This window comes from Halictus rubicundus, chromosome 1 (genome assembly GCF_050948215.1).
Source record: "Halictus rubicundus isolate RS-2024b chromosome 1, iyHalRubi1_principal, whole genome shotgun sequence".
In the NCBI taxonomy this organism is placed as follows: domain Eukaryota; kingdom Metazoa; phylum Arthropoda; class Insecta; order Hymenoptera; family Halictidae; genus Halictus; species Halictus rubicundus.
Genome location: NC_135149.1, coordinates 18,974,026 through 19,261,474, shown reverse-complemented (window position 1 = coordinate 19,261,474; position 287,449 = coordinate 18,974,026). Strand labels below are relative to the sequence as shown.

The 287,449-nt window shown below is 42.4% G+C and overlaps 19 protein-coding genes and 1 long non-coding RNA gene across 24 annotated transcripts; 13 read left to right on the top strand and 7 right to left on the bottom strand.

Moving 5' to 3' along the window:
* Positions 1-9,938: 9,938 nt before the first annotated feature.
* On the bottom strand, positions 9,939-31,072 carry LOC143356560 (F-box/LRR-repeat protein 2). Its single transcript, XM_076792364.1, has 8 exons — positions 30,892-31,072; positions 17,014-17,081; positions 16,665-16,794; positions 14,560-15,021; positions 13,677-13,868; positions 13,206-13,307; positions 12,161-12,376; positions 9,939-10,080 (listed from the first exon to the last, which is right to left on the bottom strand). The coding sequence occupies exons 1-8, from the start codon at positions 30,919-30,921 to the stop codon at positions 9,973-9,975; spliced, it is 1,308 nt and encodes a 435-aa protein (XP_076648479.1). The 5' UTR covers positions 30,922-31,072; the 3' UTR covers positions 9,939-9,972.
* A 9,005-nt stretch (positions 31,073-40,077) lies between these two features.
* Positions 40,078-45,470, top strand: LOC143356517 (peritrophin-48). Its single transcript, XM_076792276.1, has 4 exons — positions 40,078-40,136; positions 41,463-42,288; positions 43,847-44,032; positions 45,118-45,470. Exons 1-4 carry the CDS (start codon positions 40,130-40,132, stop codon positions 45,449-45,451), a joined length of 1,353 nt encoding a protein of 450 aa, XP_076648391.1. The 5' UTR covers positions 40,078-40,129; the 3' UTR covers positions 45,452-45,470.
* A 3,766-nt stretch (positions 45,471-49,236) lies between these two features.
* Positions 49,237-59,444, top strand: LOC143354079 (uncharacterized). Its single transcript, XM_076787857.1, has 5 exons — positions 49,237-49,316; positions 49,887-52,354; positions 52,927-52,951; positions 54,389-55,678; positions 59,104-59,444. The coding sequence occupies exons 1-5, from the start codon at positions 49,310-49,312 to the stop codon at positions 59,442-59,444; spliced, it is 4,131 nt and encodes a 1,376-aa protein (XP_076643972.1). The 5' UTR covers positions 49,237-49,309.
* A 12,655-nt stretch (positions 59,445-72,099) lies between these two features.
* On the bottom strand, positions 72,100-77,269 carry Npf (neuropeptide F). Its single transcript, XM_076792287.1, has 3 exons — positions 77,152-77,269; positions 74,791-74,994; positions 72,100-72,892 (listed from the first exon to the last, which is right to left on the bottom strand). Exons 2-3 carry the CDS (start codon positions 74,976-74,978, stop codon positions 72,643-72,645), a joined length of 438 nt encoding a protein of 145 aa, XP_076648402.1. The 5' UTR covers positions 74,979-74,994; positions 77,152-77,269; the 3' UTR covers positions 72,100-72,642.
* Positions 77,270-82,631: 5,362 nt separating this feature from the next.
* Positions 82,632-109,086, top strand: Np (serine protease notopleural). Its single transcript, XM_076792264.1, has 11 exons — positions 82,632-82,795; positions 90,703-90,808; positions 97,879-98,198; positions 98,801-100,214; positions 104,176-104,331; positions 104,863-104,994; positions 105,458-105,534; positions 105,962-106,062; positions 106,967-107,238; positions 107,396-107,550; positions 108,025-109,086. Exons 2-11 carry the CDS (start codon positions 90,703-90,705, stop codon positions 108,187-108,189), a joined length of 2,898 nt encoding a protein of 965 aa, XP_076648379.1. The 5' UTR covers positions 82,632-82,795; the 3' UTR covers positions 108,190-109,086.
* A 21,647-nt stretch (positions 109,087-130,733) lies between these two features.
* Positions 130,734-158,104, top strand: Flz (transmembrane serine protease filzig). The gene is made up of 8 exons (XM_076792240.1): positions 130,734-131,009; positions 143,713-143,800; positions 152,270-154,674; positions 154,918-155,359; positions 155,610-155,796; positions 155,878-156,143; positions 156,529-156,683; positions 156,830-158,104. Exons 2-8 carry the CDS (start codon positions 143,713-143,715, stop codon positions 157,004-157,006), a joined length of 3,720 nt encoding a protein of 1,239 aa, XP_076648355.1. The 5' UTR covers positions 130,734-131,009; the 3' UTR covers positions 157,007-158,104.
* A 2,242-nt stretch (positions 158,105-160,346) lies between these two features.
* LOC143356480 (uncharacterized) lies at positions 160,347-163,433 on the bottom strand. The gene is made up of 3 exons (XR_013082678.1): positions 163,318-163,433; positions 161,443-161,695; positions 160,347-161,362 (listed from the first exon to the last, which is right to left on the bottom strand). It is a non-coding gene; the product is annotated as an uncharacterized LOC143356480 (long non-coding RNA).
* On the top strand, positions 163,348-167,041 carry Spab (space blanket). The gene is made up of 5 exons (XM_076792196.1): positions 163,348-163,509; positions 164,271-164,406; positions 165,074-165,223; positions 165,400-165,488; positions 166,120-167,041. Exons 1-5 carry the CDS (start codon positions 163,348-163,350, stop codon positions 166,264-166,266), a joined length of 684 nt encoding a protein of 227 aa, XP_076648311.1. The 3' UTR covers positions 166,267-167,041.
* A 2,426-nt stretch (positions 167,042-169,467) lies between these two features.
* Positions 169,468-173,655, top strand: Cct5 (chaperonin containing TCP1 subunit 5). Its single transcript, XM_076792250.1, has 7 exons — positions 169,468-169,719; positions 170,240-170,664; positions 170,744-170,936; positions 171,392-171,661; positions 172,014-172,199; positions 172,623-172,941; positions 173,289-173,655. Exons 1-7 carry the CDS (start codon positions 169,612-169,614, stop codon positions 173,420-173,422), a joined length of 1,635 nt encoding a protein of 544 aa, XP_076648365.1. The 5' UTR covers positions 169,468-169,611; the 3' UTR covers positions 173,423-173,655.
* Positions 173,656-173,713: 58 nt separating this feature from the next.
* On the bottom strand, positions 173,714-202,774 carry Didum (dilute class unconventional myosin). Of its 3 annotated transcripts, XR_013082681.1 has the most exons (21): positions 202,082-202,774; positions 187,000-187,424; positions 186,180-186,480; positions 185,773-186,084; positions 184,636-185,124; positions 184,352-184,558; positions 183,714-183,836; positions 183,259-183,557; positions 182,189-182,807; positions 181,904-182,095; positions 181,299-181,661; positions 180,776-181,075; positions 180,592-180,697; positions 178,962-179,148; positions 177,502-177,700; positions 177,166-177,259; positions 176,751-176,807; positions 176,417-176,587; positions 175,279-176,225; positions 174,851-175,020; positions 173,714-174,508 (listed from the first exon to the last, which is right to left on the bottom strand). XR_013082681.1 is itself a non-coding variant. In XM_076792216.1 (20 exons), exons 1-20 carry the CDS (start codon positions 202,106-202,108, stop codon positions 174,901-174,903), a joined length of 5,538 nt encoding a protein of 1,845 aa, XP_076648331.1. In that variant the 5' UTR covers positions 202,109-202,774; the 3' UTR covers positions 173,714-174,900. The 3 variants fall into 3 exon arrangements, 2 of the variants coding, with proteins under 2 accessions (XP_076648331.1, XP_076648342.1); XM_076792216.1 differs by having other exon boundaries at positions 173,714-175,020; XM_076792227.1 differs by lacking the exon at positions 176,751-176,807 and having other exon boundaries at positions 173,714-175,020.
* A 1,202-nt stretch (positions 202,775-203,976) lies between these two features.
* LOC143356460 (uncharacterized) lies at positions 203,977-214,878 on the top strand. The gene is made up of 20 exons (XM_076792170.1): positions 203,977-204,291; positions 204,493-204,768; positions 206,001-206,151; positions 206,262-206,421; positions 206,620-206,883; positions 206,986-207,199; positions 207,540-207,855; positions 207,916-208,223; positions 208,293-208,619; positions 208,679-209,052; positions 209,112-209,212; positions 209,718-210,044; positions 210,211-210,521; positions 210,582-210,744; positions 210,831-212,050; positions 212,106-212,216; positions 212,294-212,536; positions 212,609-212,900; positions 213,300-213,533; positions 213,603-214,878. The coding sequence occupies exons 1-20, from the start codon at positions 204,143-204,145 to the stop codon at positions 213,753-213,755; spliced, it is 5,694 nt and encodes a 1,897-aa protein (XP_076648285.1). The 5' UTR covers positions 203,977-204,142; the 3' UTR covers positions 213,756-214,878.
* A 1,277-nt stretch (positions 214,879-216,155) lies between these two features.
* Positions 216,156-221,662, top strand: LOC143356465 (uncharacterized). The gene is made up of 5 exons (XM_076792185.1): positions 216,156-218,251; positions 219,229-219,792; positions 220,408-220,620; positions 220,776-221,029; positions 221,553-221,662. The coding sequence occupies exons 1-4, from the start codon at positions 216,192-216,194 to the stop codon at positions 220,924-220,926; spliced, it is 2,988 nt and encodes a 995-aa protein (XP_076648300.1). The 5' UTR covers positions 216,156-216,191; the 3' UTR covers positions 220,927-221,029; positions 221,553-221,662.
* A 353-nt stretch (positions 221,663-222,015) lies between these two features.
* On the top strand, positions 222,016-227,205 carry LOC143356451 (cysteine dioxygenase type 1). Its single transcript, XM_076792162.1, has 5 exons — positions 222,016-222,527; positions 226,160-226,301; positions 226,508-226,622; positions 226,691-226,860; positions 226,943-227,205. The coding sequence occupies exons 1-5, from the start codon at positions 222,316-222,318 to the stop codon at positions 226,976-226,978; spliced, it is 675 nt and encodes a 224-aa protein (XP_076648277.1). The 5' UTR covers positions 222,016-222,315; the 3' UTR covers positions 226,979-227,205.
* A 325-nt stretch (positions 227,206-227,530) lies between these two features.
* On the top strand, positions 227,531-230,263 carry LOC143356437 (acyl-coenzyme A diphosphatase NUDT19). Of its 3 annotated transcripts, XM_076792138.1 has the most exons (6): positions 228,153-228,328; positions 228,428-228,677; positions 228,940-229,282; positions 229,367-229,602; positions 229,663-229,821; positions 229,892-230,263. In XM_076792138.1, exons 2-6 carry the CDS (start codon positions 228,594-228,596, stop codon positions 230,159-230,161), a joined length of 1,092 nt encoding a protein of 363 aa, XP_076648253.1. In that variant the 5' UTR covers positions 228,153-228,328; positions 228,428-228,593; the 3' UTR covers positions 230,162-230,263. The 3 variants fall into 3 exon arrangements, 2 of the variants coding, with proteins under 2 accessions (XP_076648253.1, XP_076648261.1); XM_076792146.1 differs by lacking the exon at positions 228,428-228,677; XR_013082669.1 differs by lacking the exons at positions 228,940-229,282; positions 229,367-229,602; positions 229,663-229,821; positions 229,892-230,263 and adding an exon at positions 227,531-227,803 and having other exon boundaries at positions 227,968-228,328; positions 228,428-228,594.
* Positions 230,264-230,336: 73 nt separating this feature from the next.
* LOC143356421 (DNA primase large subunit) lies at positions 230,337-232,680 on the top strand. Its single transcript, XM_076792113.1, has 7 exons — positions 230,337-230,467; positions 230,619-230,775; positions 230,857-231,194; positions 231,261-231,488; positions 231,565-231,702; positions 231,759-232,299; positions 232,409-232,680. Exons 2-7 carry the CDS (start codon positions 230,622-230,624, stop codon positions 232,678-232,680), a joined length of 1,671 nt encoding a protein of 556 aa, XP_076648228.1. The 5' UTR covers positions 230,337-230,467; positions 230,619-230,621.
* Positions 232,681-232,693: 13 nt separating this feature from the next.
* Positions 232,694-236,315, bottom strand: Tdh (L-threonine dehydrogenase). The gene is made up of 5 exons (XM_076792127.1): positions 236,089-236,315; positions 235,111-235,374; positions 234,639-234,899; positions 233,354-233,620; positions 232,694-232,944 (listed from the first exon to the last, which is right to left on the bottom strand). Exons 1-5 carry the CDS (start codon positions 236,243-236,245, stop codon positions 232,784-232,786), a joined length of 1,110 nt encoding a protein of 369 aa, XP_076648242.1. The 5' UTR covers positions 236,246-236,315; the 3' UTR covers positions 232,694-232,783.
* Positions 236,316-237,600: 1,285 nt separating this feature from the next.
* Atk (artichoke) lies at positions 237,601-249,117 on the top strand. The gene is made up of 10 exons (XM_076792099.1): positions 237,601-237,849; positions 240,049-240,258; positions 240,328-242,205; positions 243,843-244,167; positions 244,635-244,901; positions 245,368-245,521; positions 245,679-245,891; positions 246,025-246,730; positions 246,892-247,202; positions 247,470-249,117. Exons 2-10 carry the CDS (start codon positions 240,095-240,097, stop codon positions 247,952-247,954), a joined length of 4,503 nt encoding a protein of 1,500 aa, XP_076648214.1. The 5' UTR covers positions 237,601-237,849; positions 240,049-240,094; the 3' UTR covers positions 247,955-249,117.
* Positions 249,060-250,603, bottom strand: Rpn8 (regulatory particle non-ATPase 8). Its single transcript, XM_076792087.1, has 4 exons — positions 250,359-250,603; positions 250,105-250,197; positions 249,853-250,031; positions 249,060-249,672 (listed from the first exon to the last, which is right to left on the bottom strand). The coding sequence occupies exons 1-4, from the start codon at positions 250,531-250,533 to the stop codon at positions 249,157-249,159; spliced, it is 963 nt and encodes a 320-aa protein (XP_076648202.1). The 5' UTR covers positions 250,534-250,603; the 3' UTR covers positions 249,060-249,156.
* Positions 250,604-251,203: 600 nt separating this feature from the next.
* Positions 251,204-255,374, bottom strand: LOC143356407 (uncharacterized). Its single transcript, XM_076792073.1, has one exon. It carries the CDS (start codon positions 255,372-255,374, stop codon positions 251,313-251,315), a length of 4,062 nt encoding a protein of 1,353 aa, XP_076648188.1. The 3' UTR covers positions 251,204-251,312.
* A 1,937-nt stretch (positions 255,375-257,311) lies between these two features.
* On the top strand, positions 257,312-283,667 carry Slmo (PRELI domain containing slowmo). The gene is made up of 5 exons (XM_076792059.1): positions 257,312-257,555; positions 257,696-257,861; positions 262,920-263,006; positions 281,385-281,558; positions 282,287-283,667. The coding sequence occupies exons 1-5, from the start codon at positions 257,524-257,526 to the stop codon at positions 282,521-282,523; spliced, it is 696 nt and encodes a 231-aa protein (XP_076648174.1). The 5' UTR covers positions 257,312-257,523; the 3' UTR covers positions 282,524-283,667.
* Positions 283,668-287,449: the final 3,782 nt, after the last annotated feature.

Here is a 287,449-nt window from a genome sequence, read left to right as displayed (position 1 = left end):
GTAGCGATATATGTATACATAACAAGTGCGTAAATATTAGTATAATTGGGCGAGTCGGAAGTTAGAGCATTCGTATCAGCCTATAAGGTGAACAAAGTCATTTTGTAGCTGTTGAAATGCTCTTTCTTGATATCGTACGTTAATTTCGATTAATTACGTGCACTCTGAAAATTTTCAAATTCGATTCAATTTAAGCAACATTAAAATTGTTGTATCATATCAAATCAAACTCAAGCAATGAAAAGCAATGTCATGAAATATCTGCTAAGTACAAAAATTGTTTCTTTCAACGTAAAAGTTGAAATAAAATTCTGGTTTGTTGCTATTAATATTTAGGCATTAAAACAGACGATGTCACACAATAAATACAAATTTCTTTCTCTTTTGTGCAACCCCTGGAGAAAATCGTGCAGCTAGGGGTTGGAGAGCGTTCCGAGGGTTGCAGAATGATATCGCAAGCTGGATCGAATGATTTCATTCGAATTAAAAATTAGTGGAGGCGATGGGGGGGGGGGGGGCGATGGGTGAATTCCCGTGTGATTCCCCTAATAGATACGCACTCGTTAAACGCAACAGTAATCGTGAGTTGTTCTGTCACGCGACGACGATCCCTCGCGATTATCGCGAGAGGGTCGTCGTGTTTCTCGTGTGAGGCACGTGTAGGCCGACACGTGTAGACCATTTTGCAGTGTGTTGCACACTTGTATCAAAGACTCTCCGGGGCATGAACGTTCGCCCCGGATCAGACGGATATCCGAATGTAATCGATATTATTCGAATCGAATCGAATTCTCAACCTCTCTGTCTGCTTTCCAGAAACGGAAAAACTCAAACGGAAACCCAGACTGCATGGTACATGCGTGTGTATGTACTCGCGGGCGCGCGTGCGCACGCGCTCGGTAACGAGAATTAATTAATTAAACAACAGGTTGCGAATGCCGCGGTTAAACAGTGTGTACATATGGAGCGGAACGCATTACCGGAAATATATCATCGTGTGTATCTTATGTACTTTCGCTGGCTTCGATTAACATTTGAATCTGTTTTCTTTTGTCTCTCTTTCGCACCCTCTCGCTTTTTATCAATCGGAATTCTCACTCTCGCTCGCTTTTGTTTACTATTTCTTGTATAATCACACACACACACACACGCACACTCTCTTTTTCTCTCTCTCTCTCTCTCTCTCTCTCTTTCTCTCTCGCAATCTTTCGCTCTAGCGTTCTTTCTCTTGTCTGTTTCCTATTCTACGGCACAGCCAAACACTTGCTCGATCACTCGGCCTCGAAGCTTCGTTTTTAACCACCCCCTCGATCACGTTTCTTCTCGCATCGCTGCGATTGTTACCGTTTGGTACGCTATGGACACGATCGAACGGTTCTCTCACGTCTCACTATAGCGCGACAGTGCCTCGAAAATCGCTCGTCCTCGCTCGATTAAAATTCCCCGCTTCATTCGCCCCTCTTTTCTCAGGGAGAAACTCCTAGGGGTCGACTGCTACCCCTAACTATGCACCTGTTACAACGATTGTTCACGGTAAACAATTTTGTCGATGATAAATGGACTGCAGGATTTATACAAATATTGGATCATCGATTCCTCTGCTGTAATAAAGTTTACTTAATTGTATCAACCGTAAATGCATAAGTCTACAGTCCAGTTACTAAAGAAATTGAAACGACTTTTAATACATTTTGCCTAGAGGTAGCAGTGTTCAAAATGGTGTTGGGAAAGGTTGCACGTCCCCGATGGACGACTGATTTTTGAGGCACTATTCAATCTGTTCCCTTCACGAATGATCCATCGTTTGCTCGATGTATCGATCACGATTTTCCTACCTAGCCCGGTCAACGGGTTCCTGCACTCTATGCCAACGATCACACGATCACTGATCTCGGTTATAGCCGATTATACGATCACGCATCTAGCTTGTAATTGATCAGGTGATCGCTGTCCGTGATCATAACATGATCACACGATCACTGACCTTAGTTACAACTGGTCACGGACCTCGGTCATATATAATCAGGTCGGTCGCTGACCTCGGTCATATATAATCAGGTCGGTCACTGACCTCGGTCATATGTGATGAGATCGGTCACTGACCACGATTATCAGTAACCTCACAATGTTGATGAGTAAACTAGCCTTTGTCGATTTCCAGACTCACAGATATGTTCAATCGATGCATACGACACGTTGCATCGATTACTAACTTCTCTCGCCGAGTTAGTATACATCTAGACAGATAGCGGTCTATCGTATGCATCGATCCAACCGCTGCGAATATTATGCATAATTAATATTGTGAACTTTTGCGATTCCCAACAGGCCATGGTTTCGCGGTTCGCGTGATCGTCGGCACGAGATTCGTTCATCCGCGCGTACTTGCCCATGCCGAATCACTTCCGCAGAATTACGTTCTCGCAGTTTAATAACAATCGTGCATTGGCAAACGAGCATCGCTTAAATCGCTAGAACGATGGTAAAAGAAATCAGAAAAACGGAAAAATTAAGAAAGACACTCGACTTCGAACGACACTTTACAATGATCACGTTATTCCTCTAGGGATGACATGCAGCGTATAAAACATATCTTATCTATAAATATTTATTTTTTACTGCTTTTTTTCCATTTTTTGTTAATATATATACCTTTGTTTGTTTTCTTCCTCCGTACATATATAGATATATGTATTTATGTACATATATATATCTATGTATCCGTGTCTTGTGTGTGAGAGTGTGTATATATATATATATAGAGGCTTATATATATGCGTACAGTATATATAAGTACATATATACATATACATATCTAGGTTTGCTTCATCCGGTATTTGCCTCCGTTTACACGCTATATATTATTAAATATACGCGGTGTGTGTACATTCTTACACGCTAGCAAGGATTAAGAAATCGATACTCTCTTTTCTCGACCTCATTCCTTTGTTCCTTCGCAGATCAAAACAGATTTCCGACGGGACGACGTATCGCAATAATCATCATCATCATCGTCTTCGTCGTCGTCGTCGTCGTGCCCGTGGCTGGCTCTCAACTCGTCGAAACAACGGGAAGGATATCCGAAAAAACGGAGCGCGCAACACGCGATTACGTTTCCGTCATGCGAGCTATTGCACGTCGTGGGAAAGGGGCGTGTGTGAGGGGACGGCGAGAGGTGGGGGGTGGACCGTTTTTATCCTCGTTTTGTTTATTGAAAAATTCGAATCTGGTCTCGACCGGCCGTCGCGATCCTAAAAATCCCGCCGTCTCTTCCCCACTTCAAGTATCTTCGCTACGACAAGACAAAAATATATGTACTGTATGTTATGCTACATATAGCAGACATGTTTCGCCTCAGCGAAAATAAATCACACATCGATCACGAACTCGCTCCATGCCCCCCAATCGGAATCGTGTCTCGCGATCCCGCTGCGCGACTCCTCCTACCGCGCGCTGCCATTGGCCGAAACCCCGTGGGCTTGCGCGGACCACGCCCACGTAGGGCTCTCGATGATTACCGCGCGGTTCACCCGGTATATCCGTTGAAACGGGACTGTTGGCTGTTTTCGGGGCTATTTTCGCTGGCTGATCCCTTGGTAAAATTATATTTTCAAGATCTGTCTTGTGATGCGACTGGAGAGATTATTGCTGTGTTTTCGGACACTTCATACAACCTATCACATTTTTATTTTAACAATTAACGCGCCGAATGCCTACCCAGCAGTCTCAAAATTCTATAAAATCGAAAAATTGAAGAATGATCCGAAATACGCTGTCAATGAATTTGCCACACTCGATAAGTTAATGTAAAAATTCGTTTACAAACATGGACAAATAAATTCGTTGATGGTAGACGTGGCACTGAAAATGTTAAAATTATTTTCGTTAGACGTGGTGTCACGTTTAAGGAGATTTTTGATAACGCACAAGTTTCCTCTTTGTCAGAGTTGCGAACCTCCGTGCTGTGTATAGTTTGAAGGGGGTCCAACAGGGTTGTAACCATATCTGTTAGCAAGAATTAGCCAGCGACTGAACCCCGATCGAACGACAATCTCCGTTGCTAGTCTAGCTATCTGGAATCAGGTTTCAGGCTTTGCGTTCTCCGGACAAACTTCGGATCCGGATTATCGTGTCCGTGTCTCGCGTTCATCTATTCTGAACAGTTTTGTGCATCGCGTGCACCCGTCACGAAGGGTGTCGGGATGGGAGGATGGGGGGGGGGGGAGTCAGGGGTCAGAGAACGAACGAGCAATCGCCTAAAGGTCTTGCTGTCTCGGTTGTCCAGTAGAAGCAGCCTGAGCCATCATCGTGGAGGATTGCAGGCTCGTTAAAAATACATCGAACCCTCGCGCACCATCCAGGAAATTTGGACATTTTTATATCGGGAATTGAATTAAACAATTGACACTCAATTCCGGAAAAAGTCTAGTCCTCTACTCCTGTACAATGTGTACAAATTGGTGATATTTCATTAATTGAAATTTGAATAAAAATTTTATTTGATGAGGATCTTGTTGAACTTTAACAGGTTGGACATTAATGCCTGCAACGAACGCATAAAATCTGCAGTCCAGTTACGAATGGATTGGAACACTGACTTAAGAATGTGTTGTATTTTTATACGATAAAAAATAGAATTTTCTAACAATTTCCACCGCAGTGTATTCTTTTTAAGAGAATCGAACAGTTTCGGTCGAAGGTAGCAGGCTTCGAAGTGACACCGAGGAAGATTCCAGTGCCAGAAAATCGTTGTCAGTGGCCGAGAAAAATTGCAATTAAAAACAACCGTCTGCTTTTTGCTAAAATCAAAACAATGTCCAAGGGTTAAGTACTAAAAATTATACGAACTCAACCGCGTGGGCCTACGCAAACCCACGCGAAACGGAGACGTCCAAGGAGGATGTCCAAAACATCCTGGATATCCTGGACAGCAAGAACCGAAGGATATTGTGCCGTGAAAGCCTCGAGTCTCCGACGCAGTCACCAAATCGCAAAATCACCGAACCACCAACGCCGTGAACGATCGTCCGAGGATCCGTTTGAAGGATCTACGCGTTTCTACGGCTCCCGTGAACCGTCACCAATCCGTAACCTAGGCTTAAAAAGTAAAAGAGAGGCCAGCGAGTCGGTCACTGGGCCTCGAAGTGAATCGGTTTTCAACGCATTAACGCTTTGATTCGTTTTGTCAGTCTGTGCTCTCCTAGTCCATGACAAGTTACAAAAACAAAAGGGAACGGGGGGGGGCGGGGGAGGGAGCAGGAAAATTCGGATGGGGAAACGAACGAGAGGAAACAATCGGACGAACGAGGAGATAGAAGAGAAGCAGCAACGTGGAGCAAGGGGGAAACGAAGGTAGGGAAATTGTACAGGTCGAGAAGAAATACGGTACGTTTGGGTCTTGATGGCAGCGATCCGCAGACCTAATCAAAAATCACCGTTGAAATGCAATCATCTTGGTTCGAACGTGCCACCGTTTTACGGCTGGCGACTATTAACCCTCGGACGTCCACGATTTTGCAGATTTTCAGCGTCTGGGCCCAAATTATTTTAAACAATGCTACAATAATTCTACAAGAATAAACGAGCCGAAAATGAACAGTAGTTTTCTCGAAAACTCGGTGCAAGAACTGTTACGTCTTTGTTACGATTGATGTTTTAATATACTATTGAAATTGTTAGGGGAGGTAGAAAACTTCGACCTTGAAGCATGTCAAGGACACTTTCCTAAATAGCTTCGAACAGGTTTTACTCGTCGCTTGTTACTGCTTAAAAAGTTATTAGGTATACTGATTTCACTGAAATGAGTACTTGTACGAGTTTCAATTTTAACGCAACAATGGAAACATCCTATGAAATTTGAATAGATAAAAATTATATTTTTCCGTGAATAAATGTACGAGTCACTGTATATTTTATAGCACGTTGAGGTAGTTTGAGATAATCGGCTCCAAACGTCACAAGTAGCCGCGTCTGACCATGGCCGACCGTAGTATCTACTCCAAACAGTGACCTTCGAAGCCCATTATCTCGAACACCTTGTACGATAAAATATTGTTCCACCTTTTCGACTTAGTTTTTCCCGTTGAATTACCCACTGTCTTTCCATGCCACTAATGTGGTTCCAATTCCTTGCCCCACTAATATGCTACTTGTTTCTTTTCGATTAAAATCCGTCTCTTTTGTCGTCGATAGCGGATCGTTATGCATTTATTGGAAAATTTAGCTAGTCAGAATGCAAAACATCAGAAGAATTTCAGAATTCTATTGCATTTGTGTGCAGTGATGTACAGTGATTTCTCTATGTATGTCGCCAAGGCCTGCATGATAAACGTCGCGGAATTATCCCCACTACCGCGGGGTATAGCTCGAGAAGCCTCGGACGCCGAGGAGTATAATCACAACCAGGGCCCGCTCTAGCGGTTACGACGCCCCGGGCAAAAAAACAAATTGCCGCCCCTTTTTAAGCACTAAGCACCGCGCTGAACAAAATGACCTTTTTTTTTTTTAGCAAAATTGTCTGGCAAGGGTAGTCTGAAATTTTCTATTAATCGAATATTTAAAACATCATTATTTTTCTCACACTTACAGCCAAAGCCAAAATGGCGCCCCTAAATTTTGGCGCCCCGGGCAAATGCCCGGGTTGTCCCCTCCCCCTAGAGCGGGCCCTGTCACAACACGGCTCGGGTATGTCTCCTGGATGATGCACGACGCTGACAAGACCCGTGTTGTTGACATATACCGAGAATTCACTGTAGCTTCTCTTTCTCGCAATCTAATCTCGTAACTATTACAGTAAACGCAGTTAGTCTGGTTCTCTTTCATGAAATTTCGAAAAGAAATGAATTTGTAGCTGCGAAGAAAATCGCGGGACAAGGGATTATGGCGTTGGGTTGTTGCAGGCCCGACGTCCGAGGGCTAAACGCGAGTTGACTCGGACTCTCGCCTCCCCGGGTAGTCAACAGACCCCGTTGACAATCAGCGGTCACGTACGCGTTTGTTTTGTTTTTGTTAAGTATGTGCTCGGCGGCGCGCGATGCCTCGCGACAAAGGAAAGAAATTCGTGGGCGTCGTGGTCCTCGCTCGTTGGTAACGATTATTATAATAATCCGTGTGTCTGTCTCTGCCTCGTGGCGAGGCGTACAACGTACTTCACTAATAAACGACGGTGTATAACTACCGCCCCCCCCCCCGCGAACGGAGACTCGAAAAAACCTGCGATTTTCTCTAAGACGTTCGTGTTACTTTACGTTTGCTTTTTTGCAATTTCTTCTTCTTTTTTTGTTCTTTTTCGAAAGATTTTTCGGTAACTTTTTTTTAATCGATAACGTTTACAATAGGCAGTGTTCGTCGAGAAACTGCTACAGGAACACACATATGCGCGCGTCGCGACAGTTATTCGTTAGAGTTCGAGAATGAGATTAGCAACGCGTCGAACTTTGTTGATAATAATCGTGGACGCTTACAGTATGAGTCACTCGAACCGTATCGAATCGCTCGTAAACTGTTTCGCTGTGTGGGAGAAATACTTCGAACAGAAAATACGCGGTACAGTGTCGAGCTTGTAGCGTATATGAATAATTATTTTGTTATCTTACTGTTTTATCAAGACATAAAGGTCAGCTCGAAATCATTACAGTCGTCTTAACACTAGGTTTGCGGGACCATTAAAAGCGAATATTTTGCACTATGTTTTACACTTTTTAATACTAAACCTACCAAGCAGAAAAGCGATGCGTCTATTCCGATTCGGCGCAATTTCTATTGCGGTATGTCAACAACGAAATCTCTTCAATAATTTCCAATGATACGGACGTTTGGTAGGTTCAGTGTTACATAACATACACCGAAAGAAATAAAGTTGAATAATTTTGTATGGATGCATCTTCACAATCTCAAGGATCGTAAATTAAAAATATCAGACGCGTCCGATGAACCTAGCGTCAAGTATTGCTTTGAGCCGAGTGAACCTCCGTATCTCGATAACAGAGCCAGATAATAAAAAGTTAATTGCCACATCGTAAATCCCTATTTATGACGCGCAACTTTTGTTCGAGACATTTTTCATTTCCATGCGGTAAATAGTTTACCAGTGATCGATGGCAACACGGATTGTGTAGAATGCGCGTTTTCCGTCGACAGTTTCAACGTCTATAGCAGAAGAGAGGATTGCGTCGTACTAAAAAAATATATATGTATTATGGTATATATATATATATGTACGTATATATATACATATGCTCGTAACGTTTTCTTTTTTTTTTTGTTTCGTCGCGTGGAACATCGAGAACAGCGAGAAAATTCGGCCGGTCGATCGATCGCCACCGGATCGGCCATACGTGTGTCTAGGATCGGAACGTGTGCGGGAATACGCAATGCATCATGGCGGATGATCACGCGTGTGATTCTACGACGGTGCGATTCACCCTTCGCGGACGGTTGACGCCTTTTCGCGTCAGAGTCGCGACTGGCTCGGTCAATAAGCAAGTTTACTCCCATCCCCTAGACGAACGGGCCAATGGAAAATATTTTTCTTACTGTCCGCACGACGTTGTACCATCGATCTATTATTGTTTAAATAATCTCCGACCCTTTCCGGAGCACTCGTTGCAATGAAAAAAAAAATCGATTGCTCGCGGCTACTCATTAATAGACTGCGGATCTTCGTGCATTTATGGCTTGTGAAGATGTTCAGAGAATGCTAGAATATAAAATTCGACAGAATTTAGTACCATTTTTATTCACAAGACTGCTACCATTGCGAATAAGGTTTCACTTTTTTAAAATCGAAATTGCAAATTGCATAAACATTCGCAGTCTACTCGTCAACAGCGTCATTTAATGGTCGATTAGAGAATATTGAAATGTAGCTCAATGATCTTGCTCGCAAAGATCGTGCTTCTCAAATTCCGACGCACGATCGACGCAGCGTGAAACGAGATCGACCAATGACTCGGTGTTTTTCGTACCGGAAGTTAGAAAGGGGTAACCGCCTGATTGATTGATGCTCGATGGCGGTGAATTCTACGAGCTCGTATTGAAATTCTGTGTGCTAAACCTATTCTTTGTATCGAGTGACAGAATTTTCCTACGACCCCGGACAAACCTCATGGGGTTGTATTTTCAAATGGAAACACGAGGAGACAGATGTCACTGTCCAACAAACTGTCTACGGGTGCGATAGAGGTTCGTCGGCGAAGGGTAGACTCGTTCGACAGAATCGAGGTCATCGGATGACACCCGGAATTTCTTTCCCCGCGAGGAGTCATCGACGGACTGCGTTGTCCGTCGAGAGTGTGTATGTCTTCTGGCGATGACGACGACGTCATCGTCGGAACAACAACAACGGTTCTCGTCCGAGTAGAAACGGCTGAACGGACCGCGCGGAATAGTTTATCGAACAGCGGCGAGTATAGTAGTGGATAGTAGCGTCGATTAACGATACGTTAATTACAGCAGCGGCTCTCTGTGTGTGTCTGTGTGTCTCCTGTCTCTATCCCTGTTTACACGTTAACGCGCGCTCTTATGTATTTCTTACCGTCTTCGCGCGCGTGTTCGTGTGTATGTGTGTGTGTGTGTGTGTTACTGTATTTACGTGTGGGTAGCGTAACACGCGACACAAACGACGTTGTCTCGTCGCGTGCACACATTTTGTATAGTACTGACTTCGAAGGATTCGCGATTCACGATGAGGCTACGTTTCTCTCACTGCGTTGACGACGACGCTTGCAGGCGGCTGGCTGGGTCCGGACAGTGTGCTAGCTGCCTTCGTCGCTGTCTGTCCGCGCACTGTCATCTGTTGTTGACAGGCTATATATATTTTTTTTTCCGCCCGGGCCCGCTTCTTCCAGAGCCGGACGAATAGAAGAGAAGGTCCCACAGTCGCCGCGAACCGGCGATCACCGAAATTAACATTTTGTCCACCGGTCGTGTGGTACGTCGGACGATTTACATCAGCGTCGCTCGGTTGCAGAATCACAGGATGACGCAGCACCGGCAGTATCGTTGCCGAGACGCACCTGCGCTCGGTGGCGGTGTCACCGGCGCGAAGTACGCGTGGACCTTGATGTTCGGTAAATGCGTCTGTAAACAATTCGACAACCGATTGTTAGGGTTCGCTCGTTTATCGGAAGCTGGGGAAGTGGCAGGAGTTGCTGCACGCGTGGTAATAACACCGTAGACTCCCTCGAACGAGGGTGGTGTTCCGGTTTTCTAGGTCGTTCTTGCACGGACTTTTTGGAGCTTTTTTTTCGGAACAACTGTTGAACCGTTTAAACTAGAATTTTGCACACGTATTTACTGGTGTCTGAAATACATGTGCGATTTTTTTCCAAGCAAAATAATCAAAATCACGTGAGTTGTACGTTCTTTTATATTAACCCTTTGCACTCGAAGCTATTTTAACTGCAAAACGAAACATTTCTTTCGACCTAGAATATATCCCTTCTATATATTTTTATTTTCATGTTATTCATACGAAAATGGTGGAATTTACTCGTTCAATACTGAAACGTTTAGTAATTTATTAAATACAATCAGATTTAATAATGTAAAAAATATTTTGAATAATGGTACAGCAATTTTTCGTGGCGCCTTACAGTCGCCATTCGAGTGCTAAGGGTTAAAAGAGTATTCCGGTTTTTGAACGGATTTCTAGGAATTTTTTTCAAAAACACTATAGAACTTTTTCAACTAGGATTTTGCACACACATTTACTGGTATTTGAAGCACATGCGTGATTTGTTCCAAGCAAAAATAATCAGAATCACGTGAGTTATATATTTTTTTATAGAGTATATTTTGGAAAACATAGGTATTATAGGTACAGTGTTTACTTTCTATATGTCTCAAATGCTTAGCCGATAAAAGTCCCAGAACTATTCCCACTGCCGCGGGGTATACCCCGTGAGGTGCCATGAACGCACCTGTGCCTCTAGAGTTTCGCTGTCCTTTTCTACGTTCGGCGTGGATCAAGGAATAATATCTCCTGGACGATATATCTCCTTGGCTAGACCCGTGTTTTGGACATATATCGAGTAAACACTGTATTATAAATATATTAGGTTGGGGAAAAAGAAATCCATTATTTTTCCGGTAGATGGTTGTAATGATCGATATCTCGTAGAGTATCGATCAAACAATTTCAGATTTATGCTCGTTGGAAAGGTGACATTTCGCACTAAAAAAATTCTATTTGCTGTTTTTTGTTTGGTCCATTCAGTTGTGAGTTACAGGGTGTTAAAAATGGAAGTCAACAAAGAGAAAATTCGGTACATTTTACAGTTTTTCTTTGATAAAGGCGAAAATGCAAGCCAGGCGGCTGAGATTGTGAATGGTGTTTATGGTGCCGATACTGTAACAGCCAATTACGTGCAATTTTGGTTTCGTCGATTCCGTTCAGGTATTTTTTTTTTTGTCAACAACTGGACCGTTTGAAGCTAGCGATTGACCAGAAACGGCCAGAATTGGCCAACAGGAAAGGTGTTGTGTTCCATCAGGACAACGCCAGGCCACACCTGTCTATAGTGACTCGCCAGAAATTCCGGAAGCTTGGTTGTGAAGTTTTGATGCATCTACCATATAGTCCGGACCTGGCACCAAGGGATTACCACGTTTTTCTTGCATTGCAAAACTTCCTTAGTGATAAGAAATTGGCATCAAGAGAAGATTGTGAAAATTGATCGCTAGAGTCTTTCGACAATAGGGACCAAGACTTCTATGAGAGAGGCTTTATGAAGCTACCTTTAAAATGGCAACAAATTATAGAACAAAACGGTGCATATTTCACCCAAATCGGACAATCCGAAACATGTTAAATAAATTCTTGAAGTTCACGTAAAAATGATGGATTTCTTTTTCCCCAACCTAATATGAGGAGGGAGTCTACTGTATTCGTAGCATCGTACAACGTCGAGGTGGAAACCGAAAAATCGGCCGTCACCCCAGAAGGGTTAGTACCAACGATAGTTCGTCGAATATTTCTCCTCTGTATGGTCTAGGCGAGTCAATGTACTTGAAACCATGATCAGGATGATAGCCCGCCTGTTTACTATTCGGTGTTCCGAAGTGAAACGTGGTGTTCCGCATCGTTACCTCGTGACACGATCGATCGTGATCGTTCGGCATGTGTGGGGGATAGGTTGGTAAAAAATTCGAGACATACTCTGAGTCTACGTATGCCAGCTCTAGTGATCAGTTGACAGTCGTAAAGTTCGATGCGCTCGAGATTGTGGCAGGCCTGTAGGAGGTGGTCGAGACTGGCATCTGTGATGAGGGGGCAGTTGTCGAGTTCCAGCACCGCCAGATGTTCTGCCGCACACGGCGAGAGAGCCAACTGCCGGATGCCTTCGTCGGTGATCAGCTCGCAGTGCGACAGACTCTGTTTTCAGAAACCAGTCGACGGGAATACTTTATTTTTCTGTTCGCAGGATCGACACACGCGCCATCCCGCTAACGCCGAACGGACCGCGTTAGGCCATCCCATAATCCGCGTCAATGTACAATTACTTTAACCTTCGGACAGCGGACCATTCTTATAACTATATAATCGACGATGCTTTATTCATGAATTTAACATTTTTTTTTTATTGTTCCCAGTACAGTCGCTGTTCATGTGATAATTTCGTCTGAAAATGAGCAATTCAATCACGATTTTGTTACTCTGGGTCAAAATAGACCCGGACTCCGCCGTCCGAGGGTCTGCAGCAATTGCAAGGAACAGTAACCACACAGACGATTCTTTGTTCCTTTAATAATCTTAATAGATGGAATATAATATTCTCTTTAATGCAATCTATGTGCACGATCCCAAACGGGGATCGTGGTACGTAATCAATCGCAGGCACGAGTTTAAAAAATTGATTAGTCGATTCACTAAATTATACGCAGGAACACATTGCTCCCGGATGAATGAGTATCGTCGTACGTCTAGGCGATTCAAGCTATCGCGAAACGTGAAAATCGCAACGTAAAAACCCGCCATTAATTTTCCTAACGCATTCTATCCCAACAGACAAAGTCCGCGATCTATCAATAATAGCGCAACGTGACAAGTGTGGTGCAAAGTATGCTCTTTTTATGAATCATCGTTCACACTGTACCCGTACAGAACCGTATGCCAATGCACCGAAGTGCGAACTTGTAACGCGAATTCGAGTGCGCGTGGAAACGGAGAACCAGTGGATTAATACCGAAGAACACCGGCTTACCAGCTTTTCCAATCTGGGACAGCCCATGGCCAGGTGAATGAGGGTGGCGTCTGTGATTAAAAGGCACTCTTCCAGGTCCATCTTCTCGAGTAGTCTGCAGTTCTGCAAATGATTCCATCCGGAGCTTCGGTCAGATCATCGTCAAAACATTCGTGAAACGATAACTGTGTCTCTGATCGGGACGAAAGAGCATAAGACAAATCTCGGCACTAAATAATATACATCATCTTCGAAGCGAGAAGAAACTGTTTCGCGTGCTATCTACTTTCTGATTCTGCAGCGCGCTTTAAATGCACTTTCGCGCACATAAAATACTTTTGACTTATACTCTTTGCTTTGGAGATCTTCGGGATGTTCTCCAAGAAGTAAAAGATCGATTCTCTAGACCGCCGAATGTTTCTAAGAGTCTAGGAGAACCTGGGATAAGATTGTTGCTATTGATTAGAGCGTGGGCAGTATCGATGCACTCACTTTCGCGAGAGCCTGGAAGCCTGCGTCGGTAAAGTGCGTGCAGGCGACGCACTCGAGGACGCTGAGGAGTGGACAGTGTTGCGCCAGTGTGACCAGGGATGCGTCCGTCAAATTCGGACAATTCGACAGACAGACGTAGTGCAAACGTGGACACCGTTCGCTGAGCTCCTTCACCGCGTCGTCGGTTATGTTCTGAAACAGATTTCGTTTCATTCGTTTGCGCCAAAAGATGACTTACGGGGTGACAGTCCTTTGTGGAGTTAAAAAGAAACGCGTGAAACAGCAGTACAGTGACCGTCCGATAAGCGCTGGCCCTCTAAGTAGGCGTTAGACACGCCCCCTGCACGCCACTCCTCCCACTAGTCCACAAGTCCACTAGCTCCCTTCTCTTTACACTTAGCTAGAGAGTGGACGTCGCTTAGTCCACTCGAGAGCCCCAAACTGTTGCCCTTATCGGTCGATCACTGTACAGCGTTCGAGTCGCTGCACACTCGGGCTGGATACTCGTTTTTTGTGGCCTGAATTGAACTTCTGTAGTTTCATATTTTGAAAAATTGTTTTATATACATTAATAACCCTCCAAAGCTACAAATCCAAAGCTCCGAAATCCAAAATATTAGCCATGTCAGACAATTATGTGTGCGGGGACGTCCCTCCGCAGACAAAATTCAGAAATTCAAAGTGGAACCAATTATTCTAAGAACTCATTACAGTGCACGAGATAACAAGTATTTTCATTATCCAATCAGCTATCCGACGCTGTAATCTTAAACTTTGAAATGACGTTGAAATAATTTGGGCCAGAAAAAACGGGTTTTCATCCCACTGGAATACTGGTGGAAGAAAGTTGCAGGTTCGATCAATGATCTAGGAGAGTAAGTACCCTGCATTCGTGTAGATTGATCGCCTCGAGATGTGGGCAGTAGTGAGCCAAACATTTGACGGCTCTGTCGGTGAGCTGACGACAGCCCTTGCAGAGGAAGCTGCGCAGCTCCGGGCAGCCTCTGGCGAGCGCCTCGACGCCGTTATCGGTAAGTAACTTGCACCAGGACAGGTTGATGTGTGTAAGAAGGAGACAGCCGTCCGAGAGATCCTTCAGGGCGATGTCTGTGATCTCGGGGCACGAGTCCAGGTTCAGCCGCTGCAGCTTCGGGCAGTGATTGCTGAGGGCCTCGCATGTTGCATCCGAGATCTTCTTGCACTGGCTCAGGTTCAGTTCCTCGATATTCGGACAGGATTGAGCCAGCGTGCGCATCGATTGGTTCCCGATGCTCTGGCATCCTCGCAGCGACAGCTGCCTCAGGAAACCGCCGCATCTTCTCGATATATTCTCTATAACTGATCCCTGAACCATTCGACCAAACAAAGTTAGACCCCGAGACTCTGCATCCTGGACAGTGGTCGCCAGATGAGGGGAGAAAGCACGAATCGAGGGGAATAGGTTACCCTCTCTTTCTGCCAATACTGGAGTACGCACGACAGAGACGAAACGCGTCACGGGACCGGGCCGTGGCGGAAGCGTGGTGGAATAGCGCGGTAGAAGGGGAAATTAGAGTGGGGGAACAAGTCCTGATCTGGCGACTCTGCATCCTGAGTTCCTGACGTTGACGCGTTGCTCACCTCGCGTTAAAACATCTACTCGTTTAACAGTTTTTGGATATTTATGATTCATGGTTGAGGAGGATTTTCCAAGTCGATTCCAAAAAGTATTACAACACTACATTCCTAGTCTCAGAAAATTGTCGATATCTAAATTGTCATAATTTTGGAAAAATAAATAGTAAACCTGGACTCATTTTAAGGGGGGAACCCTGTGTAAAATTAAATTTTTGAGCATTTTTTTCTTTTTTGTTTAAATCGATAGGAAATTTCCTCAGGGATGTGATAAAAAAAAGTTAGAAAGTGATCAGAGATGTTCTTGTACGTTATTTTCAAAATAAAGTGAACGGTTGTATTGGGCGGAGCGGTTCAGGTAGTCGGTGGTCTCGTCGCAAAGGCTCTTGCTTCTCGAAGAGAAGAAAAAACGGCTGAAGTACAACTTTTTGAGGAAGAGGAGGACATGTTCTATGGCCCTGGAATCGTAGATTAGCAAAAAACCGCGGTAAGTTAGAATGAATTAAGATTTTTTCACGATTTTTCTGTTACCCAAACTTTAAACGCATTTTATTCAAAACGCAAAATTTCGCACGCCGTGCAACGTAGATCAAAAACTGATTATTCGTTCTTTATGAAACTCGGTGTATATATTCTATAAATAATAAAAATTTTTATTTAAAATATTGTTGGTAACAATTTTTCATAACAGAAAAACCGTTTTTTTCAAAATTTCGCCACTTCTGCAGTGTTGCAAATTTTGATAAAAGAAGAATCTCATGTTGTGCGTTTTTGCATAAATTAACGATTCCATTATGATTTTTTTGTTTCAGATCATGTTTGTGGATATACGCTGCACGGCGCATTTACAGGATGCCATTTTCAAGCCGCCATTGCACCATTGATATTAACAATTAAAATTTGTAAAAAATATTTTTCATTACATTATAACGTTAATAAATGATACCTCAAATTTTAAATCGACCTACGCATTACATTGAAAAAAAAAATTCTTGAAGAACTGGCCATTTACACAAGGTTCCCCCCTTAAGTCGTTTCCAAAAAGTATTACAATACTACATTCCTAGTCTCATAAAATTGTGGATATTTAAATTGTCATAATTTCGTAAAAATTAATAGTAAACCTGGACTCATTTGAAAGCTTGGAACCTCTACTTTCAGACTGCTGCTTACATTTCCGGCAAGATATTTTTTAGAACAAAATTGCGACTACATTCTGCTAGGGGTGGTGGTACAGCAATTTTGGGGGATCGAGGGGACGCGAGTGCGAGATCCAGGGACGCGGATCACGAGAAATCGGCGGCGATTAGCCGGGAAATTTTTGTTGAACAGGTCGCAGAAGTAGGCGAGCAACGCGTCAACGGTTCGATTTACCTCAACGTCCCGCTGGAAATCGAAGAGATCGATTCGCTGCCAATTGGACCCGTCCAGCGCCAGCACGTTCCAGGCTTTGCTCACTTGCGCGCACCGGCATAGCGACACCACGTCCAGATACGAGAGAATTCTATCAATCGTACGGCAATCGTGTTACTTCGGTGTGCCCGGTCTTAATTTAACGATCTATTCGTGTTAAATAAGAAGAGAGAAAACAGACACCGTAACGACAGATCGAACGAGAAAGAGAACAAGTATATAAAACAGGAAAGTGTTACGCGTCGAGCAGAGCAGGAGATTAGGCGAGATCGAACCGGAAAGATACATGTGTTATACACGCTTACGGTACCTAAGCAGCAATTCTTTTGGCAGTTTCTTATTTATCTGCGCCTCGTCGTCATGAAACACCCATGTTAGCTGAAACCAAAAAAACAGAAACGCACTGGTCAGACATCTGAGATCGATCCTCAAGACTTCTCCGACGGTTGATTATGCGGGAGGTCGATAATCAGGCTGGATTGATTAATGATTTGCGACTATCGTGGTCTGATGATAAAATTTCCCGATTTTTCCAGGTGAAATTCGCTAGGTACCTCGTCAACGACTTTTCTGTTTCGTTGGCTGCGAGGAGCAGTCCCTTCGGGAGGCTGTGCATCGATGCCACGGATATACACTCTTCGGAACGGTTCTCCTTAAACGATTTTATGCGACGTTCTCCAATGCTCTCTTTTCAGGGAATGATCATGTTTTAATATCTCATTTGTTGATACAGAAGAATTTCTTCCGAGCTAAAGCAATTTTATAAGAAGGAGGGATTGCAACGCAATTGCGTCTTGCTAAAATTTCCCCGAAGAGTTGCCTAATTTCTATGCAAAGTACAATGAATTCTCGATATATGTCAACAACACGGCCCTTGCCACGTGTGTATGCTCGTGTATCGTCCAGGAGACATACCCGAGCCGTGTTATGTTTACAATCCTCGGCGTCCGAGGCCTCTCGAGCTTCGTGGTCCCTCACGGGGTATACACCGCGGTAGTGGGGATAATTCCGCGACGTTTATCATCCAGGCCTTGACGACATATATAGAGAAATCACTGTACTTGATTGGTCCTGTAGCAGATTTGTTCTGTTTCGACAAGTGCAAGAGGTTGCATAAAATCGTTTGTAGGAGTGTTTTGGAGAGTTGGTAACATGCGTTATCGGCGTATAGCGTCCTGAGGGAGTTGCTCCGAAGATAGCCAAGCTGACATTCAGCAGCGAGGCCGCCAGCAATTTTCACGAACTTGATTGTCGGAGAGGTTACGACAGCAGCGTATGCGTGGACCAACCTGCATGTAAGACTGCTTCATGGTAGTGACGGGGTTGTTGTGAGTGTGCGATGGCAACGTGTAATAACCGGCCTGATGATGGTAATGATGATGGTGTTGGTGATGATGATGATGATGATACGATGGGTGCTGTTGCCTCCACCACTGACCGCTCGCGCCGGACTCTTCAACCGGTTGCACCCCTTGCCCGACTTGGCCCCCTCCTCCCACGCCCACGCGACTTACTTTTTTCTAAAAACAACGTATCATCGTAGATCATGCGATCCCTCGTACCCCGGCCTGACCGCGAGATCACGATCCATTGTGAATTGATCGAGAAACGATTGCGCGCACCGTTTTGTCCCCTCGCACGAGTATGGGACACGTTCGAACGGTCGTTTATCGTTGCCACGCGATTAAAAAGTAAGTACGGAGGCTCGCTTAAATTAGGCTGCTCTCGAGGAATGCATGGGCCGAGAGAATCGACTGCGACCCGGAGGGTTATTTATTATTCGTGGAATCTATTAGTAGAAAAATCGAAGGAGATTCGGACGGATTTGCCATGGGATTTTAGCCTCCCCAGGGTCTTGGGAGACACGGCGAACCTGCGAAACAGCTACAGCTATCTTCCGATCTCTTCGATGTATGGACTGTTCAGTGCATTTTAAAGTAGAGCTGGTGAGAGCTCGAATTGGCCTAAATGGGGCTGGTGATCGAGATCACTCGCTCCGGTATCGGTTATCGCTGGATTGTTCGGAACGAGCTGGGAAGAATCGAGAACGCGACGACGTTGCATGAAAAATAAGGACATCGTTCCTTGAGGCTCCGGCCATTATTTCGAGTAGGCGGGCTGCCTTTCTGCACAAGGACTGTCGGACCGACGCGCCACTTAGCCCAGAATCTCTGAGGACCGTGGTTCCTTCGTCGGGAATCTATCTTACAAGGGAACATATTCAAGTGCGAATTTCCGATTTTGATGAAACTTATGTGACATATAGTTCTTTGAAAAATATTTGACACGTATTTTTTTTTATCGGCAACCATCCACTTTGAAGGGGTGAAAACAGCCCTCAAAGTTGGGGGTCAAAACCATATTTTTTGAAATATCTCGGAAACCAGAGGTCGAAAAAATTTGAATTTTTTTTTAAATTGTGTGTTTTTCAATGAGAAATGTAGTCGCGCAAGAAAAATTTAACAAAAGTCTTTTGTTTAAACAATATATTGAAAATTTGATTTTTTTTTGCAGTTTCTCTTATTTATTGTTAGTTCATTTTAATGTAAACTTGGGTGTGTGATCTTTGATCAAAATTAGGGTTTACATGTTTCAGGATTTTTTTTTTTTTTTGCCATTTAACAATAATTATGCATTATGGAAGATAGTCTTGCATCTGCCGTGCGTAGGAAGGAATTGTGGCTTGTTTTATCGAAATATAAGTATTTACTATAAACGTGTATAGTATTTTAAACAATACCACTGGGTTATGTGTCGTTTATTGTTTTATTAGTAGCTAAAGAAGGTGGCGCAGGTAGCAGCGTGACGCGGTGCTAATTACCGCGGCGGAGTAAGGGTACCGACTTTTATAGCCAATTCGCCTGTGAATTTCTGCAATCGTTGGGCCTTCGGTCAAAATATCCCTGCAGCCTTTTTAAACTGTGAATCCTCGAACCTGGAGTTTCCCTCGTCATTTATGGTAGCTCTAAAAAGAGCTGATTTTGAAAGAAGTGCTGTCCACAAAGATTATTCTACATAATTCTGGCAATATTGATGTCCTGTGATTGTTGGGCCTTCGGTCAAAATATCCCTGCAGCCTTTTTAAACTATGAATCCTCGAACCTGGAGTTTCCCTCGTCATTTATGGTAGCTCTGAAAAGAGCTGATTTTGAAAGAAGTGGTGTCCACAAAGATTATTCTACATAATTCTGGCAATAATGATACTCGATGATAAAATGAGAAAAACATAAATGTTCTTTGCACCAAGAACATTTCAGTACGACTACATTTGAACAATGGAAACACGTTAAACCATCTAATTTTGTAAAGCAGAACTCTACGGGATTTTCAAATTCTCCTGGCCGTTCTTCTATATATCCACTGCGGAACCAAGCATATTGAAACAGCCGTTTATAACGCGCAGCTGATAATTGGTTGTGGATTAATGACTGTAATTTAATAATATTATTTCTTGCGTGTAGATTAAAATCAATATTTAACAATATTGCAAGATCGGAAAGTTTTCTTGCAAAATTCTTCCAAATGCGGAATCCATACACGTCAAGTGGTTGGATTAATGGCGTCGTATTTTTTGGTATCGTCAATACCTCTAATTGTTTGTCTTCTGGCAGGGCGTTACGTATGATCTCGTCGTTGTATCCATTCCACGAGTCAAGAAGTAAAACAGAATTTTCTGGAGCAGATGGGAGAAATACTTCAATCAACCACGTTCTAAATAACTCCTTCGTTAGTTTTCCCGATGTGGAAGCTTCAATATGTACATTAGGTGCCGTGAACACACTTCTTCGTACACGAGGTCCTAACTGCCCTTTGACTTCTTTCAAAACAATATATAATGGCGATAGCAACTGTCCGTCAGCTGAAATTGTGGGCTGGATAGTGTAGCTGTGCGTTGTTGAAGATATCGATTGGACAAGAGCACCCGTTTCTTTTTCACCTTTGTGTGAAAGTGTTCGACCAGAGTGCAATTCCAACTGGAACCCACTTTGATCACTGTTGAAAATATTGCTTGCGCCATAATTTTCAAAATACCCTTTCACATGATGCACAAAATCTTCTGCTGCTGCGGTCAAATCTGTTAAATGGTTAGTATGATGGCGGGTAACGAGTTTCGTCGTTTTTCTCGATACTATATTATAGTTTTCTTTAAACTTCCACAACCAAAAGGACGATGCCTGGAATCCTTCTAAATTTATTGATAAATTTTCGTGCATTGCCCACCGTCTCAAATCTACGTCGTGTACCAAAATTTTATTATTTCTCGCTACAATAAATTTTTCAAGTGTAGCATGTGCAATTGCTGTAAGTTTATCGTAACGAGATCCGCCTGTATTAATTTGCTCTTCCCATCTGTATAAATCTGATTTTCTCTTCAATTTCTTGTATTTGTTCTTCACAGTTTCGAAGTTTAGTGGTCTTTTTCTTCCACTCTTCCAAAAATCTACAGCTTTCTTCTTATAATCTAAATCAATGCCTCCAAATTCTATTTCTTCTGGACTCTCGTCTGGAGAACTTGAAGACGACGGTTTAGATGTTGACGCTGATTCCAAATCTTCTTCATCTTCGGGAACATTAAATGAAGTCGGTTCGTCTGTTAGGTCATCGAATATTAATTCCTGTTGCGTTTCGAAATTCATGTACCCTGCTTCTCTGTAGCTATTAATCAGGTCTATAATTATGTTTGCCAGTTCAATTTCCTTTCCATTCGTGGGTGTTCCCTCGTTATTGTTACTGCTATATGTTGCCATCAAAATATTTATAACGTTCACCGGATTGACCTTCATGTTTGTAAAAACGAATCTAACAATACAAATAAACAATAAGCAAAAGCAAAATTAATATAATGTTCGAACTTTATTATTGCCAGAAATTATTTGATATATGTGGCACCGTTTTAAAAATCCGAAAGAAGTAGCCTTAACTTCTTGATATGTACGTTGCTTTACAAACCGTAATGCAGAAAGACTAATAGCACATACAGCAAAGTGCCCATATTTATACATTCTGAAGACTGTTTTACGTTTCCCCCTCTCTCACTCTAACAACCAATGGAATTGTTTGAAAATATTTGGGTCCTTCTTAAATGCTGTATATAACCGAGGTAAAACTGATGTGCGGCATTGGCACCAGCTCTTTTCAGAGCTACCATAAATGACGAGGGAAACTCCAGGTTCGAGGATTCATAGTTTAAAAAGGCTGCAGGGATATTTTGACCGAAGGCCCAACAATCACAGGACATCAATATTGCCAGAATTATGTAGAATAATCTTTGTGGACAGCACTTCTTTCAAAATCAGCTCTTTTTAGAGCTACCATAAATGACGAGGGAAACTCCAGGTTCGAGGATTCACAGTTTAAAAAGGCTGCAGGGATATTTTGACCGAAGGCCCAACGATTGCAGAAATTCACAGGCGAATTGGCTATAAAAGTCGGTACCCTTACTCCGCCGCGGTAATTAGCACCGCGTCACGCTGCTACCTGCGCCACCTTCTTTAGCTACTAATAAAACAATAAACGACACATAACCCAGTGGTATTGTTTAAAATACTATACACGTTTATAGTAAATACTTATATTTCGATAAAACAAGCCACAATTCCTTCCTACGCACGGCAGATGCAAGACTATCTTCCATAATGCATAATTATTGTTAAATGGCAAAAAAAAAAAAAATCCTGAAACATGTAAACCCTAATTTTGATCAAAGATCACACACCCAAGTTTACATTAAAATGAACTAACAATAAATAAGAGAAACTGCAAAAAAAAATCAAATTTTCAATATATTGTTTAAACAAAAGACTTTTGTTAAATTTTTCTTGCGCGACTACATTTCTCATTGAAAAACACACAATTTAAAAAAAAATTCAAATTTTTTCGACCTCTGGTTTCCGAGATATTTCAAAAAATATGGTTTTGACCCCCAACTTTGAGGGCTGTTTTCACCCCTTCAAAGTGGATGGTTGCCGATAAAAAAAAATACGTGTCAAATATTTTTCAAAGAACTATATGTCACATAAGTTTCATCAAAATCGGAAATTCGCACTTGAATATGTTCCCTTGTTAGATCGTCTTAAGCCCCGTTTACATTAACTTTCGGCGAGGTGAGCTGCCCGACCTGGTATCTGTTGCCTCGTGAAAATCACAGAATCGAATTTTTTTCGATACTTTGCAAATTTTAGGTATCGGTGACTGTGTTCTCGATAAAAATCAACCCGAGACGAAAGAAAAAAGGGAAATGGGACGGCCGCGGCCGGAACATTTAAAAAGTAATCACAACACACGGTTCTCGTATCGATCTCCTCTATAAATACCCTTTCGCAGCTTCAGGATTGATGCTGCTTCACGATTCGCGACCTCGACTTTTCGACAAGGACGATGGGAAGACGGGGAACAGCTCCTTCGAAGGGATTGTGGTACCTTAACCCCTTGCCCTACAGTACCGAGTCGGTCTCGTGACGGAGATTCCGGTCGGTTTAACTGGCATGGAATACTTCGTTCGATACTACAGTCGTCAGATGTCATAGTCTCATTAGACTAGCCCCGTTGAGCTCAAGGGAGAACAGTCTATGAACCCATATCGAACCTTTATGTGTAGGCGACGCTTATGCGAATTTAATCGCTACTTAATCAGAATCACGGTAAAATTTCCTCTGCCAACGAGAAGACTCCTCATTGTACATACAAAATAAGTCGGCGTACACGTTTCCTAGCATTCTACGAATCCTGTGCCATAAATGCATAATATCTGCAGTCTACGTGTTTTGAGAAATGAGAAATACTTGTAGTATCAATCATGGAATTGGCAAATAATGAATTGTGCTTTGGATCAAGTTTAGCTGTATATTTAGGACATTGGATTCAAGACAGAGTAGCCTAATTTGGACCTCGGCTGATATTGAACCACCATGCATCTCGAGAAAGAGAAATGCATGCAGTATTAGCTCTGGAATCAACAAATAATTGAGTCAATAAGTTAAGCTAATAATCTAGTTGCATATCTTGACGGATGAAGGTGTTTGTAGGCGTTATCGGTAGTCCGAAAATTTTTATGCATTACAAAGAAATTGGCTGGGTGAAACGTAAAACTTAAACAATTAAGTAACAAAGTCATTAAGGGATGAAATCAATTTTTATTTTACTCCTGCTTCCAGCAATCAATGTAGAACATTTTTATCTTGCGTAAAGATCCACCAGTCGAGCGACCCTAAATGGCTGTCGTTAATTTGCGATTGTGTCTAAGCAAGTGAAAATCTATAGCGACTTCACCACTTGTCGAGCGGAGCATACGTTTGAAAGGCAAATTGAAATGCATTTTGCTTGATTGATAAATACCCCGGTTATTTTCTCGCTCGGGTTACGGCGACGTAAACGTAGCGATTAGGTGAACACAATCAATCAAAAGGGTTGCTCTTTGCGTCAGTCCCGGTGCTTTTCGAATGCGCCGCGCGTTCCCAAAGAGCAAGGCCATTCAAGGCCACGGAACAGTCGTGCGCACGTTGCATCATCGCTCCGTTAACAATCGTCGATAGAACGGTTTATCTGCGCGACTTGCTCTTGAAATGTATCTTCGAGATCGTGTCGTTATCTGGCCGAATGATCTTCCGACGAGGATTATTCACCTCGTTCCCGTGACTCCGTTCCGAGAACGCGTTTCATCTCGCGAACAATCCCTTGAGTCGTTGTTGTCTCCGGATTGGACGTGCAGATCAATTTGTCCGATTTCATTTTTATTTCGATGTCTAACTTCACTTTCAAATAAAATATATTGACTACAGCGATTTCTCTATATATGTCGCTAAGGCCTGGATGATAAACGTCGTGGAATTATCCCCACTACCGCGGGGGAGAGGCCTCGACGCTGAGGAGTATAAACATAACACGGCTCGGGTATGTATCCTGGATGATACACGACGCTGGCAAGACCCGTGTTGTTGACACATATCGAGAATTCACTGTATAGCGTTATGCGACCGTCAAAATGTGTAAATTCGTTGAAGACTGAAAGAACTCAAATTGGATATGACAATCTTGTAAATGACGTACGCGAATGATCGGGAAATTCAATTTCTAGCATAATACAATCAAGACACTTGCAATTCGTTGTTACGATAGTGCATGATTCACCTGTCCATTCTTTCCAGAAATGCATAAAATCCACAGTTGATTCAGGAGAGATTCTCCCTTTCCGAACAATTTACAATTTACATCGTCTCGATCATAATTTGCCTTGTACGGTTTAATAAATCCATTCTAATTAATTCCATAAACAACGATCGAATGAACACATACGAATTGCAGGTATGCGATCTGAGAAAAGTTTCGCAAGAGTCGATTCTTCGTCAAAACAATAGCAAAGTCGAAGATGTTTTCCAGCGACGTTCTAGTTATTTACAGCGTCTGTTCTACAAGCAAAGTAAACAATTGTTTCAGAGGAGCGATATGTTTCCGACAATTCCCGATGCGAATCCCGCGATCGTTTATCGGAAATTAAGGCTGAAGAGTTGATTTCCGAGCGGCGAAATGGCACTTGGGGCCTCGCGAGTGCAAATGCAGTGCGTTCCTCGCTCCGGTGAAATGGTCCGCGTCGAAAATAGAATTCCGAAATATTTTTCGCGCCGTCGCCGTTTTTCTTACCCCCCCCCCTCTCCTTCCTTACGTAACCGTTTTCATTGCGCGTCGTCACTGGAGGTTCAATTTCGCGCGTTTCTCTCCCTGGATCGTCCCTGTTTCGAGTTTCCCTTTAAATACCACGCGTCCCTCTTTCTCTCTCTCTCTCTTTCTCTCTCTCTCTCTCTCCTATTCTTTTCTGTCCTTTTCTCTTCTGCGTCGCGCCACTAAATTTCGCGGCTCGTTTTCGTATATTGCACTCTATTACTGAAATCTCTTTTCACCTTAACTCTTTTCAGCTACTCCATTATTCAAAAGTGCACCGGGAGCCTCGAGCTCTCCGCCTCATGGCGGTTTTCAAGCCGCGATGGTTTCGTTCCATTTCGCTGTGAACCACCCCGGTAATTATCGTAATCGCGCTCGCACGATTCTGTATCTCCTCACGAGATTGTCCCTTCGAGGGTCCCGCGGAAAATCCGAAAGTTTCTATCGAATTTTTAGTTAGAATGTAATGACATAATTTCATGGGGTGTAGAATCACTATTGGGAACGTCGGTGAGCAATCGAGGAATTTTTTAGAATTCTGTGCTGTAGAACACCGTAAGCAGTTTGAGGATTTCATACGTTTATGATAGAAACGAACTCAAACACCTAATTAGAATTCAAGAACATCGATGTACCGTTTTCAATTTGTTCAAATTATTAAAGATGGAAAGAAATTACTTTTTATATTTTTCTTTTGCGCGTAGACCCACAGTCTAATCAGGATGGAGGTATCGAGAAACTACGAAGTTCTGGAACTACGGTTTGAATAATTCATTTCCCGAGAAATCCGAAATTTTTGCAATTCTTCCTTGTCACGTGGACCTTATTTTCTCTTGTAGACGTTGCAACATTGCACACTTCCGTCATTTTTTACGAAAGTACTAGCACGTGTATGGGTAGCCAATACTGTTCAGAGGACGAGCTCAAGCAGAATTGTTTTACAGTAAGCTCCGATTTCAATAAACCTCCAGCGATGCGCGAGGGTCCCGTTTTGCGACAAGTAGAATTGGTATGCGATGGTCAGACACAGTTGTCGGGTTCCGTTGAATCGATGCGACGCAATTCTGAGTGATAAAGCCGCACGTGGTGCTTTTTCGAAAATGAAACGAATGCAATCGCGTATCGGAATGAACGAGGAAATCATTTTCGAGGGACAAAAGGGCTCAGGAGATAACGGGATGAAGACGCAGATCGAAGAGGGAACTGCAAAATAAAGTATGACACAAGTAATGCAGCTCCTTGATCGACTATTCAGTGGTGCTTAAGGAAAAAGACCAGGAGAGATTGGACAGGGGTTGCGAAAGATGGAATCGGTGGATAAACAAATCCGGGGTGCAAATAAATTATACTCCCTCTGTCCCATAATAATAGTAGCAAGTGAATATTTAAACGGAAATTATTGACGAATGCAACTGTAAGTTATGTTGTAGCGCAAAATTGCCAAGCCTTCAATCAAAATCAATGTTTCATGACATCTGCCATTTGTTTTGACACATCTTTTAATTTTTAGGTTAACCTAATTATTACGAATTATAAGTATTTTGTAAATGTCATCCGCTGATCGAAATCAATTGTTTTATTTCAGTTGAAAGTCAACCCATTGTAAAAGTACGATGATAAAAAGAGAGTTTGGAGAACGATGGTTCCCATAGTTTTAAGCTCACGCATATAAGGAAAGCAATGCTTCGCAGTCAAGGGATTCTACCAACAAGTTTAAAATGCAATAACGAAATGATTAAAAAATCCAGAAACTATCTGGACGCTCAAAATAAAAATTAGGAGTAATATTTTTAATTTATTGTTTAATTTAATCTAGTTTTTTCATAATAAATGTTGCGTTCATAATAAATGGGACAAATTAAATTCATCAACCGCTACTATTATTATGAGACAGAGACAGTAAATAAAGTCCAGCACGAATGCAAATACGTCTCGGTCGAGTAGAAGACTAAATGAAACGCGATACGAACGATAGATAATCAATATTTTAGTTGAATAGTAGAAGTAGAATAATTATTATATATTATAATATATTATTATATATTATAATATATATAAACATATATAAATAAACATATATGATAATATATATTACAATAGAATAATAATATATTCTAATTATAATAACATATTTGTATAACCCACATTTTATTAACATTTTTGGAATATCAAAATGTAGCACCCAATTTCAACTTTCTACTTTTAATTTCGTTAATCACATAACTTTGATTCTGTGCAAATATTTGTGACCAAGATCCGGCACATAAAGTGTTAACGGGATGGGGAGATATTCGCTGTTGTTATATGTAACCGCCATACAATACGTATTGAATAAAATAAACCCTCTTATACAATTTGAAAAAACTATTGTCACAGAAAAGTTCTTCGAATATGTTGCTGTTCGTTATAATTTTAAATAACGACATACACCAAATTCGAGTTTCTTTGGGTATAACTGCGCCACCTCTGTGACGCTGGTAGTGAACGCGTTAATGTGATATTTAGGCAAAACAAATTGAAATAGAAAATTGAATAGAACGCTCGGAGGGTTCAGGAGAGGATGCGTTTACCAAGGCGTGGTGGGAGTGCGGGAAAGCGGAGAATGCAACCAGCTTGACAAAACATGATCAGAGCGACAATACGGAGCTGCAGGTGAAACGGGATGCGAGTCTTGTTCGGCGGATCTGCGGTTCTCGAGGGTGGGTTCTAAGGGTGCTAAGGTTGTTCAAAGTGGTCCGCCGATCAGCGGAAACGAGGCAAAACCAGATTCGGTGTCGTCAGGTAGGATGAATGCGCCGGGCGGCGGGGAAACTCGCGGGATGCAGCTTGATAATGCACGCGGCGCGCGCCGATTCTGTTTACAACGGCCCCTTGCGAGCCAGCCAGCCAGCCAGCCCGTTTGTTTTCCCTCCAAATCGGACACCGTCAGCGCGAGCATCCGATGGAAACGTGTCCTGGGACGTGGACAAGTCGAAGATGCCACCTGGTTCATTTCTTTTTTCCTTTTTTCCTTTTTCAGCAATCCGAAATCGTCCAGGTGGCGGAAAAGCTCGAACAAGTCGGAGACGGACACTGATTTTATTACACTGCGGATCTCCATGCAAGATAAAAATTTTCTACCTGAATCACAACAAACTGCAGTCAAATAGAAGTTCATTTTCTTTCTTAATTTAACCCCTTGCAGTACAATGTATTTTCAGGGCTGCAGTGATTCGAACTCCTGAAAGGAGAAAATTGATATCTACGCGTATGTATTAGCCAATAGTTACGTATTGTTAGTAACACAATTTTATTTGGGTTTCAAGAAAATGATGACCCTCTTACTGGTTTAAATTACACTTACTCATGTTTGTGATACATAAATGGAATCCTACTTATTATTGACGCAGGGGTTGATCACCCTCGCCAGTTTCCGAGACAGACAAGGTGTCAAAAAGATGATACAACCGAAACCTAGTACACCCTGAAACGCTGTTTACCAAACTCGCAATCCCTTTAGTCTCCCCTTTCGGTTAATGACAGTGCTACGTCGAGGTAGTTTTAAGCAGTGCTATTTCACACGTTGCCTACTGACGACACACACGTGTAGACAGCGGATCTTTCTGCAAAACAAAAGTGTGCCGTATCTCGATTGTGGGAAGCAGGAGTTTGAACAGAACCATTCGATAAACAACGTAACAGTATCCTCAGATTTCGTTAATCTGTCACTGTTTCGCATTTCGCTCAGCTAATTTCTTCACGAGTGCATTGAAATCCGCAGTTCAATCACGAACAATAAAATTTGAAAAAATGGCCCGCCGTTTCGAGTGTTAAAAACTAGGAAAACCCCTGGAAACCCATTCCCACCCCAAAGGTGAACACCGTCCTACAAAAGTCCGCACGTGAACAAATTCGTATCAACAACAACTCCTATTGTTTCTCACAACGAAATCGCAAATTATTTCCACGAGGGGAGGGAGGGGGATTTCTCCAGACACGAGCGAACCCAAACAACCCAGCCAGACGAGGGATCAGCAGCGCACACAAAGAGGGGAGGGGGGGGGGGTGGCGGGTAGTTGTCAAAAAGGTCTGGAGGTTCGACTGTCAACCGTCGAGAAGGACAACGCTCATTGACATTCTAATAGCGCGTAACGATCGACGACGGAGGAAGAGAGACAGTGAGAGAAAGAGAGAGAGAGAGAGAGAGAGAGAGAGAGAGAGAGAGAGAGAGAGAGAGAGAGAGAGAGAGAGAGAGAGAGAGAGAGAGAGAGAGAGAGAGAGAGAGAGAGAGAGAGAGAGAGAGAAACGGGCAGAAAAACAAAGGATGGAGGGAGAGAGACGGGCATCTAGAGAAACACGGTGGGAGAGAGAGGGAACGCTGGAAACAGGGAGAAGACTAGAAGGCAGAGATAACTCAAGTCAGACGGAGAAGGAGAAAGTGAAGAACGGGAGAGAGCGAGAGAGAGAGAGAGAGAGAGCGAGAGAGAGGGAGACATGGAAACACGAAGGAAAACGGAGGCCAGGATTCGTGTGTGGAAAAACGGATAGAAACACGGTGGTCCAATGTTCGGAGCAGAAGAGGAACTCGACTCGAAAAAATTTGAAAAACGCGGAAAGGATGAGCATACAAGGGATAGAGGTCTAGGGGTGAGGGGACAGAGGGATGGCATCTCGTCGACGATGACGACAGAGCGTCGCCGGGCCGAGAAAACGCGAGAACGACGGAAAGGAAGAAGAAAGAACGAAAAGAACAAAGAACGGAGTCGACTGGTTGGTTGGTTGGTCGATCAGAGAAACGGAGAACTGTGCTCGGATAGAGCGAGACCGAGCGACGAACGTTCGCCGATAGAGGGAGAGAGATGGAGTGCGGGACACGCATAGCGACAGAGGGGGAAAGAGAGCGAGACGGAGGTATATACGCGGAATGGTAACGATGCGAAATGTAAGGAAGCCTTTAGAGTTGTCCACGCAGAGAGGGAGGGAGCTAGACGGAGGTATCGGGAGAGACAAGGAAAGACAGGGAGGAAAAGAGAGAGAGAGAGAGAGAGAGAGAGAGAGAGAGAGAGAGAGAGAGAGAGAGAGAGAGAGAGAGAGAAAGAGAGAGGAAAGATCTTCGTGTCCCAGAAGATTGTTTATCGAGGCAGCCGACGGATAAGCCCGTGGTGACGGGAGCGGAGATAAGGAGCGCGAGAAATCGTTGCCAGGCAGCAGCCTGGTGGCCAGGGGAGCGGATCAGCTGTTCGCCTCGGCAATGACAACATTGGACACACGCACAAGCCAGACTCGGCCTCCCAGCAAAGACCCCCTCGGTTTTCCGGTCCCCGGACCGTTTCGAAGCAGTCCGTGCCCCTCGAGACACACGGAGTAAATTCGGAGAGGGTCCCCGTGGCCCCCTGTTGCCCCCCGGGCCATTCACGGTGGCCCCCGGTCCTCCTCGGCGCTGTCAGATTTCGCTGATCGAGAGTCCCGTGCGTGCGTGCGTACGTGCGTGTGTGCGCGCGCGACTGCCTCGGCTCGGCTCGGCTCCGAACCCGCTCCACGATCGGACACTTACCTCGAGCCTGGTGCGCCCGGAGTGTATCATCCTTTTGCGTCGCGTTATCTTGCCAAGCTTTTCCGGGAGTACCCGCACTGTCGTCAACGGAGAAACAAAAATATACACGGCGCGGCCGAACCAGTCGCAAGAGAAATGGCCGAGTCTACTGAATATGAGCCGTGCCGCCGTCACCAGTATTTCCTGGGATGGGGGGCGGGACGAGGGAGGGGGATGAAAGGACGACCGATGCACTTTCCCCCGGAGCGGACGCTTCCGTGTCCGCGATTGGCCGTCGTAGAACGGCTTGGCGACAGCGCGGCCAATCGGACGACGGACAGACATTGTTTACACGGCTCCGATTGGTGCAGTATTTTTGGGGGAGAGCCTGCACGCCGAGACTCGTGCACCGATGGAGCTGCACCGACCGCAGTGGCATCCGTGATGCACTCGGGAAACGTGTTCCCACGCCAGAACCTGGCCGTTGTAGTGTATCTACTGTCGGTGTCCGCCACCCGCCACTGGCGGGTCCTTCTTCCATGCAGACCGCCGCGTTATCGACTCACGATAAGGAAAGAGCTGTTCTGGTGGACAGTAGTTTGGGAAGACTATGCTCAGACAGCCGCGGCGTGGAATTCGCAAGCTCTGAAATATGTCAGATCGAAAGTTTAAACCTTCGGGGACGACGGTCGCTCGTCGCTTTCTCCCTGTACGATATTCACCTTTTCGGTTCCAATTCGCCAGGACGGCCCCCATAATCGGGGGGCTCTCTTATCTGTTAAAGGATTGGTTTGAATAGAAAGAGACGCGTGGAGATGTGTAACAGAAAAAGATTGAATGGATATATTTAGAAAAAGAATTACAGTATTCGGTCTGCTTAAACCATTTCCGCACGGTTCAGTTCCTTTGCTGAGACCGACTGCCTTGGTGTCCTAGCGTTTTGACCAGTCTAGGCTTTTTACCTGCTTGTCATAAAAACCTTGTCCTTGGGTATTTCCCAAGTCCTGCCATCCTGACCATTTGGACATAGCAAAACTTTCCTTTTTGCCAGATGGCGAGTTTTCTTAAAAAGTAAGAATTACTTTAACACCCTCCTTAAAACTCGACATCTTTACAATCAATGTTTTTCAATGTCTTGCTTATTTCTAAGACCTAGTCTATGTCGTAAATACTCAAATCTCGGTTTTGGTAGTGCCTTTGTAAAAAGGTCTGCAAGTTGTTCTTTCGTACTTACATACATTACATCAATTTCACCTGTATCATACAAGTCTCGTATAAAATGGTATTTAACATCGATGTGTTTACTTCGCTGATGAAATATTGGATTTTTGATAAGTTTCAATGCGCTCGTATTGTCTATTTTTAATACATAGTTTGCGTTTTCTATTTTACAATCGTTCAGTAATTTTTTAAGCCAGATTATTTCTTTCGCACCCAAGGCTGCACTGATATACTCAGCTTCTGTAGTTGATTGAGCTACACACTGTTGACGCTTGGTTTGCCATGTAATGGCCGCATCCGCATACTTGCATACTATACCTGACGTCGATTTTCGAGTATCTCTATCGCCCGCATAATCAGCATCACTAAATGCTTCGAGATTACCTTCTCTAGTGTACAATAAGCCCATTTTTATGGTGCCTTTAAGGTAACGCAAAATTCTTTTGACTAATTGCCAATGATGTTCGCTCGGTTTTTCTAGATTTCTCGCTGCTATATTTATGGCAAAACTAATATCGGGTCTACTAGTGGTTTGCAAAAACATCAAACTACCTACTGCTACCTCCTGCTTCTCTGGAGCTTTACAACAATTATTGTTTATGATTTCGTTCCAGTTTGTCTCTATAGGTGTAGACACAGGATTTGCCTCGGTCAAATTAAATGTTTCTAATATACTTTCGATATATTTGCTCTGATGAATAAATATCTCTCCACTATTTAGTCTGTAAATTTCGATTCCAAGGAAATGTTTCACTTCTTTTGTACTTGTAATTTTGAATTCATTATGTAAATCACTGAATAATTTGTCAATTAGAGATTCTTCCGTAGCTGCTACAAGACCATCATCTACATATACAGTTAAAAACATTAGTTTGTCGTTTTCTGTATAAATGTAGAAACACGGATCTGCTTTACTCTGTTTAAAATCTAACTCTGTAATATATTTTGTAAAACGTTCTGTCCAACATCTGGGAGATTGTTTAAGACCATATAAACTTTTTATTAATTTACATACCCGATTAGTACCGTCAGTAAAGCCTTCAGGTTGTTTCATGTAGATACTCTCTTTTAGTTTACCGTACAAAAATGCAGTTTTTATGTCGAACTGCCCAAGATACATATTATTTCGCGCAGCAATGCTCAGCATTAATCGAATTGTATCAAAGCGTGTAACAGGACTAAAAGTTTCTGTATAATCTATACCCTCCTTCTGTGAATATCCTTTTACAACAAGACGCGCTTTGTAACGTTCCGAATTATCCGAGTTAATCTTTTTAGTAAAAACCCATCTACTGTTTATAACCCTTTGCTTTTCTGGTTTCTCTACTAGTTCCCATGTTCTATTTTCTTGTAATGAATTCATTTCGTCTATCATAGCTTCTTTCCAGAAATTTTTCTTTTGAGAGTTTATGGCTTCTTTAAAATCAGTTGGTATTTTATCTGCTAAATATGTGAGTGGACACCCATAATAATCAGGTCGTCTAATTGTTCGTCTATTACGCAATTGTCTTTCATCCTCATTAATTACAGTTGGCTGTTGTACCAACTCATCTTCGCTCTCTACATCCATAAATTCATCATCATCACTCTGTTCGCTAACACTCGCTTCCCTTTCAGTAACATTTATCGGCACATTCGTAACTTCTGGTGTTACTTGTTCGGGTTTAAATTTTACATCGCGACTTAAAATTACATCTCTCGCTTTTGGTACATAAACACGGTATCCTTTGCCTTCTTCTAGATATCCTACCAAATATCCCTTTTTCCCTTTCGGATCTAGCTTTCTTCTCTTCTCTTTAGGTATATGAACAAAGCACTCGGTACCAAAAATTTTAAGGTTCTTTATATCTGGCAATTTTTCGTACCATAATTCATACGGTGTTTTATGGCTTACTTTCGTCGGACCCGTCTTATTAATAACGTATACTGCGGTATTCATGGCTTCGGCCCATAAAAACAAGGGTAAATTAGTTTTTGAATATAGCATCGAACGACCGGCCTCTACTATGGTTCTATTTTCCCTTTCAGCGACACCGTTCTGTTCAGGAGTGTATGGAACATTTATTGTATTTTTAATTCCTTTATTACTCAAAAATTTCTCTATTTCTTTATTTTTAAATTCTCTACCTCCGTCGTTATGAAGTTCTTTAATGTTGCTACCAAATTGATTTTCAATTTCTGAACAAAAGGCTTTTAATTTATCGATTACTTCTGACTTGTGCCGTAAGAAGTAGATTTTCGTAAATTTTGAAAAATCATCCTTAAAAATAAGAAAATACTGTTTTTTCCCTAATGACTCTACCTCCATAGGTCCACATACATCCGCATAAACGATTTCGCGTGGTTTAGTCGCGCGCTCAAGTTTATTGTGGAAACTCGACCGATGCTGTTTCCCGTACGCACAGCCTTCGCAGAAAAAAATCGTTGTATGCAACATTTAAATTTAAATTCTTTAGGAATTCTCTTACGTGTCTAACGTTTTGATGACAAAGCCTCTCATGCCATACTTGCAGCGTGTCCGATTTTGACTCTATTTTGTTTCCTAAATTACAAACTAGCGGTACTACAATGCGCATATCTAGTTTATACAGATTTCCCATATCTGACCCTTTCGCGATTATTTCCCCATTTTTTACAAACATGCATTCTTTTCCTAGTTTCGAAATACTAAAATCTATTCCCTTTTTTCAACAAATTTAACCGAGAATAAGTTTCTTCTCATTTCCGGTACGTACAAAACACCGTGCATTGTTGCTGGTAGCCATTTGCCGTTAACAAAAGTCTCTATTTCTACCTTTCCTCTTCCGCACGCATACATAAATTTTCCGTTGCCAATTTCGATCTTTACCTTTTCGTCGTATTTCTCGAGGACACTGAACCATTCTTGTCGACCTGTCATGTGCTCTGATGCTCCTGAGTCGATGATCCATATATCGTCGTTCTCCGCTGACGTTGTACTACTTCCTAGTAGGCCTAGTTTGTGTGTTGTCTCGTTATCTCCATGTAGATCTTGATTTTTAGATTTCCAATTCCCTTTGTTATTGTCCTTCCGATTATTTTGGAAACAATTTTTGCTCGTGTGGCCTTTCCTTTTACATATGAAACATCTAAAGCAATCTTTCTTTAAATGTCCGGGTTTTCCACAGTTAAAACAGCTTGTCGATTTCTTTGGATCTCCTTTGTAGTTATTACCCCTTGTTACCAGTGCTACTGACGTATCTTGATGCTCTTCGTATTCATCCCATCTAGACTCTTCCGTTATTAGTCTAGTAGTAAGGCTGTCCAAAGTTTTCTTTTTCTCGTCCACAGAATCCCACGCACTATGGAAATGATTGAATTTTCTTGGTAGTGTCGTTAAGATTCGAGTGATTAGAATTTTTTTCCAACGTCACCTCCATGGGCTTTCATTTTCGCTGCTAACTGCTCCAATTTTGATAAGTTCTGAGCTACACTTTCAGATTCTTCCCACTTAAAGTTAAAGAACTGCTTCTGAACCATGTCTAAATTTTCGTCTGACTTCATGTCGTATACTGCATTCAATTTCTTCCACATTTCATACGCTGTTGTGCAACTTAGAAGTAAATCTAGTGGCTTCTTTTCTACTGCTGTGACAATCAATCTTCTTGCAGTTTTATCTGCCTTCTGGAATCGTTTGTTGTCAGCATCTGAATTTGCTGCTAGATGAATCAACGTACCGTCACACACGGCGATTACGTCGTCATCTTCCTCCAAAAGTGTACGCATAACAAAACGCCACTGGAGCCAGTTGTCTTTACCACGCAACTTCTCGATTTTCACACTTTTTGATTCCATATTTTCTATATTGTTCGTCACACTACTTTTTATTTACTTTACGTTGCACTATATCACTTATTTCACGTTTCTATCAGACACTTCGCGGATCTGGGCCCATAACCTGTTAAAGGATTGGTTTGAATAGAAAGAGACGCGTGGAGATGTGTAACAGAAAAAGATTGAATGGATATATTTAGAAAAAGAATTACAGTATTCGGTCTGCTTAAACCATTTCCGCACGGTTCAGTTCCTTTGCTGAGACTGACTGCCTTGGTGTCCTAGCGTTTTGACCAGTCTAGGCTTTTTACCTGCTTGTCATAAAAACCTTGTCCTTGGGTATTTCCCAAGTCCTGCCATCCTGACCATTTGGACATAGCAAAACTTTCCTTTTTGCCAGATGGCGAGTTTTCTTAAAAAGTAAGAATTACTTTAACATTATCGATCATGCGTCGTAGCCTCAGAAAGATAATGCGACATTGACCCGAACGGATAATGCGCGTCCTATGGTTCGTAGTTAGACCTAACAAGCGCGCGTCGCCAGCCTAGGCTGTATCATCTGATTGATGTTATCTGGTTATGTGAAACTGCGAGCAATCTCTGGTGACCGGCAAGTAATTACGCGATTCAAATTTCTGACTTGCTGAAAACGAACTGGTGGAATCAAGGGGGGGGGGGAGCAACAGGGGCGTGGCCCCTGTACCCCGTTTATCAATCAGAGAAATTAAAATGTCCGGGAGTCCCCGGACTCCCCCAATTCGAAATTAACACCGTTTTGTGAATCGAATACATCTCGTGGATGACTAAGAAGTGAAGTAACACATCATTCTATCGTTTTGTTGTGATTTTATCCGCAGTTACTTGCACTTGCATACATGCAATAAAAATGTTCTCTCGGAATAATAACTTTATATCAGATATTTTTTGGTTAAAGTAGCTTAAGAAAACAAATTTGTCGAAAAAGTTGGAAAGGGTGGATTTCATGTAATAAAAAGGTGAATTTGATTAGCAAAAGGGGGAATAAAACCAGAAATAGAGATAATTTGCAAAAAGGTGAATATCTACAAAAGGATTACGAGCTAGTTTGGTCGGTGATGAGTCATGGAGTGGAAATATGGGGGTGGAAGGAGGGGGAAGGTATGGAAAGGCTGCAGGAAAGATAGTTAACCCTTTGCGGACGGGGGCGCTCGACGGGCGAGCGTCACTGTGGACGACAGGTATTGGAGCGCGCAGTAAAGAAAATGTTCACGTCGCACGTTTGCGTTATAAAATCTAAAGCTTTATTCAAATAACATTTTTATAAAACCCAATAACATCATAAAGAAACAAATTTAGTCTTCTGTACAGGGTGTCAAAAAATTATATGTCACGGCCACCATAGCGTGATTCTACACCTACGATTTGGTGGAAATTCCCCGAAAAAAACTCCCCGCAAAATTGACCTTGACCTTCAAATCCTAGAAATTAAATGATAAAGTATGAGAGTGTAACAAACAACTCGAACAAATATTTAAAAATTGATCACGCGAGGTCAAATGTGAGCGCGAGTGTATATGCGATTGTATAAGTACGAGAGTGTAACATATAAGTACACTCGCATATACACTCGCGCCCACATTTGACCTCGCGTGATCAATTTTTAAATATTTGTTCGAGTCAGTGTGACGTGTTGATGTCGTCTCTGAAGGGTTAAACATGGGACAGTACCTGACTTGTCATTTATTTTCTCCAAGAGAACATGGTCACCGTACGTTTTGCCGTTTGTGGTGCAACCCGTTGCATTCGAGATGACATTAAATGTTACCAGAAATATGTTACATGAAATTAATTTTTCTTGAACTTCTGCTTCCCACAATCGACGAGGAATATTTTTACTTTACATAAAAAAATTGATTGAAATCTTGTAGTTAGCAACGCATCGTCATTTCAAGCTAAGCTATCGACTTAGATAATAGATATATTTATCGTCTTTTTTATCGTTTCACCGGTATGAAAACAGCACTCGAAAATAATTACGTTTTTTTTTTTTTAGAAATCACGACACCGTAATTTATCTTTGAATAATAGGTTTAGACGAATTGTTAGCCTGCCATTTGAACTTTATCGACACAATATTTCCCACAAGAACGTGGGAAACGTACGTTATACGTTTTTTCTGTCCTTGACCTTGAATGACCTTGGACTAATTATAGTCACTGAATTCCTAATGAAAGGGACTATCATTGTAGGTGTTTAAAAAAGGGTGGTTCCATTTAAAAAAGTCAAGGTGACCTCGGTATCTCCAAAAAAATGACATAAAAACAAAATTTTGTATGGCATCGTGTCAGCCCCATTGTACCATTCAACTTTGTTCTTACCATATTTTACGTATCTTTAGAAACAACAAAGATATTTGAGGTGCTAACGTTTGGTGACTCACCCTGTATATAGATATGTATATATATATAAACATATATAAATATAAATATATAAAATAAATGTATAATAATATATGATATTATTATTATTATTGTTATATATAATAATATATAATATTATTATTATTATTATTGTTATATACAATAATATATAATCATATATAAATATATAATAAATATATATATATATATATATATATAATATATATATGTATATATAAAAATAAAAAAAAATTATAGAAATGAAACAAATATAGCAGAAGGGCATAAGCAAAACGCTAACTGTAACAAATGATAGCTATGAAACTATTTACTTGTCTAAATAATGTGTGTATAACGACGTGCTATAACGATGTGGACTAACGCTGTCAAAAGTCCTCAGTTCACAACACTCGATGACTCACAACACTAACGAAATCGCTCGAAAGTTAAATGAAACACGGCCTTGAACGGTTGTAGGGTATATGACGAGAGGTTCTTCCCCACTCTATGACCAGGTCCCTTAAGAACATGTGGTCCTTATTCTTTTAAGGGAGGCACAAGCTTAGTAGGTATAGGCCATAAAAAAGATACTTAACTTTCGATGCATGTGTGGACTATAATTGTGTATAATGTTGTCGGTATAATTTCGAGTCTATACAGGGTGAACCACGAATCGTGACAATAGAGATTATTCTGTTATTAGCAGTCCGATCGAAAAATTGTTGTCAGACATAACATGGTTTCATGAGAGCTTTCAAGTGATTACAGCAAATTTCAAGGTCATCTTCAATTTTTTATAAATACACCTATAATTTTTCTATACCTATCTGTTAGAGTGTTAGAGGATTTCAAGACAAATTCGATAAGTATTATAACATAACTTTTACTTTAATCTAAGCAATGTTCAAAATGGTGTCCGTTAGCTGCAATGTATTCGCGTAGACGACGAATAAAAGAGTGTTCAGGCATTTTCTATGACCTCTGCACTGATAGCTGAGCATGCCCCTACAATTCTCTGTTGCATATCTTCTGGTGTTGAAAGATCCTATCGTGTTTCACCCTGTAGCTGTCAGCATATTTTCAGCACAAATATAATTTATATATATATATATATGTATATATATATATATATATATATATATATATATATTGTCATACACTATATTGTCATAAATAAACAATTATCGGTTGTTATATATATATTATATATATATATATAAATTATATTTGTGCTGAAAATATGCTGACAGCTACAGGGTGAAACACGATAGGATCTTATATATATAATAATCCGAGTAGTTTCCAAGGTAATACCCTGTTTCCGGTGGATTCGAGTGATTTATGTACAATCTGACGTGTGAACTTTGAGGCTTGCGTAATTATAATGAATAATATTTTTATTATCTTGATCGCGATTAATACTGAAAACGTCTGATTATGTATCAATTTATTAATCCATTATCGTTGGAGTACCATAATGGCCGTTACATGTTTAATCAGGATCACGCCCCGAAGTTGGCCGTCGTAGATGTTCCACTATGGCGTGTCTTACCGAAAAATTGTCGAACCGAAAGATAAGTGGAACCGAAATCTCGAATTGTGACCGGTCTGCATACCAATAGTGTGAGCTGTTCGAGCTGCATTCTGTGAGAGTACGTAAAGTAGGAATCGGTGGGGCGTTGTCACGAAAAGGCCGTATCAGATACGATAAATGGTTTTAACATATTAACCGATAAGGTACTCCGCTTATAAAAGTCGGTGAGTGACCCCCAAATCGCACCAGTGAACATAATCGGCGTAACCGTGCAACGATTGCCGCAGCAACGGACCAAAACTTGTTCGCGTCAATGAGAGGTGAGACAAACTTTTAAGCTCCCACCGTCGTACGGCGGACCAGAAGAGCGTTCGCGTGGGTCGAATTCGCTCATTCGATTTCTTCCTCGACTTTCCAAGTTGTTGCCTACAAAATAGTTCAACAACGCCTGTGAAAACATTGAACAATTTTTCTCATGACTAGACCGCGGATATTTAAGCGAAATAAACATCGTCTGAATTAATCCCAATACACGGGGACTATATAGGGTGACCGGAAATTGTAGTACCACCAGGCAGAGGGTGGTTCTGAATTTGAAAAAATATGGAAAAATTTTATACACATTTTTGTCCGAAGATACGTTTTCGAGAAAATCGATCAACCAATTCGACTTTCTGCATATACCGAAACACGCGAATCCCACGAATTTTTAAACTCGATTTTCTCGTAAAAATCATATTCCTTTTTTTAGATTTTATTTTTACACGTAGAATCATCCCATTTCCGCCCCACCCTGTATAGACATTCACTTATTTTTTTAAGCATTTTAATGGGTTGGAATCAATGCGACAGTATCTTCAATCTCTTTAAATATATTCACCGTTCTCTATTTCATCTATCCATTTTTATCAGAAATCAGATTTCCCTTTGCAACGACCGCCCTTAAACTAGATGTACGATTTTTCTTGGTCGATTTATAACCTAAGATGTACCCTCGACTTTACAATAATGTACACTGTCGAACGCATTACACGACCGAGCTTGTTCCTCAAATTTGTTCCATAAAACGGTTAGAAAAGAAATCGTAGATCAAGTTTTAGGGGGTCTTTCGAAGCTCAAATCTTCAAGTTAATGGAGAATTCAGTCGTGAAAAAACGGGGAACGGACGTGTCTTCGGCAAGAATATCTTAGAGAAAAATGAATGATAGAGGCCTCGACCTTTGAAATGAGCTCAATTGTGAAGTACTCGAGTGATCTACAGTATTTACTTACTGGTGAACCTGCAGAACAGCTACCTACCTTCGAGCAACTCTTCCCTTCGTATGCTAGTGGTCTCGCTTAGTTTCCGAGGTATTCGCGAAGGGCGGGTAGCTGTTCGTCAGGTGCACCCTTGGGAGTCCTTGAGTTGGCCCAAATAGAGCTCGCGATCGATTAGTCGTTCCAGCATGGGTTAGCGTTGCACGAACATTCCAAACAAGCTGGGCAGAATCGAGAATAAGACGGTTCGAAGTTGCACGAGAAATAAGGGCATCGAGCCTCGTTGCTCGAGGCTCCGGCCATTATTTCGAGTAGACGGGCTGCCATTTTGTACGCAGGTTCACCGCACCCGACAATCGGGGAGCTACCATATCGTTCTGATTTTGCAGAGTTCGTGTACCTGGCCGCGGTCGCGGCGATGGCCGCGGTTGTTAGCGGCGATGTCCCGCAAGTGTGTCCCGACGACGGGCTGTGGTACCTGCCGAATCAGTTTGACTGCACGAAATACTACAGGTGTTACATGGGCAAGCCGTTCGAGTTCCCTTGCCTTGAGGACACGACTGGCAAGCAACTTTGTTTCGTCGATGGCCACACATATTGCGGTAGGTGGGACAACTGCACTTGCATACGCGACCGGGCATGCAAATCACCCGAGGACGATCATAAGTGGATGAACCCTGCGGACGGCCACGGGTACTATCAATGTCAAAACGGGACGGTAGTGTGGGTGTCTTGCAAGGATAACGAGGAGCTTGATCAGCCGACCCTGACGTGTCGCCCCAAACCAGATCAGAATCAGTGCCCTCCTTCGGGGTCCGGCGAGGTGGTGCGCTATCCGCACCACTGTCTTTGCCAGTACTACTACGAATGCAAAGACGGTAAGTTGACGCAGCAGGAGTGTCCAGGCGGCCAGTTGTTCGACGCGGACCTGCTGACTTGCAGGTCCGCGGAGGATACAAGGTGTAATGGGAAGCCAACACTCTGTCCCAAGGACGGTACGTTTCCCTCCGATGATACCTGCTACGAGTACTATACATGCGAGAACGGCGTGAAGACGACCCGCAAATGTCCGGCGCGTTTGATTTTCGACAATGTGAAGCTGCTCTGCGTGCCCTGGGACCAGGGTAACTGCAGCAGCGGCGATGTCACCCCGCCGCCGGTAACCTGTGAAGACTGGGAAAGTTCGAGGAAGCCGAATTGGAAGGATTGCAACCGGTACGTTATTTATTTATTTGTGACTGCACCTCCTTCCCTCTTACCCACTTGCTACCAGAGAGCAACTATCCGATTCGTCACAGATCCCTGTACGTGCTGTTGTAAAAATGTTGTGCTTCCTCGAACGGGGTGATTCCTCAGGTAATTGTGAGTAACTTTTTCCTTTGCGAAAATGTTCTCCTCGGATCTGTTAAGGAGTTATTAACGAAAAACACGAACCAATCGGAACGCAAGTACAGCGGACGAAGCCCGGCTAGGCCAATCCCAACGCCACGCTCAGCGTGAGCTGTCGCCAAGCCGGAATACGTTCACTGTAGCCGTGCTCCGATTGGTCCGTGTTTTTTTTTTTTTTTTTTTGTTAATAACTCGGAAACAAAGCAGTGGAGAACATTTTCCTAAAGGAAGAAGTTACTTGAAATGTTCTGAGGAATTAGCCCGTTCAAGGATGTTCAGACAGCTTGACTTTGTCGCAAACGACTGGACAAACTGTCGCTTTTCCACCGCTGACGCGAGGGTGATCAATAGACTGCGGATCTTTATGGAAAATAAAAATTGTCTGCATTAGTTTATTGCGAGAAACGGGAGCCACTTCGAATTGATTTTCTGTCGTGAATAATTTGAGTAGTTCGAAAGTAAAATATTGTATATTGATACTCTTCAATTTATTTACTCTTTCTGCTGTTTCAAGTTACAATTCCCCATGTTTGCCATACACGCATAAAATCGAGATATACATGCCGATAAGAAATTGTCGAAGATCGAGATAAGAGATAAGAAGGTCGATCAGACATACCAAGTTCCTCATGATCAGTGTAATTCCTGCTTGCATGTTATCTACCCTCCCTAACAGCGTCAAAGGTCATTGGTCCAAGGAAGAGTGAGCATCATTCGAATAGGAATTTATCGAAAACAGTTATTTGAATCAATTTTTTTCGGTCGAATATTTTATTCGTAGAATAATTACTTATTTAACATTTATTCGAATGTTTGATTCGAATATCGATTGCAAAATTATTCGGATGACAATACGAGTAATTGTTTATTAATGTCGAATCTACTTAAATTTCCTAAGCGTCTTTATGCGGATACATTCAGCCAGGTATGCTCACAATAAGTCCCATTCTTACTAGGTATTATGATGGCGACGTTTTGTTTATGACTAGTTGACTTTGCCCTTATGTATGACAACATAACCAACACGGACGTGTATGTACAACATAAATGTACATTCAGTCGATTCACGTCATAATACAATACCACATAAATACAGCAGCGATATAGTAAGTGTACGAATTACTCATCAGTTAGTAACAGCCTCTATACGTAACAAGAGGATAAAAATTGAATATCATGGATTAATTGAATATACATACAAAATGAATAAATTTTTATCCGAATATCTTCTTATTAAAATGAATTCTTCTTCGATCGAATGCTCATTCGATGGCTCCGAATAAAATTTGATTTGTTACCCTTATTCGTGTTATCCGAATCAAATTTTGGCTACCACTAGTCGAAGGAATCAATTTCTGATCAGTCCATGAAACATTTCTAACAGGTATTACGAGTGTATCAACGGCAACGTGGAGAATCGCAAGTGCCTTGAGAACCACTACTACAACGAGAAGACACTGTTGTGCGACCGGAAGGAGAACGTTCAATGCAAAGATGGCAAAAGCAATAACGAAGATTGTCCACCCATCGACTGTGGCACAGTGCGCTTCCCGCATCAGAACTGCGAATGGTACGTTAGCGACAATTTATTCTTCAGGAAAGTCGAAGGTATACAGCCCAGTGATTTCGCAAAAATTCCCTCCAAGACAATGAATGACGTCACGTTCCGAGAACTGTCCCATAAATGTACTAGTAGAGGGGGTAACCAGTGGCGACACGGTCGGTGCCGTACAGAGTCGCCAGATTAAAATCTATTCCTCCACGCTTTCGCCACGGTCCGATCACATGAGAGAGAGAGAGAGAGAGTGAGAGAGAGTGAGAGAGAGAGAGAGAGAGAGAGAGAGAGAGAGAGAAACCTTTGCCCCTGATCCGGCGACTCTGATACTGTAGAATCCTGATAGGATCCCCACCCTTAGCACAAGTCGCGACGGTCGCGATTTCGATCAAACTACACTATACCATCGTGACGTCACTCGGGTTCTGACTATAGCATCTCCCCACTATTTCCACTCCAATCTCCTCGATCTGGTCACGCTACATACAGCCGAATGCCTGTTCTACGTGTTGAAAGGGTGAGAACAGTAATTCTTAGGTCACAATCTTGTAATTTACTTATAGATAGTCAAATGAATTTTATACAATTTGCTATTTAACACGTTCGGCGCCGCGTCACCCATATTTGGGTGACGGAATTATTTGTGCAGGTTTTAAAATGATTTTTTACGTTGATATATTCATTGTACTAAACTTGATTAGGATCTGTAACACGCAAGAAAGTTGGAGGATTACTCGGTATCATACATTTAATTTTTTGCAATTTTTATTTCATTAAATAACTTACTTTGATTTCATGGAATTTTTGGGGTTTCTAGTTGGGCGTTCAAAGTGTTAAAGTCGTAGAACACGGTATAATATTTAGAGTTACCTACCTTAGTAAAATTTATACCTTAAAAACAAAGATAGGTAGCGAAAGAAGTGTCGAGGTCGTTGACGTTTCCCAACTTTAAGAGTTGTTTTCACCCTTTCAACATGAAAAAAAGAATACGCAAATTTCGTTCTTCGAGAACTTTTACCTGTCCTCCCACGTGGGACAGAGTGTAGCCCGCGTTGACTCGCATCGGTTTGCATTACAAGCGACGAACAAATTTCTGACAGGTACTACGAGTGCCAGAACGGCAGGAAGGTGTCGATCAAATGTGCAACAGGCCTCGGCTACAACAAGGACACCGATATGTGCGACCTGGCGTCAAATGTCAAGTGTGAAATACCCGGGTGCCCATTTGGCAAGGTGGTCCCTCACGAGTGCCAATGCAACATGTATTACATCTGCAACAATAAAGGGGAAAAAGAAGTCGGAACCTGTCCCCCCGGGAAGAACTTCGACGAGGTGACGCTGAATTGCACCCTACCTGAATATGCCAAGTGCCACAAAGAACACGCTCAGAAGACCGCGTCCTTCAGCCAGACCCTGTCGTACTGGCTCCACTAACCTCCTTGCATCGACACCGAGACTTCTCGGGCGGAGGCACTGCTACGTAGAACTAGGCTGCTGCAGTCAGGGGCACGATTAAGTGAACATCCTGGACAAACTGATAACTTCTTCTCAAATTTTACCGAACCACTTGAGTCTTTTTTTTTTTTAAAAGGTTTACCGGGTAATGTGTAAAGAAAATTTCTTTGAAATTGTTAACGCTCGGTATTTCGAAGAGAAACATGAAGGTCACGATTTTTAACTTTTTAAGATATGCCTTTTATAGATCTAAGTGAGTTGTACACACGCGCAAGGATTACAAGAAAACTATAGGCATCGAAAGATGCGAGAATCTTTGAATTCTTGCCATTTTTGATGATTCATACTTTGTGCGTATGTACAACTTAAATCCACGAAAGACGTGTTTGACATTTTCATTTTAGGCACAGATAAAAAAGTTAGAAATCGGGATCTTTACTTTTTTCTTCAGAATGTCAACCGATGGTAAGTTTTCATTTTTTTTTTAAGTTTCTAAATGGGAGTTCACTGAATTTTACCTCCGACTTCAGGTCTACCTTTAGGGAGGACGATCTACTAGATTATTGATAACAATTAGACTACGAATCTTTATGCGAAATAAACAGTGTTTCTGTCAATGACAAGACATAAGAGCCAAATAAAAATTTTCTGTTTGTAAGAGTTTTTATTAAAATCCGAGTGTCTTGTACAATTACCGCTTTATCATTCCACACCCAAAACGATGGATTGTCGACTCGTTCTATCCTCAGTTATTCCCCAATACGCTATAAATCTCCTATTGCCAATATACACGTTATACTAATCATTCATCACCAATACTATACTGCGGCCAATTTTGATATTAATATCACCTCGAAAATATAAATACAGCAGATATGACAACAACTATACAATAGGTACGACAACTTACATGAAATAGAAATACACTACAAAAAAAAATCGAAATAAACTTTATTATGAAGTAATAGAACAACTTCTTCTTTTTCAACCATCAACATTTTCAAAAATCCAATTAAAATAAAAAAATACATTAAAAATAATGAATACGCACAGCACATTCAGAAGATACTCATTCAAACTAGTAATTACTTCTTTACTAGAAGCTGTCTTAACAGCATATAATTTGCTTATAATTAGCATTTAATATATGTTTTAATTTGCAACGTTGATCAATAGGACCACGGTGATGCAAACTTGCAAATGGAACATTGCCTTTACTCTTCGAGGAACCTTCAGCTTTACTCATAATTAAGATGTAATTGTGTCAATTGAAAAATAAAATTCATTTTTTAGAAACCAATAGTTAACTTTTCAGAGACACGTTGTTTTATCAATTCCTATATGACCCATGGTACTAATAAATAATAATAATACTCCTTAGAACATACTATAGTAAATTCTAATAATTTTGAAAAGTGGAAAATAGTATATCCCCTAATTTTTTCAGACTTTCTACCGTTTCATAATGCATAACATCCGCAATCGAACAATAATACAGCTTACATCATCCTCTACTAGATTGTTTACAATAATATATTATTAAAGTCTGTGCGTGCTCGACAATTTACTATCTCCACACTATCACCGGTATCTGAGTATCGGTATTGGCGATAAGCATTCTTGTCTAGTGAGAGTCTCTGTCTTCTTTCTTTTTTCTGGCCGATCAAAGTAACCGCAGCACGCGAACATTTAGTTTTTTTCCTCCAATTAATTCACTGTACTTTGGACGATGCTTGTGCATTTTTCTTATCGCGAAAAAGTAGGCGTAACGCGTCTGTACAACGGTGAAGATCGAATCTTCTCTCAATTAAGATCGAGCGCTCTTGTAAATGGCGTGATGGCGACGTTTGTAATTCTTGTTTCGATACCTGCGGTTAGAGAGAAATATTGTTCGGTAAGGATGTGGCCGTACAAAGATATTTTGATAAAATTCGACAAAATTTTTTCGAGGCCATCGAGTAACGCATCGAACAGCAAGATCGATTTTTTATATTTCTATGTAAATATTATTTGCAGCGTGCACTGTATAGGATTTTTTATTTTTTTTTTTTAATAAAATGAACGAATAAAGATGTTGAGCGTGGTTGTAGGTTGTATTTCATCCGAAAAATAATCTAATTCCAATTTTTTTTTTCTCCGATGGTTTAACCAGACACGTTAATTATGACGCAATCGGAAACGAATTTTCACCTCGTGCAAAATCGTATGCTTCGTTTCCGCGATAATGACACTCGAGAATTTATCGCACTATAATCTCGAACAGGTGCTTATCGGAGTGATGGCCGATATTGATATTCCTCGAAAACGAATACACGCTCTTTGACTACTTTTTCGGGCACGCTTTGCCGTGAATTCGTCGTCAATAATATGATATATATATTATTATATATATACAGTTGAACGTGTTTTAATTACTCCGTTTTAATTACTCCGTTTTAATTACATGTTCCGATGTTGCAAACTGCCACGTCTTAATTATACAGGCGATTATTGCACACGTGACAATGAAACTGGGAGCCACTTCAAAAGTCGTCGGTGTAACTAGATTTTCAACGAGACCAACCAAATTTTCTAATCGAAATGGAACTACGAAATTATCAATTTCCTTCATGTATAATTTCTGCTGTCGAACTAGAGCGGACTGTGGATTTAGCTAAACTATAATAGCTAAACAATTCGAGGAACGTAGAGACACGTTAGTTTTAATTTACTAAAATTATAAAGAGAAGACACGCATTTCTGTTTTATTTTGTATGAAAGTCTACGGACCTGTAATTTACGTGATAAATAGCAGCGACTTAAGATGTAATTTCTGCGCGAATAATTGTCCTAAACAATCATATGGAACAATAATATCGCTGATAGACTTTGATGGCTTTTCGTTGTTATCAGCATTGCGTCAAATGCCGGTCTGTACAAGAGGACCTGCTAGCCTAACAGATCGTACGACGAAAACTATATCGGAAACACCCCCAGGCGAGCTATAACAATAAGAAGAATATTCCGAAATACCTAAGTGCCGCCCTCTTGCAGACTTTATACTCTTCGAGCAGGTATGCGGAAACCTTTCAACAATGCGTTTTTACCTGGGTCCTTACCTCTTCCGCTGACGCAAGGAATCGAAACAACATGACGCAGAAATCGAAAATGATCTCGCAGAACATTTGTACATCGTGGTGACTATTATCGCGAAGCTAATGGTGGTAGTTTATCCGATAAAAGTTGCTTCATAATCGGTAACAGTTGATAGTCGAAAATGATACCGATCAACTTCGTACGACGCTCACCGGACACGTATTGCTCGTAGGAAAATTACAACGTGTTTCGATAAAAATTCTCAAACCAATGTTTGCAATGTTCCAGTGCTCGATATACTTATGCAACACATGGGATAATTAATCGATGAGATCCAGCGAATCGAATTCGTAATCTCTTCCGAGTTACTGCCCCGTTCCCGTAGGCTTTCGCTAACTGTGATTCAAAATTCCGCAAGTGTCTCTATAATTTAAATGGAGCAACCGGAAAACAAGCTATCAATGTTTCTCTCGGCGAAATCTTTGTCTTGAATCGTTCCGTTACGGGCGACAGAACTGTAACAAAGCTGATTGTGGATTATGCAATTAATATACAGTTTTTATCAGGACAGAGTATAGTGCTAGACAACAAGATCTTCACGGATAATCGCCGATTGATGAGACGCCGTTAAGTACCGCACTATGATCGATAAGATTTCTGGAGGCTTATAAAAGTGGATGCGAAGGCGAAAACTATACAGTAGTTGGCGATCGAAACTACAACAATTTGCGCTGCGTTCGGAGATTTTAAAAGTGACAAACTATGAGAGGTGAGTACACGAGGTTCATTGCTCGATATTGCGAAAATAGGGAATAACTTCCACACGGCAAACTTTTTCTCCGATCTCTGTAACCGTCCGACAGCGGTGCCCGGGTCTATTTTGATCCGTGGTATCAATATTGTCGTACAGTTACTCAGATTCTAACGATTAAATAAAGCGAATGAATAAAGTGAATAAAGTGAATTGCTAAATAAACCCATAAGTCAAATTTAAACATCATCAATTGAACAATTAGATAACTGGCCTGTCGTTCAGGGCTTAACAGTAATGAAATTGATCGTTTTCCGAATGCTGATAGCGCCGAGTCGATAAAACGAAATATAAAATTCGGTGAAATAGTATTTGCATTCTCTTTAACGCTTGTAAATAATTTCGTCGATGCTATGCCTACTTGTTTATTCCATGGAGAACATACCAGCCGAACATTTATGACATACAATCATGTTAAATGTAAAAAGTAGTGATGTAACAGTAAAGAAGAAGCGATAAAGAGACAGGAAATTAGTAAATAATGGTACTGTCGAATGCAACTGATTAAATTTATCGTACACGTTTCAGGATTGTACTTATTGGCACTCTGTGCCACATTGGTACTCCTGTCCGAAGGAAGATCCATTTATTCGGAATGCAGACATAAGTCGGATGGTGCACTCGTCCCACACGAGTCAGACAACCACAAGTATTACATATGCAGATATGGACACAAAAAAGAAATGAGTTGCCCATGGTTTGCAGATCGCGAACAACTTTGTTATAACACCGAATTACACAAGTGCGACTTACCGATGTATGTCCCTAATTGCCATGCATCAATTGATCCATCGTCGTCTGAAGCCACACCAGAGGAACCAGCATCATCTGAAGCTACCCCGGAGGAATCAACACCATCTGAGACAACTTCAGAGGAACCAGCATCGTCTGAAGCTACCACCGAGGAACCAGCATCGACTGAAACTACCCCGGAGGAACCATCACCGTCTGAGGCAACGCCAGAGGAACCAGCATCATCTGAAGCTACCACCGAGGAACCCGCATCATCTGAAGCTACCACCGAGGAACCAGCATCGACTGAAACTACCCCGGAGGAACCATCACCGTCTGAGGCAACGCCAGAGGAACCAGCATCATCTGAAGCTACCACCGAGGAACCAGCATCGACTGAAACTACCCCGGAGGAACCATCACCGTCTGAGGCAACGCCAGAGGAACCAGCATCATCTGAAGCTACCACCGAGGAACCCGCATCATCTGAAGCTACCACCGAGGAACCAGCATCGACTGAAACTACCCCGGAGGAACCATCACCGTCTGAGGCAACGCCAGAGGAACCAGCATCATCTGAAGCTACCACCGAGGAACCAGCATCGACTGAAACTACCCCGGAGGAACCATCACCGTCTGAGGCAACTCCAGAGGAACCAGCATCATCTGAAGCTACCACCGAGGAACCCGCATCATCTGAAGCTACCACCGAGGAACCAGCATCGACTGAAACTACCCCGGAGGAACCATCACCATCTGAGGCAACGCCAGAGGAACCAGCATCATCTGAAGCTACCACCGAGGAACCAGCATCGACTGAAACTACCCCGGAGGAACCATCACCGTCTGAGGCAACTCCAGAGGAACCAGCATCATCTGAAGCTACCACCGAGGAACCCGCATCATCTGAAGCTACCACCGAGGAACCAGCATCGACTGAAACTACCCCGGAGGAACCATCACCGTCTGAGGCAACGCCAGAGGAACCAGCATCATCTGAAGCTACCACCGAGGAACCAGCATCGACTGAAACTACCCCGGAGGAACCATCACCGTCTGAGGCAACTCCAGAGGAACCAGCATCATCTGAAGCTACCACCGAGGAACCCGCATCATCTGAAGCTACCACCGAGGAACCAGCATCGACTGAAACTACCCCGGAGGAACCATCACCATCTGAGGCAACGCCAGAGGAACCAGCATCATCTGAAGCTACCACCGAGGAACCCGCATCGACTGAAACTACCCCGGAGGAACCATCACCGTCTGAGGCAACTCCAGAGGAACCAGCATCATCTGAAGCTACCACCGAGGAACCCGCATCATCTGAAGCTACCACCGAGGAACCAGCATCGACTGAAACTACCACCGAGGAACCAGCATCGACTGAAACTACCCCAGAAGAACCATCACCGTCTGAAGCTACCACCGAGGAACCAGCATCGACTGAAACTACCCCGGAGGAACCATCACCGTCTGAGGCAACTCCAGAGGAACCAGCATCATCTGAAGCTACCACCGAGGAACCCGCATCATCTGAAGCTACCACCGAGGAACCAGCATCGACTGAAACTACCACCGAGGAACCAGCATCGACTGAAACTACCCCAGAAGAACCATCACCGTCTGAAGCTACCACTGAGGAACCAGCATCGACTGCAACTACCCCGGAGGAATCAACACCATCTGAGGCCACTTCAGAGGAACCATCACCGTCTGAGGCAACTCCAGAGGAACCAGCATCATCTGAAGCTACCACCGAGGAACCATCATCATCTGAAGCTAGCACCGAACCATCATCATCTGAGGCAACCCCAGAGGTACCAGCATCGTCTGAAGCGTCCACAGAAGGACCATCCTCAAGTGCACCAACCACGGTAGAGCCAACATCTTCTTCTGCACCAACCACGGTAGAGCCATCGTCGTCTTCTGCACCAACTACGGTTGAACCGTCATCGTCTTCTGCTCCAACCAGTGTGGAACCATCGTCCTCTGCATCAACTACAGACGAACCATCGTCTCCTGCACCAACAGCAGCCGTTCCAGTTTCCAGCACTGTACCACCAACCGAATCTACGGTTAGGAACGTATGTCCAAGTACTGGCACCGTGAAATTGCCACACAAGACTGATTGTAGATTGTACTACGAATGCGTCGACGGCGAGGAGGCCATTGTGGCTTGCCTACAAGGTTTCGTCTATAATCCGATAGTAGGAGCTTGTGATTATCTAAATAATGTACCCTCTTGCAAAAAGGTACATTTCGTTACATAAATTTCGAACGGAGTGTAAGGGAGATGACTTTGCGGACACTTAATGTTTGATGAAAGTATTTGTGTGTATTTAAAATTGTAATTATCTGTGTATATGTATGTTTGATTTGAATGGCTACAGTCTCTAGATGTAAGTAGCGAGTGTATACGTTTCGTTCGATGTTGTCAATGGTAATGTAGCGAACGAACTCTAAAATAATAAAACAGCGTTTAATCGTACTCGAACGGTGTTGATTAGATATTCCCATTTGTATTTCTCGGTTTAATCGAATCGGTGCCATCATTGAAGACCCTCGGCATTTCCATGATAACAATCATTATCAGCAAACAAGTTTCTTTTAATGTTGGCAGCAGGTACTTCAAGAACAGTTCAGAATAATATGTCGAATGAATTTATTGTGTTTAAATCATGGATGATTCGTTTCATAGGAATTGATGATTATCCGTTATGATATCCACGTCGCAATTTTTGATAAGCTGATGTGCTTATAAAAGCCGCGAAATATATATGATTTTGCGATTCTTGTCAATTAATCTGAATCGGCGTGTTGCTGCTTGACTTAGGCTCGTTACTCTCTGAACATGACTGGTGAGTACGACTTGTTAACATTGCAACGTTGCATCATTGCATTACATCATCAAATTGCAAATGATTTAGAATGCGAAATTTCATCCTACACGATCTGTTAGGTGCAACGAGGGCGTGAAGTTATCTCAAGCCCTTTTTCATTTCTTATCACTAGACTGCTGATCTTTATACAAAGCAAACATTTTCTGTAATAATTGCAAGAAATGAGAGCCAAACAGGAGTTTCTTTTTCTTTTTAATAATTCAAATTAACTCAAAATAATATATGGATATTCTAAAATATAATATTTACACTATTATAATATTTTATTGTAATATTTATACTATTTTAAGTTTAATATACACATTTTTGTCATAAAAGCGTAAAATTAGCGTCTGTCATTTAAAATAATAGAAAGATTAAAAGAATCGAAGAGTATCGATACGTTACTTTGGATCCACTAAGAAGTTGTCAAGTGGCTTTCGTGTCTTCCATCAGATACAATTTTTATTTTGCACTGTCCGCAGTCTACTTATCACCGTTGCTAAAAATTAGAACGCCTTATTAACGTTGTATTAACAACGAGTTTAGGCAAAATTATTCACTAACATTTACGCAATACTATCCCTAATTCTTTGAATATTATTTTATCCTAACTGTGATCATTGCTTTCACGCGTTTACAGGGAACGCATCAACGTTCTGTCAACGTGTCTGATCATTACTTGCCAATTCCACTTACTGCTCTCGCGCGTATACGTCGGAACTGCGGAGGCATAAAAATATTCTTTTTCAGTGCATTGTTAGTGAAGTAGTACAGGTCCATTCGCTTTTACATTTCGCAAACCTATTAATATGATTCTCAATGAGTGCTCTCTGTCAAAAAGGTGTTTAAAATTCTTGAGTTGTAGAATAATTCCGAAACAAATGATCGGGTTGCGATCCCGATAGTCTATTGTTAGTTCATGTCTAAAACTGCCGTTGCTATTGAATAATTCTTTATGTCATGTTCATAAACGTTTGACACTTTGAATGCTAACCTAGCAGCCTTAAAAATTCCATAAAATCAAAGAAACATATTGGATGAAATAAAAATTGAAATCAAAATAAATAAAAATCCTAACCAAATTTTCTACTCTCGACACAGCAAAAATTCATTTATAAATCTAGACAAATAATTCCGTCTCCCATTTCTGGAAGACGTGGTATAAAAATACAAAGTGTTAACATATATCTAGTAAGCGTTTCTCTGCTCGGTTCAATGTAAATAGTTTCATTACAAAACAATATAATACACTTCTACTCTTCTCACTGATCATCTATCACAGCACCAATATGAACGCACTCTCGGAGAGGTTTTCAAAGCTGATTTCCCTGAAACCATACGGCCTGCAAAACGACCGGTTGCGGCGGTAACAAATGTTAGTGTGCAGAACGTGACGGTGACGTATAATTTCAGCAGCGTTCGTGGCCGCAGCCGTGATCGCGATGGCGACCGGCGCGTTCTCCGACGCGATCCCAAACGTGTGCCTGCCGGATGGATCCTCGACGATTGCCACACGTTTCCCGCATGAGTGCATCTGCAGCGAGTATTATGAATGCTCGCGCGGAGAGAGGGTACGAAGAGAATGTCCCGTGGGGGAGTTGTTCCATCAGGATTCCGGTAGCTGTGTCTCATCGGACGCAGCTGATTTCAGTCGTTGCGAGGGCTGGGAGCCGCCCGCGAGGAATTGCCCAGCGCAAGGTGAGACCACGTTGCCCCACGAGACAGACTGCAGCTCTTACTACAGTTGCAAGGACGGCCAGAAGACCCTAAGCCACTGTAGAGGAGGACTGTACTTCGACGAGGTCAAAGGCCTCTGCACTTGGCAGTACACGCCGCGATGCGCCCGCAAAATTGGACACAAGCCCCAAATCTCTGGAGGATCACTTTGGATCCCTAAAGTCAATGTTATCCAGTGCCCACCTGCGCAACCGAACGTGACTGTTAGGCTACCGCACCCGTGCCGCTGCGATTTGTATTACGAATGCATCGACGGTAAAGCTATTTACAAGGAGTGCAAGAAGGGACTCGAATTTGATTATGTCAAGCAGATCTGCGACGATCCCAGGAACTTCGATTGCGTCAGACCGATACCGCCCCCCGCCACGACTACTTCAACTACTCAAGCCCCCACGACTACTTCCACTACTCAAGCTCCCACGACCACTTCAACTACTCAAGCCCCCACGACTACTTCCACTACTCAAGCTCCCACGACCACTTCAACTACTCAAGCCCCCACGACTACTTCCACTACTCAAGCTCCCACGACCACTTCAACTACTCAAGCCCCCACGACTACTTCCACTACTCAAGCTCCCACGACCACTTCAACTACTCAAGCCCCCACGACTACTTCCACTACTCAAGCTCCCACGACCACTTCAACTACTCAAACCCCCACGACTACTTCCACTACTCAAGCTCCCACGACCACTTCCACTACTCAAGCTCCCACGACCACTTCAACTACTCAAACCCCCACGACTACTTCCACTACTCAAGCTCCCACGACCACTTCAACTACTCAAGCCCCCACGACTACTTCCACTACTCAAGCTCCCACGAGCACTTCAACTACTCAAGCCCCCACGACCACTTCAACTACTCAAGCCCCCACGACTACTTCCACTACTCAAGCTCCCACAATTCCAGATTGTCCTCTCGATTGTCCAGGAATAGTACGTCTGCCGAATCCAGCGGACTGTTCTAGCTATTACGAATGCCGTCGCGGCAAGAGAACGCTGTTATGGTGTGCGACTGGGCTCAGGTTTAACAGAATAACGCAAACGTGCGATTGGCCGTGGGCTGTCAAGTGTTAATAGTTTAGTAGAGCAAAATAAAAAAATATTCTAGGTGAATGTTGAGAGATTGAATAAAAATGTACTTTTTCGCTTAACGCTAGAACTACCGAACCCTAAACGCGACTGATGTACATATATTCGTTTATAATAATAACAGGATTGAATTTATTCCGATTTCATGGGATTTTTATGGTAACGTGTACTTGAATGAAGAAGTATACTAAAGAATTTATTTCTATGACTTCGCGAATTGTAAAAAAAATGTCTGAAATCCATCATTTTGATGGGTTCGACAGTTCTAGTGTTAATAATACTAGTACGAACAATACATTAATATTCATATTTTGGACTGTCGGCCAATAAAAATGAAAACTTGTTCGACGCTGCCATACGCTCGAATCCTTTCTGAAGATTAGCAATTACCACGTGACGCGCGTTTTACCGAGATTACGGCGCGCAGCCGCCATCTTCGTGGCATCAACTTCCGAGATCGTCTTACTTAAAGATGTTCGTGTCAATCGCCTGATAACGGCTTTTGTGATTACTTAATCGAAATACCACGAATGTACTTATCCACGTGATCGTATCTATCAACGTAACATTAAAAGAAATCGGTAGAGGATAACTAATGTACTGTTCGGGTATTCGGTATGTATATTGTTTTCGTGGTTGCGGCATCAACGATGCTTTCGACAATAAATTTAGTACGGCGAATCGAAGCGAATGTATATCTCATTTAAATGTAACATTTCAAAAAGTTTCATAATATTTATCGGTACGATAATGTTTAGGCTGAAATACATTAAATCTGATTCACCAACCATATCTTTAAGTCGAGATTTAAATTTACAGAGAACGTTTCAAAACTCCCTGAGATTTCAATTGTTCCTAACCGAGAAGACCATAAACTTATTCTTACATTTTTATAGCATTCCTTACGCATTTGTGATTTTAACTTGCATTTTTATACTTGCAAACAACTAACGGCCGCAGCAGTTCAATATTGTTAAGGATCGTAGTCTATTTTAAGGTACATGAAGATTCCGTTGTACCATGAACAAAAGTACCTGAAGTCGCCATTTTGAACACCTGCGTTGACAGTCTCTACGCAAATATAAGTTTCAAAAATTTCCACGAGTTATTTTTAATCGCCGGTTAATTAACACTCTATTAAAAGATAAGCAGAGGATGCTGGAATCGTAGCAGCTTATTCAAAGATAAACAAACGAAGTTGGTGTCTTCCGCCTACCACCTGCGCCGTTGACTATTAAGAAGAACGACTGCCATCGAATTATACCTGTCGGTTCCCAAAATTAATGTAATTCCGATTCCTTGACGAACAGAAATCGACGGAATCGGTAGAAACGCAGAATGAGGACACTGCGCTGTGAGGAATGTTCAAATACAACACGGTTTCGTTTATTTCGAGATCGACCAATTCACAACGATAGATCCACTATAGTGGGACCACGCGTGTATGCAAATTGTTCTTGGTTATCGTGCCGAGATCCGAGCATCTATTAAGTATCTGGAAGACAATGGAAAGACAAACAACATGTCCAAATAGCGTTTCCGGCATATGGATTTTCGCTCGATTAATGAATAGAAACCACACGTGTTCGGATGGTTTGTGTGAACATCTATCCAAACTGCGTATATGTCACTCCCATCTGACAAATCCCCATAACCGGTCGCCGATAAGACTGTCTCACAGTGTATAAAAATGATTACTTTTGCATATGGATCTACAGTTGTTCGTCGAGTCAGCAACACTGACGCGTACCTTGTACCAAAATCACGGAAACAGATCGTCATTCGTCATGAAACGTAAGTACTCGCACTGTTAGACAATTATTCAAGACGGTCCAACGAAATCAATAATCAGATCGCGCAGAGCTCTTCACGTTCCACTGGAAAGCGAATGTATTTCATCAGATATTTTGCTTAACGTAGCAAAACTCTTTTGTTTCTAGTGGGTACATTTTTTTTAATGGAGGTTTTACCAGCACGTTCGCGACATTTTTCTGATTAAAACGATACCAAACACGGCACAATTTGGAGTACGTTCACCTGTTTAATTCGCGATACAGTAGAACCTCCATTATCCGTACTAGTTAGAGGAATATATGTCGTCGGATAATAGAACAGTCAACTCGATAGGTCGAGTCTATGTTGATTTGTACAAATGAATGTTGTATTCGTATAACGGAGAATTGAGGTGCCATCGGTTCGGATAATCGAGATTCTACTAAATCGTCCATTGAACAAGCCAATACGATTCAAATTGTGCCGTGTTTGGGCTCATTTTAATCAGGAAGAGGTCAGGGGAAGAGAGATTACAACGTGCAGTCATGATTAATAAGCGACTCGTAATACACGAAATACAATTTCGATGAAATTTTCAGCATGTATACAGGGTGTTCGGTAACTGGTGGTACAAACGAAAAAGGGGTGATTCTACATGAAAAAATAAGTCGAAAATATAAAACAATATTTTTTCATGCAAGGCTTTATTTTCGAGAAAATCGACTTTGAATTTTCGTCGGGTACGCGTGCACTTGATCATGCCTCGTTATAACGGATCTCACTGTAGATTATTGTCTCAATGGATCATTATCGCAGTTTAAGTTTGTTTTTATCGTACCGAAAAATTAAGTTTGGTATTACAGAAATTGGTGAAAATGTTGCCCATTCTGCCGAATACATCATTCTGCTCTTCTAATTAAATTTCTATGAACGCTTTCTAACGTATTCTGTTGCTTTAATGTATGAAAGGCAACAATAATCTTCTCTTTTAAATAGATAGGTAAAATAAACATTTCCGTGACACTGGAAGCGTTTATCAACATAAACTTCAATCGAGACAATGATCTACAGTAAGATCCGTTATAACGAGACATAATCAAGTGCACGCGTACCTGGCGAAAATTCAAAGTCGATTTTCTCGAAAACATGAAAAAATGAAAACACATGACAAAATTTTGTTCTATATTTTCGACTTATATTTCCATGTATAATAGAATCACCCCCTTTTCGCTTGTACCACCAGTTACCGATCACCCTGTATAACGGATGTGAATCAACGACACACGCGTTTTAACGTTTCGTTACGAGCCCAAATAAAAAAGTAGTGAAAAGCAACTTTTACTATTCTTTTCGTAATTCAGACTGAACACTTTTTCTGTCAATTTATAAAAAAAGTTCTTCTGCTTTAAAGTGTGTGCCATCAATTGTATGATTGACTGTATAGAAAATCTTGTGCTACTAATTCACTTGTAATGTCCTTTATCTGTTAAGTTTCAGGGTTATGCTTGTTGGCGGTTGTAGCCGCTGTGATAGCGCTCTCTGAGGCAGAAGAGTGTCCAGCAAATATAGGGGATGGCGAGGAAGTGTTAGTAGCCCACGAGAGTAACTGTCATATGTACTATAAGTGCACGAAAGGAGCGAAGAGTTTGATCAAGTGCCCGAGCATAAAGGATACGGAATTCTGTTTCGATAAAGTTAAAAAAGTGTGCGATGTTCCAAAGAATGTACCTTGCTGCAATGGATCAGGTGATGATGAGTGTCCCTGTTCCACCGCTGCCAAATGCAAGATGTATTTCAACGACGACACCGTCGAGGTCTGCGTGAAAAAGACCCCCAGCACCATACTGTTCAACTCCTCCTAATCTGCACAGCGAACGTGCTCGTAAGTCTGTAAAACATAGTCTTCGTCGGCGCTGTTCTTCCTCAATCATGACTGACTAACGCTAAATTTACGAAGCACAAAACATACAAACGTGAAACGCCTTATTAAATTTTTATTTTGAAATTCTTGCTCTAAATTTGCTCCAAGTGTTTAGAGTAATTCCGGGAGAGACGAACCATAGGGTGAGATGCACCAGTTTTTATTGTGGCAATACTGGACGATTCTCAACGGTTTTTCTGTTATCATTTATAACATTTTAACATTTGTAAATAATCTCAAAACGAAGAACACGTGTATTATAATGTTCACGTGTAACAAATTTCTGATGAAATATTTTTGTAAGTGTAAATGTTATTATCTTCTTATGGTATGGTTTAAACTATCAGTGTCGACTTAAATAGTGTCGACTTAAATCTTTTACGACTTTTCATCGTGTTTTGACCACATTTTTTGTACTAGTTCTTGTTCTTGTATAGGTGCGTTTCTTCCTCAATTTAGGGAGAGACGCACCATTCATGTATGTAAGTATGCTAAGCAATCGTTTTTATAAAAAATGAAGCATCCTTTTTTTTAAATTAATTAAAAAGCGACAATTTAAAGTGACACTTATTCTTTGCCACACTATTTGTTAACATCTTACACCTTAATTAATTTATATTTATTGATCTGTAATTAGGTAATTACGAAAACAAAATGTGGTGCATCTCTCCCGGAATTACCTTATACAGGGTCTCCCAAAGTTGTACTTCCTTGTAAGGGATGATTTCTGAGGTGATTTGAAGTAACTTTTTCCGTTACGAAAATCTTCTCCACAGATTCGTTAACGAATTATTAACGAAAAACACGGACCAATCAGAGCACCGAATACAGCGGACGGATTCCGGCTCGGCCAATTTCAACGCTACACTCATTTTTGTAAAGGAAAAAGTTACTTCGAATGACCTCAGGAATCAGCCCTTTCGAGGAAGCGCGTTTTTGGGACAGTGTTTAAGACGATTTATGTCAAAAGTTAAATGAAAATGTTGAACCTAATCACTAATTAACAACTTTTTAACAATTCAGAGTGTAGTCGTGACGTTCTCGAATGCAACGCCCAACGCACCGTTCAACGAACCAGAACCATACTACCGAATCATCTCACGATGCCAACTGTAAGATCCTCGTTGCTGGAAACTCAACAACCTAAAGGGGATCTCGACCCTCAGCGTCTCACTGATCCTCGACAACAGAAACTAGCAAATGTAGCCTGTACAATCTTCGGCGTTGCAATTGTTCTCTAATCCACCACACGAACGACGAATAAAATAAAACAATTTGTTCCAAAAATTGTCTACACTCCTTTCTGTGACTTCCTCGGGTTGCTTTTATGCGAGAGTTACGGTTCTATGCGTGCAGTTAGTTTCCTCATTCATTCCTCCTTTATAAGCGTCCAAAATGGTAATAGGTAGACGGCGGATTTTTATGCAAAATAAAAATGACCTGTGTCAATTGCAAGGTAAGCTAAGGGGAGTTATGTAGATATGTCGAAAAATCGATAAAAACTCTATAAACGAATAATAAGTAAAGTTCCCAAAAATCAAAAATTGTAACTTCTCCCCAAAATTCAGAAATGCAGAAGGGCAAATTCGGAATGGTTCTCAAGGAAGAAAATGGCGTGGTTAAGTGAGCGAAATAATGAAGAAGACTCAAAGGAAGAATTAAGAAGTTTAACACTAAACCCGGTTAAGAAGTTTAACACTAGTCCTGGATTTTTTACTTTAACCCTTAACGGTCCGACGTGTGATTGAGTTATTCTCATCATACTTCGACTTGCAAGTTTTTAAGTGTCAGATTTTTAATTCATTTTTCTTCTTGAAATAATTGAAAAATAGATGGGATTACAATAAAACAGGTTCAGATCTGACTGTTTTTTACCGATGCCGACCAATTACCGATAACGATCCAAAAATACGTTTGGAGTAGAGCGCCGCACAGTGGGCAATTTGGACAAAATCGGATTCAAAATCAAGGAACTTTCGATAGGAATGAGGTAGAGCGATGAAATTTTTTTTAAATGAAAGCTGACACTTTGTAGAATATGGGAAAAATAGGGAGATTATTCCCATCCAATCATATCAACGAAAAAATGACTTCATTAGTTTTTGTCACAAAAATCTATTTTTTGCAAAATCCTGAGGTCGTAGACAAATTTTGAGACCAGGTTTGAAATCAGCGTGAACAAATCTATGGGAAATGATGTATAGCATGTTATAAAAAAATTTTTTCCGCGCGTGGTCATGGAAAAACTAAAATTTTCTTGAATTTGTGCGCGTTTAACGAATTTTCTCGAGGTTAAAAAGCGTTCGTACCACAATCTCTCTATTTTCCCCATATTCTACAAAGTTGCAGCTTTAATTTAAAAAAATTTTCATCGCTCTACCCCATTTCTATCGAAAGTTCTTTGATTTTGAATCCGATTTCGTCCAAATTGCCCACTGTGCGCCGCACATCGGTGGTGCCTGAGACAGACTCATTTCATAGGGGACGGTCGAATAAATTTCTTACCGCAATCATATATTATGATAAAAGTGACGAAACCTCTAGATAAATCTAATCCTCCCATTTTGATAATGTAGTACGTATGAGTCACTTTTTGTGCTCGGTAATTAAGAAACAATGAACCATTACCGATGATCACGCTGTTTGTACATGATCACATTAATTAATAATATTTAATGAATCGGGTATATTGTGAAATTTACACTTTGGGATGATCTAGTAAATGTGGACGTAACATAGACATTTTCCCTCTTTTGCTAGAAAATTATGAACGCGCTCTGAGTATAGCAGCCGTGAAGATAATTTTTAGGGCGAGGGATTTGAACGAACCAGAAGAAGTTCGGTCGACCGAAATGCGATCGTCGGATCGATATTACGTAGCCGCGGAAAAATGTTATCTACAAAACGTACGTGCTGGACATGCTTTGTTAGTTTGGCTCACGATAATTTCCTAGTCGAAATGTGCCGACCATTGGCAACTTCTTTCCGCGACGAACAACGAGGAAGATTATCGTGAAATGAGATAACAGGGCTGATAATTGTTATTATTATTGGAAAAACGGAGCACGAGCGATCAAATTCCGAACACTACGCAATATACGCAAAGAACGATCTCACGCAGATAAAAAGAGCTAAACGTTTCGAATTGTTGTCATTTTGATCGTTGACGGCGGCTAGATGCAAGGGGAAAAATTGTTAACTGCATACAGATAGTCGTACAAGTCAAAATTCCAAAACAAGAAAATATCAATGAAATACGAGATTCTCGTACACTTTCAAAATGGCTGTAGCTTTTTTAATTTTACATTACTTTTCATTTTTCACAGTGTCTGTCTCCATGAATGCATTGAGTGCCACAGCGATTCCCAAGAAAGCCATACAAATTAAAAACTGCTAATAATATAAGGATAGAAAAAATGATATTTACACTAAAAGTGATTTTCGTAACATCCCCACATCTTGTACAGTGTAATAAAATCTGGTTTGCTGAATAGATTGTGGTAAAACTGACGTGGCAGTGAATAGTGTTAAAAAATGTACCACATTGGAGAATCTCATTTCATAGAACACTGGTCTAGTATTTGTATAACTGGTACTGTATACTACTTCAAAATTCAGGACCACCTGTATGCAAATTGTTCTCGACGATTAAACAGCAAATATTTACCAGGATAGATAAAGACAATCATTCGCACACAGCATTCTCGGTAAAACGGATTTCCCATTGATTAGCGAACACAAATTCCGCTCGTCTCTTGTTCTTACGGTTTGTGTGAACAACTATTCAAACTATACTCGATGTTGCTTTCATTCGACGATCTGCATAGCCGATAAGACAGTTCGCAGTGTATAAAAATGATTTCTTTTACGTGTGGTACATAGTTGTTCGTCGCTTGAGCAACAGCTGCGTGCAGGATACCCTAACCTTACGGAACTTACCTGTCGGTCGTCATGAAACGTGAGTACCCGCTGGTCTCGGCAAAACATCATTTTCATTCATACGTATAAATATAAATCGTTTTATTCATCGCGTCGATTTGAGATCGACACGTACAGACAATTCATTCGATACGTTTTGAAAACCACAATCTCTATTTCAGGACTGTGCTTGTTGGCATTTGTTACCGCGGCTATAGCGTTTCGCACAGCGAACTATGCCTCGAATCATTGTCCAAAGGATATGAAGCCAGACGATATCGTGTTTGTGCCCCATGAAGATGATTGTCACAAATATTACGTATGTTACGATAACAAGGAAACATTGAAGGAATGCGATAAGGATAAACATGGCGTGCAAATGTGTTTCAACAAGGAAATCTGCGACAAGGCGGACGTCGTACCTTGCTGCAACACGACTAAACCGCCCACTCAGTCGACTGAACCGCCCACTGAATCGACTGAACCGCCCACTCAGTCGACTGAACCGCCCACTGAATCGACTGAACCGCCCACTCAGTCGACTGAACCACCCACTGAATCAACAGTGAAGCCTACTACCCCATCAGACGACAACACATCGTGTGCTCCTAATGGACTAAAGTCTATCGAAATGAAATACTGGTGGTTCAAAGCCATATTCGGATAGCGACGATAACCACGCGCGATAATATTGCCAATAATCCGAAATCCCCGTAATCTGAGGTACGAAAACTCGACGAACTTTAAGAAACACGATAAAATGTACAGCTTCTATACCTCGAGGGTTGGCCGAACCTGTCGATCGTCCCAAAATAAATACAATATATTATAATAAAATAATAAAATACTCAGACATCCCATTCCGTTCCAGCTGGTCTTATGTTGAACTCAACTCGACTAGTGAGTTTATATTTTAATTAGGATAGAGCAGGGCTAAAAGTCCCGTTTTACATATAAACCTATTTAACATTTATTATTATAGTAACGGCTAGAGATACCTTTTTCTTTGCATGAACTATAACCATCATAGTTCACTTTCACATAGATTTTTTATTGATACTGTTATTTATTGTTAAGTTATTGTACAAATCCTTAGTCAACTCAAAATGGACTTTTTGTCCCATGTGTGGGGTTAAATATCGACAATCTCTCGAGAGTGGGAAATTTAGTGTTCAAATAGTTTTTGAATCCACTGTAAGTATAAGCGTGTGACTCAGTTTATTCGAATCGTTCGAGTACAGCGCGACATTGACTGTGTAAAAATGGTCAAAAGAATGCACGATGGAATTAAATGGGTTTAACTGCATTTAATTGATAATCGAGCTCGGCCAATCAACGGGTTCGTCTTAGAATTGTACATACGTGTTATCGCTGGCCAAATTCGTTCGGATAATATTTCGTATTCGAAAAGAGTACGGTCTATCTAGCCGAGGACCTGGCCAGCACAGCGATAAGACATTTCGCCGCGTATAAAAGTGGGTACGTGTGTAGATGATCTGCAGTTGTTCGTGAAGTAAGCGATACCGATAGTCCCTAAACTCACGGAATACACTTACTTGTCGTGTGCTATGAGACGTGAGTACTTCCTTTCCATACACTCTCTGCAAAAGCGACAATCTGTCAAGAATGCTAGGGAACAGTTGATCGGATCACTCGATCGCAATATTCCGGGAGATAAAGAATTATCGAAAGAACAAGTGTCCGCACGCCTAATTCTTCGACTAGCCCTGGCAGAAAATATTCGATCAAAATTGTGAATGTTACTGTCGAACGAATTAATTTGAGCATAGTATAGTGCATACACCAGACGAATATCGTATAAAAGGTAGTGACTAGACTGCGGATTTTATATGACAGAATAGGTCAAGGACAAAAGTGTGAAAACATCGGATAGATTTAAGTCTATAATTACATTATTTTGCACACATTCAAATTGCTAAGGGAAAAGATCAATCTCCACATATCTTCTGTCCTTTTATTTTACATAAAGATAATAATATTTTTGGAAACTATTCACAAAACGATGAATCGTTCTGCACTTCACCATATATTAAATGATACCTTTTTACCTGTATTTCAAGGACATTTCGGTAGCATAACAAAGCAATATGCATTTTTTAAATATTTCTAACGGCGACGATAACGATCGTTCTGAATGCATGAGGCGTGATTAAACTTCTTTTAGACTTTCTTAAAACCTAGAGCAATGAGAATATTTTTAATTGGTTGAACATAATACAGCATTTTTAAATTCTCCGAATTTTTCTACTGTTTTAAATTACACCTATTCGTTTTTCCCATAAATGCATAAAACCCGCTGTCTAGTAATTACGATGTCAGATGCTTGATGATGACATTGTTGCCAGGGGTGGTAGGAGCTGGAAGCTAAGGCTTTTCGAGCGATTTGCTCCGATTTGAATAAGAGTTGTATTAATCTGAAGGTAGGTCGACGGATCGCGCGAATCTCTGTACATAGATCTTTGCGTTTCAGGGTTGTGCTTGTTGGCGGTTGTTACCGCGGTGGTTGCACTGTGCACCGCGCAGAATTGTCCACAAGACCTCGGACCGTACGGAGTGACGTTTATCCCTCATGAAAAAAATTGTTCGGCGTACTATCGTTGCACGGCGTCGGGCCGGAAGTTGCAGATATGCCCGTCGTACCACGGCATGGGCCAACTATGTTTCAACCAGAAGTTACAGATCTGCGACTGGTCAGCCAACGTGCGCTGCTGCAATCCATTTCTACCGACAGACGACCCGAATGACACCACTGTAACACCACCACCACCAATTGACCCACCAGGTCCAACGACGCAATGCCCAGCCACTGGCAAAAAACCGCACGCGAACTGTCTCAAATACACGATCAACGACGAAACATATTGTTGCGGACCAAACTGGGCCTTCAATCCGAAATTATGCTTGTGCGATCTGAGACGAAACGTGGCGTCTTGCAATCCAACGGAGTCCGAATTAAGAGAGTGCAATCAGTACAGTGCTAACCGTTTATCGCCATTAGGAAGGTGCGCTTATGCTACTCTTTTTATAGTCCAAACGCAACAGTACACTTGAATTCTTTAAATCTTTTCCCCGATTTACGTTCGATCTATTCGTCTTTGTCGTAAACGCATAACCAGTGTAGAATTAACATGAAATCCAAAAAGCAGAAAATTCCAAATTTCATATTCTATAAAAACCACGATGAGGAACATGTTCAAACTTATGAACTCGAAAATTTCTTACAGTAAGAATAATATAGGTATGTTATTAATGTTCGTTAGTATATTCCTGTATTTTGAAACTGTGTAAACACCATAAACGTCTTTATAGAGTTACTCATTTCTGCTGACCAATTTTTATAGACTAGAATCATACAGAAATGATTTGTCCCCATTTAATGGGCCTTCGAGCACGAAATAAAATAAAAATCGTAACGAATGTCACTAAATATTATTTTCTTGCAAACTATAGACAACTGTGGCCGCTAAAATGTGGGGGTGTACTAGGTCTGAAGCTGGCCGTCGGAAATGCAACACAGTAAAATCATTTAAAGAATTTCATTCAAAGAAATTTAAAGAATTCAAAAGCACTGTTGCGTAGTTCCCCAACTAAATAAAATTATTAACAAAAGAAGCAAGTGTCCATGTAGCTCCGTTGCAATTGATACAGATCATTTTTATTTTGCATAGAAATCCGCAGTTCAGTTGTTACAAGCGGAAGTTAACACTTTGCGCTCGTATCTAGGGTGCGAAAATTGTCTGGATTAATTGCAACATACAGGAGCCACATAGAAATTAATTTCTCTTTTTTTAATCATTTTAATGGAACGAAAACAATACAACAGTATTTTTAAATGGTTCAAACATTAACACCGTCTTGTATCATATTTTTATTATAAATGCATCGAATTGGCGGTGTAGTGATTAGACATTCCCAAATTGCCAGTTCAGGTGTGAATAATGTTTTATAGAATGCTATTACGTATGTATTTAATTACATGTTTCGCGTGCACGCACGGTTGGTTGTAGATCGGTGAACATTACGTTTATGCAATTTCCAGGTTCGTCAATGTAGTTTACGGCGACAATCAGCCAGTTGCATCGAATGACGACAGCTTAATAACAGCTCAATAAACAATGGCAGAATGCACTTGGACAAAAACGCATCAGCTGCAGTGGACTTTTGCTTCGGCGAAAGTATTGTGCACGAGATATCAATCGTTTACCATTATTTAACAGTTTTATGCCGACAGACAATTGGGCTGTTGAAGAGTGAAAAATCGAAGATGCAGTACACAGAAACGAAAATAACAGCTGCAGAGACGCGCAGGGAAGATTCCTGGTGCTCCTTCAATGATTTCTTCTTTTCTTCTCGATTTCATAAATCTTTCACTCTACTGTACCATATTGTGCTCATATCTCTGTAAGTTGTATGATCAAATGTAATTTGATTTGTCTAGTATCTCACGTCGTTGTAAATTTCTCAAATTGAGAAATCATTCCGTTATCAGATTAGTCTAATGAATAGCTTGCGGATTTTACGCAAGTGCATATTTTTCTGTATTTATGACGAAAATGAGTAGATGAAATACGATGAAAATAAACGAATTGAAAAATATTCTGGTGTGTTCTCTTCGCAGTTTCTCAAAGTTATTAAACGAAAGATCAAATCTCCATTCTCCAGTTTCTTGTAATTAATGCAGACAATTTTCATGTTACACAATTAATTACAATCGAACGATAAAAGTTTCAATGGTATTGTGCTCGTAACAATAAAGGTGCCTGATTCCATATTTCAAGCATGTTACCTTCGATTACTTATCTCGGAAGAATGTCATCCGTGTTTACCGATATTTACGCATTACCCGGTTTTCTGGGGCAGTGTCGTCGAAGACGTAAACGTAACGGCCCTTCGTAAATTCGGACGTGGATGAAGGCCACGGGAATTTATTGAGAACTATGGTCGCGACGGCGCGGCGCGGCATTGCATTATCAGATAACTGGCCCGACAATTCCCAATGTCGGATCGATCGAATTCAATAACGAATTATCAGAAATAATAAAGATAATGATACCGATCTTTAATAATCCAACGTAAAGACGAATGGGCGTGATTCGTCATTATTGTCGAACGAATAATCTATTTATATTTTCACCAATGGAAAATCAGTATACTGTGGACTTTGTGCATTTATTATAAGAATGTCTCGATCAATTGAATAACAAAGTAAAAGATTCGAATTATTGAGAAGAAAAATCAATGTCCACATCGACAATTTATTTTTTATAATAATCTGCAGTTTAATGATCACCGATAGCTAGGACAATTTTTCGAAGGAGAGACCATTTTCGAAATTGGACTTTACTTCCCCCCAAAAAAATGATGTTCTTCGAGTTTTCACTTGAACAAGGTGCTTTCTGTCCGAGGACTTACAGCTTCTTAGTCTCAATGTACAGTAGGAAACATTATTGACTTACTCCACTTTTGCATCGAACAGCCAATATGTAGCAGACTCTGATTGAAATCTTCATTACGGAAAATCGTGATTATGCAAAATAAAAATTCTGTGTATTAATTGCGGGACATAGGAACCAAATAGGAGTCTCTTTCTCTCTTTTATAGCTTTATAAAAAATTCTTATAATTTTGTTTTCAGCGTCACAATGTGATTAAGGGATGAAATTCCTGCTTCCGATAATCAACGCAGAACGTTATTATTTCGCATGAAGATCCGCGGTCTAGTTGTAACGCAAAGAGATAATTAATTTCTAGATCGCCCTAATAAGATCGATTAGAAATCGAACCGTGGCCCATATTCGAAGCCCGATAATGGAAGCTGTTTATCTATAATTTTCAAGGCAGAAAGATTATAGGAATTTGATGGCCATGGTGGTCGGTCCTAAAAACGCGCTATCGCGGTCGATACGAGTGGGCTATTATTCGAACTACTCTCTTCCGCAAAATCCCGCGAGCCGATAAGATCTGTTGTCGTATATAAAAGTGATTGAGCCGAAAGTGGTCTACAGTTGTTCGCCGAGTACCCAGCCCTCGTGTGCATCGTACTCCTCAAAATTTACGGAAGTCGCACGCAGTTCGCAATGAAACGTGAGTGGAATTTTGAGTCATATTCGCTCTATTCAAGCTCCGATAATCAGCTTTCAGTCGCGAACAGTGTTTGTTTTTGCAAGATCGATAGAAAAGCCGACGAAATACCGGAAACCGCGATCGTGCTCGTTCTCAAACACTTAGACGATCATCAGTGGATCATTGTAGTCCTCTCGACACTTGGACAATGCCAATTGAAAGCCCGACAAGTCGTCTTTCTTTATTCTATCCAGTTTTGTAAATTAAAGTTTCAAGTGTGTAGAACACTCTGTGAAAACAACTTTTGGATATTCGAACTTCCAGTAGACCGCGGATTTTTATGCAAAATATAAATTTTTTAGTGCTATTAAATTAAACAATAGTGCCCCTAAATTCATCTAATCTTGCTATTCGTCAACAAAAATATTAAAGAAATTTTACAAAGAAATTGAAAGTGGGTACCCGGTTGTCCACATAAGTTTGAAACAGTAAAAACATATGAAGAATTTAAAGATGCTGTTATATTATTTTCAATGTATTAAGCATATTAAGAAAGGAATAACATTCGTATTTCACCCCAATTTGTTGCAATTCTGATAGAAAGTTTTTACCTTGCACAAAGATCCGCAAGCTCGACATAAGGGTTAAACACGGTTTTAGTTATAGATAGAAAAGAGTTTCCGCTTTTGGGTGATCGGTCTTTGCAGATTGGGCGTGGCCTCACCCGAGTGGGCGTGTTCTGGTTGCTCTTCTCGGAGCCACGGCGCTCTCGGGCAAAATGTAGTCCTGTTCTACAGATTGATCCTGCGTTTTTCACGTTCCAGGCTTTTACGTTCTGGCGGTCGTCGCCGCGATGTTCGCTCTCTGCGAGGTGAAGGAGATCTTGACGGAGTGTCCAATAGTGAGCAACGATTGGTGGACGATTCACATCCCTCACGAGACGAATCCCCATTGGTTTTACAAATGCCATGCTGGGAGGAAGGTTTTGTTCAAGTGCCCGTTGAACACGGATCCTCCGTTCGAATTGTGCTACAACCCTGAGCTGCAGGTCTGCGATTGGCCGTGGAACGTGACTGCGTGTGGGGGTGGGCCTCCGCAGCCTCCGCAGTCCACGCAGCCCACGCAGCCCACACAACCCACGCAACCCACACAGCCCACGCAAACCACGCAGCCCACACAGCCCACGCAACCGACGCAGTCCACGCAGCCCACGCAACCCACGCAGCCCACGCAAACCACGCAGCCCACACAGCCCACGCAACCGACGCAGTCCACGCAGCCCACGCAACCGACGCAGCCCACGCAGCCCACGCAACCCACGCAGTCCACGCAGCCCACGCAACCCACGCAGCCCACGCAGCCGACACAGCCCACGCGGCCCACGGACCCCAATCCATGGGGTTGTCCTGTCAATGGCAAGCTACCTTACGAAAAGAACTGCAAGATGTACTACGACTATGACGGAATTCCCGTGTGCTGTCTACAAAACATGGTCTTCAATCCCAAGTTCTGCGTATGCGACATCCCCAGCAACGTACCTACCTGCGTTCCAACGGCTGCCAACTACGAAGAGTGTTCACATTAACTGCATCTAGCCCTTGGACGGCTTCTGACTATTTCATGACAGCTACAACTAAACCCATCCGAAGCCCTGCATAGCAATTTTCTTATACGTAATCCAATGCTTTGAGATCAACGTTTCTTCTCAGACTGACTGCTGAGAAGCTAGAGTCTGGATGAAATGCTAATAACTCCGGGTGTGATCAGGATGGACCCACTTCCCGACGTCCGAGGGTTAACTTGTTTTAAACTCTTAGTTAGTTAATTTTCTTGGTTCGCCTAAAGCAAACCGACGAGCACGCACTTACGATCTGCGTGCCTCTATTATTTTGTAAACCTTCATTGTAAGTGAGTGAGTCTCGAGTCGAGGATTCAGCTTGAACGACAATAAAATGCACGAATCGAAATCGTCTGGCACGCTGTTTTATTTCCAATAGTAGATCCGCGATCGACCCGCCGCGCGATCTAGACCGATGATACTCCGTCCAATTTGCAGCCTCGCAGCTGTTCGACTTCCGGTTTCGATTAACACCTTATCTGTCGATAGCCTATTAATACGAATTTCAGGAATTGTACTATACCAAAAGGAAGAAATGTTCTTTTGCATTGTACTCTGAAACGAAATTCTTTGATCGCGCGACTGGCTTTTTGGTTCACAATTGAAATTGCTGTTGAGGCATCCATTCAAAATTCCTTAGCCATGGTCCAGAGGCTCTGCAACAATTATAAGGCAGTCGCAGATAGATAATTTTTCAACTTTTATTTTTCAGCTCAATCTTAGGTCGTTTGTAACCAAAATAGTTCATTGTTCCGAGCACGCATCTTGAGCAGACGGGAATTAGGGGGGGGGGGGATCCATGAGTTTCTGATTGGCTTCTGTCTTTGTTAAAATAAGATAATCTTTAATTAGTACAATTACCATTTCTTTGTGTCACTACATCATTTAACATTACGCATTGAACCAGCCGACGACGCTCGAAACTGCCTCGACGAATTCGTTGTTTCGACGACTTCCAGAGTTGCCACGAAGCCAACATCGGAATAGAATCAACTTAACTAACGATCTGGCTAAGAAACAAATGTGCTCGACTCGATGCACGGTGAGCCAGGATTGCGAAAAGCTGAATAAACTTCATGTCTCTGTTAATAATATGTTAGGAACCGTCCGCGGATCTTTATGAAAAGTAAAAATATTCCGTACAAATTGTATAAAATGGTGTCCAAATAGAAGCTCAAACTAGCAGATTGATGTTTCTGAATTCCTTTAAACTGTCAGAGATTTAATTTTCGTCAGAAATGCATCAATTTTAATTATTATTTGCAAACAAAACAGTTTTGGAAAAGGCTCACTGTGCGCTGGCTGACGACCCGAGAAAAGTCTTCGAGTGCGAAGACTTGAACTTTGTTCGCTCGGCTCCGAGGCCGTGCGTGAGCGCGTCGCAATTTATTCCAAGCTGATTCAGTCGCCGACTGTTAGGCTGCGAATTTTTCAAATTGCCTTTGAGGAAAATCGAGGGAAAATTCCTGTGGAAAAGAAAGGAGGAGAATGGAGCGGGGGGGGGGGGGGTGCATCGAGCTTTATTGCACACCGTCGTAGTATTTCTCCGATATGTCCAGCATTTGGTACGGTCTCGATGCGTGTTTTTCGTCCTCGGAGTTTTCCATCTCGCGAAGAAACTGACGGGTGGCCAGCCTCCGTTGGTCGAATCTCGGCTGCTGACGTTGCTGCTGTTGCTGAGAGTCCTGAGAGACGTCCAGGATCTTCATGGTGTCCCAGTTGCGACCGATTGGAGACACGGCGAATGGAATCTCTCCCCTTTTGCCGTACCTAATTGGTTTCACAAGGCAACGTTAAGTTATCGGATGACAAGTGAGATGATCGATGCGTTTTAAAAAAATCGCACCGAAAATCGCAATTCGGTACAACTATACTCTTGCGTTGAACTTCGTTATCGATGAAAATATTCCACGCGATATGTACAGTGACTACCAAAAATATTCGGACACTAGCTATAACTAACTTTACGACTTGATAATTCCTTTGTTAATGAAGCAATCGTCCCGGGAATTGTTTCGACCAATAAAATATCTATTAATGTTGATAAACATAAATAATTTATTTGAAAAATATATGATACGTAAATTCCGTAATAAAAATTAGCAAAAGAAATAATGTACCATTTTTGGCTCACAAAAATATTCGGACAATATTAATTTTTCAATTTAGATAATGTAATTTAGCATTACAAAATTTGTTTAATATTTCGTGGTATAACCATTTTGTTTAAGAACATGTCTTAACCTGTTTGGCATATTGTTTGTAATTATTTTAAATATTCAACAGTTATATTCGACCACTCAGTTGCAAGTCTTTGTTTTAATTCAGCTATCGATGTAATTGGGGATTTTCGAATTTTTCTATCCAATTCATCCCATAAATTCTCGACAGGATTAAGGTCCGGTGATTGGGGCGGTGAATGAAGAATTTTGGGGCAGCGGTATAATAAAAATTCTTGCACAATACGTGACTTGTGCTTGGGGTCATTGACTTGGTAAAACTTAAAATTATTATTAAATTATTGTTAAGCCTCATTTTTTCAGCACTTTGAATTAAATTATTTTTGAGTATATTTAAATAATGATTTTTGTCCATGATACCGTCAATAAACACTAGGTTACCGACTCCATATGACGAAATGCAAACCCAGACCATTACGCTACCTCCGCCGTGTTTCACTGTACCTCTTGTATTTTCAAAATTAAACTCTTTATTTGCTTTATTCACTAAACTCATTTCTATCTTTTCTGCATCACTGTACACCATCGTTTCAGAGAAGTAACGTTATCTATCACAATCGAATAAATCCCAATGAATTTCTTAAACGTACTAATTAGAGTCACCGAAAGTTACAATTTATTGTAAGCGTGTTTACACTCATTAGTCAAGGTTGAAGAACATTTCTTGAAACCCTAGGGGATCATGTCATCGTTATTTCACTATTTGCATCAAGTGTCCTACTTTTATGAATTTTTCGTACTCAAGGTCACGTGTAGGTCATAACAGTACAGGTCATTGGATTCGTCTTGACCTCGGCTATCATAGATACAATGATAATAAAAATATATCATTCCGTTTAAAAAAACTTCGAGATCTTGAAATCTCAAATAATATAACCTTGAAAAAAGTTTTTTGCCTATCATAATATTTGTTCCACTGCACCAACTAATGTTTTCCTCTGAAATTTTCTTCTATCATAAAAAGCAAGCGATATATTTTAGATGCTCGAGTTAGGTGAGACACTCTGTATATGAATTCTTTTGGATGACTTGGTCTGATCGATTGAACAGTTTTCGGCAGGTGTGTGTGTGTGCGCGCGTCATGGACATTCTGGGGACTTTCATACGAAATAAAAATCGTTTCTCACCCCTTAATTTGTATACTGCTTGAAGTTACACCCACACATTTTCGCATAAATGCATACAATCCACATAACAACAACCGAGTGTACCCGTGGTACTCAATTTCCTTTTAAAGCTTCTTTAATGCATTTGTTGACTAATATAGCAAGATTATTTAGTAGATGTTTCTCGGGTGATCAGAGATTGACATTTGCGGCATAAAAATTTGCGTTGAGACTGTATGTCATTGAATATTGTAGAAAATTTTGTTTAACCCTTATTGATATAAGGGTTGATTTCTCCCCGTTTCAGCAACGCGATGGTTACCTGGCTTTCCCGTTCAGCGTGTATAGATCCGTGAGGTGATCCAGATATTTTCGCAGATCGTCCCAATTGGAGACCTCCACCCTCCTCGTTGGTTCTGGGTTAGGTTCACAGTGAACCATCGTTGTCTGCAGAACGACGAAAGCGACCAACAGGCAGACCGCGTTCTGACACGATCGCATTCTTTGCATCGAGATTATCTCTGCTCTGTAAAATATACACATCAATGTACACATAATACATAAATAATTTACTTGAATTTTCCTAGTCTATGATTAGTTTCCAAAAATCTCCCCGTGTTGTGTAACTTTCCTCTAAAGATTCACGTGGAATTCGAGATGAAACACCGAGGACAATAGACAGATATTCCGTGGAGTACGTGACCGTGATTGTCGTTCGCGTACCGTAATATTGTCAGCTGGTATCGCGGTGTTGGTGCGCGATCGCATCCGACTCGACCGTTGCACGTGCAGAAAAGGACCGAGAATATAACCAGCGTTAACGCTTCGAAGTTGACCGGAAACCGAACTGGAAGTCGAGTTACCTGTTGCATCTGCAACTTCGACTAAAACTTGCTCGCGGCGGACGCTGTTTCGAATTGAACGTCGATGTCGAGTAGATCGAGAACCGACGAGTCGTGTAATCAAAGTTTAAAAATTTGCTATTAATATTTTTCGTTGGGCAACCCGATTCCCTGAAAATTCAGTTGATCGTGTGAACATTGACAAGAAGCGATTGCAAGACTGCAATGATGTCAAAATTACATCAGGCCATTGATAAAATCTAAAGAAACGCGCGAATAAAATCTAACGTGAACGCGACTTTAATGATCGCGCGTTTTCGCGACGATGTTCGTGCAACGTGGAGCGGCCGAATTTTATGAGGCACGTCTCGATTCCGCGCGTTTATGGCTCGTGTTCGCGATACGACGCCCGACGGATTATCTCGTTCCACGGTCAGTTTTCATAAAGCCGGGAAACACACTGAATCGACCGTCCCTCTCGTTTTATAGCGGCCGATGGTCTAAAAGAATACGCATCGTTAGGTGAAAACTACCGCATAGAAGGTACTCCCGCGAGCACGATAATCCCGCGACAAAGCTGCGGGAAGAAGAGGACGAATATTCCCGTAGGACACGCCGCTGCCATGCCGCCGAACGCGTTCGGTCCTCATCGGGGCGGGTTGCCCTTTGTCCGCGAAAATGTCATCGTTAGTTAACCCATTCGTCGCGGAATCTATCGGAAATTTCAGCCCACTGTTCGATGCACGGAAATTCTGGATTGAAAGACCTCATCAGTGTAATCAGTATCACTGTGCCTTCGAGCTCGAAGCTAGCCGCAATGCTGGCGTAACCTTAAGAAAATGATTCCTGTTACACCCGAACTATATACAGCTTGGTGGGTCAATTGGTTTTCTTTTTTAAACATTTTTATACGATTTTACAAGAATGATTTTTTTATATTTTTGTTTTTTTAATTGCAGTGTGCATACATATACACACGTTTAACAGTAATTACTGATTTTCCTGGAAAGAAAATTCCTTCATTCGACTCTATTCTTCACGCTTCCTTTAACAATGAGAACTGAAGATCGGAGAAGGAAGTATCCAAGGAAATTATGATTCTTTTCCCTGCTACATTGTTCTCCAAAGAAAGAAATTCAAAAGACTTTCCGGCGATGCGAGAGACAGAAGTGGACACACACTCTACCGAGTCTCTTGCTTTCAAGTAACATGAACAAGCTGTAGAACACTGTCACGGAAACCCACATAGAAAATTGAAATTATTGAAACCTTGTTAAATTAATTAAAGCCTAACGTCGCGATATAATTGTCGGATGAAATAGCAACCTCGTCGAGTAACTTTTTGGAATCAATTGCAGCTCGACGAAGGATCAGAGAATTGCTCTAGAGCCGACAGAAAATTATGGCCGAGGCAATACACTTATTACTAGACTGCGAATTTTATGCACTTATTAATACAGCCTTGTAAAGACATCAGAAGGATTGAACGATGTTAGTATATTATCCTCGACTAATTAAAATTATTAAAAACAAGAAATGCACTTGGACGTAACCTCTGTTTCTTAGCATTGACTTGGCAAATTTTTATTTTGCATAAAGATCGGCTAATTATTACCGCCTTCGCGTTCGTTCATATTTTTGCTAGGAAGAAAGCTGTTACAGAAAGAGGATAATTTGTAACATTTTTTTCCCCTGCACCGCGTTCGAATTAAACAATCACTGAAGCAGCGAGGAGATTGCACTCTTATGCGACAGACGTTTCCACAGCACGAATCCACAGCACAGTTTCTCGATACACGAACGACGCGGGAATGAGATTTGCTTTTAGAACACCTACTCACCGGTGGATCGGGTGCGTCGATTCGAGGTTTTGCGAAGCTGTGCGAGGTTTTGCGGCGACAAGAAAACCGTTTCTCTATCCAGACGAGCGATTTCGGAGTTCGGATCGGCCGCTCGTGCCACTGACAGGAGTATATATACCTTAACGCACCCTACGACGCATCCCCTCGGCTGCAGCACGTCTATCGCGCAGCCAATCCACGAGATCCTACCCCACCAGTTCAACCCTCGGCTCGCGCTACGTGCTGCCATCGAAGTGCCACCAAAAAGAACACCGACTGTCCGATTTTCTAAAAATCTTCCATTTTTAACCCCAGAACGACATTCTCAAACTGCTAGCGAACCCACCAAATTTTTATTTTGCCCACAACCGTGGACACCGACGTGAGAATATGAACTCGATTTGAAGCTCGAAGCTTCTAATTTCGCTGTCCACCATTTTCTTCTAAACTTCGTGTGAAATAAAAATTGTCCAACTCTACTGCAAGAAACAGTAGTTAAACGAAAGTGTATTTCCTCTTTTAATAATTTTAATATCCATTCAATTCTTCTGCTGTCTTTACACTTTGGCATTCGACTAATAAACCGAAGACTTTCATAAAACAGCTAAACGCATGACGTGTTCGTGATCCATAATGCACAATTTCCGGATGTTATTATAAATGATAGAATTCCCGTTTTCATGAATATTCGGTAAAATGAAATGAATGGATGTGGGGGAGGGCTTGCGAGGTTAGCATGCGCTCGGCAAAGGTTGCGCGTTGATTAAGCGCGTCTTGCACAGTTGCATTTTGTGCCAGACGTATCTGCATATGGAAATTACTGTCGCGTTTGTAGACCAGATACCGTGTGAAATAATAGGAAAGTAAACGTGGGCAGTTGTGTGACAACTGTTGTCAACAATGAGAGTTGTACGATCGACTTGACGATACCGAGTTTCACGAACGATTTGACAAGGTTGAATCGCGGCATACAAAGGTATCCGAGAGACTCTAATTTTCTTTCCAGCAGACAATAAACCTTGGCGAACGTGCAATCACATTGGTGCGCGACGCAGCTTCGCTCTCCAGACTCTCCAGAAGCATAAAAACGAATATTACAGTCGCGCAAAGGATCCTCGTACTCGCTCACTCGCTCGCCAATCGTTTTAACGATCAAACGACAAATGTATAAAAACGTTTCTCAACGAGACGCGCTCCGCTTTCATCTCAGAGCACGACGCGATGCGTTGCAGGCGTGCAAGTCGGATCAGTATCGCGCCGATCAAGAAACTAGAAGAGAAACGATCAAGAATTTCTTCTTTGGAAGAGTTCACCTGCAAGCACGAAACTCGAGAAGTTTTTCGAAGGAAAAACTGGCAAATTCTTGTATCGGGGTCTCCGCCTGTGTGAGGTATACCTGACAGAAAAAGCCCATGAAGAAGATAACTGTTCAAAATTGGCGTTTTTCTAAGACTTTTGGAAGTACTGGGTACCTTTCATCCACAAGGTCATTTTAGGGGAATACTGGATCTTGTACTTCCTCCAAGAACCCCTTGGGAGTACTGGTAACACTTTCCATTTGAATGGCCCTTTTGGGAAGTACTGGTAGGATTTTGCCCCTTCCTAGAACCTTCAGGAATAATAGAGCGCAGGTACCTCTCTATTTCCTATATGACTCTCAGGAACTATACTGGCCCTTAAGGATTCCATCATCCTTTATACATTCGCTAAACTCTCTGAGTGATAACCTCTTTTGTATTCCCAATGACCTTGGAATACCACCCTTAAACCTTTGAAGGTACATTACCCGGATGATCCTAAAACCATCCTCACACACTTCACTAACTACATTACAAATCAAATTCCGAATTAATGACCAGCCATCCCAATCAGAGACCAAAACCTCGCTCGCTTTAACTTGCAATAGCACGCGGTTAACCACACATCGAGGTACCTACAGTCTACCATGACTATATTAGGACAACTTTTGATATACTTGGAACAATTTGTGTCCACAAAAACGCTCTTTCTCCAGTTCTATGGGTACAATAAAAATTATATTTAAAATAAAACGCGTACTACCCGCCGATTCTTTTCGTTCCCGCTGCATCAGCGCATGTAGGTCGAACAGGACATCCACGTGCGCCATACGAAACAGATAACCGAACGATACGTCCGGCAATCTTAAGATCGTTAAGCCCCGCTGGGGAGAACTTTGCGAAACTTAGGATTGCCCGATAACGGCGATGATGTAATCCCTTCTTCTTTGGCACGAGACCAGCTAAAATCGTGATGGACATAACGATGAAACCGCGAAACCAGTCGAGATCAACGTCGGGTCCCTAAATTATCGTGGGAGGGGAGGAGGGAGGGGACAACTATGTGCTTCAGACCTTTATGACAACAATCCAGGAGCAACTATCCAATTTCTTTTTCTAACCTGTCTAATATCTTCGTTGACAAGTGGTCAAATTATTGTAGATTTTTATATTCATCGATGGTCTGCGGATTTTTATACAAAATAAAAATTTTCCGCATCCATTGCAAGAAACAGGAGTTCCGAATTTTGATAAGTTGGAAATAATAAAACAGATCTACTAAATTTTTCGAATATTGTTACTGTTTCGTATTTCGCCCCCTCATTTGTTCCGTAAACGCACAAATCCGCAGTCTAATTATGATTCTATTAGGTCTACAAATTAATTCCCAATCCTCTCCTCATAATTGTTTATTTCGAAACGATTGAAGTAGAAGATAGAACAGAATTGACTGCCGCTTTCAAAAAATGTATAATCTTTCTATTTTCCAGTTGTTGAGCGAAAATGGAAATAAACCAATCGGCACAAATTACATTCAGGCTCGTTCGCAATCAAATATGCAGTTTCCAAGGATGCGGTTTGTCCTAGCACGATTTTCACCGCGCAACCGGAATAATGAATTACGCAAAAGCCAGAGTAATTGCGGAATAAAATATCTACAACCGAAATGAAATATTGGAAACGATAATTTAATGTGTAACGCGTTCGCCAGTGTATCATCGACGCGTGCTGGCCATCTGTTTGCGAGTAATGATCACAAAAATGGGAACGCTTTGCGTCAGAATGTATAAACTGGTTAAAAGGCTGTGCTAAAACAATTTATTGTACGCGCTCCATCCGCGTATTAAATTATATCGATCTGATTCCCGTTCGTTCGTGAACAGAGCGACACGATAAATATCGCGAGGGCTGTATTTTTAAGGGGCATAATTTTTCACGTTTTACGCAGTTTCCCCGGTGCTCCGTTCGTTCATCGGGCAAATTGGATTTTTCGATAAACCTATGACACACATGCGATTCGAGCGACGACGTCGTTTTCCGCCATGCGTCCGGCATGTTGGTAATGTGCGTGTCAATACAACGGAAAACCTTCGGCAAACAATCCTGACGGACGATACTCTCCCGCGACCAAAAATTAAATGTCACTCAGATAACTATCCCCGTTTCACCGGAGCGAGCATATGCTCGTATCATGTTTGGTCTTAACGAGATTTCCCGTAATCAAGAGGCAGGCTCCACGACGCATTCAGGCCAGAAAGTGAACAAATTCTTCATTTTATTTTAAAGACATTTCTCTTTTTTTCTATATTTCTATCGTTTGTTTCATTATCTATTGTAAATATAGATAAAATTTCCATTTTATAAAGTGGATTTTTTTTTAATTTTTTATAAAATTCCATCTATTTTTAAGATTTATGCGTTGAATTTCATTCCGGAATGATTACATCTCGCGATCTCAAACTTGTCGGATATTACACTATAATCCTTTAGTTTCAGTGTTGGTTGCATTCTGACATGCTCTAAATTAATATTCTAATTTCATTGCTTTATTTCACCTTTCGCAGGTAAGAGGGGTGATCAAAAATGATTTCAATCGGTTCCGCTGGTTATTAGACGAAATTGAAATTGATTATGCCTAGATAAACGAAGCTGGAATCATTTAAGTAGAATTAGCGTTATCACATTTCAGCGATTCCTTGGTTTTGCATTCGTCATCGGGCACTATCGCAGTACTGATTTACAAGCCTTCACGCAATCGATGACTAAGCCGGTTCACCCTGCGGATTATTCGTAGATAGATCAGGATCTCAATCTAGTCGCCGTATGGCCTGAATAAAATCGACGATCGTCACTCGGTTTAATAAATTCATGGTGCGTAAGTATAACCCTTTACACGCGGAACTCTTGTATCTGGAGAACCAAACATTTCTTCCGCCCTAGAGAATGTTTCTATTCTATTTTGTTAATTTTATGCATATAAAACTGATACGATTTGCTCGTAGAATGAATGTTTGGTGATGTATTAAATCAAAAAGAAAATGAATTAAAAAAATTTAATAATATAAACAATACTTTGAATAAGGATAAGATTGCAATTTCCAGTGGTTAGTCGAGTGCAAAGGGTTAATAAACGCACAGTGGTTTACATCGCAGAATTAGGGGGAAAAGAGGCCGAAATTCGAAGTGACATAAATATCACAGAATATTGTATACAGTATACAATGGGTGCGAACTCGTCCACCTGTATACTGTTTGGAGAAATAGATCTACCATCTAGTACCTCGAACAAATCCATGATGGGGGGAGCAATTGCAACTATATGGGGGCCCCAGCGTGGACCGATGGTGCTCGGGGGAACGGAAGTAGTCGAGGGGGCTGCGGTAATTTGCGAAGGAGGCTGGGAGGGGTTAAAAAAGAAAGGGTGAGAATAATAATATCAGTGTACCTGGTACGTGTTTCCTTCGGGCATCCGGCGACCTGCGACGACACAACCAGGTCGAGGTGGGGACCGGTGGCAGAGACGACAGAGAAAGAGAGAGACGCCAAGACCCACAGCTAAAGCAACAGAGATGGAGATAGCGAGAGAGAGAGAGAGGAGGGGGTCTTAGAAGAGTGACCGAACAGGCCCCTCGCGAAGCCGAAGAGGTGGAGGAAAAGGCCGAGAGTCGAGGAAACGTGGCGTCGTGGCTCTCTTCGTGCGACGAGGAAGACCGTCCCGTCTAGAAGGAGAGGCTCAACGGAGGAGAACGGTCATTGCCACCACCTCACCTCGAGCCGGTGCTAAAGTCCCCGACACGAGGCTGTATCCTCGACCCTGGCACGGTCTACCGTGCGGAATTGTCCTGTAGTTTAGCCTGGGCTAGGTGGTGGGGCCTGCTTCACGAACGGCCGATGCGCCGCGGCAGGATTCGTGCACGCGGAGCGCACTCGAGAGCACCTGGATCGGTGATCCAGAAGTCGTGAACCGCGCCAGGATCACCGGCAAACCAGTTCGATCGGTACGAGCTTCGCGTTCGTACCGCCCCGTGGACTAGTCGAGGAATCGAGATCTCGTTTCGCCCGTGGACCAGCCGCCCCCAGCTCACAATTCTTTTCTCCGCGCGTCAGCCACCCTAAATCGCGAAACTGAATCGCGGACGACGATCCACCCGCGTTCTCTGTGAAATATTTTCGATCCACGGATTAATATCGCAACCTGTCGTCTCCAGTCGGTCCGCCTCTTCTTCTTCGTCGTCTTCTTCTCGAAGCGGGCCGATCTACGAAGCCGGCACCACAGGGATGACGCCGCCTGTTGCTGCACTCTGACCACCAACTCTTCATCGTTAAGCTCGCCGGTATCAGCCAAGGTAAGGTTACGAACGCGTCTCAAGGCCCTCGATCAGCGTCCTTCGGATCGCTTTGCGCGTACCGAGCATTCGGTGCATCGGGAGTCGATCCTCCGCAATTGAGATCGGACGATGCGGTTAGGGTACCAAGGACAGATTCGGCAATCAGTTGTTTTTGTTAGGGGAGTTCGAGCTACGGTGGTCGGGGAGCATTGCGATTTTGTTGGGCTCAAGATGGCTGCGATATTTACGGTACTTGTTAACGACAGTGGACAGTTCGGCGTGTTTTTATCGGAATTCGCGTGACCCACTTGCGTCCGCGACGAGCTATGTGTCGAACATGAAATACACTCTTGATTTGGCAGCTTCGGGATGTTGTTTAGATCGTTTCAGCTTCGTGGATGCCGGTGGTTCGTTTCGACTGCATTTTAATAGAAACATCGAAAAATGCTTAAACTAACTTAAATGGACCACCGAATGATATTTGGAAGTGTTTAATAATTTCTAGTCAGGTTTCGCGACGTTTTTGTGTTTCATTGCAGCGAAGTTTTATGCAAAATTGTCTGCAGTAAACTTGAGCGCCACTTAGGAATTTGTTTATCGATTTAATAATTTCAGTAAGCTGGAAATACATATTTTTAAAGTCCCCTGATCTTTGTGCTGTTTCAAATCATAGCTACCAGTTTTGTGCCGTGAATACATAAAGTCCACTATTTATTACGATCGTCTAAGAGTCCTCGGGGTGATTGAACCTCGATGGAATTGTAATGGGTTCTTCGTCGATTAATTGCGACATCGATCAATTCAACGTACCGCGAGAGAAAGAGCGAGAGAGAGAGAGAGAGAGAGAGGGAGAGACGAATGAACGTCGCGCCGTTTCGACGAAGACGAGGGAATCGTGCCCGTTGCCAACGATTCACCAACGTGAACCGTATGTCGTTCACGAATAGCGGTACATACTCGTTCCTTTAAGCGGAATTCAAACTTTCACGAGCGCCACTGGCGGATTTAGCATGAGCGTCATTCTACCGATGACATCGCCTCGTTTTGTATGTGATACGCGAACGAAGAAAACAGATCGGCGGAACGTGTGCCAAGGGACAACACCTTTCCCACCTCGATAACTAGTCTTCTAATATCTAGGCAACATTTGCGGCAACTTCCACAGCGAATCAACAAAGTCATAAATAGTAACAGCACACGCTATCATTTGTTTTACTATTATTCATCGACTAAAATCGTATTGGTTACAAATAAGGATTATATGTAACCGAACATTTTTTTCTCTTGTTGGTGAATATTATCGGTGAGAGAAATGCATTTCGATTACTTATAACAGTTATCGATGAGAGAAATTTATTTCGATTACTTATAACAGTTATCAATGAGAGAAATTTATTTCGATCGCTAATAACAGTTGTCGATGGGAGAAATTTATTTCGGTCGCTCATAACAGTTATTGATGAAGGAAATGCGTATAAGTTATTGTTAAATAGTACAACTTTCAAATGGTGCACTATCAATTATTTAATAAATTTTTTATTCATAGAATTAATTGCTACAACACGAGTTTTTCCATATTTTCTCCTGATAAATTACACCGCAAATAATCTAACGTTAATTTTAGAGCAGAAAAGGTTCGTTCAACGCTAACCTATGGTGCGGGCACAGCGTGAATTATGCACGCTAGCTTTGATAAATACGGGAGTCTATATTTCTTTTTTCCCAGTCGAAAAAATTTTGGAAAACATTTTTTCAGATTTTGTGTTGTTATGGTCTGTTGATTCGTCTTGATGTACGAAACCTTCTCAATGAATTTCACAGGCTTGCTCCATCTGAAAAAGAGCAAAAAATGTCTCATCAATAATTATTATGAACAAATGAAAAGAAATTCAGTCATCGATCACTGTTATGAGCGATCGAAATAAATTTCTCTCGTCGATAACTGTTATAACTGATCGAAATGAACTTCTCTCATTGATAACTGTTATGGATGATCGAAATGAACTTCTCTGAACTTGGATACTAATAACTGTTATCTGTAACCAAAGAATATAAAAATTTAATCATTTTGTTCTTCGAATTATTTTCTTTATATTTTGTGTAGATTATCTTAAATTTCGATAATATTCAAGTTTTTATGAATGATTTTTATCGTAGAAAATTTTAGAATAACTGTTATTTTTGGTCCCTGCTGTTACCAGCGATCGCAACTTCTTTGGAGGCACGCAGCCTCCATAATTAACGCGTTGAACGCCACGGTGGTCATTGAATAACTTAGAACTGATTATCGCAGTGCCACTGAATATATTTATTAGCACTGAAACTAACTAGATTACGGCGCAAGGTGAGAACTCCATTATCAAGTAACTAACATTGTAATTAATGACTAGACTGCCGATGCATTCACGATAAAACGGGTAGGTTAAAGCGTTCGAAGGTACAATTACACTATTTCCAACCCATTAAAATTGTTAGGGAAATGGATGGATGTCTATGTAGTTCCTGTGCCAGACCTTCCAACATTAAATTAGGGACTTCACTTTAATACATATATCAGAATTTTTAACAAATTTTTCGAAAACCGAAGAAAAAAGATAGTCGCCAACATAGACGACCCAGCATGTAGACGGAAGGGTGATAATCGAGTAAAATACGCGCGGCAGTCAACAGCAATATCCAATTGTAAGTGTATTTGAGTCTTTTGCTCTGTGCACTTTGATTTTGTTTGTTCCAAATGTTGTAATAAATATCTTCTGAGATTTCCTCAGTAAAAAAAAAAATATCCAACTGTAGAGGTTGTTCCAAAGCAAAATCGAATTTCTAAAGCATCAAAGTTGCAAAGATCAAGGAAGGGCGAAGTCGAATACGGGGATCAAACGCTTGGATGATCAATCAAAATTGAATTAGACAGCGAAAATTGGACGTTCTAACCGCTCGGCGTCGAGAACGATCGGTTGAACGGGCTATTTACGCACGCGGGCGTGTTTCGGGTCGGGTTACGGTGGTCTTGATTCGACGATTAAACCGCGGAATGATTTTATTTACGAGTCGTTGCTCGTAACGAGTTCCGGCGCGCGTCCCCTCGCCCCGAAACGAACGTTTTATTTCGCTTGTACCGTATGCCGTATACTATGTATCTACGCCCGCCAACCCACATGCGCGCCTCGTATTAGATACGCGCTCACAAATGAAAGTGGCCTGGTACCGTTACGACTTACGCGCAACGCTACAACAAAAGCTTTTTACGCCGGTGTACGCGCGCGCGCGCGCTACTTACTCGCCCTTTGTCTTACACGCTCGCCTAATTCGGAAATTCCATCGGTCGGCCGACTGTGCCTCGGAGACAACGACGCTAACAGCTTCGATGACAGCGTGCTCGAGAGAGCTCGGCGTTTCGATGCTGGCTCGATAAAACATTTACAGCGTCTGTTCATATTCTGTCACTATATCCGTTTAGGTTTAACTATTCACGTTGATGCACAATTTTTCTGCTAATTTTATTTGTTTTATGCCATCTGAATTCTCACGATCAGAGAGTGAGATAAACTGGAGTGACATAAAAATTGATCGTATAATTTATAAATATTTTTTAATTCTTCTAATGTTTTTGCCTTTTCAAATTAAACCTCATTTCTGACACAAAAAATGGCTTCCTGTCGATTTTCGAATGTGCTCTGTTTGTACGTGTTTTACATCATAGGATCGTATAACAGCAGCTTATCCTATTAATTGCTACTGTTGTGTTGGAGTGAATTAATCACAGCTAGATTAAAAAGAGTTATATAGAGTCGTAACAATTTTCTAATGGCATTAACAGCTAAACTAACAAGCCAGGCTAAGCTAAGCCAAGCTAAGCTTAACTGTATAGACTAATAACTGCACTGTCTATGCAGTGCGTAATATTATGAGGATGTCAACCCGGGAAAACGAGTTTACCCGACGGTGTTGCTCAACTCTTTCGAAAACTTTCTTATTCTTTCATGCAATTTATGCATGAAAAGCGTGTTCAATGTTCTAAAGTTTGCCGAGCAAAATTTGATCTGAATTTAACAACCGTCGCATTAAGGTTCCAGCCGCTGAAAACAATGGGTTTCGAATTCTTCAACCCACTAAATTTGTTACAAATACAAACTTGTTGTTTCCGTAAAGAGTACAGCTCTTAGCGCTCTGTAACCTTAGCATCAAGAAACGTAGCACACACGACAACAAAATAATTCATTCCATTGTCCAGACGAAATCGAATTTGCTCGTAGCCTTTATCAATTTGATAAACCTAAAGACGTTCAGTAATGCAGCGTCTGCTTCGAATCGTATCTCCCAGGCGAGTGCAAAGAGTCAACAATATTAATACACTAATTACAGCTCATTAAAATTAGTAAAGTGGAACAAGATTGAACCTGTTCTCTGCGATCGATCGAAACAATTTTTATTTTGCATAAAAATGTTGATGCTCAATTCGACGGTGAAACACCACGTTAGAGTGGTCGAGTTGTCGAAACGGTTTGCCGCAATTAGCGAATCTCGTTAAGAAGGTTGGTCAATGAAGGAGCGAAACGGATCCCGAGCGATCGAGGAAAAGGATGTCTGTGGGACGTGCAGGAAAAAGGAGCATCAGCCCCCAAAGGATGCGCAACCGTTCTTAAGGCCGATGTCCCGCAATCAAGGATAACGATCCTGCAGGAGTTTTTCGACGTAAAGGGTCCGGCGGAAAGGACACGATAAATCTCGGCACCGATCCACCGGCGAATCGCGGTCGGCTCGCGCCACCAAATCGAGAAGCTAACTGTCGCCTAACTCGCTAACTAATCAGAAGCAGGAAACCAGTAACCTGACCATCGACAAGACAGCGAGACAGCGGCCTGGCTAGCGTCGACATTCGTTGCTTCATCCACCCGAATTCCTGCCTCTGGGTAACTGTAACGGTTTTTATCGCTTCCTCAAAGAGGAGGAGCGAGTGCACACTGGACGAGATCATTTCTTCGGACAGGCCTGAAAGAAAACTGGAATTACGCGGGCTGAATTTCATGCCGGAAGCCGTCGCAATTTCCCCCCTCTCTCCGTCCCCGCTTCTCCCCCCTCTCAGTTTTCAATCACGCAGTTTAACACGTAATCAATGTAATGATATACCGATCGTGACTTATTCCCCGAGGAAAACGCGTTTGTTCAACGATCCGACGCCGTGGAACGATTTTTCCTGCCGAGTATGTACCCACGATTATTATCGTCCCGACGTTGCCGGCCCTTCTTTCACTATCAACAAAGCCGGACAGATAACGATGTTAATTCTTTGCAGATCGCTTTCGCGAAGTCGGCGATAAGGAGGATTTATTTTGCGCAGGTGAAGATCGATTTCGCTGGTGATAAGGTAGCAACATCGTTAAGCCCGAGTTAATTCGCTCGTATCGCCCGGGAGATCCGGTTTTCAAGTTTCGCACAGTCTTGGGTTGTTGATCGTGCGCTGGCAAAATTGTAAAGGGCAACGTTGAAGTCGACCTTCTTGACGCGAGCCGTGTCTATTTCTCCAATTATTTTTACACCGTCTTTTCTCTACGATTCTTGCGAAACCAGGCAGTAGAAATCGAACCTCAACCGCCGAAAACTGTTGGATCCTCAATTCTCGGACTTTCCCCTGCGTGAACGAAGGTTTACATAAGCGCGGAAGGACTTCTCACAGTTTTATGGCGTTTTTCATGTACCCAGGACAATTAGGGAACCATGAAGAAAGAAGTCGGACTCGAGTTTCCTGTCATTCTTCTGTGAAAATGCTAATTTTCAGAAGATCGCCTCCCGGAGGACAAACTTGACTCGTCAGGAAGCGATTAGGAATCGTTCGCAGGAAGAACCGCACACGGGATCGAGAAGGATCGAGGATTTTGCTCATTGTGGAAATGCTAATTTTCGAAAGATTTCCTCCCGATGCACAAACTTGATCCGTCGGGAAGCAATTAGGAATCGTTCGCAGGATAAACCGTACACGGGATCGAGAAGGATCGAGGATTTTTCTCATTGTGAAAATGCTAATTTTCGGAAGATTTCCTGCCGAAGCAAAAACTTGATCCGTCGGGAAGCAATTAGGAACCGTTCGCAGGAAGAACCGCACACGGGATCGAGAAGGATCGAGGATTTTTCTCACTGTGAAAATGAGAATACACCGAAATTATTCCTATCGAATTATAAAGTCGATTTGTTTGGAAGCAATTAGGAATACCCTGTTAGAATCGTTCGCAGGATGAGCTGCACACGGGATGGAGAAGGATCGAGGATTTTTCTCATTGTGGAAATGCTAATTTTCGGAAGATTTCCTGCCGAAGCACAAGCTTGATCCGTCGGGAAGCAATTAGGAATCGTTCGCAGGAAGAACCGCACACGGGATCGAGAAGGAACGAGGATTTTTCTCATTGTGAAAATGAGAATTCAGTGAAATTTTTCCTGTTGGATTATAGAGTTGATTTGTTTGGAAGCAATTAGGAATTCCGTTCTAGAATCGTTCGCAGGATGAACTGAACACGGGATCGAGGATAATCGACGGTCGATCGTTGATCGAAGAAAATGATGGAACGAGGAAAAGGAGGCCGCGTTCCATCGGATCGAAGCGACGATCCGTGATCCGACTTGACAGGATATAACGTTACCGCCGAATTCTTGCGGCTGGACAGGGCCTGAACTGCAAACTAACTGTTCGAAACTGTTCCGTAAAAATTCTGGTTGGAACAGTTATATGGGGAACCTTTATCCCGAATTCACTGTTACCTCGGTATAACCAGTACGTTTGGTTAGTTACGAATACGCCTGATTTTATGCACAAATGACAAAAATGGTGAAACACGAAATTATAACGACAGAAGAATTCGATTATATTATTCTCGACTTATTAAAATTATTCGAAGGGTAAATGCGTTCTGCGAAAAGAATGAACCAGCGCGAGTATGTTAATTCGGAAGACATTTTGAGTGTACTAATAACTGGGATGGCATGATGCCGGGTCTAGCGGGTCCACCGGAGCGGGTACAAGCCGAGAAAGTCGACCAGGAAACGGATACGAGGAAAGTGGCCACGGTTTTCGACGGAAAATAGAGGAGACACCGTCCAATTGTGTCGAGGCGAACAATCGTTTCGCCTTAGAGCTCTGATTTCTGCATCTTTGTCGCCGCTTTCGCGCAACGCTCTGCGTCTACCGTTGAAAACGAACGTCCGTTCTCATCGGGGTCGTTCACATGAACCTTTTCTCTCGACGGAGACGCTTTTCTCTCTTCGCGGTGAACAACGTTCCCCGTCCACCTCCCATTGTCCTCTCTCGTCGAACGTCCCTCCCGGGATAGCCTCGCTTTCCTCATGTTTGTCAAGGAACACTGACATAACAATCGACCGACGGGAACGACTGTACTGATCGATGCGCGTCCACTGGTGATCCAGATAAATCGCTTATGCACCGCGCTTACAAAGAGAGGAACGTTCATTGATCTGCTTTGCGCTTGTGGGATTTTATTAAGCTTGACGATTCGCGGGTGGACCATGAAGAGATAGTCTTATAGAGCACAGAGAATTTGTTCTTTTAATATTTTCTACGCCCCGTTTAACAGAAATATGAAGAATCCGTCCATATTGAGCACTCATCGTTGGTCAAATAATTGGTTGCATAATTTCCGTTTTATCATTTTTGAGATTCTTAGAGATTTTTCTATTGGAAATTATCGTACTTCCTTTATTCGAGCACACGGCGTTATAAAAATTGCGAACAATCCAAGTAGATTCCAGTGGAAAATTTTCAACGCCCATGTAGATGAAAATGCAAATGCTATGAATTTTTGTAAATATTTGTTTCGCATTTAAAAAATTTCCTCATGCTATACGGATCTTCGATGAGAAACAATATTGGGCTAGAATGAGAGAGGGTCTACGATTGATGTCCCGTTTTCTGTTTTCAGATGTGGGACCGACAGAGACAACTCTGGGCCGTCGTTCTCGTAGGCAACGTGCTGATGAACACCGTGATTGCCACACCGATCTACGTTCCCCAATTTATCCCAGGAAGTAAGTCCCTCTATATATTTTTACCAAAGACAGCCAAGCCTACACTACAGGGAACACGCGATCTAGATCAGCAAGTAACCATTAAGTGTCACGAAGCTGAGGATAGACAGGAACAGCTGGAGGGTCATAAATTGTTCGAATTTCTTTGGATCGCCTACATTCACTCTACCCTGAACTAGATTTATATACTGTTCAGTGAAAACACGAAGTTCATTTCTTTAAAAGAGTTCCCATGTTCTTAGAACCTTCGGTCTTCGAAGAAAAATTCTTCACGAGTCTCTATGCCCGAAGAAAATTCATTTTTAACGAACCCTATGCGACACCATTAAAAATAACATTTATTTCCAAAGGATCTAGAGTTCCTCTATCATCTGTAGACTCAATAGACCCAGAGATTACTAGACTGCGAATTTTAGGCCTTTGTGGCAAACGCAAAATAGTAGAAACATCGAAAGATTTTAGAGTGAAACTTCACCTTGGCAAGCCCGAAATTTTTAACTTTTTATTATATAATCCTGTACATCTTGACGGGAATATGCCAAAAATCGAAGTTTAGGGCGAGGAATTCACTGGTACAAAAGTTATAGGTGTTTACTATCACTCATTACGTACAACCTATTAAAATTATGAGGCGAAGATATCAATTCTTATGTCACACTTTACAGACGAACGATTGCTAGCCCTGTCAAGCATCGATTCGAAGACACCATAGTATCATAAAGAGTGACTCAACCACCCTAATACAGTGCATCGTTAATTTTCCGGGTTGTCCATCTCGAGGATCTATGATCCCACCGTTGACACGCGTGTATTGAGAATCTCCTTTGCGCCTCGTTCCCTCGGTACCCCTAAATTCAAGGATTCTTTTACACGGTTCTTGGATTTCCCCGAGTGTCAGCTGAGTAACGGATCGGCACGCAAATACATGGGCGTGTTTGGCTCGAGAATAGTGTGAGTGTGTAGACGTCAGGTATCGGCCAAGCTTACCTGACCACGGGAGCGGTTTACCTGTCTGCGGGACGGCATTGAACCTACCTTGGATCCGAGCTCGAACGGAACGTGGGCGGACTGGTCAGTTTTCTATACAAGTAGGTCAGCCTCGGTCATCGTCGCGCGCTTACATGACTTACACTGATTTTTCCGACCGTCGTCATACTCCTCGGCATTCCTGTCGATCGTCCAAGCGAAATTAGCGATCTCCCCTCGATCGGAATCGACAGGACCCGCTAGATCGTAGAACGCTCAGACTGCCGGGCGGCGCAAAATTCCGGGGTTTTATTCATCCTGATTACAGCGCTGAAGAGTGCTCTCTTTTCGTTCTTCGAGCATGTTGCAGGCCGGTTAAGATTTCTGTTGAACTATTTCATACAGTGAATTCTCGATATTCGTCGACAACGCGGGTCTTGCCAGCGTCGTGTATCGTCCAGGAGATATACCCGGGGTATACTTAGTGTTCCATCTCGAGAATTCTTTCTCCAGAATTTCTCGAGAAATTTTGTAATTGATTATTTCAGAAATTCCAGTATTTCTCGAGAAATTTAAATCTAGGAAAATTCTTATGAATCTGATTTATTTTATAACATATTTTTGGAAATGAATTTTCAGTTAACTCAAATTGCATATTACTAATCAATCGCGTACGTATAAGCATATGTACAGGCAGCATATCAATTCCTACGTAAGCATATTTGCAATGTGAAAATTTATAATAATTGTTGCGAATGCATGTCGATGTGAGGTAATGCACACCCAAGAGGACACCCAATCTTCAGCAACTTTTAATAAAGCCAACATCCACGCAAAATGAAAGAAATTTTTCTACGGCTACAGATTTTGTTACAAAAGAAAGAAGTAGATCGTCTGATTCTACATTAGACGCATTACGCTTCTTAAGAAGTCATTTCAAAACAAAAGCGTAATGTTTCACTTTATAAAAGTTTTTTTAAATAAATAAATTTATCGGTTATATTTAGCGTCTATTTTTTCCTTGTTTTTAAAGTTGTGTACATATTGAACTGGAATAAACACTGAGTTAAAGTTTTTTGCCCTTTCGATAAATATTATTAACGATATTCCAAATATCATAAGTTCGAGTGAACTTAGAACTGTTAGACCGTTAGACCGTTAGTTCAGTTTTGGGAATATTATAAGTTTCCCAATATTTTTTTATTTTATTAAAAATTCTCGAGAATTTTCGAGAAATATAGTCTTATTTCTCATTTCTCGAGAAATGAAAAATGTTGAGAAATCAGGAACACTAGGTATCCCCCTGCGGTAGTGGGGATAATTCCGCGATGTTTATCATCCAGGCGTTGGCGACATATATAGACAAATCACTGTACTTGTTCGTTCATTTTTTGTGCCAGATCGATCGAAGAGTTTTCACGTATTTGTATGTTTAACGGATTATCAGAATTATAATTGGACGCATTGAACTGTAATGTGGGTATCGCACGTTTCATTCGGAATACCATGTTTCAATGTATTCATTAATTTAGGGTATTTATTCTCGTATGTAATAACATGATTACGCAGAATAAAACGACAGAGCAGTACGTGACGTTTTAAACAAGTAATGTATACCACGCTTTATGCACGATGTTTCGAATTAACGATTCATGAAAAATAGTAGAGGTTCTGTGCCACTGAAGATCCCAAACGACACACTAGGTACACGAGCACAAAAATTAATTTTATCCGAATGAACAATCGTAGACAAACATTGCTACGTTTCCTTAAAAAAGATGACGATACCTCGATCGACAAGTGTTAGAGGCAAATGTTTCCAAGCAAGCATTCGACACGACAATTGATAGCAAATCTAATAGATCGTCTGTTGGCGCACCTGACAAAACAAAGCTGAATTATTAGGAAATTCGTCGCCGATACTCGAACAGTTACGCACACGAAGAACGTTGAAGAATCATTTGTGTTCTAAAACACAAGAACCCACAAAGAAATTGAATGGACTTCGATCCAGCATGCAGACGAAGGGTCGATGCATACCAACAAAAAATTCTCCTGTCCTACAAAAAATACTTCCACGCGACGAGTCAGGCCGAGGATCGATCACCGATTGTTCAATTCGTTCTCGATCGCCTTGGGACACTTTCTTATGGTCGTACCAGTGAAATCCTCTGGACATGTAGGCGCGTGGGCGTGCGACGGGCCTCGGTATGGCCACCGCAGAAATTCCGACAAGCGCGTAATGGGAATCGGCAACTTTCTTCCACGACTATGACGCATGCGACACTTCCGCTAGCACACATTCACCTGGACGAGATGGATCGACGACCGGGGACACACGCGTAGATCGTTTCGGACGAGGGCAGACTGACCGACTGACCCGAAACCAAGGGCGCCGACCCCCTCTTCTCGTTTGTGTATCATTTCACGGTCGATTTTCACTCGCCACGGCCGTCAACCTCGTCCGACACGAAGAAAGTAAAGATCCCAGCTGCGAAAAATTGCGTTACGGCCATTGCCAATATGCCAGTGGCTCCTGCAAACCCTGCAGACCCGTGACAATCTTTTTCACTGAATTTCTCCTGGTTCAAGATTTCCCTCGAAAATCGATTCAGTTTCCTACGATATTATTTCTATAACGTATCAACAGAGCAAACTTCCCAGAATATAAAAATTGCGATATAATAGCCATCAATAGATTTTCTGCGAATCCGTAGCAATTTTTATTTAATTTTTTCTCGAAGATCTTTCTACCTCCTGGTGATCCTTTCAGGGAAAATCGATTTAATTTCCTACGATATTGTTTTTATATCAAGAGAGGAAATATCCCAGACGGTAAAAACGGTGTTGTAAGGGCTGCCAATAGAGTATAGCGTTTGAAGTGTGCGCCATTAATTATGTGACTGCGTCTCAGGCAGGTAAATGGTCTCCCCGAGTCCAAAGGTACGATTTCGATGGCGTATCATTAAGATCTGACCGCTCGGGGAGCGTCATTAACACGTTCAGCGTAGTTGACCGGGCGAACGCACAGGTGTGCTTGATCCAGGCGAAGGTAGCTCGGGTCAGGTATGTCGATTTAATCGCCTCGGCTGAGAGGAACCTTGGAATGCGAGGGTTTAAGTCCTCTGAAGATAGAAAAAGACAACGACGACGGAGAAGTAGAAGAAGAAGAAGAAGAAGAAGAAGAGGAAGAAGAATAAGAAAGAGACGAGGTTGCGAGGCGTCTTAGAGGGAAACGGGCTGTTACATTAGGCTATGACTCTGACCCACTTTTCGCTGAGGCAACTAGCTCATACATCGAAACGTAACGGTACTCGGGATGCTTCGGCTCGGCTGACATCAATTCGTTCCTCGATAACGCCTCGCTACGTGCCTTATTTGCGGCCGCTAATCAGTCGGTGTAATCGATGATCGCGACGGTTACAGGTAACACCCGGTACAATGATTATTACTGGAATCTAAACCGGTAATCTCCCCGTTGTCGGTATATCGCTCGATCGATCCTTGTCGAAATTCCTTCGCGACGATCATTGTTTCACTGGAGGAATTCGTGATACACCTCGTCGATCAACGAATCGATAACGAAATTCGGTTAAAACGGGTCGATCGATGACGCTCGGTTCACGGCTCATTTCTCGCTCGTTATTTTCCGGTAGAAACACATAACTGTACCGGTGGGGCATATGAATCATTGCCGAAGCAACCAGCCTCTCTCGCCATTCCGTTATCCGTCTTTGATATCCCCGCGTTTTTGTCCACGCCTGGCGTCCCCCTTTCGAGCACACTCGAATTCTGTTCACCTTCTCCATGTCTAATCGACCTTATCGCCAGCGACACTTTTCACGCATTGTCTACCGACGATTGTTCCATCATGTTTGAAACTCTTTGCTCCTGGGCTTAGGATTTTTTAACAGATCCTCCGACAACGGAAACTTCGATCGTAAACGTAATCTAATAATTTCAGTGGGGATTATTCTGTCAATTTTCAGCCTGTAATTTAACACTAGAACTATCGAGTAATAAATACACACCTGATGAATATTGCTTCGTAATCGTGACAAGACTACATCTATGCAAACCTAATACCATTTTTATTCTAACGTGTGCTTCAATGAAAAAGTTCATTCAAAAAATTCTGATGAAAACATTTTTATAATTTCAGTAATTGTGAAAGAAAAAATTAGGAACCAGTCATTTTGACTGGTTCGGTAGTTCTAGTGTCAAGGGGGGAACCTTGTGTAAATCGCCTGTCTTTCAAGATTTTTTTTTTTTTTAATGTAATGCGTAGATTCATTTAAAATGTGAGGTATCATTTATTAACGTTATGATGTAAACAAAAATATGTTTTGTAAATTTTAATTGTTAATACAAATGGTGCAATGGCGGCTTGAAAATGGCATCCTGGAAATGCGCTGTGCAGCGTACAGTGCACAAAAATGATCTCAAACAAGAAAATCAAAATGGAATCGTTAGTTTATGCAAATACGCACAACATGAAAGTCTTCTTTTATTAAAATCTGCAAAACTGGCGAAGTTTCGAAAAAAACGGATTTTCTGTTAATAACAATGTTTTAAATAACAAATTAAAAAATCGGGGCTCGTCATGTTTTGGCCAATTAAGATCGAGAAATCAGTTTTTAAGCTACGTTGCACGGCGTGCGAGATTTTGCGTTTCGAGAAAAATGCGTTTAAGGTTTGAGTAACAGAGAAATCGTGAGAAAATCTTAATGCATTTTCACTTACCGCGGTTTTTTGCTAATCTGCGATTTCAGGGCAAGATTTCAGGGCGATTTCAACTCAAGAAGTTGTAGTTCAGCCGTTTTTTCTTCTTTTCGAGAAGCACGAGCCTTTCCGATAAGAGGCCGGCTACGTGAGTCGCTCCGCCCAATACTTCCTAATCGCTTCCTAACTTTTTTTATTGTATTCCTGAGGAAATTTTCTATCGATTTAAACAAAAAAAAAAAATCCTCAAAAATTTCATTTTACACAAGGTTCCCCCCTTAATTGGACAAATGATTCCACCGATTGAAGCTGAATCTAAATATTCGGTATTAAAACAGCTGATAATTGAACTGAATTTTCATACTTCCTCGGCGAAAATGTCAATCCGACCACTTTCCCGCAATCTAATTACAGGAACGTAGGGATTATATAATAGAGCCGCCGTGACGGATATTGTTATATCATTTGGCGAAATATAGAAAGTATTTCTCACGGAAATTGAATAACTAGAAATACAATTAGAAACCAGGAACACGTTCTCGGGGAGACGAGGTACTCTCCGCAGCTTCATTAATCGACGCTGCCTGTATCCTCTATTATGCTATTCGCTGGGACAATTACGAGGAATTAGAGGAATGTCTCTCGGGCGTCATTAGCACGCGAGATCGGGGAACGCTGATCCCTGCGATCGTCTGCCAGAGATGCATGCGAGATGACGTTCCGATTCCTGTTCCCCTCGCACACGTTCGCCAGTCACGATTTCGTACTTTCGTCAGAAAGCTTGTTAGCTTTTTAAACTCGCGACGCATTATGTAACAGGGGGATCATTTTTCCATCAATCCGCGAGAGCTGCGCGGAAAATGGCAGTACGTTATCATCAGACTGCGGATCTTTATGCAAAATTGTCTCCACCAATTGCAAGGCGTGGGAGCCAAATAGAAATTTACATCGGTCTTGAATAATTTTTGAGAAAATTACCCATTGATATCCTCTCATTCTTCTAACCTTCTTACTGTTTCTTCATTTTCCTAAAACCCCATAAAATCCTCAGACCAGTCATAGACACAGTCTGCTCATACATTAATTTTGTCGTACATTAATGTCGATGCGCATAAGGGAATTTTTTGGAAAACTACCGAGATGTTCATGACACGTCTTTTTAATATTTTATGCAGAGGGGAATATTTAAATAATTTAACGAGGAAGGTAGTGACCAGAACATATTACACATATTATAATTATTATATTATAAATATTATTATCTACGTTGCGTCGTGGAGGCATTGTAAGAGGAACAATTCTGTCCTGCACATCTCGACAAAGTAATTTGACGATGCACTCGTTCGCAGATATAAAAGATTGGGTTTGTTTTTCTGTGTCAGGCACCGGGAGGAACATCAGGAACCTGCCGTGCGTGTCACGGCGAACCGGCGAGACCGGCGTGTGCATGTTCGCGTTCACATGCGCGAAGGCGAACGGCACGCATCTCGGCACCTGCATCGACCGATTCTACTTCGGCAGCTGTTGCAAGATCGACGATGAGCCGGACATATTCCCGCAGGACAACAGCATCGACGACGGGTCCCCGTCGAGGCCGTTCGTTACGACCGTCGGGCCGATCGAGAGCAACGACATACCCGAGTACTTCTCAAGGCCGAAGCCGATCCCGGAGAAGAAACCGTCTGGAACGCTGCCCGCCGAGGTGAGTGCCGATTTTCTATAATCCATTTACGCTGTAGACCCCCTAACCACCATGATCACGACGTTAGATGGCACAATCCTTGATCCGTTGGATGATTAATCCGGATCACACAATGGATCCAAAAAATACTTGAACAACACATTTCCGATTCTAGAAAAAATGGCCCATATTCAAAGTGAGATAATCTCGTAGCAACAAATGGTACAGCCATAAGCCTAGACTCATTTTAAAGCTTGAAATATCTGCTTCCGTAGCGCAGTGTTCATTTTCCTCCAAGATATTTTTACATGACGTGACAAGAGTGACAAACCGAAGACCCATTTTTCAAATTCGAACGTCTCGGAAAACTTTCAAAAATTTTTCTCGTAAACGAAACTAGCATAGATTCGAAGATCGAATCCTCCTCTTTACAGCGCCCCCTTAATAATTAGCGTACCTTTTCCCATTGTTTCACGGAGCAAACACGAGGAACAAGTCTGATCGTGTAAAGCCGGGGTGCTCTTCAAATTTCCGTCTAAACGACAGCTCCCCCCGGAAACGGGTCCCGCGAGCGTTTTTATGGGACCGTAAAGAATCGTGATTGTTCGTTTTTGCTGTTGAAGGCGACGACGAGCAGTTACGCGGTCCAAACCACTTCGGCTCCCACGACGATAGCGAGGGAGACGACGAAGCCCACGACGAAGAGGCCGACACTGTCGACGACGGTCGAAACGACCACGCAACCGGTTCGGTTATCGACCTTCCAAACTGTTCAGAATTCCACCGTGCAGGATTCGACCACGGAAACGGTTGGCACGGGTTCGCAAAAAACCCCGGTCACGATCGAAACCACGAGCAAACCGGCCAGCGCGCAGACTCCCTCGATCACGCGGAGGCCAACGACGCCGGAAACCGTGACGAAATCACCGTCCACGATCCTGCAGACGACCGGCAAGCCGGTAACCAAGAAGCCGATACACTCGTCCTCGTCCCATAAACCAACTGCGAGCCACAGGCCGGTACACACAACAGTCCATAAACCTGAAACGACCACAGCTAAGCCTCTCCAAATGACAACGACAACGACGACGACTACCACAACGGAGAAGACGACTGAGTCGACGACACTGAAGACTGTGCCCACTACCACAACTGAGAGGATCGTTCCGGCGACCAGGTTCCCACCTAGAAACGCTACTACTATTAAGCCATCGACTCAATCTAGCACCAGGAGGCCCATCAGCAGCACCAGAAAGCCCACCGTCGCTACCAGCACGAAGAAACCAACTATCACCACCAGGAAGCCTAGTACACCTGTTAAGAGACCTACCACGAAGCCTACTAGCTCCAGTTTTGCTACCACTGTGCCGGTTACCACGCTCAGGCCGTCAACCACTGTCAAGGATCAGCCAACGATTGCTACCACCGGCTCCACTGTTTCGTCTACCAAACCCACAAGCACCTTCTCAACTTCGACAAGGCCTACTACAGCTACCACGAAGCCTGTTCACAAGCACAAGCCCACCACGATCAGGACAACCACTTCAAGGCCTCATACTACTGGCGCCAGCCGACCCTCTACGCTGACGACGAAACCGACGACGCATCTCACCAGGCCAAAACCCACCAAGATTGTCACGACTACCACGAAAAGTGTGACCAAGCAGGAACCGACTACTACCACCGAGAAAACGGTGCCTCTGTCCACGATAGAGACTACCACGGTACCTGTTACGAAAGTTAGGCCAACCGTGGAGATCGCCACCTCTACCAAAGTGTCCAGCAGACCTGCTACCAGGCCCATAACCACCACTCAACCCACTCTTGCCAGCAGCACCGTGACGCAGACCAGTTCCACGGTTACCTCGGAAACTACCACCAGTGCTACCAACAAAGTACCCGTTCAGGGTGTTAGTCAGACAACTGAGGAAGCTACTCAGACCACTTCTATGCCTGGACTTGTCACGTGGTCCTCCAGTTCTGATGATACCACCACCAGAACGCCGGAGATCTCTTCTACAGCATCAACTCAGATGGGTAAGTTTAACCCCCTACCGGTCCACTTATTTTTCGCACCTTCCGTCGGCACGCTCATAATCACCAGATCAGGGGAATTCACTCGAATTCTGGGGAAAAAGTTACCCTCACCCTATCGGTACCGAATCAGTCACGTGACGTTGCGGCACATAGACGACAGAGACGAAATACGTCACGTGACCGGGCCATGGCGGAAGCGGTGGGGGAACGGCGTCGTAGAAGGGGAAGTTAGAGTGAGGAGACGAGTCTTATTCTGGCGATTTTATGCACACTAGGTCGTTCATGTCCGGGGCTATATTTTTTGCTGTTTTTGGCTTTTATCAGGACCTTGAATAAGTTCTCGCTGTTTCTTCAAAAGTGGCAGTAGCAGTACCCCGTTCGTGGAATTTCGAATGGTAACACACATGCAAGGCAGTAGTGTATCTAACCTTAAATTTCAGTGTATGGTAGTTCACTTTAGTGTAAACAAAGTAATTTTTTCTTAGTTCTGAAAATGTCTACTTTTGTGCCAAGTAAAGTGTATTTGCGGGGAATTTTATTGCACTACTTTATTCAAAAGAAATCTGCAGCTGAAGCACATAGAATTCTTGTTGAGACTTATGGGGACAATGCTTTGTCGGATACGACATGCAGAGACTGGTTTCGACGCTTCAAAAATAATGATTTTGAACTTGAGGATAAAGAACGTTCTGGCGCGCCGAAAAAATTTGAAGACGAAAAGTTGGAGGAATTACTCGATCAAGACCGATGTCAGACGCTAGCAGAACTTGGAAAAACATTACAAGTAGATGAGTCAACTGTTTCAAAACGTTTCAAAGTTTTAGGAATGATCCAGAAGCAAGGACATTGGGTACCGTATGAATTGAAGCCGAGAGACGTCGAACGGCGTTTTCTCACGTGTGAACTACTGCTTCAACGGCAGAAAAGAAAATGTTTTTTGCACCGCATCGTGACTGGCGATGAAAAGTGGATACACTACGATAATCCAAAGCGTAGAAAATCGTGGGGTAAGCCCGGCCATGCATCAACATAGTCTGCAAAACCAAATATCCATGGTTCGAAGCTTCTTCTCCGTATTTGGTGGGGTCAGCAGGGTGTAATTTATTATGAGCTGCTCAAACCGAATGAGACTATCACGGGGGAGCGCTATCGACTTCAATCGATGCGTTTAAGTCGAGCCTTAAAAGAAAAACGGCCGCTATACGAGCAGAGACACGACAAAGTGATTTTGCTACATGACAACGCTCGGCCTCATGTTGCAAAACCAGTGAAAACCTACCTGGAAACGCTTCAATGGGAAATTCTAACCCACCCGCCGTATTCAGCTGACATAGCCCCTTCTGATTTTCACCTATTCCGTTCGATGGCACATGGCCTAGCTGACCAGGGCTTTCATTCTTATGAAGAAGCTAAAAAATGGATCGATTCTTGGATAGCCTCAAAAGACATGTCGTTTTTCGGACGCGGAATTCATATACTGCCAGAAAGATGGGAGAAAGTGGTCGCTAGTGATGGGCAATACTTTGAATGAAATGTTTTCGTTCCTTATAATTTAAATAAAGCTTTTATTTTGTAAAAGAAACAGCGAGAACTTATTCAAGGTCCTGATAGAAAATCTAATGGGATATGGGTATATATATAAAGAAAGCACACTCTTTTATAGCACACGGAATAGAGATTATATTTCAACGAATTCTCTAATAGCACGTCGTCAGACACGTCTTTACGGTTTGAGAGAAACGTCGCGAATGAAACAAGAAAACGAAACAGAGGAGCAACAGTTCAATATGAACATCAGAGGATCGAGGGTCCCATGCCGGGGACAACATACAATGTATATTAACTGCAGATACAATGTATATCAAAAGCCGATTCAAACGATCCTTCCTGCTAAAGAAATAACAGATTCATTTTGTTCTGTTTATGAAATAAATTCCAACAAAATCTGAAAAAATTCTAGGATTCAACCTAGTCTTTCGACCTAGCAAAATTATTAGAGAAGCGGTCCCTTGCCGCTTCGGAACTTTTACGAAAGTTTCTGGAATCTGACCTGCTGAATTTTTGTTTGGAGCCGGCTTGCGGAAAAAGAGGGAAGCCGCGAAAACTGGAGCGAAGTGCAGTTATCGGAAACTAATTCGTGTCGTTTGAATTACAGTAGGGGAAGAGTGCGGCGAAGTGAACGCCGTCCGAGAGGAAAGATTACGGTGAACCGACGCCACGGTTCGGACCGTTACAATCGTTCCTCCGGCAACACAGAATCTCATCTCGGTTTGCCTTTTTCCTCTGGAGCTGCGGGAGTGCCCGTTTCGGAACTCGATTAACAAACGATTATAATTCCGATTACGTTTCACGCGATCCCGTCGGTGCACGTGCGGCACTCCGCTGCGCAATTATGCCAGTTTAAGGACACGCGTTCCTCACGGTGACGCTGGGCTATCGTCATTGATCCGGATGAAAACTCGTCGCGACGTCACCGCGCACCGGATTTCGTGTATCACACGCGGAAATTGCGGCCGCAGCATTGAAAATAACGAGGCCTCGGCGCTGTCTCTTTGTTATCGAGCCGCGGTCGATCTATTTCGAGATTAAATGCTCATTACGATGGCATGCCTGTCACGGGAATTACGGTATTCCATGGCGAAACGGTCGAGCCCCGGCTACAGGGCCCCTCAAAAGTCAGAAACTTCAATTTGCTGGCTGATCCTAGACAATTGTTCATTTGTAAAAACGATGGACAGTACCTTCTGACATGTCAGACCATTTGCCAATTGTTTCAATTAACCCTTCGCGCTGGAGGATTTTTCATTTATTATTCTTGCTACTATATTCTATCCCAGTATATTCTATTATACTTTAGTGTACATCTAAAGGAAAGTAATTGCAAGAATAAAATCTCGGATTTTCAATAGAAGCTTTTTTGGTACCAATGTATATTTGTTGGATCGCCCTGTACCATCGCAAGCCTAACCGAGGCACCCGAAGGACAGGGTTATTGCAGTTTCTCGGAATGGTCACCGCGAACAATCGGACGAAAGCGTGTCAGGCCTGGTTGTTTTTTGTCTTTTTTATTTTTCCCCAGATGGAATTCATGGGATCGGGTGAAAAGTAACGGGTGAAAGCGCGAGGTTAGGCGGATTCGCTCGCAATCAATCAAATTCAACGGAGCTTTCGCGGTTCTAGCGTTGCTGGTTAATGCATCAGGCGTTCCCCACGACGTGAATTGCCGCCATGATGATTTCCTATTGACGACAAAACCGTCACGTTACACAATGGGTATCCGTTTTCTTCGATTTCACCGCTCTCCGGCAGCGGCGAACAGTTTCGCGCGTTTAGCATGCGAATGGGAAATGCAAATGCGAAACTGCCCGGCGCGGCGTGCGCCCGCGAAACGATCGCGCGATCAATTAAGCATCGGCACGATATAAATTCAAATTTCTCGATTAACAGCGGTCGACTCCGAACACGCGACGTGCGACAGATCAATCACCCGCGATGAAGCACGCAAATAATAATTTCCACGTAGACCGAGCCGATCTTTATCTTCCGCTATTTATCATATATACCGTCCTATCTTTTTCCAATTCATGTCTTTCGCCATCATATCCTGCCATAGTTAATTGGAGTTGGTTGTTCTTCAACCTAATCTTCGATGACTGTAACCTGGAGTGGACACGTGCCTTCTTTCGTCTCTCAACAAGTTCTCGGAAGACTCTAATCTAATTTAGAGCTGTCCTAGATTTTTCTACATATCACTAGAAACCTCATGATACCATTTCTGTTGATCCCGAGGCTAACTGCATTTTAATAAAAATGATTAAGCTTCCGGAAGTGGAGCTCATTCATTTTTCTTGATTGTTAATGGAGGTTGGTAGTGTAACAATTGATCCCTGACGAAGATCAGCTGCAATCTCTGCTACGCAGGCCAACACAGTGCAAATCTTGAGTTTCCCGCATGCTCTAGGTGCAACCGACAGCGAGTGGACACCGATCACCACTCCGGACGGCTGGATCATGATCCAGTCACCCACCACGAAGAAACCAGAGTCCTTGGAAGACACCACGATCAAATCCACCTTGGAATCCACGTTGCAACCGACCACTTCCGGTAAAAATCATTGTCCCAGGCTCATTAAACCTACACAATTAAGAGGGTGTTCTGGTTTTCGAGGCCGGTTTTGCACGGATCTTTAGGAATTTTTTTCAGAAAAACTATTGAACCTTTCGCGTTCGGTTTTTGCAGACACATTTATTGGTATTTGACGTACACGTGTGATTTTTCAAAAGTGAAAACAATCAAAATTACATGAATTATATGTTTTTTGAAAAACAGAAATCCAAATGTCTATCACTACGTTAATTTTACGAATTCTAACAAATTCTTTTGCACGCATGTTCTACGAGAAAGAAAAGTCAATTTTTCAAGGTCATGTTACCATAACACCCCCTTAGGAGGCCAAACGGCCTCGGTGCGAACGATCGACAGCCGTTAACGGGCATAAGAAAATTGTGTTCGCTCGAGAGAAAAAAATTGGGTCGCAGCGAGATGGATTTTTCTAACTCGACGATGAGATTGTCCAGCGATCTTAATCTTAACCAGACGTGTCTCTGTTGATTTTCACAGCTATTCCCGGCTCGACAGGCAAACCAGCGGACACGACCACGGAATTCGTGATGAAGAGGCCGACCACATTGACGACCCTTTCCACGATCGCCAGCGTGACGATAGACACAGAACTGCCAGTGCCGATGGAGATCCTGAACATGTCTGATTACAAGCAAGGTGAGCATTAGAAATGCTTTCACACGCAATGCACCGTTCAACACCAACAAAATTATTGCGACCGTGACGAATTCGCCGAACCCGATATCGGAATCGCGGTTGCAATCGAATCCGTCGTCGATAACACAGAGACCTGTCAGCCACGAAGGAAACGTGACGCGCGTAGCAATCGAGGAAGGAAGATACAGCAATATCGATGAGCCTGTTACGTAAAGGATTCTTGCGTCATCGGAACGATAATCTCGCGGCGATTCTTACTCGATAGCGGATGAAAATCGATTTCGATTAATTGACCGTGGAGTAGTAAGCCGAAATTGATTTTTTTGATAGTTTTACGCGATCGAGAAAGTAAGAGAAGATAGCATAGTGTTTGATTAGAGGAATTCGTTCCCCAAAATGGCTGCTGCCTGGAGATTGAGGAACCTGTCAAGGACCCTGAACTCAACCATGCTTATTCTTGCAGTGTGCGGCAAGAAGCTGTTCCCGGAGTCCAGGATCGTTGGTGGTAGTCCCAGCTCGTTTGCAAAATGGCCGTGGCAGGTGAGTAACTCAATAAAGAATCCGGTAAAAATCGCGTAAATTTCTTTGCTTGATCTTTACTCCGTCTCATAAATAATTCATGATTTAGAATAAAGTCAAGACTGATTTGAATTGCGAGGGCCGCGAATTAACTTCTACACCTAATACGTGTAACAATAGGTACAGAATAAACGTGAAATTTACTGTTCGAAACTTTTCTACTTAAACACTAAGGGAAACTAGTGAAACTTGAAGCTGTACCCAGGTGTAGGACCAAATTTGCAATTCACAGTGAATTAGTACTGCTGTCTAGGACTGCAAATATTTTTTTTTCGCGAAGATTTTTCCGCGCACCGGCGCGTTTCCGCTGCACCTCCGGCGCACTGGAAATGCACAGAGCCGCGCGCCGCATGTACTTCGTTAACAGAGATGAGTGTTTTCTTTTCAGATCTCGTTACGACAATGGAGAACGTCCACGTATCTGCACAAGTGCGGCGCAGCTTTGCTCAACGAGAATTGGGCCATAACCGCGGCGCATTGTGTCGAGAAGTGAGTAGAGATCGTGTTTGTCATCGTGATGATTCCCGATCGATGCATCTCTCCGCGAGACAATCCTATTACTAATTCCGAGAACGCCGTCGCCGGCGGCGCCTTGAATCGGAGAACGAATGCCAGCGTTATATACGTATATCTTCCACGTTCGAGCCGCGTTTTATGCTGTCTTCCAAACCCACTTCTTTAACCGTCCTACGACAATAATCGTGGCAAAAGGTCGACCAGGCTTTGTCAGTTTCATATCGTCTTGAAGCTTCAATTTACTTCATTTGCTTACAGCGTAACGGAAACAAAGGAAATTCTTATACCATTTTCTTGGCTGCATATAAAATTTAATTGTATGGAATGTTAATGGACTCGTCAGACTGTCGTCTCGTTTTTAATTTTATTTTTAACCTTCTGACATTGAGATCGAGACAGCAAGAATTGGAGTTCCAATTTTTCTCCGCTAACTTTACAAACATTCTTCTGACTTTATTTACAAGGAAACATTAAGCTACTATTAACGTTAAACCTATCACAGTTTATATTTCACAATTATTGAGATGATAAAAATTCATTTATGGAAGATACTGGAATTTCCTTAAGCATCATCATGTTTACGGCAATATTTACCACATACTTTTGTGAGCTTGTAACAGTGATTAATCTCGTTAATATACAATTTTATACATTCGTGGATTCATAAATATTTGTCATTTCATTTCTGGCATTTTGTAAGAGCTTTTTTTAAATGTTAATTGTAGTTTCCGCGACTCGAGAAATGTCTTTATTAATGCTCCGTTATCGAGATAAGAGAATTTGTCGAGTGAGCCAATCTTATCTTTCTCTTCCTGTAGTCCGAAGTAAACCGAGCAGTATTTTTGCATGATGAATAATGCAAAAACAATGGTTCCAGCGTACCGCCAAGCGATCTGTTGTTGAGAATCGGCGAGCATGATTTGGCGAACGAGGACGAGCCCTATGGCTACCAGGAACGAAGGGTGCAGATCGTCGCGAGCCACCCCCACTTCGATCCTCGCACTTTCGAGTACGATCTCGCGCTATTGCGATTCTACGAGCCGCTGCTTCCATTCCAGCCTAACATCTTACCAATTTGCCTGCCTGATGACGAGGAGACTTACGTTGGACGGACAGCTTATGTCACTGGCTGGGGTCGTCTCTACGACGGTACTTGAAACATGAATCACAAATAATTCATTGGATCAAAACGAATTTCAAGTTATAGGTTAACCACAAATAATTGATTTAATTAGACATAAAAGTGATCCATGAATTATTTTTCTCTCGACTGAGATCGTCCACTGATTTGCTATTTTATTCCCAGAGGGACCGCTGCCATCGATTCTACAGGAAGTGGCTGTGCCGGTGCTGAATAACTCTCTGTGCGAAGAAATGTACAAAAACGCCGGATACATCGAGCATATTCCTCACATTTTTATCTGCGCCGGATGGAGGAACGGCGGCTTCGATTCTTGCGAGGTATGTAATACGTTCATTATCGAAAAACAATCGGCTTTAGAGTGTCTCTCGAGCTCGTGGACAGAAATATCTCGTTTTGTCGGGAATGTATTTTGAGGACAACTCAGTTGGTTAGCTGATAAGACAGTCTATGCTGTTCTAAGTAGGGCTTTCGTGCTCCTAAAAAAAAAATTTCGAAGAATCCCGTTTCAACACTTTACCTACCGGAAGCCTATCAACAGACTTTCCAATAACTGTACTATGAAGAAAAGCTGAATAATTTTCGTCTAAATAATAATTTCGAAAGCAGTCGTTATCGATTCTAAAAATATGTTACATTACAAATGAAATTGCTGTGGTCTTTAAAAAATTTATTGAGAAAGTCTCAGCTGTTGGTCCCCTTAATTTCATAAAAGGCTGTTAGAAAATTGCCATCGAAATGCAGAAACGATTTGTTTCACCTAATCCATTGAACGAATTCTTTCGTTTTGCCAGGGTGACAGTGGAGGCCCAATGGTGATCCAGAGGGCTCGAGACAAGCGATGGATCCTCGCAGGTGTGATCAGTTGGGGCATCGGATGCGCGGTTCCGAATCAGCCAGGTGTCTACACTCGGATCTCCGAGTTCCGTGAATGGATCAACCAAATCCTGAAGTTCTAACCGTCCGATGGGGGATGATGATTTTCTCGTTGAACAACGCGTTGAACGACGCCTGAAAAATATACAGCATCGTTGTCTCAAACTCTGTAGCGAAACGTCGATAGAGATATACCCGAAGAGTGCAATACATTCCGTAGTTGCTTAGGACGTTCGTGACGAATTTTCGATGGCTGTACATGGTATGTCGGACACCAGAGTACCGGGGACCTTGTGTTATCAGTGGCGTTATCAATCGAGCGAGGCGCACGAACGCTGCTCAGTTACTGATGCCATCTTCCGCTCGTGCTTCAACCTCGTTGCGATCGTGCAACTAGTCGACGCGCCAGTGCTCTGCAGTGTGAACAATGTTGAACAGACGCTATTGTACCCCGACCGTGCGTTACCGACGAGTCCCTGGCTCGTTACCTAGCGGAAAAAAGTACAGACGAGAACCGACTGACGGTAACCTGTCCGATGAAGGACCGTGATCGGTGTCCCTAGAAATTAGAATCAGTCAATTAAACAACGTCAATTAAAATTATTAATCAGGAAGATGAATGTTCACTTAGCTTCCTGTAACTTGTAATTGATGAAGAAAAACTTTGTAGAAAGATCCGCAGTCTATCACCGAGATTATTGAACCGAGAGACAACCACGGTCAGCTTGGGGGCTGACCAGGGGAGCATTTTAGCTTCCTTTTAGCCTAACGTCTTCCTATCAGCTTGGAGGAGCCGATTATACTCTGCGACACGTTCTCGTTTCGTTTCGAAGACATAGCTTTTAAATTATAATAGTACTTTCTGTAGCTAATTGATTCCTAAGAACGCTGTACCGAATTAAACCCCTCGCACTATGATATGGATGATCTCGTGTGATCAAGATTTTCAAACAGCCTCTGTTAAGCGTGTTTGTTTTCAATTTATTCGAGGGGCGAGGGCTTTGTCATGTTCTTTTGAAAAGCAAGATCTTTTTAAAGACTTTTCCGTGGGAGATTATTGGATACATTTTTTTACTCGAGCATGGACTATAATAAAAATTGTACGCAGCCTAAAAAAATGCAGTCTTGTTGTTTTTATCAGGCAACACATGCTCAGTCGCTTTTTGTGTTCGCTAGGTTTACCGTTAAAGGTTAATTAACCTTCTTACGCTCCTCAGACATTGTTGCACAAACGATTCTCCGTTATAATATTCAGCCGTTATCGTTTCACACTCCGGCACAATCCAGACCGTTTTCTCTCGTTACACCACGGATTTTATGCACCTACGACGAGAACGAGTTGATGAAATTTGCAACAGCGAGAGGTTGAAAAGTTTACAAATAAAATTCTACCTCGTTCTTGCCAACATTTATCCGTTAAGAAGTACACGGGATAAATTGTCTTTTTAGAACTCTAGACAATTACTAACAACAAAGAAATCCTAATCACAGCCAGCATAAAGTAGAGCGAGGGGTTAAACGATTTTCCAGCTATCCAAGATCCAAAATGGATGCGCTGAACGATTCCAGAAATTAATCCAGCAAAGAGAGTGCAAACATTAAGAGCCTCTCCGATGTGAAAAATCGTCCAATAGGAACGGCGTTTGTCACGGAAAGAGCGACGATGTTCACTTTATCTCAACCACGCATTATCGGCTAGAGGAATTTGAGGAAAGCATCGAGACTCCCTTCTCTGACCGAAGGTCGCATAAATTCTGACGTTCTGCGTGTTTATATTATTGTTAAAGCTGTCGCGATCGCGCACGGGAGAGGCCTGTCGAGACGATAACACGAAATTCGTTTCAGCCGAGCTGAATCCAGATAAAGGCGACCGTGGATTCGATAACGAGCACGAGAACGTTGTCGCGCGCTCGATCCCCAGCGTCAATTACGGAATCATCGGCTCGGAAAGTGTGGGATTAGGCTCTTGTGCATCATAGAGGCGTTGTATACTTTCCCACCAACTTTTCCGACCATTCTCCCGGCGATCTAGAGCGTCGGACTGATCCGAAAATCGCGATCGAGAAAATTCGAATTCGAATTCGATCGAGAAAATTGTGATTTTTGCCTCGGGCGATTACAAACGATTAGACTGCGGATTTTTGTGCGAAACATTTTCTAAGCCGGTTGTAAGCAACGAACATGAAATAGACAAGAATTTTCTGTTTAAATAATTTTAATGATTTACCTTTTCATTTTTGCTGTAAACGAATAAAATATAGAGAAAGATTCGTTATTTCCGCAAATAATAAAAAAGAAAGTAGATGTTAAGAGGAAATAGCTCTGAAGAAAATATCGCAGGGTATCGTTAGGAAATTTTGCTTTCGCACGAAAATCCACAGTCCAGCGATCATAGCGATCGTAAGAATGTGAACCCGCTCGGCCCGTCGCCCTCTTCGCAGCTCAATTACGGCTCGTGGCAAAAGAACGATCGTAGGAACCTAAGCGAAATTATCCGAATCTCTAATTTAATTTAATTTATAAAGAGGAAGTTCATATATATGTATACATAAGTGCGCGTGCACGTAGATAGGACACACGTATGGATAATTTATTAATGTATGCGTTGCAGTGCGGGGTTGCAACAACAATAGGAAACATCCCCGATCTTGTAAATATTTGATCGATTGGTGGTGCGTGTTGTACTCTAGTACACTTTGTTATTTTTTACTGTTTCTACAATCCCGTGTTCCTCCACATAACTCCGCCAGCTCTCTCTCCCTCTCTTCTCTTCTCTCTCTCTCTCTCTGTATTTACCAATCGAGCATTAAAAAAAGAGACAAGAAAGGAAAAAGAATGATGTCCTTCGACACGGGGGGGGGGGGAGGGGGGAGAAAGCTCACGCTGATTACCAGTGCTCACATGATACACGGGAAACGAGTCAAATTGTTTACTCGGCGAACCAATAACGTGGGTGTCAAGCAACACCCACTCGGAAATGCCCACGATCTCTCACCTGTGACCAAACTGTTCCCGAGATTTTAGATGATCCCAAGAGCATCATTACCATTTGGTGACTTGAAAAACCAGAACCACCCTCCTACGACGCTCCAGACATCGTGCCGAGAAGCTGTGAGCTTTTGGAGAATTTTTTGGAAAACTGTTTCAGGTGAGAGAAGGGTCTACAATGTTTCTGAAATTGACAAGGAACTTTCTTTTAAAAATTCTTCAAGAAAAACTCTTTCCAAAACCAGAATAATTGTTGAACTGTTGAATTTTATATAGAAAATAATGATAAATTATGTTAAGGGTTGTTATGAATGGGAGAAGGGTCTGTGAAGCTCGTGAGGGTGACAGAGAATTGTATCTAATTTTTCAACCCCTGCTTTGAGAGGCTGTGGAAATAGTTGCTCTGCAAGAGATTTTACAGGATAATCTTGTATAGGAAATAATGGTAAAATGAGTTAAGGGCCGTTATAAATGGGTGAACGGTTTGCAAAGTATTTGAGGTTGACAACAAATTTTATTTAATTTTTCTGCCCCTTTCCTGAGAAGTTGTGGAAAGAGTTGTTGTTGAAGAGATTTTGCAGGATAATTTTGTACAGGAAGTGATGGCCAACTGCGTTAAGAGTTGTTATGTATGGGTGAAGGGTCTGTAAAGTTCGAGAGGGTGACAAGGAATTTTATCTAATTTTTCACACCCCCTATTTTTCGAAGTAAAATCGTTAAACGGGGGAGGAAGGTCGGTATAATTTCTAAGGACGAGGGAGATTTTTATCTTGCTTTTTCCAACCCTTATTTTGAGAACCTAGAAAGAGTTTCCTCCACAGAAAGTTCAAAGAATATATTTATACAGAGGCGTGCAGACACTCTTTGTTAAGGACCATTGTGGCTAACCAAATAGTCTTTGAAAATGTTTGTGGGTGAGAAAGAACTCTTTCTGACTTTCCAACCCCTATTACACACAATTTTTAACAATTCTGGAAATATGAATATTCAAGATAGTGAAATATATTAATCTCTGAAGTGATCAAGAAAAAGAACCCCCTTCAACCCTTACTTCAAAAGCCTTTAAAAATTTTTCCAAAAAAATCCCCGGAAATTGTAGGACTAAATATAAAGAATAGTCTTGGGAATGACCAAAATTGTAGCGATTTCTATGGCATATGATTACGATTGAGGGAAGCTTTTACGAAAATTGTAAAATGTTTTCACCCCCTTTTTCAAAAGCACCAGAAAAATTTTAATCATGGGGCGGGAAAAATTGTAGCGATTTATACCGCGTGTGCTTATCATCGAAGGAATCTGCAAAAGTCGTAAAATATTTTCAACCCCTACGGCAATCGCAAAGGAGCAGCGATCGCCTTAGAAAACGGAAGCGAAATACTCTGGCAACCGGGGGCGCAACAAAATTTAATGGAATCGATCGCCTGATTTTTACAACCCCTTCCCCACCTCGGCGGCATAATTAACGAGCAGTCTCGCGTCGGATCGTTAATATCCCGTAGAAAATTGCGAACGTTCCGAGCGATCAAGCTGTCACGAAGAACAAGCTGCTGCTCGATTTTTCTAAATCGAGTCAAGGAAGCGGAACACGATTTTCTAAAACTTTCTAACCCGTGTCTATCGAACGTTGAAGGATTCCTCATGAAATTCGCGTGGTGTTTTCGACGGTGTGTTATTATTGCCACGAGAAGAAGAATAAGGCTTGCTGTAATGCGAGATCTGTTAGGATCGGCCGCGAAACAGGAACGCCGACGACCGTGTGATCCACTTCTAATTGGAATTCGAGTGGATATCTAACTCGCGGTGTTCCCCGCAACGTTTCGATTCGGAACTGAGCGTGACACTTCAATCTCACCGATTCAGGATTCAATCGCGCCGATTCCGAATCCAATCGAAAGTTCTATTGCCCCGACCGGTTAGGGTTTGCCGAAAACTTCCTGCTCGCGTACTCGAGTCGAAAACTTCGACTTGTCGTTTTCTCGTTCGGTTAGTAATTCTGTGCATTTGATTACGTCACAATCGTCCCACCGGTGAAAACTGCTCTGTTTACGTTTATCGCGGCAAATTCCACGTTGACGCACTTTTATTCGCGTTCAGCCGCGATTGAAAAATCAACCGGTTCAATGAGTAAATGATAATAATATTAGCTCGAGTAGTAGGTCCGACTCGTGATTCCAGCCGAGCAGAATCACTTTTATCTTTAGTTGTTGATGGTTCTGTTGCACTTGTTCTTACGTGTAAGCGAACAGAAAGACTTAAACGGGGAACCTTGTGAAAATGGCCTGTTCTTCAAGAATTTTTTTTTAAATGTAATGCGTAGATTGATATAAAATTTGAGGTATCATTTATTAATATTATAATATAAACAAAAATGTTTTTTCTAAATTTTAATTGTTAATATCAATGGTGTAATGGCGAGTTGAAAATGGCATCCTGTAAATGCGCCGTGCAACGTACAATGCACAAAAATGATTCGAAACAAAAAAATCAAAATGGAATCGTTAGTTTATGCAAAAACGCACAACATGAGATTCTTCTTTCATCGTTTTGAAAAACACGGTTTTTCTGTTAATAACAATATTTTAAATTCAAAAATTCAAAAATCAGAGCTCGTCGTGTTGTGGCCAATTATTTATAGAATATATTGTAAGTAGACTGCGGATCTTTATGCAAAATAAACATGTTTTACCCGAATTGCAATGAACTAAAGTGAAATACAAATTTTTTCTTTCTTATTATGTTTAGCAGATTGAAAATAATATAATAATATGTTTAAATTTTTCTAATATTTTTGCTGCTTAAAATTGCACCTACTAATTTTTGTCATAAATGCATCAAATCCGCAGTCTAATTATAAGGTACGTGACACCTTTGATAGCAAGGCATTTTGTTTCTGACAACCTTTGTGGAAGAATGGAATTATTTTTTGAAAACATTTTGGAAGAGTGAAAACGAAGGGCAATAGAGATTAACATTGATGAAATTGCGAGTTTGATCGAATGAAATACAAGATATACAGCAGGAGAGATTGCAAACACGTTAAATGTATCGCATATATAAATTTCAATATATTTAAACAAACTCTGAATGGCAAATACCGGTGATATTTCGATTCGGCACGAATTTCCGTAGAACAATTTGTTCGATCGCACTTCAATTTGCGACTGCTCGTTAAATCGGATCAGAGAGCGTCGAGTTTTAAAACAACTTTTTACTCTTGATGAAAAATGCTCCAATCAAAATAGATAAAAATCATTTTAAAAAGCAAAAATAAAAAAATAAATACGTACATCATCGAATCTCTTAATAGAAAAACACAGAAATTCTATGATCAAAGTAAATTTAAAACGGATACTAAAATATAAAACAAAATGCAGTACATCATCTACGAGCACAGAACAAATAAATAGATAACCGAAAATTCTAATAAAAAAAAGAACAAAAATTGTATGGACAAGGTACATTTAAATTACCAAACGTGAGTGGAAGAATAGGGTAATATGCACGTCAACGATTAGGTAAGTTTGGTACAAAAGTAAAATGCCCGATGATTCCCGTAAGGAAATGCGAACGGACTTATTACTCAAGCTAATAGTTTATTCCGAGGTGGCCAGGTAAATTGAGAAATAATTGCCGAGGACTATAGTTAGTAGTATTACCGAAGGAGGAAGGTATTCGCAGGATGTCAACTGGTTTATCTAGCGCGCAGGAGACCACCAGGAGCAACGCGTTCTTAATTAGTGGAATGTAAAGACGAGCATTAACGCGCACGCCCCCGGCGTTCCCTTAATCGTCCGCACCTCTTTTTGGTCACTCGATCGTGTATCAGCTGGCCGATCGAGCGGAACAACGAGAAACCAAGATGTGCAGACCACTTCAGAACAGGTTGAATGTACGTTCCGTGGAAATCGACGGGGAGAAGCATCGACAGGCGTTTCCGCTCGATTTACCATACCGCGTATCACCGAACGCCGTTTCGCGAATAAATCATTTCCCGTCGACCGTCCGTAAACATTTTTACGTTTGCGAGGGAAGATACGATACTCCGGGGAAAGTAGAGAAATATTCGACACGAACCGTTCCGTGAATTTACAGCGCATACGCGCGATTGATATTGAATAAAGTAATAGCTACCATAGATATTTCATGAAATTGTCCGTTCGTCTTCTTTTGAATGTTCTAGATACGCAAAGGGGGCAATGGGGGTCTACCGGCATCTTGTACATTTAAATATTTAAAAATCCAGAGGCTTGGAAATTTAAACGTTTAAAAATTCGGGGGCTTAGAAATTTAAATATTTGAAAATTTGAGTGTTTGGAAATTTAAATATTTAAAAATTTGGAGACTTGGGAAATTAAATATTTGGAAATTAGAATGTTTAAAAATTTGAAGGCTTGGGAGCTTAAATATTTGAAAATTTGAGGTGTTGGAAATTTGAGGGTATGAAAATTTGAAGGCTTGAAAAATTTGAAAACTTGGAAATTTAAAGGCTTGGGAATTTAAATATTCTCTGAATTATTTCTGTGATCAAAAGTTACATTGCTGATCTTTTGCAGATGCTCGGAAGCCAACAACAGTGAGATGATCAGGTTAAAATCGAAAGAGGTTCTCGCAAATAGGTCTCGCCAACTCCTTCCATTCCTTTTACCCTCCGCCGAGTGGTTGCCAGCCACGACATCGGTGAAAACACTCGACACCACTCGATTCTGCTGCTCTGAATCGCTCCGAGTGTCATTGATAGACCAAGGAACTTTACTTTCCATCGAGTAACTCTTAATTCCTGAAAGAACGTTCCATAATTCACGGAATACATACAAAGTTCAATAGGATTGCACTCCACTTGGTCGTTACTTTACTAAATTTCCATTTCCCCGATGAAACTGCGATGGATGTCCATATGAAAACTACAGGAAGAGAACGAGAGAGAACTTTATTTCCTGAGGGTTTTATCTTGTTGATACCAACACACGGTGCAGCAATTTATTAAAATTTCTCTTTCCGTATTGTGCGGGTCGGAAACGAAAGCTCGGCGAGATAAGGAACAGTAAGCTAACGTGAGATCTAGAAGATTTAGATCTAATCAGAGAAAAAATTGCACTGCCGAGTAGTGATCTTATTGAATTGAGGGGATGAAGGACGAAGCCACGCCTACTTGGGCCACTGTGTGCCCTGCAGGGCATGGCACTGACTCTGACGATACCAAGGACTAATAGACCACGCTCGCTCGAGGCATTTCAAAAAGAAATGCAAGAAAAAGGTAAGAAGTATTGCACCATAGACCCATCCTGAGACAAAGAGCGATCGGTGCATCTCGGAGCTAACAAACCACGCCCACCCAGAGCGCTATAAGGACAAATATAAAAGGTAAAAGGGGACCAGATAAATAAGGCAGTAGAAAATATGGAATATCACCTCTGAATTCAGTGTCATCCTAGGGCAAAAAGAACTCATTGCCACGTGGGAGCCAATAAGCCACGTCCACTGAGAGCGTCCTACAAAGAAATAAAGTGAGATCAAAATGGAATAAGGTTGGAAAGACAGAAGAAAGCACAAAGAATATCTCCAGAGAATAATTTAGAGCCACCTTGGGACAAGGAGTGCCAATTGCCCAAGTCTATTTTGGAGAATGACTGTTCCTCGGCAGCCGAATTTCAACTGCGGAAAAGAGTAAGACAGAGAATTGGGCGGTTGGTCTGCACCGTTCCACCGGGCCTAAAAACCGCGATACTTTCTAGGCCAGACTATCTATCTTTCGGTGAGAAAACGAGCGTCGATCGTCCGTCGCGCTTCTTTTTTTTCCCCCCGTTGCTGCTCGCGGACGACACGCGCGGCAATTTCACTGGCGCATCGGTAATCGGCAAAAACCGGACGATCGACCTGATTATTTTGTTGTCGATCGATCGCCACGTTCGCGAGCGACGTGGCCCGATGCCTGGACTGGACGATAATCCAATGCGTCCTCGAAACTGCGAACGGTCTCATCGACGATTCTCTTCTTCGATCGTCGATCTTCGTAATATCGGAAAAAGCTAGAGGGGATCTGTATTACTTCCTTGAACTGTCCGATCTATTCTACTTTTTGCAGGACGAACAGCTAGGTTAGAACAGCTTTTCTGCGATTCCAAGTTGCGGGTTCTTGCAAGATTTTATTGTTTGTTGTCAGTCGATGATGCTAAGTGACTATCAAATGTTTGACGATGATATCAGGGATGAGGTTTATTTAAGAGCACAAAAATGATCGGTAATCCTTCATAGGTCTGGTTATGGCTTTTTAATTGGTCTCTGCGTTCTTTCCTTCTACTTTTCCGTTTGTTACGGATTCAGTTTGTCCAATAAAGGCACCCTTATTAAACAGTTAGCTGTTGCGACCTCTTCGAAAAATGTGTACCTAAGTTGCGTCGCAAAAATTAACCGCTGTTTGAATTATAGCTGTTTTGACGAGTATACTCGTCATGACACAAAATATTGCCATTTTAACCAGTTAACTGGTTAAATATTGCTATTACTAGGGTAAACGTCAGATCTTTCTTTCAGACAACCACAACGAAGTCAAGCAACAGGTGAACAATAATACATCTCTAAAGCTGACTAACAAATCGCATAATCGATCCTCTAGTCGCATTATGCCCAGTCACGAACAATGCATGCTGCACACGCGGTTGCAGAACCACGAAGGTTATTTATTTGAATCCCACGGATAGGGAATCGAGCGTAATCCATAAGCCGAGTGTCTGGGCCTCAAGGCGTATCTCGCGCAACCCCCCTAATTGGAACGGTAATAGAATGTAACTGTTACAAACCGCATGGAATACCGGTGTGTCCCGGTGAACAATAATCGTTGGCAATTCCTACTGCGAGAGAAGGTTTATGCATCCCGTGGCCGATCGTAAAATTACGCGTTCACGTCGATGTTTTGCATTCCCAGGTGAAAAGGAGGGGACGATCGCGGGAACATAATTGCCGGACCTGTGGCCCGGAGTTCTGGACAACATTTATATCTCTGTTCGTTGTTATTCATTGCGAAACGGGGCGGTTTTAGGGAGCCCTAGAGTTTTATTCTTGATAAGGCCTGAAACTTCCCCTGAACGATGTGTTTTAAGGGGTGTTTTACTGTAAGAAATTGGAAAATAATTATTACCGAATATATATTATGGAAAATACAAATTTTATTCGTCAGAGAAAACAGCTGCGAAAGACTGCGGTTAAATATTATTTCATCCCCCAGAAACGGTGCTAGTTGATTTGAGCAAATAATTATCTTATGAATAGAGTGCGGACCTCTGTGCAAAATAAAGATGTTCTTCGTCGATCGCGGGAGACTGGAGTGGAATAAAAATTTATTTCATCCCCTAGGAACTGTGCTAGTTGATTTCAGCAAACGGTTCTCTCATGAACAGGGACCTCTATGCAAAATAAAAATTGTTTTCGTCGTTTGCGAGTCCGAAATCAAATAAAAATTTGTCTCATCCCCTATTTTAACAAATTGACAATTTTAGAACAGTAGTCTTGATTAATTCTGTTAATGTTTGTACTGTTTGGTATATCGCCTACCCTCCCGTATTATGAATGCATAAAAATTTGCAGTCTACTGGCAAAGAGGAATGAAAATGGCTGATTGTGCATCGTGGGGGCAGGATCGTCTTGACGAAGATGTCGAAAATGTCACAAGCGTGACAGCTCTTGGATGGATGTTACTGGACCGGGTTAAGTGGCTTTGGAGAAAGCCAGCTACCTCCGTCTTTTCCTTATGGAATCACGAAACCATAAGCTGGCGAACCATCCGCGGGCTTCACCCCGCGGTAACCATGCTAAATTTCGAGCCACCGCCTAGGTTCCTTCAGTATTCGCTAGACATCAACGAAGATTAGGGAAGGAAAGCAACAAAAGTTGGATGCCTCACCTAGGTTCTTGTTAGTGGGGTAGTTTTAATTTTTCTTGAGAAAAAAAAATTTGGTAAGTTTTTCTCATTTTCCTTGAAAAATTTTTCTGTCTTTTTTCGTTGCTAAATTGTGTCTATGGAAATGAACTGAAGAATGCAGGTCCTATCGGTGCACCTCGTGGTCAGCAGGGTAGTTTCACCCCAGACAATATTTAATCAACCCTTGACTTGATATTCGTTGATATTGAGAGAAAAATTACATTCAATTGACAAGTATATGTGATCACAAAATTGAGAAAATCTTGTAAAGTAAAATTAAAATAGAGTATACCATCTAGCTGTCAGCAGGGTAGTGTCTCCCCAGAAAATATTTAATCAACCCTTGACTTGATATTCGTTGATATTGGGAGAAAAATTACATTCAATTGACAAGTATATGTGATCACAAAATTGAGAAAATCTTGTAAAGTAAAATTAAAATAGAGTATACCATCTAGCTGTCAGCAGGGTAGTGTCTCCCCAGAAAATATTTAATCAACCCTTGACTTGATATTCGTTGATATTGGGAGAAAAATTACATTCAATTGACAAGTATATGTGATCACAAAATTGAGAAAATCTTGTAAAGTAAAATTAAAATAGAGTATACCATCTAGCTGTCAGCAGGGTAGTGTCACCCCAGAAAATATTTAATCAACCCTTGACTTGATATTCGTTGATATTGGGAGAAAAATTACATTCAATTGACAAGTATATGTGATCACAAAATTGAGAAAATCTTGTAAAGTAAAATTAAAATAGAGTATACCATCTAGCTGTCAGCAGGGTAGTGTCTCCCCAGAAAATATTTAATCAACCCTTGACTTGATATTCGTTGATGTTGAGAGAAAAATTAGATTCAATTGACAAGTATATGTGATCACAAAATTGAGAAAATCTTGTAAAGTAAAATTAAAATAGAGTATACCATCTAGCTGTCAGCAGGGTAGTGTCACCCCAGAAAATATTTAATCAACCCTTGACTTGATATTCTTTGATACTGAGTGAAAAATTACATTAAATTGAGAAGTATATAGGATTGCAAGATTAATAGAATTTTGCCAAGTGAAATAAAAATAGGGTGCACCATGTAGCTGAGATCCTTATTGCAGGGGTAGATTGACCCCTGGGGTAGTCCAAATGACTATTAGTGCCCACACAAATTGGGTCCCACATAAAGTATGCAAACCACTCCAGCACAATATGTAAACTTCTGCAAGTACGAAGAAGGTCTCAGTGAATGAAAATAAATACTGAATGAGAACAGAAAAGTACGAATAAGTTATTCACTTCTGAAAAATGTAACAGTGATGTTAATTAACACGGAGATTCTGGGGCTCCATTCACCTCTCAGGACGATTCTCTGGTGATTTCCCTATAGAATTTCGCGAAGATGTAAGACGACGTTGGGACGTTTTAAGGAATGGCTAAAAGATTCGCGAGTGTCGTCGCGTTTTTCGATTACGAGGCCCGATAGGAGCTGTTCACGGTGCCTGTTTGTACAGTTAGCCTGGTAATGGATAAATTGAACGTTGAGAGGAACCTGCGGGTCTCCCTCATGGGAAATTGATGTTCCTCGCGATGGGAACCGACGCTTTTCCTTTTCTCCTCGTTCGTTCGCTACGTGACGCACCTCTCAGGAACGCACGAATGTTGGCCGTGATCGTGACTTTCGGTAAGTGGGTTAGAACAGACTGGCCTTAAACGGATTTTACACCTATCACGATACCGTGCCATCCACGTTACTTTTACTTACTCTAAAAGCCCATTAAAATCTAGAAAATCCAACCCCTCAAAAAAAAGCAGGCGTTTTTTACAATTTAATGGCAGTCACAGCTGGATTCACGAAAATTCTTATGCACTTAATTTTCATCTACATATTTTTGACCTACTTCTTCGAAATCAACGTTGATCATTTGACAAAACAAATTCATTTCGTTTTGCTACCAGAAAAGTAAAATTCTTAAGATTTTAGTTAACAGAATTTTTTCTGCAGACTTGAAATTTACTTTCTGCAATAATATATATTAGATATATTATCATAGATATTATTTCTGCAATAATAATTCAAAAAACCAGGATGAAGAACTAATTAATATTTGTTACTACACACGTTTTTTTTTTGTGTTTTACGAATAAATGCATAAGAGCCGCAGTCTAGTGATCACCGACCAACAAATGGAACGATTGCGACTCTGGGTCGAAACGGACCCAAGCCGCCCAGACTTCAAACACCCCCAAGCATGCACTCGAAGCCTATAAAATTAAAGTATTCAACGAAATAAAAGGAGCTCGTACGCGGAATTATTCCACGATGCCCCAGCACAAAATTAGCATTAATTCTCGTTTCTATGGCCATTTCAGTCGGACAGACACCAGCGTCGTAACACACTTCTTTCCCGTGTTTCTCTTAATTAACGTCGCGACAGCAATTAGCCGTCGGCGTGTTAACGGACGGTAGATATCGGATCCCTGTTACCTCACGAAATTACGAAGTCGGGTGAAAGATACCGGTTACGTAAAAATAAACACTGACGGACGTCGACACCGAAAATCAACCTGCCGGAAAAACAGTTCAAGTGAAACGATCTCTGGTGGAACCGATCGAACAGCGAAATTCTCGATCGAATATTAGCTCGATGGGGGAAAGTCTGAGGCATTCAGACCTCGACCCCCATAATCGATGGGGAGAGACCGTCGGGAGAAGAGAAACAAGCGTTGTTCCTGACCCAGGACATGATCCTTGGAACTGGGTCGCAATTTAATCCTTTGCCGACGAGGATATCATCGAATCCGGAGAACTTTGCGCGAGCGAAACGTTTTCACACTGTGAAAACCTAAACCGGTGGAGTATAAACGGATGGCTGTTAAATGGAAGCTAACGTGACACTCTTTTAATCGTCAACCGACAACAGGAAACTGATGACTTCATTCTTGCACCTGTTAATTGAACATTTCCTGGCTAAAGTAGTTAGTTTAGGTAATTATTCTCTTGCTTTTATCATTCACTTGGGAATATTTCAAAAGAATTATGGTAATTTTGTAAAAGTGGATAGACAGTCCACTTTTTGTGAAAACTGGGTTAAACTATATTGAATTAATGTTTCATTAGTGGCTGCTGACGAAGGTTTCTTTCTAGACAGATTTTTCTTTAAAACAGCTCGCAGTAATTATTCTCTTTTGTGTTTAAAGTATACTCAAACGTTTCAGAAGAAATACTGCAATTTTTAGAACTGAGCAGACTGTCCTGCTGTTCGTATAAATAATACAGCTGTTTACTTGATCAATTTATTTTTTTAAGACAGGCCACAGTAATTATTTTCTTTCGCACCTGTAATGCACTGGAACGTCTAGAAACAATTGCTACAATTTTAAAAAATGGACATACCATCGTGTTTTTTATACAAATTATATTAAACATGAACGTTAAAGGTCTATTACAGATTACAGTATCAGGTGTTCTCTCAAATGAATTTATTTCTTCAAGACTGATCACGGTAGTTATTCCCTCCTGTGCTTAAAGTATATTGGAACGTTTAAAAGTAATAATTGCAATTTTTTAAACCCGCACATACGGCTCTTTTTTTTTTATCATTTAGCTCGAATTGTCTCGCGATTTCAGAAGCTCCGAGCAAGAAACAGCAGCCGATGAGTCTAATTGCTGCCCGCAGTGGTTAGCGTACGACTAGGCTTTATGATCGACGATGTAATAATCACCGACGATCGATACTTAATAAATCAGTGCTCGGTACTTAACGATCTAGGGGTCAGATTGCTCGTTTTGCACGCTCGATACACCCGGTTGGTCTCGGTTCTCGTTTTTCACACGTCCTGCGAGCACGGATCTTGCAGATTTCACTTTTGCTACGTAGCATGCTGACGTCATCCGGAAGTAGCAAGGTCAGAACATGACCCTGCTACCCGCGTCGGATGGCGATTCGAATGAAATCCTTTGATCGATCTGCAGCGCGGCGTGGCGTGGCGTGGCAGCGCCGACGCAACTCGTCCTGTCTAGCTCGCAATAGCCGGGACCAGATCCTTGCAAGCTTCGCCGTGTACCACTTTCCCCCCGTAACTGCTTGCATTAGTTCGCATAAGCCGCTTTCGTTTCGCCGGACCACGTTCCGGAGAAACAGATCGAAAACAGGTGGAAAACATACAAAAACATAATCAAAATCCCGAGAAACATATTTGCTTTGCTAGCCTCTGACATGGTTTTCGTTTTATTGCGTTGAATTTTCCGGCACTAGAGGTACGTAGAACATCGTTGCCAACGGAGCTACAATTAAAAATGACTAAAGTTCCCGAGAGTATATTATAACCAGATTATATGAATTTGTGACAAAAAACGAGTAGACAGAAAATAAAACGGTGAAAACATTTAAAGAATTTAGAATGAACTTTTCCTAAGTCATCAGAATTGTTGAGAATAGAAATAAATGTCTACTGCTAATATAAATATTATTTAATTAATGCAAGTGTCTCGCTGTTGCGTCTTGCAATTAATGCAGTTCGCATTTTGCATAAAAATTCGGTTTGTAACAATGGGTAATCCCAGTCAGTTTAAAAGTGCCATTTTCCGCCAACTTTTCTGAACGATCGAGGTTGCTTGAAAAATGGCCACGAATTTATGGAACGATCGCCACGTGGCCCGATCGGTGATTCTGTCGAGCAAGCATGGGACGTCCAATTATAATCGGGGCTGCGGGGTATACGATAATAAATGTGATGCCGCCACGAAGGCAATGTGTCCCTACAGTCTCGAGTCGCCGAGCTGAAAGGTGCAGGTCCTGACCCACTTGGGACGAGTCACGTTCACGATCAAGGATTGAACTTTGCCTACTCTCGAAAGTCTCTGGCCGCGTGCGCGGCATTAATGTCGCCTATGAACGCGTAATTATTCCCGAAGATCTACTACCGTGCACCCGTGGACATCGGAACGAAGACGTTGCACCGTGGTACACACACACGCACGCACACACACACACACACACACACATAATTATTCGAACAGAAAGATCTTACGCTTTACCTGCGGCTCGAGACCAATAATGTCCCGTGTTCCTGTCAGGACGGGGGAGCTCCTCCATCAAAATAATTGACAGCGTTTTCACCTGCAGGATGACCTAAAATTCTTAGGAAACCACTTTTCGACACCGTGCGCTAAATAACCAAACGTAATGGAACGCACTGGGTAAACGATCGGCAAAAGAGTGTAAATTGATTTTTTAATTGACATTGTGGCTGTCTTATATTGTGTGTTTGTGCTCTTTGTTTGAACCTACCGCAGTCAGAGGACTCGTCGAAGGACTCCTCTTTTGTAATTATTGAATAAGACCTGGAAATAAAATGGGTCAATTTAAAATTATTGAATAGGACCTGGGATTAAAATGGGTCAATTTGAAATTATTATTTAAGACCTGGAACTAAATTGGGTGAATTTGAAATTAATGAATAAGACCTGAGAAGGAAATGGGCTAATTTTAAATTCTTGAATAGGACCTGGGAATAAATGGGTCAATTTGAAATTATTGAATAGGACCTGGGATTAAAATGGGTCAATTTGAAATTATTAAGTAGGACCTGGAACTAAATTGGGTGAATTTGAAATGAATGAATAAGACCTGAGAAGGAAATGGGCTAATTTTAAATTCTTGAATAGGACCTGGAAATAAATGGGTCAATTTGAAATTATTGAATAGGACCTGGAACTAAATTGGACGAATTTGAAATTATTGAATAAGTCCTGGGAATGAAATAGGCCAATTTGAAATTATTGAGTAGTACCTGGAAATAATTTGGGTCAATTCGAAATTATTGAATGGGACCTGAGAATAAATTGGGTAAATTCGAAATTAAATCCGCGGCCATCGTTACGAATTGAGCATTACACTACAAATGTCTCCACAATATCGCCAACAAATTACAAGGGGTTATCTAAATTTTTCGAACACACTGCCAGGCTAATCTGCAAGCTCATCGCACAATAATAGCACTTTACGTGCGTACAAAACGTTCCGAGCAATTCTTAACAGCGTCCAATCGGGTCCGAAGTCGCCTGACACCATAATCGAAGCATGACACACTTCGGGCCCGTGAGATTTCGAATATTCGACCCGGCAGGAAGCCTTCGATGCAAATTTCGTTCCAGTGAAAGGTGAGGATCGTCGAGCAGGCTGCGACGACTGAAATTGTCCTCCTCTTGTTTTGGAAATCCATACTTTCTTGCCGATAATGGCGACCGGTCGTCTTTGGATGAGAGGTTCCTTCCATTCGTCTCCTTTCTTTTTTTCTTCGGACGGAGGATCTACGGTTCCGATACATCATAGAGCGTGGCCCCCGTAACGAGGCCACCGACGAGTTCTGAATAATTCAGGCACCAACCGAAACACCATGAAAATTTCTACGTAATTATGCGCGTGGAATTGCGCGCGCCAGACCGGTTCGTTGCGATCGACTAATTATTGACGTTCCACGCTCCCTTCCCCCCCACCCTCCCCCCTCCCGAAACGCTAATTAATATCCTCGCCGAGACGGACAGCGTTTTCGAGCTCGCGTTAATTGTATCTCTGTCCCGCGAACACGGTAATCGAGGATGTTAGAAAGTTTTTCTCGCGAGTCACCCGTTTGGTCACGTTCGAGGTTGTATAGGAAAAAGAGAATATTCGCAGTAATGCTCGGTTCGCGATTTCTAATTATTGTTTCAACGTTTCTATCCAGGAAATGAAAATTCAATGTCTTTTTAGTTCACCGTAGAGAATCGTGCTCGTTAGCCATCGAATTTCACCGATGAACGGATAAACAGAGAGTTAAATAAAAATTGATTTCACTCACGGTGATCTATTTTATAGGCTACCAATTTAGCCCGTGGATTTTGATTTTACTCGCGTCAGTTGTGCAAATAAATTTCTCTACGATTCCAGTTCCTGTTAATTCGGCCCATGACGATCTTCGCAACGTCCGCGATCGACTGGCAATTTTATCTCGTTTTTACGCTTTATTTACTATCGACTACATGCCAGTCCCATGTAGGAACAGTGCAGTTTTCTAGTTAGCTTTCATACAGGTTTGTAAGCTAATTAAAAAGATTTTTCAAAAATGGATCGAACTTACGTGTTTCTTATGTTACGTGGAAGCATTTATTTTAGAAATGGTTAAAAAATGCTCGATAAGGATTGAACTGTAAATTATCTACGTCACTGTCACAAATAGACGTAGTCAGAATATCAATTTAACTGTAATAACTAGACTGCGGTCTTCCATCCACTTATAGCAAAAACTAGTGAGTGCAATTTCAGATAGTAAAAAGATTTAAAGAATTTAAGAACGTCGGTACACTACTTTCAACTTATTTAGATCGTTAAAGAAACCTCGAAGTTCTGCAAAGAATCGTCCTCGATTCCTTGTTGCATTTTAATACTTTTCTGCACTTCGTCTAATATTTTTACAAATTCAATCCGAAACTTTTACTTTCGACGACTTACAGACCACCCTTTGAACAATTTCAAATGGAACGCTAGAGAAAAAGTTCCATAACTCATTCGCTTTACCATTTGTCCGCCGTCAGTGACGTTCAAAGGACAAATCGATCTATCGAGACAGCGGTCGCGATAATATTCGTCATATGCGGTTGACACAGATTGACGCGCTGACTCCGGAATGAAGTGAAATCCGATCGATTGAGATTCTCGGCCGTGTTCCTCGCTCGTTTTTGACCTCTGTTTTCCTCGTTCCAGTTACGCGAATAAAATTCGTCAACGGGACTCCCGTGCCACCGACACACGCCAGGCCGTTCGTTCACTATCGCACACTGTCAACCGTATATCAGGATTCGCGGACGCGGTTGCCTCTCTCCGACGATGTATCTGCTGTCAGCGTTAGATAACGCGCAGTGAAAACGTCGCCAGTCAATAAAATCCAATAAACCCTTGCTACAAGACGAGGTTCATTCATTAAAGCGCGTCATACCTAACTCTTCATTGCTAATTCATTGAATTTAACGATTTCGCAAATAGATTTCTAGACGGTACAAATTATCTCGTTCTCCAACGTTGCGTATCGAAATGAAATTATGTTTGGCAATCGAGGGAGGAACCTTGTGTAAAATGAAATTTTTTAGTATTTTGAGATAGGAAATTTCCTCAGGAATACGATAAAAAAAGTTAGAAACTGATCGGAGATGTTCTTGTACGTTATATTCAAAATAAAGTAAACGGTTGTGTTGGGCGGAGCGGTTCACGTAGTCGGGCTCTTGTCGGAAAAGCTCGTGCTTCTCGAAAAGAAAATAAACGGCTGAAGTTCAACTTTTTGAGCAAGAGGAAGATATGTTCTATGGCCGTGGAATCGTAGATTAGCAAAAAACCGCGGTAAGTTAAAATGAATGAAGTTTTTTTCACGATTTCTCTGTTACTCAAACTTTAAACGCATTTTTCTCGAAACGCAAAATTTCGCACGCCGTGCAACGTAGCTCAAACACCGATTACTCGATCTTTATCGAAACTTGGTATATATATTCTATAAATAATTGGCCACAACATAACGAGCTTCGGTTTTTTAATTTTTTATTTAAAACATTGTTATTAACGATTGTTCATAACAGAAAATCCGTTTCTTTTCAAAACTTCGCTATTTTTGCAATTTTGCAAATTTTAATAAAAGAAGAATGTCATGTTGTGCGTTTTTGCGTAAAACAACGATTCCATTTTGATTTTTTTGTTTCAAATCATTTTTGTGCCATTGTACGCTGCACGGCTCATTTACAGGATGCCATTATCAAGCTGCCATTGCACCATTGATATTAACAGTTAAAATTTATAAAAAATATTTTTGTTTATATGATAACGTTAATAAATGATACCTGAAATTTTAAAACAATCTACGCATTACATTTTTCAAAAAAAAATTCTTTAAAATCAGGCCATTCACGCAAGGTTCCCACTTTAAGTCGTAGCATCTCCGAATAATGGTACTAAAGAAAGCCAGAACTGTTCGCTGTTCACAAATAAAAATGATCGGCGGAACACGTTAAGGACACCTCTCGCTCAAAGGCAAATAGAAATTCTCTGTTTACCGTGAACACCACGGAAATGAGTCTTTCCGAACTTTCAACTCGGTTATATTTAGAAACTGTGTCCCGCGAATTTCTCGGTTGAATCTTCCCGCGAACCGTAAGCTCGTCCCCTCGGTTCGCCAGTCTTCTGTCTTCAGGACCGCTCGTAATATGTTCTGCCGTACACACGCAAACCGCAGAGAAACCGATTGACTTTTATTGCGACGCACGCATGAATCAAATTGTTTAATTGCTTACCACAAAAGAGTCTTTCGCGTTTCCAACGATCGTAAACCAAGGAAAACCGGAATCGTTTGACCCGTCTGGCGATTCTAGCGTTAACGTGGCAATAATAGGAAGCCCTAGAACGACTGTGGAGACTTCCATTCCGATTCTTAACGAAGCTCGACTTATTCCCGTGAGTTCGAGAAACGGAAAATTCATCGGGGGAAAGAAACGAGTTGGGAATCGTTCCGTTGGCCCTAGTAGTACGAGATTTCGGTTCGTTGACCCAGCGAGAGGACTTTTAACGAGACCGGTCCCAAAGAGTCTCGAGAGACCACTTAACTGTCATCCGTAGCTTCGAGGAGAGGCAAATTTGGCACAAGAGATGGTACATTATTTTTTAAGTATTTCCTCCGGCGAGGATAATCGCTGTCGTCGAAAACGAAGTGATCTGCTACAAACTGAATGTTACTCATTCTTTAAAAATACATCCACACGCAATCGTGGTTTAATTGAAGAGTCGATTTGTCAATAAATTTATTCCGACGGGATGTCAAAAGTTAAAAAATTTGCTTTCATTGAATATAAAACGCTAATGAAATGAAAGACATGATTAACGCTTACAGTTCGGCGCCTGAAGAAGAAAATGGCACGATCGTTCCCGAAGTCGATGTTATTTATTTAAACGTCCTCGTCTTTAGGCACTCAAATAAATATTGAAGATATTTTAAGTGAGTTTATATAAATTTTCGAGTTTTGTTCCCGTTTGAATGGCCCACAGTACGCCGCGCCGCACAGTGGTCCGGATCGAAGAATTTAGTGACATTTTGTTATATTTTTTGAACTATTAGAGATATTGCAATGAAATCTTCACTAAACATATTTAAAAAATAGTCATTTTTTAATGGTTGATAATTAAATATGTTTTGTTTAATTTATTTTCATTAATATTTTTAGATCTTTGTATTTGCGAAACCACCACCAACATTTTCGATAACAAATATATATCGATATAAAAATGTACATATTTAAAAAACATTTAATCAAAAATATACGAATGTATACATATTTGATATTTGAACAACAATAATTTGCAAAGTGGTGTGAGGTGGTTTACGATTATTGCATAATTATATAGGGAAAAATATACTGAAAATGTTCCAATTTGTCCGGATGGTTAACTTTTTGCAACTTAGAAGATATGTCTTTCTGAACGTAAAAAATTGTACAAATGTTCCCTTCTGTATTCAATATTATTTTCTATATAGATTATTTACAGTAATAATTATTAAATGATATCATTTTCATCGCAAAAGTCTGCTCTTCAATTTAAAAAAAAAAAAGTTGACAGAAAATATTAAATAGGATCGTCAGGATATCGCATTAAAGAGAAGCAATTTTTGTGGCGAAAAATACTGTTCTTAAAACGTCCAAGTTTCAATGTTTATTACAACTGATGATATTTATTAAATTGTACTAATTTCTTCATTCTCGAGTTCCATGGACATTCAAGAAATAATGTTCATTGGTTAGATATCGATACGAGAAAGTTCGTTTTTGGACTAAATGTCACTTAATTTTCTGATCCGGACCACTCTGCGCCGCGAGATGCCGGCGATCTAGCACCGGTGCTCGAAAATTGCTATGGTCCCGGCGCGGTTAGCTTCCGATGTGAGTGACTGGAAGCTGAACGCGTCGCGATACGTTTCCTGAATGGACAGATAAGAGCAGTGGCAGCGGCGACGACGCCGATGAGTAGGACAGTGTGCCGCTGTCGTGCGCGTTGGGCCTCGTTCTTCTCCACGTGACCTGGTCACTGGCCCACTTTGATTTCTCCTGGTTCGTCCTCCGCCTCTCTTTCTCTTCGGCACTCTCTCTCTCTCTCTCTCTCTCTCTCTCTCTCTCTCTCTCTCTCTCTCTCTCTCTCTCTCTCCCCCCCCCCCCTCTCTCTCTGAATGTTTCTCTGTCGTTGAGCTTCCTATCCTAACGACGACGACGACGGCGATGACGACGATGGCGACGGTGGCTGATCATTTCTGGCTTTGACGAGGTTCCCCACTCACGACGGACGATCGGTCTTCCTGGCCGCGGACTTTACCTCCACCATAAACGACCTCCACCACTGTACCTTCTCCTCGTCCACCACCACCACCATCGCAGCCACGATCCTCTTCGAAGCCGCCGCTTATGACTTAGCCATGCGATTCCAGCACATGCTGTTGCCGCACGAGGTGTACAACAACCAGACAGGTACCCATCCAGTTGACTAACCGGATGGACGAACGGTGCGCGGAACAGATCGGTGTTAGGATCGCGTGAAACACGTTAGAGTACCATCTTTGCGCCAAGCGAACGCAAAGTCCAAAGACCAACACTGTTTCGTCGTAGATACCGATCCCCGTAATCCACGGGGGGTTTGTCGGTAGCCGTCAGATTTTCGTGATCGGCGAACGTGATCGTACAGTGCGCCCCGAGGATCAGAGATCGAAAGCTACGCCGCCCCGGTACTTGGTAATCGTTCCAGAACCGCCGGATGGTACGCGAAGATCGCGAGAGCGAAGTGGCCGGAAGTTCAGTGAAGAAGTGCGACTCGCTCGGAGGAACTTGCAGACGTGTGAACTCGCGAGAGACAGTGAACGTGACCGGAGGCTTCTTTCGGAGGATTTAAGGCGGTATGAGACGACCCTGAAGGATCGACGGACGTGTCAGGGTTAATACGTTGCACGGTGAGTCCGCAGATCTCGAGTTCGTTTAACTAAGTTGGATCGACAGATCTGTAATATCTGATTCGATGCGCGAGCCGATCGATTCGATCTGAAAAGAAGAATTGCGGGATTGCTGATCGGTATGCCTTTCTTTGTTGATCTATCTCTATGCATCTTTTTTTTTTCTTAATAATTTAATGAGACCCCTTTGAAATGTTCATAAACCGTTTCTACAACTATCGTTTAGAGTACTATGTATTTGAAAAGTGTAGACGATAGACGGATTTTTATGAAAAATTGTCTGGACTAATTGCAAGTTACAGGAGCTACGTAAGCATTTCTTTCTTTCTTTAGTGACTATAATCGCCTGTACGTAATACATGTTTCCTGTTTCGTAGCCAGTACAATAATTGTACGCATTCATTTAAAGAATGAATAGGTGCAATTCGAAATAGTAAAAAGATTACAAGAATTCAAGAATGTCTATGTTAAAACGATTGATAAGGAATGCAAATTTTTACTTAGCTCCCGCAGCTTGCAATCGATGCAAATTTTATATAGTAAATAGTAATTGGTGAGAGACTGAGATCGTCCCTCGAGATATACTGTTTTAAAAATGTACTTGGAGCGCAAAGAGTTAATCAAATATTAGATCAGATGACATACGAAACAAAAGAAAACTGACCAATGAGAAGCCTGAAAGGGTTAATTAAAACGGAGCCGGCAAATTGGGGAAAAGGAACGCGTCCCGGGGTCTCTTGAACGGCTCTTGCTAAAATTATCGTGCATTAGTATGCACGGGTCGTCGCGAAGGCCATTTCCAACTATGTCCCCTGGTTCTTGAATATACTGTTAACCGATTCGGTTCGAATGACCGCGAATGGTCCGGTGTCGGCCATGTCATCGCGAAAAAAAGGACTCCCTGGTTAGAATAGTTCGCGGAGTGTTCCACAAAATTGGTAACTCTTATGCCAATCCTCGAACAGCTTACTTTTAATCTGTCCGTGTGCACAAATAGCAAAATTTCTGAAAATTTCTACTTGGAGAGATTTTGTACGTTTAGGACAAAAATGAGTAGCGGCAATTTGGTACAGTGTAAAAATTGAAATAATTCAATAGGGTAAAGGATCCAATTACTGTGGGGGTACCAATTACTGTGTCTATCTTAATTATACTTATTTTGTAAGCATAATGAATCTTGAAAAAGAGATATTAAATTGTTTCCATTAAAATCAATTAAAATATATGTTATATATTTCTTTTTAAATATTTATTATGCTTGAAAGATAAGTATAATTAATATAGACACGGTAACTGGTACCCCCACAGTAATCGACCTTACTAAAATTATTACAGAGAGGAAAACGTTCTGAACTAGACCGCGGATCTGTGTGCACTTATGGCTTACGAAAATTTAAAAAAAGAAATGCTGGCATATAAAATTCGACAGAATTTTTATTTGTTTCGGAGCTACGAAGGCTGTTCCCATTAAAAATAGAATTTTCTCATTCAATCTACAAAGATTGAAAACTGCATAAAATTTTATTTATTGATTGATTAGAACGTCCCGTGAATCGTGCAGTTTTTTAATGGCAACTTTAAGACTTTTAACGATACTTTCGATGCACACGAGGCACAGAAATCGGCACCTGCACTATGAAGTTTGATGATCACGACGGTACTGATCGTCGTGGAACATCGTCGGACGTTGACGTAAGGGTTACTGTAGAAAGTTTCGGCGACAAGGAGGAAATCGGTCAGTCTCTGTGTCTAAGGATCGTTTATCGGAACCAGGACGTGATCAGGAATCAGCGCGATCGTACGGAAGGTAATCTGACCGTGGAGCCTGGAGAAAGCTGGGGCTCTTTCCGACTTTGGCCCGTAGCAAACGAGGCGATATACATAGAAGATCATTTGGCATGCTCCGCTGCCTCGCCGCATCCTCTCCTCCCTTTTCTCGACGTTCTTTCACCGGACATTTTTTTCGTCCCATGTTCCTCCAAAAAAGATCAAACCGAACACTTGCCCTTCGACCCTTCGAACTACCTCAGAATCTCAATTTTCCGCTGAAAGTTGCGGAAGACATTTATTATTCGTTGCTCCAAAAAGACCTTTCCAACCCCCGCTCGAAAGCAAGCACGCAACACTCGCCCTTTGGTCTTTCGAGCTCCCTAGGAATCTTAGCTCTCGACTGTAGGAAGTTAAAAACATTTTTTAGCAATTTTGTTCCGGCCATAAAGCAATTTAAACTTCGCGATTTCTGTAGTTCGATTTTTCTCGCGTTGACCAGAATTTTTTTATTTCACTACGGGAATTGCAAAAGTTTGTAAAAGTCTCATATACAGTGGAAGCTCGTCGAAGTTGGGGAAATCTCGTGTTCTCTCGAGACTTCGCTTGGCAGGGAGGCATAGTTAGGTCTCGTTTCTTCGTGTCCACGGATTATTATTAATCCACTTATTTATTCGCCGGGAAATTGCTTAATCTGATTCCATAGTAATATCGGCGGTGTAAATTGGATCGTGTTTGCCGGCATTACAGGTCACGTCGCCGGCTAACATTTTTATTCGTCTTTAATTGAATTAGCGTTCACGCTCGAGGAATTACCCGGTTAGCAGATTAGCGGACAGAACGCTGTTAGAAAACGTTGTTCCACACCATTATCATTAAAAAAGATTGGCCGAGGGTGGGTTATGGTGCTCGCATGCGCTATTACTATTTTCTCGCGGCACTTACACGGATCATTAGACCGGCAGTCCTCGATTCGAAGTTAATGGTACCTGCTTGCACGTGGAAGGGTTGAACGGAACACAATTCGACCGGCGGTTAATTACTATTGTTTGGACGAGAACGTTCTTCTTTACTGTCAGTTTTACGAACTCTGAGCCTCTTATGCGAACTGCGCCCTCAGACGAGGAACCGTCCACTTAAAGTTAATGACACCTGTGTGCAACGTGCAAGTTAATACATCGGGTTAACGCACTCGCTGCAAAATTAATAGACTGCGTATTTTTCTGCAAAATAAAAATTGTGTACGTTCACTGCAAGCTACAGTATAAACATTTATATCTTTCCTCGATCATTTTAATAAGGTTAAAATAGTATATTTAGAGATTCTTTGAATGATTTCCGTGTTTTGTAATCGATCTACCCATTTTTATTGCAAATGCATAAAATCCATATTTACGAGAATAGCTTGTGGGGGTATTCAATGAATTACTATTGTCGTACAGTTAATTGCTAGGTTATTGGAATGGTATTGCCGAGCAACACGTTCAGGTAAAAATAAATAAATAAATGAAGTAAATTCAGATAAATTCAGTGTTGAATTCGTACGGTTGGATTTATGCTCGTTCCGGTTTGGCTGCGGCCAGGTTTCACCGGCCAATGCTCGACGATAATACTTTTGACGCGGATCGATGACGCAAGCGGCTACATTAACCTCGATCCCATCGAAACGTAACCCTCGATATATCCCACGGATAAAGAGCGCGCGAGGATTCCGTTATCCTAGAAAGTGCCGCGGCTTAATGAACCTCGAGTCGGTACCTGCGCGAGACGAAATTCACTCGTGTCTACGGTGGAACGACTGTCCTCGACCCTGTTCACGGCCATTCCGACAATCAGTAGGTTAATCGACTTAACCTGTTAGCCGCACGATTTTCAACCTCGAATTGGCCCTTCTCCTTTTTATCGTTCTCTGTCCGAAGAGCGTGCACACAGCGGCGAACCCCTTGTTCAATGTAAAAGGGCGTTTCTGACGTAATTTTCATATTTAGTCGAAACACTCGAGGGATTATCAATAAACTGCGGATCTTCATGCATTTACGAAGAAATCCTGGAAGATAAAATTCGATAGGATTTAGCCATTAATAAATGGAAATAAAATTTTATTTTTTCCACTTTCTTCACCCTTTGAACTCAGATGTCCTCTCTAAGGGGACCAGCATAGATGGCTCCGAGTGCAAAAGGTTAACATTTGTCTAGAAAAGTTGAAAATCAAAAAATTCGCAAACATCCGCAGCCCTGATCAATTGTTCGGTACAAAAAATTTGTTCAAAACACGACACTTCGACAGTTCAATTTTGTCCACGAGAAACGGGTTTTCGGGGAGTAAATAAACTCGAAGTCGGGATCGATAAAGAGAAAAAGCGGCGAATGAGATTTCCCGTACTGACCCCGAGGAACGTCCGACACTCGGTTACACCTGCACAGGTTGGCCTTGTGTGTGCAACAGAGTTAGGTATGCCACGGTACCGGGTAGTGGTAAGTCGGTAACGGTTGTCAGCGCGCACACGGCTCGTGTCACTCTTTCCAATCGTGCCGGTTGATTTGTGCGTTTAACGCTTGCTCGCGTCTCGTTCGGTCGCTCCATTTCAGCCTGGCTCGCGCAAAACTACCTTGCAATCTGAAACCGAAAAGAAAAAAGCAAGAAGACTGTAGCCGATCTAACCAATAAATAATAACGCCTCGCGGATGTTACATCGAGAAGACATTCCTGTAAAAAAGAAAAACGGCTTGAAGAAAAGAGGAAAAAAAAAACTTGCGCGAAAGCCCATCGAGAAAATAGAGCGAATATCGGCTCACGGCGGAGTCGCGTGGAGCGGTAATTTATCGGCGATTAGTTTCTCTTGCGATTATCGTCGCGCTGTTGAGGCACCATTTTCTAATGATCGACTTCTGTCAGCGTGGCCGAACGTTCCGGCATGTTGCTCTCGTTGCCCCAGATCCGGGGCTCTACTTTTCGAGGCTGTTTAAAATGCGGACGTCGCACTGTCCCTTTCAGGTTCTGCCTAAAGGTGTCCCGCGTACGTTTCGTCACGCAACCATTGTCCGGAGGAAGTGTTAACCCTTTACGGTCCAACGTGTTTCCTCTCTTCTGCCTCAGAACTCGTTACAAAAGTGATCATTTATATTATCCGCCTACATAGGGCAAATAAGAAACACTATAATTTTAGCTGGGCACCGTGTAATTGATAGATGCGATGGGAATCAATCAAATAAGGAACTGTTGCACAAAAGTCAAAGGGTTAACTGTTTTGCTAAAATAAACTCTTTGTAAAAGGGGACTCATTTTCCCTATAAAACGTGATTAATATATTATTATCACCGTTGTATCATTTTCAGCTCACGGAAGTTATCCTTGCACTGTGAATTATTTCATGATTATAGAAAGAATATAAAATGTATATTTATTGCGTGCATATTATATTCTTTAATGGCTAAACGTCAACTACAAGGAAACCGGATTTTATTTTTGTTTCGAGGAAATGAATTATATTTAGTAGTTTGAATTCTTCCTCGTAATTTCCCATGACAGCGTCTGTATGGTTAAATGAATAATGAAGTGAAAAATCCAAGGCCGACGGTTTGACCGACAGTACGCAATGTTCGCGAAGTGTTCGTGTTGGAAAGCCCGTTCGGCCCTTTTCCAATTGAAACTCTCGACGCCGCGCCGGTTCGACTTTGTTAGATCAGACGTACAGAGCAGATTCTCTTTTCCACCGGTTTCGGGCCGCGCCGGCATGCTCGACTATCACTTTCCGCGACTCCGCTCGCTGCCAGGAGAGGATAGGCCGCGAGTCATTCGAGTCGAACACCGAGACCGATCGTGCAAAACCGATCGCTCGGGTTTAAAGCGGATCGCCCGACCGTCCAAGTGAAAGCGTCCGGGCGGCATCGGAGAAGCCTTCTGTCGGTTCTGTTGCACGGGCCCATCGCGCGGCTTACTTTCCGCGCGATTTCGTTCACGGAAACGGGTCTCGATCGACCCGCCGAATGAGTCGTCGGAAAAATATCGGTCAAGCGTGAAAGAACTCGATTTGACCGCCTCGTGATACATCGGGGATCCAGTCTCGTACTTGGACTGCGGCTTTGATGCGTTCACGATGAAAATAGATCAAATTGCAAAATAGTGAAAACATTCAAAGAATTTCAAAGTTGTATCGTTCTCAAGGCGGTAACGTTATTACGAGAAACAAATGTAGCTCCCGTGTCTTCACTGAAAATCCGCTGTTCACTGAACACGAACTATAGCAAAAAAGGGACACCGATGGCTAGATCGTGGGTTAGCTAAGAAGATAAATTGTATAGAATGATGAACTTTAGGGTTTTCAGGGGTTTGAGAAAGGAGATTTAAGCCGATCCAAGAATTCTAGAGTCTCTTCTGTAGCTGTAAAACAACCCAGCTTTGATCACGAACTATTGCAAAAAGGGACCTCGATGGCTAGATCATGGACAAGAAACTAAATTGTGTAGCCGACCAGTCGATATCTGGTGATGAACTTCAGGGTTTTATAAAACTTATGGAAGGTAGTCTAAGCTCGCGCAAGAACCCTACCGCCTCCTCTAAAGCAATAAAACAACACACCTCGTGGTTTGATCACGAATTACAGCAAAAAGACTTCTCGATGTCTGCACCCTGATTTACCTAAGAAAATAAATCCTGAAGCCGACCAGTGGATCTCTAATGACGAACTTTAGAGTCCTCCAAAAATGTATAGAAGGTAGCCTAAGCTCGCGCAAGAACCCTACCGCCTCCTCTAAAGCAATAAAACAACACACCTCGTGGTTTGATCACGAATTACAGCAAAAAGACTTCTCGATGTCTGCACCCTGATTTACCTAAGAAAATAAATCCTGAAGCCGACCAGTGGATCTCTAATGACGAACTTTAGAGTCCTCCAAAAATGTATAGAAGGTAGCCTAAGCTCGCGCAAGAACCCTACCGCCTCCTCTAAAGCAATAAAACAACACACCTCGTGGTTTGATCACGAATTACAGCAAAAAGACTTCTCGATGTCTGCACCCTGATTTACCTAAGAAAATAAATCGTGAAGCCGACCAGTGGATCTCTAATGACGAACTTTAGAGTCCCCCAAAAATTTATCGAAGCTCGCGAATGAACCGTATCGCCTCCTCTAAAGCAATAAAACAACACACCTCGTGCTTCGATCGCGAATTAAAGAGTCCCCGATGGTTCCAGCCTAGGAAGATAAATTGTGTAGCCTAACGGATGATCTCGAAGACGATCTCTACTGTTTCCGGAGCATCTAGGAAGAAGACCGAACTGAATGGAACAGTTCCAAAGTCCTCCTTGAAGCGAGATTTCTCTTCGACCGCGACCGATTGCAAAAGGAAACGTCGATGGTTAGCCGGCGGTCTGGGCAATGAGACGTCGGTTATAAATTGGGGAGAAGAACACAACGGTGTGACGATAACGACGACAACGACGACGACGACGATGACGAGGTGAACCGTCTCTCGGTTGAGGCCAAGCCAATCGGGTCACCCAGATCCAATAACGAAGAGCCCCTCAGACGAGGCCTCTGCGAGCTTTCTCCGAGGTTCGCGTGTGCACACACGGATTCCTATGCACACGCCGGTGTGTTTTCACGCACCTGTACAAGCCCCCCGTCCCCCGTCCCCCTCCTCACCCGCTGACGGACGGCCAATGAACGCGGAAGAATTTTCGAGGCACTCTCAGCGCTGTGTGTATACTCTTTGACTCTTTCGCCGGCGATCCACGCCGGGAGGATCGAGAGGATCGTGATCGTGACCGTGTCCGTGTCCATGTCCGTGTCCGGGCCCTCGCCTTGCCTTCTATACTCGGTGTCCTCTTTACAAACGCTCGAATATCAGAGATTCCTTTCTACTTCTATGATACACCGACTCGAGAGTGGAGCAACGCCATAACCCAGTCGTTCTGACAGCAACGCGACAGTAAACCACCGTGCTCCATAAAGGAGGTCGTTCGATTACGTTTCGTCGAGAGCTATTCCGTTTTATTCTGCCCTTTGCGCACCGAACATGTTCTAGTGAACTCGCTGCTGCGACAATACCACAATACTTTCCTCCAAGACAGAGACACTCGCGTGCACGCATCAGTTTGATGTGACGTTAACCCTTGGAATGGCGGCTCTAAGGCGCCACTAGAAATTGCCAATCATTCACTTAGAAGCGATTAAAATACATTTCCTGATGTTAAATCACAGTGGATCGTCAAAGATGTTTTGACACGATTGCAGAAATAGTTGCGAGGACATTTGCCAGAATTCTCTTTTTCCAGGAAATGACTGTTTAGGGGATTCATCGTGGCGGCAGAGTCGCGAGTTACCCAGCAATTTTTGCGGAATTCTGTCCAGCAAGCGCCGTTCGTCCACAAACCCTTCGGTTATCCGCGGCATTTCACTGCCGACACGTCCCGCGAACGGTTTTCGTGGAAACACGTAAAATTCGCCGTGCAATATAACGGATACTCGATGTCCGCGGCGCGCACGCATCGATGCTGAAAACCTCCGGCGCATCGAGCTTCGGTTTCAATTTATTACCGCAGCGTTTCGCTTTATCCGTGCTTTCATACGCGGAACCCGTTTTACCTTTTAGATTTATCCGCGGGAACGCGTTTGCCTGCTTGTACGCTCGTAAAATCCAACGGAGGAATCGGAAGGGGGATAAACAAACGGGTCGGCTCTGTCTTCTCGTGAAACGCGGGAAAAATATTGGTATGTTCGTTTCTTAAACGCAAGAGCTTCGCTCCTACATTTGTCATATTCAAATTTGTCCTAGCAGCCTCCATCGATCTGCTGGGAAAAAAAATTAAATAGTATAAATTTAAAATTAAATATTCAAAATAATATATATGTTATTATTAATAACGTACTATTATCATTAATATATTATTACGCATAATAATATTTTACTATTAGTATTATAATATTTTAATATTAATATTATAATAGTAATTTTAATATTACAGTTTGATTCATTATTTCTTTTATTGTTATTAAAATATTTGGGATGAGTTATTCTTGAGATTCAGCAAAGATGCTATTCATACCTTCAGACAATCATAAATTGATGTACACTGGAAGCATTAAAATATGCGTCGACACCATCACCGTCACAAGGGTTAACCCTTAGCACTCGAATGGCGACTGTAAGGCGCCACTAAAAATTGCTGTACCATTGTTCAAAATATTTTTTACATTATTAAATTTGTTTGTATTTCATAAATTACGAAACATTTTAGTATTGTACGAGTAAATTGCACCATTTTCGTATTTATAACATGAAAAGCAAATGTATAGAAGGGAAATATTCTAGGTCGGAAGAAATGTTTCGTTTTGGAATTAAAATAGCTTCGAGTGTAAAGGGTTAAAAGCCACTGCAAGCAAAAATTATTCTATCGATTCGAATGTACTCGAGATGGGGGGGGGGTGGAAAATCTGCGAAGCTGCAGCGGAAAAGCATTGTTGGATGGGGGTGGAAAAGGTCAAGGAATTCCCTGTAGATGACGGGGATCACCTCGGAATTTGGTTCACGACGAAACAGTAGCAAACGGTCGCCTCGTTAGAGCTATTACATCACAGGCCATGACTTCCTCCGGTGCAACTGCAATCGTTTCCGTAGGAACGAGCGGGAACCGTTCGCGATAATTACGTTCGTCTTCGCAGCCGGTGCTCGGTTTTTGTCGCGATCGAAACTACTTGAAACCGAACGCCCATGCCGCGAGGAAGCGAGAGAACACGGAACACAGTCCGAAGGAAAGTGGCTTCGTTGTATTCGCGCGTGTGCCGGCCGTATCGCGCGCGAATAAACGACCGAATGAAAGCGAACGACGATTGTCGCGCTGTCAACGCGAAACACTCCCGCGATCACACACGCCTACGATTCCTTCCGTGGTACGGGGACGACTTTGCACATTTTCTCTGCGGAATTTCACGCGGGACTCGCAACAATGCAGTTTGTCTGCTCGAAATAATTTTTGATCAACTCCGTGTTCTAATTTTTCTACTGAAGTTCGGGGCAGGCACACAGTCGTTTCGTTACAGAAAATAATTTTTCGAGTACCGGTTTAAAAAACACGACTCTCTTAATAATTCTAAAAAAAAAACAAATGTTGGGCGACACAGGATACCTCTCTGTTAGGAAATTTTTAATAAAATACTGTGATTTATCCCTTTGAATATTCTACAGTGGAATCTTTACCGAATTTTTGAACGATGCACAGCGAGGAAAAGAATTTATTTAACGATCCCTGCATCTTAGATTTGCCAAGCTATCAGACAAGGTATTGGAAAAGAGTCGGTTTCAATCGAGAATGTTATGAAACGGAGTAACGGTGTCCTCCTCGTTTCTTCTTCATCTTGCCGCGCAGCCTCCCCCGCGTGTATTGTAATGATCCGTCATTACGACTGGTGGAAATAACGGACATTCTGCAAAACGTATGTATGAAATGGACAACGGGGTAACGACTCTGCAGCGAATTTGATTTTTACTGCTCCGATGAACTGTCGCAGGGCAACGCGCGTAACATTGTCGCCCGTTGCGTGCGCGTAATAGCGTTTTACTACGAGTCGAAAAAATGGATAACGAACGTCACGTGGAATTGATAATTGATAGTAACGGTACACCTGTCTTGACTCACGGATTCCTGGTCACGAACTGGCGAGGGAACCAATTGCTGTCGAACGCGCGAAAAACTGTGAAACGTTTAGCAAGCTCTAGATAATGAATGGTTCGAGTCGCTCTGGTGTACAGTAAAGTCTTGATCTAACAATAAGCCGAACGGAGCTACTCGATCTCAGCCAGTTTGCCTATCCCCTCCACTGTGAGGCATACCCCGCGAGGGGTCAAGAAGCCGAGCTCGTCCAAAGTCCAATTACAAAACTTCTTTAAATGTCATTATTTTTTTATGGGACTGCCACCATCTTATTCGTGGCATTTTTCTGATTAAAATGTCACTAAACACGATACAATTTCAACTGTATTTCGTGGTTTAATTGACGTGGTATGCAGATCAAGACTTTACTGTAGTCATCGAGCGGTATAGTGAGACAAATCCTGAGGGATTTGGTTTCGCAGAGAATTTTAAGGAGTTCTAGAATAATTTAAAATCGGTTCCTCGTGACGTCAACTTCGCTACTTGTTTTTCCTATAAATACATAAAATCGTTGCTCTTCGTTGCGTCAGAAGACTCCCCGAGAATTCCGATTTTATAAGCTAGAAGATGCGCCAAAGTGCATAGAGGATTAACTAGACGCGAAAGATTTTCCGTAGGAGTCGAAAGAGGGATTTATCTGAATTTCGAAAATGGGCTGCCGTCAAGTGGATAATCTCGGTCCGATTGTAAGAGGATTACACTCTGAACGTTAAGAAATGAAAGCTGGGAAGAATGCTCGGTAGCTCGATCGACCGAGAGGTCAATGATGAAAGCCCCGCAATAAATAGTTATGGGATCTCGAGGAACTGATTATAGTCGGAGGAAGGAACTGATCGGCCGGTAGCAGATTCGAGCAGCTCATTCCTAAGAAGGTCAGAGGAACGAGGAAGAATAGAATGAACGGCGACGACGGGGGGAATTGGTAACTGGGTTACCGGTGTTTTCGCGAACCGACGCTGATCAGCCTCTCGCTCTCTTCGTCTTTCTCACGGCCTCTCGCGTTCCCTCCCGAGAGATCTTTTCCCTTCGTTCCTCCACGGAATCGTTCTCTCCTGGGTTTAGCATCGCCGCGGAGCCAGCGAATCCGTGGAACGCCTCTCTGGGCTGACTCGGTAACGGGATTTCGGAGCGCGTAGGGACACCGTGTGTACCCGTCTGTGCTCATCTCCGAGGAACACACGTGCGAATGAATCTCGACAGGTATCGCAAGAAGGCAGGTGGACCTACATCGACTTCTACTGGTCCATTTTGTAAACTCCTCTCGATTTTAAAAGTGAGCTGATATATTCTGACGTCGAAATCCGTTTCCGAACAGCCGAACAAATTTTGAGCAAAATTTTAAATTTTACCGAGGCTCTGAGCGAGTCCAAAGAGTCGAAGACGTTAGTTAACACATCAGCAGGGATTATGCCAAATAAATATTGTCTGACACTTACTTAGGAGTTCCTTTGTCTCTCTCCAACAATTTAAGAAAATCAAAATTTCGAATGACACGATTTACGTGATCGGCTAAGATTTGAGCAATAATATTGATGGATTAGGAAATAAAGTTTCGTTCTGTGAGAAATATGCTGCATTCCCAATTTTTCTCTCAGACCAATTTTCTTTCTTTTTAGTTGCGCTAATTATTATTGCAATCTCTCGGATTGACACTCGGTTGCTTGCCAAAATTCTCTTCAGCGATTTATTATCCTAGCAGAATCAACTAAAGGTGAATTTCTACCAAAGTCAGAGCGGCTCGTACTTACAATCGTATGCTCAGATGTTGTTGTTGCTTTGCTCGCATCAATAACCGAAAATTTCAGGAACTAAATGAGAAGAAGCATCAATGAGAAAAAATTGCTGTACTCGTGAGGGAGTTTAGCGAGCGGTGCAATCAACGGTGGATTTTTCTGTGGCGCAGATTCGAAGAATTAAATTGTAATTGAATCCCCGTGGCGCAGGCTCGAGATATTCCTGTACCGTTACCGAACATGGCGCATATAATATGAGTAGATTTGAAAGGACGATTAATGTGCTCGGCATTCTCCGGCCGGAGAAGACCATTCGTTTAAAAGTAACGTCGCCAGTAGAAGCTCATTCTCGCAGCTTCTGTTCGCCTCGAATCGGCTCGGCAAAATGTAGGCTAATTACTCCCCGGCGGGTTTTTTCTCTCTCTCTCTCTCTCTCTCTCTCTCTCTCTCTCATTTCGCTTTAACCAACAATCTCACTTCGCCAGCCGACCAACAATAATCTCGTTTCTGTGTGTTTGATTTTTTTGTGTTTTTTTTTGCTCGGTTGCAGATGGCTGTCGGGAAGAGTGTCCAATTACTCATCGTCATCCTTTCTTCGACGTCCGTCATTTCGCACTCTTACGTCGCCCAGGCTGCAGGTAACAATTACGTTGCGTAACGAACCTCTACCGATAACACGGCAGATCGTAACGCCTCTCTTAATCGAGCCGGACAATTAACAATTAGCGGTACACCGTCCGAGACGACTTATCTTCGCGGGCGCAATTATCATGCGATTTACGACGGCGTACGACGAAAGCGAGAATTTACAGATGAACCAAGAGATTGTTAACGCTAGACCTACCGCCGCGCCGCCGGTCAAATCATCGGTTTCAGATTTTTTATTTCAAAATAATAATGTATTTATCACAAAATCGAAACAAATTCAGTCTCGGTATTTTCCTGAGGCAATAGAGACCAGTCACTTTGAAATTTACGAATTCACTTGTGGGTTTTTGATTAATAAACTGCGAATTTGTATGCGAAATAAAAATTATCTGCATCGATTGTAATAAATAGGAACCGTTAATACAATATGTACAAGAGTTCTTAAAATCTGATACTTTCTCTATTTTCTGTTTCGTCTGCTCATTTTTGTCATAACCAGTCCAGTGGTTAATTGTAATATTTTTCAATGTTCCTTTTCGTTTTGTTCACTCTGTCGACGTGTACGGTGTAATCGTCGGGTTCACTGGCCTTCCCTGGTTCACGGACTACAGCGAAAACAGTGAAAACTGAATTAAAAATTAAACGCTCCGTAAACTTCCACTTTCCTGCTGTTAACATTACTAACAAGCCCCGATCTGCAACTAATACGATACAGATTGAAGACGCAAAATCAGATTAAACACTTCAGTTTCTAATTTCCTCAAGCTCTCGAAATAGTCGGAGGATATTTTCCAATAAGAGGTATACCCCCCTCCCTCCAGCGAATAACCTCAACATTAGTTATAAAAACGAACCGCGGATGCACACAGATAACTTCCAGCTTCCGTATTTCCATAAAAAAACGTCGACTCGTCGATCCGGATCGAACCACGCGAATTTTCCTCTCTTATTGGACGGCCAGATAAAATAGAACCGAAGGGAAGATTCGTATCTCCTGTATCGAGAACGAGTCTCGTCGATGAAAGATATGCACCGTCGACGGTAATTACAAGACTGTTCATCCGGAAGCATATTTCCTCGGCAGTGAATCGGCCGGAGAAACGAAACCGTGAAAGTGACCCACGCCTAGAAACGTCGGTCATCGGGGTGATCTCGGATTCTTTCGGGATCATTAACCCATTTGCATCGTTACCGCACATATGAGCGCGCTATTTTCCCGAGATTGATGCTCGTTTCTCGCGTTTCTGCACCAATCAACGCTTCGCGAAGCAATCAATCCGAAATTGCGCGCGACTCGAACAGACACGCCGTTCGAAAGTGCTGCAAATTTGAACGTCCGTGAAATCATTGGAAAATTTTTTTCCTGGCTGAATCTTCCACGGATTTGAAGATTGAAGCCTTCCTTTTTCAACGAGTTCAAAAATTTTCCGTACAATTTTTTTTTAACAGTTTTACAACAGAAAGTACTAGGTACAAATCCGGCCTCCAGACGCACTTAATATTATTATAAAGTTGATAGCACACTTTTCATTCGAAGCTTAATGAAACGGCGTGAAAAAATCGTACATCAAGTTTCAAGGTCTCGTTTGTAGAGAGGAAGCTTCAATTTTCGAATTCCAAGTACCGAAAAAAATTTTGTAACGGTTTCAGAGAAGTCTCAGTGCGTAGACGTTTTGAGAGACAAAAACGTATAATCAGCATCCGGTTTTCTGGCTGCTACTTCATTAAAAAAAAAAAATGTAGAAGAAACTAGTTGACGGCAGACGAAAGTAGAGATTTCCAGCTTTCAAACAAGCCCAGACTCATTGTTGTGCGATCGTTTTTTACAAAGTTATAGCAGTCTCAGCAGTGATCAGTTTTTAAAAATCGAACTCTAAATGTCTCGTTCTCGAGAAATTGTCGATATTTGAACCACGATAATTTCGTTTTCAAAAATAGTACAAAAATGAGCCTAGGCTTGTTTTAAAGCTTGAAATCTCTACTTTTGAATGTCGTCAATCATTTCCTTCTAGAATTATTTTGTACGATGCAGTGGATGGAAAACTGGATGAACGAAATGGTCGTAGTTAATATTAGTTAGTTAATACGATGGAAATGAAGTAGTTCACGGAATTCCGCGTTGTCATTCGAATTCAGCGGGAATCGAATGTGTGTCAGCCGCGGGGAAATATCTGAAATTTCTGTCGCGCATTGGGGACGGGTCTGGAGCTGAGGGGCTGGGAGCCAGGTTCCGCGAGCTCGGCTCAGTTCGATGGAATTCACGACTTTCGAAAGGAAGTGAGATGTAAGTGGAATTCGGTGTCAGTGTCGGGTTCGCGCGGTCCTGAAAAGTCAAACGCGGTGTGTACACGCGAAACGTCGGTTCCATTCAACGACGGAACCCGAGCCCACGGATATAATCCGGCGAACGGCCGACACTGCGAGACACTGGGAATCCTGAGTCTGGTGCCGCGCACGTGGGAACACCGTCCCAGCGGTGTTGACGCGCGTAATTACATCGCAAACAATCCACGCAGCCGATGGAGACGCGAGCAGAAGAATATTTTCCGCGGGAAACGGAACATTTTCCTTGACCCATGACATTTTCTTCGATCTCCGCGGATAAACTAGGACTGGTTTTATTTGCTGACACCTAGATCGGTCGCGTTTGTAAATTAGAGATGTCCCGGCTAGATTCGCGAGAGAACAATGCAACCGATTCGTGTCCCTATTGGATGGTTACATGTAAGTTGGAATTTACAACGGATTTTCTAAAAGAAAACGCAACAGAGGTAACGCACGCCTTGAGAAATTGAAATAAAAGTATTATTGTGTTTTGTTACGATTCGTTGTGTGCTCGTAAGAGGTAGGAAGATATGCAATCTGATAATCACGTTGCACGTTACTCGACGGTTTTACGCATTTCTTTATGCAAATATCTCGAATAGCTGTTAGGAATTAACAGCTTATCTGCTCAGTATGTATATATTCTTTTTGAACTAAGAATAGTATGTGCGGGGACTACTTTCTCGGAAATATGGATTTTTCTGCGGTTTATCGCATGAGCTACTGCTTGAAACGTCTGTGGAGATCCATTGTCCAGATGGTGCTATCGCTAATTAGAATGTGCCCACTGAAATTAACACAATTGGAATTGGTGCAGATCCAATTTTTGCTTGATGAGCATTGCTTGCAATATATTCTACATATCGAGTTCTATTTCCCGGGAATCTGTCACAATTGGGAGTTAGTGATCTTAGTTTGATGGTCAGTGATCTTATGTCGATGGTCAGTGACCCTACTTTGATGGTCATTGATCCTAGAGACAGAGAGTCAACTGATAGGATTAAAATTAAGATTACTTTTAAGACAGTGATACAAATTATTTTTTCAACTAGTAGTGTGTTGCTTCGATGATCAGTGACCCTACTTCGATGGTCGGCGATTCTAAAGACAGATAATCAAAAACTAGAACAATTCAATTTAAAACAGTTGTCACGAGAGTAGTTCAGAGTGTTTGCTTAACTAATAATATGTTACTTCGACGGTCAGTGGTCAGAATTCGATGGTCAGCGACAACTTCAGTACCAATACCGTGTGACCTAACAAAAGTAACGACTCAAACGTTTCGTCAATGATTGCACTGACAACCGGGTTGATTTCCTGTGACCCACTATAACTATTTCACTTGATACATCGCCGCATGCGTAAGCGTAAAAGTTACCCGAAAGTTCGTAAACACCGCTCACACGATGTGATTAGAAAATCCACGAGAACATAACTGACAGACTCATTTCCAGTCAACATCGGGATTTAACGAGCTGCTGGATACAGGAGCGAAACTTTTAACGAACCCCAGAGCAAGTTCAGAATTCTGACGCGACGTTTTGCGTTGCATTAATGCTAGAAAAACGCCGGTCCGGTTACGGTTCGACAAAATTGTAGATTATTATTGTACCCGCGGTAACGAGTCTGCTTACTCGGACGCATCTCGTAATCGATACAACAACGTTCGTTCCCGGACCCCTCCCTATCTGTGCCCACACCCCCATGCCATGATAATTGGAAACGTTGATTACATTTCCTCGAGAGCATGCGACCATCGTAAAACCGGGAAACACAGGCAAACACTTTTATCGAGCTGTTGCGAATGTCGCTAACAGATTGAAAATGATCGCGCAGTTTAATTCAGAGGTTTCGCCAGTAAGCACGATAAGTTAAGAATATTGTTAGAAATTATCAAAGCTCTAGCTTCAAGAAACCTGTTTGCAAAGGCTTCCCTATAACAAATAATTAATAGAAATAGTCTACATTCTTTCTTCGCTAATTTTAACTAGCTGACATTGATATTTGTCCATTCTTTTAATCTATGCTCTGCTTTAAATTGCACTCGCCCGTTTTTCTCATAAATGCCTATAATCTGCAGACTATAAATAATTATTAACGAATACAATAGATGGAGAGTACTGTTAGAATTTATCAAAGTTCTTGCTTAGCTAAATAATTATTAGACTGAGAATCTGAGTAGGAAATAAAAATCTTCCGCATTAATTGCAAGAAGCGTGAATCAAATATGTTGCTATATGAGTGTATATATATATATATATATATATATATATATATATATATATATATATATACATACAGGTGTTCACGCTATTACTAGCCAGGGTTTTCTTGTAAATAGTAAATATTAGACAAAAATGAAAGAGGAACAAGTAGTACAGTTTTTCATACGGAACACAATAGCGTATGTAATTTTTGTTGTGTTTATACTATTCTGTTAGATATGAAGGTGACCTTTAATTTTTTAAATGGAATGCTATATATTTTTTTATATCACATGAAAGCGTGTGTCTAGACGAATTCATCCGTAGACTGCATAGTGACCTTCAAGATCATACAAGGTCAGAAATGGAAGAAACATTTTGAATATTTCATACCAATGTATTTACAAGTATTCCTTATTCATACGAATCAGATGATGTTGTCATTCACGTTCAGAGTGTTTTTACTTCTAGTTTATACTATGACGAGACAATTCCGGTATTACTTCCGAAACCGATTAGTAATATCGCATAGTAATGTATCGAGAAGGCGGATATGGTACGCATTTATTACCAGTGCAATGGAAATAAAAAACGAAGTAAATTGAAACACCTAGAATCTAGAAGAATATCCGGACAGAGTGCAACCAAATGAAAATCAATTTGTTTTGTGTGCCAAGCGTTTGAAGGAAACAGGGCCTTTCCAAAATAAGTGTCATAATCGGAAATGTCTTCTTTCTAAAGATAAAAAGTTAGAAGTCCTCTTACATTTTTTAAGAAAATCCGACAACTTCGGTACGAAAAGTAGCTTCACATTGGTATGAAATATTCAAAATGTTTCTTCCATTTCTGACCTTGCATAACCTTGAAGGTGCAGCATGCGGATGAATTCGTCTAGACACACGCTTTCATGTGATACAAAAACATATACAGCATTCCATTTAAAAAATTGAACGTCACCTTCATATAAGTGTTGCGTATAAAAAACAGTACTACTTTTTCCTCTGATTTTTTTCTTATATTTACTATTTACAAGAAAAACGCTGGCTAGCAATAGCGTGAACACCCTGTATATACTCATGCTCCTTGTCCTTCTATTTTCAATTTTAGCAACTTAATCTTGTCAGAAATGAATAAATTTTTGGTCTAACCGTCCTGCTTACTCAGAATAGAAGTCGCCGCGGCAACAATCGACAACACAAAAGCCTAAAAGGCTAATTCCCCGTTCAGAAAAGTCCACGCGAACGGCCAGACGTAAAATCTACATTAACCGGTGGAATCTTTCTCGCGATACGAAGAACAAAAAAAAAGTGATGAAGTCCGACCCAGGAACGGTTCCGCAGCCAGGTCAGCGTTGTCTCATGAAAAATTCCGAGTTGCGTCGGGCTGTTGCGCTACTTCGTATCTCGAGCTGTAACCGAGATAACGAATCAGCTGGCCGAATCCATTTAATTGCCGAGCGATTTGATCGCTTAATTGCGAATGCTCTTTAGAGGAGTCTCGTTCGATTCGGCGATCACCGACAAACTCTCGCAATTTCAGATTACAAGAGAGTTCGTTTCACTGATTCGATCGGAGATAGAGGAGTCTCTCTCTTTCTCGCGCGCGCGCGCGCGAAAATAATCATCGCGAGAGGTGGAAATAAAAATGGGGAAAAAATTATGTGGAACGCTGCAAGTGGCCGTGTGTCAAGCACTGCGGACGATGCACGGAGTAGGTCATTGTATCGGTAGTATGCAGGCATATAAGGAAGCACGTGCAGAGCCTACATGCTTGCTCGCCTATGCCTCGGTCACCTAACCAGAACCGATCACGGTGAATACTCGGCATCGCGGTCGGAAAAAACTTAAATACGCTCAAGCTCGAACCTAAACACTGTGCGCGAAACTATCGGGTCGGGCCGGGCCGAGAATCTTTGCCGCGATTATTTCTTGGGAATCTCGAGGATTCCAGAGAATAATCGCGATTATTCGGGATTATACTCGAGATTCTTGAGAATTACAAATATTTTCGGCAATCCCGACATTTTCGGGTTTTTGCACACTTCCGTCGCTCACGCCATCAATTCGCCGAGAATTTTGTTAATCCAGTGACCGAAAGTTGAACAACCGATTCCCACCGCGGGCCAAACATGGAATTCGGGCCGAGCGGCCCCGATTCCGCCATGAAACGCCTCGAACGGGCCCCGGACCCCCATTTCGTTTTCAGCCTGGTCGTCGGACCGTTGCATGCAACTAATTGCCGTTGGCCTCGGCAACGGCATTGTTCAGCTTGATTAACGCTTAATGGGCAATTCTCCTGGCTCTAACACTGTGTTTTAGCGGGGGCAAATCTAACGCTACTTGATGGCGATTTTAGCACTTAAATGCACGTTTGGAATGTAGTAAATTGGTTAATTCGTTTGTGTCGAATTTTAATTAATAAACAGAAATCAATTTTTTACTTGGCGATATTGAGTCGGTATGAAACGTTAGTTGATTTAGTCTTTGCAGAGTTGATTTTGTACAGATTATGTGGTTAATTAAATGGTGGTTAATGTAGGGGTTGAACTTTGCCGTATACATCGTACTCGTGCTTGTTGGTTTTAATGGGATAAGTATGGTATGTTGTGGAAGGATTTAATTTTGTAATAGTCCTTAAGGATTAGAGAAAATTGTCGTCGTTCTGTGCCGTTCCCGAGAGACCTATTTTTAATGCAGCGAGAATGGTCATTTACGAGAGGATTTATTTTTGTAATCCTCTTTGAAGATTAGAGAAATTTTTCATCTGCTGGAAAAATCCGCCCTAAAGGATTCTCTTTAGAACGCAACTCGACTTGTAACAAGAGTGAAACAGTAAAGCTAAATTTATGGTTATTCACCGAACATTTTTATTATTACGAGAGCAACAATCAATTGAAACTCCCGTTAGAATCATTAATCAAAAAATTATGAATATATGAATTAATCCAAAAATAGTTGAGACTAGGATCAACACTGTTCACAAACAACAAATGCGTACTCCTTGATGTACTTCGACTGAATGGCGTCTTTGGAAACATCTACGACGATCCCTCCCATAAAGCCTGTTTTTTCGTTGTCATTCAAATAAACGAGAGATGAAAAGGGCAGTCAAGTGAGAAAGTTTAATCTAGGGGTAGTAGGATCGTCCCTAATTGCCTCCACCATTCTTATCTATTTGGGTTTCCGCCCAATTTCGTTCAAACTTGTATTCTCCCTTCTATACAACCCCCATAAACTCTAACAAAATTAATGGAATTTAGTTAGAGAAGCCGAAACTGGAAGGATCAAATTCATGATGATGATGATTCCATTAACCCTTCTGCATCCTTCAGGCCCAGTATAAATTAATGTTCTCCATTATATTATAGCAACAATTAATTTCTAAATTCAAGCAAAACAACAAGCAGACAGAATGAATAAAATAGTGTATTTCTTTGAATTAAGACGGTATCAAACCAGAAGGGAAAATTTCCAAATGGGAAATGTTGAGTAGCAACTGCTGTGCCAGCAAAATCTAAGTAGACTCGTGAAACTAGAATAAAATTTTCCCAGCCTCGCTGACAAACTAAAAATCCGCAGACGGTATCGAATCGGTACACACATGCTCTTTTCCTTGCGCGTTAATTATCCGCCTTTGTGTCAAAGAGTCACAGTCGAACAAACAACCAACGGCGGCTGTTATTATTACACCTCGAATTCCCAGCAGAGCAGTATGTCGGTTAGAGATCCCCGAAGGCAGACTTTCTACTGTCATGCCCATAGCGGCTACATCAGTTTATCTTCACGCTCCTGTTCGTTTCTTTCCGTATTAAAAACATTACCATACCACGGTGCATTTATTACAAGCCGCGTTGCTATCGGCGCATAACAGACACCCATAAATTATTATTCATACACACAAGATGAAACGAGGAATCGCTCTGGTTCGCAGGTAGAAGACTGTTCGGCGGTTACAGGATACTGCCGAAGGTTTGTCAGCCGACGATCCCGTCCCGAGTGAAATCCACGGAGCCAGCGATATGCATGTTCAATTATGAGTGTTTGCAACGGAACGGCCAGGTCGTGGGCGCCTGCGTGGACGGGTTCCTGTTTGGTGCCTGTTGTCAACTGCCCGCGAAGAATTCTGGTCTCAGCAACTTGGACAAACCCGGCGCCAATTGGCCAGACTCGTTCGACGTGCACGAGATCGATCATGTGCCAGATATACCGATTCTCTTGGACTCTGATGGAACACCGTTAGGAATGACAGTGTCCCAGGATAATCCTGTCAAGACTGAGACCCCTGGGAACCAGCTGAGCAACGAGGAGACTTCGTATACCAAGATCTCGACGTTCAAAGCGCCCTCGACAACTGTTAGGCCGTCCAGCGTGGCACACATCATGGACAGCATCCAGAACGCTGAGAAGCCCCAAATACCCTCTCAGCCGGACATCAGCCACCTGGAAGAGGACTTCCCAGCTCTACTAGGTCAACAGAGCATCTTAGACAACTTGTCTTTACCTGGACTCCTCAGTCACTCGAACAACAAGAATAATAACCAGTATCAACAAAGCTCGGTTAATGTGAATCCTGTGACTACTTTATTGAGTCCTGACCAGATCCTTCAGATTGCCGACCCTGTTGATCAATTGCCCGCTCTGTTCTCTCAGGGATTGGGTCAGAGCAATCACACCTCCGCCGACACGATACTCTTGAACGAGAATGGAACCACTTTGAACGAGACTTACAATCCTGATGATCTTTTCAAACCCAGTCTCGAGTCCAGTACTGAGTCTAGAAAGGTCTCCGAGACTACCCAGAGACCCAAAGTGACGGAACCCTCGCCTGTAACAACGAAGAAGAAACCTTCCCATGGATCCACTTATCAGAACAACCCTGGGACTCAGTGGATCAAGTTCCCCGATCAATCTTCGTCCTCTAACTTCGATCAGAAGTTCGGCACGCCTTCTATGACCAGGTCGCCAAGCGCTACCACATATAGTGTTCAAAAATCCTCTACTACCGAATCAATATTCGAGACAGGCACCTTCGAGAAGGCTAGCACCATTCAAGAAAGAGTGTCAACGAAGGATGTTGAAGCTACCGGGACTGGGAGCGAGAGGACCACCACGCCGATGACCACCTTGAGCGACGAGAACGACGATGATCTAATTAGGGTGCCCACTATCACCTATGACACGCCATCGGGCAACAAGAAGGATGACACGATGGAAAAAGAGGAGCTGTCGATCAATCACATCATTTCCATTCTGAATAATACGAAGCCCGGCTCTGGGACCACTATACAGACGCCTAACTCGTCCATCAACAAGTGGGTCAGCATCGACGAGACTTCAAAGCCTTCCCTCATCAGGATCTCCACCACCAAAGCGTCCACACCTGCGCCAGTCAGCACTCAGACCTTCCCCTATGTGTTCTACAAACCGCCGAATTACTATAACTACGACACTGTTCCAACGGAGACGACTTACTCTACTTATCCGACGACTTATTCATCAAGGCCGTCGACGCAGGCTAGCAAGTTTGGCTACACTCGAAACTCGACTGTCAATCCTCCAGCTCCGACGCTCATTGTTCTAGGACCTTTAGGAACGGAATTGTCAACGGAGACTACGCAGAAGTTGGTCACCAAGAAGCCTGAGACTGCTAAGCCCACTGTCGGCTCTCTAAGACCCGATCCTTTGACCACGAAGAAGCCCAGTGTCTCTACAACCATCACTCACAACATTAGCACAGTGATTTCGAATGTTGCGACTAATAATGTTGTTTCCACGAGTTTCTTCAGCGTGAACCTGAAGGATGGCACCACCTCGAAGCCCACAGTTAGTAATAATTATAGTACAGAGCCTGTCGTTGCTGAAGAGACACAGACCTCTGTCAAAGCACCCACCAGAAGGCCTATAATTTGGACTACTTTAGCGCCTTGGTCTGACAAGCCTAGTTTCTACTTGAAACCTTCCACACCGTCGTTCATTTTCTCTGAAGACAATCTAACGCCTGTGAACACTGTCATCGTGAAGGATACTAGTGTCTCCACGACCATAAACATCAAGGCCACGACACCCCCTCCTCATTGCGAGGATGAGACCCCTGCTCCTGATGATCTGATTAATTTCCCACCGGTCAGGAATCCTAATTTGAACATCTCTGCGCCGATTTCTCAGCAAGAGAAGCCGGCCATCATTGAGACTTTCAATAATACTGGCTATCCTGATATTGAGATACTTGGGGAGAATGATATTCCTACGCCTACGTTTATCGAGGACGATGTACTGACGAATAAGGTGGACACGTTTGTGAACAAGATCGTGCAGAGTCTGCAGGGCAACTTCCAGGTACCGAAAGTGACCTTGATTATAGTGTTTAGATGGCTAGTTGAGTTACACGTCTTTGTTTTGACAGCTAGTTGAGGTAGACAGCTTCGTTTTGATAGCTAGTAGATGATGCGTATGGACTTCAGTAGGCTTTACAGGAATTCGAAAGTTGTTCTTCTCGTTCATCTTCAGATTTTGAGAAATTTAATCCTGAAGAGAAAGAAGAAACAATATTTTTTGTCTCACATTTTTTCTGTCTTTTAGAACCTCAAAGACGTTGTATACAACCGAGCGAACGTTACAACAACGACCCCAGCCACTTCCACGAAGAGACCACCGAGCACCACGAAGAAACCCATAAGAAGGCCAGCCTCGACGACTAAGCCTTTGTCGAGTACAACGAAGAGACCAGCCACCACGAAGAGACCCGCCAGTCGTCCAACTACGACAAAACCATCGGCGACGGAAAAACCAGCTCGTCCTTCAAAGCCGACAACTTTGAAACCAAAACCAACCACAGTGTCCAGCGCTACCACGAAGAGGCCTCAAGTGACGACGAAACGAACCAGACCGACTAGAAGACCTACCACCACGGTAGCTACCAGCACGGAGGCTATAGTCGTCGAAGAGGAAGAAACTAGTCCTGCTACAGCTGTTGAAACAACCACTGTGGCGCAGACTACTTCTGGCAACGATCTACGGTCCCGTAAGTTCAGCAAAAGTTATCCTTCTTCATTCTAGTTATCCCTGCAAAGTAGATACTTCAGTTTTCTTTGAAAAAGAGCTATTCGAGTTCTCTTCGTGAAAGAGCTACTGTATTTTTCTCCACGAAAGAGCCACTATACTTTTCTCCACGAAAGAGCTACTCTATACTCTCTAGATCTAGCTCTCTCTAAAGACTGATTTTTGACACCTAACCTTTCTCTGGCTCCCAATTAAACTAATTCTCTTCGCAGAATGTGGAATAAGGCCCCTAGCCAGGGAAGGTAAGATCGTCGGAGGCAAAAGCGCCTACTTCGGCAAATGGCCTTGGCAAGTCCTCATCCGTGAGGCTACCTGGCTGGGTCTCTTCACGAAGAACAAGTGCGGGGGCGTCCTAATCACAGAAAAATACGTGGTAACCGCCGCTCACTGTCAACCAGGGTAAATTCTAGCTTCTGATCCATCTCTCGTGGATTCCTTCAGCTTTCCGAAGATCTAAATTTTCTTATTGATCCCGCACAGATTCCTAGCAAACCTGGTAGCCGTCTTCGGAGAATACGATCTCTCCGGCGAGCTAGAAGACAAACGCAGCGTGACGAGGAACGTTCGACGTGTCATCGTCAACAGAGGCTACGATCCTGCGACTTTTGAGAATGACTTAGCTCTTCTAGAACTGGACTCGCCGATAGTGTTCGATGACCATATCGTTCCCATCTGTATGCCGGATGATGGCATCGATTTTACTGGGAGAATGGCCACTGTCACTGGCTGGGGCCGACTAAAATACAGTGAGTGGTTCCTCTATCCTTCATAAACTGCAGATTTTACGCTTGATTGATCGAAACGATGCAAAACAGCGAGAACAGTCGAATAATTTTGTGACACTGTTATGTTGTTCTGAACTCAATAAAATGATTAACCCTTTTAATGCCTCGAGTCGATATATCGATTTTTCGTTTTCAGCCCTCAATTCGTGAAAAATAATTTTTTTCTTTTTGTTACGTAAATCTTTACAATGAAATTAAGAAAGGGACATGGAGATATCGTTATGTTTAAGGAAGATATGTCTATGTAGTTCCTGTGTGATACATATTAATTTTCATTTTGCATGAAAATCCACAGTCTACTAACGACCAATCACACATTCCAAACGCTGGAAATTTTTTGTTACAGATGGTGGTGTACCGTCGACCCTGCAAGAGGTCCAGGTACCGATCATAAAAAACTCCGTCTGCCAGGAGATGTTCCAGACGGCAGGACACTCGAAACTGATCCTGGACAGCTTCCTGTGCGCAGGATACGCCACTGGACAAAGGGACTCTTGCGAGGTACAATTCATAAAGTCATTGAATTTCCCGCTGGGAACCATAAGTTCGTCGTTTCGCAATTCATTCCGCGCCGCGTGAAAGCACATCAAGTCCCCGTTATGCTTTTCTCAATGAAACGGGGATGTTAAATTTTATGATTTCTTCAGGGTGACAGCGGTGGTCCACTGGTCATGCAACGACCTGACGGAAGATGGTTCCTGGTCGGCACGGTGTCCCATGGAATTAAATGCGCTGCGCCTTATCTGCCTGGCGTCTACATGAGGACCACCTTCTTCAAGCCTTGGCTTCAGGGTGTCACTGGGACCAGGGGATTGGGGAACTGAGCCTCTCCTAACCGAACTACTCTGGCACTGACGATTCTGTGCCGCCTGTATAAATGTACAAAGGAAGACTAATTTATTACCTTCGGGATCGATCGAGGATCGAGCAAACGGAATCTGCATACTTTCGATTTTAACCCTTTGCACTCGATGCCCTAAGACGTTCTGGAAAATGGGATGTTGTTACTCTAGCCAGCAACTCGAACGTTCCCTCTAAGCACGTAGAAAGATTGCTAATAATTGTAGGGGACGAAATCAAGCAGACGATAAAATTGGTTTAAATATAACAGTAACTAATTTAGAACAGCACCTACATAGATTGGGTTTGATTTTCTACTGACAGCCAATTAGCATCACCGGGCTTTCTTTCTGCAAACGGATAAGATCTTTCTGCAAAATAAAAATTGCCCAAGTCAATTGTATGAAACTAGAATGCACACAGGTATTGAACAGTTTCATCCCCTAAAAAGGAACGAGACCTAAAATTCCATTCTTGTTTCATAAAAGATTCAGGCCAGCCTTCACTTAAATAGAGCAACCATAATCTCTAGTATTTTACCTGAAACTCACATGCGAATATATGAGTTTCTGGCAGGTGACAGAAGATTCTGCGAGGGCAAAGGGTTAAATAGCGTGCCCGCATCGAAAGGCCGAGCGATTATTCGAATTTCGCAATGGTATCGCTGTCAGTACGAAAAAGGTGCACCCGCTTCAAGCCGATCGATCGTGTGTACGTGAACGTTGCACCAGGGCACGCGTGTGCCAGGCGAGCTTTGCATCTGGATCAAAGATCTCGAGATCTCGTGGGCGTAATTATACTAATTTGTTAACGGAGCAACGAGCCGGCCCGCCCCAGTTCACAGGCTAATGAGGTGGGGCTCGTTCGGATAAGTGAAAAGTTTAAACGGCGAACGACGGAAAATCGGCGGCAAGAATGATTTTTGCAGAGAGAGAGAGAGAGAGAGAGAGAGAGAGAGAGAGAGAGAGAGAGAGAAAGAGAGTATACAGAGCTCCAGGATGTCTAGAGTAATTTAATGAGCTGTCAGGATTGCTTTGATTAAACACCGGCCCTCGTCGTTCGCCATTTCGACCCTTCAATTATCGGATCGCACCCTTAACGGTAAATTGCGATTCGAACAGAGTGTTGAGTAATATACGGACGCAATCACGTGTTGCGAGCCTTATTTATTTCGTTGTTAGCTGTTATTTATTAAACCCATTTTTATACAAGATAATAGACTTCTTCTTTACACCTTCTTCACACGGAAACGCAGGAAACTATATAATGGGTGATCAAATTATTATGAACAGACGGGAAATGTTGCACATAAACAGCTCACGTTTTTATGAATGTTATTGTACTATAATTGGACCGCGGATTTTATGATTTACAGCAAGAACGCATAAAGGAAAGGCACGAAGATATCAAAACAATTTAATAGAATTGTTAGATTATTTTCAATTTATTTTCAATTTACTTAAGAGAAGAAATGTATTTTTATTTCAGTCCCGTTTCTTGGAGTTAATGCAGAACATTTTTATTTTGCATAAAGAATCGCAATCTAGTCATAAATCATTTCCAATTTGTTAACAAACTTCAAATAAGGGTAGTTTCGAAGCGTTCATAATAATTCGATCACCCCGTGTACTTTCACGCGAAAAAAAGGGATGAAACAAAGAGTTCGTGCTCGCGATAGAAAGCGCCCGAGTAGCATACGCGGTTATACATACTAATTACCCTCTTTCTGTCGTCCCAGTTGGCTAAACAACAACCAAGATGGCTACTCCATCAGCATTACCGAGAATTTTCCATCTGAAACACCTGCGTATTCACGTCGTAACCTTTTTACGCTCCTGGAAGGAGATCCACCCACTCGTCTACCTTCGCCCTACCCTCGTGCCAAGAAATACACTTTTCCTTTGCCACATTCCATTCTGAAAACTTCATTTCTTGTACTCAGACGCAAGTAATATTATTCCTATTCCATTTCGTTCTCTGTTTGTACGAGTCTGTACCGAATGATTCCCGGGAGAAATCACTTTTTGATACGCCACTGGTTCCAATCACAACTCGTTGAATTTCATAAAATTGAACCACAACGACGGTGACACCGTAGACTCCTCCTCCGTGTTACGTTTTCCAATATTTTCCCATTTACTGCTCGGGAACATAAGTAATGGTACCATTTATTCCATCGCGTTTCCTTTTTCCTTACCCTACGGTAATGTGTTGAAAAATTCTAGAAAAACCATTTTTCGCGATGCTATCGGATCAACCCCCTTGACGCAACCTTTTAATTCTACAATTCGTTCCTTCGTTTTCCTTATTCTACGAGGATACACCAAATAGTTTATGCAAAGAGGAACTATTTTTTACTTACTCGTTAAAATGACTGAAAGAAGAAATAAATATTTGTGTAGCCTAAAGACTGAACAACAGGAATTTAAAAATACTTTCCCATTATTTCCAACTCATTGAAATTATTAAAAGAAGAAATAAATATTCTGCACGTTGCAATGAACGCAGACAATTTTTATTTTGCATAAAAATCCGGAGTCTATTTGTAACATTTAACAGAGCCACCACCGCCACCCCTTTCTAACGAAGAAAAACAGTTTCCCAGGAACGAATGGATTATATCCGTTCATTTATCTAATTTCCTCGAGCGTGCGTCATTCTTTATTTTGTCGCCATCGCGGCAATTATCATTAGCAACAATTAGGAAGCGGCAAATACGGTAGAGTTGAAACGACTCCGATCAGGTTTCTGGAAACAGCGGTAACCTGAACTGTCGCGTCCCAACCCCTGCGCAGGTAGTTAATCACAGGTGACGGGAGCTCATCCTGTGCAACGCACGCGTCCATTTACGAAGAAAAAACATAAAAAAAAATAAAATAGGAAATGGGTCAGGCCGATTCGAGCCGACCGGTTACGTGACCGGGAAATATCCTCGAAAGGGGGTTCGGTTTCATTGTTTTCACGCACGGCATATTTGTGATTAATCCTACTCAGGAGGATTAACCCTTTGCTCGGAGCCATTTTAATTCGAAAACCAAACAGTTCTTCCTACCTATAATATTTTCATTTTACGAATTCTAATGTTTCTTCCATTCAATTTGTTAAATACAAAGTAATGTAATGATATAAACAATAGTTTGAATGATGCTATAACAACTTCTGGCGGCGCCTCAGAGTCGTCGCCAATCGAGTGCTAAGGATTAATAAGCACTTTCGCCCACGCTGGCACACACGGAATACACAGTTTTCGTTTCGATTTTCCCCATTGAGAAACGCGGACTGAATATAAATAGGCGTTACACGAGTAACGCGAGACACTTTGGCATTTCCACGGACAGGTGGTCGTGCGCCGCGAGCGCATGCATGCTACGGATGCGTATCGCGAGCACATGAACCGTGATTGCATCGTGGTAAACACGTCAAATCTCTAATCCTCCAGAGAAGTGCGACTCTGGAAGAATCTGGCCAGGATAGTCGCTAAACAAAGTTAGAACCGATGATTTCTCTTTTCTAAATGATCCCAATAAATTCGACTGCAGATTTTATGCATTTCCAACAGAAATGGGTGAACAAGGTCCTTCGATCTTCCTTGGCATTCTTCAACTAATTATGAAGCTGCGAATACCATTTTCAATCCAGAGAAAAATTATTTAATCTTGCCTTAGTCTCGAAGCAGGGAGCTAATTTATAATTAAGCGTTGCTGGGTCAAAAGAATAGTTATTACCGCTGAGGGGTCCCACAGCTGAGGAACACCCTGTACGTGGAGCAGGATCGACCGGCCAGTAGAACATCAGGACACCTGGATCAATACGACCAAGAGAGACCGAAACAATGGCGGTGCGAGAAGAGCGACAAGGACGGAGCTCGACACCTACACGATTATGCGCCCGTTGAACGGCGCTGCTGCGTCCTGGGACAGGATGCAATCTTCGCGGAAGCTCGTGCCTGCTTTCTAACTGCCTACACCGGAAAAGGCGTTTCGAGATCAATCTCGAAACCTCCTTGAGAAGAAACAAAGCACCGAAAATCTGGGTTAAACGCATCCCCGAATTCCAAACCACATCAAACATCCACAAACCCCCAACAATCTACAGAAATTCTAGAAATAGCCCTTGGAAAATTCTTCTGAAAGATAGGTCTGTCAACCCTCTGAAGCCTTTACAAACCTACGAACCACCAAGAATTGAAAAAATTCGAGAAACAACGCGAACTCGAAGGAGAGAAAGCCAGCTGGTACTCTGATCTAATTGAAGATTGTTGTCATATTGATTGAAGAGCCTGTCGCCACAGGTGATGATCCTTTTAGCGATCAAAGAAGTTCGTCTCGCCGGTCTCTTTTCTGTCCAAGTGAGAAAAGGTTATCGCGCGTGTAGAATAAAAAGGGTCAATCGCAAGATCTGAATGGAGGGAAAATGTCACCTGGGTCGTGTCGAGGAAAGAAGCTGGGGGGCGCGCAAGCGCGGAGCTTCCCGCGAGCTTGTGCTAGGGAAACCGGAACGACGTTGGAAGTATAGATTGCCAATGCTACCGCGGCTGGACTCAGTCCTCCAGCAAACTCCATCGAGGACTTGTTGATCCCGGGAACTGGCGAGAAAAGCGGGCTGATCCTTCCTACAGGGAACAACCGGCTGAACTGAAGGAGGACTTAGTCGCAGAACAATGTAAGTCACAACTGCATTTCGCGGCTGTTTGCAACTGCATCTTCCACCCTGACACTCGATTCCGAGAGGCTGCCGGGTGCAGCCTAGGTCGCTATCTTGTTCGCACGATCTCCTGACATGAAACCATAGACTGTTAGAACCGGGGGAACTTGCATATTATAGATGGGGGATGAAGATTTGCACGTAACAATTTAGTATTCTCCCCGCAGAGGTGTACTGTTTTATTGCGATGCGAAATTTTACAATGTTTCTACATATTCTGAATGTTATTTAAATGTTCTCCGCTGTACTATTCAAAGTTAGTAGAATTGTGTGTACGTCCTGCGGAGGTCTATTGTTTTGCGAAATTTTAGATTAGGATATTTCTTAATATTCTGTAATTTATTAAAATATTTTCTGTTACATGTTAATGTTCACTCTGCAAAGGTAAAATGTTTTCTTCCTCGTAATTTTACATTGGGCTCTTTCCGAAAATTTCGTACAATTTATACAGAAAAGAATAGCTTTTCAACCCTTAAAAACCACAGCTTTGCTTTTAATTAGTAACTTTTCTTGCAGAAACGTGCACACTAATGGCATATTCCTGGCATAATCATTAATTTTCCAGAATTAAATGTCCATTGTGGTCCAATTTAAATCTGAATCAATGATGTCTATTCTTTAATAAAGTCCTTCATTTCTTGAACAGTGTACAAGGATTTTGCAATATGGTAGCAAAAATCAGTGTGCAGGAAGTATGGGTGGGGCATGAGAGACCTCGGCGTGTAATTATAGGTGTTGTAAATATTGAACAAATCAACGCTCGTACAGTTTTGACGTCAACGATTCAAAGTCGCGCCAATCGCATGTGAGGAGCGCGACTGTTGACCGACACATTCGACGCCTCTTACACTTCCTGTCTCTACCGATCTCGCAAGAAACTTGTTTGTACAACAGTGTTAAAATAAATCCGTTATTATATCACCAATCTTGCAAGAAATTGATGCGCAAACGATAAGTCGAACTACAGGACTAAGATCAATTTGTACGTTTTGTTTTAGCTTTAGTAGCACATTTACCTTCACTTTAATATACATTTAGAGATTTTGTGTGAGATTAATCACGAGCCGCTGCAACTAGCTAATTGCTAGCTTGGAAATACTGTTCCATAAACCTTCTAATCTGTCTTACTAAATCTGTAAGAATAATTATATATGTAGAACTAAGTTTCCTGTAATTGTTCGAACAGATGACAAGCAGATTGAAAATCTTTCGGACTCTATAAATATTTTTATTATTTTATGTTTGATCTATTCGTTGTCATAAATGCATAAGATCCCCAGATCAATTATAGGTCGTCTTAATCTTTTGTGGTCGAGTTAGACGCTCGAAACGACTCTTTAATAGTGACTTATTCCACTGATTTACATAATATTCGTCAATAATGCTACTGTTGCAAGGTACATAAGAGCAATTATATTTCGCAACTGTTTGTAGCAGCTCAGCGAAGCTACATGTGAAAATGTAATTGCATATTCTCAAAATGAAAAGGTGGAGGTTCTGAACGAGGGTTAAAGCTCAGTTATGTCGAGCCAGAAATTTGAGTCGATGGTGAGCTACAGGTCCCGGATCCGGTTTTCAGAGATCCCGAAACCTCCCCGGTGTACTCGATCGCGAGTCAAAGATGCGCACGTGCGATGCATTGGCGGTGATCGCCCTGGTGAACACGATGCACTTCGCTGTCGATGCATGGGGCGGCCTGTTCAACCGATTCAGCCCGGAGATGCTGTCGAACCTGGGCTATGGTGGCCACGGCGACTACATGGCCAAATCGGGACTGTATCAGGTAAAAATTCCGCAGGCCGATTAAAACGGCAAAAACGTTCCCGCTAGTCGCCCATCCCTATCGCAATGTTGCGACTCTCTGCCGCAGTACGAGCGGCGTTCGATCGATATGTATTATTTTCACGTAACAGCTGCATGGAAACCCAGCTCTCGGTCACGAACGATCCTCACGAGAGAACGCAAGAGATACCCTCGGCGATTGATCCCGTTGAAAATTCCAACGAACTCGAAAATCGCACGCAATCCGACGCCGCTTCTGCAAACGTTGCGCCTACGATTGTTATGCTAATGCCTCGAGTACTGCTGCGTCGCTGCGTCTTCTAGAAATAGAAGACCGAGTTATTTGATCAAATTTAAAAATGGATTTTTGCATTAATATATTCGGCTTTATTTCCTTAAATAAATTACTTTCGTTGAATTTCTGAGACTCCAGGGTGGGCAGTACAAACCAGTTAGAGTTAATTAACTGTCATAACTTTGATTTAATTTGCCGAGACAGTTGAAATGAAACTTTCCCATATTTACCGAGATAACTCTAGCGGGATCAAGAAGAGAGTAACATAAATCCCCGGCAACTTTATCAACGGGGAAAGAATTTCCGCTTCCGTCGCAAAGAGCCGTTCGCAAATTCGTCGGTGGCACGTACGGCGGCCATTCAGCGCAAAGTTATGGCAGTCGAAGCATGACCTGCTCTACTTTCGTTGCGATATCGCGTCCCGCAGTCCCCCGTGGGGAACTCTAACTTTCGTGTCTCGGTTGAAGCGGCCGCTGACCGGTGCCTACGGGAACTCTTATGGGGAATCGATGGAGGAATTGGCGGAAGTCCCATGCGAGGAAAGACCATGCACAGCTAACGAGCACTGTTGCGCCGGCTCCGTTTGTGTTAACGTTGATAGAGGTAATTCTCATCTTGATTCAACTTGAAATTAGATTTAACGGGGTACTCTGGTTCTCGGAGCCATTTTTGCAAGAACATTTCAGAATTTTTTTAGAAAAATTACCGAACCTTTTGCATTAGCACTTTGCACATGTATCTATGGATATTTGAAGTATATCGGTTATTTTTCTTAAATCAAAAATTATGAACACCACATTAGTTATACAGTGATTTCTCTATATATGTCGCCAAGGCCTGGATGATAAACGTCGCGGAATGATCCGGACGTTGAGGAGTGTAAACATAACACGGCTGGGGTATGTCTCCTGGACGATACCTGACGCTGGCAAGACCCATGTTGTTGACATATATCGAGAACCCACTGTATATCTTTTGATAGAGTATGTTTTAAGGGGCATGTTTCAAAATTCGTCAATTAGAACTTAAGATATTCAAACGCCTATAACTATGTTCATTTGACGAATTGAAACAAATCCTTTTGCACACATATTCCATAACACTTGTACTCACAGAAAATTGCAAAAATTGATTTTTTTGCAAATAAAAAACCAGAATCACAAACCAGTGCTTTCCAGTAGACCCAAATGCTCGAAACTCTAATAAGATTGAAAGCCCTAGGCAGTTAGGGGTTAATTTCGACGAAGGTGTGAATGATTATGGCTTTCAGTGGTCGGACACTGTGTCTTCGATTTCGGACAGAAGCAAGGCGAACTCTGCAGGAGGGACAACGACTGTGAGACTGGTTTGATGTGTGCCGAGGTTCCTGGCCGTGAATCCCGGTCGTGTCAACCACCGGTGACATCGAACAAACTCTACAGTGAGTACCAACCCTCCACCCACGCACTATTCGATTATTCTTTGTCCCTTGAACGACGTTTCACGGTAGAAGGTCAATTCACATATTACGTCAAAGAGATAATTATAAGCTCTTACGTACAGACGTTTTATATATAAATTTACCAGCATGGTAACCGATCCTTTGAATGATTCCAGATGAAGAGTGCAACATATCCGGCGAGTGCGACATCGGACGCGGCCTGTGTTGTCAGCTGCAAAGACGTCATCGACAGACACCCAGAAAAGTACTGACGTTGCACTAAAACCTACCCCCTCAATCCTCTCGCTGTCTATTCGCCGCGTGATCGATGGAGCTCGAACTAATTTTCCTTACATTCATTCTGGCATCCAAATTTTTATTGATTAACCATCAAACATTCTTGTAGCTATGTAATTGGCGATGTTTAGGCTCGTTCACTTTTTCAAAGCATCTATATACTCTCAGTACTTGAGAATTGTTAAAGAAAAATAAACTTTTCGACTTTCAGAATTTTTCCTGCTTTAACCGTCAAAGCTACATGAATAATTTTTACGTAGAATAATTCTGTAGACTCTCCCAAGTACAACGGTATATTTGTTTATAACATTCTGAACGTTTAGACATGTTTAAAAAATATTTAAAGAGATACACCTCCGACGCACCAATGTTCCCAGACATTTTTCCGTATAGTCGAGCGTCTTGCTCTCTTCAAACATTAATTGAACACGTTTAAACGTTCTTAATGATACAAAAATATATATATATACCATTGTATTCAGGAGAGTCTACAGAATTATTCAAGGTAAAAATTATTCACGCAGCTTTCACAGTCGAAGCAGGAAAAATTGTCATGGGGATGTCACTACCCCCGATTAACCTTGTCCCTCTTTGCCCAGGTGTGCTCCTACTTCAAAGACCCCCTGGTGTGCATCGGACCAGTTGCAACGGACCAGATCAAGTCCGTGGTGCAGTACACTTCTGGTGAAAAGCGGATCACCGGTCAAGAGAGCAACCGATTCTTCAAGAACGATCCCTTCGCCTAAACGCTCTCGATCATTCGTTCGATAGCGGGGGAAGTGTCGCAAGAAATCAAACCCACCGCACACAATTCTCACGGATCTGATACAGTATAATTTCTGCTACGATTCGGCGAGCTGTCGATTCGGAATTCTCTCGATTCGTTCGATGTCTCCGATCCCGATCCTCCAGGACGCGGCCGTTTCGCTAAACCGGAAACAACCTCGGCTGGAGGACGCAAAGAACGCGCCTTCCAATCGATTTTCTCCTAAAACATTGCGACTGAGAACTATGATACATATCAGAGTAGCCTGTCTCCTAGTACTATAAGGGAAAATACATATCAATGAGAAGATTTACGGGGCGCGCTTCCAAAGATTAAGCTCGATCGTCGACGAGCCTCGTGTACAGGGCGGTTCAAAATACTCCTCTCAGATCGTCAGCCAATTTTCCCTTTCGTTCTCGTTAGCTCAGACAACTAGCATTCTTTGGAAAACGCTAATCTCCATCGAAATCGAACGCGTTTCGCCGGGGAACACGATTTTCTTTGCTCTGTACACGAGCGAACACAACAGATCCTCGAATCGAGTTTCCTGAATCTACTCGTAAGGTGTCTCCTCAAATTACTCAAACGCACAGACAGAGTAACAAATATATTTTCGATCAGCTGATTCTCGGTAAGAGGTCGGGCACAGATGTCGATGGTCAGATAGACGGAATATTTTCTCACGGGGAAGCGGCGATCGTCGTCGAACTTAAAACGATTTATCCAAAAATAAATAAATAAATAAAAAGAAAAGAGGACTCTACTGAACGGAAAACGGATTTTCGTCGGTGTCTGCGGGAATAGTTAACATAGTAAATTTAAAACGTACTACATGCGAGTGAAGTCGTATCGCGGACTTCTCCTAGTCAGGATTGTCGTACGATCCGACGATAATATACATATCAATGAAGTTTCTCGCTTCGCGTAGCGTATATTCCAAAATTCTTTAGACGTACGTACATGTATACGTAGAGATTCGGTATCCTAGAATTCTGTTGTAAGTGTGGCTGCCGCTCGATCAAACAACTCTCAACTAATCGCGGAAATCCTAACATATCAAGAATTACAATCGCGGGAATCGCTCCATTGACTTATTGAAACCTCGGAGGTCGCTTCGTTAAGTGTTAATTAAACAAAACAAAAAAAAAACGAAAACAAAACAAGAAGAACAACGTCGTAGCGTAAACAAGTATCTAACTCGGCGAAGAGATGCATACATATAGATAATGTCTATATATATATATTAATGAGAATCACTACGTTAACTACGTCTACACTTACGTCTATTGTATTACTAAAGAAAAATGAGAAGAAATTTCGATCATTCCGGGAATCGCAGGTGTATGTTTAGCTTGTAATTCGTGGCTTCAAAGAATAACAAGAAAGTCCACTTTCTTGTTATGATTAACGTGATCGCGGGACACGGAGCAAATCTTACAATTGTAAGCTTATTAATCGGAAGCCGCGGTGCTATTTTTTCCGTTTGTTTAGAGGGAGAGATAAACAAAAAATAAATAAATAAACTATACTATTTAATGAAAATGGTCATCGCGGACACTCTTTCTGATGCGTTAAAGTACCTGCTGCGAAATCTGGACAACCCCTCGTTTCTACGCCACTGATGCTAGTCATCGGGAGTCCAAGCACACAAAACAAACAAAATGATAAAAGACGAGAGGATGAATCGTATTTCTAGTTACACGAGAAAATAAGAATATTATTACACTTCCAACGTTGATCGTTATATCGTGTAAGGGAACTCTAACATATCATGTGAATGCCTAAATCCATTAAGGAGAATTTTAATCTTGTGAACGTTATTACGCGAGAGGTATATATATATATACATATGTGTATATATGTATGTATATCCTATTGAAATTATATTTTTATCTTCGATCGATATGTATACTTAAACGGTATATATTTACATAGTATTCATATATTTTCCGGAAGCGTATATCTATAAAAATAATTGTAAAACTATACCCTCCGGTGCGTCGTGCGTGCGAATGCAGCTCGAATTGTTATATTATTTTCGATTTGTGATTGAATTTTTCTTAAACGATGCGATAAATGCTGATAAGATAATTTTGAGTCTCAGCAGAGGACTAGGTTCGTTTCGTGATCGTTGAATTGTTGTGTTTGTAAAGGTGGAAAAAATTACAAAGTGATACCGATACATATCATAGACTAATCGCGTGTTCGATGATTTGTAAATGGAGTTTGCAGATTATTGTTTAAAGATTATTTAAACGCGCGACTCATTGGGGGACTACGGCCGCTTGGGCCCTGAGTCAAAGTACCTCTATCGAATGAATTAATTCCACCATAATTATATGTCTATAACTATATGTACTGTTCAAAATTATATTGCAAAGTTACGCTAGTTTAATGTGAAATACAATGTGGTGCATGCAAAACTATTAAATCTGCTGCGTTTACTTCTCTTAAACCCTATGATTACTTTTTCCCTGTAGATTAGATGCTAGGGTGAATATATTAACACGATGAAAGTAGTTATACCTTTTTAATAATTCAGAGACAATTATTTAACATTTATTCTAGTAAATCATTTCAATGATAATAGATGGACTGCTTTACAGACTCGATAGTCTGAAGTAGTGCTAAAAAGCAAAGGAATTGTATAACAAATTTCTTTTGTGACGGCTGTAGTAAAAGCAGATTTTGCGAAGCATTAATAAACTTCTGAAACTTCGACATCTTTCTTTCCAAAAAGATTCCAGAAGAAATTCTATTCTATTCCTCTGGGTGATTTGTTTCACAACAGAAACTGTTATTACTACTTAGAAATTGATTAAAATAAACCTTCAGCATTGAAATAAATTCTTTAAAAGCATTTTATAATTGCTAGTAGACTATACTTTAATTAAATAGCTAAGTTTGTGTATTTATTCTGCACAAAATCACTTACAATTAAGTAATCCTTCTTTACAAACCTAAAAGCACTTCCGCAAGATGGCCGTGTCTCTTTTAACTAAACATTAAACTTCCCCGATCATTATTATGGTAAAATTAATATGCATTCTGCTCAGAATTTTCCGTTAATAAATCCAAGAGCAGTTTGTGACGTAAGAGTACAGTTTCTCCATTTGAAATTCCCTCCATTGCAATCGATACACCGGTCTGCCAACTGGAATATTCTAGAACAGATGGCAGGTCAGATTCTTGAACATCCGTTGCAGGCAACAAGATGGTCGCATAGCTCCAACGACGAGCGAACGTAGTTTCTGCGAAAGTGGACGCTCCCTGACCCCAGGGATTTTGTTAATCACAATCTAGTCGCGATTATTTTTCCAACAAAATGACCGCGATTCCGGGCACCGTGGCCTTCGATGAATATGGCAGGCCGTTCATCATTCTTCGTGACCAACACAAACAGAAACGACTAACCGGCTCAAATGCGATCAAGGTAAATTCGTATTCTTTTATTGATATTTTTTATTCTTCTTTTCTAAAAATATTAATTGTTTTTTAAATATGTCGCTGATCATGGTTTCATCAGGTTCTGAAATTGAGATCTTAACTTACGGATCGGCCACGTGAAGCGTGTAGCAATGGCGGCGTTACGGGCTTGGCAATTCATTCTTAAACTGATAGTTGGAAAATCGAATTCGAGTCGGAGATACAATTATCGTTGTTTGAATTCATACTCGAGAAAATTATTCATGTCTTTCGGTCTCTTTATAGAGTAAATGCAGATTGTTTTATTTATATATTCCTTTCTGACCATAAAAGGAGATCCATGACTCCATGGGAGAGCCTGATGGAACTTTCAATATTCATTTAGTCTCTGAGTCATGCTAAATTTGATTTGTACAACATTTTTAGTCTGACAATAGTAACTCTTTTCTTCTGAAATTCAAGACAATTTTCTACTTAATGTTCTATATCCTTTTGCTATTATTTGACAATGAATTCTCAATTTTCAGTCACACATTATGGCTGCCCGTAGTGTGGCCCACATCCTCAGAACTTCCTTGGGACCCAAGGGTCTGGACAAGTTGATGGTTAGTTCTGATGGAGACATTACCGTAACAAACGATGGTGCAACAATCTTGAAGAACATGGACGTGGACCATGAAATTGCCAAGCTGATGGTTCAACTATCCCAGTCTCAAGACGACGAGATTGGAGACGGTACTACAGGAGTAGTTGTTCTAGCTGGTGCTCTTCTGGAGCAGGCAGAGCAGTTATTGGACAAAGGAATTCATCCGATCAGAATAGCAGATGGTTTTGAAATGGCAGCCAAATGTGCCACTGAACATTTGAAAAACATCTCTGATACCTTCGAGGGGAGCAGCGAAAATCGGGAAGCTTATATCAACATTGCCATGACCAGCCTTGGGTCAAAAATGTAATTAAATAATTGTATACCTGTATCTGTATCTACTGTAGTAACATGTTAGTAATATATTGTTTATCATCATTTCCAGCGTCAACAAATGCCACAGGCAGATGGCAGAGATAGCTGTGAATGCTGTGTTCGCAGTTTTGGACCCTGATACGAGAGATGTGAATTTTGAACTGATCAAGGTTGAAGGAAAAGTTGGGGGTAAACTGGAAGATACTATTCTGGTCCATGGTGTTGTGGTAGACAAGGACTTCAGTCATCCTCAGATGCCCAAGGTATATGGTTACAGTATTTTTTAAATCTCATACAGTATTTAATAATTACTAGATTGCGGATCTTAATGCAAAATAAAAATTTTCTATATCAATTGTAAGAGGCAGGAGTCACATGAAAGAGACTTTCTTTTTTTAATCATTCTAAGGAGTTGAAAATTATGTATTGATATTCCCAAATTCTTTCCTTATGATGAAAAATTACAACAGCAGAGAAGGGTGAAGGTTCAGGAAATTTGTCTAGTCTACTTGCTTTGAGACCAACATTTTTGCTCTAACTATCATATATGATAGTTAGTAAAAAAGTGAGAGTTTCTAGTAAACTATTCAATGACCTAGCCTTTGCAGTGGCTTCAATGATCACAAGATTATGAGAGCTGAAGGAAAATTGTTTCTATTAAATGGACGACTTATGTAAATTATAGAGTGCATACAGGAGAATGGATATTGTGTTATAGAAACTGGAAGATGTAAAATTGGCGATTCTAACATGTCCGTTCGAACCACCAAAACCAAAAACGAAACATAAGCTGGATGTTACCTCTGTGGAAGACTACAGGGCTCTGCGGGAGTATGAAAAGGAGAAGTTCACGGAAATGGTGAAAATGGTGAAAGATGCGGGAACGACTCTTGCAATTTGCCAATGGGGTTTCGACGACGAGGCCAACCATCTTCTTCTGCAGAATAAGTTGCCTGCTGTTAGGTGGGTTGGTGGTCCTGAAATCGAAGTAAGTATTGTAAAACTCTCTATTTTATTGTCAGTGCAAAAGTTCGTGACCGATTTCGATTTAAAATACGGGGATCTTTAGCACTGTCATAATATTTGAAAATTTTCCCTGTGATGAAAACTTGCAATGGAAGAGGGTGAAAGACCAGATAACTAATTTATGGAGTCTCGGGCATTTAAATATTTTTTACTAAATAAATAAAAGTAAGACCCCCTAAACTCTATGACTAGTAATCGGTTTTTCGCAGTGGCTCTGATGACCACAAGATTATGAGATCTGAGGGAATTCCCCTATGTACTTAATGGTTCGAAGTACATTTAATCGCGGTTAAAATACATGAACATCTTTCCAGCTAATTGCTATCGCTACCGGTGGTCGCATAGTTCCACGATTCGAGGAATTAACGCCAGAAAAGCTTGGCCACGCTGGTATTGTCAGAGAATTAACTTTCGGAACTACCAAGGACCGAATGTTGATCATCGAGAAATGCAAAAATTCCCGAGCAGTTACTATCTTCATTCGCGGCGGTAACAAGATGGTAAGTGTGCAAATTTTTAGTTTAAAAAAATATATAAGCAAGGAGAATTTCAGCGGTGTTAAAAATATACCTTACTGACCAGACACCTTGCAAAATTAATGCATTAAAATATTTACCGGTTCAATTTTCGCACTATCGATTGAACACCGTTCTTCTAATGCTACAACCGTACACCTAATATGACATAGATTCAACAGTGATGGCGACTTATGCTTGATGGTAGCGCCACCATTCTTTCTCGCGCGAGATACGTTTTATATTTTGGGAAAATGAAATTTTCTGAAATTTTTGGACTAGAAATTAATTTCGATTTAAAAATTCGATAAAAGGGATGTTAAATATATTATTTGGGTTGTCGGTTAGGTGTTAATTAAAGCTGTTAGGTTTTAATTAAAATATAAAAATTAATTACACCACTTTCAGATCATCGAGGAAGCAAAACGAGCCATCCACGATGCTCTCTGCACTGTTCGCAATTTAATACAAGACCAAAAGATTTTATATGGTGGTGGTGCAGCCGAGATTTCTTGCGCCATAGCTTGTGCTAAGGAAGCTAATAAAATTAGCACATTGGAGCAGTATGCTTTCCGTGCTTTCGCTGAAGCTTTGGAAGCTGTGCCACTGGCATTGGCTGAGAATTCCGGCCTTTCCCCAGTGGACACCTTGGCTGATATTAAGGCTCGCCAAGTGGACGAGAATAATCCCGCCCTTGGCATTGATTGCTTGGGCCTTGGTACCTCTGGTGAGTACCGTACCACCAATCTTTTAATACATGGGGGGGAACTCCCCCCCCCCCCTCTATCCTGCCATCTCTTTTCCAAAGAAGGAATACCCCTTGTAAAAATTTTCCTTTCAGCACCGCTTCATTTAAACTACCCCCATTATTAAAACTTCAAAATCTTGTGCCCGTTATTTTTTAATCTTAAACCTTTTAAATTTAGAATGAAGAAACTAGGGAAAGTCGAATCACCAAAAATTAATATTCTAACATCCTGTAGATCTCTTTAACCCCACAACGGAAAAATGTGTTCTATTTTGCATAATTTCTGGTAAAACAAATTGTGCTAGAAGTTCTATTTAATTTTGCAGATATGAAAGTCCAGAACGTGATCGAGACCCTCACCAGCAAGTCTCAGCAGATCCTGTTGGCCACGCAGCTGGTCAAAATGATCCTAAAGATCGACGATATCCGGTCGCCGAACGACGCGTCCGACGGAGCCTAACGAAACTAATATCTGTTTCCAGAATTATTGTCTGAACAAAAAGAAATTAATTGCAATTAATACTACACTCTTCATCTTTCGGCTCAGCCCCGAGCTTCATTCACACTTATAATTTGGACACTGAATTTAGTTTGCCTATCATTACTTACAATTCTCGCCCGTTCGCTGCAACGATAATTTATAATAATAATGGCGCGATACAACGCGAATAAATCGTTTCACATTTTACCAACTCTCACGTCTCCATTCATTCTTAACTATTTTCTTTTTGTTAAATTAAACACCATCCTCTTCCTCAACGATCTCTCTTTTTATTTTTCATTGTAGGAACAAAGAAATTTGTCACATCGAATCAAGCGCAGAGTTCTTTCTGTACACTTTTTGTTTCCCAGGACGATAGAATCTCTTTGTTTTTTGTTTTCGAAGGAGGGTTTCTTTTTCTCTGTGGAGTGTGTATGTCTCTGTGTGTGTGAGAATTTTTTAAAGAATAAACACAAACGCAGATTGACGAACGTAAGAAAACAGAAATTTTGTTAGAATCTCTACTAATAAAATGGCACAGAATACAATCGCTTGTACATATTTATAAATTATATTATAACAACAATATATACCTCTGTTTTTCTCTCTCCTGCTCGTGTCTTTTTCGCTCATCTTCTGTTCTCGGTCTGCGGGGAACCGATCTCGTAATTCTCGTATCACAAAATATACAATCTCTCTCCCCCCACTCTCTCTCTCTCTCTCTCTCTTTCTCTCTTGCCAATCCCTTTTTACACATTAAGTACAGATCTCCAACGTTTTACCGGATGTTCCGCGCAATAAAGTTCTCTGTCTTGCAACATTCGATAGACTTACAATATCGACGACAACAACGCGTACCATTAAACTCTTTTAATCTTGGTAACAATGCTTCCGTAACCGCAAGGAATACAGAATTTTCGGCACTTCATATCTCACTATAACCATGCTCACAGGGTTAATCCGAATTCACCATCCTGATTCCGATGCAAAAAGCAAGCCCCAGCAGAGCCTTTCCGTCGCATAATCCTCGCCATAGTCCTCGCATAATCACCGGCGAGTACGCCACTACAAATAACGAAACGAAAAACGTGGTTTTTCTCTTACGATTCTTTTCTTCTTTTCTCTTTTTCAGCTAGCCACTCGAACGTATTTGAGTCAACGTTGTTAATCGCGCGGACAGGAATTATGCTTCGTAAAATACAAATTACTCGAGTAAAAAAAAATATATAAAATCGTGATATCGATGACCCGCTCGATGCGTTCTTTAATTCTCTCCCCCTTTTTATAATCATTCTTCTCACCCCTCTGTCGTTTACTCTCCCTCCCCCCAATCTCTTTCTTTCCCTCTCTTTCGTTTTGGCTTCGTTAATAAATAGGCTATGCGAATTTGATTACTTGTTACTCAACTAAACAGTTACATGCGCTGCGGGACCACTAAGTTTTCTTCGCAGCTATGGTTACACCTTCTTGAGCATGGGCAAATGAAGTACTTCCGGTATTTCGATGTCCTCCAATCGGATGTCCGACGGATTGAATGGGAACCTTACTGGGTACGAGTACTTTAGATCCATCAACAACTGCAACACACAAACAATTTCCTCGTTGCATAATAATATAAAAATTAAACGGTGACCAGACTTAGGGGGATGCTACACCGACAGGAATTACAAGTGACATTATTTCATGAATTCATCATGGAAGTGTCTACACTACGTTAATTAATTTTCTATTACTTCGACCGGCTACTAAAAATAATCTAGCATGTTCGCAACTCAATGAACGCTGTCTGCAAATTCGTTTGTTGCACGCAGAAAAATTTGGCAATCTATGCTCACCTGTTCGTTGTTCTCGCCGCGCTCCTTCAGCTTGTCCTGCACCTTCTTGATGAACGAGACCGGGACCCTGGCCTCGAAATCGTCAGCAGGCGTGTACAAGTTCAGAATCTTGACGATCTGATTGGCGGTTAATTTATTGCACATCTCGCAAACAGAATTGACATCTGCATCGCTTTTTCGAGCCTGTAGTAGTTGGGCGGCTTGGATAAGGGGTTGAAAAGCTTCCGAGGCCTGCTCTAGTCTTCGATCCCTGCCCCATTGTTCCAGATAACTCAGATTGTACCTGATTTGCATCCCCTTGCTCCACTGACACAGTTCGTTCCTCAGAAGTAGATTGTTCAGGGCGCTGGCGCACATGAAGTAGAACAGCTGCTTGAACAGCTGAACCACGATCTCAGGATCGACTCCATGATACTGGAGAATCTTGTACACAGAGCTGAGTTCTTCTAGAAGCTTGTCCAGCTTCTGTTGCGTGGATTCTGGCTCCTCGCCCATTGACGAGGACCTTGGTCGATCTGTTAGATTGGTTATGGCTTCGTGTTCAAGGAGAGCAGGCACGGTGAGGGCCTGGATCCTCTCCTTCAGGTTCGTCACGATGTTGTTGAAGATCCAGAGCCCTACGTTGCTCAGGACCACTCTGTATTCGTTCAGGTCGAAGTTCCTTAAACATTGCTCGTTTTGGCGGGGTGTGTTCTCGATCTGGAACGGTTTGTCTCCAGAATATTGCTTCAGGGTGTGCAACAACCTCAGGGTGTTGCTCAGCCACAGGACGCTGGAGTCGAAGTCCTCTCGTTTCTTCACCACGCGTTTCACAGCGTTCAGGTAGCTTGTTAGCAGCTGGCGGACCTTTTGGTCGTCGTTTATGCAGTCGGTGTGCCTGATGCACATGAAAAGGATGTAGGCTGGCAGGCCGGGCAGCAGAGTCACTGAAACTCTTGGCTTCAGGTCTGTAATAAATCATTGAAATTAAAGAAATACTTTCTCTGAATTTTCAAATCATTTGTAACGAGAACAGCTGGATGTAAATATCTCTCAGTTGTTGTGATAATCTAGTATGATATTGGATAACCATTGGATATTATTTTCTTGACTAGGCCAGGTGGCCAAGAAAGTTGATAATCTAGTAAGCTAGGCTTACCGATGACGAGGTGACGAATGATCACGTTGATGTCCTCTTTCCTGAACTCGAACATCCCCTCATAGTCCCTCTCCTTCTTCCTGATGGCGGGCATGTTGCTTCCGTTGTCACCAGAGTGGCCAGTGGAAGACATAATTGCGGAATCGCTCGCAGGTTCCGTCGTATCTGGCACTGAGACAGAAACATGAAACACTTTGAGTACCGTTTCATTAATCTAGCTTTTCATGAGATTTGTGAATAATATAATCGGAGATATGATGGTTGACTCGCGAGCAAGGGTGAGTTATGGTCTGTGAGAAGTGCGATGACTATGAACACTGGACCACAGACTCACCGGCGCCCCTCGTAGCGTAAGGGCGATCCCTATGCTCCTTAGCATCGTCTCCCTCATCTTCGCAAGCATTAAATACCAGAAAGCTTTAATACCTATTCTGAATGAGTGTATATTACACCGCAAACTTCCTCTAAATACATACTGTGCACAGAAATTGCAAATGAACAGCTGGTCAATAGGTGCTCTTAACAATAGATTTACGGAACCCGTTTCGATGGATTCTAAATTTTTTCATTTACGATCATTAAGATTGCAAAGATACTAAAAATCTGGATAGGTAGATTCTTGATATTTTTAGGAAGTAACGGAGGATAATTATTTTTAATTCTCCGTAAACCTAGTGCTGATTCTGAACACGAATTTTCTCCGCAATTTTTGTGCAGGGTGGAGTAGTTCTAAAGGAATGATCACTTACAGCCTGCGTCCCGGAGACGTTTTGCTAGTATTTTACTCTGCCTCTTGAATTTTCTGCACTCCTCCGCTATCTTGTCGTACTTCTCCTGGAGCTCCTATTGTTTATAAAAGATGTAGTTAAATATTGCATTCAATAGCAGTAATTAATAAAATTGATTGTTTACGGAAATAATTGCCGTATCTAAATGGGAAATGGTGTGGAATTTTACTGATTCTATGAAACAATAATGTTAGGCCCCGTAACTCCTAACAATCTTTTCGTGTAGTCTCAAAAGTCACATCTGGGGAGAGTAATCAAGCGCAAAAAGGGTTGGAATAAAATCACTATGCTTTTTACCAAATTTTCGGTGGTCACCCTGGCGATCTCGTGCTGCATGAAGGCCTCAGTCTGAGTCTGCGGCGATTTACTGAGGTTCACCGAAAGCAACTTCTGCTGCTTCTCGATCTCCTCTTGCAATCTATCGATCTCTGCTCTCCATTCGTTTCTCTGCTCCCTCCAGCCCTTCTCCTTCATCTGCAGCTCATCCTCCAGTTGTCTACGAAAAGCAAACCTATCAAACCCTCTCCTGATCTCAACGAAAAAATTGTTCAATCGAAAGTAAAGGGAGCAAACGAATCAACTTGCAACTATTGTGTACAGGGTGTTCACGCTATTACTAGTCAGCGTTTTTCTTGTAAATAGTAAATATTAGAACAAAATGAAAGAAGAAAAACTAGTACCGTTTTTTATACGCAACACAATGGCGTATGTAATTTTGTTTTTGTTTATACTATTTTGTTAGATATGAAGGTGACCTTCAATTTTTTAAATGGAATGCTGCATATTTTTTTATATCACATCAAAGCGTGTGTTTAGACGAATTCATCCGTTTACTGCACGGTGACCTTCAAGGTCAGAAATGGAAGAAATATTTTGAATATTTCATACCAATGTGTTTGCAAGTATTCCTTATTCATAAGAATCAGATGATGGTGTCATTCACATTCAGAATGTTTACTTCTAGTTTCTACTAGGACGAAACAATTTCAATAGTAATAGCGTGCATACCCTGTATATACATATACAGGGTGTGAAAAAAAAACCATTCAATATTTATATGGTATATAGGATACATTGTACTCAGTAAAAAAGCTTTAGTAAATACAGGTCAACAGGCATAAACATTTTTGCTTGCTAACTTCATGATTCATTTATTACTGGTCTTTTGATATTTACAGAAGATTTTCCACGTGTCTTCCTTGCTTCGATAAATAACTGACTGATTCCGGATGAAATCTACTGTCGGCACTTGAATAAGAACATTCAGAACACGGTTTGTAAACACTAAAGTAAACATCGCATGCGATGGAAGCAAGTAAGTCAATCATGATACTAGCAAACAAAAATGTTTATATCTCAGAAACAGTTGACCGTTCGACCTATGTTTACCAAAGCTTTTCTATTCAGTACAGTGTATCCTATATACCCTATAAATATTGAATGGTTTTTTTTAACACCCTGTATATATTTTACAGCTGCAATGTTTTCCGAACTAGCGATGAATGCTATTAATCAGATCATTATGATTCGGGATGATACTGCGGTCCCCCGATTGAACGTGAGATCGATATTTAAAGCTTATCGGCGACTATTCGCGGGCAAAATTGTCAACGAAACTCACTCTCTTGAGGCCTTTGTCTTAAGTCTACTGAAAATCGACGTGCATGCACAAACGACAAAAGGACGATTAGACACCGTTGCACTCTGTTCTCCGTTTTTCTTGGATTCAGACAGCGGAACGGGGTTTCGTAATTTACCTGTTGATCTTCTTCTGGGTCTCGAACGCGAGCACCAGCTCGCCGTCCTCGTTGATGATGTCCACGTCGCGACCATAGTTCGAGCCCAGGCTCTTCATCCTGCGTGTGTTGTCCGCCAGGACGCTGTGCAGCTGTATGCACTCCTCTCGTCGTCTCTCCAGCTCCTCCTGGAGCGCGTCGAATTGCCCTGGAAATGGAAATCGTTCAGCCCTAGGCTGAATGATCCCGTGGCTCGAAAAAGAATGGACAAACAGCCCGTGGGTGATCGAGCATTTTATATCTTGCGATAGCTTGATAAGCGATAAGCTTTGGACAGTGTGCAGAGAATTGTACTGCGCCTGACTATTGCGTTGTGTAATATGTTTTAATATTTTATTCGGAAAGGAACCATCATTCTCTAAAGCTTGTCCCATCTCTAACATTGTCCCCTTTTGACTATATCAGTCGTATAAGGTAAAAGAAGCAATCGGACTGCGATTCTATGCATTTATAACAAAAATGAACAGTCGAAAGCGAAAACAAAGGAGTTTAAGAATACCGTAGTAATATCGTCAACTTATTCAAATGACTAGAAGTCGATATCAACTTTCATTTAACCCCTGTTTATTGCAATCGATGCGCCAGATTTTTATTTTGCATAGAAATCTCCAGGCTACTTGTACATAATATTTGTAGGGTTATAAATGTGACACTGTGTTAGAGTGATTGTTTGGGTCCTGCGTGAAAGGAATTCTGTTTGGGCCGAAGTGTGAAGGAAGAATGTTTGGGTCTCGGTAACAGGAGTGGAGCGGTTAGGGGTGCCAAGCGCGGTGCGTACATGAATGATTGAGTTTTCGAATGGATGCGAGACTGATAGAGAAAGAATAAGAGTGCGAGAAAGGAAGAATGAAAGTGGGCCTTAGATAAAAGGGACGAATGCGAGGGATGTTGTGTCTATATAAAAGGTCTAAATAAAAGGACTTTAGCGAAATCCGTGTCAAATCATTCCACCCGATACGTCACACCTAAAACGTAGGAGTTCCTTTAAAATATTCCTACATATTTGATACTATGAAAGTAGAGGAGGCAAGATTTATTGTGTTATTTTTATAGGCACATTTCAAGCAGAATCCATTAAATACGAATGCAACTCGTTTCTTCTAGATCGAGATAAAATTCTATTCTTTTGTGACGAATATTCAAGCATATACAGTCAGTGTAGATATATCGTAAATAAATCAGGGGTTGGCCGAAACGTCCATTTTTCCTATGAGATTGTTACACGAACATTTTAACCAACCCAGTATTTCCTTTTTCTTTTCAGGATAGTATTGAAGACGAAGAAGTTCTAATGGCGCAAGGAAAATTGCATGGTTTATTTGATTTTGTTGAGTTGCAGAGGCATGCAGAGAGATCAAAGCGTATGAGCGAGCATAAGCGAGGCGTGTGGAGGGCGAAGGGTGCGAAAGCAATAGCCTACGAGCTACGAACGTGTACTGTATTTGTATTTGTTACAGCAAATGAAAAGCATAGAAAAATCAAATGATCGGTTCGCAGTATGCCTGCAGAGTTAAGCAAACAATAGTCTAGTTAACGTAAAATAAAATACAATAATAATGTAAAATATTAGCGACGAAAACTAATAATTTACCCATGAGATTTTTATATGCACCGGTCATTCCCGCCGAGGACACGCTACTCCTCAACGAACCCAAGTCTCTCTTCAGTTGAGCGTTCTCCATTTCTAGTTCTTGGAGCTGCAACCAGAGATCTCACGATCAACGCTTGAAAAATTAATTTTGTAGGTAGATCAATGTTGAAACGTTTTCAATTACCCTGAACGTATCTTGCGTCCTCGAAGTCTCTTCCGGGACGTCTATCTCCAAATCCTCCACCATCCTGATTAATCTACCTTTCTCTTTTTCAGCGTCCTTTAGCTTCTGCTGGAGTTTCAATACGAGACCGATGTCCACGGGTGCGTGGGCTGGTCCGTTCGTTTCTGGCGGGAATTTTTGGTTTTGTACTTCTCCATCAGGTGGACTGTCTGGTCGCTGCTGGCTCCAGTCGATCGTCTCTACCCTCGAATAAGGAGCTGAAGAGGACGCTGTCGATCGCACCGATCCGTAACCCAGGTCCTGAAAGATTAAACACATCGAGAATCAGCTTAATCGATGTCTCTGCTAAGTGTTACACGCTGATTTTTTAAATATTGACACGCATTTTTCGGTATATCTGCAACAATCCATATCTAGGGGGTGAAAACAACCCTCGAAGTTTGGGATTAAAACGTTTCAAGAAATATCACAGCTTATATTTATACTTGTTGAAGATCTAGAGGCAGGTGCTAATTAATCTTACAAGGTTCTGATCGTCCGCTGGAAGCTCCATGGACACGATCTGTCCACTGCCGCTGGAGGCATTGCTGAGGGACCGTGAATGCGCTGGCACATGCATCGCCAGCTTTTGTTCTAGCATTTCTGCATGTTGTTCCAGCTCGTGATACTCCTTCAACAGCCTCTGATAGGCTCCGCGATCTTGGTCCTGGTCCATCAAGAGCAGGTCCTTCTCCTGCTCCAATCGGTGCTTCAAGTTCTCTTCAGCGCCACGTTGATTGGTCTTCATCTTCTCCGTGGCTACGGACAGGTCTTTCCTTAGCCTCTCTATCTCCTCCTCGCGCTTCTTCATCTCTTGCTCTTTCGCCAGCAAGCTCTTCTCCTTGTCCTGAAGCAGACGAATTCAACTTTTATATAGATCTTTACCCATCAGAGTACGCTAGCTAGGGCTTCAACATTGACATGATTGAATTTGCTTGCACTGATGTAATATTTAATAAATTACTAAACAGTTTAATATACATAAATCGAAAATAGAATGAAAATATTCTGCAATTCAGGTAGTACTTCAAGAACCACGTGAACTAGGTGTATTCGGACGTCAGTTTGCGTCTCGAAGATCAGTCTCACCTGCAAGATATCCATCTTCTCGTCCCTCTCGTTCTTGACAGTGTCCTGCATCTTCTCCAGTTCCTTCTCTTTCTCCACCAAGATAACATTCAGCTTCTTGTTCTCAGCGTCCACAGCCTTCAGGACCTCCAGCTTGTGCTTCAGCTCCATCATCTCATTCTGGACGTTCTTTAGCGACTGGTTCTCCTTCGACTAACAAAAACAATCGAAACTCAATCTCCAAATATCGAATTCAACTAGACCAACGACCTAACGATTCGTGGTGAACATCAGCGATGAACATACCAGCTCGGTGTTCTTCTGCTGCAAATGTATGATCTTCTTCTCCAGACCCTTGTTCAGCGACTTGACGTGCTCCACGTTCCTAGCCTCAGCCTTCAGCCTCTTGAACACCTTCTTCGCCAGATACCTTCTAATGCAAGCCTGCACGATGACTATGTTCTCCAACCTCTTCTTGCAAGCCATCCTCACGAGGTATCCTCTGCAGAATCGTTGGATCGTGATCGCAGCGGCGTTGTCCTTCATTCTTCTGTATCTCTCTCGCGCAATCTTGCCTCTGCCGTACTTCTGGATGCCGATCACTGTGTGCTTGATCTTCAGGTACCGCTGCCTCTTCAGCCAGCCCTTCACGCGAGCTTGAATCTTGATCGCCGCTCGTTCTCGTCTCACTGCCTGGGCTTTCTGTCTGGCGATGTAACCTCGGCCGTGTCTTTGCAGACCCAGCACAGCTCGGCGGATCTTCTTGTACCTGTTGCGACAGATCAAACCTCGCACAGTCTTCTGGATCATGATGCAGGCGTCCCGTTGGCGTTCCGCGCGAAGCTTCTCCAGGTAGGCCACCTGACCGGCTCGGAAGAGCACCTTGGTCTTGCCGAACTTGAATTTGTCGTCGTCCTTGATGTACCTAAAACGATTAGGACGGTTAGGTGCGGCATCCTCGGCTTCTTCAGCTTCTGGTCTACAGAATCTGGTGGGAGACACTCGATCGGGCTGCTCTTCGAGTACTCTGACAGAGTTCCGACTAGTTCAAAATCGGGACGTACAGTCGGGGACAGAGTTAAGTGCATACCCAGAAGGTCTGGAAATTAGAAGTTAGAAGGACTAGGCAGACCAATTTTAAAAAAGTTATTGAAATTTTTTCGCACCATTCCAAGTCTGTATAGTAAAGATCTGTAAATAGATTTTCCATTTCTTTCGTTACATTCCCGTAAAAAATTCTCTAAATTAGACCCGTTTTTCTGGAGTGGCTTTATTTCCAAACTTGGACAAATAAAAGCTGTTTAGGGAAGCTTCTTCAGGGTCTTTCCAAAATCAGCAGCCTCTCAAGAGCATCGAAGGTAATAAATGATTCAAACCTTGCCAAAATGCGCTTGCAGGTCTCCTTTAAGTCGTCACGTCGAATTTCGTTGAACTTGCACAGACACCTGTACCTGAGGAAGAATTCACCATACGTTCTCTGACTTGGGAACCCGGCTGCGGATATCCTGATGGTCTCGAGCACTCCGCAAGCTCGTAATTGTTGCACAGCTCTGACGGGGTTGTACTCGAAAGCCTCCTTCGTGTCGTTGGGCTTGATGCAGCGCACGTAGTGCGGCGTGGTCGCGTTTAATGTCGACATTAGCATGTTCAAGGAATCTCGGAACTGAGATCCCACCTGTGGATCCGATGGCAATAACGTCACCCCTTCATCTCTGACTCTGATTAACCCTTTGCCCTATTTTACTTCAATTCTCCGAGCGGAAAAACATGATAATTATTCATTGACTCTTGGGCAACGGGTTAAGGATAGGATGAATAATATTTACTGTACCGTTTTCTTGTTCTGCTTGGGCGTTGAGAGCAGTGGCTTCTGGGCGGACACTTTCACCCTCACGTTAGGGGGCACCGAGAGCTTTGGATCTTCTTCGCTTAAGAGCTTTTTTAATAATTTATTCTGTAACAATTTTTATAGAATTTTTAGCGAGACATCCTGGGGCTGGGTAAGATGAAACAACCCCGAAGTTGGAGCGATGGTTGATGTTATTTGATACAGAAGCACAGAAGGACTTCCGACATTTATTTTACAGTGAAACTTATTCGCAATTACTAATAGTTATTGTGTAACTTTATTTGCAATACAACTCAGTCAGCGATTAAGAGCACACATACTGGCGGGGTGCAAAAATCTGTTAAATTTTTCTGTGAACCCTTCATACAAATTAACCCTCTAGTGATCAGTTAATTAATAGCTCAGCAGCCCTGAATCTTTACAGAAGGTTCGCAGTGATAAAAATGAGCACAGTTGATGGCCAAAGTGTAAGGAACTCGGCTATGTCTTACGAAATCGTAGTTCAGTCCAAAAATTCAAGCTAAAATCGACATCCTCTTCGAAGTTCAAACAAAGGAGCTAGATAATTTTTGCGAGTTCCCTATGCCTCGACCAAATAATAAATTGGTCGTTTAACTCACGTCTCCGTTTCGCAGCGCGTCGACCTGCTCCCCGATGACAGTATCCCTGTTCTTCTCCAGGAAGCCGACAGTTTCATACTGCACCAGGTCAGCGAAATGGTGTATGAGGAAAGCGGAAGTGCCGAACCGTGGCTTCTCGAAGTGCTTCGACTTCCCGCACTTTGCATAGAGCTTCTCGGCCCAGGAGCTGTCCGACCCTTTCGGCATCTGTCGTTCAAGCGGTTTACTTAAAGAGTTAGCTCTCCAGAACCATAGCGAAAACGGTATTAGAAGTTCTTACTGACTCTGCACTCCTCGTCCAACAGGTCCAAAATTCCCAGCTTCGTCTCGATCAGATCGATGCAGGGCTGATTGTCGTCGAAATCGATGAACGTCCACTCGATCTCCTCCCGAAGGTACTCCTCTTGCTCCAGCTTGAACACGTGCTGGTTGAACTGCTGCTGCAGCTTCTCGTTCGCGTAATTGATGCAGAACTGTTCGAACGAGTTGATCTCGAACGTCTCGAACCCGTAGATATCGAGAACACCGATGAAACATTGCGGTTTGTTCTGCGATTGCAGGGAATTGTTAATCCCAGTCACGATCCAATTGAACAGCTCCGCGTAAATGTGCTTCGCCAAAGCATCCCTGGCGCCGATCGCTTGTTCCACGTTCATGGGTTTTAGAAACACCTCCCTCATGGAGACGATCTTCCGGTGGCACAGCCACTTTCGCATCGCCTTCATGTCCGTGCCTAACAGCTCGCATATCGTCAAGAGATGCTTGTCCGACGGCTAAAAGACCAAGTAACGCGGTAATATTGAAAAACAGGAGAGTGTACGAGCTGGCCTCGAAAGCGGCTGACCTCCTTGCGGAATAAATGCTTTATTGTTCGTGTAAGAGCACAGATATTGACACCTTCGGACCAAGAAGGTACGATGGGCTGCGAGGGAAAGCTATTTCTTTGATCTGACCCACAGAAAACGATAGTAAAAGCTAGCTCTTTCGCGGAGAAAATTGCGTACGGTCTTGCGAGGAAAACTGGGGACCCTTTTGTGAAGGGAATTGGTGGGCCTCTTGCATTAGAGGTTAGAAATTGGTAGCCTTTTCTACGGCAGAAACAGTAGCTCTTTTAGGTTGAAAATTGGTAGCTCTTTCGTGGAGAAAATTAAATCTCTTGCGAAAGAGACTATGTGCTATTTAATGAAGAAGATCAGTGCTTCGAAAATTGGGGTTCCCTTTGCAAAGGAAACTGGTAGTCCTCCTGGTTAGAAAATTGGGGTCCCTTGTGCAGAGGAAATCTATGGTCCCTCTGCTTAAAAAATTGGGATCCCTTTTGTAATTAAAATTGGGAGAACTAGTGGCTCTCTCGCGGAGAGAATTGCCAGTAGGCCAGTCGCTTTCTGACCAACTACACCATCGAATAAATATCGTATATTTACGGAGATAACGCTGCCCTCGGTGTCATTGGCACTGTTCTGCGCTTCAGAGTGCCTAATCTGGACATTGCCTAAATGAACGATGGCCGCTAAAATACGAAGCATGTCGTCCTGTTGCTTAGACGTGAAACCGAGCATGGTGAGCGCGGTGATCGTCTCGTCGAAGCACGTTAGATCGTCGACACCGTCGATCAACGGATTATTTCCTTGGTTCAGATAGTGAAATTGATTCTGATGACCTAGATGCAAGTGCGGTAGTCGAGACGCGGCTGCGCACATTTGGTAAAATACGTGATAATTCCTTTCCTCATTCGCCTAGGGAATTGCTCGTTTATAATCATCGGACTTCAGACAAACAGTTTGCGCCGCCTGTGTTTCTATCAATCGGAATCGCTACTCTGTAATCATACCTGAAACACCACCCTCGACTTCTCAAGCAGGTAGGTCCTCATGCTGGCCCCGGTTATGTGATAGTGCTTGTTGAACTGGATCTCGATGAACTTGCCGAAACGCGAGGAATTGTCGTTCCTCGTGGTTTTCGCGTTACCGATCGCCTCCATGATCGGCAACGAGGCCAGAACCTTCTTCTCCACCTGTGTCTCCGTTGTCGAGCCGCCAACTGTCGCGAAGTATCGCATAGTGTATTTGGCGGACACCGTTTTGCCCGCGCCTGATTCGCCGGACACAATGATCGACTGATCGTGGCCTTCCCTGTGATCGTTCCATAACCTCAGAAACATTTTCTAGCCTTTTCTTGGGGAATCAGACATTTCACAATCGACACGTTCACTGTACCAACATTTGAGCCCAACTCGCCAAAGAAACGAGCTTCAGACATTTTTACTCCATTTCTCTAATTATTCGAACTACACAAATTACAATCTACATTTGAGGGATAAACATATGCATTGAAACTATACAGTGCTTCGAATGTCGCAAACCATTTTGGTTGTTGACATAAGGGTTAAAATGGTATACGATAAACTTGTTGAGTATAATAGTATTTCGATTTCTATAGAGTCTTATAGAATCCATTTGCTTCTTGTAATCACCCTGGTACTATAAAGAAACGTTTGGGCGGAATTAAGAAAATTTCGCTTGTATTTTAATTAGATTAACCCGTTAGCCTGTACCAGTGCCAAAACCTGCGAATATTATGCAAAGATCACTCGGGTTCAAGTTCGAGCGTTACAAGAGGCCAATGAACGTGCCAATGGGACAATCGCGAACCTTTCCAGCTTTGTGTAAGCCTCCTCAGCAACTGCGAATATATGAGGCTCAAGGTCGCCCATGGCTTGCCCCCTATAAGCCCAGATCGTGTCATGTCCGTAGATTGGAAGCTCATTGTAAGGATTGAACGCGACCAGCACGATGCCGCAGTAAGTGTAGATGCAGTGCCTCTGGAAACGTATCTGGAGATTGTAGAGGACACCTGGCTCGTGTAGAAACGACAGTGATGTTAGATTGTTCTCCCCTATGAGAATGTCCGGGTTCCTCAAGGGTGGCAAATCGGTATCCGATTTGATCTCGAGGACCTTCGTTTGGTTCGAGTCCTCCGTGCGGACTTTCAAGGTCGGTTGTCTCAGCTTATAGTCCTCGAGGAGCAACGCGCCTTCCCATACCTTCTCCGGATGAGGCACCCATACCCTACCACCCTGCGGAACATAATCGATCATCGCACCCTTATTTTAATCTGAATCGAATTTTAGGGCCGCGGAAAATGGGACGAGTTGCGTAATTACTACACTGCGGATCAGGGCCGGCGCAAGGCAGGTTCAGCGCGTTCGCCGGAACCCGGCCCCGCGGTCTACGAAAATTATCCAGTTAAAAAACACTGATTTTTATTAACTTTTTACAGAATGATGATACCATTAGCAGATGCAAGACATTTTTTTAGTAGCGATGATTCAGTTCAAAGAAGTGACGAAAATCATCAAAGTTCAGTGTAACTCCATAAAGTCCTCATATCCTGGGAACTACTTTAGATAAAAAAAGATCCAGGCGCTTTCAGAGAAATGTACTTTTTAGAGAAATTGAACTACATCAATAGTTTTTTTGCAAAAGTCATACATGATTACAGATTTTGTAATTCCATTGAATTTTTTGCCCCTTGAAAGCGAATTATGGATGCGAAAAAATATTACTTGGATTTGTTTAACAAAACTGCTTAGAAAAATAGAGAGAAGACTCCCCAATTTTTGGAAGCCTGTCGACGAGTCGCAGCTCCTACGAACTTGCATAGGAAGTGGGCATAGCAACGCCTGACATTTATTAGTGGTTGTGTGTCAGTCGCCGTCTTGCGGTTCATATGTTTTAAACAAAAACGCATCAGCGTTAGTCAATTTCTCGACGCGTGGCAAGGACTGTGATCGTTACGTTTCGGTAAATTTAAGACGACGAATATTTTTCAAAGTTATATTGTGGTATAAACCGTGACATATACATTTTCAAAACGTTTGATTTCTGGTAAGTATTTTTTTTCAATTATTTCCCCCCTTTTAAGTTAAAATCAACCCTAACTGAAATCGCGTCGCAGAAAAAACGTATGGCAGTCATACAAATGAAATCCAATACATATAACTAGTTGAGAATTTGAATTCGTAATTATTAAATTAATTTCGACCAAAATGTTAAAATTTCGATAAAGTGAGCAAGAACAGAGAAATGTTTCAACTATATACAAACTAATGAAATATGTAGTTGATCCTATCTTGCAGTAAATGTTTTTTGGCACGCGATTTTATTCATTTTTGTAACAGACAAAATTTTATACTCGGAAATATGTTTGTGTACATTACGTTTTTAAAATAATAGATACTGCGTTACTATCCTTTAAAAATAGATTCGAATTATATGCAAATCACCAAAATATTTTTGATTTTCTATACATGAATGAGATTGGGAATTTAGATGATGAACATTTATTAAAGTGTTGTCAAGATCTTCACTTACATTTGGAAGGAGATTTCGACGGAACTGAAATGTTTGAAGAAATTAAGATGTTCCGGTCAATAACACAAACCAATTATTCGGCTTTAGAGTCGATGAATTACATTGTAGAGAACAATCTCTCGGAAGCATATCCAAATTTATGAATTGCATTACAAATTATGTTAACGACGCCAGTAACCGTGGCTTCAGCAGAACGTAACTTCTCGCGGTTGAAACTAATAAAAAATTGTCTGCGATCATCGATAAGCCAAGAGAGATTTTCATCTCTGGCTATTCTGTCAATAGAAAGTGAAGTAGCAAATTCAATCGATTTTGATGATGTTATCAAAGATTTGGCGTCGAAAGAAGCGCGAAAAATTATTTCATATTATTATTGGATTGTATTATTATTTAATATTCATCTTATAAAAAATATATAATAGGTAACTGAATTTGTAAATAAATAATTCCTCGTTGTAAAATTTAAGTATAGGATTTGAATGTGTATTCAGGCCCCGCAAAATTTTTGAACCCGCCCTCGCAAAAGGTCACGCCGGTCCTGCTGCGGATCTTTATGCAAAACAAAAATTGTCCAAGTTAATTCCAAGGTGCAGGAGCTATACATTCGGTCTCTTATTTTTTCATAATTTTAGTGAGTTGAAAATGACACAACAGTATTTGCAATCTCCTTAAAAGTATTTACTCATTTTTGCCATAAACTCATAAAATCCGCAGTCTACTGACTTGTTGCTCTGTGATAATGACAAGACTGCACTTATTCAGAGTTACGTTCACAATTCTAACAACATTTGATGGCTTGTATTAAAAATCTAGAGTTAAACGACAAATGGACCAAATAAACGAACAACAATTTTTCCAACGAGTATCAAGTCCTTCCCTAGTAGTTTGAATGGAACCTCAGTGTTTACTCTATATATGTCCCAAATGCCTAGCCGATAAAAGTCTCAGAACTATCCCCATTGCCGCGGGGTATACCCCTGTGTGGCCAAGAAGCTCGAGAGACCTCGGTCGCCGAGGAGTGTAAGGTCGCGTGGATCAAAGAATAGTATCTCCTGGCTGATATATGTCCGTGGCTGCACCCGTGTATTGGACATATATCGAGTAAACACTGTACCTTGTGGACAACTACGCCACCGTACTCATTGCGAAAGGCTCACTGTCTTCTCGTTGAATCATCGACTGTAAAGATGGTTTCCGAATCGCGTTGTTCGACGTCGCGAACGAGCTCGCACGGGTTAATTACTCAGCGTCTAATTTTCGCCCGTTTGAAAAGATGACCCGCTTTTCTTCGTCTGCTTTTTTCCCCTCCCCCACCACTTTTTTGACGAATGGTACATATGAAAATGGGGTCGGCGATACGGAGTATCGATTTCGGGGGCAGCGGGCACGGCCAAATCGCGATTGGTGATCGCGTTTACAGCCCAATGCTCCATTGTGCGAACGACTATAAAATCTTCAACTATTTGAAAATATTTGAAATAAGACAATTCGGAAAGCACAGATATTATTTAGTCAGGAATTCTTCAAAAGAATCATAGACAATTTTCACTTCTTCTTGTTTTTGCTTTATGTGGACCAACGAGACAGAAATTAGGAGTAAACGTAAATTATTATCAAGACTGTCACCGCTAGACCGCAGATTCTATGCATTTATAACAAGAAAGAAAGTAGGTGCAATTTAAAACGGTAAAAACATTTCAAGAATTTAAATCTGCTGTTATTTCCAGCTTATTCTTAGACTGCGGGTTTGTGCAATGTAAAGCAGTGCACAGATTAAAAGGATTTAAAAATATCAATGTTTGAGCTGATTAAATCGTCAAAGAAAAAAATGACATTTGCAGTTGGCTCCTGTTTTGTACTATTTATACAGACAAATTTTATTTCGCATAAAGTTCCGCAGTCTAATTTTAGAAGAAATAAAATGAACCGCTTGCCGGGTCCCGAGGAAGACAAACAAAAGACGGTAAAAAAGTAGAATTTACATATCCAACCACTTGGGTTTAAGACCAAGATAAAAATGAAGCGAGAAGTACAATAACTTTTTTCTTTCGTTGAAATGAAGCGAGAAGTAGAAGAATTTTTTTCTCGTTAAAATTGAGAAACGGAAGGATTTATTTTCGTCCTTGAATCCTCTCTTCCTCCGAGTTCTTAAAATTCGTTTTCGGAGCGGATTTCAGTTTGCGAAAGTGAAGCATCTTGCCAGCGCGACCGCAGTGCTAAGATCCAGAATGCGTTCGGGATTATTGATCGCGGGCAATCTGAACGTACTCCATCCGCGGTAAGACACTCGGAAATAGCCTGAACTAGCGGGCGTACTCGTGGAAAGAATCGCCTAACGGTGTCTTCGGAATTATGCTTGAACGATTGAAACGACAGAACGGCCACGAACCGCCGAAATGTACTGTTATCGCGGTGAAAGAGTGGTTACGTGATCGGAAGGAATATCGAGCAACGGTAAAGTTCACTGCTACCATTTTTCCCTGTTACCTTGGCGCGGGAGGTCCGGTTCGAGGGACTCGGCACGATTTCGTGTCACCGTCTTCTTTGCTGACAAGCGTTGCGCCGACTGCGTGCTCGCGAAGAAGTGAAAAGCAGCCGTGAACTCTCATGATCCAATCTTGTATGTCAACTGTTACGCAAGTCGCGGCTCGAAGGACGCCGAGAGGAAAGAATTGAAGAACGGCGGCGAGGTAGTCACTCCCGAAGACAATTTATTGTTCTACCTAACGCCTACCGTCACCGGCAAATCGTGAATATTCGAACCATTCGGGAACGCGCAGGACCTCTCTCATCCTTCGTCCGTAAATGCAACTTATGGTTCTATCCGACGTCTCGAAGTATGTACTCGGAAATAGGTATGTGAAAATTGGAACGTGATCGTTCGTTGCCATTTTCGCGGTTTCAAGGCCGCCGGATCGCTGACATCGCGTTATCAAATTGCGTAATGCCAGGTCGGCTCGTGTGTTCGCGAATTATGGCGTTTCCGAACGTTTTACGACTTCTCGCGGATCGCGGTGCAAGGTAAACGAAGGAATCGAGCGAGCATAACCGATTCGAGACGCCTTTTCGAATCCCCCGAGTCATGCCTAAGCGAGCGGTTTTAAAGGCTCGTTTCCACGGGGCGCACGCGATAAATCTGTTCTCACGATTTTGAAGACCTAAACTTCGGTCAAAGGCTCGTTCAATTTATGAAGTTCGCGCGTGCAGACGCGATTCCCATGCTTTCTACGTTACATAGCGGGCGAACGATTACTCGGTTATGGCTCGAAGGCGGAAAAAGCGGAACCTAGTCGAGGTTCCCACGCACTTTGCTCATTGGAAATGTGATCAGAACCGACGGAACAGCACGCTGCTCGCTCGTGGAGCGACAATCGGTCCGCAGATGAGAATGACTTTCCCTTTTTACTTTTCCTTCGCGAATTAATTAGACGGACGCGAACCGGAGACACCGCGACTCCCATCAACTTATGTAAAGGTACATCAGCGACAACTTCTGGGTACCATTCTTCTGCTTCCTCCTGGGTCACTATTATTCAAGAACTTCGCTGCAAGAATGGTACCAGGTCACTTTTGGCAGAAACTCTTAAACTCTGGAGAACATTTTTCTGTCTGAAAAGAACACTTTCGAAAATTGATACAGTTCTGGGGAAAATGGTACTCGCGATGCAATTGCGTTCTAGGATTGATCCAAAATGCAGAATGGAGGGACAAAATTAACTTCTTCAGCACTGTACGCCACTATCGCGGCTTCCGTGGAAAGCGTCAGTTTAAACGGTAATGCCACTATAGCGGCTTTTGTACCATCCGCGACCATACGCGCCTTAAGAGGTTACCCAGTAAACAATTTGCTTTGAATTTTGCAACAAAATTTGTCTCCAAATTCCTATCCATATGTTTCCGCATTAGGCTCGGTATTTGAGTGCAAAGTCTGCAGTGAAAATTTCATGCCAAATTGAAGCCAAACCTTGACTTCGTTCAGCTTCGTTGTAGAGGGCAGGTCGGTCGCACTAAGAGAGAACCTAACCTTGATCTGAAAGTAAATATCGGGCTAAATCGGAGTATAATACATTTATACGCATATCTTATTTTTTATAACACATTTTTTACGGCGCTTTGTCTTTCACGGCACATTTTGGTGTTTACGCACCACCTTTGCGAACAAGGTTGCGTCCGCTATCGTGCGACGGACCTGCCCTCTATAACGAGGACAGAACAAAGCCAAGGTTTGGCTCGAATTTGGCATGGAATTTTGCTTGCAAACTTTGCACTCAATTTGCGATCCATCTGTCTCCGAATTTGACTAGGAATTTGTCGACAAATTTTGGTGCCAAATTCATATAAAATGGGGACCAAATTCTGCTCCAAGGAGGGTTTGATACCAAATGAGCAAGTCTTTTGCTCGCAAAGTGTGGTGCAAACATTGCGCTAAATTTGCTTGAAACAGCATTTGGCTAACTGGGTAATTAGCACTGTTTGAATGTTATGCAATTGGAAATGCTATGCTATTGAAAAACTGGATTAGTGTATGTACCTTTTGTTTAACAATGCTGTGCCCAATATGAACACAGGAGGGTTTCCAATTTTTGTAGAACGAATAATAAATTCTTTTCGTGTCGTACTACTATTCTCAGAAGCGTAAATATTGGTTTGAACGGCAGCTGAAAATGGTACTTTCTATTACTGGGGAATATCAAGGCAGCCTTGGCGCCTGTGCGAATGCAGACCACTCGCATGTTGTGTCTGAGCTTTGCGAACCGATCTACGGCTTCTGTCGCGTTCCACACACGCCTCGCTTCAATGTTCAAACTGCGTGACTTTTTACCACACCCGGTGGCATTAAAACAGCCTTCATTGTCACCCTGCGCCGCCAGTCAATCAATCATCGATACCAAGTCACCTCGAACCTCACGTTTCACAATTACCAAGACAATAAAAATGCTTCGAGCCATTGTTCCACAAATTCCACAATTACCCTACCTAAAAAATTCTTACGAAATCTAGAAGATATATTATTCTTTTGTCAAGCTTGTATAACGTTGCTTGGAAATTACACTCCGCAACTGAATAAACTACAAGGAAACTCCTACGAAATCTGAAAGATACGTCTTCTGGGAAAGTACAAATGACTCGTCGATCTCACTGGGAATTATCGATCTTCCTCATCGAGTCATCGATCTCTTCGTCGATCAGTTTCCCGGCGAACGGAATTTTACCGAAAAATAACCATGTTGCGCCAAATGATTAAATTCGGTTGCAACGATGATCGCCATCGGAGTTTACGTTGGCAACTGTTCGCCTAAATAGGAAGCGGACGAAACCCGCAATCTTATCAACAGCTGCGAGGCCACGCGCGTGTGAATCACTTTTGCCAGCGATTCCTCCCATCGAAACAGAAATTGATAACGCGTGTTACAAGCGTCGGCGACGCGACGCGACGCGACGGTGTAGACGTATCTGTGACACGCAATTACATGCATGCATGCACACACACATACACACTCACAGAGAGACACACGTGGCTGTGCTATCGGGGATCGTTCTGTTTGCTTATCGATTCACAAAGGTAGCAGCAAAACGGGACAGCAGCGGAAACCTTTCTCTTGAAAATTAAGACTCGTAACGTAATAAAGCAAGAGAGCCGGGCGCAGAACATGAGCGCAGAAATTGCACCGTGTTCGGTCACCTTTAAAACGGCACAACACCGCGGCCACGGCTTATCGAGGTGCCCGGGATCGTTTGCTCGTTACATTTTACATAACATTTGCATCCATTGTCGTGCAACTTCGGACACGTAACATTCGTCAATATTTGCACCGGCCATGGCGCTGTTATGACTGCCCTTTGTCGGGAAAAGTACCATTTCCTCCTCGCTGCGAAAACGGGACAAAAGGAACACTTAAAAAATTCTAGGTCCTAGAAAAATCAGTTCAGCCGTTCTGCAGAATTTTTCTGCTTCGGTCCTCATCTTTTCATCCAGATGATGTACTTCGAGAAAACAGAAGATTCTACGTCACACTATTTCATTCTGCACTGATTTTGCGTTTACTCTACTTAGGAGAATAAGACTAAAACGAGCAACATGTTACTTCAACAAGTTTCTGCATTAGGAGATTACGCGCTGGACTGTTGTTCTGCAAATCTTCGTTAATCAGAAGCTTGCTAAATTGATACAGTATCTATCATATTTTATCTAACCTGCAGATTTTGTCCATTTGTTTAAAATTTGCGGGAACGGATTTCAGATTGCGGAGGAATTAAAAGAGTTCATGAATACCGATTCGGCGGGTCAGACTCAACAATAATTGAACAAAGAGACTAATCAAACAATGTTCGCTTTGTATGGAGATAGGCAGTCGAACGATAAATTTCCGAAGATCTCGAAATTCTGATAAGAGTCGTCACGCTGTTTGTAGTCGGCCATTGACGATTGCACTTCAGCAGCGCATTGTGTTTGCACGGGGTGCGAAGTATGTACGTGCATTTGCACTTGTGCAGGGTTCGTACGGCACGGTCGAGATTATCGTGTGCTCGTGGAACGGATTCAAGGTGCATTCGGAAACGAGAACGGTGCACTTGGTTGAGACCGCTTGACGTCGTGCTCGTCGCCGTGAGATCGATCGGGCTCGGGCTGCGTTGCTCTCTGAGAAAGGCGCCGGGTTCTCCGTTATTGGGAATAACCAGGTCAAGTTTCCCGCCCACACACGCACCGTATAGCTTTATTTTTTTCGCCTCCCCCCTCCCCCACACACACATACACACACGCGTAGCGATCGCCACCCGACTGGCGGCTGCACCCTCTCTCGCTCCCGACGGAATTTCCCTTTCGACGGGATGACAATGAACGGGCGAAGGCCTCTCATGGGGGACGAGCAGATTACACGGTGCAAATTTGCATGACGGGGCCCGTGGGGGAATGTTTTTGACTCGAGCACTTGCTATTTTAATACTCTTCAGCTTCCTCGGGATTCTTCCAGTATTCTTCTGAAGAGCTCCAGAAGGATGAGGGACGCTTAGAAAATTTTTTATCAGCTACTATTCAAAGTCTCGTGACATTGGTTGCTGTGGGAAAGGTTTATGATTTGCGGGCCGAGGAAATATTGCTGGATGTTTCTGTTGAATTGAAATACTCTATGGGAATACCGTGGGCCACCTGTTTCTGAAGACACTGTACAGTATTTTATAAAGAGAAGATTAGTGGATGCATTATAGTTAGGTAAGATCACCGAGCGCTTTTAACTACTTTAGAAAAGATTGGAGTGACTTTGGACCACTTATTTTGTAACATCCTGTACACTGAAATCGGACCGAGTGCTTGCAGCAAGAATTATTAGGTGGACCAATTTTCAATCATTACTTGCGGCCACTGTGATGTCCAAAAAAATTGTTGGACCTCTCACTTTGTAACATCCTGAATATTTGAATATCACTAAGCGAGTTTAGCAAGAATTATTAGACAGACCAATAGTCATTATTCCTGAACACTTTAAAATTCTGCAAGACCTTAGACCCCCTTATTTTGTAGCATCCTGTACACTCAAATACCACAAAGCAATTTGAACGAAGATCATCTGGTGGATCAATAGTCAATCACTATTTCTGGCGAGACTGTTCGAGAAAAATGTTTGGAACTCCGATTTTGCGAGTACTTGTACATTTAAATGTCACTAAAAGATTGTGGCAAGGATTGGCGGTTGGGGATCAATATTCGATCGCCATTTCTGTACACTTTTGGAATGTCGTGTTATTCGATAGTTACAATGACAGTTGTTCCAGATCTCGGTGAACTTCCTGCACGCCTGACCCACTGCGAGATTATCTCCTTTAATTATGAAGTAGATAGCGACAGTGGTCCGTGTACAGGACAGCCCGACGCGGAACACCACGGACAATCCTCATCTTGTAAAGCTCGCGACCGTGAGAACACGAGTCTGTAACTTTCAACAGCCCGCGTCCCCGTTGAATAAGATCGCGAAACGGGCTGAGGTTCGTGGGAGATTGCTGCGAGGAATCCTCTGTTTTCACGGGGACTGCACAAAAGGGCAGTCTCGTAACGCCATATTTAGCTGTGCTAGGGTTTTGTCGTGCAATTACTAGCGATACGGCGAACCTGGCCTTAGGCGACTTACTTTACGATACCTTCCGACTCGGTTCTGAAAAGTGAACCCGGGAACCTGAGAGAAACAGGTTCATCTCTTAAATCCAACGACTTTCAATTTCTCAGCTCACTGGAGATTCCATCTTGATAAAATGAAATACCTTTCAGACACGAATTACACTTTTACAACATATATGCCCCATTCGTGGTTTATATCGGAGATAGTTGATAAGGAGAAAACCGTGATATTTAATTTTATGCATAAACCAAATCGAGTTTTCTTACACTTTGCTGTCAAAGCAGTTCCTTGGTGCTTAACTTTCCCCATTTAGAATACCTTAACAATTACGAAACAGTAGCGGCGACTATTTCATATCACTGTATAAAACAGGCAAGCAAGCATTTATTTATAATTTAGATAATTTTTCTGAATTGTTAGCATAATATGTCAATAAAGAAGTAAGTTTCCTGTATCTTTACGATGTCAATAATCGTGAATTAAAATGATTGGTAACCCGCCATTTTGACATGTCCCGTGAATCTATTGTTAATGTACCGCTGAATGAGAAGAATTGAGAGATCTTAGAGTGGCTCATCTCTGCCGGCAGATTGGGGAAAAAACCCGTGGGTGTTTTTCGAGGCAGTTTTTAACGATGCACTCAGTGTTCCGCGAGTTAGAAAGGAATCTTCGTTGACCTTTCGGATGAAATATCGCTCGAACACGGAACAGAGTCTTGAAGCGGATCCCTTGGTCTGTAGTTGCGGGAAGAAGCGAGCGAGCAAGCAAGGAGAACGACCTATTCGAAGACGTTTTGCTTTTCTGCTCCCCGGGAGAAAGGGAGCTAACTGGCTGCCATGCCGGTGAGCTAGCCTCCGCGGATCACGTTCCTCGAACCGATCGTGCGAGCAACAGTTTCGAATCGGGCTCTGCTAGCTTACCTTTAAACGTAAAGGCGCGATCGGGACTTCGTTTCGCGTTGCAATTTGTTGCATAACGCCGCGACATTTATTGCCCTCTACCTGGGCACGTTCGCGCATTACACGGTTGCAGACGAACCGATGTTGACACCCGGAAGAAACGCGTCGAACACGAGGACTCCGTAAAATTAGCTGAGAGGGCTGAACCAGCACGAAAAGTAGGAGAATTGAAAGGAAAAATGGTAATAGGAATTACTGAAGAGAAGACGAACGAGTAACAAACAAAGTCGAAAGCATGGTAATAGTCGCAGCCGAAGAATAAAATTTTAAAACAGTGAGATTAGATGAAATTAGAAATAAGAGAATAAGAACGAGTTGAATAATAAGGCAGACGACAAAAAGGGTGGAGTAGGAAGTCTCAGCTGAAGAATAGAATTACCTAAGAGGATTGAGAGAAAGCAGAGAAACTGCATGTCAAGAAGAATATCAGCTGAGATTACACGGATGAACAATGGCGGTAAAAATAACATTTCGGGAGAAAAGAATTCTTGATAAAATTTTCGAAGAAAATGGAAGGAGAAAGAAAAGTAGAAGAACTAGAAAACAACACTGGTTCAATTTCAAAGGAGAAGAGTAGAAATTGAAACAAGAGAAGGGGCGACGAAAAAATGGTAGAAATGCAAAATCCTGCTAGGTGCAGGATGCGTGACCAGTGATGCAAATAGAGCGCGTTCGAGTACCTGCAGCCGAAGGCTGCACCGCCTGAATACAGTACTATCAACAATGAATATTAGCCCGGAACGTTTCACATCCCTAACGAAGCCACGCTTCAGCGACTCAAGATATGAATCGAAGTAAATTGAAGCAAACAAGGCGCCGTCCCGGAGATCCGCGGGATCAATGCGGAGTGTACAAGGTGTACTTCCATAAAATGCATGATACGGCCTCGGACAACCCTCGCAATTCACCTGCCCAAGGCAGTAAATCAGCCAAGATGGAGAGCTGCTATACAATCTTAAAGGGGCAGGTCCGAGACACGCGTTTAGGCCTCGTTCTCACCGACCGAACATCGTCTATCTCCGGCCTGCATCTGAATTGAATCACTCTATCAGGATTCGCGAGAGCTGTACGCAACCTGAAATCACTATCAGGACACGCAACACGCATAGCTTGTATGAATTGTTCGTTCAGAGGTCTGACAGTGCTCATTCGGGATTCAAATTGAGCTCAGAATAATTAGACGTCCGATCCGAAAATTAGCAGAAAAATAAATCTCTTGTTACTCCTCCAGAACTTTTTTAAAATGGCCCTAACAAATTCTGATAGAGCAACAACAAATAGGATTTTTGTGCAAAATAAAAATTGTCTGCGTTGATTGCTGGAGCTTCTATTTCTTTCCTTAATATTTCGAATAAGTTTACAATAATACAACAGTATATCAAAATTCTTTAAATAATTTCAGTTTTTAGTAATCAATGTTCTGTAATGACGAATTATTTCGGGTAGAAAAGTTTCCCTGTGGGAAGTACAGGAAATCCTTGAACAGTCTTTTTACATGAATAACAGACTATTAATTGTGAATAATAGGAAAATGTTTCCTACAATAACGCTTATACTTTGCAGATGCATTCAACCCGCAACTTTTACCTTCAAGAGCGAATCTCCATCTGTTCTCATCGGAATTTAGAATGTGAGAACGTTCGTACGATAAGTTCCACGATCATGTTTAGAATAGAACGTATAGAAAAAGTGCAGTCACTCTTCCGACGTCAGAAAACAAACGATTATCAAATTATATGGAGAATCGAGCGGAATTTCTCTGTCCGGATTTAACGTCACTTTCTAACCGAGGTTTTCTACATGAAATGACCTTTAAACCGAGCCTCTCGGTTCCACCGCGTTAATCCCATTAATTTCGCGACTGCGGCGAGACATTTTAAGCATAAAAATAAACGGCCGCGATTATGGACGGGCCCGATCGGTGTATGATGTTCAGGGACGGTGAACACTGCGTTTATGCGGCGTCCGAATGACAAGGAGGCGGTTTCTCGCGCGTATTTACTTCGGCAACGGAGGTCGCGCAGCTCGGTTCTCCAAGCAGAATTATGTTTCTAGGCGCAGAGCCTACCGCACGACGATCATTGATTTTCGTTTTGAAAAGAACCGCGAGTTGTTTTCGCCGCTATTTTTATCGTCGACCTGAATAGGCTGCGTTTGTCTCGAAAATGTGACTAGCAAAGTTTAAGATTCGTTCAGTCTACCATAATAGGTTGTCGATAATTACTCGATGAATTTGTAAATCTTCCAACGTTGAAATTGAAAGACCGGAGCAGAATTCTTTTGCTTATCCGGGCATGATGGTACTGCCTGATTTATATAACAGGTGCTTCCTAATTTCTTTCTAGACCTTATCAGTTTCAACGAGTTCGTGTGCCTACAATCCAACGCAATCTTATTTAAACAGAGAACACATAAATGCTCTGCCGTGGTGTCAGACGATTGAAACAAAACTCGAACAGCATGCGAAATTTTACCGCGCGTCGAGGACCATTTGGCTTGAATCGTCCAGTAGGATCTAACGCGTTGGTAGACGCGGTACCACGGGAATATCAGAGGGCAAAGACGCAGCCACCTCTCGTGAAAGTTGTTCCTCGCCTGAGAAATACACCTTCGCTCGCGACCGATGATGCATACCGTTCGCCTAATTGGGGCGATATCTGCCTAATTATTTTCCGAAACAATTGACCTTGCATCCGCCGACGGAGAAAACTTTCGCGAACATCTGCGCAGCCAGTAAACACAGCGAATTCGAAGAAGCGTGCCGCCGAAGAAAATCGATAAGGGACTCGTTAAACACTCCACTCGCAGACAGTGATTCGCAACAGAACCGGCTGGTTCTGCTTTCACGGGAACCGCGGAAAACGTTGGCCCTCCGTGCAACATATTCTGTTCCCAGGAACGACTCGTGGTTATGGGACGCGAACCTGAAGCTATCGGACCTGTTCCAGACCCGACGGCGATCTAAAAGTTCCCACCGCTTTTCCATGAAACTTGAAAATCGAGCGGTATCGCGGGGAACTTTGTGCATTGACGATCCCCGATGGCATAACGTTCCGGAGGACGGGAAATTGTTGCCAAAATGATTTATTCCAGTGGAAAATATCGAGTTCCGAGCGATTACTCCACTTCGGGAATGATGAAAATTCGAACTTTGAATAATCCTCAGGATTTCAAGTTTTGAAATAATCGCACAACACTTTCAAATAAAAAGGCAATTCTCATCCTCTTCGGAATATCAAATGCAAGGAAGCTGCGAGCTTCCACGCCTGCCAGGAATTCTAAAGCAGAGAGCATAGTTCAACTGAAAGCTTGTAAAGGAGGATTCTCAAGGTGTCAATTTGATTCAACGGGTACCATTTTTATTTCTCGAGCAAGGTTTATTACCGGGAGACTTTTATACAAGTATTCAATTTCATGAGCAATTGTATAGAAAGTCGGACAAACAAGTTTTAGTGTGCTCCGAAAGAGGATAGAAATCAAGACATTTCGAAATACTCTGAATTGATACAATTTACAGTCTGTGTTTACCAATCAGCTCAAGAACACTCTGTCCAATGACAGAGTCACTTTTCAAAACAGTCTCCATTCGGTCAGATTCCACCTTGAAAACAAAATCGAACAAAATCAGCTTGTAACGTCCATCATCCCAAAATACAGAAAAATCATGTGGTCAAAGCAGTCATGTTTTATCAGAAAACTTTTATGCAAATACGAACTTTTAACTGGTTTCTAGCAAAACAGAATAAAAATGTTTGTGCTCCAAAGATGACGACAAACGTCAAGTAAAACATTCCCAAAGGCTCCGAATAGTTCCTCTGTCCAGAATAAATACCTGCAATTTCGAAATTGCTTTCAAAAGTGCTCTTCCGAACCAAATACATTTGGTTTGAATCGTCAAACCAAAGCACCCGTATAAACGAAGGCGATCGATTCCGGAGCGAACGGTTGTGGTTCGCAGGAACAATGTGATCAATATTTACCTTTCTTTTTTTCTAGATTCCCTGATCAAGATGAACAACAAATCCACCAACGAGCGGACATGCTCAAAGGTGACATGCACGAAATCTCGGAAAAAACGTGTCCGCTTGGAAACCGAAAGCTCGAGAAAAGGATAGTCGCGGGTTAGTCGGTTGCTAATTCTCAAGAGGGAACGGTGGTCTCAGGTGTCGCGGTCAGGTGAGAAAAATGTCAACAGAGAGACGGCCAGCGGCGGCCGAGTCCCATGGCAGTCTGTGGGAGCGGGTCGGTGCTGGCGAACGGGGTCACATGGGCCCGATTGTCTCGTACCTTGATGTACAGCTCCCTCGTCGTCATGGTGCTCGGTCCAGGTGTCCTGGGTCAGGTATCAGGTACGATCAGGAGTCTCGCAGCAGCCCCCGGGCACGCACGACTCTTCTCACGCACACACGCACACACCTGAGCACAGACGAAACCAGGTACCTACGATATTTGTCCGTCGTGTGCACGCGCTACGATCGACGCGAACGTCTGTCCTCGGATCTACAGTACATCCTGATGTCACCCGAGGCACGGTCACGGCATGTTTTCGTTTTGATTTTCTTCCTTTTCTTTCGCTCTTTTCGCCGCTCCCTCCCCTCGCAACCTGGCCCCCTACTCTATCCACACAATCCGAAATTTTTCGATGACGGTATAGGACAAACTCTTTTTCTTTTGTTTTCTTTTTTCTAGCTCGCCTTCTTTCTCTCTCGGTCGCCTCGCTCTTCAGGATCTCTCCCCGCGGTACTCTTCGGTTAGGCTATCCAGCCACTCGAACCATCGACCGGTGGCCCACCGGGAAATGGATTTTCGCGAAGGTTGTCGTCGTCGTCGTCGTCGTCGTCGTCGTTGTCGTCGTCGTCGTCTGTGTACCTCCACGTAAACGTCCCACGACGGCACTGCCACCAGCTGGCTCGTTATCGGGTTTAGATTCGGCGCCCCTCTTCGCCTACACGCTCGACCACTCTCCTCCTGGTCCCAGACTCGCTCAGAGTCGACGCGAAACCGGTCGCCGTCCTCCTCGGACACATTCGCCACGTGTCGCACTGTCCTTCTCACATGATCGAACCTCGAGTCACACGCCATCTCACCGCTGAACCGGGAAACAAACGTTTCAAACCTGTCCCCGCGACCGTCGTCTAACAATCTGGTCATACCTCATCGATTTTTCACGCGCTATTTTATTCGCCGTTTTCTGATCGTGATGTTGGCTTGGCGCATTTCTCGAAACTTACGGGTTCCCGTATCAGCACATCGGGCCCGGGTCTGGTTCAGACTTTTTGTCGTTTCTTTTTTCGCGAATTTGCAAAGTTTGAACAGCGTCGCTGATAAGAGGTTTGAAGCAATCGATTCTGATGCACAGCATCGCGCGAAGGCTGCTTCGAAGTGTAATAGCGAAGCGAGGCTTTATCAGGGTTTATTAGACCGTCGCTTCACAGTTTTTAGTACTAACCATGCTTTGCTCCTAGGATACGTTATCGGCATTGTCGATAAGCGGTGCTGGGGAGCTTCGAGGGGGAATAACAAATATACTAGACAATGCCTCGATAATTTTACTATTCTTTTGAACAGACGTGTGGTCGGAACAACTTTAGATCGGAATAGTATTCTTCTTTCTTTCTTGAACATGAAACCTACCAAGCATTAAGGTTAATGTTAACCCTTATAAGAATGACAGCAGTAAATTTTTTCGGATTGTTCGTAGACTCTGTTAGGTTAGACCAGGCCACAGTTGGGGCCCCTTAAACGCTTGCTTCCCCCACCCACCTCTCTTTCATAGCTCACTTTGATAGCTTCAGTAAATGTAGAATATAAAATCACGGTCTTTTGACCGCGATAGGTTTAGTGTTAATAATTTCATCTGAAGTCGCATCAATTAGTATTGATTATTAGCTACCACTTTGACATTTCATGCTACGTTAGCGAATTTTCTGTTACACTTTATTTTTTAATATGACATGATATTATATAAAGCTCTCCACACTCCTTGTTAGCTTTTCGTTCCACCCTTCGCACAGACGCCCTTTCGAGAACCACCCCACCCGATCGACTAATGAATATGCGTATGTTGTCTTGAAAATTTGCAAATTTTATTTCTCTTTTTATTAGCATTTGGAATCTCGTATGAGATTCATTTTGACACGGTTTGGCACTTCTTCTTCAGGGGAGGGGGTTATTCGAAATAAATTACGATCGCGGTTCTTTCGATCCGAGATGTCAAACTGCCACGGTTAATTTACGAATGACAGTGACGCGTTAACCCATAGCTTCGGTAATGCATCCTGAACGAAGAAGAAGCGGGAATTGATTTCAGTCTTATTTAGCAGTATGATCTATTAGTCAGATCGGATCATGGCATTTTTCCAATTAGCTCTAAAAGCCAGGAAACTGGAAAAAGCGAGGCAGAGGTACGAGGATGAAAAACTGAGATCGATCGAGATCTCGGCTGGCGCCAAGCCTCGGTACACTTTAAAGCAGCGAATTCGTCGTCAGAAGTTGCGGTGAGACTTGAAATTCCTTTTGCTGCCAAATTGCACTTCGAACTTTCCTTTCTATTCTATTAGTATCTGTCCGGAGCCCTTTATCATCTCCCCTATCAATAAAAACTTGTACTACTTTATTCGTAAGAGATCCTTTCATTCATGGCTTGTAGAGTAGGGTAAAGGACCTTCAAGATTAATTATTGATTTATTTTTTGGCAGCCTGAGGAAAAAGGTTAAAGGCCTCTGCAGCAAGATTTTCACGATCCCAAAGCGTTCCTGGATCTACAAGAAGATCGTCGAGGCGCGCACAGACGGAACCCTAGAGAATTACGTCGCGAAAAGTTTCCTCGGCTTTATCGGAGGGATATTCCTCACCTACATCTTCTTCGGCTTCTTCGTCTTTCAACTCGGATACAAACTCTCCTCTGCGACATTCCTTTGCACCGTGATAGGGGTGGTTCTCACCCTCGGACTGGCGTTTTCCCCTCGAGTTCGGTTAGGAAAATCAAATAACAAAGTCCGACTTTATAAATTTTTTATCTGCAACCTCTTGGGCACGATCTAGCCTTATCCTGAAGAACTTCGAGTAAAATCTACCTTTCTTACACCAAGAACTCGACACAGATAATTGTAGAATGTCTTCTGGTATCTATGTAGAAGGTCTATGAAATTCGATTTTCCAAAAATTTTCCAAAAATGTTTTTTACAGGGAAAGCAGCTTTTCTTTAACACTAAACCTAAAAGACCAGTCAAATTGACCGGTTCCAGATTATTTATTTTAGAATCGTTGAAATTATAGAGACTCTTTCGTAGGTGATAATTGAATAATTTCTTAAATCAAACATATACTATCCCTAAAAGTATTGGAAGTTCAAAGGGTCCGTATTCCCAAAGATATTGGGAATCCAACTTCTCATTATTCCTAGGGGTATTGGGAGTTCAAAGGGTTGGTCTTCCCAAGGATGATGGATATTTAAAAGGTAAATATTCCCAAAAATATTAGGAATCCAAAGGATGGGTATTTTCAATTATATTAGGAATCCAAAGGGTGGATATTCCGAAGAGTATTGAGAGTTCAAAGGGTTGGTCTTCCCAAATGTATTGGAAATTCAAAAGATCAATCTTCCCAATATTGGGAGTTCCCAAAGATATTAGGAATCCAAAGTGTAGGTATTCCCAAGAGCATTGGGAATTCAAATGGTTGGTCTTCCCAAGGGTATTGGGAATTCAAAGGCTAAGTGTACCCAAAGATATTAGGAATCCAAAGGGTGGGTATTCTCAACAGTATTGGGGGTTCAAAGATTTTGTATTCCCAAGAGGGTATTGTGAACTTAAAAGCTTCCCAATATTGGGAGTTCAAAGGGTTGGCATTCCCAAAGATATTGAGAATCCAAAAGGTCAGTATTCCTAAGGTTACTGGTAATCGAAAGGCTGAGCGAAATTATAAAACCTTACAGAAGATGATTAAATAAATTTTGACTATTATAAAAACAGGAAAGAATCTATATACATAAACTTAATCTTGTTATTTCTTTTTTTAAGGAATACGAGTCACTCACTTTTAATGCTTGGTAGGTTTAGTGTCAACCCTCAGCTGATGACATATGCTTGTAGACGATCATTCATTGAATAGGTTCAACGGTGTGTTCCAGCTCATCAGCAGAGGGTTAAAGTTCATCAACACTATCCCTCAAGGGTTCTCACCTTCTTCTCATTTCTCCCTGCAGCTGTATAGTGTTCCTGTTATTACCCCAATTTTTCTCGAAGCGGGGACGGCAAGCGTTGGTCGCGTACGCTTTTATTCTAGCGTTAACCGGGCCGGTGAAGAATACTCTGCACAACACCAGCGTTCTTACGGAGTCACTGGCCTGCGCGCAAGTACGTCTATCATTTTCCCATCTTGGAGTCCCATTATTTCACGATCGGCGGACGCGTATCATCGGTGGTTCATTATAGTGCTCGCCACTGTCATCTATTGCATTTTCTAGGAGCAGCTGAAGGAGGCGGTGAAAACTGTGATTGATCTGGCGAAGCAGCCGTTCTACGCTCTGAGGGACGCGATATCGAAAGTCATAAAGTCGGTCAAAGCTGTCGTGAAAAGAATCAAGCAGACCCTACTCGCGATCAAGAGGCTCGTTCTCAGTATACGTAAGATGACGACGTAGTAGTCTATAAATATTTAGGCGAATAGCAGTTTTCATGGACCAAAGTGTAAAGCCTTGGAGAAGGGTTCCTGGGAACTATTAGTCACTGACAATCAGTAGAAAGTGCTCCGGGTCCATCTTGACTCTTCAATCTTTCACGTTGCAACGTTGTAGATTATGACTTCAACCCTTCTTCTTGCAGTAAGGGTCATCACGTCGGTGTTCCAGTGGCTCGGCAGCGTAATAAACATGTGCAACAAGAAACTGGGCACTCCGTTCGAGAGGTGTCAAAGCGTGTTCGACGGTGCAGTGGCCGATTGCAAGGCGAAACTAGGACCATTTTTGGGGGTGGTTTGCAACATAACTTATGTAGTCAGCACCCTTTGCTACATCGTGAAACCATTGGACTTCATTTGCATGCTGGTGTCCTATGTGTCTGACGCTGTGGTCGGTGCAGTGAAACGAAGTGAGTCCTTTGCTACGAACTTCTCTTCTACATCTCAGAACGATAATCGTATAATTGTGTATACTGTGTATCGTTCCACGGCTTCATCTTTCTAATTTGCAGAGATTAAAAAGTTCACAATGCACATGAAGGCGATGTTTTATGTTAAGGTGAAGTTCTCTCACTCGTTTGATTTCGAGACGAACCAAAGCAAGTCGTTAGGGGATGTTTCCACTGCCATTGCGACTGAGATACGATCGAGGACCGACACGTTGTTTAGTATCTTTGATTCGATCGGCTTCGTCACGTCGCTCTTCGTCTTCATCGTCGTCCTCAGGTAACGATACAGCGAGCAGAGGGACACAATTAGGGTTCAGAAAAATTCTTGCTGTCTGAGAATAAAATTCTAAGACCTTCGGAATTCTAGAGGTCGGTATTCCTAAGGTTATTCGGAATCAAAAGGGTCAGTATTTCCACGAGTATAGGGAGTTCAAAGGGTTAGTATTCTTGAGGGTATTAGGAATTCCAAAGGTCAGTATTCCCAAAAATATTGGGAATCCAAAGGGTCAGTATTCCCAAGGATGATGGGAATCCAACTTCTAAATATCCCTAAGGGTATTAGAAATTCAAGGGGTCAGCATCGCTAGAATCAAGTTTGCTGCCTCGTTATCTTTCAGAGTGATGCGGTACCGCTTCAAATGGATGACCAGCGAGCGCTTCGACAACAAGTACATAACCGACGAACTACGCACTATCGACCTAATCAGGACTCGCCAGGACAAAGAAACAGTCTTACCACTGAATCCTCGAGAGAGGAACAAATACGTGCCCCTGTCCTCCGTCAAGCTAATCAAATCCGAGAGGACTAAGCTAGTCAAGTCTGCAGTGTTTTTGGGCCTGGCTAGCATCAAGTTGATCTCCTATCTGGCGATAGACTATAGTCTCTATTGGGTGTTGAACACTATTCAGATCCATGGTCGATACCAGAGCAAGGTAGATATAACCTTCAATACTTCGTGCTTAAAAATTTCAGGAGTAGATAGTAATTTCTAGGTAGAGAAACCGTCGCTGGTGAGCATCCATGTTGCTGGAGAAGGGTATATGTCTGATCTATACAGAAGCATAATCAAATCCTTCACACCACATGGCAAGGAGTCGGAAATCAACACGATGCTGTGTCTGCCGCAACCAGTGCCACCTGATATGGACAAGTACACTCAGATCATCACTTTGATCATCCTCTGCTGGCTCATAGCCTTGTTTGAACCGTATGGTCTGCGACTTAGGCACGTGGTGCTCTGTCAATATTATCCTGACAGGGCTAAGCAGAGAGCTACCTGGTTGTACAACCACATTATCAGGTAATTAGACGAATATGCAAGGGATGAATGAAGATTGAAGGGAGTACAATTAATAGAAGGTGTGGGTAGATCAAGAGGGAACTTCCTGAAATTCGCCAGACGTCAGCTGCGCCGGAAGTTCGGCCTGGCTGGCGGAGAGAAGATCGAGAAAGTCACTCTTCAGGATAGACTGTGGGTGGTATGTCCTTGCTTGAACATGTTGTTCCCAAGAAAACAGAAGATGTGCTTGTTGTGCGGCGCTGTGGAACAATCCGATGTGGATCCGCATATAAAATGTACGACACCAGGCTGCGTAGGCTTGTATTGTCCAACGTGTTTCGCGGATTTGCAAAATATATGCACTATTTGTCGATCACCAGTGGATTATGGTGACCTGTCGGACCTCAGCGAGGAGAAGTGAGTAAATTTGATTAATTTCTTGGGGGAGCTTGATGAGCTAGCTTTATTTGTACTAGAGATTCTTCCGAAGATGAGTATCCAGTGGACAAGGTGAAGCCTGAAGAGGAACCTGAAGAAGTGAAAGAGGAAGAGGACGAGGAAAAGTTGGAGGAGGAATTGGAAGAAGAGGAAGATGTTGGAGAAGATGATGAAGCAGAAACAGAGGAAGAAACTGGAGTAGAAGAAGAGGATGACGCTGTAGAAGAAGAGACTGAAGAAGAAGAAGTTGAAGAGATAACTGCAGAGGGGGTAAAGAGAAAAGAGAAGGAAAAGATACCGGAGGAGGTGAGAAAAAAGTCGAAGAAAATCGAAGAAACGAAGGTAGAAAAAGACATAGCTCAACAGACTGAAGGAAGATATGAAGAAGATTCCGACTCCGCTTATAGTTATAGTAAGCATTCAATCTAGAATTTTTACCAATTTTTTAACCAGATGTTTGAATTTCATCAGCTTATCAAGATGAGCCTCCAAAGGACACGAAGATCGTACAACGTAGAGAACCGTTCAAAGACGTGGAAGCTCAGAAGATTAGAGACGACGTGACGATCCAGGTATGTAATTATGCAAACTGAGTGCATAGGAATACATAGGGTCGGTATTCCAAACGATTCTGGGGATGCAAGAGCTCAGTATTCCCAAAGGTTTTAGAAATGCAAGGGCTCAGTATTCTCAAGAATTTTAGGAATACAAAGGGGGCTAGTATTCGCAAAGGTTTTAGAATTGCAAGCGCTCAGTATACCCAGGGATGTTAGGAATACAAAGGGCCAGTAATTCTAAAGATTCTAGGGATGCAGGGGCTCAGAATTCCCAAGGGTTTTAGAGGTGCAAAGGTTAAGTATTCCCAAGGTTTGTAGGAATACAAAGGGCCAGTAATCCTAAGGGTTCTAGGGATACAAGGGCTCGGTATCCCCAAGGGTTTTAGAGGTGCAAGGGCTCAGTATTCCCAAGGTTTTTTGGAATACAAATGGCCAGTATTCCCAAGGATCTAGAAATACAAAGGGGGCTATTATTCCCAAAGTGTTTAGAATTGAAAGGGCTCGAACGTTCTGCCCCCAGATATTCAACGAGCCGTTGGTAAAAGAATCCTGCTCCTGCGACGAGTCGCCGACGTCCTGTTTCGTGGTGAGGGCTCGTAGGAAGATCCGTGCCAGATTGAAAAAGAAACTGGATCCCCGCGGGAGGGAGTCCGATTCATCATGTTCGATCGCCGACACGGAGTCCTGGTCGACGGAGGAGGTCGACGAAGAAGAAGTAATACACGTCGAAGTGGACGACGAATGCGAAGAGCTGCTGGAGAAGGATCGAAGGGATAACGAGAATCGGGGTCGTATAAATAAAATCGTCGGAGCGGTCGCGAAAATTCCTTGGCTGGGCAGAGGCGAGGTACGAGCTCGGTTCGAATCCTGTAATTCCAGGGTGTCCTCGTTCCTTATTTTTCACCGATTTTCGTTTTAGATTCCTCTATATAAAATCATAAAATGTACTCTGTCTACATCGTCCTAATTTAAGACAATTGAATATGTGCGTATGGAGTTGTGAATATTGGCAGGAAGATAGGAAAGCCAGTAGAGGATTGCAGACGAGACGGCCGTCTCTGATGAGCAAGATCGTCAGCATGCTTCGGGGCAAGCCTAAGCTGCCGTTACAAACGTACAAAAGGACCAGGAAGATCAAGGATTCCTCGTCGTCCTCTTCGTCCTCTTGCTGCGACGAGAACGAGATTCTTCTGAGAGATCAGGATAGGACTGACAGTTGTCATTTGATGAGAAGAAGAGTCAGAAAGCAGGAGGATGATGATACAGACAGCTTTGACTTCAGGCATCCTCGAGATAAGATGTTCCCCACGAAACAATTGCCGAAGTGAGTCTAGCCGATTTATCAATTATTTAGAATGTAAAGAGAATTTTAATTGGTTTATAGATACTTGGAATCAGAAGTGAAATGTACGTCCTATTACGAAGTGGACGAGACAGAAGACTCGCATGGAAATTGTGTCCAAGTAGAAGATGTCAACGAATCGTCGGACGTAATGAGACGCAGGAAGAGACACTGGCGAGATGCAACGGAGGATGATGAATTTATGGTAGCAGTATTGGTTCATATGTGAAACAAATTATGAGAAATTTGTTTAAATGGTGAGGGAGTATTCTTATGCTATTTAACTTGCAGGGTCCTTGCTCCTGCACGTCAGACGTCACACAGGAAGCTGCGAAAGACAGATACCTTTACTCGATGGAAATGAGCACGGAACAAGCGGATTCCTCGAAGACGGTCAGTGACTCAGAAACTGAGAAATCATCTTCTGTTACTAGAAGTGACGTAAACTATACCACTATACTTGATGAGTCTGGAGAGACGACGGGAGAGACAGGAGTTAGCGAGAGTAGTCAGGAGGAAGGAGAGATTGAAGACGTGAAGAAGCGTAGAAGATCAACAATTGGAGAGGAAGTTAAAAAAACGTTCAGAAAGGATGACAATGAGTATGAATTGAAAAAGAATGCTAGGGTTAGAAGACAATCGGGTGGTGCTGATGAAGGTGACGAAGAGAAAGGTGAAGAGTTGACAATGGAAGATCCGAAGAGCAAGAAGAAGGATTCTAAAAAGAAAATTAAGGGGGTTGGAAAATTTAGAGAACTGTACTCGAAAAGAAAGGCTACAAAGTCACGTAAGAAAGAAGCACTTAAAATACAGGATCCAAATGAAATGAAAGATGATAAGAAGAAGAAGAAGGTAGTAGACAAATTGAAAGTATTGTTTTTAAAAGGGAAAGCTAAAAAACCTGATGAGAAGAAAGGAAAGGAAGAAAAATCTGAACAGAAGGGAAAGGAAGAAATACCTGAAGAATCGGAGGACTCTTTAATAAAAAGCGAGGATAAGAAAGGAAAGATGGCTGACAGCCTCAAACAACTATATTCCCTAGGAAAATCTATGACATCTGATAACGAAGAGAAAAAGGAAGAGAAACCTGAGGCACAGGTTGCGAAGGATGAGCTTGTAGAAGCGGAAGAAGGTGGAAAATCTGATCACAGGGAAATAAAAGAGGAAGAGAAACCTGAAGAACCAGACCCCAAAGAAAAATCTATCGAGGAAGTGGATGAAACAAAAGAAAAGACCGAAGAATCTGAGTTCGAGGTTCAAGAGAACGAGCTTGTGGAAGATAATGATAAGAAACAGAAAGCGTCTACTGACGCATCCAAGGCTGAAGCATCGAAAATTGACAAAGCTACGGATTTACCTGACAGAAGCAGGCATACTCAGACTAAGTTCCCTAAGCGCGATAGGAAGAAGATTTCTGAGAGAGAAATTCAACTGCCAGACGATGAGGAATTTGAAAAAGAAAGGGAAAAGAAAAGGAAGAGCTCTGAGAAGAAGAAGGACCGCGGGAAAAGGTGTTAAAATCACAATTGGGATTTGGAAAGTATACAAATTTTTAATCTTTTTTAGGTACAAGGAAGATAAATCTCCAAAGGGCAGAAAACGTCGTTCCTTAAAGGAAGATGATGAGGAATATTATTCTGTGAAAGACAAGGATGGGGAGAGGAAGCGAAAATGCAGGTAAAATAAATACTGAACAAATCATGCTCAAAATAAATTCATACAAAGTTGTATGAAATGAATTGTCGCAAATACAGACCGCCATACGAAGAAGAACTGGCCAGAAGATGGAAACGAAAGTGCTCGATGGACAGAAGACACGAAGATGTCTCAGAAAAAGAAGACAGAAGAAGAAGAAGATGTAGTAAATTAGAGAAATCTCAGTACAGCGAAGACGAGCCACAGATATATCAAAGACACTACGCAGAACATCCTCGATGTTCCTGTGGGACGGACCACTACCGTGAACGCGTTTGCCAACCCACAACCGCTCACGAAAGGTGTTCCTCAAGTTTTAAAATAGACTAAACTGTGTATTCAATATTCAACATTAATAAAACATTTTATTTTAGGACTCATCGCTGTCATCCATGTCAGAGACCATACTCTGAGCCTCATAGGGACATTTATGGACATTCCAGCGACCATCCAGAGCAATCGGAAAAAGGATTCGAAATGCCCATGGTGAAGAGATACTTGCCCATGTATCAGACACCCGAATTGATCGAGGAATTGAAGGCTCACGATCGAATGAAATTAATCAGAGAGAGGGAGGCCACGAGAAAGAGCCCCAGATCTGCTCGTGCTTCTCCTCGCTTCAAAATGGCGCCTAGAGGAATTGCAGCGAGTTATTTTCCAGGCACAGTGAGTATCAGCACATTCCAAACGATTTTCATTGCAAAGACTATTACCATAAAATATTTCATCACACCATCGATCGATAAGTAATATTGATAAATAGATTGGGGACCGCTATGCAAAATAAAAATTGTTTGCATTCATTATGATGACCAAGAACAGAAAATTTCTCACTCTAATAGTTTTAATAAGCTGAAACTAATCTTAAACTCTCTTAATCTGTCTACTTTTTTAAACAAATAAAATCCGCATCGATGAATAAAGGTTCATTAATAAATATACCATTCGCGTGTCCCGAATGGAAAACATGACACACGCAATCACGTGGCACAATCACTATCAACAAACAAAGTTTAAATACGCAGCAGCCTACGTCAATTAATTGCGAAATTATTTTGTCTGAAGAGCAAGTCGGTGGACAAGGACGCGAAACTCGCCTACCAAGAGACACAAGCCTACAAAAACGTGTTATGCGAATTCGCGAAACGGACCAGCCACCGGAAACAGGAAGACGCAACGCCTCTGATACATTTATCCAAAAAAGCAGACAAAACGAAACGAGTGAAACAACTCTATCCACCAGAGGGCAGATCCGCGAAGGCCAGAAGTTTCGCTGATAGAGTAATTGCATCGTTCAAGGTAACGCGGCATTGAAAATAAAAAAATCAGTTATCGGGACGTTGCGTTATAATTAGCATTCGCGTGTAGCCGGCCGTGTGCAAGAGACACATGTGCAAGAGGAGCGTGCGAAATCTATCGACCGACCGAGTGGATTATTCCTTTGATCCGGAGCTGTTGAGCAACTTGTCCTGCCACTGCTCTTCTGCTGGTGAACCGACTGATAGCGAGTCCACGAGGTAAAAGTGCTCGGATGTCAATGCATAAATGTGTACATCTTATGTAACAGTTGTGTAAACGCGCACTTGTACAGACCTCCGAATGTTTTGCATTAGAACAGTTCATTGAATATTAGCACTAAGATAGTAGACAGTGACGAATACTGAGAGCAACTTGTAATATCTTTAAAATGACAAGACAACATGTTTATTAAACTTTTGTATGATTTTCATTTCAATACAGACTTGAATAAATAAATGTTTCTTTGATTTTCTACCAGGAAAATTGCTCTGCAATTTTAGCAGTTGTCTAAACTATTGATCTTTCTAGTTCTAGCTTTCGACGTTGCAATGCCAAAAATGTGCAAATGCGAAAACGGATCTTTATGCAAAATAAAAACTGTTTGCATCATTTGCAAGAGGTAGGGGCCACGTATACATTGAATTTTCTTTCTTTAATAATTTTAACACGTTGGAAAAGGCGTGTTCTTTAACTATTTTAATTTTTCTACTGCACGGAGCTGCACCATTTTCATTATAATTGCATAAAATCCTACTCATTAGTATGTAAATGTACATTTTTGCTGGGACACAGTGATTCGAGAGTAAAGAACTTCGATTGTTTCAACCATCGATACGATTCAAATGTATAACCTTTAAACTAAAATTGTGTAATAGAAGAGCCAATAATTACACGTTCGACATGACAGTAAATTAGTACCCAGTGTTCACTGCTCCCACGCCTGAATATTGTTGGCAAATTGTTAAACGAGAGTCAAGCATGATTTAACAACGGGAGAACATTAACAAAATTGTGGATTAAAAATACATCGAATTTTGGCGATGTCGGGCGCGAGCAAAAATATTTTGGAAAACTCCTTGCCCTCGGGAAAAGGGGCATTTTTGACGAATAGGTTGAGCAAAGATCGAAGAAAAAGAAAAAAGTATTGTCCGGATAGTCCACCATTTTTCTAAATCAAAATGGTAATCGGGTCGTTGTTCAAATCTACAAAATCGAAGAAAGATGAACCTGAGAAAACTGACGAAACCCCCGAAGTGACGAAAGATCCTCTGCCTTCGTTAGAACAGACAGAATCCCCTAGAATTAGCACAGCGAACGCTGTCTTCCCGTTCCACGATGTCAAAGCCACAAGTTTTCCCCCTCCTCTATCCATCGACGCGTCAGTGTACACAGAAGCTCAAAACACGGCCCCGGAAGAGACTGAGACCTCTAAGGAGCCACCTCCCATCAGCAAAAATGCGAAATATGCCCGAGAATCTACACACACGAATGAAAAGACGGAAATCGAGCCCTGCGACAGGAAAACTTGCCCCAAAGATGGTCTCTGCCTCGACTCATGCGAAAAATCGAAGAAGCAGCACGAGACGAAGGACAAGACAAGCGACGATAGGCTAACTGAGATGATTAACGTGTCGATCAAGGAAGCGTTCGAGACCATCGCGAAGCAGTGTAGAATGGTACCTAAGAAGCAAGTATCCAAGATACTTCAGTCGAAATCAGATCCTTGAGACAATTTCCCAAGAAATTCGTGTTGCTCCTCTAAACTTTGAATTAGAAGCACCATAGCCGAATTATAGTACACCTCTATCGTTTGTAGGACGATGCCGAAAGGAATCCCGAGAAGAGGCCGAAAGAAGAATTCGCTAAATCCGTGTGCCACAGTAGAAAATCCTCGTGGGAAACTAAGCGAGAGAGGCCACGTTCTGCCGAGAAATATTTCAAAAAATGTTCTCAAAAACCGAGTCGTCCTCGAGACAAGCGCAAGGGAACTCGCACGTGTCCCAGAAAGATAGAGGAGATCGCCAAGTGTCATGGTAAGAAAGTAGTCCCTTGCGAAGGGACCAGGACCAAGAAACACTCGAAGTCGAGTCCTGGCAAGACAGACAATCGTCGGATGACTGGGAATGTGAACATTTACATCTGCTCGGAGGCCACTGAGAATGCTCAGGTAACCCCAACGATTTTATTCAGAGAGAGAGAGAGAGAGAGCGGTCTAACTTTAGTCAATTTGTCCAAGGGAATTGCTAATCTCTACCTGAATTTTCTTCCATGTACGCTTCAATTGCAAAACATAGGAACCGAATAGGAATTTATTCCTCTTTTTAGTAGCAAATGTATTGACACTCTTAAATGAGATTTTTTAATCATTTGAAATTACACCCACCCACTTGTTGCATAAATGCACAAAATCAGTTTATTAATCGCTATCGCTGACCTGTCGAGGGCCCATCGTTGACCAAACGATTACTATCAATTGTGTGACATGTTTGATTAATTTTCCAGCCAGTTAATAAACAGAAGAAGCCGCCGCCATGCGCGGAATCCAGTTCCGAGACAACGACAGAACCATCGAACGTCTCGTCCTGCAAGCTCGCGACTCGACTTTATAACAAACGTCGAAAACGCAAGGAGCAGCAGTCCTCAGACTTTCTGCGAAGTATGGAGGACAGTAGCGACCCCAGCGACCCCTGCAGCTGCGACTCAAAGTTCTCGGACGTTACGGCTGAGTCTGAGAGCACCGTCTGCGCACAGGACACAGGGTCTACTTCGACTGATTGCCGATGCAAGGACGAGCAGGTGCGATCCGATCAATCGATGGGATCGACGTTCGTCATCTGTGATAAAGTAGAGGATCCTTGCTCTTCGAAGATGTCATCGGTCTCGGACAGCGAGGACTGGTCGTCGAAATCCTGCAGCGGTGCTGAGACCGTTCTCTGCGATCAGGCTCACAGGGATTTTGATCAGACGGCTGGTCTCAAGTCTAATTACGGCGATTACTATAGTAGGAGCCTAAAAAGGGATCGAGATTCTGGGAGGGAAGCTTGTAAAGTACGCAAAGAGGACGCTTGCAAGTGTCAAGGTGGTTTTCGAAGCAAGAGAAGAATTTCCAAGACTAGAGAACCGTGGTCCACTTGCAGCTGTATTGCTGAGGAGGACGAAGGGGATGTTTGCGTGACCGAGGAGTCCCCGAAGTTGACGGTGTGCCAAAACTCAGTGGATTCAGATCTTCAGAGAGATTCTGAGGATAAACGGAAAAGTATGGAGGGAGTGGGAGAGAATGTTGATGAACAGATTGAGGGTAAGCAGGAAGACGGCTTAGATCGTCGCCAAAGCTCCCTGACGTCCAGAAAATTGAGGAGGCCAGAGGCTCTAACGCTCAAACAACTTATCCAGCATGGTAGACGACCTGCTGGTGGTCAGACGATTACTATACCACCTTCCGAAGGAATAAATGATACAGAACCACCTGTGGAGCAAGCTAGAGAGAAGCAAGAGCCGGCGTTCTTGAAGAAGTTCAATCTTCGTGACAAGGACAGATTTCTGAAGCATCTCAAAGACTTCCAAGCTTCCGACGAGCCTGAACAGAATCGGAAATCGGGTGGTGGGGAAGAAACCGAGGAAAAGAAGAAGGGGGAGAAGGAAGAAGATGAGGATGATAATGAGGGGAAGAAGGGATTCCCTGGGAGGCTGAGGAACTCGTTCTTCAAGACTTTAAGGAGAGTGTCGGGCAGGGAAAAGGATAAAATCGCTGAGAAGGATTCTGACAACAGGACTGAGGCTTCTGAGAAGATCACGGATGAACAGTTGGTGAAGGACGAGGGTACTCAAAAAGGGAAGAGGATGTCTCTGACTGAGAGGCTGGACATAAACAAATTCTTCAAAAAAAAGGATAAATCTGCTGATAAGAAGAAACCTCCGTCAAAGATGAAGGGTAAACGCTCTGCTGAGACTGACTCGGAGATCAAATCCAACACGGATGAAGGTACAGAAAAGAAGAAAGATGAAGAGAAGAAGGAAGCCTTCGAGGTTCCCGAAGAACCAGACAAGCAATTACCATTGTCAGCTGATGTTGCTAGCAAGAATCCTGTTCCCAAACCTGCTAATATCGAGGAAACGAACGAAACAGTGCCCGAGGATCTTCCAGAATCACTGGCCCCACAGGATACAGTGAAGATTAACACTCGGGACATTCAAGAAGAATCAAAGGATCAGAAGGAGCCTGGGGATCAAGAAGAGAAACGTCCAGATGCGAAGAACGTTGAAGAATCTAGAAAGATTGAAGAGATTCGAGAAGAGAAAAACACCAAAGTGTGCCCAGGCCTGAAGAAAGTATCGGTGACCGTATGCACGCGACGTCCTCAAGAAAAACCATCGACGAAAGAATTAAGGCAGCCAGCATGTCGAAGCGTTTCTCAAGAGCCAGAAGTGCGTACAGTATGCACGAACCAGCAATTCCCAGCGCGCACTAATGCGGACCGTTCCAATGAAAGGATCGAGGACAGCAGATGCAATTGCTGTTGCGTGCCTGCACCGCAGAGCTGCAGCAGGCTCAGCAATTACCCGAAAAGTTGCCTGAAGAAAGAGAGACCTTTCTACAGAATGGAATCGCAGGAAAACAACTGCTCCGTTCTGTATCGCGACAACAGAAGCTGGGAGGAATGCGGTTGCAGAAGGATAATCCTCTGCGAGTGGTGTTGCAGTCCCAGAAACGAATGCAGGTGAGTTTTCGCACGATTTCAGGTGGTTGTAAATGGATCAAAAATTCGATTTCTTTTTTATTGCATTTTTTTAAATATTATGCCGAGATTCGATGGAATTACAAAGTTATGACTAGACTGCGGATCTTCATGCAAAATAAAAATAGACTGCATCAATTCCAAGACACAGCAGTCATTTAGAATCTGTTTTCCTTTTTTAAGGGGGGAGCCTTGTGTAAATGGCCTGTTTTTCAAGAATTTTTTTTTAATGTAATGCGTAGATTGATTTAAAATTTAAGGTATCATTTATTAATATTATAATGTAAACAAAAATATTTTTTATAAAATTTAACTGTTAAAATTAATAGTGCAATGGCAGCTTGAAAATGGCATCCCGTAAATGAGCCGTGCAGCTAACAATAGCAAAAAAATGATCTGAAACAAAAAAATCAAAATGGAATCGTTAGTTTACCCAAAAACGCAACAACATGACATTCTTCTTTTATTAAAATTTGCAAAATTGCAAAAATAACGAAGTTTTGAAAAAAACGGATTTTCTGTTGTGAAAATTGCTAATAACAAAGTTTTAAATAAAAATAATAAAATAATTTATAAAATATATATACCGAGTTTTTCTCAAAAAGTTGTACTTCAGCCGTTTTTTCTTCTTTTCGAGAAGCACGAGTCTTTCCGATGAGAGCCCGACTACCCAATACAACCGTTTACTTTATTTTGAAAATAACGTACAAGAACATCTCTGACCACTTTCTAACTTTTTTTTATCGTATTCCTCAGGAAATTTTCTATCGATTTAAACAAAAAAAAGTGCTCAAAAATTTTATTTTACACAAGGTTCCCCCTTTAATAATCCCAACAAGTTGAAAATAGCACATCAGCATTCTTGAATTTCTTTTAACCTTCTATATTTCTCATAAATGTATAAAAACCCTTAGTTATATTATTTCGAGGCCAAACCAAGTGCAATCGTAACGTTACAGCTGCAGGCCGGTGCCCTCCTGCGTGACCTGCTACAAGCCAAAAACCGAGTGCATCTGCAACACGGTATGCCCCCCGAGAAGCTCCTGCAGGCGTCCAAAGTCGATGGTCTGCCTCTACTGCGACAGTCCTCGGGAAAGCTGCACCTGCAGGGCACCGATAAGGAAATGCTCCTGCTGCGACTTAGCAGTGGACCTGTGCTGCTGCGAAGAGAACCTGAAGAGCGTCCAAGGAGGAAGACCGGTCGCAACGGAGCCCGAATGTGAACGCACCATATACGTCACAGCTTGGAAACCTCGGGAGGACGTTCGACGATACTTCTCGAGGAATCTCGATGATCTCAGACACGATTCTATTAATGAGTGTTGCTGCCACGAGAAGCCGAAGTCGCAGAACTCTGACGATCTTCCTTATCAGAGGCTGAGCTGTTTCTCGGATGTGATGAACGAGCTGCAGAGGAAGATCAGCGAATCTGTTTGCTGCACCCAGTGCAGGAAGATCCCCTGCTGTTGCAATCTCAAGGTCGACGAGGGAAGGGACGAGAAAAAGATCAAGTATTGCGTCAGGTGATGAGCCTTACGAGCGTTACGAGGATGAACAGTATGTAACTAATTGTAATTGTTTTTGAGACTAGCTAGTCGGAGTGGGGTAGTATTCTTTTTCCAGTTTTGATAAGAGCTAGCTTGATAACTGTTAGCGAAGTGTCCTATGCTAGGCTACATGCAAAATTTTAAGTCGATTCGTTAACTGGTTTTCACGTATTCGAGAAACAAAGTTTCACACTAGTTGTTATCTGAGAAATCGGTTATTTGCGGTTTAATGTAAACTTAAAAATAGAAAGGATTAGAATATGAACTTGAGAATGTTTTAAAAAGTTGAAATGAGTGTTGATAAAGGGTTGAATCTATCCACCCTGCTACTCGAATCGTTTAGATCAGGCCTAGGCAACTTCTTCCCCGTCGTCGCTTCACGACCTCCACTACCACTGTGTAGGTTCCCATATCCTATAGATTCCTAACCCAACGCCCCCTTCTTCCACGCTCCATAGAAGCATGGTAGGGGGTCTCAGGAGTGGTAAGAGAACTCGCGTGTGGCTCGCGAGCCACCCGTTGCCCAGGACTTGTTTGGATCATTAATGCTAAAGATCTAAAGAGTTTATAGATATTTGTTATCAATCACAGTCCCAAATCGCGACGCAAGGTGGTCGCAGTCTGCACGGACAAACCTCGCAGTAAATCCCCAACGATCTGCAAGTGCGATCCACAATCTAGAACCGAGAGATCCAAGAAGATAGTGATCTGTTGCATCTGCAAATCGTCCCCGTGCAGATGCAAGAAGTCGAAATCAAAAAAGCCGAGAATGAAGTGTTACTACTGCAAGAACTCTCCTTGCGTGTAAGTTCCATGAAAATCGACCAGTTGAAATCAAAGTTGATCGATGTGTCGAATCGTTCGCTCGACCGAGGGCGAGCTCCTCGTTGAATGAGCCCGAACGTAGATCTGGTACTTCAAATTGCTGATTTTGTCTCGTTCGCGCTTGTTTGCTACAGCTGCATTACGGCCAGAGAACGCAGCAGCAAGCCGAGGCCGTGCAGGTGCGCTGATTCACCTTGCCGCGGGAAAGAAAAGGAGATCACCGTTTGTGGAAAAACATCCGCGAAGCCGAAGAACAACGAGGAGAAGATCATTTGTGTCCGGTGAGACGGACACCTGGCGAGATAGCTTGAAATGGCAACGGAGGCTTTTGCCTAAATAGAAAAACGTGGAACTAATCCACTGTCTGATTCCTCGACAAACCTACTAAGTTAGTACTACTAAAATTAGTAACAGAGTATCAGCGAGCAACGTTTTACTAGATTGCAAATTTTTGTGCGAAATTGTCTGCATTTATTACAAGATACAGATGCCATATACAGTCTTTACTCGATATACGTCCCAAATATCTAGCCGATAAAAGTCCCAGAACTATCCCCACTACCGCGGGCTATACCCCGTGAGGGACCACGAAGCTCGAGAGACCTCGGACGCTGAGGAATGTAAACATAACAGGACTCGAGTATGTCTCCTGAACGATACATGACGCTGGAAAGACCCGTGTTGTTGACATATATCGAGAATTCACTGTATCTTCTAGCCGATATATATCCAAGGGTGCACCCGTATTCTGGACATATATCGAGTAGATACTGTACACATGTATTTTTTTTCTTAATCGTTTGAACAGATCGAAAATAATAGAACAGTACTTTGAAATTCTTTGTATATTTTCACTGTTTTGAGCTTGATTCCAGTTTAATAATCATTTAAAATTAGTCACCTAATTCCAGCCATCAAGGTCGACGTCCCAGAAGACTAGGGTGAAAAAACGTCGTGCTCAGTCTAGGCGAACCCTTATTTGAGACGCAAAATTCCTCCGACATCTTCACTTCTCCCACTCATTTTCGTTGCAATCGCAGTCTTGCAAACATGGTAATAATCGAGTACGAGAGGGTTGATACCGCTTCCAGGCGTCACAGAATCGTAATCGCGGTTGTAATTATCACCGACAATGAGTCGAAAAACAGGCATTGCGTCGATGCAGACCACGTTTTAATAGCATCGTAGCGGTGTTATTCCGTTCACGATCGATCGATCAGGAGGATCGTCTCGCAGATAAATTCCGGATTCCTCCGGTCTGGTAATTAACAAGTCGGTTAACCCCCGATCGCCGGAGGAAGGCAACAAGAGGAAAAAGGAACCGGCCCCGGCGATAACGACAGTAATAATCCGGGGAAATGTCGCGATCGCGGGCGAAATGTTCGAAACTGCTTCGGAGGAACGACGCCGGGAGTAGGGGGTATCTTAGGCTTCGTACAAGACACTGTCTCCCCCTCTTTTGTTAGACCGGTACGAGCCGTAGACCGGCAACGTGTTCCGCCATCGTTAATCGCGGCTTCGCTTTCGAACAACTCCGTTCGGATCTGAAACCTCGGAGAGTCGAGCTCTCGTGTCAGTGATCGGCCTCTCGTCTCACGTGAAACTCGCTCTGTGGCCAACAATATCCCCTCGAGAGAAGGTGGACAACACCGCGATACCGACAGGACAACGATAATGCAAGTCTACACGGAGGATCCAGGATTACGGTGCATTTCCACGGGGATACACTATGCCACGAAACCCTTGACGCTGCGCGAGCTCGTCGAGGGTCTGCACGAAGCCTTCAAGACCGATCATGTGAACATCGACGATGTACAGGAGCTCATGGCATCCTACAAGAGCAATCCTGTCGAGTGGAAGAAGTACGCCAAGTTTGACAGATACAGGTAAATCGAAAGAGACACGGGGTCTCTGAACGTTAATCCCTCGCACTATAATTTGTCTTATGGTTACGGCGATTAAATCTTTGTCTCGTTCAATTGTTAGGAGAATGTTTATATTTATTGTATGTCTGCGTATTCTCCAATATATCGTGAACAACAAAATAATTTCGGTTTAAAAGAAATCAATAACATGCGTGTTTGTCAGCGCAAAAGTGCGCGCCCTCGTATTAAAATACAATGGGGCACGAGATTTTACACTGACCTAATATTTAGTAAATACTGTTCGAAATCGGTTATAGTGCGAGGGGTAAAGTTAGCTGGAAAGCTGGCTTGAATCGGGACTTTCGAGGATAATGAAAAATGGTGGTCCAGGGTGGTTCAGCAATTATATTCAAACCAGTTTGGTGCAGAGATAACCGCACGTTTGGACCATCCCAGTTTAAAGTATCGGGTCACGTCATAAGTTGTATTGTTCCTTATCACGCTTTATGTACAAACATGTTTGCATTTTGTTCGTGCTCATGTTTTTACGGGGACTTCTTCCTGCGCATTCTATGCTGTCTCTAAATAAATCTGTTCAATCCGAAATGTGCATTCGAGTCATTTAAAATTGTATTTTGTATTCTAACATGCCAAGCGAAAATGTTCGTGACGTGTATGGAGAAAATGTTTTGACTGCAAGGAAGCGTGAACGATGGTTCTCCTAATTCAGAAACCAAAATCGACCAACAATGTTTCATATCGATGGATTAAAGGTTCCAATTGGGGCTGAGGTTTATTAACCTAATCCTGGAACATTCTTCGAAAACTGAGTCTACTTTCCAGATCACTAAACTGCGGATCCATGCGCAAAATAAAAATGTTCTGCATCAATTTCAAGGTACTGGAACTAAACAAGAATTTGTTCCTTTCAGAATTTTGATAAGTTGTTGACAATGTACCGATAAATTCCTTTTATCTCTCTACTGTTTCATGCATAAAAAGCCGCTTTATTGTGACTCCCGTTATTGCCATCGCTCTTACGATCATCGATCGACGAACATTTGTTTATAAAAACAATCTGCATCGCAATTGTTATTTTACCAATAATCGGTATTAGCACGCACAACAAACAAATTACTGAAATATACAAGACGGGTTAATCGACGATTTACGGATCGAACGATCGAGAGATAAATAGATGGACCTGCTGCTCTATCTAGATCCGCTGCATCGAGAGGAGTCGATGAACCAGGTGTTTGATCACTCGCGATCGATGTCGGAGGGATCGAACTTCTAAGAAAATATTGAATCGTTTACGCAAACAAGAACGCGCGTCCAGCTTCGCCGGAATTGTAAAACAAGATTAATACAGCGAAGTTCACGATAGGTTATCGCGGTTGTTATAGTTTCTCGAATCCCGACTCGACGGTGTCTCGTCAATTTGCGCGTTCACGATCCGTTTCTGATACCAGAAGAATCTAACAACCTTGTTGCCATTCGAGCGAATGCGAAGGCGGCCTCGCGAAAACCACCAATTAGAAACGCCGATCTCACGATCGCGAACGTTCACGAGCGAATCGCATGAATCGCTAGTGTCAACGGGCTTATCGTCGGCTAATCCCGTTACGAAAAATACGCACGACGCCCGCGTCGTGTGTACAAAGTGTAGAGGGTATGAAGAATGTTATGGTCGCCGATTCAGGGGTGTTTATACTGCCATTTCACCTCTGATACTGCCTCCGATCGGTGGCCGTTCAAATATTTTCGCAAGAGGATAGTCTTAATCAATTTACAATCTTTTTGTTCGGTTCTGTATCAATTCTAAAAATTTAGCCTGAGCTCCTATAATCTCCTACAGTCACGTTCTAAATTGTAAACAATGTGTATACAGGATGTCCCACACAACTCGACCAGGCTGTACCTCCTCAACGGCTGGAAATAGAAAAGATTGTTATAGATCAAAGGTGAATGGTATCGGACGGTGTATAATATGTATGCAACTTTATGCACTTTTATGCATCCGAAAAAGGCAGCAGCCCCTTTTTTTAAATGGAAATCTATGTTTTGACTATGCCTATTATATAATAAACTATTGTTTGTCGGGAAGTTATCGTAGCCAAAAGGTTTCTGAATTTTGGGGGCCAGTTTCTTTAACAATCTGAGGGTGTGGATTAACCCTTAAAATCGCTGATTACTACATTCCTTACACCATGTACAAGTGTCAGGGCACGGTCGCATCAACGCGGACAGAGATAACAACGAGGGTTTCTAGAATCGTTCCGGTCGGAGACGTGAGTAATGTGTTTCTCGATAACTCCGCCGTAGCAAATGATTTAACGCTTCTCGGTTTACGAGTGTAATTGAAAGGGAACGATAACAACAAGTGGTGCGGCTAACACGAACTATCATGCAGGTTCGGAACTCCGATTTTTCGATGGAATTTCGAACCGGTTCTGGCTCTTATCGGATTTTCCCAGTCACGCGAAACATTTGGATTAATGTAGAAAGGAAATTGTCTCTGGGATATTATGCCGTGTCGAGCGTAATGTGAAATTATGGCACATAATTGCCAACGCGACCGATTTCTACACGAAAGTATCGAGACCGTGGCGCGCGAAGTGGAACGTGCAAGCAGGATGAAGTATAATTACGAATGGGTTCTCGGGTCTTACTAGCTTAACGAGCTGCACTCTTTAAATTTATAAAATTAAATTTATAAATGAACATTATAATCCAATTGCATTCTACCCTTTTGTTGACCATTAAATGAATTGTTGTCAATAAATATAGATTGTTCACTTCTCATGGGAAATCATTAAAAAAGAAAAAAATTCTAGCCAGTGTACTTGTCCATAGAAATCATGGGGCAAGTGATCCTGAAGATCCCCGACGAAAAGGCATTCATTCGGACTCTTTCTAAGTATTTAGAGAATGCTTCGAAGTACAATGGAGCCTAGTACATTCGAGTCTTTCAGTATATGTCCTATTCTTTACAATTCTGTGGGGTCTAGTTATAGTTCTCCATGGTTCGTAGCTCGATGATGTATCGAAGAACGAAAAAACACGATCAAGACCGACATCATTGCAATCCGAGCCTAAGTATGCGGAACACTTCAAAGTCTATATGTATTGTACGTAAATCAGTGTTTGTTCGGTGAATGGCTTGGTTACACACACTTTCCACGTATGCCCCCGTGTTCCTCCCACTTTCATTACACCTGAGCCGGAACATCAGTTCTCCGACACGCGACACTTGTGCGATCGAAAGCAATGATCCATCGGCCTTGCACAAATTACAGTGAGTATCGTTCGGTATTCGACGAAAGGATCTCTGCGCTAGCTATTGCATCCGAGAACATTAAATTCTCATTTCGCTGCCTCGTTTTATTATTCTTTTGCGCAACCTAATCTAAATTAACAGAGCTCCCCCCTCCCCTCTCTAACGGTAAGAGAATTTTTTTAATTCACGTTTAAACTGTTGCGATATCGCTGTGGCGTTCGAAGAAAGGGTCTCTGGCTTACCCTGCATTTGCAGCAATTAATTATCCATTCATTACGGATACCATTTACATGGTCGAACGCCGTTTACTATTACTCATTCCGTTTAGACCGAGTATTCTTAACCCAGAGGATGAGTGATTCATTGTGCGCAGGTATACGAGGAACTTGGTCGACGAAGGAAACGGAAGGTTCAATCTTATGGTGCTGTGTTGGGGCGAAGGCCACGGGTCTGCCATACACGATCATGCGAATGCGCACTGTGTGATGAAGATCCTGCAGGGCGAACTCTGCGAGGTATCCCTAAAAATCAGTTAATAATTTTATAACTGATCAAAACAAATTTAATGTGGCTCTAACAGGCTCGAGAGAATTAAACGAATAATTGCTCCCGATTTCACGTATTTATTACAAACGGGGATTGTTTAAACATTATTTTTATGGGGGATGAACTTGTACGAGCAATTATATAGTATATTTTTTGGACTAATAATATTTTATAGACGCGGTACGCGTGGCCCACGGCAAACGAGATTAAAAACAAGTCCGACGAACCGGAAGAACTCAAGGAACTGGACAGAACCACCCTCGATCTTGACGAAATATGCTACATCAATGGTACAACGCTAGGACTAACTCCTAAAATGTTGAACGATGTTTTATAGTAAATAGATTCTAATTTTCAGACTCTATGGGGCTCCATCGCGTGGAAAATCCCAGCGCGGTGAATCCGGCGGTCTCCTTGCATCTATACTCGCCGCCATTTTCATCGTGTTCGGTGTTCAATAAGCAAACTGGCCAAAGAACCGAGTGCAAAGTCACTTTCTGGTCCAAATACGGAGAGAAAAGAAATTGGGTGAGATTTCTATAGCGTCTTCTCTCCGAATAAGATATCCAAAAAGGATTTTATCTAGCTAATTTGTTTGTTTAATTCGCAGGACATTCAAGACGCCAGGTGTCCGGAAGACAATTAATGCAACGAAGATGTTGTTTATTATTATTGCATTGTCTTTTTAAATCTATGACGAGATGAACGAGACGTAATTTTTTAACGGTTTCTTATAGTGTGTAACTATGTAAAGTGTTTTTAGTACTTAATCGTATTTTTAAGGACCTAATTATACGCAAAGACAACGTTCCTGAGACGCGCGGCATTGTTATCATACTGTGACTACGAAATAAAAAATGATTGCTAAATGGGGACGGATCGATCGCAGTTAATTAACGCTCTATCGCTACTTTCTGTCTGGTCAACTATTTGCATTGTTGGATGCTCGAAACAAGCCGAATGCACAGCGAGATGAAAAAGTAGGGTTCAAAATTATTTTTATCTTTCTGCATTTAAATAAAAGTCGATTTTGACTTTCGGTCTAGGAACAATATTTTCCCTTTCTGTACAGTTTATGTTAGACTATAATATACTTTTTAAAATGCTTACAACTTAAATTATAGTAATTGCAGTAAGTTACTGTACGGATGTGTGTACATATTTGGCGCGAGAATTCTGTCGAATTTTCGTCTGCTACGGTCTGCTCGACAATAAATTATTTTCTTATAAAAATACTCGCTGTATATACTCTGTCACAACATGTACTTGTAAAAACACCTTCAGTACAGAAATAATGGGGAGTTTAACTCACGTACAGCGAGTTAGGATGCTGTACAAAACGATTTTGAGGTTACACCGTGGTCTACCAGTGGAAATTCAATCTTTGGGGAGTAGTTATGTTAAGGACGAATTTAAGAGGCATAAGAAATGCAACGAGGCTGAAGCTGCTATTTTTATAAACGAATGGACAGTAAGTAATACTAAATTCTTCAGGGCAAGATGTTCGTGAACGAAAGATAGGTTAGGTTCCACTTATTTTTTTTCCTCCCCATTCAATAAAAATTATGTTATCCTCTTAATTTGAAAATTGCTATTTTCTAATGATCTTATAGTAACGCTTTCTTTATGTTGTAGGAATATGCACTAATGCTTGCTAATCAGCTTGGCCTTAAGGGTCCACATACAGCCAAACCGTTGGGTCAAGATCTTGATCAAAGGGATTTTGAAAAATTTAGGGACGAGCAAGTGTATCAATTGTATGAACTAATGGTTGCAGCAACTGGTAAAGACAATGAAGATGCAAAGAAATGATAACCTAGTGTTATCAATATAAATGTGCTGCACAGTACAGTTCTTGAAGTATTGTACGCTATGTTAACATAGCCAATTATTCTACTATACTAAATATAACAAATATAATATAATAATTTTATAATTGAGCATACCATAGAACTGGTACCCTACACAAAAAATGTATATAATACTGCTAAATAATGTAAGTAATAGTATTGCCATGTGCAAATTCACTTCAAATTGAAAAAAATATGAATAGATAGCATTTAATACAAAACACGCAATTACTTATCACGTCTAGCGGTTGAAACGACGGTCACTACAATGTAAACTCATTGTCAGTCCAAAAAATTAGGTTACCAGTTCAACATATAGAACCATAACCTATTTATATCGCTACTATTTTTGTAAATACGATATAAAGTTTTAAAATCACTTAATCGTGTGTGCCTTTGGAAAAGTACAAAATGAAAGGAATCAGAGAATCTGCCAGTATAATCTTGACTGCACGTCATATGCAAAAATGCGTCCGTTCACCGCCGCCTGTAAACGTGTGTAACAAAATACAAGTTAATTATTCTTATTTGTACACAAAAACACATTACATACATACGCATACACATATGCATACGCATTGCATACATTGCGTACATTATCCTTATTTGTATTCCTGAAATATATGAGAACTATTAGATTGGAAATCACACTACTGTCGGGGCCTTGAAATGTTAGACTAAAAATAGAAAAATAGACTAAAGAGGGCGCGGGAAATTTGAATTGTTGTACAGAAAGATTTGACAGAATTATTTACAGTTTCAGTACAATTACGACCTACTGTGCCTTAAGCGACAACAAACTTCGAAAGTTTATCCAAGTTCTTATGTGTTCCCTGGTGGGGTGATCGAACCGATTGATGCTGATCCTAAGTGGCATAACCTTTTCACTGCGTTTGGTTTCGACACGAACAGCTTCTCCTCTTTGATACCCGATGTTAAAACACGTCCACTGATTTTTAAACAACCACCAAACGAGTTGCCAAGAGAAATTTCACTTAGAATAAGTGCGATCCGAGAGGCCTTCGAAGAGTGCGGCATCCTTCTTTGTAGGAGGTCGAATGATGGCGGAACGCAGTCTAATTGGGCACAGTATATCGAAGGTAATTCGGTCATCGGCGTGATATGAAATTCAAACTCGAAACTTCCACGCCACTGATAAAATCAATTATTTCTATTTCATTCAGTGCCGCAGGACGATGTATATAGCTGGCAAAAGAGGGTGCACAACGACGCTACAGAATTTTATTCGTTGTGCAAACATTTCGACTGCTATCCTGATTTGTGGGCGCTTTACGAATGGAGCAATTGGTTGACGCCCACGGTTTACTCTACTAGACGATTCGACACTGTTTTCTACATGGCCTGCCTGCAGGATACACCTCAAACGCTCTGCGAAACTTCGGAAATTGAAGATTTGAAAGTAAGAGTATTTAATACTACGACAACAAAATTGTTTACTATTAAATCTTGTTAAATACAGTGGGACCTACCAGCGAACTTCATATTTTCTGCAGAAGGTATCAATTTACCAAACCCGCAACAGTATGAAATTGCAAGAATCGCAAAATTTGAAAGCATAGACAATTTATTCGATTTTGTCATCGGTCGGGCAAAGAGGGGAGTGTCGCAAGTTTTTCCGGCAAGTAAAAATATTGGTTCAACCTAAACTAAAAATGTTACAGTGATTTTAATAATGTTTATACAACTAGGTAAAAATTGAACTGCGTGATGGATGGGTGTTTGTCATGCCTGGGGATTCAATGTATCCGAAACAAGTGAGTTTCCTCGAAAAGCAGATAATCGACAAATCAGACATGACCATCAAACAATTTCAAGATATATCGTCTGTAAAAAATAGAGTGGAGTATTACAATTCCAATGTGAAGAAATTGATCGTCCAGAATTTCTACAGCGAGGATGGTCACTTGATGCCGATGCAACTGGAATACAACCATGCAATTCAAAATCAAAAACACTAAAAATTACGCTCACTTATAATTGTTATAATTCGTTCATCTGTGTTGTAAAAAATCAACAACGAACTGACAATATTTTATAATAACTATTTCTACGCAATTGAACTTTTTGTTTTTTCACCTTGACCATTGCGCACAGCTATTCCTCTGCGCGTGTCCTTCGATTTGAAATGAGCGCGGGAAAAAAGCGCGCCAAACAAGATGCGCAGCTGTAATGGCTACTTGAGCCACGCGTATGAGACCGAGTGCGTTAAGATCGAAGAAATATGAGGATTGATCGCTCGCCGTGAATAAAATAGCGTTGAATAAGTATGTTTACATCTTGTTCTATCGTTTAACTATTAAGTTTATCATTATGTAAGCAGTTTTTATTAACAAACGCTTCGAACAACCGGCGTGTCAGAATGAACGTACGAACGTAACACAAGGTGTAGTATTGTAATACGTATTTTTACTTTAGAAGATGGAATACACTAAGCGGCGACGATACACAGTCAACGTCGAGACAAACGACCTCCAAGATATCTATCAACATGATCTACAATTGTATGATTTTCCTCCGACCGGTGAAATTCCGTTCGTGGAGTTTCAACAATTGGGTATGGAGAGATTGAAACGTAAGTTTTCGATTAATTAGACTTTAAGATTCGAAATTGATTAGGTAACACTTAGTCACTGCGAGAATACACAATTTATAGTATTGCAACACGTGGAAAGTAACGCAGTACGAACGGATCTAAAGCTAGTGGAGGACCGTAAGAAAAATCTGAGCACATCTCTGGGAAAGGATGGACTCAAGCATTTTGTGCACCTTCTGTACGCATCTGGATGCAAGCTACCGTCGGAAACAGACTTGCAATGCAGAAGGAAGGATCACCTGTCCCATTTCATAATGAGACTATCTTACTGCCAAGATCCAGATCGTCAGATGTGGTTCATAAACCAAGAAATAGAGTTGTTTAGACTGAGATTTAGTTCGTTAGATTCCGAGGGAATAAAGAAGCTACTTAGCTCGCATAATATCGAATGCCAGCAAGTAAGGGATGAAAATAATCTAATCGAATATGTAATCACGGTAATCATGATATAATTCGTTGCACAGATCACTAGGGAAGAGAAAGATGAGATTAGGGAAGCGCTGCATTCGTCCACAGCGAAAATAACCAGTATTGATACATCAGAATTTTACAAAGTACCTTTCCAGAGGGTCACTGACTTAATTAGATCACGCAGAGTGTACCTCACCAATGGAATGGCGTACATTCCACAAACAGACTTAGTATCTTTATTTGTTTCTTATTTTAGGAAGATTTTGATGGATGGTATGGAGGTAAGTGGGCTATTAACTTCATTATTTAGCTGTCCATAATATTGCTACAAAAATTGACTGTATTTGTACTGTGCAGTATGCGAAAAATTATGTCTCGAACGTATCCGATGACGAGAGATTGATATCTTTCCTGAAATCCTTGCCTGGCTCTTTCTCTGGCATGACCCGCGTGGTCTGGACGTCGAATACCACGCCTGTGGACAAGTTGGATGAGGTAATTCACCTGTTCCACAGGGTCTTGCTGTCGATGTAACTGAGAATCGTTTTTAGTTATCGAAAACGTCCTATCCTCTGTGCATGAGGTCGCTGCACGAAGCGCTCAGAACCCAGCACCACCTTCGAAACAGCGGACGTATTCAGTACGGTCTGTTCATAAAGGGTATCGGGGTGACAATGGAAGATGCGATGCGTTTCTGGAGAATGGAGTTCACGAAAAAGATCGAACCGGACAAATTCGACAAACAGTACGCCTACACCATAAGGCACACGTTCGGCAAAGAGGGTAAACAGACGAATTACACCCCTCTGGGCTGCACGAAAATTATTATGTCCTCGGTGGGGCCTGGAGAGTATCATGGCTGCCCATACAGGCACATGGATCACGAGGCATTGAGGCAGAAACTGTCCGGATACAGTATCCCTGCGATAAGCGTCAATGAAATCGCAGATCTGGCTAAACACGGCCATTACCTTATCGCCTGCAGCAAGTACTTCGAGGTTTTGCACAATCGCTTGCCGGACAAGCCTTTTGTTCATCCTAATGGGTACTTTGTCGAAAGTCGGAGTATATTAGCCAAAGAGGAAGTCACAGGTGAGTGACGAAATGTCCTAGCGTTTAGTAGTTCTTTGTGGTGATATAGTTGAGACGCCTTGTATAAAAGGATGGTATTAATATCAGATTTAAACTTCTTTTTGTACAGAGCCTGAGAGTCAAGATAGATTTTCACAAAGCGGAAGGTTGAACAACACTCCAATAAGGAGAGACAGAAACACTGGCACCCCTGCAAGAAATCTGGATAAATCGATCAGAACACCATCACAAGTCGTCGAGAAGTATACGACACCGGTGAGCAAGGTGGAAAGAACGAGCGTGACTCCGTCGAGAATAGCCAAAGCCACCCCCAAGAGACTAGACACCCTCTCCCTCGAAAACGATGAGATCATCGCCCAACTGATGGACGAGGACATGTGAACGCAAATGAAGATACTCTAGGAATTCTTTTTATTGTATAATAAATATTTTTATAATTGTATACTGTCTATTTTAGGGGAATTGTCTCCTAAATGTTGATCCATTATACGTAGCTATTGACTTCCTTCAGCGATCTCTTCGACAAGAAGTTTGTTCTCACGTCGTATATCATCGACTCCACTAGTGTCTGCAAGTTGTATTTGTGTTTCCACCCCCAATCTCTTCGGGCCTCGCTGTCGTCGAACACTTGGGGCCAACTGTTAGCTAAAATTAACACTTTTTAAAATAAATGGATCATTGCAGCTGCAGATTGAACTTGCTTGATTTCAAGGGACCTCTGATGTTATTAATTAATTTAAAAAAGCAAAATTTAGCCTTGATGACACCTCTATTCCCCCACTTACTAAACAAATCAGCGACTCCAATTTGTAGGACTTTCGAAGCCAAGCAAGTCATCGTTAGACTGCAAATTTTATGCGATTATGGCAAAAGTGGGTGGTTGCAATTTGAAGCAGTGGAAAGCTTAATAGAATTGACTATCGATGCACTATCTTTGATCTACTAAAATAATTGAAGAAAAGAATTCTAAAATGGTTCCTGTTTTTTTTTTAGACAGATGTAACAAATTTGGAAAATTTTAAATGCTCCACCCTGTACATTACAATCCACTGACCAATATACTGTCGTCCATCAGGCTTGTACGTGATTTTCAGGTCAGGAACATGCTTTTTAAGCTCGTTGAACAGTTCCTCCGGCGTGAAGCTCATCGCAGTAACATTGTACACTCTTCTGTGCAATAGATCATTAGGGGTGTTCAAAAATTGAAACAACGCGGATAAACAATCCTCTATGTACATCATCGGCAGCCTCGTATAAGGTTCCAAATAACATTCATATTTTTTGGTACTCAATCCCTCGTGGAACACTGCCACCGCGTAATCTGAAAAGAAAATATTTGTTGATAAATATTCACGAGGAAATATATAGTTTCTCATTCATGATCCCGTGCATGTTACCCTCGGATTTACGCATCAGGAGATAAGGGAAACGCAAGGAACGATCTCACGGCTCGTGACCAAAAGACACTCAACAATTTACTAATACTATTGTCCTTGAGAAGCGATGGATTGCACTATTATGCAGTTACCCTAATCGTGCTCGCAACGTGCTCTACTTCGTACCCCGGGAATCTCTGCACAGAAACACTGACCTTTGTGTACAAGAAAAAAAATAAGACACAGGGTATCTGCTATTGAGAACACCATTCTGTATTGTCCTGATTGCAGAGGCACTGGGTGAACAATTCAAGGTTTATCAATCGAAGTACGTTCCATTATTATTACTTCGTCCATTGAGAAGCAAGTATCCTAATTGAAGGATTATTTTGACATTATAATCAAGTGAAATTAATTCACTTTTACTATTTGTATTTATTAATTTATCACTTTTTGAAGAGAATCTGTGTTTGGGATAAGTTGAAGAAAAATGAAAATGAAGTCTCTACGATCTTAGTGTAACACAATGGCTGATGTATCAATTTTATTCGTTGTCACAATTTTCAAGTTTCATGCTTATATGCAAAGACTATTATTTGATTTTATTTTTCATTCAACAATCGAGCTTAACCGGTTAGCTGGGGAGTTTAATTTTAAAAATCCCTCGCGAGCGCGGAATTAAAATCAAACAATGAGTATACACGTCGAACGCATGCCAAATGCCGATATTATAAATTTTACGAGAAAAGAGAAGCAAAATGAGAAAGAATTACGTTTTTATTCGATAAGAAATTAGCAATTCATTAACGTCAACCGCACCGCAATAGAGATTTGGTCCGACGTGTATACACGTCAAACGCGCTTAACTGGTTAATGAAGTTAAAATTTCACATGTACTATTCTTTGTTGCATTAGGTTACAAAAATTTATCGAATTACAAAGGAATGAAAGCTGAAGAAGTACCTGTAGTACCGCCACCTGGGGGGTCGCTACTGATGACTCCAGGGAACCGCAGGCACCGGAAGTCGAGACCGAACCTATGATGATAGTACTCGCCTAAAAGCTCCGCGTGGACCTTGCTGACGCCATAAATCGTCCTCGGTCGTTGCACGGTTACGTTAGGGGTTGGATTCCTTGGGGAATCAGGGCCAAAAGCGCCGATCGTCGACGGAATAAATATCCTCAGCTTATACTGTTTCGCCAGCTCGATCACGTTGTGCATTCCTGCCAGAAAATTGCCCCTTAACGACGATACAAGTCACTCTAACGATTTCTTCAACGACGAAGGAAAAAAATCTACTTTCCCTCGAGGCGCTTTCTTCTACGCCGCGGTAACAATATAATTATTATCGTAACGACAAATTCGCCGGCATTCCATTTCACTCGAGCGTTTTCGACGCACCTAGAAACTGTTTCGAAATTGTCATAGTTTTACCTTCTATGTTCACTCTCACTGCGAGAGGAACGTTCTGCTCGCCAACAGCGCTGAGAAGAGCGCTGAAATGTATCAGCCATTCGATTTGATAGTCTACAACGATCTTCTGCAAGCCCTTGAAGTCGAGGATGTCGGCGAAGATGAAGGGACCGCTGGACACACTCTCTTCAGTGGGCTTGATGATGTCCGAGAGGATCACGTTCTCGTTGCCATAATTCTTTCGCAGCAGCTTCGCGCACTCGGTGCCCAACTGACCGAGACCACCTACAAACGATTATGCTGTTACAATTTCAACTTTTTTCTTGCTTATCCACCGATCCTTATAGATTTTATAGTACATCTACCTCAATTTTCTAGTTCATCTGCGTCATCCACAATTTTTTAGAAATTGAATGTTGAAAAAATAGGTCGAATCTTCGGATTCAAATATCGGATGGATCGAAACAATTTGTCCCTGATATTCTCTTTTGCAATTATGAAGATTATAAAAATGTTAACATAGGTTGAATAATCTTCTTCATTCGAGCTCACATATTATAAAAGAAATTGTAGGGTAATACGATTGACTTAGATCTTGTTATTATTGTAAAATAATCTATGTCAGTAGCATACGGTGCCCGATAGTTCTATAGTTAATCATTTTTTTGCTTTAACTACAAAAGCTATGCGAATGATTTTTTATAACATTATCACCACTTGAATATGTTTAAACAATTTTTAAAGACAGCCGAGACGTGTTTAACGTTCTAATCTCTTCGAACATCTATTCATTTATTTTTAAAAATGAAAGGTCCGAGACAAAATCTAACTGCACCGTTAAAAATAGTCAGGACTGGTTGTCGAAACGCAATTAAGCAGTGCCATCAATAATTCACTAGCAAAGCGAATTCGTTCGTACGTTGAAAAATGTTAAAAGACTGACAAACCGCGATAGGTTTCGCAACAAAGATTATAATTATAGTTCGCTTTGGTACGTACCAGTGATCAGTATCCTTGGCGGTTTCTTGATCACATTTGATCCGTTGTTCTGACTTTCTTTAGGGCCCTGAGAGGCGAAACTGTTACCGATATGGAAATCTCTGAAAACGCTTCTCGACAGTCGCTGGGTGATACGCGAGAAATTGTTGCACCACATTATTATAACGTAGAAATGTTGCTTCTGATACCGCGGCCGCTAAAAGATCGGCCTGTCTATTCTAGCCACGGTGTCGATAAACAACTGGCGTAGACTTGATTGAATGATATTATAGCTTGGTTGATTCTGAAAACCAGTTAGAACACCGATTTACTTGGTTAACGTGTGTCTGTGAGTCGATACTAGTTGGGCCTTCGGCGCGATGATGAATCTACTGAAGTAACTGATCAAAATTTACATAACTATTCGTTGAATAATTATTCTAATTGTACCAGCGCAGAGTTAATTCACGCTACTCTTAAATACGGCGAATCAAATATCAGTTTAGAGAAATAAGCGGTAAATTAAAAGCTACGTTTTCGCTTGAATGATTGTCTATTTAATTACTTTATTATTACGTTGAACGCCATGGTGATGGGTTTGGAAATGAATTACAATATATTGGAGAAAATTAATTTTTATTGGGATTGAAGGGTGCGGAAGGATTGTAGGAATAACAGCTACAATAAATTTGATCTTTCCAGTTCCGGTTTCAATAATTGTGAGTTTGCTGAATTTTCTGCGATTATAATTTGGCAGTATTAGTATAGTTAGCGTTGCCACATCTTGAAAATTTGGCCCGTGCCTCTCGATCGTTTAGAACCGGTTATCGTGGATCACTTTATTTCGATTCTGTTAGACGGTTTGACATACTTGAATTTAGAATGAAGGATGAAACGAAATCTTCACGGAAAGTACTATTCAGAATCGGGAGAAAGAACTTTCCTACGCTGACCATCGAATCCTCGACTTCCTCCAATCGTGAATGTCTTAACTTTGTCGTACGCTAATTAAACTGGTTAGAATTTAGCAAGGTTTATTGCCGGTACCGTTGTTTGTTACCGTGTGTTTTCTACATCTCGCAAAAAGCGGATAAAGAAAGACGGAACTCGTGTCATCTGGACTGGAACCTATTTAGCTGCACGTTCTTAAGAAAATCATGGAAATCGTCGTTGCATGGGGTCAAAGTAACCAGCAATCGTGCGCCGAACTATTTTCAATACATCAAGAATCGAACAAAAAATCTGGGTATACTAAAAATTTGATAAAGGTTCCAAGGCGTTCGATAGAGCGTCTCAAGGGGTTCTAGACGTCGCTGATCGGCAACTTTTTCGGGCAACCTTGTAAGAAGGAAGTGGCGGGCATGAAGAAACCATAAATTCGAAACTTGTCACTGTCGCCAAATTATTCGGACGCGAGGATTCGGTGGAAAGGGAAGAATTTCCTGGAAGCGTGCCTTCACGGTGGCTGGACACAGCACTTCGCAATTCTCTTTTCGTCCCGCTCGCCATCGCCCACGCCACAGTCATCTTCTCCCCTCGACTTTGTGCATCGGCACGCTTTGCACAAAAGTTCTTCGTGTAGTTAGTCAGTGCCTGTCCGTAACGAGAGCGCCGAGAGGCTCTCGCTCTGTCGCGTCGCGTTGCTTCTGCGTTTGTGAACAAACTGTGCTGCATTACTTTCCTCGAGGAATATCGGATCTTCGGCAATCGTCGTTGCTGCTAGAGACACTTCTGAACGTTCAAGGATAACCGCAAGGTTCAACAAGTAACGCGAGGTCGAAGGTAGGGGGTGGATTCAGGCACTTAGGGGATGCGCCGTTGTGAGTCCGAAAAATTAGAATGTTTACCACCGATTAGTCAGATTAGGATTTTTTAGCACATAAAATTTGGACCCCTTGTATATGAACATATTTGTAAAATATTATGTTTAGACTGCACATGAAATTCGAACCCCTTGTTCACGAAAACATTTGTAAAGCATTGGGATTAGACTGGACCTTCGTTTGTGAACGAGTGGAGCAGTATTTTTCTGGAGGGATGCCTGATCTTCAGCAATCATTGTAACTTCGTGTGACGATTTTAAATACCGAAGATATTCAAAACTGCTGTTTCAAATACTGATAGTTAAATAATCAGTATCGCGTTATAATATCGATGCAGTTCCTTTGAAAGGCATCCGACTTCGCTTCCAAGTTGCGTAATTGCCGGCAGGGTTCGGAACGATAGCCACGCAGGAAAATCAAGGAAGTACACGTCACTTTCACTGAAATCATACGCGATCGCCGGTTCGATCGCGGCAGCCCCCGACGACGGTGACAATGGAGATCGTTGGCTGCACCTGTGTCATTTGTTCACATTGTGACCAACGGGATTGACAGCGAACGATTGTTGCGTCGATGGATCGCAGAATCGGCTGGAATCACGCGATCGGAAGGTTGAACGTGATTGATCGCGATTGAATCGCGGATTCGGGTTAGTTTTGTATAGTCGATCGCATAACGAGGCACGATTTGGTAACAATCGGATTGGGTTAGCTCAAACGCAGTCACGTGAGTGAAGCGACCTGTTTTCCCATGTCTGATGCGCTCCCTTAACCCTTTCGGTGCTTGCGCTCAGTATACTAATCGTTAGATTGCATATCTTTATGCAAAATAAAAATTGCGTCAATTGCAACAAACTGAAGGAAAATAAAAATTTACTTCTCTCTTAAAAATAATGCAAGAACAGTTCTGAATTCTTCTAATGCTCATACTGTTTTTTCCTATCAATCTTTATCATAAACGCTTATAATCCGCAGTTTACTAAACATTAACAGATGGAAAATAGTTCGATGACGAAGCTGTTTCGAGAATCGAGAAATAACGATATGAAAAATGATAATCAAATTTTTAATTTCTAATCTTTCTGTAATATTGTCTAATATGTGAAAATACGCTAGTGCACTGAATGCTGTTTATATTTGTGGCATAATTTAGGATCAGTTCAGGTTTAATCAAAGACGATATCTTCTACTAAATCCTTAATGAGGATTTCATGTCTGCATGACTCCAGGTGCTTATTATAGCAAATTTGTAAGACTATGCCACGATAAAGACAGATTCATCGCTATCAGCTGTAGTTGATACTCCCCCTTATATATATATCTGGGCACATTTGTCATTTTATTTCTTTGTTTTTGCTTGCAATCCAAAAGAAACGTATAATGTTTCGGTAGCATAATCGAAGAAATTTTGTGGTTGCTTGATCTAAATTGCCAGGAATCTTTCCCTGTGTCTCAGAAGGATCGTTCCAATGCAAAGGGTCAATTTAACATCTTCTTTTCATTGATGGTCACTTGGTATCGGCATTCTTCATGTTCGGCTGGGTTTCCAGGCCGGCCAATTGTTCGTACTTACGGAAGACGCGTTATGAAACACACACGTGGTCACCCGTGACAGCAGCCGCGAAGAATACCTTTGTTCTCGTTCGATCAGATACGGACGAAGGGATTTTTCTCTTCCGCGTCGATCCCTTCGAGCCCCCAGTCGGTTTCGAATTTTCGAACAGGTTCGATTCGAAGCGTAGCGTTTCAAAATCCCCGTGGCTAGTTTCGTCAGCCCGATCCGTATCGCGCGGCAGGTTCCAGACGACAGCGGTCGTTACGGGGAAGGATTGTCCTAGCGGTGTTTAGCTTTGCTTACGGTACGAAGCATTAATTTTGTCGTCTAGAACCGTGACGTGTAAGCAACTAGTCTACACACGTGCGTTCCCCGATTTACGCACGGAAACCACCGTGACATCCAGGGGCACTTTAACGCCTGATGCCTGGAGAGCGCCTACTTTCCTGGACCTCGGGATACTTTTCCTTTTTCAATCGGTTTCGGGATAAGAGGGGAAGCAGGATCACCGTTGTTATCCATCGAATAGTACAATTCTCAGCCCTACAATAATTTTTCCGTGTCCTCACTGCACCGTTCCACAGATCAGAATAATTTTTTGCAGAAAATGCGGGATCGGCATCGGTCGTAGACCAAGGTCCAAATGCGCGATGTTTAAACCACCGGAAGGTGGTGGCCTCTTTGCAGCCAGCTGGTTTCTGGCACTGTTTTGGGCCAGTGTCAGCGGCCAGTTGAGCGCCGAGTACGGCTGTCCTACTCAGGAGAGGATTCTACCTTGCAGATGCTCCACTCGCGACATGGAGATCCAGATCTGGCAAGTGCAACCTCCACAACAACTCTGCTTTTCACCTTAGTCCCTTGCTCACCCCTCTCCTACAAATAGGTGCAGTCACAGCGAGTTACCAAAGGTTCTCGAGGGTCTAAAAGCAGTGAGCCACTACCTAGACCGACCAGTGGACGAGCTGATCCTGGAGAACAACAATCTACCTAGTCTTCCTGGCAAAGTGTTCGCCACTTTGCGCGTCCTACGTTTGATGCTACGGAACAATCGACTCGAGAGAGTATCTTCCGGTTGGCTGGAGGGCTTACACGATTCATTGTTAGAGCTGTTCGTCGTGGAACCGGATTTGCGATCACTGCCGGTGGACAGTCTCGAGAATCTGCAAGGTCTAGAGGCTGTAACATTACAGAGCCGAGTGATGAAGAAGCTGCCGAAGTTCTCCGGGCTCCCTAAGCTCAGGTACCTCCAGATCAACTCTCCGGCTCTACTGGAGCTAGCACCGAGGAACTTCAGAGACCTCCCAAGCCTGGAACAGCTTCACGTCTTCGGCAGCTCGCGGTTGATACGCTTGGAAGCCGGTCTCTTTCGAGGCCTACCACGACTGGAGCTGGTGAACATCACAGATTGCGGCGTCCATTGGGTTCATCCTCGAACCATGATCGACCTGCCAGAGCTGAAGGAGCTCTCCCTAGTCGGGAACTCGATAGTGGACGCCGGGATGATCGGCCGCGCCAGCGTGGACCTGCCGTCGTTGTCGGTGATCCGTCTCGATCGGAATCGCATAAATCGGCTGGACGAGGGAGCCTTCACCGACCTGGCCGTCCTCTCCCGCCTCCACTTATCGAGGAATCATATCACCGAGGTGTTCGCCGGAGCGTTCCAAAGAATGCCGGCCTTGAAGACCGTGGATCTCAATCACAATCTAATACACCGTATACACCCGGAATTTTTCCCTCGGAGACCGGGCAACAGCTTAGAGGAGTTCTGGTTGATCGACAACGATCTCAGTCACGTTTCTGAGCTGAGGTCCATCATGGAGGCGCTGCCCAGGCTGAAGTTCCTCGACGTCAGCCACAACCAAATCGAGGAGATACCGTTTGGAGCGCTGAGAGGTCATCCGACGTTGGAGAGGCTTCACCTTGATCACAACAGAGTGGCCTTTTTGCAAAGGGAGACCTTCACCGCGATGCCCGCTCTCAGGGAACTCCGGTTGAAGAACAATTCCTTATCGAATCTACTCGAGACGCCATTCTGGAACCTGCCCGCGTTGAAGGGACTCGATCTCTCGGAGAACTACTTCCGACATATCGAACCCCGGTTGCTGGCCAACCTTCCGAGCTTGAGGAGATTGGACATGAGTGGAAACGCTATAGGATTGATAGAACCTGAGTCTTTCTTGAGCACGCCAGCCCTGGAACATGTTAATATCTCTGGCAATGCGCTCTCTGTTCTTCATCCCCTAACTTTTCACCAATTGAACAACCTCTACGAGCTAGACGTCGGCTGGAATAGAATGCTAGAGATCGTTCCAGGTCTGCCCAGGAACATAGAGCACCTGCACATGCCCATGAACCGCATCGTCGTACTGCCTGACGTGTCTTCGCAGGATCTAGCCCTTCCGGTGCTCAGGTCCCTCGATCTCAGCGCGAACGGGATCGAGAGGGTCTCGCCTGGTAGTTTGACCGATCTACCGAATCTGAGGAAGCTGAATTTAGGGTATAATTCATTGAGGATCATCGAGGATGGCACCTTCGACGGCCTGTCTAGACTGGAACAGTTGGATCTGAAGTATAACCGTTTGGTTACCCTGCATGGCAGAAGCTTCAAACCTCTCAGATCGTTGATGGATTTGAGCTTGAGGGGGAACAGGTTGGAGGTCCTCAGGCCGGACATCTTTCAAGAGAATGTTAGACTGCAGAGGCTCGATTTGAGCAGGAACAATCTTGCTCAGATCCCTCATGCTACCTTCTCCAACACCAGGTAAGAATATTTGTGATTCGTTCAGTATGCGAACACAGTCGACTCTCCTATGACGCGCGTAAGGACCAAGGGTAGTCACGTGACTTTTGCAGAGTCAGCAGGTCGGTAACTGCTGTACAATTACCGTTCACAGCCTTCAGACAGACTGACTTAAGATCCGGCTTGGTCTTGATCCGACGACTCTTAAGTCTGTGACTAAACTTGTCACATTTTTTGCTTTGTATTACCGATATCATGAATTTTTCTGACGCCAGAAACGTGCTTCAAGTTTTTGGCTTTATTTCGCAGAGAATCAAGACAAAATATAGCTCAATTTGTAGCTGGAGATATTTTCTATCGCGCGCTACTCTCGACATCATCCAGAAAACTCATCCAATGACATAAAAATGCTTGGATTCCACGGCATGCACATCGTCAATTTTTGGCCTACTTCTAACCCTTATACTACCAAATATCTACATAATCTCGTTAGCTTTCCCCGCGAAAAATATTCTCATATAAGGACGAAAAGTTGAGGCACGTAAAATCATTTTTCTACCTTATCTCTACCTTACCTTATCTCGCTCTACCTTATTGTGAATTACGGAGTCTTGGCTCTTAATTCGTATAAATTTAGAATTAGGGTACAAATCTGTTCAAATTCAATTCGAGATACAAATAGCAATTGGAATTGTGACGCGTTCTTGGAGGATTTACCGTACAAACTGCTTACTTTGTTCAGTACGTGGACGTGAACTTAGAGGTAACAGTTCTCTTCAGGATTCATGCGAACGCCATGTTTTACGAAACGGCTGACACAAAGTAGCGTTTGTCCGCGCGTTAACGCGCTCATAGAAAAGCGGTTTCACTCGTGGTCATTTGGTTGCGTCACCGGTAAATTGGCACCTAGAAAGTTTTTGCCCGTGTTTAAGTGTCCCCTTTCAGCTCGGGAGTGTCATCATCCTGGCGTGTCGTCCATTTTCTCGAGCTTCGTATCGCCTCGATACGCGAAATACTTTTATCGTGCCCTTTGCAATAGAAACATCTGTAAAATCGTTTACACAAACTGGGGATCTCTAACTTTGACTACTCGCTAGGCACTGGAGCGTGTACGTTTAGAAAGTACATACCATTAGATCCAAAAGAACGAGGTCTGAAACTTTGCTCCAAATTAATGTAGACGGTAATCTTCGAACAGTCCGGTTTCTGCTCATTCTATTTTCAATCTCTTAGAAATTTTGAGTTTTCCAAGAGGGATTGCTGAACAAAAAGAATGCTACCAAGGGAGCAACGAACTAGAAAAAATAAAGAAACTATGATAGATGTTACCAAGGGGACAATGATCTAGCAGAAATAGAGAAACTATGATAGATGTTACCAAGGGGGTAATGACCTAGACGAGATAGAGAAACTATGATAGACATTGTAACTTCAAGTATTTAGTAGCATCGTTGAATATCTGATCAGAGTTAGCCTAGCAAAATGGTCCGAAGTAGGTTTCCCCGGCGCTCCAGGGTCTCCCAAATTTTGCTCTGGCAAACATTGCCATAAGGTTGCTCCTGTTAGAAAGGTGTCCCCGGTTTGATCGGTCTGCGGCGGAAGCAGCCGTTTCTATTAATGATCAAGACGTCAAAGGGAGGAAACGGCGTTAATTGCAGAGACCTTCGTGAACTGTACGCGTCGCACAACACTTTGACCGAGTTACCCGGATCGTTGCACGGGCTAACAGCGCTTCAGGTTCTCGACTTGAGCTTCAACAAGCTGAACATCCTGTCGCCGGAAACACTGAGCAGCCTGTCGGCCTTGCTCGAACTGAAACTTGTCCGGAATAGGATCCGCGAGCTTCGCGAGGGAGCTTTCGACGGATTGCCACGCTTGTCCCTGATCGATCTGGAGAACAACGATCTGAGGATCATCGAGAGGAACGCTATCAAAGCTTTGCCGGAGCTGCAGGCCATTAGACTTGGGAAGAATCGGTTGCAGGTGATCATTGTTTCATTGCACTGGGTCATTCCTCGAGTCGTGTTGCCTTGTTCAGGAGAACTTGAAGTGTGAAAGCTTACGATGCTTACATTTAGTTTCGATCGTAGATTGAGGATCATTACGCGCAAGATTAAAAATTGTCCGAGTCGACTGTGAGAAACAGCTGTTACATGAAAATGTATTTCCTCTTTTAACCAATTGAACGCCATGGCGGTCACCAGAGAATGATTAAATTAAAAACGGAATTTCATCAGCACTCATGCTTTGCCTTTAGACAATAGAATTGTGTAGAATAACTCATTGTAGACTAACGAGAGGGTGCTTCTCGAAGAGCGCAGGAAGTTTTTCTGAAGATGTAGGCTGAATAAAATACGGATGTTTGTGTAAAACGAAGTGCAAGCGACACGACTTGTAGGATGAACGGATAGGGGTGAGGCGGTAGCTTTATCAGTGGAATCGTCCACCAGATAATCCCGAGCGGAGCTTTCACCGAGCTGCCTCTGCTGCAAAGCGCGGAACTGCAGGAGAATCGAATCCAGGAAATCGCGAGCAACGCGTTCATTAACGTGCCCCACCTTCTCTTCCTCAATCTGAGCTACAATCACTTGCCGGCGTTGGATTACGTCGGCCTGGAGAGTCTCCGTTCGTTGGAAGTCCTCGATTTGAGCAACAATCGATTGTCCAGGGTGTCCAGCAGCAGTCTATCGTCGATGGAGTGGCTGGTCGAGTTGAAAGTGACTATTTTACATTATTTCATACAAATAACGAGAACGTATCTGTCCAAATTTTTAGCCATTCGTTCAATAATATACAGTCGGGGGACAAAATCAAGTGGACATCCTCCAAAAAACGAATAACTTTTTGAAAATTGGACTGGAGATATTTGTTGAATAAAATATTAGTATTGGCAATCCTTTGGAAAACTCGTTCCCGGTGAACGATGATTGCGGGTTTTTTCGTAACGATCGCGTTTACCGGTCTATAGCCGAAGAACGAAAGAAAAATGGTGGTGGGGGTCGTCTTTAGTAATAACGGGCAGAGAATACTTTCTCGTCGAGAGTGAAACTTCTCCACGAACCGTGGTGCGCGGGGCCACACGTTCGTTATGCTAGCGGAGCAATTATTCGTACGGGCTGAATCGTTAATTAGGGAGATAGCGGATCGTTTTACATACACGTACGTTCTTCGCTTTGCCCGCAGATGGATAACAATCGGATTTGCGCCATCCAGGGCTCCCCCTTCGACGAAATGCCGAGGCTTCGGGTTCTCAGCCTGAGGAGCAACCGGATGGCTTCCGTTTCCGAGGCGGCGTTCAAACGACTAAGATCGAACATCGCTGTTCTCGATATCGACGGTAATTAGCCCGTTTGCCGGATAGTTAACGACTGACTTTCACTGACTCAGACATTTCCATACAAATGAAGCTAGTTAGCTTCTACGATCGTTGGATTAGATGAAAGAAAAACAGCGGTTAAACGACCAATGCCTAGTTCATTGATGTTTCTGATCAGGCAATCCGCTTTCCTGCTCCTGCGGAATGCTGTGGCTACGAGGATGGCTGCAACAAGCTTCTTCGGAAGGTCCTAGGTGCGCCGATGGGTCATTGTTCAAGGAAATTAGGCTGTCTCGTCAGGATTGTCAGAGGGAGAGGCAGATTGATCCTATTCATCCGGGCTGCGAATCTGAAATGATCGATTTGGCACCGTATCCTGTGTCTTCGTCGCGTGAGTCTAGTCAATAGACGTTCGTCATTAGGATTTTTATGCAAAATAAGAATTGTCTGCATCAATACATAATAACAGTGCGAGTTTTAATAGTTTCTCGTCGATAAAATCCATAACCACTTTCTGTTAACAGTTTATGGGGCAACGGAGGTGGTACCACTGCGGATGAACATAAAAGAATCCTCAACTCGTCCGCCCTCGCAGGACTCTGACTACCTTTACGAATACTCCGACTACCAAGAGCCCAGGAACGATACTAGCAACGCGACAAATCAATCTCTACCCACAGCTCAAACAGACGCAACAAAAGTTCAATCATCCGAGAAGATTCAAGTGCAGTCGAACAACACCATACCAATTAAAAAGAACACTTTGATGCCACCTTCTCCCAGCAGTTCGGGTTTCACTTTCTTCGGAGTTCCCCTGCCTAGTCTCAACTTTAATCTTTGGGGAAACTCCGGGAGGAAATCGGAACGGAAAAATTCGTCTGGAAGGCCTGGACGGGGTCGCTATAGGACTTTTCCTCCGACAGAACCGGAGATCCATAGGGGAGGCTTTGTGCCTTTACCCCGAGGTCAGGGAGGGTTCGTGCCTATCGTGGACCCTAGGTTAACTTACCAGAAACAGGTGAAAAATGAGACCTCAGGGCAACAGAACTCTAGTGTCACACAGGAGGAAAAGAGAAGGTGGAAAAGCGGAAATGGGACTGTGGTGAAGATTGATAGGACCCAGCTGAGGGCGAATAGGCCTAAGTTAGGGTTCAGGGAGAGGGAGGAACTGTCCACTGTGGCGACCAACGAGGTTGATTATAAGAAACAGCAGCCTGGACTGAGGAACAGGTAAACGATCTAGGAAATGATAGTTGAACTGATGAAAATTCGTTTTCACTTCGATGACTGTGTTACATATAGAAGAAGCTTGATCATTTTCTCTCAAGCAGCAATCCCGAAAGATATTGCTTCCTTATTTAATTGACGAAGAACAATTGCAATTATTTCAGTTCCAGTCACACAAACTCGTCGGATTCGAGTACAGCAGCGGACGAGTCGCCCCAAGAAGCAAACGAAACCTCCGTGGCCGCTGAAATTCAAGATGGCGATGGCCCGGAAGTGAAACAGAAGCCCAACAGATACGACGAGAAACCTGAAACTGAGCTAGCAAGTAGGATCGTCTGGACAACACCAAAAACAGCGGTAGAAGCGACGAAAGAAGTGAACGGAACGCCGACGGAAATGTCGAAACAGGAGAAGGTCTTCTGGGAACCGGAAGTTGAGTTACAAGTGACCTCTACTTCGACGGCGACTGAAACGAGCGGTAAAGACACATGTTACAATTATTTCATGCACAAATATTTAAGTAATTGTTCGTTCTTTCCTTTGCTCAACAAAATTAAGGCAATATACAGCGAGAACAATAATTGGGCGATATTCTAGAAACTTGGAATACTATTTAAGATTTTTTTGGAACGTTTTGTAACCCAAAAAACCGAAAAAATTGTTGGGCTCAATATGCAGACGATATTAATAAAAATAAGGGTAGAGATAAATGATTAAGCAAATGTTCAAAAATTCTCATTAGTTTCAGATGTTTCGAGTGTCATCACAATGGGTCCAGTCTCAGCATCGGAGAACCGGAAGAACTCTTCCTTCGCGTCCCAGTTTTCCCGGGAAACGGAAGCTTCGGCTCTTTCAGCTTTCCTGATTCCAGGTGGTCAGGTGTCAACTTCTTCATCCCCGAGTTTGCGTCCACTAGGTCGACCAACCATAACCAAAGTCCCATCGCCACGATTAGGGCTCTCATCCGAGCCGGAGAAGCAAAAATCGGTGGCCGAGGCTGTCCAAAGGAACGTGGGAACGGCTGAAGAGCAGATCTTCGACAAGGACGAAGCCTCGAACGAAAATGCTGAAGTGATTGAAGACAGTTCGTTCAACTGGTACTTCCAGCATTATAACGATACTAATCTGGAACCCTACGTGGGCATCGCGTACAGTGGGAGTGGGAAAACGTGTCGATGGACTTTGTTGAGTCAGATATGCCTGGTTCTGTACACTTTGGTGTATTAGGTCGTACCATAAGCAATCTCGTCTGTTTTTCAGTGAAAAAGATAATGCACTTAAGATTATTCTTAATCATCAGTATTAGTTGGCCATCGTTATCTAGGACCTCTCAATTTTTTTCGAATTAAAAAATTCATTCAGAACTGGATTTAGTAAATATAAACCATATATACCAATATATACTATTTATTGTATATGAGATAAAATACGATATTATGGGACGACCTAATAGAAACGCGAGTAGCGGAACGTCTTGAGTTTCTTTCAGCGTGGAGAGTGTGGCGCGTTCTCCTTTCTTTCACAGAGTATGATTGTTCAAAGGATAAAGTAAGGAGAGAAGTCGGGATCAAGAAAAGTCGGAGGGTTCCGTGGATGTGCTCAGGTGCTGATCAGCTACGAATCTAACTAAAATCCTACAAGTCTATTAATGAAAAACAGCGTGTATCTCAAATTATGTATCGTACAGGTACAAGCATGACGAAAATGCTGTTTTACGGTACACAGTTTCGATCCTCCCCCGCGCGTACGTTTATCGTGTAGCGTTGAGTCATCGAGCATGTTGATATCGAGCTTCTCGCTGATCAAAAAAGCTCGAGTGGCCCGCAATAAGCTCTCGGCCCAATGCTACTTATGTGGGGGGCTTCGTTCGATACAAATGCGAGCCGTTCACCGTGTAGCCACCGCAGAGTATCGACGAAGAATAAATAAAGTCGTATGTGTGTTCGAATGATCGGTATTCTCCATTTTGTTTCCGTTTTTCTACCCATTTTCTTTTTATTAACAAACGCAGCGTGTCACGAGTTACTTATGAAAGCTCAAGTTCTTTAGAAAAAACATGTTTGCAGTGTTTTGGATACTGTCTAATGCTGTGGGAGCGTACATTACGTAAAAGTCACGGGTAACAGTCGGTCGTTCCTAATTGCCAGGGAACAAGGAACTATACGTAATCGATAAATCTTTATCTAATGCAAAGTACCCGGCCGAGTTAGTTAGTTCTTTACTATTTTCTGTAACACGTCTCCCGGAGAAAAGATTCTTCGTGTCTGTTTTCTTTGTTCTTTTTTTTTTTGGTGTTAGCTCGAAATGTCGACCGTCTCGAAACACGGAAATACATTTTGTACATGTATGGACAAACTTCGCGAGTTTGGTGAACTTTCGTTAGATCAACAGTCTGAGAACCGCACGTTTTAGTCTCGGTATCGCTCGGCTCATTGGCTCTTTGCTTTCGCCTTCTCTTTCTCTTCCTTCTTCTCCTCGTCCTTCTTTTCCTCCTTCTTAGACTCCTTCTTATCAGCCTCCTTTTTCTCGGCGTCGCGGTTGGTCAGCTTGTTGTTTATTAAATTGTGAAGGGCTACTATGGATCGGACCAACGCGGCCAGATACACGACCAGCATCTGGTCGTTCGTTTTCACATACAACGAGTCGACGAACTTGCTTTGAGTCATGTCAGGCAGTAGATTGAAAATGTCCTGGAGCTGGTAGACGATCTGATGGTTTATCGGTAGCTTTCCACTGCCAATCTGCAGCAGGTAGTTTCTGATCTCCCTGATCTGCTCGTGCAGGCCCTTCAAACCCAACAGCTGGTTCGTGATTCTCTGGCTGAGGGTACCCACGGTCGTGTCCTTGATATCTCTCAGCAGGTGCTCCACACCCACTTCTTCTGCCTCCTCTGCCCCAATCTCGCTGGGGATGTGCTCAAAGGTTTTCGATGTTGGTGAACCATCCTATAAAGAAACAAGCATTATAGTACTGATAATCAAAGGTGTGCGAGAACCCGAGAATGTAGAGAATGCAATGATTTCCTAAAATATTTAAGAATCCCGATATATTCGAGAACCGTAATATGCTCGAGAATCCCGAAATTTTCGAGAACATGTCCCAACTGATAATAGAGGAGTATTTACATCGTGAACTTCTTCAACAGCTTGGTAAGCCTCTGTTGGTAGACCTAGATCCTTGGGTTTAGCGTCAATGATGACCAACACAGAGTTAGGGCAGTATCTCCTAATTAATTCATTGATGGCTACATCGTTCTGGTGCAACTTAGGCCCAGTGTGATACCATCCTACTACCTTTTCACGAGCTGAAATAGTAAAAGTAGAATTTTTAAACATTCTTTACTTTAAACATTCTTCAAAATTGTTGTTCATGCTTACCATTGACTTTTTTGAACATCCCATACATGTTTTCCAGATAGTCATGATCGAGGAACCATACACTTTTGTCTTTGTCATCCTCGTCGAAAGGTACTGTAAGAAAAACAACGATGATCGAGTTTTCTTAAATGAAACCTTCCACTTTTATGCATTCTTGGTTGAAACCGAGGAGTGTGAGATAAGATGGGAAGAGTGAAGTGTAAAAATAAGGGAAGATTGCGAAAGTAAATGAGAAATGTTGGAGTCATCCTAACCTGCAAAGCTGTTTGACACGTCTAGAACACCTTTAGGCCTCCAACATCCAAGAAGCACACCGACAACTCTTTTCTGATTGCCGATTTTGCCCATCCGATTGTAATGATCCACCACGCTGAGTAGTACCAACGGATGTACTACTACTTTTGTTGTCATTACCTCTTGACTCGGCATTTTTGAGCTGCTGCCACAGATTTCTGTGCTGCTGCTTTGCTTTCGGAGTGAACAAATTTCTCGGCACGATTGCAAATTGTTACTACAACGAAGTCCCTAGTCATTCAGGGGAAAACTATCTGGCGAATCGAACACGCCGCCATTAAGCAGCTATGTGCGATAGATGGTCTACCCTAGTCTACTCCTATACCTCGTCTGTGCCTCTATAAAACATAAATGGAAATGTTTGTAGGAGGATTACTAAACAATCTCCTAAAAAATAAAACATTTTTCGTTATAACTTAGTTACGTTTTTTATTTTGTATGGGTATCACACCGATCGCCACTATTCATCTGCCGCTAATAAAATCAAAACTACATATGTATTGATTAATAATTGTTATTACAAAATAGTGATATCTAGTCTTTATTATAGTCTTCCTCAACAACAGAGAGGAAGCGAGAGTGCTCTTGTGTTCTTGAGAATACAAACTTAACTTACTTATTTTATAAATTACAGTTTTATAAATGTATTTCTTTATCATATAAACTACAGTTTTACGAATGTACTTTTTATGTCATGCAAACTACGTTTAGTTATCATATTCGATACAGTTGGTCCACAGAGTCCGACGCCGGATAAACGGAAAATTCAGTGTCGGTCCTCAGGAACTAACACCGTCGCGAACGTGTCAAAGTGTTGACTTCAAACGAATCAATCATTCAACGAGTCGTTGTGATCAGTTGTGATCGACATCAAGTTCGCCAGTATACCTCAGTATCGTCGCAAGCTACAAGAACTATTTAAAGGCTTGCGAGCACCTATTAATTAGAAGTCTTAAATCTTTATCGCTTAGATAACTAAATATTTTTTCAGTACAGTGAGATGGTAATATAGGTAGGCTCTCAAAGAGAGAATGGAAAAACTTATTGCCTTGTTCCAATAACTCTTTTTTTTCTACTCCCCTTCTAAATTGATTATGTATCATACTAGCATATTTTGGAAATTTTGTCCTATAATTATTTGATTTCAAGACACGTACTATATTTTGATTTCTTGCATATGTAGCTAATTGAATTGTGTTTTTTATCAAGATATCGTAAAAAGAAGCACAGCTATTACCAAGCTTTTCACTCTTCATGATTTCTATTTCTGCTTCGCATTCTTTCCAAAAATTAGTATGTTCATATTCAACTCTAATCATGTTAAAATTTCTTTCACTTACATATAAACCTGCAGCTTTTACCTTAACTATGTGCTGTTTAAGTAGCCTATTAATCATTGCACAACATCCCGAGATATCATCATCATAATCAGAATCAACATCAAAATCGTCATCATAATCAAGAGCATCAATATAGTCATAGTCCTGATAGTAGTGAACAAGAAGCTTAGCACACTCAAGTGGTGTACGATTGTTTTTATTTATAATGTTGAAATCAGAACCATATTTTAGAAGAGTTTTAACAACTTCTACGTGTCTTTGTCTACAAGCAATATGAAGCGCTGTTCTACCATCTCCATTTCTAAAGTCAAGTTCAGCACCAAATTTGGAGAGAATCTTAACAATGTCCGCAAAACCTCTTTCAGCAGCAGTATAGAGAGGTGTTACATCTCCTTTAGCTTTAGAATCATATTCTGCACCATATTTTAACAAAATTTTCACAACTTCTATGTGTCCTTCGCTAGAAGCAATATGAAGCGCTGTTCTATCATCTCCATCTCTAGAGTCAACTTCAGCACCAAATTTGATGAGAATCTCAACAATTTCCGAATAACCTTTCTCAGCAGCAGTATAGAGAGGTGTTACATCTCCTTTATCTCTAGAATCATATTTTGCACCATATTTTAACAAGATTTTCACAACTTTTATGTGTCCTTTGCTAGAAGCAATATGAAGCACTGTTCTACCATTTCCATCTCTAGAGTCAACATTAGCACCAAATTTTAAGAGAATCTCAACAATTTTCGAATAACCTTTTTGAGCAGCAGTATAGAGAGGTGTTACATCTTCTTCAGCTATAGAATCATATTCTGCACCATAGTTTAACAAGAGTTTTACAAGTTTTTCATGACCTTTTAGAACGGCAATATAAAGTGCAGTTGTTCGACCATTTTTTTGCCTAGCATTCACATCGGCTCCTTTCATTAGAAGCATTTTGCTAATTAGCACATTCCCCTTCTGAGCAGAGAGATGAAGAGGTGTTATATCTGTCTTTACCACAGAGTTGACATCTGCATTATATTGCAAAAGAGCTTCAACAATTTTTTCATATTCTTTCTGAATTGCAAAGTGAAGTGTTGTTTCGCCAGTTTTAGTTTTAGCGTTAACATTAGCCCCCTTACTTAGGAGCAGTTTAGCAATTTCTACCTTCTCATGCATATTAGACTTTTTGCAAGAAGACAAACAACTTTCATTTTCGCTTAAAACAGTAAAATGCAATGCTGTTCTTCCATACTTATCACTATAGTTAATATCAGGATCATGTTGTAAAAGAATTTCAACAATTTCTTTGCAATCGATTTTAACAAGAGTACTTAGTAACTCAGGCCTATCCTTTATAGAAGCTCCATTAGTTAAAAGCAGTTTGGTGGCTTTTGCATCCATATTTGCAATAGCATAAAATATTGGAGTTTTTTTGCTTTCATCCTTAGCATTAACAATAGCTCCATAGTTTATCAATACTTTGGCCACTTCCTTGTGTTTTCCTTTGACTGCACTATGTAGAAGCGTACAGCTTTTTCCGAACATTAAATCTTGTAACATATTAACATTAGCACCATATTTCAATAGGTGTTCAACAATTTTTAAATATCCTTTCCTAACAGCATGTACCAGAAGAGTCTCAATAATCTTTTTATATCTTTCTCCTATGCCATGTACTGTGGCTTTAAGAGAACTCCCGTTGCTTTGATTATTAATACCAGGAAAATACTTTAAAACATCCTGAACAATCATTGAATATCCTTTTTCTACAGCGATATGTAGTACGGTTTTTCCATTCTTATCCTGGGCATCAACCTTAGCTCCAAGTTCCAGGAGCAGTTTTACAATTGACTCATGTCCTGCTTTAGTAGCGATATAAAGTGGCGTTAAATTATCCTTTGTTTTAGTGTTGACATCGACACCTCTACTCAAAAACAGTCTCACAGCTTCTTCGCTACCTTGCTCACAGGAAAAATGTAGTGGCGTATATCCCATCTTTGATATCAAATTACATACAGAATGACTATCAGCTCCATGATTTAGAAGATCTTTAACAATCCGTACATATCCTCTCTCAGCAGCAATATGTAGTGGGGTTATTCTGTGCGTTGTTTCGGAATTAACATAGGCATTATACTGGAGTAGTAACTTAACGTTTTGTTCACAACACCTTTCAACGGCACAATGAAGTGGTGTATAACCCTGACCAAAGTTCATGCTGGCTGCGTCAGCTTTCCAATCAACAAAAGCTCCATAGATTAAGAGTTTCTCAACAATCTTTGAGCATTGTATCATACAAGCAATATGAAGTGGAGTTCTGCATGTATCATCTGCAACATTAACACTAGCTCCCCGAAGCAAAAGCAATTCCATAATTTCCATGTTTCCTTTTTCAATCGCATCATACAGCACAGTGATACCATCTTGATTTTTAGCATTGATATCAGCACCTCTATCAAGGAGCATTTCAACCATTTCTAAGTCATTATTCATAACAGCCAACTGAAGTGCAGTCTTACGGCTTCTACTTTCGATGTTAACGCTGGAACCCTTATTTAAAAGTAGTTTAGCAATCTCTGTATGTCTATTTTCAATAGCTATACACAGTAAGAAGTATCCGTTTGACCATTGTTGTCTATGAGATAGATCAAATGGACGGGCTAATAATATGTATTCAACAATTTGCAAATATCCTTTCTCGACAGCAGTATACAGTAACTGAGGACTATGTACATCGTCAGAGTCAACAGTAAAACCATATTGCAAAAGAGTTTCAGTGATCTTTTTATAACTTTCTCCTTTGGCATGTACTGCAGCTTTAAGAGAGATCCTGTTGCTTAGATTATTAATATCAGGACAATACTTTAAAACATCTTGAACAATCATTGAATATCCTTTTTCTACAGCGATATGTAGTACGGTTTTTCCATTCTTATCCTGGGCATCAACCTTAGCTCCAAGTTCCAGGAGCAGTTTTACAATTGACTCATGTCCTGCTTTAGTAGCGATATAAAGTGGCGTTAAATTATCCTTTGTTTTAGTGTTGACATCGACACCTCTACTCAAAAACAGTCTCACAGCTTCTTCGCTACCTTGCTCACAGGAAAAATGTAGTGGCGTATATCCCATCTTTGATATCAAATTACATACAGAATGACTATCAGCTCCATGATTTAGAAGATCTTTAACAATCCGTACATATCCTTTCTCAGCAGCAATATGTAGAGGTGTTCTACACATACCGTCCATAACATTAACATTAGCTCCCCAAATCAAAAGCAATTTAGTAATTTCCACTCTTCCTTTTTCAGTCGCAACATGCAGCACAGTGGAATTGTATTGATTTATAGCATTGATATCAGCACCTCTATGATGGAGCATTTTAACAATTTCTATGTCATTATTCATAACGGCCAAATGAAGTGCAGTATTATGGCTTTTACTTTTATTGTTAACGCTGGAACCCTTATTTAAAAGTAGTTTAGCAGTCTCTGTATGTCCACTTGCAATAGCTAGACACAGTAAGTGGTATCCGTCTAGCCATTGAGATGAATAAGAGAGACCAAACTTACAGACTAACTTATGTACTGTTCCTAAGATCCCATAACGAACTGCAGAAATTAATCTGGCGTTTATATCTCTTTTACCTGACATAACTTTATCTATTGTAGTTGTTATACTTTTATGTGCAGCAAGATCTAAATGTGCTTTTCAACTGTTAGAAACAGGGTTTTTTATCACTGAAAAAATACTATTTTAGAGTACTGGATCTATCATTTACGGTCGATGTATATCCTTTCTACTGTTTTGTTTCCGCATTCAAATGTTCAAATGATGATTTATGGCGCCACGATGTTGGTAAAGCCGCATTTACATTATAGTCGTTCGACCAAAAGTTGCCTAATGTAAACGGGGTATAAATAGGTATAGTATGTGTAGGAAAGCCGAGAGTCCAGTAAAGAAAAGATAACAGAAACATGTACGTCACAAGATAATTCCTAAGATAATTTCAAAATGGCTGACACGGCAGACCGACGCTGATACTACACCGCTACGCCATTACACATTGTACATCATTTGATCATCGATCTTCAATTTTTTAAATTTTTCAACAATTTTGAATTTCATCTACTCAATTTTGCTATAAATGCATAAAAATGCGCAGCCAAATAATAATCACAAGCGAGGTAGACGTAAATTATGTAAAAACAGCAGTACCTTAAAATGTTGTAAATGAGATCGATTTATATGTAAAAAACATTCTATATCCTGTATAATATGCGAAAGTTGTTAATCTTCAGAATCAAATATCGATTCCTAAAATATAGTTAATACATAATACAATTATTACTTCATTCTTCATTGTAATAGCTTAATAAAACGTATAGAATAAACATTTGTATCTTAAATATACTTTATACATTGATTATTTCATGACAAATTGCAAAATTCTTTGAAATTATCCTGTCCCTTCTTTCCGTGTACGTGTCCTTATGGTCCGTGGGTAAAGGAGCATAGCTTATACATTTTTCGAAGCTGACGTCACAAATTCAGTTATCTTTTTTTGAAAAACAATTATCTGTGCCATGTCTATAGGCTTAAATGGTCTAAGGGTCTAAGGGTTGATGAGCATAGTTTATATATCTTTGGAACCAGTGACGTCATGTGTTCCTTTACCTTTTCTTAAAAGAAAATTATCTGTGCCGAGTATATAAGTATATATGGTTTAAGTCTAAGGAGTCATGACAAGCCGACTATATACAGGATGTTCTAAAAATGTTGTACTTCCTTAAAAAGGGTGATTTCCAGAGTTGCCAGATTAATTACTTATCTCCCCACTCTACCTTTCCTTTCTACGATGCTATTCCCTCCAGTGATGAGATTTTGCCTAGGTTTTCTCACGAATGCACCGTGATTTCTGCATCGGTAAAGTATAATTCTGGATAAAATAGGGTACCTTGATCACCCTGCAAAAATTTTAAAAGATTGTTATTCGCTAAAATGGCGAACTTTATGCCTCTTTATAGCTCCTTCTCCAATATTAGCTGCCATTGTATAATAAAATATTATACAATAGCTTATCAAAAACTCGTAGTACGAAACTATGTAGTTCGAAAAGAATGTTCCGAGATTTTCCCGCCAATATCAGTGCCCCACTACCTTTCCCTCATAATATAGATACACTACTGTTTTGGGAGCGCATGCGCGAGAAAACCTGGCCAAAATTTCATCACTGATTCCTCCACGCTTCCACTACGGTCCGGTCACGTGACGCGTTTCGTTTCTGTCGTGCATGCTCACAATGTCACATGATTAATCTGCTACCGACAGAGAGAGAGAGAGAGAGAGAGAGAGAGCAAGAGTAACTTTTTCCCTTCAATTCGAGTCAATTCCGGCGACACTACTCTGACCGCCCTGACCTATTTGGTGGTGCAGTGATCATAGCGTTCAGTCAGAGAGAAACATTTTGCTTAAGCGACAGTGATGCACCAAGCGGACTAGAACCAAATTAATTTCTTGTTATTATCGACTGAAACCTGGTTGTCCATGGTAACAATTGGACGATTCTCCGTTTGGTACAGCACTATCGCTTGAGTAAACTTGGTGCCTCCGAAATCCTGAACGCAAGCATTTCCTCTCTGATAAAGTTCATTGGATTTCTTTTGTACGGTCCTTCGGTTTCAATGGTTTCATAGGCAGTAGACGGACTTTGCTGTGCTGGGGTTGTGTTATTTTTTCATGTCCAACGTTTGTAAATTTTAGTGGTGTCTTTGTGTCAAACAGAAAAAGGATACTAACAGCTATGAAGATTTGGACGTCGTATCATACTTTCGAGTGAGTGTCGTGTGTATTCGTACCTAATATTCAAGGCTAGGATGTGCAAATCTTTTGCAATGCTTCCTTCTTAACATGAAAGCATCGCGGATTGCGTGTCATAGCGTGTCTAGAGATACAAATTTAACCGAAATTTCCAGGCATCCGTGGGAGACTGTGGTGAAGGCTGCATGCAGAAAGTATCCAAATCCAGTAAACCCGTGCGTTTTGGGCACGGATGTAATCGACAGACATGTCAAAGGGGGTATCCTGTACTCGCACAGGCTTGTCACCAGTGAATGGCGATTCCCAACCTGGATATTACCGGTAAGTTCTCGAAAATCATTTAGGTTATTTACCGTATACAGTGTCGAACATAACCTCCCTAATCGAAACACATTACCAAGAATTTACGATTAAAAGTCATTCAGCATAATTAATTTTATTGAAATTAGATCGGAACAATCTAATTACGTATATATACATACATTGCATCAACTGTCATTCATTTATAAAAATATTTTCTGTACAGAGCGGTATAAGGCATTGGTCATATGTTAGCATAACTACAAATTTAACACGGTTATTTATAATTCATACTGTTCTGGCTTGAATATGCCACGTGCATTGCTCTTAACTATTTCAATATTTTCTCTGTATACGGACTGTTTTAATCTGATTATCATGATATCTTATTATCTACTACATTCGTACATATAGTCGGTACTTTTCCAATATTCTTGACCTATAGTCTTTTATGTTATCGTTAGTATCGATGTTGCTGTCAATTAGTAAAGAATGCACTTCGGCAAGTGCTAATTATGAACAATTGAACTCATTTTGGAGTTGGAGTTCTAACAGTGGCTCTGGAGCAAAAAGGGTTACAGAGTCTCCTTATGAATAATTGCCCTTTGTCCGGAACTGGTAGGCTTACGTATAATTAAGCAACGATTACGTGGGAAAAGTTCCATTATTACGGTCAGAGTTAAAAATCTTCCAGCAAGTTCACTGTAGTACATGTAATGGCCGCTTTAGCGCTGCCATCATGGCAAGGTCGCTAACACATTTGATTTCAATGGTCGATCAGAGCGGAGACTCGCATTATTACCCTTGCGGAACCTTACCCATGGCACGGCTTATCGATTATTGCACGCGCTCTCGTGGATAGGTCACAAAGTTGTTCATTCACAATCTATTTTATCGGGATGACCTTTTTGCCCACGTCCTAAACCGTGACCTTGACGAAACTTTTCCAAGTATTTCCTGATCGAAATTACAGCAGACATCGCCATAATTATTCGGACCTTTTTCATTTTTAATTGTATTTACAAGAATACGAGGGTTGCAAGGAAATGCGGTTAAATTGTTATGAAAATTTATTCGAACCATCACGTGCACTTACGTCTGTTGGACGCGAGAAAGACTATTGGCGATCTGCCGCTATCTAGAAGTCAGGAAGACACGTTTAGGCTTACGCAATACGATTCATTTTTTGGCACATAGCTACGTCATACGCTGCTCTTGATTTATCGCGTTTGTTTTAAACAATGTCAGGATAGAACCCACTGCGATGCTGTGTAATTTTAAAACCACATAGTCGTTATTGCTATTTGTTCCACCTCCTCTTCCTAGCTAAAGAATTAATTTATTGCGATTTTGCATAATGCTTGTCACGAAGATATCAGAATACTTTTGTAATATGTCGAACGATAAAGATAATGATAGAGATCTCTCGGAGATGATGCAATTCTTCTTTAAATCAGTCGCAATATTAACATTTTGCTTTTATCGCTAATAAAAAAATATGTTCCACTAATACTTAAAAACGATCGATGCTTGATCTATTTGATTGACCACGTTTTGTCACACGTGTACACTTGCTGTTTAAGTTAAGACTATGTTACTCGCAGTCGAGGTTTCTCTTGTCCCGCTCGTAATCCTGAAGTAGTATATACCTGTCTATGACTAGACCATATGTTAGTTAATCATTAATCCCCGTCCAGTGGGGTATCTTATGTAACTTGCACGGCCGGTTCATTCGACCTCGAAGGAATGGTTTCACTTACCCTAATACCTGTACCTAATTTATGAAACCGCAAACTATGAGGCTCCGGAAAATAATTTATTAAAATCCATTACGGGGCGTAAAGAATCATTTTCTGCACTCGTTGACGTAGTTTCCATTCAATAAATACTAGATAATGCTAAATCTAGGCGTCGGTAAAAACCTGTGTATAATAAATAAAAACTCACCGATGCAAGGACATTTTCCTCCCGTCGACATCCAACAAATGTCCCCTTAAATGAATTTCAACCCCTGACTAAATTGATCATGGGGGTATTAACTCTGTCACGTAATGACCCAGTTCTGTCCTCATTTTTTAACCCTCCATAATTTAATTTTTCCAAGTCTAAACAATATACAGGGTGCAGTCGAATATCGTATACAATCGGGCACGAGGTGATTGCATATGGAAAAAATAAGAATCAGGTTCCTATTAGATAGAAATCGTCCACGTGTCTGATCATGATCAACCAATTCTACTTCCTGCATATACTAAAGCACGCGAACCCGACGCATCTTTAATCTCGATTTTTTCAAAAATCAAGGCGTTAAACGAAAAAATGTTATTCCTCTTTTTACGTGTACATGTTATTCGGCCGAACCCTGTATACACAACGTGGAAAGGGTTTAAAAAATACTTGTATGCCTGGAGCTGAAAGCACGATAGGCTCTAACGATGTAACAAAGAGACAAGAACAAAGTTACACAGCGTTACAGATGGTTTCGTGTCGTACTCGAAACGATTCACCCCATTATTTTCCACATAATCCGGCCGGACTGTTAAAACAAGTGTTGCGCTGTGGTCGGTCGGCGCAATCCGAGCCCGAAACGGAACTTCCCCGTTTCATAACTCTCGGGGCGAGGGTCGAAGTTCGTTATCAAAGCATAGATGGGGGTAGGAGCATCGGTTCGCCGTTGTAATCAATCAGGCGGGACAATGGTCGAGCAACTTTCGTTTTAAGCGTGCGTCGCCGCACCGGCAAGAGCAGAGCTCCCGTTCGGGGTTTATTTACTCGAAAGTTGGACCGGTCGTAAGAAATCAATCCACACACACGCGCGGAGCTTTGCATCCCTTTCTTTGCCCGGGCGCCAGTTTACAGACAAAACAGTTCCCTGCTCGTTTGACCGAGCAATCTATACAAACACCGGCATGGCACTGGTGCAGCAGGAAATTCGAAACTTTCGACAACGCCGAGCAAGAAGAAGACGGGGGGCGGTAGAGAGAGAGAGAGAGAGAGAGAGAGAGAGAGAGAGAGAGAGAGGGCGGGTTCGAGACTGAGAATTACAAAACAACGACATCGACAGTATCAACTTTCATAATGAGCGAGACCCCCTCTTCTTCCTCTCGGTGTTACGCTCTTTGGCAATCATCCAGCTAGACGGCTGCGTTTTGGAATACACATCGGGTTCTCTTAGAGCCTCCTTTCCCTCTTCCTCCTCCTCCTCACCCACCTGCTCCTTCCGAATCCAACGCCAGTGGGCGGAGAGGATCCCGGCTTCGAATCCTTTTTGGCTCGGCGAATTGCTTCCTTTCGCAGGATTTTCTATAAGCTTGGCCATTTCGCAAAGCCGTTCCCGTTGTGCCGGCTCGTTCGCCCGAATGCCTCGAATCACAGTCCCGTATATAACGAATGCACAGCAAACTGGAACGCCGAGGGGAGATCGGCTCCGCGTTTAGGCACTCTTGAAATTACTTGACGGGAAGGGAAAGTGCGGAGGCTCGTCTCGATTTGAGTTAGTTGCTCCGTGTTCCCCTTTTTTCTTCATCCCTCTCTCTCTCTCTCTCTCTCTCTCTCTCTCCCCTCTCGCTTTTTCTTTCTTCGACTGCTAAATGCTTTCTCGCAGCCGGCTGCTGCGACGACGACAATTTCCGAGTAATTGCCCGATTCGTCGGAATAAGGGAATCCCGGATTCACACTTTGTTTGACGGACCAACCTTCTAAAGGCTGATTTATACTATGCGCACAGACACGGAACGGTTCCGTTCATTATAATAATATTTCAGTAATATTTATTTTGTTTAGTGTCCGACACGTATCTGTGCTGATATGATCGGATAGCTACCCCCACGGGGATGGGTTATAATTAGACGGCGGATTTGATTAAAACAGTAGAAAGATTAAAAGAATCTGGCGACGTTGATATGTAATTTTCAATTTTTTCAAATTGTTGAAGAAAGAAATTTCTAAGTGACTTCTGTGTCTTGTAATTAACGGAGACAATTTTTATTGTGCATAAAGATCCGCAGTCTAGTTATAATCGATGATGATAGTCACTACACTATTGTACAATTTTTATAGTAATGTTGATGATTATTAATCAAGTGCATTTACCACTCCTATAAAGGGAGTATTATCATTGTATCTATAATATTCCCGCGAGGTTGTTCAATATTCACAGGAATATTCGTCGTGCCTATTATTTTCATAGAACGTTACTAGATTTATTTCATCAACAATTTGCTTGTTAATGTTCACTTTTTAAAACGGAAGATTTACTACCGGTACGAAAGGCCCGACAATCAAAATTACAATATTCGCCGCGCTTTTGTCACTCACCCATCAGTAATTATTTACTGCGTTCGGTAATTATTCAGTTAATGCAAACACATTATGCAGAATCATATTTGTTTAACGCAATTTACAGAGGCAACCATTCACATGAATATATTATTCCCGTGGAAGATTTTATCGAGTTAAAAGCGTATTAAAAACTTGATTTGATACTTCGTTCCCCTTAAACTTCTTATAAACTTTTCTCGGTGTTCTTGAAAGGAGGAGATCGTTTTTATGAAATCCTGTCAAGCATAGTCTCGAGAAAAAGCAAGGCACGCTCGGAACGTTAATAAAAACTAACGAAATATTTATTTTAAATTCGCTGTTCGCGCGGGTACACACATTTTGTCACGTTCCGTAAATGTTTATTTTTTTTCTCGTGCCGGTGGCGGTGTGTCGCAAAAATGAATGGGCGGATCGCGGCGGGAGGTGTTTAATTCATTACTTGCGAAACACATGTGTATCGTCCGGCTATTGTGGCGATTCTCACGGTCCGGTAATTGAGGCGTTATTAATCACAGAAACATATAATCAATTATCGGGAAACACAGATGCGGCAACACTTCGCTCCGGTTAATTATTCAGACCGATTCGTTAATTTTTAAAAACTGTCGGATCGTGCGAATCGCTGCTCCGCGTTAATTAGATTGTTGCGTTTGTCGCCCGGGCTACACGGTGTATCGCCTGGGGGAAGCTATTTCGTTTTTAAGAACACAGTTTCCCTGTAATTTATACGGCCTCTTAAAAGATTCCTCGTTGTTTTAGTTGTTCGGCCATCGAGGACCGTGCTATGCCAGCGAATGGAGCGAGGTGAACCCGCAGTCCAGAGAGATGGTGGTCAAAACAGTAAACGTGAGTACGCCCGACGATTTGAAGAAGTTTGATGTCGGTGTTTGATGGCCCGTAAACATTTTATACAGCCACTTTATTATGAAAATGTTAGAACGGTTAATTTATTCCCCCAGCCAATTTTTCACACCGCTGAACGACCACTGTTTGGCGATGTCTAATCGATCGAGACCGATAAATTTATTTATCCCCTTGTTCGCTCGCCACGGTAACAAGCTGACCAGAAGTAGTCTCGCTGTCGATCCACACTTAATTTGCAACCTAAAATAATACGTACGACGTTTAATCAACCGAATGCGCCGCGTCATCGAGCCTCGGCGCTTATTTCATTACGTTCGCACTTTGTTACACACATATTACTGGACAAAGTACTTCGACCGCATTCGCAATTTATCTTCCTGCCGCGTGATAAATTGAAGACCGATACTCGGCGTGCAAATGCTGCTTTGCACCGGATCGTTGAGTCGCGCTGCGAGCCGCTCGAACGGTGCAAACGAAAGAGGATAATTCCTCGGCGATATACAGGGTGTCCCATCGAAAACTGCTTTCAGAACCATTTCGATTTTTTTTTAAACCTCGCCGAAGGAAATTTACTCTTCACAATATTCGAATTAATAACGAGGACAACAAAGTGGACAATATAAACGAAACACCCTCTATATTTACATAGCCTTTATGAAGTTGCGTGATTTTTCCATGGCTACGGATTGTTTAATAAATCCTACAACAGCAATAGCTATTTCAATCATAAACCAACAAATCACCTTCAGTAAAGTAATCTAATAACTTTGTATGCAACTTTTAAGCTTCCCTTTGGTACAACACTATTATTAAAAATCCTATCAGTGGTCTTGCGGTAGATAACACGTGTTAAAATATGGCACATGCCAATGGATACATTGATTCGAGTCGCCATGCTTACCCCTCTGACATAGATCACAATGCATCGACTCGCGATGCAGCGCCTGCACAATCTACAAAAAGTGCTACAAGTAAAAGTTACTGAGGTCTAGTGAGGACTAATAATAAATATACAATAGTTTCTTTCACATTCGTTTAAAAACTGAAAGATTGTCAACTATTTGACACGTTCGAGTTGGGGCTTAGTCTAAGAAATCCTCTTCAAGAATATTTAGCAAAATGATCTCGGTCTTATCCGTGGGTTCCTAATTACAATGAATTCTCTATATATGTCGCCAAGGCCTGGATGAAAAAACGTCGCGTGAGGGGCCATGAAGGTCATGAGAGGCCTCAGAAGCCGAGGAGTGTAAACATAACACGGCTCGGGTATGTCTCCTGGCCGATACACGACGCTGGCAAGTGAAAATGAAGGAATCCGTGGCTCGTCGGGCAGCGGCATAATGAAACACGCGCGTCCGGAAGGATTGCGCCTTCCCACGTTTGCATTAGCAATTCATTTGCCGGGTGAAAATAAATTTGATGAGCGAAGGGTGGCACGCACGCCACACGTGTACACGTTGTAATCGAACAATCAATATACACCAAATCCCATTCGAATTGAGATCAGCAAGGGTAATTGGAAAACCGGCTGATACAATTTCACCTGTGGAATTACTCGCGACCCTTTCGGCCGGTGTTTGTAGTTTTCGCGACTGATAATAGTGAACGACCGGCTAGCACCACGGCACGGGGATGCCTTTTTATCCATCTCGGGTGGTATCCAGTCGGAAAGATTGCGGGCCGGTTCAACGTTCCAGCTCGCGGAGCAGATACATTTACTCGAGTCTACAGGCTAGACGAGGAGATCGACGCGAGGGTGCCGAGGGTGTGGGTGGCGTAACATCGCATCGAACCGCATCTGGAAAGTTGGATATGATAGGTTATTGATGCGCGCATTACCGGGGGTTGCATAGCTTCGTGGTCTCCTCGGAGGGATGCGCTCGGAGGCACTCGGGAAGACAGGCTCGAGAACGCCGCAGGAAAGCAAGAGGAGCACAGGTCCTGGCTCCTTGTAAGCGTCAAAGATCGTTCTCTCGCTATCAGCCCGATCCTCGGCCAAAGGGGAACCGGGATGCTCGATGCATTACCGGTATGATGAACGATCCGCAAGTGGCTCCCTGGAAAAACCGTGGCTCCTCCATCCGCAAGCCTCCGCTTCGTCGATCGTTTTTACTTATCGAGTCGAGACGTGCCGAATGCCCGCACTATCCGTCGCTCAGGTCGTGCTTTTATAGTGGATGAGTCGCCAGAAACAGGACATCGAAATCTCTGCTGGTACTCGACGCGCGAAAATTAACGAATTTTCTTGGCGTTGGTGGCACAATGACGTCTCGATCTGTGTGAAAACTTTGGACATTTATATTTTCTACCGACATATTTGTGACATTTTTCTAATTGAAATGATACCAAACACGACAGAATTTGGATCACATTTACTCGTTCGATTCACGACACAGTAGGGCCGCGATTATCCGAACTAATCTGTGGAATGTTCGGTTAATTGAACAGTTACCTAGCTACAATATTCATTGATTTGTACAATAAAGATCGCTTTAGATTGAACTGCTTGTAGAATGTTATGAAGAATTTAGATATCATCGGTTCGGATAATCGAGGTTCTACTGAATTGTGGATTGAAGGAGCCAATATGCTCCGAATTGCGCCATGTTTGGTCTTGTTTTAGACAGAAAATACCACAAATGCGCTGATTACAGTTTCATAAAAAGATAATTCATAACAAAGGTTTTGTTATTCGATTTGTAATCTCTCACCGATGTATCTAATCGAGTTTCTCAGCCCCTCTAGGCGTATCCCCTGTAGTGGGGATAAATTTTTCTCAAACATAGTGCCAATCTCTTTTGCATACGTATATCGAGAGATTACTGCATTGCCAAGGTTATTTGGAGGTCATTTGTATGTTTTCGCCCTTGCACAAATAGGTTGCCGGGTCGCTTGAGACTAACGTTTTCAGCGCAGCCGAGAGGATGCACATGCACTCATCCAGTCTTTTGCATTTCCTTAGCAAATTGCTTTTCTCTCCACAGTACAAACATCGTTAAATTTTAAAGTACAAAAATGGAATCGAAGCAGGTATCTAACGAACCCAGTTTTACTGTGGCACTATCTGAAAGATCTGGAATGTCTCGATTGTTGGGAATTGTTGGAAAAGACAACTAGTGGGTTAGGAGGCAACTATTTGTTCTTTGTTTCGTTTTCCGTGCATTGAACGAATTAGGAGAGATTGCTGTAGCTCACCTAACAGACAGTTTCGGCAGCAAGCCGAAGACAATATTTACTCTATATATGTCCCAAATATTTAGCCGATAAAGGTCTCAGAATTATCACCACCTCTAGAGCTTCGCCGTCCTTTCCTACGTTCGACGTGGATCAAAGAATACTATCTCCTGGCCGATATATGTCCCTGTCTAGACTCGTGTTTTAGACATATATCGTGTAAACACTGTATACCCCAAGTAGTATTTGATGCAACCGTGTTCAACGACGTCGAGCCTAGTACAAATGTCTTGGAATCTACAATTTTTGCAATTGCTATGCGTCTCGAGTGTCTGATGCGCGGTGGCAGCCGTAGGTCCGGCTGTAGATACTGCAAGCCCATTACGTTCAACTTGTACTCGATGCATACACGCCGGATGCGTTTAGGTTCAACGATACGATACCGCATTACGTTCCAACAGCGGCACGATACGTATGCATCCCGCGTAACGTATGCAACACGGCCAGGTATACGAGGGTTGTTGGGGGAGGGGGGGGGGAAGGGGAGGTAAATTGCTAAAAGATATCTCCCCCTTGGGATTCGACGGGGATGGGTTATAACCTGGTCCTGACTCCGTCGGGCTTATGCAGAATACATTGCCCACGGTACGGGGGTTCTCTGCTACGTTGTTCCCCTGTATTCGTTTGTCCGCGTGCGTGGCTCGCGTGCGTACACACATTCGAATGGAGGCGTTGCGTTGGTAGAGGAATAGCAAGAGAAACAGGAACAGCCGTATATCGGCATTCTCTACCGCGCTCGCGCTCAAACTCCCTCCCCTCTTTCCTATCCTCGCCGAACAGACAGCTATAGGCAGGAGAAAGCGTCGACGTCCCGCCGGGAATTGTTCAATTTTAGTTGAAGCTCATCTCCAGCCCATGGCGTGCAGGAAACGCGGAAACGCGTCCCCGTAGATTACGCAACCGTGGTGCGATCAGCGGGGAAATATCACGCGGCGTTTCCCGCTGCCGTCTGACCTTAATTGGAAAGACGACAACAGGAAAGAGGGCGTCGAGGATCTTCAGCGACGACGACGACGAGGACTTCCGTCACGGCCGAAGGATGAACGAGCTGCGTTCTAATAAGACTCCACCATGCCTGTTCTTCCCTTTGCCGGATTTTTATCTCCTCCCAACGATCTATCAATTAGGTGTCGCGTCGTCGCTACTAGCTGTTCGCTCAAGGTGTCTCAATATCCGAGTCGAGTCGGGTTCTCGAATATATCAAGACTCCCAAGAATTTTGGGGATTCTCGAATACATCAGGATTTTTGAGAATTTTGGAGATTCTCGAAAATATTTGGGATTCCCGAGCACGTCCAAGTTCCCGAATGTCTCGGGATCCTTGACTATTTTCGAGATTATTCCCGGAAAATCGTCGGGAATCCCGATGCATTCGAAAACCCGTATGTGCTCGGGAATCCCCAATATTCTCGAGAATCAAAATCTCGAATAAAATTCTCGTCCCGTCTTGACCCGACATTTTCGTGTTCTCGCACACCTCTGGTTCTAGTGATTATTTGATAATGGTTGGATCAGGGTGAACGATCCATCGAATGAAAATTCGCCCAAGATCCTCGTATTCCGGAAAGAAGCCCAATTATGGGACGAACTGCGTGCGTCACACGGCGGGACAAAAAGGCTATAGCCGGTTTTGGGGGCCAAATCGGCCCTGGAAGGGATTTTATTCCAATTTGCGCCATTCGATAGCCTACCAAAAAAGATATCTTTCAGCCAAGTTTTAGCCCTATAGCTCATCTGTAAGGGTAGTTACAGAGGAAAAACGAAAATCCAGTTTTTGGCCCATTTTCCCCATTTAATGACAATTTAAAATTCTGAAAAAAATCTGACACATTTCGGACACCAAACCATATACTTTGAGTCGTTTTCAGATTTTTCCGTTGTAAACTCTGGCTGTAAAAATCGAAAAATACGAAAAAAATCGAAAAAATGCAGATTTCATATGGAAATCTAAGAGTGACCCAATCAGAATTAATTTAGCAATAAGATATTGTCCTAAGTATTATGCTCAATTTTTTTCAAATTCCTGCGATTGGTGCGTCATAGTAGGAAAAAATAAAAACCACTTTTTTTGGCGTTTTTTTCCGTGAAAAACTAAGTTATAATTATCGTAAAAATATATTATGTAATATTAAACATCTCTAAGTTCAGGGAAACATCGTCCAGACTTTAAAAATTGCGTAATACAAAAAACGACAATTATACTACGCAGGATATATCCCAATATTTCGAATGTATTTTCAACGGCGCCGGTTGGTGCAGTAGCTATGGTCTCCGACTGCGGAACCGCTGAAGACTTTTTGGACCAGGTTCGGATCTCGCCTCGGTCCAATTTTTTTTTTTCTTTAATCACATGTTTTTTCGATTTCTAACCGTATGATTGTTGTTACGCTGTTGTAAAAACATTTTTTAACTATGTTTAAACTATTTTTTAATAATTTTCCGGAAAAATATTTTTGGAGTACTTTCGGCCTTTAGTCATCTACGGGCTGTACTACTTATCTACTTAACATTTTTTTACATGGAATAAGGGATTGATTATTTTTGTGACAGAAAATATATACATGAAGTATTATTAGGAATAATCTGTAATAATTATAGGTGGATTGGTATGCAGTGGAATCATGTATGGCGTTTTCAGTCTTCGTCGCTATCTTCGTCAATTGTCGGTGTTATTTGGTCGTTATTGAAAATTCTGGTGAGCAACTCTGCTGGCCGAACTATGTCTGTGTCGTATCGAGCATAAAATAAATATTAAATGATAGCAGCTACATGTGAGCAACATCCAATAGTGCGATTACCATTGGCACATTCACAACAATACCGTTTTATACCGGAATGACCAGTTGTGTTTGGTATATAATCTATGTAGCATTTGTACGTTTTGCGGTTGATATGTCGCGATTTTACTTCCAATTTTACAATATTATTATTTTCTATTAAATAACGGACATTAATTTTATTATCGTGTTCATCCATTATCTCGGCCAAATACGAAACAGCTTAAGATAATTGGTATGATCCCGTGAAAAGTATCTTCAAATCGTCTTCTGTCATTTCCGGAAAATCAAAAATATCGGTGGAAGATATGTTTTTAAACGGCGTTTTCTGCGACAGCTGCTCGTTGCTTGTAAAAGATATAATAAAAAACAGCAAAGACTATTGGAACACCTCAATAAAGCAATGTCCACGGCTCGATTGTTTCAGTTAAATGCCCAAAGTCCTGAATCGAAAATGTCCTTCATCAGGAATTTTTCCAGACAACAATGGTTATAGTTTTCCGAAGCATAAACATCGTTTTCATAATATCCCTAATAATATTTTTACTTGACAGAAACAGATACAACAATACCTCCCGACCCCAATATAACACTAGATTTATTATTAACAATAAGTAAAGTACCGACTAAAGATAAAAGATTTAATAGACAAGTCAATGCACTTATTCTATGTAAAAAAAATGTTAAGTAGATAAGTAATACAGCCCGTAGATGACTAAAGGCCGAAAGTACTCCAAAAATATTTTTCCGGAAAATTATTAAAAAATAGTTTAAACATAGTTAAAAAATGTTTTTACAACAGCGTAACAACAATCATACGGTTAGAAATCGAAAAAACATGTGATTAAAGAAAAAAAAAAATTGGACCGGGGCGAGATCCGAACCTGGTCCAAAAAGTCTTCAGCGGTTCCGCAGTCGGAGACCATAGCTACTGCACCAACCGGCGCCGTTGAAAATATCTTCGAAATATTGGGATATATCTTGCGTAGTATAATTGTCGTTTTTTGTATTACGCAATTTTTAAAGTCTGGACGATGTTTCCCTGAACTTAGAGATGTTTAATATTACATAATATATTTTTACGATAATTATAACTTAGTTTTTCACGGAAAAAACGCCAAAAAAAGTGGTTTTTATTTTTTCCTACTATGACGCACCAATCGCAGGAATTTGAAAAAAATTGAGCATAATACTTAGGACAATATCTTATTGCTAAATTAATTCTGATTGGGTCACTTTTAGATTTCCATATGAAATCTGCATTTTTTCGATTTTTTTCGTATTTTTCGATTTTTACAGCCAGAGTTTACAACGGAAAAATCTGAAAACGACTCAAAGTATGTGGTTTGGTGTCCGAAATGTGTCAGATTTTTTTCAGAATTTTAAATTGTCATTAAATGGGGAAAATGGGCCAAAAACTGGATTTTCGTTTTTCCTCTGTAACTACCCTTACAGATGAGCTATAGGGCTAAAACTTGGCTGAAAGGTATCTTTTTTGGTAGGCTATCGAATGGCGCAAATTGGAATAAAATCCCTTCCAGGGCCGATTTGGCCCCCAAAACCGGCTATAGCCTTTAAAAAGAGATTTGTTTTTGTTTTCATGAGACATAAAGATCGAACTCCTCGGATGCTGCCAGGATAAAGAATAACTTCACGGACGTAACGCCGTGTAACACCAGGAGGAAAAATAGGATAAAATGCAATGCAATCAAACACGCTATTCCAGGAATGAGCACGTATTTCGGAATTCGTGTTGTATCTCGTTTGGCTGCACCCACACCGAGCACCAAGCGTAAACGCTCGCTCCTTGATGCATGGAGGCAAACAGCGAAGTTACACATAAAACAGCTGATAAATGGGCAAGTGGTGTTCTCGGGGACTGTAACTACGACTGTTTACCTGGCGAAAATAAAAATGTTCGCGACGACGATACCCGCGGAATTTTACATTTTCCAAAGTCTCGCGCTCCGTAAATAATCTCTCCTACCGCGATGAACGTTTCGTCCGAAAAATTAACCTGGCACCGAAATTGCTGTGCGGAAAGTATGCAAAATTTAAATTGCACCATTGCGTGTACAGTGTGAATCAAGAAAAATGGGACACTTACGGGGAGACCGCACGGTTCGGGAAATCGCTTTTTGGACGAGTCCCGAATTCGAATCCATGCAGAGCGTTACATTCTTTCTTCTTTTTTAAATATATGTTTCATACGGCTAACCAATTTGTGCTTTATCAATTTACTCAAATTATTGCTTTGAGAGTTGTCGCAACAGTTGCAGTCGCGCTGCTTCGAATAATTGCAGTTAAAATTTTTAGACAGTGTACTATGAGCTGGGTCGACTAACCAAATAAAAAATATACGATATTATTTTAAAAAAAAAAGCAAATTTGACTTTCACGTGTCTTGTAGGCACCTTCATACAAAAACTAATCAGGTCAAATCCCCCAAGAAACCATTCAACTTTTATCTGAAACGTTTTACACTGAAATCATTATTTTTGCAGTAATGGGAGTGGTTCTCTGGACTCCTTGTCCAGGATCGGTTAATTTGAAACAATGCCGGCGCTAGCGCACGGCGAATCGAGTTCCAGCGGACACACGTGCTGCCAGAAAAACGATGGAACGTTCTCCCCGCGCGGCGATACGTCCATGCTGGTGGATGGATATGATCGGATTATCAAACGGACATATTGCAACGTTGCCACACACGTGACGCCCAATCGCGTTAAGTTAATCGCGTTATTATTTAAAACTTGCTGTAACCCGTGCCTCCCCCGGAATTCGATGATTTGTAGTCGAGTGTTCCGCGATCGATACACCGGTCGGTCCATTAGGATTTATGTTGCGTTGATGTCGCGAAAAAAAATTGCCCCTACGGATCGTGAATAGATGGTTTTAGGAAGCGGTGGGGATATGCACATTGTTCTCGGACCTTTTTTTTCAGTTATCTATGTACCGTACTACGTGTTGACTCTTCTCTTTGGGAAAAAGGACAGTGGAGTGTCAGGACAGCTTAACTAATGCTCGTGTCGTGTTTTCAAAATAAAACTATTTCACGCGGAAAGCCCGCGGATTAAACTACATCGTAGCGTTAGTTTTGTTACAAAATTACTTAGTAACCGTTAGCAACATTTTCACATTCGTTCAGTTACTTTAACGTGTTCGCCAGCTTTATGGGATACTTGTCGTTTTAGGATTGAACTTGTTCCATAAAAGTTTGATAGAATTACGACCCGTCAAGTCAGACTCAGAGTACACGCAATTACGACTCGAAAATTAACTATGTAACCGAGTAGCTCAATGCACGGATCGGCCATATTGCCACGGTAAACCGGGAAGTTCGACACTTCATCAGCTCGAACTTTTTTTTATTCCCTTTCTAATTTTATTTTTTTTTTTCTCTCTCTCTCTCTCTCTTGTTTCGATAGTTTCCTCGGAGACCGAGGACCGATAGGAACGAAAGTCAACGAGCTCGTACCCAATACGGACGGAATAAACATTTCCGACCGAAATAAAAGGACGTTCAATTCCCCAATCCCCTTCGGACTATCGTGATTTCCTTTTTTTTTCGTTCTAAGCTATTTTCGGTGTTCCGGGAACAGCTGGATGCAAAATACTTACATAATTAAACGATTTTCTCGAAACTTCGTTCATTAGTAGTCTCACGAGTTTGATATCTATTCTATGCAATATATTGATCGGCGGGTTCCGTTTCCAAAATGCAGTTTTTGTCGATAAACCAAGAGCAGGTACCTCGATACAGCTCGATCAATATCAAATTTGCCGGAGGTCGCGGTTGATCTGACGGGGATACATACAATGGTGAATCCTTCGAAACATAATCTTGTATACTTTCTTTGTTTATAGAAGTTTATGAGTTTATAGAAGTTTATGAATGTATAGGAGTTTATGAATTTATAGAGATTATATAATTAACAGACGGATGAATTTCGCCCAGCTTTCTGGGTGAGGGTGCGCCTGTAGGACGCCGTCCTCTTTGCAAATGAAAAGTCCCGGCGTTTGATGCACAGTTTTCCGAAATCGTTTACAACTGGACGCCAATAGATCAATCAAGCCCGGGGTACGTGGAAACGGGTGCCGGTTCAGGCTCGCCGCAATACGTTGCCGCGCACGAAGCAAACCGGAACGATATTTTAGCCCCGCGACGACCCGTCTATTCCCTCTAACAATCCCTTCTTCGTTCTGGCACGAATTTCCGTGCGTGCAGGCGCGAAAACCCGAGACACACGGGATAGATAGAAGGATGGGGTAGGTGGCGGCTGGGACCCCGGGGGTGAGAAAGGGGACGAGACGGGGGTTTGCTAGTGCCATCGGACGAGAATTAATAACGGACGCGTGTATCGGTGATGTATCCTGGCCGTGTTCGGGGACTCCCCGTGGACTTTGCTGATGGAGAACTCGAGAGGGTTGCGTTCGGGTTGGGCGCTGGGCTGGCTGACTGGATGTGCCGGCGACTGAATTATTGTACGGCAGGCCCGGTAAATCATAAAAACAACAAATTGCACGCGCACACATTGGTCCGCGCTCGCGCGCGCGCGCGCGTGACCTCGCGCCGTGCATTTTGCGGGTGCATTTTTATACACCGTACACCGAGCGGAGCCCTCCGCGCCAGCTCAACGCCAGCACTTTTTGAACCGATTGAAATATGGAGTCGCGGGCTACGTCCGTCGGCTTAATGAAAAATGGTAACTTCCGGTTACCTCGGGGAGAGTGTCAGGATCCACCCAGGCTCCAGGGGGACGTCCGCGCTTACGAGTCCTCTCACCTTTTGAACCTCTTGATCCGCGTGAATCCTCGATCCGGTTGTCGCCCGCGCGACGCCCCATCGAGAACGTGATCCGGTCCGCTCGCCGGGAAAAGTTTCGCTGAATGGATATTAATGATCACTGGTCAGCGACACGGAAGGAAATCCGGTTTTTCGGCGGAACGTGGATTCCGGTAGTCAGAGAGCGAGATAGAGATAGATAGAGAGAGAGAGAGAGATAGAGAGAGAGAGAGCTCTCCACGTTCTACCGCTTCCTAATATTTCATATGGACGTCGGGGGTATCGATTCGGGCTTACGCGGGCTCTCTGTTTGCTCAGAAGTGTACACAGACGTGGAAACAAGTAATTGAATCGAACGCGCAAGGAAACCGCGCGTATCCATTCAGCCGGGACCAGATGACTGGGAGCATAGCCTCTCTCCTTCTGTCTCTCTTCCTGGCTCCCACTCTCCCTCCCCCCGTTTACACGATCTAATACGGATTTGTCAGCACACGATTCCCAATCTCCCCGAAATCCGCTGAAATCGCCGATTACCCCGGACTCGGCGAGAGAAAGCCCAAGGACCGAACTCTATCGAGGTCGATCCAGCTTCCGACGTTACGTCGTGGTACATTTTGGGCTTCCGGCCACGGCACCCTCTCCAGGGCGTCGAATCGTACCACTGAATCGACTGCATACCCGCACCCGAACAATGCTCCCCCCCTCCGCTAACCCCCCTCCCCCTAGAACCCCCGGATCCCGAGATCGGTAAAGTCCTCTCAATTATGCGGCGATGCTAATTACTCGCGAGTGCACACTGAAGAAGGCTCTTTAGCCTCGCACAATGACCCTTCACGGGGCGCGGTCTACCCTTCCGTTTCCAACCCCCTCGTTTCACCCCCTTCTACACCCTGCTTTCCATCCCTCTTCTACCCTCGTTATATTGGCGAAGGATGAAACGGAATCACGAGAATTCTTGATTGGAGAACGCCGCGCTCGGTGTTTGCGCGATAGTTTACCTTCCTTTCCTAACAATGCCATTAGTGCCTTCGACCAGGCCGCGAGTTCTTTCGATGCTCCAAATTCTCCGCGGTAATGCAGTAATCCCCCTTGCATTCCCACCCTTTTGTTCCTTAAAAATCCGTCGGTGTTGTCTTGGGTCCATCCCAAGTGGAATTACCTCTAAGTGGAATTACGGTTATTGCTATCGAGTCGAATAAATGACACTTTTCTTCGACGCAACGTATCAACCCGTTGCTTGCGTACCACGAGCCCCATTTGGGATCATGCGCACGGATTGTGCACCGAGGAGTGGCCTTTAAAAAGTTACATTCCACATGCCGCCGCCCCCGGATGGGGACATTTTTTGATTGTTGTTCACATGAAATGGAATGATCCTCCTCTTCACTATTAATCATGGTTAATTAGACTTTTTGAAATTTTTACTAGCTATCTTAGTTAGCTGTAATCAATTTCGAAGTATTCCTCAGTGTTTCGATGCCGGGTTCGAGGGGTTAATGGAATAGTATAATTATGAAGGCTATTGCTGACATACGTGCTGGCAGTGAACATGTTAATGATGAAGAGTTATGGACGTATGTCAACGCGTGAAATGTTTGCCAAATATTTCTAACACGTGTCAATCATGCTGGTGTCCGCTGTCTGATTGAAATCAAGAATCACTGAATCCCAAATAAGAAAATCAATATTTTCTTTCATACTTTACACAAGGATCCATTGCCTTTAATAGAATATCGTAATTATGAAGGCCATTGCTGAAATGAGTTCTGGCAGTGATCATTTTAATGATCAAGAGTTATTGACGTATTCCAACCCATGAAATGTGTGCCAAATATTTCTAACGCGTGTCAATCATCCAGGTGGCAGATGTCTGAATGAAATCAAGACTCACTGAATCCCAAATAAGAAAATCAATATTTTCTTTCATACTTTACACAAGGATCCATTGCCTTTAATAGAATATCGTAATTATGAAGGCCATTGTTGAAATGAGTTCTGGCAGTGACCATTTTAATGATCAAGAGTTATGGACGTATTCCAACCCATGAAATGTGTGCCAAATATTTCTAACACGTGTCAATCATGCTGGTGTCCGCTGTCTGAATGAAATCAAGACTCACTGAATCCCAAATAAGAAAATCAATATTTTCTTTCATACTATACACAAGGATCCATTGCCTTTAATAGAATATCGTAATTATGAAGGCCATTGTTGAAATGAGTTCTGGCAGTGACCATTTTAATGATCAAGAGTTATGGACGTATTCCAACCCATGAAATGTGTGCCAAATATTTCTAACACGTGTCAATCATGCTGGTGTCCGCTGTCTGAATGAAATCAAGACTCACTGAATCCCAAATAAGAAAATCAATATTTTACACAAGGACGCGTTGCATTTAATAGAATATTGTAATTACCATGGCCATTGCTGAAGTAGGTGTTGGTAGCGCCCATCTTAATTGTGTAGGGTTACAAACACACATATACGATTATGATAAAAACGGGTAGATCAATTTAACCCTTAACGGTCCGGAAGTATTTTAAGTTTACTTCCCAACAGGTCCAAGCTATTTTTCATACAAAGCACGAAACTGTGGACTCAACATTTTTATATCAAGTATGGAAAGGAAAATATCTATGTTATAAATTTAAATATTTATATTATTAATTAATTTGATTTTTGCCGCCATATACGCGGCATGGGACCCAGTAAGTAAAAGTGTCACGCCGCTTATATGGCAGCATTGGTCCGTTAAGGGTTAAAAACATTTAAGAATTTAAGAATACCTTTACGTTAGTTTCAACTTCCAAAATGATTGACAACAGACCTAAATGTAAAACAATTTTTATTTTGTATACAAATCCACAGTCCAGTTCCAACAACATGTGCCAACGCAAACACACGTGCCAAATAGTTCTAACACGTGTCAATCAGTCAGGTGTCCGCTGACTCACTGATGACAAGATTCAAATCCCAAATAAGGAAATCAGTGTTTCGAGGACTTCGGCGCGGAATATTAATCTCTCGGACCGCATTCTTCGTGTTTTACATCGTGGTTCGGATCGTCGTTAACAACTCTCTGCCTAACAGCGCTACTAAACGTGACCGTGCCGCAATGCCGTGGCAAATGAAAAGCAAACGCCGTGCTTGCTGCAGGGACCGAGGGATTGGCAAACATCGGTTCCGACGCGGGGCTGACGAGAAAAATTTCAATTAACTGATGCGCTAGGATCGCGCGGTGCCCTGGGTAGGGACAGGATCGACGATGTACACTTTTCGTACTTGTCGGCTTGACCCCCGTAAAAAAACTGAGAAGAAAGCGAAAATTAATTACTTCGTCGACGCCAGGACCCGGCCCGGCGAGGGATCGATCGTTCCTCTGATAGGATTAAATCGCGTGCCGGCCGTTTACCTTTTTCGCGTTCCCCTTTACTCGTGTCGCCCCGATGCCGACGCATCGCTCTTGTTTCTTCCCGTTCTGAGACGACACAGATGATTACGTCGCCCTGAAACAATCGTCCGACGAAATCTCCTCCGTCCGACGAAGCACGTCGGATGTTTTCCACGGGAAACGGATTTATCTACGTCCAGCCTTCTTCTGGACGCGAAAGTCGATCGTGGAGATCACTTTCGAAATCGTGCTTGATAAAACGTGTAACGTACGGTTAAAGCAGAAAATTAGCTTTCTCCATCCATCCATCTATGGGGTTATCCTGTAAGACGATTGGCACAAGAGGTTGATCTTTGAACTATTGTAACTCCGACCAGAAAAATCGTACAACGATGTAACTAGGCTCATTTTGAAGGGCGAAATCTCTACTTTAGACGTCCCTATGTCGTATTTTCGAATAAAATTTCTCCTACGAAATACAAAGGAGAAAGTGAAAAATGGTAACTTTAAAAAATTTTTCAATTTCAGAAATGTTCACGGGATATGATATATTTTTTTTTGGAAATGGAAGTATTACGGGTTTCAAGATTGAAGTCTTCAATTTTTGGTTGCAGTTTTCTCGCAGTTTCAATGAAAAACGTGCTGTCGGCATTAGAGTGCTGCACAATTAATCTTGACTCAAAAGAGGTTGATCTTTGAACTGCTGTAGCTCCGTGAAAAAAAAAATCGTACAAACATGTAACTAGGCTCATTTTATGACATTTCTACTTTCAATTCCCCCTAAGTCGCATTTTCGAATAAAACTTTTTCCCCGAAAAACGCATCGATTCTCATCAATCTGTCGGATCAACAAATCACAGCAAAGCGTTTGTATATTAGGTCGATATTCGTGATACAATTTCGCACAAGTTCGAAACAAATTTTTCAATTTGCAGCGTTTATTCTTCACCTGTCCCGGACAATTTGTGAATTGAAGAGCGAATCTAGGAGAGCGCGCTTTGACTCATGTAATTGTAGAATCGCGACAAGCGAGCCGTCTCCCGTTAGCACATTTAAAAACTCGACTTTATCGCGTTCGCCGTGACTCGTTACGAAAGCTACAATGAGACCTTTCGTCTTGCCAATTATAGTCCATGCCGTGTCGGTCTCTCTCTCTCTCTCGTTTTCTCTTCGTGTTCGCCCTTTCATCTGTTTTCTGTACATCCTCGAGCCGACCGATCCAGTGTTCCCGGGACGCTTAAATGATAAGGGCTCCCGGACGGGGCGCAAAGTGCTAATTACTTCCACTGAAAAGAACGGCGTTTACTCGCCCCGTAGTTTTCACGGTGAAATTACTTCTAACTTCGCACCAGGAAAGGCGTAAATCGTGGAGGACCCGCGTAAAACTGCCGACCGGCCCCGTACGCCTCCCTAAATAAGTCACAGTCATCTGCGGGGGCGGTGGTACAATAAATTAAAGAAACTAGAGGCCAAATAAAAAATACACGGCCGACTCCGCGTGAAAGCGAGAGAGAGAGAGAGAGAGAGAGAGACGGAGAGAGAGAGACAGAGTGGCGCGTAATACCATTGAAGTGCTTTCAAACGAATGAAACGGGAATGAAACAAACACAAGTTCTTGCACCGGTGATGGAAGCGCCGCGCGGTCCCGTCAATACCGCGTTAACAAAGAACTGCATTCGGCCGCGTTGCACGGTGTCGCGGCGATCGGGGCCGACGAATTAAACCATTTTCCCCAATCCGCGGTCCGCGTAATTGATGAAACGCCACTCGAACCGAGGCGTTAATTTTTCGGGCTGCCACGATTGTGTCGGGGCTACAGCTCTCGCAAGATTTCGGGGATGTCGGGCACAAGGGTGGAAGCGTGGTGCGCGGGGGGAGGAAGGGAGGGCCGGGCTTTTAGTTGGTCGCGGTGTAACACAGTCGACTTCACTGATTGCCAATATGGCGGAGAGGACCGCCGCGTCCCTATATCTCGGCCAGGGTGGATCCACAATGCGCCCCGGGCGTTAATTCCCCCGTGAAACGTATTGCACCCTCGCGATTCAATTGTTCCAGCTCCGCGGGCACAGCGCTTCATGCTGCCTGCATCGTGGCTGGGGCCGACGAGTCGCGGCGCACGCAGCTCATAATGATGCAATTTTCGGAGCGGCGAGCGTCGCGTCATCGTCATTATCAGGGACACAACCGCCTCCCCTCCCCCCTCCTCGTTTCATCAGCATCGGTGAAACCGAACTTGAGACGGACCCGGGATTGTTGCGACCCACTCGTCACCCTTTGAGTCTCGTCGGATCTCTTCTTTTTCTCCCTCTCTCCCTTTCCCTCTCTCGTGTCTTTGTCTGCATTCTCGTTTCTTTTGCACCGCGCGTCACTCTAATTATCCCCTTTGTCACTTCACACTCGGGGATCGCGCGCCACTCGCGAAACAGCTAATTTACTTAGTTTTTAATTATCGCTTTTTATTCGCGTTACCGAGACACCCTGTGTTTAACTGTATCGCGCAGTTTGTACCGGGACGCGTTGGCTAACATTTGCGACCAAAATGTTTAAACGAGTACAAGAGGCTGTAGGATCTTTCAATTTTTCCCTGTAAATTTTGGTTTCGAAAACGTGGTAGTGGAAAGGTTTCATGATGTTGTCGCTAACGTGGGGCAAATTGTTAAGAGAAATGTAGAACAATAGAATGCAAACGTAGAATTAACCGGTTACGCGACAGTAGATGCTAGGGGAATGAGGCGACCTCGGTCAGACAATTTACAGAGATATTCTAGCTTCAGGTAATGGAAAAAGGTACAATGTCAGTTACGCTTTGTTCATACTTTTACGCACCTGTTGGCAGTCTGAAATCAGTCACAAAAGCTTGAAGTGTTTATGACATTCAGAATTGTAAAATTTAATCTGCAATCTCATTTGAACAGCCCCGTCGAGTTGGTCCGAGGCTCTCTATAATTCCCATGAGTGTCTTTTTAAATTCTGACACGTAAATTGCGAATTTTTATGCAAAATAAAAGTCGTCTGTATTAATTGTAAGATACAGAAGCTACGTAGACATGCATTGATTTTCATTATGATTTTATTTCGTTGGAAACAGTGCAGTAGTAGTTTTAAATTCTTCAAATATTTGTATTGTTGTATGACGTACTTGTTTGTCTTATAAATGAATAAAATATGCAGTTTACTTGTAAGAGTAAGTAGATACAAAAAAATTCTTTTGCTAAATGACAGTCGGTCGAAATATATTTTTTTCTGTGGTTTTTGTATGTTTCTTTGTCGAAAGACTCAGATATTTAAATATAATGACTCGATTCTAGGCGGCGCGATAGTAATTTGCAATGACAAAAAGATTTTCAACCCTGAAAACATATTCCATTACAAATTACATGGAAGCAGAGTCGCCAGAAGATGCCCATTTGGGTATCTGTTTCCTCTCCTCCTTTTCCCCTTCCACTATCCCATTCCACCACCATAAGTACACTCTAAGACCGTAGACTGGTCACGTGAGGTGTCGCATGGGAGTAGAAATTAGGGAAACCAGACAACCACGGTCAGACAATTCTCCAGCGCCTGGATATTACAAATCCACAAAATGCATTTATTGTTTTGCACTATGGTCAAAGGTTATGCCAAATTACGCGCCAGTAGAAGTTAGGGGAACCAGACAACCATGGTCAGACAATCCTTTCAACGTTCGAATATTAGAAAGCCACGTGGTTATTGTTTCGCGTCAGGCTAAGGAATTCCCGCGATCGACGCGAGTCCATGACGACCAGTTTTATGTTTTCATGGAAGCGGAAGTAACTGCGGGTTTTTTTTTCTGACTAGTCGCAAAACGGGGGTTTTATTTCGCAATCGATGGCTGAGGTAACGAGGCTCGACAAAGCTAGAGAAGCGGTCAGCAAGCAGCGATTTAGTTCCGTCACGAGGACCACTGCAAGCTCGGTGCCCGAGCTTATTTCGTTGCATCGATTATTCAAGGCTCTACGTCAGTTTCGTGGAAACGTTTTATCTCGATAATGGCAGCTAACCATCTATCTGAAGGTTGCTAACCCCGCGTGTTACACAACACGGTCGATACGAGAACACGTAACTGAAATAAGAGACCGTTGGCATCCAATGGCGAGGATCGTTCGGGAATTCTTCTAACAGGGGCTCCCATTATCTTGTATGATTGCAGGTGAGCCTGGGCAAGCATGTCTCGGTTGGCGAGGAAGTCCGATACAAACCGGATCCCGAAGATTCAGGGAAAACACTGTTGACGCAGCAGGCTGTCATTTCGATCTCAGGAGTGCCACTGATCGACCAGCTAGAGAGGCTACTCACGATTACGATCGAACAGAACGCGAAGAAGGTTGGTAACTTCATTCTTTTTGTAATACTCTTCCCCTGTGCAGGCTGACCCTAAAAATTGCTGAAATTATTACATACAAATAGACCGTTCAACTTTGTGCATTTGTAATTTATAGAAACCTTGCAAAAAATTGAAGATAAAAGTTAAGAGGTGCTATAGTAATTCGATTTTTGAACCTTAGGTCAGGACTTTTGTGTGATTTTTGTTGCGAAAGGATCTCTGAAAGGATGTCGGCTTGAAGAGTGCAAGGATTTTTGTGAATTTCATTCCGAATGGATTTTTGAAAGGATATCGCATGCGAGAGTGCAAGGGTCATTTGTGTGACTTTCATCGCGAAAGAATGTTTGAAAGCATATAGCGTGCGAGAGTGCAAGGATCTGTGAGATTTTCATTTCGAAAGTATATTTGATTCACAAATGGAGTATGAACGAGAAGCGGACGGTCCGATTGCCAAAAAATCAAAAAAGTCTGGAGCCAAGAGCCGAGCGCGGAGTGTCAGTTTCACCGTGTCGCGTGTGTGTGTATGTATGTATATATTTTCTGGAACACTTGCCGTTAAGAGACCCGGAATGATTGATCGCGATGGATTCGGTTCTGCGAGCCTGGGAGCGTATTCTCGCCGGCGGAATTTCATAAAAGCTTGCGAATTACCGTGAAGTCGCGGCATCCACAGGTGCCGGGGAAAGTTCGCGAGAGTAACAAAGTGTTTCTGCGCGATTGGCTTTCAGGGTCGGCAAGCGATGGAGTGGGTGATCGAGAGAATCCAGTCGGACGTGAAAGACATCGCGACCTCGGCGGTGAAGTCGACGGATGATCTTCTGCACTCGACCCGCCGGCAGATCGACGACATCACGAACATCACGAAAAGGGGGATGGACGACCTGCAGAACGCCGCGAAGAAATCCTTGGACGACCTGCAGAACCTGACTGTACCGCCGCCGCCGCAGTCTATACCGAAATTATAGCTGATGTTCCACGTTAGCTTCGATCTCTTTACCTAAACGCCGCGTAGAACCCTTTGATGGAACGATTGGACACCCGAACAGTAAGGATTCGCTGGAAGATCCTCGAAAAGAAAAAAAGAAAATATTTGAAAAGAAACGGGAGCAATCGAGTGCCACGCTTGCAACATCCGTTACACGTACCAGCCATTCACACGTTACTCCACGAAACATTCCCCATCGGAATTGTCCGCGCCATTTTGCGGACGGAAGGAGCTGTTTGGTCTTTCGTTCAAACATTCGATGCACCTCCCAACCACTCGGAGAAAATGGAACATCCTTGAGATGCGTCACAGCAACGAGCGGACCACCGGAAGTACGAATGTCTCTGCGCGTGTACTAAACCATCGTTCTCGGTGGATAAAAGCGGAATACTCGGAGAGCGGTCAATCGTTTCGCAGGAGCTGCTTTAGCGAAAGAGATGTGTAGCTGCGGTCGAGAAATTAACCTGATTTAGCCGATTATCGAAGACGCAGCGTTCGCCCAACGGATGGACGAACATTTTGATAAGAGAACCACGAATCTGTGCCAGTACAGTATTTGTACGATGATGCGTGTTATGGTACCCTCGTCTGCTGGATTCAACAACCCGGCGTACTCGGTTTCCCGAGCCCTTGCACTTCGAGACTATTCTCCTATCCTACACCTGCCGCATAAATGAACACGATACGCACCCGAAAGAAAACCGAAGCGTCTTTCGATCGCAGCACGTTCAATGTTCACCTTCCACCTTTGTATTATTTGAAGCTTACGTTCTACGATTGTTGTGTACCTGTGGCTAGGAGCGTCGGATCATCTGCCTCCCCCACAGTTGTTGAACGGAAGCCGACCCTTCGAACATTCTCACGTGCGGCTTCTAGCGTTAGTAACCTTAGCGAATTTAAATGTGACAATATTTATGAAAGAAGAAAAAAACCGAAAAACAAGAATTTGACAAAAAATATCGAGGTTATATTGATAGTCACGTGATCATATGTTCACCGCACCTTTTGTAACGTCGATTAGCATATCCAGACCTAGCCTCCGGCTTAGTTCGTCTACTTAGACACCTTTGAGAGCTGTAAATAAACGCCAAATCACAGGATCAAATATATGTAAATATATATTATCGCTGTGTTCATTTTGGGGATTACACAACCTATAATGTATCCTCGTGTTCTTTCGTTCCTCTCGTAGTACGGTTTTAGAGGGTGAAATTATCCCTTGAACGAGCGACTCTGAAGTTTCTTGTGGAACAATTCTGGAACATTCAGAGATATCATTTAACACTCGACTTTCTGAATATCCAGACTCCCTGGTTCCCTTTCAAGACCGAGCAGATCTTTGCAAAATCAAGAAAAGCTTGCTGCGAACTGTACCATTACCAAGCGGACATTGAATTCGACGTTCATTCTAGTGGCACGAAGATAACTATACCGGCGTGCAAACTTAAAACGCACCATGGATTTCGAAAGTAGAAAGTACAATCTTTAAAATGCGACCAGAACGAACATTCTATGACGTTTTCTCACGAAGTTACAACATTTTGAACATGGGCAATATTTGTAGGAAAATGTAGTGATCCACGAATTTTGCACGTCAGTGTATTACGTGTTGCGGACGGATCGATTTGTCCCGAAAGTTCCCCAATTTTCTGAATTTCCAGACTCCCCGGTTCCTGTCCAAGACCGAGCAGATGTTCGTGTGGAGCTGTTCGGGCGCGTTTAAAACTCGTCCGGATGCGGTCAATCGCACCAGACAAGAAAATCCCTGGCCAGGTCTTGGGGCAACGTTGTCCCAGGTGGCCGGCCGATACTCGTATCATTCGAAATCGTTGCGCCACGAAATATCCCGCTGCTTCCTCCCAGTCATCCCGCGATTCCCCGTGGAGTAGGATATTCGCGCGAGTCAGCGAGTGCTTCTACGCGTCGAGCAAGAGAGTAGCCGACGTTCGTAGGATAGGGGCAAGGGTATCGATTCGAGGATGGAGGGCCACCGGTCTCAACATTCCGGCCGAGCAATTTCGAGGCGGAGCCTGGAATTTCGACCGGATCATTATTGTTCTCGGCGGTCCAGAGACAATTTCCATCGGTATACTCAAATCTGGCCGAGCCGACACTCTCGAGGTAAGTAGAAAGAGAGAGGACAGGGTCTGCTTTGGAATACGGTAGTTGGTCGCTTCTGGTCGACCAAGTCGACTCAGTTGGTTCGGGGAGGGAGGAAATGGACGAAATTTGACATCGGGCTCGACCAGTGGTATGTAAGAGATAATTGATGACGTTACGGTTCATCGCTTGCTACTCGGTTACCGGACACGGACAAATATTGACAGCTTCCGATCACAGAGCGGCCGGGTATCCTTTGTAGGTAGCTCACGCGCGCACACCGCCCTCGATGTCTGGTCGGTTTTCCTGTCGAATCGGTGCGCTTAGTTCCCTCCCCCCCCCACCTCGCCACCGTACGTTAGTAAATCAACGTTCACCGGTTGGACGTGCATGTCGAGCAAGTTTCGTAAATTAAAGTGGCCTCGTTCGCCCCTATAAAGCCTCGGCCCGACCCGGCCCGCGCCTGCTATTGCTTGCACGTGACGTGCCGCTCCGCTTTGACGACAAAGCGCTAGTTTTACCCGCCCCGCGACCCTTTTATTGCTGACCATCCCCCGCATCTTTGGACGAATTACACTCTCCAAGGAAAGTTAAGTCGCTACCCCGTAGTAACTCGGAAGGACTTTCGACCTCAAACCCGAAACGCTACACGGATGACCAGTCTTCCGCTTAAGCATAGTTTCGGAGGACATCGATATTCCTGCTGCATTGTTCATCTTTAATTGTCCGTGCGGTTCTCACTTCGGCATTTCGAAGATGCCTTCAAAGACGAGACCACTCCTGCAAATCGGTACGTAACAAGCTTCGCAAAATTCGATTCGGTAGCTTCTCTACCTTGCGGCGGGACGCCCGACCGTTTGCGGTCGGACAAAGGAACGACCGCCATTGGTCTGTTAATTTTACTCGGCGAAGTTACAGCTGCGGCGGTGCTGTACTATCGGGAATTAATTTGACCGTCTTAAAAATCCTCCTATGGTGATTCGAGTCACGATGTTCAACAACCTAATGCTTCTGAGCGACAGTGTATATTCAATGCTTCTGCAATTAATTTATCAGAAATATTCGCTGCAAGAACTTGCTGCAAGGATTAATGTTTGGCCAATTTGTGAATTTGTTCGACTACTCCGCGCAGTTCGGAAGGTTCGATTAATCTCGTTCTGCCTTCATATTGAACTGATTTTGTCAACGAGCTGGTCTCCTTTGAAATTTGAGGCTGGCGGATCGAAATTGTTCTCGTGAAAGAGATGCGATTTTCAAGGCCGTACCCGCCTACTCTATCTACTCTCGGTTCCGGAAGAAAAGGGGAGTTTCAAAGGCCCGGGTGTAGCCGTCGAAGAGGCTCATGGTTTACACATCGCGGCGGTATTCTCTCGTCAAGACCGTAAAAGCTCTCGGGACGATCGACTCTAAAAGTCGGCGACACGGTCAAGTAGATTCTTCTCGGTCTTCCGGTTCTCAATTCACGACCTCGTGAAAAGACCACCCTCCACACTCGTGGCTACTGTCTTGTTTCCTCCGCTCCCTCCGCCCCCCTCCGAAGCTCCTCCTTTCGGTGAGGTTGGAACCCTGGCCGTCCTTCGAATTCAGGAGAGGATCGCAAACTCCGCTCGCGGATATCTAAATGTTTTGTTCGAGGCAATAAATTCCGCCGCTTAGCTTTTTCGGAACCCGGGACGACTCGAGCGTCTGCTTGGAAATCCAAGTGGCCCTTTCACTTCGGAGTACGTTCCTCAGTGCTCGAATTTTTCCGAGTTTTCCCTCGGCATGCGCCGCCGGCCAAATTAATTGTTCGAATAAACAAAACGCGTTCGCCGCGCAAACGAACAAATATTTTAGAGTTAATTAATGTTCAAGCCGCGCTGATTTTGCTCGCCCGACTCGCCATGGAAATCCGCGCTCAGTATTATTCAGCTAAAGTTCGCTGAATATTTCCCTCTTTCATTTTTTAAACAACCCATTTAAAGTTCATTTATTCCGTACAAAAGCAATTCGCCGACATTCTGAAGCCCGGCTGCGCAATTAAAAAATATTAGCTCGCAGTGCTACGCGTGCGTTTCTGGTACCAATAACGATTCCAATATTCTCGACGAACTTTGATCATTTACGGAGATTCTTCAGTTTTCGATGTGTTAATTTTTGTGCTAATTGAATTCGTCAAGTTTTAGAAGTGGAAAAACCTTTTTGAGAAGTGGATCATGTTCATTATTTTTATTAATACTAGCCCGTGTGTCATTGAGTCAGTGGCGTCACTTGGAAAGGGAGGGGGTGGTAAAAAGGATACTAATCATTTGGAAACAAATTTTTAAAATAAAGTTTGTTAACGGAAAAACTTGACAGTCGACTCTTTTTTTTGGTTCTCACTTTTAAAGTCCTCTAAAAAGGTTTACGTTTCGTTTTTTTTACAACTTTTACTTTTGCAAGAGAGGGGAAAAATAAAGGTTGACGTCAAAAAATTGATATTAATGGGGTGAATTACGTTGAGTGACGTTGCAACACAAAAGATGTGTGTCTGAGGAAGGTAGATTTGACAGCGTTGTCAACTTTGATTTTTTAATATTTTCGATTGTATGTTCTCTCTTTTATCATATAAAAAATAAGTTTGTAAAAATCAACGCGTGTTTGTAAAAATGGGACTTTTGAATTTCTGTTGCTGTGCCAATACGACTGTTTGGGATTGGCTCAGTGGACTGGCGGCCAAAATGGCGCGTCGCTGCCAAAAACAGGCGTGAAAATACAAAAGTCGAAAAATCAGGAACGATCCTACCATCCCTGAGTGGGCACCTTACCTAATTTCAAAACATCCTTG

Coding starts and splice junctions, on each gene's coding strand:
- Flz (XM_076792240.1), top strand. CDS start 143,713: ATGGCTGTCGGGAAGAGTGTCCAATTACTCATCGTCATCCTTTCTTCG. Junction 143,801..152,269: donor TTACGTCGCCCAGGCTGCAG/GTAACAATTACG, acceptor TCTGGTTCGCAG/GTAGAAGACTGTTCGGCGGT. Junction 156,684..156,829: donor GACAAAGGGACTCTTGCGAG/GTACAATTCATA, acceptor TGATTTCTTCAG/GGTGACAGCGGTGGTCCACT.
- LOC143356517 (XM_076792276.1), top strand. Junction 42,289..43,846: donor AATTGGAAGGATTGCAACCG/GTACGTTATTTA, acceptor CATTTCTAACAG/GTATTACGAGTGTATCAACG. Junction 44,033..45,117: donor CCGCATCAGAACTGCGAATG/GTACGTTAGCGA, acceptor AATTTCTGACAG/GTACTACGAGTGCCAGAACG.
- LOC143356437 (XM_076792138.1), top strand. CDS start 228,594: ATGAAAGGAATCAGAGAATCTGCCAGTATAATCTTGACTGCACGTCAT. Junction 229,603..229,662: donor CGGAAATTGAAGATTTGAAA/GTAAGAGTATTT, acceptor TGTTAAATACAG/TGGGACCTACCAGCGAACTT. Junction 229,822..229,891: donor GAGTGTCGCAAGTTTTTCCG/GCAAGTAAAAAT, acceptor TTATACAACTAG/GTAAAAATTGAACTGCGTGA.
- Spab (XM_076792196.1), top strand. CDS start 163,348: ATGCGCACGTGCGATGCATTGGCGGTGATCGCCCTGGTGAACACGATG. Junction 163,510..164,270: donor CCAAATCGGGACTGTATCAG/GTAAAAATTCCG, acceptor TCTCGGTTGAAG/CGGCCGCTGACCGGTGCCTA. Junction 164,407..165,073: donor TTGTGTTAACGTTGATAGAG/GTAATTCTCATC, acceptor TATGGCTTTCAG/TGGTCGGACACTGTGTCTTC.
- LOC143356460 (XM_076792170.1), top strand. CDS start 204,143: ATGGCATTTTTCCAATTAGCTCTAAAAGCCAGGAAACTGGAAAAAGCG. Junction 207,200..207,539: donor GTCTTCATCGTCGTCCTCAG/GTAACGATACAG, acceptor GTTATCTTTCAG/AGTGATGCGGTACCGCTTCA. Junction 212,217..212,293: donor GAGAGGAAGCGAAAATGCAG/GTAAAATAAATA, acceptor TCGCAAATACAG/ACCGCCATACGAAGAAGAAC.
- Tdh (XM_076792127.1), bottom strand. CDS start 236,245: ATGTGGTGCAACAATTTCTCGCGTATCACCCAGCGACTGTCGAGAAGC. Junction 235,375..236,088: donor GCCAAGGATACTGATCACTG/GTACGTACCAAA, acceptor AATCGTTTGTAG/GTGGTCTCGGTCAGTTGGGC. Junction 234,900..235,110: donor AGTGAGAGTGAACATAGAAG/GTAAAACTATGA, acceptor ATTTTCTGGCAG/GAATGCACAACGTGATCGAG.
- Np (XM_076792264.1), top strand. CDS start 90,703: ATGTGGGACCGACAGAGACAACTCTGGGCCGTCGTTCTCGTAGGCAAC. Junction 107,239..107,395: donor CTGGGGTCGTCTCTACGACG/GTACTTGAAACA, acceptor TTTTATTCCCAG/AGGGACCGCTGCCATCGATT. Junction 107,551..108,024: donor GCGGCTTCGATTCTTGCGAG/GTATGTAATACG, acceptor TCGTTTTGCCAG/GGTGACAGTGGAGGCCCAAT.
- Atk (XM_076792099.1), top strand. CDS start 240,095: ATGTTTAAACCACCGGAAGGTGGTGGCCTCTTTGCAGCCAGCTGGTTT. Junction 240,259..240,327: donor GACATGGAGATCCAGATCTG/GCAAGTGCAACC, acceptor TCCTACAAATAG/GTGCAGTCACAGCGAGTTAC. Junction 246,731..246,891: donor CAGCCTGGACTGAGGAACAG/GTAAACGATCTA, acceptor CAATTATTTCAG/TTCCAGTCACACAAACTCGT.
- LOC143354079 (XM_076787857.1), top strand. Junction 52,355..52,926: donor CTTGCAAAAAGGTACATTTC/GTTACATAAATT, acceptor TGCTTGACTTAG/GCTCGTTACTCTCTGAACAT. Junction 55,679..59,103: donor TCTGCCGAATCCAGCGGACT/GTTCTAGCTATT, acceptor TGGCGGTTGTAG/CCGCTGTGATAGCGCTCTCT.
- Rpn8 (XM_076792087.1), bottom strand. CDS start 250,533: ATGCCGAGTCAAGAGGTAATGACAACAAAAGTAGTAGTACATCCGTTG. Junction 250,198..250,358: donor CGTGTCAAACAGCTTTGCAG/GTTAGGATGACT, acceptor TTTTTCTTACAG/TACCTTTCGACGAGGATGAC. Junction 250,032..250,104: donor GATGTTCAAAAAAGTCAATG/GTAAGCATGAAC, acceptor TTACTATTTCAG/CTCGTGAAAAGGTAGTAGGA.
- Didum (XM_076792216.1), bottom strand. CDS start 202,108: ATGACGACGAGGGAGCTGTACATCAAG. Junction 187,425..202,081: donor CGAGGGAGCTGTACATCAAG/GTACGAGACAAT, acceptor TATGTTCCGCAG/GGTGGTAGGGTATGGGTGCC. Junction 176,588..176,750: donor TTACGCTACGAGGGGCGCCG/GTGAGTCTGTGG, acceptor TTTCTGTCTCAG/TGCCAGATACGACGGAACCT.
- Npf (XM_076792287.1), bottom strand. CDS start 74,978: ATGCAAAGAATGCGATCGTGTCAGAACGCGGTCTGCCTGTTGGTCGCT. Junction 72,893..74,790: donor ACGCTGAACGGGAAAGCCAG/GTAACCATCGCG, acceptor GAAACCAATTAG/GTACGGCAAAAGGGGAGAGA.
- LOC143356451 (XM_076792162.1), top strand. CDS start 222,316: ATGCAAGTCTACACGGAGGATCCAGGATTACGGTGCATTTCCACGGGG. Junction 226,302..226,507: donor TGCAGGGCGAACTCTGCGAG/GTATCCCTAAAA, acceptor AATATTTTATAG/ACGCGGTACGCGTGGCCCAC. Junction 226,623..226,690: donor CGAAATATGCTACATCAATG/GTACAACGCTAG, acceptor TCTAATTTTCAG/ACTCTATGGGGCTCCATCGC.
- LOC143356421 (XM_076792113.1), top strand. CDS start 230,622: ATGGAATACACTAAGCGGCGACGATACACAGTCAACGTCGAGACAAAC. Junction 231,195..231,260: donor ATAATATCGAATGCCAGCAA/GTAAGGGATGAA, acceptor TTCGTTGCACAG/ATCACTAGGGAAGAGAAAGA. Junction 231,703..231,758: donor CTGTGGACAAGTTGGATGAG/GTAATTCACCTG, acceptor AATCGTTTTTAG/TTATCGAAAACGTCCTATCC.
- Slmo (XM_076792059.1), top strand. CDS start 257,524: ATGAAGATTTGGACGTCGTATCATACTTTCGA. Junction 257,556..257,695: donor ACGTCGTATCATACTTTCGA/GTGAGTGTCGTG, acceptor CGAAATTTCCAG/GCATCCGTGGGAGACTGTGG. Junction 281,559..282,286: donor TCGAACAGAACGCGAAGAAG/GTTGGTAACTTC, acceptor ATTGGCTTTCAG/GGTCGGCAAGCGATGGAGTG.
- LOC143356407 (XM_076792073.1), bottom strand. CDS start 255,374: ATGTCAGGTAAAAGAGATATAAACGCCAGATTAATTTCTGCAGTTCGT.
- Cct5 (XM_076792250.1), top strand. CDS start 169,612: ATGACCGCGATTCCGGGCACCGTGGCCTTCGATGAATATGGCAGGCCG. Junction 170,665..170,743: donor ACCAGCCTTGGGTCAAAAAT/GTAATTAAATAA, acceptor CATCATTTCCAG/CGTCAACAAATGCCACAGGC. Junction 170,937..171,391: donor GTCATCCTCAGATGCCCAAG/GTATATGGTTAC, acceptor ATTGTGTTATAG/AAACTGGAAGATGTAAAATT.
- LOC143356465 (XM_076792185.1), top strand. CDS start 216,192: ATGGAGGACAGTAGCGACCCCAGCGACCCCTGCAGCTGCGACTCAAAG. Junction 218,252..219,228: donor AGTCCCAGAAACGAATGCAG/GTGAGTTTTCGC, acceptor GTAACGTTACAG/CTGCAGGCCGGTGCCCTCCT. Junction 219,793..220,407: donor AAGATCAAGTATTGCGTCAG/GTGATGAGCCTT, acceptor TATCAATCACAG/TCCCAAATCGCGACGCAAGG.
- LOC143356560 (XM_076792364.1), bottom strand. CDS start 30,921: ATGATACACTCCGGGCGCACCAGGCTCGAG. Junction 13,869..14,559: donor TCAATCTACACGAATGCAGG/GTACTTACTCTC, acceptor AATCTGTTTCAG/AACATAACCGACGACGCGGT. Junction 10,081..12,160: donor CTGGCATACGTAGACTCAGA/GTATGTCTCGAA, acceptor AATTGTTTACAG/ACGCATTTACCGAACATCAA.